This window comes from Odocoileus virginianus, chromosome 5 (genome assembly GCF_023699985.2).
Source record: "Odocoileus virginianus isolate 20LAN1187 ecotype Illinois chromosome 5, Ovbor_1.2, whole genome shotgun sequence".
Lineage (NCBI taxonomy): Eukaryota > Metazoa > Chordata > Mammalia > Artiodactyla > Cervidae > Odocoileus > Odocoileus virginianus.
In genome coordinates this window covers 7247037-7491504 of record NC_069678.1, presented here as the reverse complement: position 1 = coordinate 7491504, position 244468 = coordinate 7247037, and the positions used below count along the sequence as shown (strand labels likewise).

At 40.5% G+C, this 244468-nt stretch overlaps 8 protein-coding genes, 1 non-coding gene and 1 pseudogene across 25 annotated transcripts; 3 read left to right on the top strand and 7 right to left on the bottom strand.

Moving 5' to 3' along the window:
- Positions 1–3450: 3450 nt before the first annotated feature.
- Positions 3451–95014, bottom strand: RPRD2 (regulation of nuclear pre-mRNA domain containing 2). 8 transcript variants are annotated; one of them, XM_070467293.1, is made up of 12 exons: positions 94231–95010; positions 51940–52069; positions 35719–35819; positions 34794–34871; positions 33445–33497; positions 31339–31465; positions 29682–29857; positions 17614–17896; positions 15939–16199; positions 13465–13665; positions 8896–10077; positions 8480–8755 (listed from the first exon to the last, which is right to left on the bottom strand). In XM_070467293.1, exons 1-12 carry the CDS (start codon positions 94433–94435, stop codon positions 8667–8669), a joined length of 2886 nt encoding a protein of 961 aa, XP_070323394.1. In that variant the 5' UTR covers positions 94436–95010; the 3' UTR covers positions 8480–8666. The 8 variants fall into 8 exon arrangements, with proteins under 8 accessions (XP_020767605.2, XP_020767617.2, XP_020767610.2 ...); XM_020911946.2 differs by having other exon boundaries at positions 3451–10077; XM_070467294.1 differs by lacking the exon at positions 13465–13665 and having other exon boundaries at positions 94231–95011.
- LOC110149553 (protein-L-histidine N-pros-methyltransferase pseudogene) lies at positions 52593–55404 on the bottom strand (annotated as a pseudogene).
- Positions 95015–102956: 7942 nt separating the features above from the next.
- Positions 102957–121607, bottom strand: PRPF3 (pre-mRNA processing factor 3). 6 transcript variants are annotated; one of them, XM_070467289.1, is made up of 18 exons: positions 121488–121607; positions 120233–120324; positions 119081–119271; positions 117602–117732; positions 115492–115638; positions 114061–114144; positions 113603–113823; positions 112638–112944; positions 111765–111931; positions 111044–111123; positions 110459–110506; positions 109070–109213; positions 108269–108368; positions 107983–108096; positions 106797–106915; positions 106444–106527; positions 105355–105416; positions 102957–103321 (listed from the first exon to the last, which is right to left on the bottom strand). In XM_070467289.1, the coding sequence occupies exons 3-18, from the start codon at positions 119223–119225 to the stop codon at positions 103175–103177; spliced, it is 2100 nt and encodes a 699-aa protein (XP_070323390.1). In that variant the 5' UTR covers positions 119226–119271; positions 120233–120324; positions 121488–121607; the 3' UTR covers positions 102957–103174. The 6 variants fall into 6 exon arrangements, 5 of the variants coding, with proteins under 5 accessions (XP_070323390.1, XP_070323388.1, XP_070323389.1 ...); XM_070467287.1 differs by lacking the exon at positions 121488–121607 and adding an exon at positions 120605–121224; XM_070467288.1 differs by lacking the exon at positions 120233–120324.
- A 7838-nt stretch (positions 121608–129445) lies between these two features.
- MRPS21 (mitochondrial ribosomal protein S21) lies at positions 129446–140660 on the bottom strand. Its single transcript, XM_020911919.2, has 3 exons — positions 140577–140660; positions 140145–140261; positions 129446–129991 (listed from the first exon to the last, which is right to left on the bottom strand). The coding sequence occupies exons 2-3, from the start codon at positions 140225–140227 to the stop codon at positions 129811–129813; spliced, it is 264 nt and encodes an 87-aa protein (XP_020767578.2). The 5' UTR covers positions 140228–140261; positions 140577–140660; the 3' UTR covers positions 129446–129810.
- Positions 140661–146178: 5518 nt separating this feature from the next.
- CIART (circadian associated repressor of transcription) lies at positions 146179–151406 on the bottom strand. Of its 3 annotated transcripts, none has more exons than XM_020911836.2 (6): positions 149782–151406; positions 148634–149059; positions 148393–148468; positions 148082–148160; positions 147862–147973; positions 146179–146855 (listed from the first exon to the last, which is right to left on the bottom strand). In XM_020911836.2, the coding sequence occupies exons 2-6, from the start codon at positions 148997–148999 to the stop codon at positions 146331–146333; spliced, it is 1158 nt and encodes a 385-aa protein (XP_020767495.2). In that variant the 5' UTR covers positions 149000–149059; positions 149782–151406; the 3' UTR covers positions 146179–146330. The 3 variants fall into 3 exon arrangements, with proteins under 3 accessions (XP_020767495.2, XP_020767504.2, XP_070323387.1); XM_020911845.2 differs by lacking the exon at positions 149782–151406 and adding an exon at positions 149628–149730; XM_070467286.1 differs by lacking the exon at positions 149782–151406 and adding an exon at positions 149513–149621.
- Positions 151407–151492: 86 nt separating this feature from the next.
- C5H1orf54 (chromosome 5 C1orf54 homolog) lies at positions 151493–158859 on the bottom strand. Its single transcript, XM_020911896.2, has 6 exons — positions 158754–158859; positions 157479–157562; positions 156769–156827; positions 156248–156355; positions 152239–152340; positions 151493–151561 (listed from the first exon to the last, which is right to left on the bottom strand). Exons 1-5 carry the CDS (start codon positions 158797–158799, stop codon positions 152242–152244), a joined length of 396 nt encoding a protein of 131 aa, XP_020767555.1. The 5' UTR covers positions 158800–158859; the 3' UTR covers positions 151493–151561; positions 152239–152241.
- A 2895-nt stretch (positions 158860–161754) lies between these two features.
- Positions 161755–165600, top strand: APH1A (aph-1 homolog A, gamma-secretase subunit). Its single transcript, XM_020911885.2, has 7 exons — positions 161755–162074; positions 162865–163035; positions 163207–163280; positions 163516–163638; positions 163793–163920; positions 164328–164451; positions 164797–165600. Exons 1-7 carry the CDS (start codon positions 161962–161964, stop codon positions 164859–164861), a joined length of 798 nt encoding a protein of 265 aa, XP_020767544.1. The 5' UTR covers positions 161755–161961; the 3' UTR covers positions 164862–165600.
- A 310-nt stretch (positions 165601–165910) lies between these two features.
- CA14 (carbonic anhydrase 14) lies at positions 165911–173020 on the bottom strand. Its single transcript, XM_020911813.2, has 11 exons — positions 172097–173020; positions 169984–170004; positions 168871–169050; positions 168076–168218; positions 167765–167860; positions 167504–167570; positions 167165–167322; positions 166943–167060; positions 166710–166730; positions 166504–166588; positions 165911–166384 (listed from the first exon to the last, which is right to left on the bottom strand). Exons 1-11 carry the CDS (start codon positions 172149–172151, stop codon positions 166321–166323), a joined length of 1008 nt encoding a protein of 335 aa, XP_020767472.2. The 5' UTR covers positions 172152–173020; the 3' UTR covers positions 165911–166320.
- A 29091-nt stretch (positions 173021–202111) lies between these two features.
- ANP32E (acidic nuclear phosphoprotein 32 family member E) lies at positions 202112–216444 on the top strand. 3 transcript variants are annotated; one of them, XM_070467285.1, is made up of 7 exons: positions 202112–202498; positions 205438–205587; positions 206071–206193; positions 206945–207110; positions 208391–208569; positions 213184–213247; positions 213913–216444. In XM_070467285.1, exons 1-7 carry the CDS (start codon positions 202445–202447, stop codon positions 213972–213974), a joined length of 798 nt encoding a protein of 265 aa, XP_070323386.1. In that variant the 5' UTR covers positions 202112–202444; the 3' UTR covers positions 213975–216444. The 3 variants fall into 3 exon arrangements, with proteins under 3 accessions (XP_070323386.1, XP_020767528.2, XP_070323384.1); XM_020911869.2 differs by having other exon boundaries at positions 213907–216444; XM_070467283.1 differs by having other exon boundaries at positions 202113–202498; positions 213910–216444.
- Positions 205081–205153, top strand: TRNAG-CCC (transfer RNA glycine (anticodon CCC)). The gene has a single exon. It is a non-coding gene; the product is annotated as a tRNA-Gly (tRNA).
- Positions 216445–244468: the final 28024 nt, after the last annotated feature.

The window sequence follows — 244468 nt, the reverse complement described above, 5'->3', positions numbered from 1 at the left end:
AGAAGTGTGAGAGCAGGCAGAACTCTTCCCATGGCTCTGCACCAGAAGGGACAAGGGAGTGTTACACTGCATGCAGCAGAACCGTAGCTGCTCTGTAAGTAATTATTAAGAATATACCGATCACTGTGCTGACTTGAAACCCCACAGGACTTGTATACTGACACATACCTTCTTTAATCATTCTACTTTGGGAGGACAGTAGAGGGATGGCGGGATAAGTAGATAATTCATTACAGTAGCTGCCTGCACTCATCCCTCAAACATGTACTGACTACTTCTTATGTGCCATGTACTGAGCTGGGTGCTAGGGGATGCCAGTCAATCAACTGCTACGTCATCACTTATGTGACCTGGTTTGCAATGGAAGGAAGGAATGTCATGTTATTCCATTCCTGCCTGTGTCACAAGCCAGCCAGCAAGCAAGCAGGCAAGAGTAAGCTAGCGAAGGCCAACACATTAATCATTGGGTCTTCACAATTTCTGATCTGTGACTAGCACGTCTCAGCCTCAGAATTTTAGCCAATTAGCCTGTTGGGGAAATATCTGTTGCTAGAACTGCTCCTACCTTCCACCAGAATATTACTGAACAACCACTATGTGCCAAGTGCCATGCTTCACTATCTCACTGAATTCCGAGAACCCCAAGTAGTTCTTCTTATAGTCCCTTTAAAATGTTGAAAATGACTCTCAAAGAAGTCAAGCCCCACTCCATCTGAATGCAGGACCAGTTATATAACATGTTATGCTGTCTCATAGGGACCAGGATCATCACGAAGCAATATGTTTTGTAGCTTATCTTTTCCTCTCCTTTGGGCCCTAAGAGGCCTTTAATAGGGTGGAGAGAAAGTAATAAAAAGCCAAGAAAAGAGGCAAAGAGGCATCTTACCAAATAACCTCTACCAGTCTAAGGTTAAGGAAAAAGAAGAGTTTAGGAAATAATGCCAGGTTTCATGGCAGTCTAGGAAAAAGAACTCCTCAGAAAAGGATACACTACACCCTGAATCAATTTTGAGAAACTCTCAGCTTTACTCCAGTCTTAGAATAGACATCCTGTTAGTTACAGCTTTGGTTGAGGAGGTATTGTTTTTTTATCATCTTTAACTGTTTATAAGAATTCTGCCCATGGAGAGTACAGTACATTTCCCCCTTGTTATCAAGAGCAACACATACCTCCAAATCTTCATTCTTAGAAGCAAAATTTCCCTATACCAAAGAGGTGGAAGAGATATTGGAGGGAAAAAAGAGAAATGTAACAAGGTAAAATACAAGAAAAGTTTATGTCATTGCCACGAAATGCTTTTGAGGCCCAAAGAACTAGCCGAGTGGCTAAAGCTACAGTAGGTGCTGTGGGGAGGTTACGTTAAAAAAATTTCTTTTTCCCCCCAGTAATACAGATTTAGGATGGGGCCAAACTTTAACTTTGCTTTAAATATACTACAAAGAGATAACCCAGCCAACTTTCCTCGATTTCGAGGGGGAAACATCCTACTCAGAGCATGGGGATAAATTGAAAACAAAATCCTGGGCTCCCCTAAAAAGTCTCTACTAAGATTGTCCTTTCCCAAGACATTTCTTGAGTCTGTACAAGAGAAATACAGCCACCACCATGCCTTTAAATGACCCTGGTTGGTCAGCTGGAGAAAATATGAAGTCTCCCAAACATAGGAGCCAGTGTCAACTTAAGTTTGATGCTGAAATAAAGTAACAAAAACAAAGATCTAAGTACCCTGAAGGAAGGTCCTAGATATATTTGTACAAGTATACAACTATGCCCCACTAGCCAAAATCCAAGATTCCAACTTAATACTTTACTGATCTCTACTGCCCTTGGCAACGATTGGCCACCTAGAAAACATGAGACCTTGAGTGTTGCCTTATGTAGGTGCAAAGGATTTCTAGCCAGGGGAGGAGGAAACCGAACTAGATGCTGCCCATCTCCTTTCTACCCATTCCAACTGAAACACCCCAAGAAAAATGTAGGAAGTTTCAAGTCCTATCTCCTCCTTTCCACAAATTAAGTGACAAAGGACTTAATTTTCAAGAAAGGGATCCACTGGGGAAGGGAAAGGAAGGAATGTTGGAACATCTAATTTGCTAAGAACCCCAGCAGATCCAGGGTTGCTGGGTTAGTCAACAGCCTTTTGAGTCAAACACAAAAAAACCTGCAGCCTGTATTTGTTTGTTGTTGGCACTGCTCACTAGCCCCTCCACCCACATCTGTGTTCTCAACTTTTGACGCCTGCTACAGTGATAAAGGAAAAGGATAGGGAGGAAAAATGGAACCATGAGGTAACTGCAATTATCAGCTTCTAAATCGATCTCAGCCTTCCTATCCGGTTCCGTCAAACTTGTAAGTATTGTTTCTTCTGTCCCCCCCACCCCCCAGTTTGTCAGAAATAATTTGACATTTTTACATGGCACTTGCTCCTTTCCTTTGAAGCACGTGTGCTTCTTTCTACTTCTACATGGGGGGAGAATAGGATGTTTACCTAAGAGCCATCTCACCGGTGTCCCTCTTGCAGACTCAGAGTTATTACTCAGCAACTGTGAACAGCAGCTGACCGGACTTGCCCATACGGTTTACTCATAAACAAGTATGAGAAACGCCTCCATACCCTAAAACATACTGTCTACATACATGAGGGGGCAACTCATTCCTTCTACACCATATTGGCCCAAATAAAACAATTTTGTGGAAGCTGTGCATTTTCAACATGCCCAGAAAGGCCAATGAGGAGTTGTAAAAGCTGTTGCTTCCTTGGGATGGGGACAGGAACCAGGTGGCAAGTCCAGGCCCAAGTGGGGACCAGGAAGTAAGGGTGAGCTGGATTCCAGAAGCGGCCAGTGCAGTGTACACCCCTACCTGCTGGGTGTGTTCCTAGACTGTGCTATTTCTGAAGCATCTGGTGACTCGTGTGCAGGTTCACGTATTCAAGGCTGCTTATTTAGGGCTTTCTACCCTGCCAGGGATCCAGGCCTGGTCTAGATGCAATGACTCTCTTTACCCCTTTAGCCAACATTCCATTTATTAAGCCTCACTGGGTCATAAAAAGGGATGTGGTGAGAGAGCCACTGAGTGTGGCTTCTGTGACAGGCAATACGCGAGAAGGGTAGATGTGGGCAAAGAATTTGCCAGAAAGATCCCGACTGCCACTACTCCAATTTTATGCTTGCTTTAAAAATATTTTGCTCACAACCATACAATTTTTTGGAAGACGTACAAAATTATCATCCATACGGTATACCCACTTCATTACCAACCACTCCCTGAACATCTTGATCTTGCCCCACCCATTGTCCCTTTCCAAAATTGAACTGCTGTAAAGGACCAAACCAAACCCACAAGGCCATAAAGATCTTAAGAAGCTCAGAATGCCTTCAGTGATATTGAGTGCAGAAGTCAAAGGGGACAGCTGGACAAGATCAGAGGGGAAAAGTCAACCACACAACAAAGGAAGCCATACTTTATTAAACAGGAAAACAAAAACATAATATCGGGGGCAAAGAGATTAAAAAAAAAAGGAATGGCTGGAAGAGAGGAAAGCGCAAGCGGTCGCAAGGCAGGCTTGAGATGGGGGGTCTTTGGCGTGTGTTTGCCTCAGACCTGTGCGGGTGCACACACACCAGCCCCTCTACCCTCCTTGCACGTTTAGACCAAAAGCAAATACAACTGTATCTTCAGAGATATATTCAGGCTTTTCTTCCTGCATTCCTGTAGCTGGTTTCACCTTCAGCCCTGGACAGTCATGGAGGGTCTTTGCTGGAGAAAATTTAGGTCTTTCCAACAACAGGCCTGTTCCACAAAGCAGCAGTTTCAGCTTCTGGAGAAGTTCCCTCCTATTTGCACTCACCAGAGAAGTCAGGGGCCCTTGGTCAAAGCCCCAAATCTCAAAGAAAAGTGTCAAACCTTTAGAACTAGTTATTTTATTAAATGATATTAATACACATTTCAAAAGGATTTCATTGTTGTTGCCTCTAAAGCATGTACTTGTTTTGTTTTCCACACTGAACACGTGAGAATATCAATCCAACATATCTAATTTAAATCTTAACAGGCACCCCAGCCCATTCAAAAAAAGGGGGGGAGGGAGGCAAAAAGGAGAAAAAGCAGTAATTTACAGCGGCTTCAAAACAGTAACAGCTGAAGCTTACTTCTGCATGAACCAGTAACTTCAGGACTGATAGTGAATATTCTGCAATTAGGAGTTTTAGCATATTCACATTATCTAGATAGGTTTGCTGTACCATATACATCACAAACATTGTATTCCTGGGACTGGAAAGGATAAAAGGCCTATTCTCTTATCATTTTACCCTCCCTGGAAACAAACCAAATTCTATGTATTCTCAACAAAATTTGGGAGGGCAAATGGGAGCAAGGATAGAGGTTGAATCTAAGCTGACTGAAGAGTAAACTTTTACAGAATATTTTAGGACTCAATTTCTGATGTTGTATCACCGAATTTTAAGTGGTACCAGTGTACTCAGGCCCCACCCACCGATTCTGTCTGTGATTTTACAGTGAGCACCAAGAACCTTAGTAACAACTTCGCATTATCTGTTTGCATACTGAATCATGTCCTTGCCAAGACACACTATGCTATGCTTTTTTAAAAAATCTTGTTCTCAGGTTGAAATACAAAAGAGCATGGGCACGGAGGTTTAAATCACAGACACAGAAAGAATAAAACCCCTTTGTTTCATGTTATGAATACCAAATTGTCTTGTTTCACTATATCACATATATACACATCGTTGTCTTCACTGACTGCTGTAGGCAGATGTCCTTAACGTTAACAAGCAGCTGACAGTTACATACAAATCCTCATTTCCATCCTGAAACAAATGGATTTTGTGGCTTAAAAAACCAAAACACACTCCACAGAAACCCAACCCTTGAAGTCCATCTTTTAAAACTGTACAAGGTCTTCCCTTTCATGTACTAGCTATCAATGTTCTGAGGACAATTAACCTGCCCCAACATTCAGGACACCACTTTGCTGACCAACCCCCCATTTTCTGATAAAATCAAATGGTCAGAGAGCCTTTTCAAGTAAACACTACTTTTAGATTAATTGAGAGCAGCAGAAAGAATTCACATTCTATTATTCTAGAATGAAAAACATCCCATTTAATTTTCTGCAAAAGAAAAAAAAACCTATTTCAGTTTTGAGTTAAAACTTTCTCTCTTTACCTCCCCCCACCCCACTCTCACACTCTCTTACACTTTTCTCTAAACAAATGTCTTAGGACTCAGTGTAACTGTATTGTTTCTTTGCTTTGCTACACTATATACCCCATCCTACTTACAAGGTCCTGGTATCATGCATTTTTTTTTTTTTTTTGCAGGGAGAGCTACAGGGCAGAGAGGCTTAAGAAGGTCAAAGAAAGAACAGCTGGCTTAAGACCAGAAATGCATCAGGAAGATGGAGGACTTGCAAGATCCTAACCACAGAAAACATGGAGAGTGCAAACAAATAACATGGAATAAATTACACAAAAACTCCCAAACTATGATGCACACCTGGTTTGAGCTGCTCTTTTACCTGCAAAGCATGCTTATTCTGAGACAAAGACTCATCTTCTGTCACTACATTTTCCACGCTCTCCCATATATAAAACTTAACTGGGGGAATCCAATGCAACCCCCATACTTCCTACAGTTACTTCTACACTAACTTGGAAGAAAATATGAAACTTGCTAGGATTTCCTTTAATAGTCTTTTACTCATCTGGCTGGAGATTACCAGTGTGTACTTTAAGGGTAAGACACTAAATAAAAAAATGTAGTAAAGCAACATTTGCTTTTCAGTGTCCCTAAACATTCTAAGCGCAGTGATTGTCTTTTCCCAGGACTAGCTGTAGAAATACAAATAAGGAGCCTTTCAGTTCAGGGAGAAATAAAGCACTTTTTTTCCCCCCATGTAAAATGACTAAGGGCATAAACATTTTCTATTGAGAGTGGGAGGTGAGGATGTTTGAGCCTTGAAATGTGACAGGTTGCTATCCATAGAGTGGGGTAAATTTAAATTAATCAGATCCTCCTGTTTGTCTGCAAGGATATGTATAATATCCAGTTGTCACTAAGACAGAGCTAAAGAGGTATATAAAGAAAGATGCTACTGAACTTCCTCCTTCAGAATACCAAGAAGAGGGGTGAATACAGGACTAGGTCAAAAGAAAGATAAAGACAAATATTTCCCTTTCCCCATAGTTAACTTTTGGTGACAACCACCAACAAATGTCACATTAGGGAGGCACCATGGTAAAAATGTCTACTTAAAAAAAAAAATACTGGGATAATATCTGAGAATGTTTCAGTTGCACCTCTGTATCTACTGTCAACTACAGTGACTTTCTGGCTAGACTAGAAATGTAGACGAGAAAACTGAGGGAGAAAAAGTCAAGAAAAAAAAAAAAAAAGCAGGAAGCAAGAGCTTGATGCCAGATATGTGAAACCACCTCAGAAATATGTTTATGACAGATGGGCAGGTCAGATCACACCATCAATGGCTCCTTTCTCTCACTCTCTGTATTGCAGTTACTTATTCTTTTAATTTTAATATACCTGGCCCCCTTTCTTCTACTCAAAGGAGGAAAATTCTTTACTAGGATAAAATGAGGTCCATCCAAGTTGCTGCCTGATAGTACTTCAGAAGAGGCTGAATTAAAAAACAAAGGCTTAGACTTTGGGAGAAAGGTCAAGAAAATATGCCTTTTAAAACAAAAGAAAACCCCCAAATAACTTGACAGGTCCAAGGTCTCCCACATTTCCTCCCCTGCACCATCTCTTGGCTGTCAGCAGGCCACAGGGCACACGGGGAAGACAGCCACCCCGGTTACAGCAGTTAGCTGAGCTGGAGAGAGAAGGGGACGAGTCCTTCCACTGACTCCTTGAGAAGCCAAGCCCCAAATAACATCCCAACATTGCACATGGTATTAGCTGTACTGATGGAAGTTTTATTTCAAATGTAGTAATACTCTTCAATAGATGGGGTAAAATAAGATTTGTTTTCCAAACCCCCAGCCAAATGAAGTGGCTTTAGTTGTGTTTCTTTGCCCCCCCACCCCCTTAAAATACAAACATCTTGGAAAAGATAGGTATAAGTGCAGTGGGAGGAAGGACTGGATGGAATAGTGAAATGTAAGCATATATAACTTTTTAATTTGGAAGGGAGGTCCTTTGTTATAATAAAAAAAGAAAGAAAAAATAGATCAAAGGAGGGAAAACAAATAAAAACAATGATAATAAACCAAACTCCTACTTCCAATGCTCTCTACTGTTCAAATGCCTTTCCCTTAGATTCCATCAGTACCTGGGAGGGAAGAATGGGCGTTTTGGTGCAAAGAACGGAGGGCCCCTAGCGAAAGGTGGCCTGGGCCTCTTTAAACTGTGGAAAGGGTCTCTGCTGAGAAAAGGCTCCCTAGGCCGGAAGTCGGGCCGGGGACTCCGCAAGATCATACCACTCCGGTTGATGGCGTCTCTGTGTGAGGGACCCAAGGGGGGGCCACCGCTGCTGTTGCTGCCTCCCCCACCTCCTCCTCCATGGGCTGCGCCCAAGTGCTCCAAAGAATGGGAAGGCAGGCTCAGGCTCTCGCGTACACGGCTAAGGCCGGGGCCGTTGAGGTCCCGCTGAGAGGGGCCCCCATGGTCCCTGGGTCCTGGGAGCACACCGAAATGATCAGCCAGGGTCCCCTGAAGGAGGGAACTATGGTCCTTGGGAAATACTGCCACAGCCCCCGCCACTCCGTGCTCTGCCAGTGGTGGGGCCTGGAAGGGTACAACCCCAGAGTGGTCACCAGGAGGTGGAGGAGGAGGAGGAGCAGAAAAAGGGACGCCACTCCCGCCACTGCTGCTATGTTCCCCGGGGGGCGGAGGAGGGGGTGGGGTGGGGAAAGGAACTCCGCCGTGCTCCCCAGGAGGTGGGGCAGCGTGGGCCAGGGCTGCCTCCTTTGCGAAGGGGTTCGAAAGATCCACAGAGGGTAGATGAGTAGGTGCATCTCGAGAGAAGATACCACCATGATCCTTGGGAGGGGCGGGCGGGGCAGATGATGGCCCCACTGGCTCTCTCTGGAAGGGTGTCCCATGATCCAAGGGGGATGGGGGGAGATGATGCTCAAATGTTGAGTTGAAACTGCTGGATCGGAAGCTGCCGACACTCTCCTGAAACTGGGGTGCTCGTTCTTTGTATGGTGCTGTTTTAAAGCCAGTGAGGCCTCCGCTGCCCCCACCCCCAAGGGATGCCAACTCAGAGGCACTTGAGGGGCCATTGTCAAAGGAGCCACCTGAGGTGCTCAGATCAAACCAACCCACCCTTGAAGCCTCACGCCCATGTCCTCTATTTCCCTTCCCAGGGACTCGGATGGACTCTACAGTCTGTATGGGCTCCCCTGACATCCTCCTATTGGATGCATTATGATAACCCAAGGTTTCTATAGGGGCCCCCTTCTCTTCGGTACTATCAGGCAAGTCTAAGCAGGAGGAGGAGACTCGAGTCTCTATGCGATAGTGCTCTTCTTGTTGCTGCTGATCAGCGGCTGTCAAGCTGAGCTGGGCGAGGTTTGACAGGCTGACACCATCACTTGAAGTGCCCTTGTTGGGGGCCTGGCCAAAATGTTTATCATCTGAGGGCTTTCGTGAGGCATTCTTAAGCATATTCTTAAACTCAATCGTCGACGTGGTGGAAATGGTAGAGGCCAGGACTTTCTCCACGCCTGACGTGGGTGGGTGGCCCGTGGGAGCGGCAAGGGTATTCTGCGGAGAGAAAAGGGACCGATGTGGGACTGGGTGAGGAGAGTCTGGGTACTGCTTCTGCGGCAAAGTGATATGCCCTGTGGTAGACTGAGACAAGCTATTGTGGTTGGAGTCAGGGGTGAAAAATGAATCATTCTTACTCGGTGATGGTGACCGGTCAGACCCCGCTTCATTCCCTCTGATGCCGAAGGCACTGAACAGCCCAGGGGAAGACGAAAGCCGGTCACAGTTCTCACTAGAGTCCAGGAGGGCCCTCACAGACGGAGGGAAGGCAGACTTTACCCCAAATTCTTGACCCCTGTGGCTATAACTGGACAGGATTGGCTGGTACTCAGTGGTATCAGAAAGCTTGCTTGATTTCAGGATAGACTTGGCTGGTTTCTTCTCTAGGTTCATCATGGCAGATGGTGGAGGCCCTGAATACTCGAAATCTCGGTAATCTTCATCTTCCTGGAAAGAAGTATCTGGATAAAACTTCTCCTGTGAAGAGTCCATCAGAGAAGACGGTCTCTCCATTCCATCAGAAGGCTGCTTATAGGGGGAGTCACTGCCCAAGCCAAAGGGCCGAAACGTAGACACAGAACTGGAGAGCTCTCGGGGGAAGCTTTCCTCTCTCCCAGGGGGTGGTGATCTTGTACTGCTGGGTGTTGAGGAACCAGGGCTAATGATCTTAGAAAGCAAGGACATGGTATCCACACTGCTGGATGTGGGCTTGTCCATCATCTCATCCTGAGTGGGCGTTCCACTCCGTTCATCCCGTACCGGGGTTCCATCAATGTTGTCGACTGACGTGCTAGTAGGGCCACGCTGGAAGTCTGATGGATGGCTTTCAGTTGGAGCAGTGGATCCCAAACTGCTCAGGATTGGGATGTTTAAGTTTAAGCCACTGAAACCAGGATTACCTTTTAAGAAGTTGTGGATCTTCATTTCCAGGCTTGGGGAGGTGGACTCTGACTCCAGCTTTGGCTTGGAGGCCTCTGAGGATTGGCACATGGCAACTTCAGTAGGCGGAGCAGCAGGGCTAGCATTGTGGTTACCTGTGAACCCCAGAGTGTTGGAGGGGAGCTTGAAAGTAGTGCTTGGGAGCCCTGGGCTTTGCCCAATTGAGGCCTTGCTGGCTGAAGTTGACGAGACTTCAGAAGTTGAGGAATTAGGAGAATAGTTGAAGCTTTTGGGAATAAAGGACTGGGTATTGGAGGGCAGGTTTCTTCCTTTTATGCTAGAGACTGTGGTGTTAGCAGGGGAAGCTGAAGTGCTCTGGGGTGCAGCTTCGCTGGATGGAACTGGGTTCCCAGTAACACTCTGAAGTAAAGATGACAGGCCTGTAGAAACAAAGATTAGAGAAGTTAAGAACAACAACTCCCTACTTTCCAATGTAAACAATGTAGGCTAATCAGATATTCTCATTCATTCCAGTGGGAACTAGACAGACATTAAAATATGAGATCAAAGGGAATTCAGACCAAACAAGTAATGGCTTATCAATGTAAGGAGAGCAAATTACTGAAATGTTTCTAGTAGTCATGAAACAAGGCCAACATGGCAAAAATAAAAGGCAACAGGAAGAGGGAGATTTTAGTGTCAGAATCACTCAGAGTTTAAACAAGACAAAGCAGGAAAAGAAAGGGGGCATAATTATCTGTAAAATAACACTTTAAGCCAGTACTTCTTAATGTTTGGTCTGCAGAATTGTTTCTCTAAATGCAAATAGATATTCTGCCCTATCCTTCCTTTCCAACTTCCGCAACTGTCTCTAATAAGTTAAGGTACAATTATTCTTAGGACAGAGAGAACGACATCCAAATTGCAGGGACTTATGTGACTTGTGATGCTTTTTTTAAGAAGCATATCTTGCTGGATTGGTGTTATATTTGGGGAAACAAGGCTTCAGTTGTAAAATTTTTAGTTGTAAAATGTAGCAATAATATACAAATATACACCACAAAGCTTATAGAACTAGACCTTTGGGGACACTGATCGTTTGACAAGAAGACACACAATCCCCTTCTTATAGCTTGGAAAACTCAAGGATTATTGGTCTATACATGTTGACACTGACGAGATCCAACTCTACTCGATGACAGACAAAACATGCTCAGAACACCAAGAAAGAATTCTTTGGGGCCAAAGGCAGGCTGAAGTCCACCAAAGCAAACTGCTCCTGTAGAAAATTTCTTGAAAAAATATTTGATAAAGAAATAACAGAAGGTTCTTTATTTAAAATCCAATCACATTTTGGAAAATTTACTCAATTTCTGATCACAAATGAAAATTTTACATACACTTCACCTGAATCAATAGCTTTCAGTCATATACTAAAACTGTTCCTTCATAATGATATATGAAAGAAAATAATATTTCATTTGATATTTCAATTATTGTTTCTTTAAAATTTCAATTTTTATCCTTACTTGCTAAGAGATTTAAGGTCTTAAAAATTTTAAGATTGTTCCATTCTTTGCAGCATTTTCAAATGCCACTGACTTTTAAACAATGATGCATGGTTTTTATTATTATCCAATATTTGAAAATATCCAAAAAATTAAAACACTATTTACTTCCATTGCTATCCTCCTGAAAAAATATCTGTGTTTAATTTTCAAAAATCTCCCTGGCTATACAATTTTCCTCTTCTTAATAGTTTGATTTAATTCCTAACAGCAACTGCTTTTACCAAAATCAGAAGTCTTGAAGCACTGGAGAGTGACAAATAATATCATACAATTTTAAAAAGATATTTCAGCATATCTTTCAGATGTTGTGAAATGAATTCTTCAAGAGATCATCTTCTTAACATAGATACTACTCAGCTTTCTGGTAATAGGGGAAGTATTACTCTCTTACCACTAAATATTACTTTACTTCAATCTTAAACCATACACTATGGTGTCTGCCCACTGAAGTCATTCTTCTGTGCTGAAAACATCACTAAGGGCTGTAGGTGAAATACTGTGAGCAAAGTTCTAAGAGATTTCCTTTATGGTTGTTGAAGAAAGGTATCTTAAAGTTGTCAGACACAGTCCTTTTAAAAGGTAAGGAGAATTCCACTTTCCATGAGGAACTCAAAGGTGGTGAACTGCCCTGTTACTCCACAAAGTTTTTCTTCTAAGAGTCCCACTTTTTATTCTGTCACAACACATCTAGTTCTGTTCAAATTTTGCCTGATTAGAAGGTCTACATGATATTGTTTTAACAATCTGCCCAAAGAAAAAGCTTCTTAAGATCTATGTATTATATCTATATAAGAAGTTAAAATACAACTGAGTTCTGTAACTACAGAATGGTAATAGAAGAGAAACTAGAAAGGAGAAATCATCAACCTGCCAATCTCTCAAACTACTTATCCCTGAAATTAGTAGTGTGAGTTGCACTGTAGCATATCATTAATTCTTTTGCTGGAGCCAATATGTAGAGATGTGGCTTGTTATTTAGTAGTATTTAGTCATGTGTAACAAAATTCTCTTATATTGTAAGACAAAGCTCACTCTAATACAGTGCTTGGTGGATCCACTTACAGAAGTATAGGAACTAAGAAAACGAATAGATACCTGTACTGCTGCTCTCTATTCATAAAAAGCGGGATCTCAGCAACACTGACATTCTGGGTTGCATACTTTGTTGCTGGGGTTCTCCTATGCATTGTAGGATTAAGCAGCATCCCTGGCTTCTACCCATCAAATGGAATAGCTCCCCACCTCAACCCCAGTTATGACAAACAAAAATGTCTTCAGACACAGCCAAATGTCTCCTGGAGACTTCTGGTTAAGAACTACTGATGCAGAGTAAATCACTATATTGAAGCTGTAATTCACTGCATAATTATACTCAGGTTGGTATTTGAAGGATCTGAGAACAAACAGCAAGGTAAGCTTTATGAAAAAATGTTAGAAGCAAAAAAAAAAAAAAAAAGCTGCAGCAGACAGTTTTAGGCACAAAACATAATTAGCAAAGCTGAATAGAGAGATTTAAAAAGTCAAGAGATAATAGGTAGGTTTCCCTGGTGGGAATCTGCCTGCAATGCAGGAGACCTGAGTTTGATCCCTGGTTTGGGAAGATCCCCGGGAGAAAGGAATGACAACCCACTCCAGTATTCTTGCCTGGGAAATCCCATGGAAGGAGGAGCCTAGTGGGCTACAGTCCACAGGGTTGCAAAGAGTTGGACATGACTGAGCAACTAAAACATTCACTTTCAATAGGTAGTCAGAAAACAGAAGAAAAAGGTATGACATCTATAGAGGCCATTTGGACATAAAAAAGGAGATAATCATGTCTTTGAAGATTTCTGATAGTAGACTGATCTTTTTTGTTGTTTTTAGTTTCAGTTAACATTATATAAAATTCAACACACACTCACCTATACTAAGAGTATGGGATAAATAAGTGAAAGAATACTGGACTCCAGTCAAGAAATCTGGCTTTTAGTCTCAGTTCCTCTAAAAAGACCGATGTGTGACCTTAACCTGGTCACATCACCTCACTGAGCCTCAATTTCCTCACCCAAGGAGAGGATTAGACTAGAGCATATTTAAAGTCTTTAAGTATTCTTGACATTTCAAAATTCTATAAATGACAGGTCATATATGACAAAGAGAATCATGAATTAGCTGTATTATATATTGCATGGCTTTAGATTTCTCAGAAATGGTATCCAGGATTAAGCCAGAGACAGACATTCAGAGTTCAAACCCCTCTGGCACACGTCAGTTTACCTTGCAGTGCAGGGGCTGACTGTGTCTGGGTTTTGGAAAGAGCAGACAAAATGCTCTCTGGGGTGATCTCCACCTTCGAGAGGATATTTGCCAGAGGGTTGTGAGATGTTGCTGTGGCGGGTGCAGGTGTTTTCAGGCCACTGGTGAGGTTGCTCGGGCTTGTAGGAGTTCCTGGAGAAGGTCTTGATGCAGGACTGACCCCTGGTGGCAGAAAGATCAACTCAAGAATATGCAATTCAAAATGACCTTTAAATGCACGACACTTTCCAGTCACTGAATTGAGTCTGATATGTCTCACAGGAATTCTTCTGTGCATGATCCACTAGTTGCCCATTGCATATACAAAGAAAAAATCTGAAAATTAAGACTTGTTCCTGTCTACTTGGAACACCATTAAATTAGACAAATATCAAGTTTTTTTTCATATGTATTTACTAGCCGTCAGAGCCCCAGTAGAAAGAGATTGGAGAACCTGTTCCTTTTTTCTCTACCAAATGAAACCTACACATCAGACTTCTTTAAGTATTCAATAAATATTGCTGGTTAATTATGATCAGACTTGGTTACTTCATGATTCTATGAGATAAATAACTTATTTCCTTTCACATGGACTTTTCATACAAGCAATCTTTACATTTTAACATTGTGAAACACTGGGTTAATTTTTAACAGGAAAAAAGGTATATAAAGAGAAAGTCAGTTTTATTTTTTAATATAAACAGGTATTAAATACAGAAAAACTTTCAGATAAACAAATGAAAGAAATTTTTACATATTTAATGAAAGGAATGCAGATTCCAATAAACAATTTTTTCTAAGACTGAATTTGACAAAGTATAAAACAAAACTAAATCGTGTTGGAAAGATTGATAAACAATGGGAACTTTCATATAGCTGGTAGACAAAACAGTACATCTTTTGGAGATTGTTTTAGTTATAAAGAACTTAAAAACCTACATGCTGATTTTTTTGAGTCTTTATCTTTTAGAAATAAATATTTAATTATTTATGAAGAAATGAAATAATTGGGCTTTTCTTCAAAATAATCAGGACTGGAGAAGACACAGGAGGAACAAGATTGGCCATGTGTTTATACTGTTGAAGATGAGTGATGAACATATACAAGGGCTCTACTTCGTATATTTTCATTAAGATTTCCATTAAAAAAAAAAAGTCCTATTTAAAATTCCTTTTAAGAAGGGTTGTGCATACATTTTTAGCATCAAGGTTGTTCATTAAGTATTCTTTACAACAGTGAAAAACTGCAAACACACTAGATGGTCTAATAATAAAGGCTTATATAAACTACTGAATGCTGTATAGCTATCAGATGATGTAGATGAATATTTAATGACTTACAAAAATGCTTATGATATGGAGTTAAATTTTTAGTAGCTGATTTCAAAACAGTACAGTTGTCCCTCAGTATCAATGGGTGGCTGGTTTCAGGACCCCTGAATATACCAGAATCTGTGGATGCTCAAGTCCCTTGTAAAACGGCATAGTATTTGAATATAACCTATGCTCATCCTGTACCTATGTGTGCATATATTTATTTACCATGCCACATGGCTTGCTGGATCTTAGTTCCCCGATCAGGGACTGAATCTGGGCCATGAAAGTGAAAGTGCCTAGTCCTAAGCACTGGACTGCCAGAGAACTCCTCATTCTTCCATATACTTTAAATCATCTCTAGATTTAGTTATAATACACATTACAATGTAAATGCTATGTAAGTAGTTGCCAGGGCAGGGCAAGTTCATGTTTTGTTTTTTGAAACTTTCTGAAAAAAATTTCCCCCCAAATATTTTCAATCCATGGTTGGTTGAATCCATGGATGTGGAACCTGCAGCTGCAGAACTCATGAATATGGAGAACCAACTGTATATGCAATACACTTCAACTATTTCCCCTCCCAATGCTTCAATTACTGACAGAAAAATTAATGCAAATATTTTACTTCCCAAAACACACATATATATGCACACACACACACATACTTGAAAGGTTAATAAACGGAAGTGAGTTCCTTTGGGGTGGCAGAACTATGAATATTTATTCTTTTAACTTATTTTCTAATTTTTCTATAGTGACCATGTATTGCATTTTTATTTTTTAATTAAAAAATTACTTTTAATTAGCAAACAAAAACAAAACTCAGATTGATGGTTCAATTAGAAAGATAGAAATAAGTTTTTATTATTACTAGGCCTACTCACTGGTATTTTTTTTTTTTGCACTAATTTATTTTTGTTTCCCATTTATTTTTATTAGTTGGAGGCTAATTACTTTACAATATTGTAGTGGTTTTTGCCATACATTGACATGAATCAACCATGGATTTACATGTGTTCCCCATGCTCAACCCCCCTCCCACCTCCCTCCCTATCCCATCCCTCTGGGTCGTCCCAGTGCACCAGCTCAGAGCACTTGTCTCATGCATCCAACCTGGACTGGCGATCTGTTTCACTTACCAGTATTTTTCATGACTGATGTCAGGCTGCTAAGGATGGAACTGATCTTTGCCAGATCCACATTAGCTAGGTTTGGCAAAGCCAATGCTGGAGTAGGGGAGAGAAGAGATGTATTCACAGGCTTTGGAACAGGTGGGGTTGCTGTCATGGTCACAGGTGCTGGAGTACATGAAGAGGCCTTTGAGATACTTTCTGTTGGCTTTGTAGGTACAGCAGTGGATACAGTCGACTTCTCCACAGGTTTCTCCTTCCTGTCCTCTACTGTTTAAAAAAAAGAAGAGAGATGATATTGCATCCTACTGCTTTCCAGACTCTGCTTCCAATGCAGAATCACATGTCCTAATATTTCCTAAAATGTACTGTCATTTATTAGAGAAAAATCATTCATTCATGATTTTTTTTTTTAAAAAGTCATACTCTTTAATAATTCATGAACCTTTTCATCTTTAGTATCTGCTTAAACTGAATTTCCCAAATGCATCTTTTTCTTTAAAATTTATTTATTTGGCTGTGTTGGGTCTTAGTTGTGACATGTGGGCTTATGTCCTGAGACACGTGGGATCTTACTTCCTTGACCAGGAATCGAACATGCATCCCCTAAGGCAAACTTTTGGCTACTGGACCACCAGGGAAGTCCCCCTAGAGCATCTTTTATTTTACTTTTTAATGATTTCTTCCATATTCTTAGTATCTGTGTACTGAATTTGTACACTTCTGGAAGCATGTTATTATTTGGTACACATTTGTGTTTTTTCAGTAATGTTTATGTCATAAACTGTCCTGTCTTTTCTCTGCCGTTAACCTGACAGCTTCCTAAGAGACAGAAACTCTGTACATATGTTAGTGTACTTTCCTTTGGCTTCCCAAAATTGGTCTATTGTGGGTAAAATCAGATACTACTACAATGTTATAACTCCTGCAGTAAGATTCTCTTAATAGTTTAAAAGCAATGTACTATATGGGTAGTGCATCAAATTCAACCTAAGTCAAACTGCCTAATAAAAATAATTATAAAAGCTGGGGATGCCAGAGAAACAATTCACCCATCCAGGTTAACTGTGTTAATTGTGTAAGTGTGGTTAATAAAATGAGGCTTCAGAATCTTGAAGGTCAAGAATGACAGAGAATAAGGAATTTCAGCATAAGTGGCCCTCCGTCTAGAGCAGTGCTTGTTCAACAGAAATACAATTCAAGACATATATATAAGTATAAATTTTCTAGTAACCATATAAAAAAAAAACCACAGGTAAAATTAACTTTAATAATATATTTTATTTACCTCAATACACCCCAAATATTTTCAGTTTAATAAGTTATAAATATAAACAATTATTAATTAGATATTTTCACTCTTCTTTAAAACACTAAGTTTCTAGAATCCAGTGTGTATTTTGTTTCTGCCACACTACGTGGCTTTTTGGACCTTGGGCCCCCGGTAGCAGAAGCGCAGATTCCTAACCACTGGACCAACAGAGAATTCTTGGGACAGCACAGATTCTTAATCTACATGGCATACCAAATCCTGAACCACTGCTCTAGAGACAATACTACTACCTTGGTGCTCTAATTTTATAAGGATTGAACTACCTTTCTAATACCTGCCGGTGACAGATTTATTGGTGGGGAAAGCAAAACATGTAAGCAGCAAGTGGTCTACTAATCACACAGGACATACCAATGATTTTTGACCCATCGTCTTCCACATCTGAGAGGTCCATGTCTTCCACATCACGATTATCTGTCGCAGGCTCAGGTGTGGCAGATTTCTCACTCTCTGCGTTTGGTGACTGGGATTCCTCACCTCCCATTCCCTGGAAAGGGGACTCAGAGCCAGTTGGGGAGGGAGCATCCACGCTTGGGGAAGGGACTGGTGATTCCTCAGGATCAGGAAGGGTTGACTTCAATTGATCCAGCTTTTTCTTTAAATTGTTCACTCGATTAGCAAAGGTTTTATATGCCTAAAAGAGAAAAAAAGAGTTTACTCCTCTGAGAAGTAACCAAGAAGCTACCATTCTGACTCGTTCAGATTTCTTCATTATTATTAACTGTATCACTGGTATAAAACAACAACATATCATCTGTCAAGCATAGAACAGTTTCCAATCACTGCTTCTTCTATTTCCTAAGTCATTATTACCATCCACAGTTACCCAAGGCAGAAACTTAGAAGTTATCTGTAATTCACCCTCCCCTGCTCTCTTCTATCCCTCCAGGCAACCGATATTTATCAAGAGCCTAAATGTGCTGGCCAACCTTCTAGGTACTAGAGATACAACAATGACTAAGAAGACAAAAATTATATCCATAAATAAAGAAGTTTGAGAGGTCAAACACTATTGACTTAAAAAAAAAATAAACTTTATTTTTTAAAAGTTTTAGGTGTACAAAATTACTGTGAAGATAAAATAGAGAGTTCCCATATATCATACACCCAATTTCCCCTTTTTTTGGCCATACGCACAGCATGTGGGATCCTAGTTCTCTGATCAAGGATCGAACCCATGCCCTCTGAGTGGAAGCACAGATTCCAAACCACTGGACCACCAGGGAAGTTCGCATTTTCCCCTATTATTGACACCTAACATTAGTATGATACATTTGTTACAATTAATAAACCAATTTTGATCATAATTATTAACTAAAGCCCACACTTTATGAATATTTCCTCAGTTTTTATCTGATGTTGTTTTTCTATTCCAGGATCCTGTAATGTAGTAGTCATATCTCCTAGGTTTCTCTTGTTTGTGGTAGTTTGCTAGATGTTCCTTTCCATGTTTTTGATGAACCTGACAGTTTTGAAGAATACGGGTCAGGTATTTTGTAGATAGTCTCTTAACTGAGGTCTGTCTAATGTTCTTCTCATGATTAGACTGGGGTTATGGGTTGTGGGGAGGAAGACCACAGAGGTAAAGTGTAATTGTCATCACATCACTTCAAAGGTACATACAGTCAACATGATGTACCACTGTTGTTGTTAACCTTGATCATCTGGCGTAAATCCTACTAGTCATCTGATTATCTTAACTGCCAATGTCTTGAAACTGTCTTTTTCTTTTGGTTAAGGGTCTTGGACTATTAGATCATGGAATCATTTCAGTTGGTTGAGCAAGAAGCATTATTTTTAAAATGAAATGGGGGACTTCCCTGGCAGTACAGTAGTTAAGAATTCGTGCTTCTAATGCAGGGGGCGTAAGTTCAATCCCTGGTTGGGGAAGTAAGATTCCACATGCCATGTGGTGGGGCAAAACAAACAAACAAAAAAAAGGGTGTTGGAGGGTAGAAAATAAAATAATATACTATAACTGGGCTTTTGCTTCTGGATATAATTGAGTAGTTTGTAGCAACGCAATGCTCCCATCAAGAACAACTAGAAAAGATAGATATATACATACACCTATCTATACCCTTTCACAAGCACACACATAAACACATGCACTTGAATGCAGAGAGCTAAGGCAACCAAAACTCAGGTGGCAAATTCTCCAGCAGGGGGAAACCATGCGTAAAGTCAAGCTGACATTCTGCAGCTGTCTTTCTCTTAGAGTCCTGCTGATATGGGGGAGCTAAGCAAGAATCTGAGAATTCAGGCAAAAGAAAAAGGCAGAGGGTTACTACTATAATATAAAGAAAAACGCAGAACTTTTAACAGTCTTGCTGGCCTATAGAAACATTAAAAAAAATTAGAAAGGCCAAAATTCTGATGAAAAAGGACAGAATTGGCTTAACAATATGTTACTGTTCTTCCTTCAAGATATTTGTTGATAGATAACCAGCAAGGACCTACTGTGTAGTACACGGGAACTCTACTCAGTATTCTGTAATAACCTATATGGGAAAAGAATCTGAAAGAGAACAAATACATGTATATATGTAACTGAATCACTATGCTATATACCTGAAACTAACAAAACATTGTACATCAACTATACTTGAATTAAAAAAAAAAAAACACATTATTTGCTGAATTAAGCAGAAAATTTCTGAAAAGTAAAGTGGAGTTAAACACAGTCTCATGGTACAGAAGAGACAAGGATTAGAGTTCAAATCACACAATGAAGGAAGGGGCCTAGTGATCCACCCAGGCTCTCGGTGGGAAAAATCTGTGATCCAGAAGCTGGATGCATCAGAGAAAATCAAAGGCTTCCCCAAACTGCAATTCAGCCTGAAGCCTGATTATTCAGCCAAGTAATTAATCATACTTGATTAATATGATTACCTCTCACAATACTGCCTAGCAAAAGAAAGGGTGAACCCTTTCTGAAGGAAAACAAATCACCGAGACTCTATAGAAATGTATTTATATACAATGCTCAGTATTCAATAAAAAATCAGCAAGGATGCCAAGAGATAGGACCAAATGGCCTCAAAGGAAAAACAGACACTAGGAACATAAAAATAAGTATATTCAATATTGGAAGCATCTGACAAAATCCAAATCCATTTATACGTTCAAGAAGATACAGAAAAATATATATCATCTTGAACAATTCAATCCAAAATTCATCAGAGCAAGAGCTTAAGGGTGCCTAGGTTAGGTAATGGAGCCAAAATGGGGTAAGGAAAATGACTGCATGGGAGGAAGGCACTGCATGGGAAGTTGAAGCCTAAGCAAGATAAAAAGAAAGCCTATGGGGCTTCCCTGGTGGTTCAGTCCACCTGCTAACGCAGGATACACAGGTTCAGGATATATGCTGTAGAACAACTAAGCCCTGACTGCGTGAGCTGCAACTGTTCAGCCCACGCACAACTACTGAAGCCCACACGCCCCAGTGCCCATGCTCTGGAGAAGAAGCCACAACCACGAGGAGCTGTGCACAGCAACTCAAGAGCAGCCCTGCTTGTTCCAACTGGAGAAAAGCCCGCACAGCAACAAATGCCCAGCACAGCCCACAATAAATACAATTATTATTATTTTTTAAAAAAAGAAAGCCTACAGAGGTGATGGGAGGGATCCAAGTGCTGGAAAATTGGTTATACACATGGGTAACGATCAAATAAGCAATTATGTTGAAGATAAGGGGAGCAAGATTTTGCATTATTAGAAAAAGCAATTACAAATGTGGAAAGGAAGAAAACTAGAATGAACCTTGTAGTGTTGGATTAGGACTGGAGATAACAGTGTGAATAGATGGTTTCTAACATGCATAGACAGATACAGAAATATATACAGATGTGAATGTGAGTATATAGGTTAAGTATTTATGCATATATTTCCTAGCTCTGTACACTGATATGGTCTGGCAGCAGTGATATCCCAACAGGAATAAATACACCTAGTATTCAGATCTCGGTTTCAAAAATATGGTTTTTTACTAAAAGGAACCAAAACTCCTTGGAGAAATAACTGATTCCAAGCCTGGATAGAAAAGTGCAATATGAACTTGGAATACCTTGCTCCAAAAGTAAGGAAACACAAAAAACAATGCAGACATGTCAAAAGAACACAGAAAGCAGCTTGAAAGGAGCTCCCGCTGGCCACGTGGGATAATTTGAGCATCAAAATAATTATTTCGTAATGAGTTAGTAGTTAGCAATGAATGTAATTAGTAGGGCTTCCCTGGTGGCTTAGATCATAAAGAATCTGCCAGCAATGCAGAAAACCCGGATTTGATCCCTTGGTCAGAAAGATCCCCCAGAGAAGGGAACAGCAATCCACTTCTGTATTCTTGCCTGGAGAATTCCACGGACAGAGGAGCCTGGCAGGCTACAGTCCATGGGTTGAAAAGAGTTGGACACGACTGAGTGACTAACACTCTCACTTTTACATTCTGGAGGCTAGAAGTCCAAAATCAAGGTACAAGCAGGGCTACGATCCCTCTGAGACTGGGCAGAACTCTTCCGTGCCTTTTCCTAGCTTCTGGTGGTGGCCATCAACCCTTGGCATTCCTTGGTTTGTCAGATGCATCACTACAATATCTGTCTTGGTTGTCACACGACATTCTTCCTGTGCATCCAAATTTCCCTCTTCTTATAAGGACTCCAGTGATACTGGATTGAGGCTATCCTAATGATCTCCCCTTAACTTGATCACATCCATAAAGTCCCTATTTCCAAGCAAGGTCATTTTCATGTGTACCAAGGGTTAGGGCTTCATCATCATTTTCTTTGGGGGGTACATAATTCAATCTACAGCAATTACCAAGTGAAAACTTTTCAGTGGACAAGCTGGGAAGATGCCACTTTAAATTAAGATATCAAAGGGAATGTTATAGGTAGTAAAACAAATCAAACCTGTGTGCTAACTGAAAGGATGAAATGAGAACACAATCACTTCTATGATATTCTTACTAAAGATAGATAACCTCTATTTGATCACAGAGAAACATCATATAAATCCAAATTAGGAGACACTGGACAAACTATTTGATATGTAACCTTCAAACATATTCAGGTCATGAAAATTAAAAGACCAAGGAACTGTTCCAGATCAATGGAAAAAAGAGAGAAATGCAATAAATGCAACTTGTAATTATGGATAGGAGCTTTTGCTATAAAAACTCGTCAATCTGAGTAAGGGCTGAGGATTAGATAATAATAGTACATCAATGTGTTAAATTTCTTATGGTTATGTAAGAGAAAATTACCTTGGAGGAAAACACACATGAAAATATTTGGGGGTAATGGGGTGTCTGCAACTTATTTTCAAATGATTCCCCCCAGAAAGGTCTTCATAATGTACTTAAGATATTTGAGAATTTTACAAAATAAAGACTGAAAAAAAAATAAGGAAAAAATTAAAAATAGGTTAACAGAATTTCACTATAAAAATAGAATCCTTTCTATCAAAAAAAACATCAAATGGCAGTTCTAAAACTGAAAAATAAGCCAACTAAATTAATCAATCGGTTAAATAATAGATAAAATTCGGCAGAAGAAAGAATTAATGCATTAGAAGACTGGTTAGTAGAAAATATCTAGAAGAGAAGCAATGAAGGGAAAGAATGGAAAATACAGAAAGGAACTTTAAAAAAAACATCTGGAACACTGAGGAGATCTAATATACAGATTAACAGAGTTCCAGGAAGAGAAGCGATATAATGTAATAGAAACTCTATTTGACAAGAAAACATCCCCAAATTTACGCAAAACATTAAGGCACTTGTTAAGGGTTGAATTATACCCCCTCATAATCGTATACTGAAGTCCTAACCCTATACCTCAGGCTGTGACCTTATTTGGACATAAGAGTTTTTAAAGCTAATCAAGTTGAAAGGAAGTCATCAGGATGGGCCTTAGAGCAGCATGACGGGCAGTCTTAATTAAAAGTGAAAATTTACAGACAGAGAAGGCCACGTGGAGAGACAGAAGGAGGAAACAGCCATCTACACGTTAAACAGAGAAGTCAGGAACAGAACCTTCCCTCACAGCCCTCAGAAAGAATTAACACTAACAACACCTTGATTTTGGGCTTACAGTCTCCAGAAGTATAAGACAATAAATTAATGTAGGTTTGAGCTATCCACTCTCAGATACTTTGTTATAGCAGTTCTAGTAAATTAATACACCACTGATTCAAGGTTCTGCAAATCCTAAACCAGATGAATATGAAGACCACACCTAGGCAGATCATTATTTAACTACCGAAAACCAAAGATAAAGAAAAAATATTAACAGCAACTAAATGCAGTACAATAAATAAAAAGTTTAATAAGCACTAAATAAACACTGATGACATGAAACAACTGTAAAATCTGTGTGTGTATAATTAAAATATATAACAATAAAAACATACAAATCTGGATGGTGGATATAGCTCCTTTGATGGTATCTCCAAGGAAACTATAAAGTTAAAGATCTGAGCAGAGATTTCAGCAGTGTCCAGTGCCAGGCAGAGTTAAGAGTTTATGCAATAAGTTAAGAGAGGCTTAGTAAACACCTTTACTTCTTATTAAAATGCCACAAAGGCCATGGATTAGGAGTAAGGACCATGTTCTAGGACTAAGCACTATGTCCAAACAAACCCACCCTAATAAAGCCTAAAACCAAAGCCTTTACATCATAGTAATCTACAGATAAATTGCCAGGAAAAAAAAAAACCCACAAAAAAACACTTGTTAAAGGAAAATGACACAGAGTTTCCACAAGTATCACTCAAAATGTCTCCTATAAAATAAATTCTTAGACATGCAAAGAGACAGAATATATAGATATGATTAAAGTATACATGCACACACAAATCATAAAATAACAGTCAATAGTATACCTAGAGATGACCCAGATACTGGAATTAATACATAAGGTTTTTAAGAGAGTAATTACAAATACATTGAAGAATTTTTAGGAAAAGATGAAGAACAGATGACTAGATTAGAAATCTCAAAAAAGAAAAGCAATTCTAAGAACCAAATGAAAATTCTAGAACTGAAAAATACAGTAGACTTCACTCAGTGGAATAAAGAATATCTGAAGACAAGTGCTTCCCCGGTGGCTCAGTGGTAAAGAATCCACTTGCCAATGCAGCAGACGTGGGTTTGATTCCTGGGTTGGGAAGATCCCCTGGAGAAGGAAATGGTAACCCACTCTAGTAATCTTGCCTGGGAAATCCCATGGACAGAAGAGCCTGGCGGGCCACAGTCCATGGGATCTCAAAGAGTTGGACACAACTTGGCAACTAAACAACAAATATTAAGTACCCAAAAATTAGTCCAGTGAGAAAAAGAAATGAAAGAGCAGAAATCTAAGAACACAGGGGATATATAACTGGAGTCCCAGAAGGGAGAGGAATGAAAAAGAAGAACTATTTTAAAGATAATAGTTGAATAGGTTCTAAAATTGATGAACAGTATCAAACCACAGATCCAAAAAACTCAGTGAATCCTCTTTATCCCTCTGCAGCAGGATAACTACAAAGAAGAAATCTAGGCACAGCTGACTTCTCGTTACAACAAGGGAAGCCAGGTAAAGGAACATTTTTAGTTAATGAAAGGAAAAAAACCTGCCAGTTTAGAATTCTTTATCCAGTGAAAATATTTCCCAAAAATGTAAAATAAGGACATTTTTAAGATTAAAAACAGAGAAATTCATCACCAACAGTCCTGAACTACAAGAAATGTTAGACTTCAGGCTGAGGGAAAATGATCTTAGATGGAAATATGGTTTTGAAAAAAGGAATGAAAAATACTGGAAATGGTAAATATAGAGGACTATTTTCCCCTTAATTTCTTTAAAAGTCTACTGTTTAAGAAAAATAATAAAAATTATATAAAATATACATAAGTAAAACAGTTAACAATGGCATAAAGACCTCAGGGAAGGGAATCTTACTACTGTTCCCTGCGAGTGCAGTGGTTAAGAATCAGCCTGCTAATGCAGGGGACATGGGTTTGACCCCTGATGTGGGAAGATCCCACCTGCCATGGGGAAACGAAGCCTGAGTATCACAGCTACTTAGCCCGTTGCTCTAGAGCCCATGCTCTGCAACAAGAGAAGCCACTGCAATGAGAAGCCTGCACACGGCAACAAAGAGCAGCCCCTCACTGCAACTAGAGAAAGCCCACATGCAGCAACAAAGATCAAGCACAGTTAAAAAAAAAAAAAAGTCTAAATAAATAAATGTTCAACTTGAAAAATTAGAAAAAGTATAGGAAATGAAATACTATAAAAGAAAATCTCCCAGTGTATTGCATATAACAAGAGCAAGTTTTATTTTGTGAAATTTTAGCTGTATGTGTGCATACACATGTTGTGGCTCTCAGTTTCCAAGTAAAATCTTTCTGTGGTCAAAATCTTTTTGAAAATATCGTTTAAAGGTTTAAGTGTTTCCATATAAGTCAACCCAGATTATTTAAATAATCTACTCACTTGTTTCCCTGGCTCTAACAGTCTCCTATTCTTCATTCTGCTATCTTGATTCTAAAATGCAAACCTGATCACATCACTAGCAAAATTAAAATGCTACAACTGCTTCCCTCTGCTTTCGGGGTAAACTTCAAAGACCTTAGAATAAACATACACCTTTCAGGACCATGTTCTTGACTCCCTCTCCGGTTTTATTTATCACTTCCTCGTAAATGCCCAGCTATAAGAAACGACTTTCAGGCCCACCAGTTTTGCCATGCTCACTTTTATTCCCACGATCAAGAATGAGAATAAGAGCTTTCATTTAGCTAATTACGGCAACTTCAGAGTTTAGCTCCTTTTGGGAAAAATTTTCTCCATATCCATATCCCCACTCCCAAATTAGTTCAAGTACCTATTCAATCTGTTCTCCTAGCAGCCCACAGTTACCTTTGTCACAGTTTTTATTATACAGAATTGCAACTGTGTGTGCTCAATGAAGGGCTCCCTTGGTGGCTCAGTGGTAAAGAATCTGTCTGCAATGCAGGAGACACTGGGCCAGGAAGATCCCCTGGAGAAGGAAATGGCAGTTCACTCCAGTATTCTTGCCTGGGAAATCCCACGGACCAAAGAGCCAGGCAGGCTGCAGTCCATGGGGTGGCAAAGAGTTGGGACACGATTTAGCAAAGAGTTGGAATGAATGTTAGCTGAAAAAACTTCTCCCAGCCATGTGCCTTCCAAAGCACATTAAATCATTTTATATAATTTCATAAATAAGTGATGATGGCTGACTACTGCAAAATCATAAAATGGTCTTTTGAGTAAAAATGGTAAACTGACCACTCCCATTCAGTGTCTCTCCCTCCTGGAACACCTATAAAATGCAACACAAAAGTATAAACCACCAGCATACCTGAGAAAAAGGTTTCTACACATTTTTAGAAAACAGAACTAGCTGTAGAGTAAGAAGTGATGAGGCATAAGAAGTGAGGGCGTAGAAAAATGAGGTTAGGAATATGCAGAAAGGATATTACACCTGGGAAAGATTCTGTCTTGCAGAATCACTGAGAAGTTTGATCCAAGAAATGATGAGTATAAAAGAGTGGAATGAATAGTGGGGTTGAAATTAGAAATTCAAAGTGTGAATACCAAACACTCAATACCAACTCCTCTGCAATCCTGATATGGCAGACAAGGCACCATGCCCCAGGCAAAAAAATATGAGTGCTTCTCTAAAGAGTTACAATATCCTGGCAAAAAGATTCCAGCCTTCTGACACTTAGGACTCCTCCCACCCTAACAGCCAGCTCCTTATCTACGGACTTTACTAAACTTGGGATAAACTCAGATAATTCCTATCTATGTACAGAGAGCTTTCCCGATCAATTTTTTCATACCCCATTCTTAAAAATGAATAGACAAAGAAATAGTATCTGATTTTTAGGAAAGTCAGAATCATAAAAGAGAAAAATCAAGTTAACTAGAGGAAGGAAAAAGACTCTAGATCTTGCAGAAAGCAGAACAAAAAGCTCAAGGTTGATCAAACATGGAAAACATAGGACACCCAGAGAGGATCAATCCAGGAGGTCTGACATCTGATTAATCCATTTCCAAGAAAGAGAAAAAGGAAATAAAGAAATTAGCTCAGAATTAAAGAATAACAGTCTTCAGGCTGAAAAAGCCCTCCAACTAACCCATAATGAATGCAAAACAAAACCTCACCTATAAATACAACACTGCAAAATGTCAGAATATCACAAAAAATATCCCTAAATGCTTCCACAGAGAAAAGAGAGTCACCTACAAAGACAGTGCAAAGATTTCATATCAACAACATTAATGACAATGGACTAATGCTTTTTAAGCTGTTAGGGAAAATGATTTTCAACCAGCCAACCTATCAGAGCAAATGTAAAAATAGAATAAAGACATTTTAAAATAAAGAGACCCAGAAAAGTCATCCTTCACAAACTCTTCTTTTGGGAAATTAATAGAGGATATGCTCCAGCAAAACAGGAGAGAAAACCAAGAAAAGACATGGAAATTGGCAAATAGAGGCCTTAGCTCAGAAAAGCAGTAAAGAATAGTCCTAGGATGAGATCTAGAGACCTAAAATAGAGCAGAATACAAGCTCTGATAGGAAGGTCTATGGGGGGAAAACATGGATTTGGAATATCTGATGGGATACAGAATCTAGAGAGACACACACACACACACAAAAGCTAAAAGCAAACAATGCAAGAAAAACAGAAATTCTAGGAAAAAATGAAAACTCTCTACTATAACCATAATTACTATGAGACCTTGTAGTGAACAATGTTCACACAATTATGATGAATGTTTTGCTTATTAATTTTCAGCCTTTAAAGCAAAGAAGACTTAATTATAATTATAGGATGGAATACGTATTGTCAACCCAGAAGATGTAGAAGTGATGCTGAGAAACTGAAAGGACAGAAGAAAATAATGGGAAAGAATAGGAATGTTATTATAAAATAGTAAATTTAGTATTTCAAATTACAGGATAATCAACAGATTTTAAAGTTATAATATTGGGAGAAGAGGGTAGGGAGGTGACTATAAGCTAAATCTTCATTTGTCACATGAAAAAGTTAACAGATATTTCCTTTTATCTTTTATTTCTGGTCACGCCCCACAGCAGGTGGGATCTTAGTTCCCCAAACCAGGGATCAAACCTATGTCCCCTGCAGTGGAAGAATGGCATCTTAACCACTGGACTGCTAAAGTCCCAACGAATATTTCTTATACAGTATAAATCAAGAAAGAATAATATGAGTACATTAATCAGAAATATAAAGGCAAATACCAAAAAAAACAGCTAAATGAGTTAAAAGAAACTGCATCTAAGAAGTGGGATTCACTGGCTATAATTATATGATGGGAATTCCCTGGGGGTCCAGTGGTCAGGACTCAAAGAGTTTTCACTCCCAAGGGCGTGGGTTCAATACCTGGATGGGGAGCTAAAATCCCAAAAGCTGCACAATGTGGCCAAAAAAATAGTAATTAAAGAACCATATACTTTAATAACCATGTGCGCATGCATGCTCAGTTGTGTCTGACTCCATGACCCCATGGACTGTATGTAGCCCACAGGCTCCACTGTCTATTTTCCAGGCATGAACACTGGAGTTGGTTGCCATTTCCTCCTCCAGGGGATCTTCCTGAGCCAAGGATTGAACCCATGTCTCCTGCATTGGCATGCAGATTCTTTACCACTAGTGCCACCTGGAAGACCCCTCTATAACTGTATACAGTGATTAAAACTAAAAGAGAAAAAAAAAGTACAAAACAGTTTCTTTCAGGAGCCGTTATAGACAAATGTTCAAAATCAATCCCTCTTCCAGTTGAGGTGGGGAAAAAGAGAGTCCTTAACTGAGTTGATGAAATTCAGTAACAACATTTCCATGTAGTTTTCTGGGTTAAAAAAAAAGTATACATACATACTTCTGCCCAATTTTATATCCTGTAACAGTAACTTGGCACATAGCCACTGAAAAACTGAGACATATGGCTTTAGCAAAGCTTAATTTGGTCTTCAGCATCAGAAAGACCTAGGTCTTTTTTTTTTTAAGATTTATTTATTTGGCTGCATCAGGTCTTAGTTGCAGAATGTGGGAATCTTCAGCTGTGGTATGGAACTCTTATTTATAGCATGTGGGATCTAGTTCCCTGACTAGGGATCGAACCCAGATCCCCTGCATGGGGAGCATAGAGTCTCAACCACTGTACCACCAAGGAAGTCCTCAGAAAGACCTAGGTCTTAATTCAGATGCCTTCGCTTGCTAGCTATATACTACCTTGTACAAGGTTACTAACCTTCAAAAAGTAACTTGATCTGTGAACTAGAGATAATAATGCTTATCCTTATAGAGTTAAGTAACACCTATAAACAGTCACAGATATACAGACAGCAACTGATGTAAGACAGTATTAATCATTACTTACATTGGCCACCACTTTTACTTCTTTGTACTGTGCTTCATAGAAAATTCCAGCATTTTCCAGTGCTTCTGTTAGCGAGGGCCCATTTTTCACTTGCTTATCCAGTCCATTCACGAATTCCTCTAGCTTGGCACTCGCCTCTTCAAATTCTTTGGAGAATTTCTTCCCACCTGTCTTATCTAAAATAACAAGAGGAAGTATTCTATAATATTCTTAGTCTCATAGTTACACTTTAAAGAAGCTTCCCTAAATCACAAAAAAAATCACAAAACAGATTATTTAAGCGTTTCATGTGATCCTGCTCGACTGAAGCAAGAGTGCATCATGAAGGCACTTGTAATTAAGATAAAATCCAACTAAATGAAAGTTTGCTGATCGCTTTAATTCACAAATTTGATGTCACACTGCTACGCAGGAATAATGGAATGAGGCTCAATTCTATACACTTACAAACCATTAAGGTTTTTTTTGTTTTTTTTTTTTACATATCATTAACTTTTACACTATAGATTATAATAAGATGTTTCCCTTTGAGGAAAAAACAGAGGCTCAGAAAAGTAAAGATAAAGTGACCTCTACGTGTATCACGCTTAGAAATTCTTTCCTACCTGAAGGTCCTTGGTAATTTGAGATTAGAAAAGTACCATGAATTGTTTTTCAACAGCAGTGACATTACCAACTTTTATTTATTCTCCTAAGTACTTTCTGCCCAGTGATGTTGGAATATGGCCTTAGGTATGGATATAAATTTAGGCTCTGCATTTCATTAGCTGTGGAACTTGGGCAAGTTTCTTATCTCCTTATGAAGTCTCAGATTTCTTATGTACAAAGTAGAGGTTTTTAACATGCTTCTGGGTTGTTCTGAGGATTAAAGTAGATAATGTATGTTCAATTTAAAGCATGGTACAAGAACAAAATAGGTGCCACAACAAACAGTTGGGTAGTTATTTACTTATTATTTCGAAAATATTTATCAAGTATTTATTACATACCAGGTATTGCTCTAGGCACTAGGATACTGGAAGAACAAAATAAGGATAATTTCTACTTTCGTGAGATTCACATTCTAATAAATTAATATGATTATTATTTATAATCTACAATGTAAGGGAAAGAAAGCAAGTGATTAGACTTTATGAGGTATTACAGTGACCTTATTTATTTGGGCTGTGCTGTTTGGCTTGCAGGATCTTAGTTCCCTGACCAGTGGTCGAACCCAGGCCCACAGCAGTGAAAGCGCCATGTTCCAACCACTGAAATTGCCAGGTGGTTCCCTACAGTGACCTTACTGAAAAGTGAACACAAACCACATAATCATACACATGAAATACACCTGTCCATCATAGCCTGATACATCAGGAAACGACTAGAAGTGGGGAAAAGGATAGAATATACTTATTAAAAATTTTTTTTTAAATTTATTTTTCTCCAATTTTATGGAGATATAAGTGGCATGTAATATTGTTTAAGGTGTACAATTTGAAGGCTAGGAATTTATTTATGAAATTGACATGCATGAAATCACCACCTGGGGAACAGGTGCCACAACAGTTCTCTACAACCTGAGGTTCTCTTTATGGAAGCAGTCAGTCTGATTACTTGAAATAACACATCTGGAAAGAGAACCTGACTTACTCTATTTAGAAGGATGTAAGATTACCTTTTAAGCACTTGAGAGTTTCTGTGCTGCACACATCCACCCTCATGGTTGACAGCTGTTTTTCTTTCAATTCTATCTGGTCTTCTGAGCGCTTGTATAGCAACAGCTCTTCAATGAGGGCCTGAGACTGAACATGGACCAGGGTCATACTTCATTTACAAAACCATCCTCTTACTCTAGCTTTCTACACAAAAGTAAAACAGGACTAAAACCTAACAAAACCATGAGAAGCAAAAACCTTCATATTTCCTCATAATCAGGGATATCAATATCAATTCTTGTATCAAAACCATATTTTCAGTTATATAATTTAAAAGATCTTTTTCATGTTATTCAAAGATAATTTATGGATATAAAGTTAAGATTGAGAGGAGGAGCCAAGATGGCGGAGGAATAGGACGGAGAGACCACTTTCTCTCCTACAAATTCATCGAAAGAACATTTGAATGCTGAGCAAATTTCACAAAAGAACTTCTGATCGCTAGCAGAGGACATCAGGCGCCCAGAAAAGCAGCCCATTGTCTTCGAAGGGAGGTAGGACAAAATATAAACGATAATAAGGGAGTCAAAAGAGCTACGGACGGAGACCCGTCCCGGGAAGGGAGTCTTAATAGAGGAAGTTTCCAATCACCAGGAAACCCTCTCACTGGCGGGACTGGGGGAAGTTTTCGGCACTGTAACTGGGAGGAAAAATTAAACAAGGCCCACAGATTACGTGCCTAAAAGCAACTCCCAGCAGAAAAGTACCCCAGACGCCCGTACCCGCCAGCAACAAGCGGGGCGGAACGGAGAGGAGCGGGCGGCATTGCTTAGGGTGAGGACCGGCCCGAAGACCCTGAGAGCAATCGGAGGGAGCTTTTTTAAACTGTGGGATAGCAAGGGACAAAATTAACCGGCCCGAACACACTGCCGGCGGTTCGCAAAACAAAGGGACTGAGAATCTCCAGAGAAGAGCCGGCCCATCCCCGCTGGAGGTAGGAGGCAGGGGGCAGGGGGAAAGGGCAAACTCAGCTCCTGAGAAGCCACCCCCTCCCACACTGCAAACAGGCCTCCGGGTTCTAACTAAAGACTTCCTGAGACCCGACTGGCGGTGCGTGCTGGGGCCGCGGAGGGAAAAAGCGCGCGGTACCCGGGGAGAGAGGGCGCCCAAGCCTCTGGCTGCCTGGGCCGCTCGCCGCGGAGGGAAAAGGCGCGCCGCACCCGGGGAGAATACGCCCAAGCCTCTGGCTGCCTGGGCTGCTCGCCGTGGAGGGATAAGGTGTGCTGCACCCGGGAGAGTGCGCCCAAGCCTCTGGCTGCCTGAACCGCCCAGGCCGGGGAAGGCACAAAATGCAGGTGCAACCGAATCTGCGCTTTTGTGGAATACCCGAAAACAGGAACTGCACTCAACGCAGGGCCTGCTCCATATAGAGCAGCCGGGAGCCTGAGCAGTGTAGACGGCGAAAGCACAGACACCCGTGAGCGGGGCAAACCCAGTGTGGCCGGAACACGGTGAGCGCTATCCACACAGAGCGGTATCTGTCTGCAGCGCCCCGCCCTCCCCGTAGCAGGACTGAACTGAACTAGCATGAGACAAGTGCTCGGGCCTGGTGCACTGGGAAGACCCAGAGGGATCGGGTGGAGAGGGAGGTGGGAGGGGGGACTGGGATGGGGAGTACATGTAAATCCATGGCTAATTCATATCAATGTATAACAAAAACTACTGTAATGATGTAAAGTAATTAGCCTCCAACTAATAAAAATTAAAAAAAAAAAAAAAAAGAAGTTAACTGTCAAAATAAAATCATTGGAATTCAAAAAAAAAAAAAAAAGATTGAAACAGGCAAAGATCCACTTATCTCTTCTTTCAATTTGAATTACTCTTATTATGTTAACTTTAAGCAAATTTTAATTGTTTCATAGGAAGATGAACGCCTTCTTTGGGTTTAATACAGAATTCAGCTGGCATACAGATAAAACTCTTGAGTTTTAGAGTTTCAATATGTTTAAAATATAATGGATGCGCAATTCAATAAAAAGAAATCTTACAGGATGAACTATACAGAAAATTATAAAACAAAAGGGTTGGATAACACTTTGGCACATGGGACATATTCTGTAACTTACTCGAAATTCAGCAACTATCTTAGACTTGAGAGCGGCTTTTGGATTCGTGGATGCTGTTGAATTAAACAAAAGGTTATTTGAGAATACAGACACAAAATGTTGACTAATTATTTAGGAAAATTTCCAGCTTTATAGTTGAGGGTATACTCTTTGAATATATGTCAAACATGCACATATAAATCATAGTATAACTCTCAGAACATATAGCGGATATGTAAATTGAAAACTCCCAAGTTTAAAAATATGTACTATTTAGATAGGTTTAACCTACTTACCTCCAACATACCCTGTAAGTCTGAAGTCCTAGAATTACTGACTTGGTGATACATGAAGTATCTTTCTGCCTATTCTGACTGAGTGTAAGAGGATCTTTTCTTGTGTGTGTGTGTGTAAGAGGATCTTAACACCTCAAATTAAGAGTGTCCAGGAGCAGGACATCCAATTAATCCTGATCACTGGCTGAAGAAAATTTACTTCCAAGCATCAACTCTATTCCTATGTACTTAGTTTTCAATTTCTTTTTTCTGCTGAATCAATTCAAAGCAAAAACAGGCAGGAAAAGTTCTAAGTACAATACTACTGTGGTTGAACTTTGGCTGAAATGATGACTCTTGCTGTTCCTAAGCATGCAACTTATGACCAAAAGGATGTGAAAGGACTCCCTTAATCATGATGAATATCACATGCTTGCTGGAGCAAAACCATCCCAAGTGTCTTGTTTCACCTCCCAATTCTGTCTTTTACCTTGTTCCCTCCACACCTTCAAATCTTTCTCAATATTCCTGAGTTTGGCCCACAGCAGCCTATCACATGCAGTATTCCTCTCCCGTGACCTCATGCTGGGTAAACAGGATAAACACAGCAGGAGCTCCTGTTAGGAGAACGGCTTCTGGCCAGGATTTGAGGCCCACGTCTAATCTGGGAGAGTATCTCCCCAAATCTGAAGGATTTCATGGCTCCCACAGAAATGCTTCTTAATGCCTAGTCTCCTCTTCAGCTCTGTTGTTTAATGCCAGCTGCCTCTAACTTCATATAGCTTTGAACCTTAAAGTTACCCTGGGCACTATCACGTATTATTTTCTTCTTCCAATCCCCCAACTACTCTTGAATCTTCACACATTTAAACCCTTTTTCTGCATTTCCTTTGTTTAAAAGTAGTTTTATTTTTATTTTTTTTTAAAGAAGTAACTCCATGATGGCTTGGTTAGTGTAAGTCACTGGGAGCCTCCCAGGCCTGGAAAACACAGGCTTGCCCATGGTTTATGCCAGGTACGAAGTCAAATGGTCTACATTTTCTTCTGCTCCAAAAAGAGGAGGTAATTTATATTAGTTGAGATTTTTTTCCTTACTTTGTGATTTCTTCCACTGCTTATTCGGTTGTTTGTTCAGATTTTCTTTCAGCTGCTTCTGAGTTTTGAAAGTGGTACCTGGAAAACATTTCAGTTTTGCAATCTGGCGTTATGGGAAGCTGTTCTGTCTGTCCACTTCAGTGTCAAAGTTGAAAAAAGGCAATCCGAGACTGTGTGTTGTTTCTTTCTTTCCTTTTCTTTTATGTTTATAAAAAGATAAAAACACCCACCAGATCTAAGAAGCTGTCAAATAAACATGATTTCTGTATCAAAGAAATAACTAATTTGGAAAAAAATAGGGTAGAAAGTTTAAAAACACTAGGTAACTCATTCAAATGAAGAATTTAACAGCTTCTTAGAAGATGCTATTTTTAAAGCAAATTTCTAGTCAAATTACAGTCATGGTATCTTCAACTTCTATTCACTGACTTTATTACATGGATCTAATACATAGAAACTAAATAATTTTAAAAACACCTGTACAAAACTTACTGCAAATCTAAACCAAAGGAGGCTGAAGAATACAAATATATGCTTACTGTATCAAACAATTTAGTGAAAACTGAAACCTTGTCTAAAAATTCTCCCAAAAGTAATAGGACAGGGCAGTAACTATTAAACACAAAAGATGAATAGTTTAAAGCACTCAAAGTAAAACAAATGCAGAAAAATAATTAATGATCATCACTTAATACGCTTGCCTTTTTTTAGTCAAAAACACACACACACACCAATTCAACCCTCTCCAAACCATTCTACTTAAATTTTAATGCAAACAGATTTATACAGTTATTTAATTTTAAACAAATAGGGCCAGATCCCAAACTTTGTCTTTCATTAATAAGCAAAAGGACTAGATCTATAAAATAATTTTAAAGACTGAATAATGACCCAATCTTTCTTTACGGAGAGAAAGGACACTTACTCAAAGCTTCTCTTAATGCCATAATCATTTCTTCTGGGTATACATTTCTATCTTCCCAGATTTTAAAGATTCGTTCTACAGATTTAGAGACAGATGGATCCCTGAGAAGAAAGAAAAAGTGACACATAAAAATGTTAAACTTGCGTCTCAAACTAGAATTCTGAAAATAAAATTGTCAACAAAATTATTTTCCAGTGACTCACCTCATGGTCCAGTCAGTGGTTAAGAATCCACCTGCCAATGCAGGGGAAAGTGAAAGTCGCTTAGCCGTTTCAGACTCTTTCTGACCTCATGGACTATACAGTCCATTGAATTCTCTAGGCCAGAATACTGGAGTTGGTAGCCTTTCCCTTTTCCAGGGGATCTTCCCAACCCAGAGATCGAACCCAGGTATCCCACACTGCAGGCAGATTCTTCACCAGCTGAGCCACCATGGAAGCCCAATGCAGGGGAACAGGGTTCCATCCCCGGTCTGGGAACTAAGACTCCACATGCTGTGGGGCATCTAAGCTCACATGCCCTAGAGCCCTGCTCCACAAGAGAAGTCACTGCAAGGAGCAGGCCGCGTATCACTTGTAGAGTAGCTCTCACCCATTGCAACTAGAGAACGATATAGTACACAGCAATGAAGACCCTGTGCGCCACAACGGACACCCAGCACAGGCAAAGATAAATAAATATCTCTTCATGTTTATTTTAAAACATTTTTTCCGGATATCTAGGGTTAAAATCTTAAAAAGCCTTGTTCAACACTTTTTATTGGTAACATAAATGAGGTTATGGATGACATATTGAACTTTAATACTGGTTTATAAGTTTCATGAGTACCTTATATTTCTACTTCTGTATACATTCATGAGCATACTCATAATCAAAGTTTAAGTTTCCATCCATCACCATACAGCTGACTCCCTTTATCCATTTCACACTTTACCACCCTCCCACACTGGTAACCACTACTTGGTCCTCTGTATCTGTGTATGTGTGTTTGGTTATTTATTATAATTTTTAAAACACAGTCTATATATGAGTGAAAACATAAGGTATCTCTTTCTTTACCTGACTTATTTCACTTAGCATAATATCCTCAAGGTCCATTTGTTATCACAAATGGCAAGATTTCATCTTTTTTTAAATGAGTGGTACTCCATTGTGTGTGTGTGTGTGTGTGTGTATACACATACATATATATATGCATATATATCTCGGTTTACACTCCACCAGCAGTATATGAGGATTCCATTTTTTCAAATCCTCTCAAACACTTGTTATTTCATGCCTTTTTGAAAACAGTCATTCTAATGGATATGAGGTGATATCTGTGTTTTTTCATTTCCCTAAAATTGGTAATGTTCAACATCATCTGCCTATTGTTCATTTGTATGTCTTCCCTGGAAAAAATGTCCATTCAGCTCCTCTGCTCATTTTTTAAAGCAAGTTATTGGTTTTTCTGTTGTTGAGTTGTATGGGTTGTTTATATTTTGGGTATTAACCCCTTATCAGATATTTGATTTGCAGATCTCTTCTCCCATTCAGTAGGCTATGTTTCTGTTTTATTGATGGTTTTCCTTATTGCACAGAAACTTTTTAGTTTGATGTAGTCCCATTTGTTTATTTTTCCTTTTGTATTGCTTGCCTGAGGAGACATATCCAGAAAAATAATGTTAAGACCAATGTCAGCGTGTACAGCCAATGTTTTCTTCTAGGAGTTTTATGGTGTCAGATTTACAATAAATCTTTAATTCATTTTGAGTTAATTTTTGTGTACAGTATGAGTCCAGCGGCCTAGTTTAGCTTTTTTTTTATGTTGCTCTTGTTTCTTACCCCACCATTTACTGAAGATACTAGCTTTGCCCCATTGTATATTCTTTGCTTCTCTGCTGTAAATTAGTTGTACATAAATGCATAGATTTCTGGGCTTTCAATTCTGTTTCACTGATCAATGTTATCAGTTTTTCTATCAATACCATCCTGTTTTTTGTTACTGTGGCTTTGTAGTATCATTTGATATCAGGTTATGTGATGCCTATACTTTCATGTTCTTTTTTCTCAGTAATGCTTTGGTTATTCGGGTTCTTTTGTGGTTTCATATAAATTTTAGAATTTCTTTTGTTTTGGTGGAAAACATCCTTTGGATTTTGATAGGGATTGCACTGAATCTATAGATTGCTTTGGGTAATATGAACACTCGACAATGTTAATTCTTTCAATCCATGAGTTTGAAATATCTTTCCATTTATTTGTGTCTTCTTCAATTGTTTTCAACAATGTCTTATAGTTTTCAGGGTACAGGTCTTTTACCTCCTTGATTAAATTTATCCTAGGTATTTCATTCTTTTTTGTTGCGATTCTAAATGGGATTGCTTATTCTCTTAATTTGCTTTTCTGCCATCTCACTGTTAATACAGAAATGAAATTGATTTTTGTATATTGATTCCGTATACTGAAACTTAACTGTATTTGCTTATTGTTTTGAATAGGCTTTTGGTGGAGTTTTTAGAATTTTCTCTATATAAAATTATGGCTTCTCCATTTTTTGACTGTTTTTTTTTAAATTGAGCTGAATGAGCTATTCATATATTTTGGAAAATAAACCCTTGTCAGTCACATTACTTGCAAATACTTTCTCCCAGTCCATAGGTTGTCTTTTCATTCTGTTTATGGTCTCCTTTGCTGTGCAAAAGCTTCTGAGTTTAATTATGTTCTGTTTGTTTGGTTTTGCTTTTATTTTCTTTTGCCTTGGGATATTGACTAAAGAAAACATTTATGTCAGAGAATGTTTTGTCTATGTTTTCTTAAAGTTTTATGGTGTCAAGTCTTCCTCTTTAAGCCATTTTAAAGTCTTTTTTCTGGGGAGGGCTATGCAGGGTGAGTAGTTGTGGCACATGGGCTTGTTGTCCTGTGGCATGTGCAATCTTCTTGGACCAGAGATCAAACCTGTGTCACCTGCATCGGCAGATAGATTCTTGACCACTGGACCACCAGGGAAGTCCATTAATCATTTTTTAAATTTATAACTCAGTGGCATCAGTTATATCCACAATGTTGTACAATCACCACCCCATTTCCAAAAATTTTCAATGCCCTAAACATACTCTGTACTCATTAAACAATTAACTCCCTATTACTCCTTCCCTTCAACTCCTGACAACTTCTACTTTCTGTCTCTATGGATTTACCTAATCAATACATTTTATAAAAATGGAATTATACAATTTATTCTTTTGTGCCTAGCTTATGTCAGCATGTTTTCAACATTCATTCATGCATACTATGTATCAGATATGATACTATGTATCAATTATTTTTCTTAAAAATTGTGGTAAAACAAACATAAAATTTACCATCTTAACCACTTTAAGAGTATAGCTCAGTAGTAATATATACATTTATACTGCCATGCAATCAACCTCTAGGACTCTTCAGCCTGAAAAACTGAAATTCTATGTCCATTAAATAAGATCTCCCTATTTTCACTACAAACCACAACTCTACCTTCTGTTTTTATGAATTTGACCACTGCAGTTATTTCATATAAGCAGAATCATACAATAGTTGTGCTTTTTTGATTGGTTTCACTCAACATAATGTCTTGTAAGAGTCATCTATTTTGTAACACGTGTTACAATTGTTTCCTTTTTACGGTTAAATGATACTCTTTTATATATATACCATATTTTATCTGTTAATCTAAAAATCAGACTGGTTCCTTCTTTTGGTTATTGTAAATAGTGCTATTAGGAATATGGGTGTACAAATATTCATTTGATTTCCTGCTTTCATTTCTTTTTTTGTGTATAATCAGGAATAGATTTGCTGGATCATATAGTAATTCTATGTTTAACTTTTTGAAGAATCATCAAACTGTATAGCAGCTGCACCATTTATACATTCCTACAGAAGTGTAGTTGTTTTTCCCATCCTCTCTACTACTTGTTATTCTCTAGTTTTGTTTTTAAATTAGTCATTGTAGTAGGTGTGAACTCTTTGGCTGCTTTTAAAATCTTTTTTGGTAATTTCATTACAATGGATGACTAGGTGTAACTTTTTAAAAACTTATCCTGCTTAGTATATGCTTCCTATCGTTTGCAGATTCATGTTTTACTTAGTTGTTTCTGTTTTTTTTTTTTTTTTAAATCACTTTCAGAGCATTCTCAGCCATTACTTCTCTGAAAGAACTCAGAAGCACTCTCCTTCTGGATTCTGATTTGATTTTAATTAGGCCTCTCATTCTAAACTCCATTTTACTACTTCCTTCTTTCTCTGCTGCATTCTAATTTCTTCAGAACTATTTTTTAGCTTAATCTTTTTCCTTTCTAGTAATTCCTACCAGGTCTTTTGTCCAAGTATTTTATCCATTGTTCATTTCATTCCATTTAATCTTCTTATAACATCTTTTATGATTGTCTTAAATGCCCTGTCTGATAATTCAAGTATCTGAAGCTCCGTGAAGGACTCTAAATCTGCTGATTCTCCTTGCAGTGCTTTGTTTCCCAATGTACTTGGCAACCTTTGACTGTCAGCACCTATTTTTTTTTGTTTGATCTATGAGATTCTTGGTGACCTAAGTAGGAAATGTGTTCCCTTAAGAGCAAACCTAAAAAAAAACAACAAAAAAGAGCAAACCTATACTGGTAGCCAGGGATATTTATGACTCAAGACCTCTTTATTCCCTCTCCACAGCCCAGGTCACGTGGTATTAGCAAGATAGGCATACTAATTAATGTCAGCTCTGCCATTCAGCAACCACTGTTGCTGGTTCAGCTTATGTTTTGTCAAGAATGTTACTGCTTTATAAAAAAGGACCGTTTAGAATAGATGGCTGGCCATTCAGCCAGAAGTCATCATAATTATCTGTAAATGTCTGCTTTCAGAGGTTGTAACATTTATTGTTGCTTCTTCAACACCTACAAAGTGTTCATTGAATAGTAAATGAATGAATGACAATTAGACTTTGTCATTTTCAAACCCAACTATTCATTATGAAGTCCCAACAGCTATTCACCAAAATCCTCAAGTAAAATATGCTGGAGAAATAGCAATTGCTAGAAAATCATATAAATAAGACTAGGGTAAAATATAGTAAGCAAGCATGAGATGGGGAAACTAGACATTTTTAGTTCTGGTTTTAGTAAGAAGTCTTTGGGGAATTAGGTTTCTTCATTTGTAAAATGATTTTTACTAGATAATGTTAGGTTTAAAATTCTTGGCTAGATCTGTTTTTCATTTATATGAACATAGAACTCTCAAACTCCCATAATATAACCATTTCTTGAATTTACAAATTCAACAAAAATAAAAAACAAAACAAAATCCAGAATAGCAGTTTTACTTACCTTGTAATTCTAGACCTCTATTTCAGCCATTACTGATCACAATCTCAATTTCTATAGAACATACAACTGCCAAATACACATCATAAAATAATTAAATATAAACTTTGCTGCTTGACTTGTAAGTAACAAAAAAATCGACTGATTTGCAGAATTGCTAGAATGCTGAATAGATGCTCTGTATACTAGCAACCCTTGCCTCAGACCACTTTTAAAACAAACAAGTATTAGTAAATTATTTCAAAGCACAAAGCTGATGAAGAGTGTAAGAAGAAGTGCCCAGCTATCAGAATTAAAATAAAGAGAATTAGGAAATTTCCTGGCAGTCCAGTGGTTGGGACTCCAAGGGCTAGGGTTCAAGCCCTGGCTGGGGAACTGGGATCTTACAAGCCATGTGGCCAAAACCCAACGACAACAAACATGAACAACACAAAAACAAACAACCAGAACCAAACAGCATAATCTTGTGCCTCACTCAGGGGAATATCTTTTCTTTATCAATATCTTATTTCTGGTACATCATCACAGTAACGTGCTGTATCTTGCAGTTTCTTAATAAATATCTGCCAACTGACCAAACAGAAGACCAAATAATGCAGTCAACTCAAGGAGCAAGTAGTCAATTAGAATCCACCTTGCAATCTAGGGAACTCAGGCACGGCGCCTGGTCAGGGATCTAAGATCCCACATGCTGCAGGGTAACTAAGCCCAAACACGGCAACAAAAGAAGCCCACGAGCCACAACTACTGAACCCTTGCTCTGCAATGAGAAGCCTACACATGCTGTGACAGACACCCAGAGCAGCCAAAGAAAAATAAAAACATACTGCTCTGTATAGCCTAAAATAACCCCCATTTATAAAAATGTGTCTTTTTTATTTGCCTATAACATGTTTTCCCTAGTGTGTCACTTGTCTTTAATTTTAGGGAGTCTTCTATAATGCCATTTAATTTTGATGTAATTAAATTTATACTTGTCTTTATTATTTGTTCTTTGGGTCTTAAGAGCTTTCTAAACTAATGCTTACAGTCAGGAAAATATTCATTTTCTTCTAACATTTTGAAGTTTTGTTTTATATATCAAAGTAATTCATTTGGAATATGCTTTTGTGTGCGGTATTGGGAAACACTTAACATTTAATTTTATTTCTTCCACACAGAAATCCCATGTCCCAGAATCACTTATTGAAGAATACATCTTTCCCCCAATGAATTGCAATGCGACTTCTACTATTTACAGAGGTCCCATATAGATATGGGTCCATCTGTGGGCTCTCTGTTTTGTTCCTTAAATTTATTTGTCTATCCTTGTATTAATATCATCCTCTTTTTATTACTGTACTAAATAATAATTATTTTTCCCTATATCAGATTTTTATTGAGAATAATTTCACTTTTTTATTCATCACTTTGTCAAAAATACAGGTCTTGAAATCATTATAGGCAGAGCTGTTTCAGCCATCCCATCACCCTCCACACACAATATCATTAAAAACATGTATTAGAAATGAACCCAAATAATACCTCTTGATATTTCATAGGTTAAGACCTACTCGGTGGTGGTTTTTTTAATTAATTTATTTTGGGTTGCACTGGGTCTTCACTGCTGCTTGCGGGCTTCACCTAGCTGCAGTGAGCGGGGGCGCTCTTTGTTGAGGTGCTCAGGCTTCTCCGCGCGCTCGCTTCTCCAGCTGTGGCACACAGGCTCTAGGCACACAGGCTTCAGCAACTGTGGTTCATGGGCTGGGAGCACTGGCTCAGTAGTTACGGCGCCAAGGATTTAGATGCTCCAAGGGATGTGGACTCTTCCTGGACCAGGGGTTGGACCTGTGTTCCCTGTACTGGCAGGCGGATTCTTACCTACTATACCACCAGGGAAGTCCCCTACTGGCTTTCTATCAACAGTTTTGGCTCCTCCTAAGACACTGACTCCCCTATATGAATTTTACAACCAGTATAACAAATTTCTTAAAATGTCCTATTGGGAACTTGACTGAAGTGTACTGTATTTATATGCTGATTTTTATCTTTTTGGAAGTTTATAGTTTTCTCCATAAAGGTCTCAATACACTTTTATTCTAGGTATCTAGAGCTTTTTTGTTACTATTAATAATATCTTTTTATTATAACTGGTTATTTCCGACACACTGAAATGCTACTGATTCCTGTGTGTTGATTTGTATTCAGCAACCTCACCGAACCCTCATATGTCTATAAATTCTCTTGGATTGCCTATGAAGATGATCACAAAATCTCTTATCTTTTTACCTTATATGATTCTCTGGAAAACATTTTATAGTTCTTCAACAACTACAAGTCAAAATTTGCAAATTAAACAAAAATATAGTAAATACCATTCATATAAACACTGATTTAAAGTTATAAATGATATTTTGTTGAAACTAAATTGCAATGCAAATATGATACTGAATATATACATTGTTTTAAACTTTTCAAGACCATAATACCATTATCATTCCATTACTTCACCATTTTTCTCCATTTGTACTACTATGAATTTTTTTCTTTAGTGTATGCTGAAATTATTAGTGCCTTCACCTGATACAATTATTTAAAGTCACCTTTAACCTTTCCTCATTAGCCTCTGATAAAGTAATACTGTCTTATACCAAAATACAAACACATGATAGATAGAGCCACTGAAAATGACTCACAGAACTGCTAATAAGGTAATCATACGGATGATATTCAATATGCTTAGACAATCCAATGACTCTTTAAACTATATCCATGGACCCACCAATGAAAAACTAGGCCTGTACCTAAGAAACACAGCTTTATAGCACTCCATGGTATTTCCATCCATGCATCAAGCTAACCAACCACCTATGAAATGACAAGCACTGTGCTGGGAGCAGAAGTTTGAAGTCTGGGAGATAGAAACTAGTGACAAAAAGCAAGTGTATCAATTATAAAGTGGTGTGTTAGGGGCTATGACGAAAGAAGCAGTAGGTATAATGATAGCAAAGAAGAACTGCTTAATCCAGACTGAGGAAGAGAAGTCAGGAAGGGTGGGGTAGGGGATGGGAGTGAGGCTCAATAGGGAAGGGACATACATGAACCTATGGCTGATTCATGTTGATATATGGCAGGGGCCAACACAATATTGTGGAGCAATTATCCTCCAATCAAAACGAAATACATTTAAATTTTAAAAAAGATTAAGTAAAATTTGAAAAACAAGTTAGGAAAGGAAAATTCCTTGAGGATACTAGATCTATAAGGAAGGTGAAGGGATAGAATAAATAAAACCTTACAGAACTGATACCTAATTGGGAATATTATACTGCTCTATGACTGACTACACAATTTGTTCTACCAGGTTGCCAATTCAATTTTCAAAGGGAACCAATTTCTTAAATTCATTTACTTAAAACTGTAATTTGAAAACTTTAGTCCAAATAAATCTTATATTACAGGAAAGCTGCATATAATATATAATTATATATGATATATATTAACAGATACTTAAAAAGTGAATATCCATGTAATCACAACCCAGGTCAAGAAATAATACACTACTGGCTACCTAGAGGACCTGAGTGGGTCCCTTCAAGATCACAATCTGTTCCATCTACCTGGGATGGTAGACTTTTATGATACCTATTTCCTTAATTTTGTTTTAAAAATAGGTAAGTATAAACAAGGCTGTGTATTGTCACCCTGCTTATTTAACTCATATTCAGAGTACATCACGTGAAATGCTGGACTGGATGAAGCACAAGCTGGAATCAAGGCTGTGGGGAGAAATATCAATAACCTCAGATATGCAGATAATACCATCCTTATGGCAGAAAGTGAAGAAGGACTGAAGAGCCTCTTGATGAAAGTGAAAGAGGAGTGTGTAAAGTTGGCTTAAAACTCAACATTCAGAAAACTAAGATCATGGCATCCGGTCCCATCACTTCATGGCAAATAGATGGGGAAACAAGGGAAAACAGTGACAGACTTTATTTTCTTGGGCTCCAAAATCACTGCAGATGGTGACCGCAGCTGTGAGATTAAAAGACGTTTGCTCCTTGGAAGAAAAGTTATGACCAACCTAGATAGCATACTAAAAAGCAGAATTACTTTGCCAACAAAAGTCCATCTACTCAAAGCTACGATTTTTCCAGAAGTCATGTATGGATGTGAGAGCTGGACTATAAAGAAAGCTGAGCACCAAAGAATCAATGCTTTTGAACTGTGGTGTTGGAGAAGACTCTTGAGAGTCCCTTGGACTGCAAGGAGATACAACCTAAAGGTTCCTTTAGTTGGTCCTAAAGGAAATCAGTCCTGAATATTCATTGGAAGGACTGATGATGAAGCTGAAACTTCAATACTTTGGTCACGTGATGCAAAGAAGTGACTCATTAGAAAAGACCCTGATGCTGGGAAAGACTGAAGGCAGGAGAAGGGGATGACAGAGGATGAGATGGTTGGATGGCATCACTGACTCATGGACATGAGTTTGAGTAAACTCCAGGGGTTGGTGACGGACAGGGAAGCCTGAGGTGCTGTGGTCCATGGGGTCACAAAGAGTCGGACATGACTGAGCGACTGAGGTGACTGACTAAAGTATAAACAAGCTTATTTTTCTGCCAAACTTGAACTTTATAGAAATGGATTCATACTATGTATACAGAAATATTCCTTTGTACTTCCAACCAGTTATTTTGTGAGATTTATCTATATCACTGCATGTAACTGAAATTCATTAATTTTCTTTGCTGTCTGATATTCCAGTATGCCACAATTCATTCACCTTACTGTAAAAAGTGTTTCCAATTTTTTTTTCAAATTAGGGTTTTCACTTTATTCTTCTGCTGGACTGTGTGGTTTGCAGTCTTAATTCTCCAACCAGGGATTGATCCTGGGCCCCCTTGCAGTGGAAGCATGGAGTCCTAACCACTGAACTGCCAGGGAATTCCCCCCAATTTTTATTACCATAGACAAAGTTGGTATAAAAATTCCCTTCCACTGATCTTGCTGCAAATATGTTAAGTTTCTCAGGGTTTGTAAATGCTTAAGGGTTGGAACTACAAGATCACAGGGTATATATAACAAACTTGAAAAAAAATGAGGTTGTTTTATAACAATCAGCCCTCAAACCAACAGTATAGAAGAGCTTCCACTGTTCCACAATTTTGTTAATGTTTGTACTGGTGGACTTAAAGATTTATCCTCATCTGGTACATATGTGTGCTAATTATTGCTTTATTGCCTCTAAGCCCTTCCTTGTACTGGAAGGAAGACACTGAAAACTCTATTTCCCATTGGTTCAGAGTTGGACTTTGCCAACAGAGAGCCCTGGAGTGACACTGAGAGGCTGGAAGAAACAGTAGGGATTCCTCTTTCAGGGTTATATTTTCAAGTGGATCAGCACAGAGGCACCCTGGCAGTGTTTCAGCACAGCTCTTGTAGTTCAGTGGTGAGTGCTCTCTGACCTGTTTCTAAATCACTAGGGACAGGCAGCATGTTCTTACAGCCATCTACTCTTTCCTGAGGTCTGAATCTCAGCTTGGGGTGGGTTAGGGTAGGGGTAGTTATTTACTTTTCCTTCAGGTTCAGAGGTAGTAGCTGCTTTCCACACATACTATTCCATATCACCTTAAGAGTTATTTTATTCTTTCTAGTAGTTAGTTACCTTTTACCTACTTAATGGTCCTTTCTTCCCCCGAAAGTTAAACTTCTTAAAATTTTGTTTTGGATACACCTGTGGCATGTGGGATCCTAGTTCCCTGACCACAGATTGTACCTGTGCCCCGTGCATTGAAGTGTGGAGTCTTAACCACTGGACTGCCAGAAAAGCCCCATAATGATCCATTATATTAAATTTTCCCTGTTTAGATTACTGGTATGTGATTTCTCTCTCCTGATCAGGACTTAACATATATGATATATAATGATATATTTCAGCAATTCTAGGGCTACATGACATGTGATATCAAAACAGACTGAATGCAAAAGGAGGTAAGAAAATACAGCTGTCTGCTATTAAGCCAGATATTAAAGAGATCTGCAAGAATGCAAAACACTATTAAAATTATAAGTTTTGGTTATTAACATTTATTGTTTTAAAAGTCATTAATATTTAAACAATTTCTCGCTTGATTTCTAATGTGTCAGGTAAAACTAAAATTTTCAACATATTGTCTTTCCCTTATTATTTGTAATTTTTTATATATTCTGGATATAACTCTTTTGTCGACTGCAGAATATTTTCTCCCACTCTGCAACTTGTCTTTTCCCTCTTTATAGTGTCTTTTGATTAAATGGTAGGTTTTCACTTTAATGTAGCTGAATTTATCAATCTTATGAGGTAAGGTCATGAGATATTCTCCTATGTTGTTTCCAAAGATTTGTAGCTCTTTCATATTTGTATTTAATATGCAGTTTATTTTTGTGTATGATTTGCATAGGATCTAATCTTTCCTATATAGCAAATCTGCCCCAGCAATATTATAAAAAAGTTCTTCTTTTTCACACAGAGACCAAGTATACATATACACTGGTCTGTTTCTAGACTTTGTATTATGTTCTACAGGTTTCTTTGGTTATCTCTGGGCAAATATCACTCTGCTTTATTTATCATAGCTTTATAACCAGTCTTGAAACCTGGCAGAGCCTGTCTTCCCACCTTGTTACTCTCTTCAAGAGTTTCTCGGCTTTTTCTTTGTGGGGGAAGAAGAGGAGGGAGTTCTCTGTACTTCCATACAAAATTCAAAATCAGTTTGTACTTTAGTTGCCCCCACTGCAAGCTGAGATCACTCCACTGCGGCAGTCATCACATTACTGGTCCACACCTATTCATCCTGTGTCCAGGCTACACAGTGTGTTATTTGTTGTCTAAACCTCAGATCATTAACAGTGTGAAGCACTTAGTAAATATACAACATGTGTTCCAGGAATGAATATATTGTACAAAAGTAAATAATAAAATGGGAGGGAAACCATTAAGATCTTAAGATTGCATTGGACTTATAAATCAGTTTGGGAAGAAATGATATCATTAAATAGCGAATCTTCCCTATCCACGAATTATTTGTTTCAGCCTTCCATACTGTTTCTCAATTATGTTTTATAATTTTTTCAATAGCAATCTTATACATCTTTTGTTAAGATTTCTAAATATAGCTGATTCTTGTTAATTGCAGATTTTGTATTTGCAAATTCACCCATGAGTTAAAATTTATTTGTAACCCTAAAATTTGGTTCTCAGATGTATTTTGATTGGCTAGCAATAAATTTTTTAGAATATGAGTCAGTTTCACACATTTAAAATTTGGGAAACTTCATATAGGAATCTAGATTTTGACCTAGCTTAAAAATGACAAAGTTTTTTGGAAAGTCTGACAACATATGTTAACACTGAAGTTCTGTTTCTTTACGGCCATATGCTAGAGCTGAGTGGCTGCTGTTCCTTTCAGATGGATTTTTCCTTAAAATCAACTCACTTCACTCACCTAGGTTACCTGCCTGGAATTTATAAACATTTGCCTCTCCTAAATTAAAGCAATTAAAATGATAGCCTTAAATTAAGAGAAATGAATTTGCCAAAAGGCAGAAATGAGTCTAAAGTGGAACTGTGAACAGAAATTTAAAAGGGGGTAATGATGGTTAGGATGCGCTTGTTTCTGGAATACTAAAGCTCATATCCTAAAGTCCTCTTATTTATCATATACTTTACCTCAGATGGTAAAGAACCTGCCTGCAATGCAGGAGACTTGGGTTTGACCCCTGGATCTGGAAGATCCCCTGGAGAAGGGAATGGCTACCAACTCCAGTATTCGTGTCTGGAGAATTTCATGGACAGAGGGCCTGGCAGGCCACAGTCCACTGAGGTGCAAAGAGTCGTACAAGACTGTGTGACTAACACCATATTACAATTAATTTCTTTATAAGTGAGAATATATTCTGTTTCACTCATAACAGTCTTCTACTCCTGATTCTATTACTGTTTTGTATACAAATAAATGACGGGAGCTCTGACTTCAATGTTCTTATAAACAATCATCCTGGATATTTTATCCTTCTACATTAAATACTGTTGAGATTCTGACTGAGACTACAATGAATTTTTAGTCTACATTTTGGGAAATAACAATACCAGATCTTTCCCTTCAAAATTATATATCTATCACTTCATTTACACACATTTTCTTTAAATATCCTTTAGCAAAGTTCAAAAATTCTTCTCTGTAAAAGCTTTACATACTTATGTTATTTTTGGGTAAGGTTTCCTTTACTTGGGGGACAGGAGGCATTACTTTTTGTTGCAAAAAGAATCTTTTCTCCTAATTACATTAAAAAAAAATCACAATTTAACCATTTGTTTCCAACTTCAATAAATTCTGCAATGTACATCCTTTGAAGACAATCTTTGCATTTGGGATTTTCTTCTTCAAGGTAGATCTCTATTAGTGACATTCCTGGATCAAAGAGGATGGAGAGTTTAAAGGTTCTCAATCCCTTGAGAATTTCTAGAGGACAGATCATTTAAAGCTTTTCAACAAATTCTGCCAGATCACTTTCAAGATAGGTTCTAATTCATACTCTCACCAGCAGTACAGAAATGCCTGGCTTCCATTAGTAAAAAGAACTCTGCTCTTTTGATTAATGTGAAAAGTTGCATTTAAAGTTCTATTTCTTTGTATAGTTGAGTTGAAGATTCTTTCTTTTCTTAATTTATATGTCTTCTGCCTGTCCCCATTCTTTGCTCATTTCTCTATCAGGATGTTAAGTGTTTTGTCCTTGGAATGTTTAGTTTTTACAATACAAAAATACTTCAAACAAACAAACAGCTGGTTGCTAGTCCATGACTACTCAACACTGGCAGAGGCCCACAAAGGTGCACTGGGCCTACCAACAAACTTACAGGGAGAAGTCGGCCTTTATGCTTCATGGCAGAAGCAAGCCTCCCATAAATCCCCTAATTACATTTTTAATTGGTTACTATTAACATACATAGGAAATCTATCGCTTTTCTATGTTGAACTTGAATCTGGCTATTTAACTGAACTCTCTTCATTGATTATATGTAGGCCAAGAGTCTGCAAACTACAAACCTCAGGCCAAATCTGGTCTGCTGCCTGTTTTGTAAATAAAGTTTTACTGGAACACAGCCATAACCATTTGCTTACGTATTGTCTATGGCAGGTTTCATGATAGAACAGTAGAGTTGAGTAGTGGCAACAGAGATCCTGTGGCCTGCAAAGACTAAAATACTATCTGGTCTTTTACAGAAAAAGGTTGCCCACCCCTGATATAGGTAATCTTATTACCTGCCAATAATGACAATTCTATCTCTTCTAAATGCATTCTTCTTCTTATTTAGAAATAAAAGGAATATCAACATAATGGTGAACAGTAACGATGAACAAGGGCATCGCTGTCCTGAAATGCTTTTAGTGTTTCACCATTAAGTGATTTTATTACAGGTTTCTGAAGATAACCTCCATTGAGTTGAAAACATTTCTGGAGCTTAAAATTTTATTTTAAAGGACTGTACTTTATTCTGAGATTATCCCATTCCTACATTTTTCTGTAAAATAGTAACACAAAGTAGTTGTTCTTAAAAACATCTTTACATGGTAAAACAAAAGCTGGCAACCCTATAGTAATCCATGAACTAGGTCATGAAACCTAAATCTAAGAAACACCAGGTTAAGTTTTCCAGACTACAATGATGTTTAGAGCAGAAACTGTAAATGGAGATCATTTAGCACACTGCTTTTCTTACTCAAAATTATACTGAATTTATACACGTAAAGAGGCGGCACAGAAGGTAAGCTCTGGGGTCCAGACAGGCTTGGGGAGGAATTCTGCCAAATACCACTACCCCCTCCCCGCCCCCCACAGCTGTGAGAGCTTAGGCAAGCTACGTAATCTTTCTAAGTCAGTTTCCTTCTCCTTAAAATGGGGACAATAGTAGTAGCCACTTTAAATGTTGTTCTCAGGATTAAACAACCTGAAGTACACAAAGCACTATGTATAAGTATCTGGTCAATTATGAATGTTCAATAAATGTAGGTGCTATTACTGTTATTACTTTATGTTCTTCTGACATGTGTATAAATCTTTATTACTTAGTACCTCAAAGTAAGACCACATCTTAATCTTTTGTGATACCAAAGTAGACCATCTCAAGTTTACGATCCAGTTGCAGGGACAAGGATCATTCTGTTGTGACTGGGTTAATACTAAGAAATGGATCAATAAAACAGAATACTCATATATTCATACAATCATAACAAGTATATAATTTGAGGAAGTATCTGGCTATTTCATTTTTCCACATAACTGTTTATCCTTCAATTGTGTATCTATGTGTGTGCTTCTTGCACCAAGCAAACGACTTACAAATATGCAAGAAACACAGGAAAACACTATTAATACAGGACAAGTAAGATCAAATACCAGTGTTCCAGCACTTTGGAAAATGCTGGATACAATTTTGCTAAGAATGGAGTCAATTAATATGGAGTTAGGAGTAAATACTTTCATTTTTCCTAATTACACAGATTTCATGAAGGGGGCAAGATTTCAGAAAGACTGTAAGAAAAATGGAAATATGTAAACATCACAAAACAGAAGAAACAGAAAGAAGTACAGTCAGAGAGTATGACCAGGATATACATTCTCCTGGTCAAATAAGGAGAAAACAAGCAGAGCACAGATAACAGACAAGTTTTCAAAAAGGGAAGAAAAAGTCTTTAAAAGAAAAATACGTGTATTACCAAAAAAGTTATAATGAACAATACAGACAAAATACCCTTGGATCTTCAAGCATGTGCAACTTTCATAATTCTTACTAATGGGTAGGATGGGAAATTAAAATTCTAAATTTTTTAAGCTTAGATCCAAAGAAGAGTGAGAATTTACTTACTTCACTAGAGCAGCTGCTTCAGGAAGTACGTCAGCAAATGATTCACGGAATATGATTGCGTTTTTCCTTTTACAGTTCTGTATGACATCATTGGCAAGGTAAAAGAGATTCAAACGGTGGGGATAGGCAGCTGGAGATGAGAAAAGACAATAAATAAAACCAAATGAGTCAAGTTATACTTAGTGAAACTTACTCCAAATACAGACAGACAAACGAACTAACGGATCAATTTACTGCTCCCTGGTGGCTTAGAGGGTAAAGCGTCTGTCTGTAACGCAGCAGATCCCTGGGTTGGGAAGATCCCCTGGAGAAGGAAATGGCAACCCACTCCAGTACTCTTGCCTGGAAAATCCCATGGACAGAGGAGCCTTGTAGGCTACAGTCCATGGGGTCACAAAGAGTGGGACACGACTGAGCGACGACAATGCCTAAAAACCTTGACTGCTTCAGGTTAAGTTTCTGTTCAAAGTGTTCCTTTGAGCAGATTTCCACTTTACTTTGCATTATGTTTGGCACTAAAAAACACATTAACTTTGGAGAAGCTAAAATAAAACAAAACTGTTCTTCCAAACATCTGGGAAGATTAAAAATTGAGTTGAAGTAGTTCAATTTGTTGCAAAAACACCAGGGTTAGTGGAAGGAGTGTGAACCAGAATGTGACCGTAGACAAACTGCTTAGCCTCCTTTCCAGTATTATTGTAGACAGACCCTCTCCACCTTCCCATCTGCGGGAAGAGAGGCTCTGCTGCCACTTTCACCTCCAGGTGAGTGTCCTGGGAAACGAGGAATTTGAGCCCACAAACAGACCTCAGTCAATCTTTTTTTAAAGGTCCAAGGCAAGGCCTAATTTATTTACTATCTAGAACCTTGAGCCAAGCAAACCCAAGTTTTATTATTATCCTGAACAATCTTAATGTCCACATGGATGATTCATCACATTTTCTAGTTTCAACCTCAAATTCAGTGACCTCCAAGAACAACTTCTTCCTACACTTTCAAATCACCCTTTCTGACCACAACCACCCACTTTGTTGTATCTGTCCTTCAATTTCATCAAGTTCTCATCTCTTTATTTTCGCTTAACTCATGTACAGTCTCTTCTAGTACTCAATTCTTCCTCTACCAATTCCACAGTCTTTTTGATCCATTATCTAAACCATTCATATTAAAACCTTCATATGCTTTTCATTCTCCCTACAGTTTATAGCCTACCGCATGTATTCAAAAAAATCCTAAATCTGGATCAATCCAACTGAATGCCTTTATTGCACCTATACTTCTGTCCCTGGGTTCTGCTGAAAAAAATCACACCAACAGTATTGAAACGATTCAGTCTCCTCCTCACTGGGCCTTCCTTCCACGTGTCTTTGATTAGCATCTTCTCTAATTTGCTGTTAGACCTATTTCGAACTTTTACCACTTTTGTGATGCACCCTTACCACATTCTTTCTCACTCTTAGGAGATAAGCTTAATATCCTATTTCACAGAGAAGCAGAAATCATTAGATGGAACTTATGTTCTCTCAAAAAAATGTATCCATGGGGATTTCCCTTGTGGTCCAGTGGCTGGGAGTCTACATTTTCAACATAGGGGGCACAGGTTTGATCCCTGGTCAGGGAACTACAAGTCCATACGCCATGGGGCTCCGACAAAAAAAAAAAAGTACCCATATTTAAACCAATCCAAATCAACTTACCTGAGTCGGTTAAGATCTTTCAGATTTAGAGATCTGAAAAGAGTATTATATAGTCACTGTCTCCACTTTCATTTCTAGTAATTCCATAATTATAGAATTACTATACTTTTCTGTATTTAAAAAATATGTAATCCACTATATGAGGAGCTTTATATAAAATATGCTATCTCATTTAAGCTGCCATCACTCTTAAAAAATATGTAATCCACTATATGAGGAGCTTTATATAAAATATGCTATCTCATTTAAGCTGCCATCACTCCACTCAAACGGCAGTTACTAAGGTTACCAATAAATTCCAACTTACTAAACCCAAAAGCGAGCTTTTTTTCCCACCTCCAAAAAAAGCTTATTAGCATGATTAAAAACATTTTCTTGAATAATGACAGAATTTCTAAACCTGAAAGAGGATCAATGGCTATACTTTATAACCAGTATTTGCAACTGGAAAGACAGATTTATTGCCCAGTCTTCATTTTATTACAAACAACCCACATTTACTAGTTTTCTGTGAAGTCAAGACTATTGCTTTGGGAATGAGTCCCTACTGCAATTAAGTATAAAAAATATCTTCCATAATCAGACTGTGACCTACATAATTGAGTACAGAGTTGATAAAATCCTCGAAGAGCTGGGTTTTTTGTTTTTTAAAAAAGCATTCCTTTTACACACTACAAGGCAATAATTAGATTTTGGCTTCTAAGAATCCCACATGATATTCAGAATGGCAGTCCCTGAAGGTCCCCTTTCCATATAACTGAACACTCAGACCCTCTTCTGGAGTGTACATTCTTGGGATGGACTCGGAAGACCTCAACATCCACATGTTTACATGGGTTTGAGAACAAAGACAGCATCATTTGGAATACAGTAGTCATTATACATGTCGCCTTCACACGGGTATGGCAGTCTGGTGAAAGCTTCAATAACAAAACCAGCTTTTCTGAAAACTTCAGGCAGACTATTCACTTGTTTTTCCCAGTTCTATCCCTTGATTTTCAAAATTTCCAATAGTTTATCCCATTTGCCACCTACGTTATCCATATAGGGATGAAAAGGTAAGACCAAAGAAAGGATGACCCTGCCTCTGGTTGGCTCCAAGACACTTCTGATATCTTTTTAACAAAGTCAGAGGCTGATCACAATGGTCCAGCAAATTCAAGTAGCTGATGACATCATACTAGAACCCTGTCTTCTGCCATTCATTTATACCAAGCACTCTGTATTTCTTCTTCTGTAGCTGCCATGTCATAGTTTCAGACAGCTCAGTGGCATAAATTTCTTCAAAATGAGGGCTCATGATTTTTGTGACCTCTCCATCTCCAGCACCTAAATCAAGAAGTCTATGGGTTTTCCAGTCCAGGTTAATATTAAGCAGTCTCTGAAACTGACCTGGTGAAAACACAAACATTGAGCCTCTTCTTAGCAACCCATTGATAGACGGTCTAGACATAATCAGGCTGAAAACAGGTGAAGGAGAGATGTAATTGGATAAATAGCCAGCCCGATTTCTCAATGTTATTGTTTTAGATCTGTGTTCTTTGATCAAGGTAACTCTGAACAAAGACAGCCTGGAGTGACTTGCATAACCTCTCTGTCGCACACATCCCACTGGTGGTTCTCCTTCCTTCCGCTCGCAGGCGTCCCGGCCACTCATCAAGTTGTTCACTTACAGGGAGCGGGTCAGCGGGTTCCACAGGGTCCACATCCTTCGCACCAGCTACACGGACGCCAGCCTTAGGCACAGTCAGCCCGCGAGCAGCTTCATCCGGGGCCGTGGCCGCTCGCTCTAATCACCGCCGGGCGAGGAGGACTCGCCGCCGCGGCCGCCCAGGCTCAAGCCATTGCACCCAACTCGCCCCTCCAGCCCCTTCAGGGCCGAGGCAGGGGGTCAAGGCGAGTTTTTTCTAAATGCTATTTCTACAGAGAGGTATCATTTCCACCAAACTTTTGGTACACAGAATAATCTAATAAACCCTCTTTTGGTCTGTCTTAATCGCTCTCTTAGTTCTCCTCTGACGTCTCTAGCTACTCCTCCACATATATACATAGGCAGGCATGTATAGTTACAGGCAGCTCTACCTGTAATCCTCTTCCTTTAAATGCTGATGCTTCCCAAGGTTCTCTCCTGAGCACTCTTCTTGATTCGTCGGTAGCATAGTGTTTTCAGATTTCAGGTTTGATAACAGTCTGTTCCATTCCTGGCTTTGTCACTTAACAGCTTTAGGGCTTATACATTACCTAACTCTTCTGTATGTTACCTTTTTTCCTTTCAGAAATGACAACTTCATGAGTTGTTAAAAGAATTAAATAATAAGACAATGTACGTAAACCATTTAGAATAGCACTCAGTCAACAGATAATGGAATGCTATCAGCAGAACTATCCACATTTAACTACTACCACCTGAGTATCAATGACTCCAGCATCCATAGATTTCACGTCTGGATTTCTCTTTACCAGTTAACACATACATCTACTTCAACATCTCAGAGGCACCCTGAACCTGATTTCTCAATATCTTATTAATAATCTTCCTTCTCCTCCATCTGTTACTGCTCTTATATTTAGCCAGAATTTCAGCAGTCTTTTCTGGCTCTTCTTTCTCCCTACCTAATCCTTGCAGATTTTGATAAATCTGCAAGTCCAACCAATTTTGTCTCCAATATATGCCAAATTTATTTCCTCTTTTCCTTTTCTTCCTACCATTGTTCTTTGCTGGGTTATCTTTTGACCTGGACAACTACTGCAATAATCTCTTAACTGTTTATCTTGCCTGGGACCTGATCTTTTCAAATTTATTCTATACATTGTTGGCCAAATTCATCTTCTAATATGTAAACATTATCCAATTATGTCTCATACGAAATCTGTCAATGATTTCCAACTGCTTATTAGAAAATGTCCAAACACCTTCAGTTCAGTTGCTCAGTTGTGTCTGACTCTTTTCGATCCCATGGATTGCAGCATGCCAGGCTTCCCTGTCCATCACCCAATTGCTGGAGCTTACTCAAACTCTGTCCATCAAGGTGGTGATGCCATCCAACCATCTCATCTTCTGTCGTCCCCTTCCCCTCCCACCTTCAATCTTTCCCAGTATCAGGGTCTTTTCCAATGAGTCAGTTCTTTGCAACAGGTGACCAAAGTATTGGAGTTTCAGCTTCAGCATCAGTCCTTCCAATGAATATTCAGGACTGATTTCCTTTAGGATGTATTAAAGGAACCTTTAGGTTGGATCTCCTTGCAGTCCAAGGGACTCTCAAGAGTCTTCTCCAACACCACAGTTCAAAAGCATCAATTCTTCGGTGCTCAGCTTTCTTTACAGTCCAACTCTCACATCATTACATGACTACTGGAAAAACCATAGATGACTAGACGGACCTTTGTTGGCAAAATAATGCCTCTGCTTTTTAATATGCTCTCTAAGTCAAACACCTTAGTTTTCACTCATTTTCCGGATTTTTACCTTCTCTTCCAGTCTCATCTCTTCCCCTTCAAAGTTCTACCTTTAATGCATTACTCACAGTCCCCAGAAACACCTCACACAAAATTTTCCTTTTCTATGATAATCTATCCTACATAATCTTCAGTGTTTTCTACTCACCCATAGAAAAAAGCCCCAAATTTTAAATTTAATTCATGTTAGATTCTGACCCCTCTCCACCTCATCTCTACTTTTCCCCAGAATGAATCATCCCAAAGCTTTTTTTTTTCTTTTTGAGCAGGCCCCATGGCCTGATCTAGTTCCCCCAGATCAGGGACTGAACTGAGGCCCTTTGCAATGAAAATAGAAAGTTCTAACCAGGGAATTCCCACCCTCAATTACTACTGGAGAGATTAAGAGACTCAAGGTATAGAGTAATTGAATATAACTAATCTGTGTTACTGAAATGGATACAGGTTTGGACGTCAGCTGTAAATCACATTTCTGGATCAACTGAAGAAACCTGAATGTGGTCTGGGACTAGAGAAAATGAAAATTTAAGGAAATGGAAATAAATAAATCATCAACTGGTGGTGGTGGGGGGAACAGTAATTACAGAATGATCTCGTGTTAGAAAAAAATCAATGAAAGAGATCAGAAAGAACATGGAATTAAGTTTTATAAGTACAGATCTTTATCTTTTTTCCCTTTTACCTGCCTGTATTCTAATTTTCCACTAACATGATACATTTCTGATCCTTTCATAACTGATTAAGGAGATATAATCATTTCTGTCCAAAAAGTTTACCTGATTGTCTTGAACTAATGTGTATCTCAGCCTGGACCTGTTCTTTGAACTTCAGACTCAGATACCCAAATGCTTACCCAATTCTCTCTCAGATGTTTAACACACAGCTCAGACTCAAAATGCGATGCTGTGCTTTCTTCTTCTGAATTCTCTCCTCTCCTACAGGTTTCTTCATCTCTGCAAATGGTATTTCTTCTGTGGTGGCTTTTCTCAGCCAAAAATCAAGCCATCTTTGACTCCTCTCTTTCACATTCCATATCCAAACTCAAAATACATATCTCATTAATGCTACTTTTTGAAATATATACAGACTTAGGGGAAGTTACAAATGTGGGAAGGAAGGTTAGAAATAAACCCTGTGGTGCTGGAATTTAATTGGAAGTCTTGGTATGAATTCATAGTTATACATAGAAAACATACAGTGAATAAATGTATGTGTCTACATATAACTATTTCTTAAATCTCTCCATTGAAAAGGCCTAGAAGTAATAATATCCCAGGCACCTAATACCAAGATCTTTGTTTCTTAGAGGAACCAGGAGAAATGGCTGATTCCAGGCCAGGAAAGAAAGTATCAATACAAGAGCTCAGAACATCTTATACTAGTAAAGTGCACAGTGATGTCAAAAGAATACAGGCACTACCTTCAAGAGGTTCCCACTGGCCAAATCTATTGAATGGATAAACTGTGTCAAAATAAATACTAGTAAAAGACTATAACCAACTGAATAAAGTAGCAATCCTTGAACACATACTGATGAAAGTAATTAAAGAAATACACCAGAAGGCAGAAAAGTGAAAGTCAAAGTGAAGTCGCTCAGTCGTGTCCAACTCTTTGCGACCCCGTGGACTGTAGCCTACCAGGCTCCATCCATCCATGGGATTCTCCAGGCAAGAATACTGGAGTGGGTTTCCATTTCCTTCTCCAGGGGATCTTCCCAACCCAGGGATTGAACTCAGGTCTCCCACATTACAGGCAGATGCTTTACCCTCTGAGCCACCAAGGAAGGGGGAAAGCCCTGCCTTGTAATCAAATGCCAACCTATATATGTGTAAGGAATGAAGGAATTAAAAACCAACATCTGGCAAACATCACACCAAAAACTGACTCAAGCAACAATCATGAATGGACGTTAAACCTGGTGAGAGACAGTTTAAAGCAGAACAGGATTACTAGTAAAGTCTCAAACTTCTTGCCCACAAAACTGACAGATTAACATTATGTTCCTCCAAATAGGCATAATGCTCTAAGAACACAGCATCACTTCTGTGATATTTCTACCCAAAACTGAATAACCTGAGTCTAATTTTTAAAATAATCAGACAAATACAAATTTATGGTTATTTTATAAGTTACTGATCTATAGTCTTAAAAAATTAAAGGGACATGAAAGATAAGGAAAGACCAAAGAACTGTTTCAGACTGAAGAAAAGTAAAGAGACATGACAATTAATTCTAACAAATAGCCCTGGACCTTTAAAGACCATTTCTGAGATAACTGGCAAAGTCCAGCTAGGGTCTGTGGATTCCATGATAGTACTGTGTCAATGTTCATTTCCTGATTTTGGTGGTTGTACAGATGTTACGCAGCAACTGTTGCAATGTAGTGAACTGTGTCTTCCCAAAATTCATGTGTCTTCCCGAAATTCATATGTTGAAGTCCCTAACCCTCAATGTTCAACAGTACGTGAACCGTGAACTTCCAGATGTTCAAGCTGGTTTTAGAAAAGGCAGAGGAACCAGAGATCAAATTGCCAACATCCATTGAATCATCGAAAAAGCAAGAGAGTTCCATAAAATCATCTTTTTCTGCTTTAATGACTATGCCAAAGCCTTTGACTGTGTGGATCACAACAAACTGGAAAATTCTGAAAGAGATGGGAATACCAGACCACCTGACCTACCTCTTGAGAAATCTGTATGCAGGTCAGGAAGCAAGTTAGAACTGGACATGGAACAACATACTGGTTCCAAACAGGGAAAGGAGTATGTCAAGGCTGTATATTGTCGCCCTGCTTATTTAACTTATATGCAGAGTACATCATGAGAAACACTGGGCTGGATGAAGCACAAGCTGGAATCAAGATTGCAGGGAGAAGTATCAATAACCTCAGATATGCAGATGACACCACCCTTATGGCAGAAAGCAAAGAACTAAAGAGCCTCTTGATGAAAGTGAAAGAAGAGAGTGAAAAGGTTGGCTTAAAGCTCAACGTTCAGAAAACCAAGATCATGGCATCTGGTCCCATCACTTCATGGCAAGCAGATGGGGAAACAATGGAAATAGTGACAGACTTTAATTTTTTGGGCTCCAAAATCACTGCAGATGGTGAATGCAGCCATAAAACTAAAAGATGTTTTACTCCTTGGAAGAAAAGTTATGACCAACCTAGACAGCATATTAAAAAGCAGAGACATTACTTTGCTAACAAAGGTCTGTCTAGTCAAGTCTATGGTTTTTCCAGTAGTCATGTATGGATGTGAGAGTTGGGCTATAAAGAAAGCCGAGCGCTGAAGAGTTGATGCTTTTGAACTGTGGTGCTGGAGAAGACTCTTGAGAGTCCCTTGGACTGCAAGAAGATCCAACCAGTCCATCCTAAAGGAAATCAGTCCTGAATATTCATTGGAAAGAATGATGTTGAAGCTGAAACTCCAGTACTTTGGCCACCTGATGCGAAGAACTGACTCATTGGAAAAGACTCTCATGCTGGGAAATATCGAAGGTGGGAGGAGAAGGGGACAATAGAGGGTGAGATGGTTGGATGGCATCACCGACTCAATGGACATGAGTTTGAGTAAACTCTGGGAGTTGGTGATGGACAGGGAGGCCTGGCATGCTGCAGTCCATGGCATCCCAAAGAGCCAGACGTGACTGAACTGAACCCCCAATGTGACTGTGTCTGGAGATAAGGTCTATACGGAGGTAACTAAGGTTAAATGAGGACAAAAGGGGCCTTGATAAGAAGACATGAGTGTCCTTATAATAGACCTTGGAGACCTCTCCTTCCTCCCAAACCTTCTTCCACCACATGAAGACACAGTAAGAAGGTGGCCATCTACAAGCCAGGAAGACACCTTTTATCAGAAACTGAACCCTGTCAGACCTTGATCTAGCCTTTCCACCCTCCAGAACTGTGAGAAAAATTTCTGCTGTTTAAGGCACATAGTTTGTGGTATTTTGTTATAGCAGCCCAAGCTTATTAATACAACTATATATGGAGAATAGTTGTTTTTATGGACATTGCTTCCCAGGTGGCACTAGTGGTAAAGAACCTCCCTGCCAGTGCAGGAGACTTAAAGAGACTTGGGTTCAATTCCTGGGTCAGGAAGATCCCTTGGAGGAGGCAATGGCAATCCACTCCAGTATTCTTACCTGAATCCCATGGACAAGGGAACCTAGCGGGCTACAGTCCATGGGGTCGCAAAGAGTCAGACACGACTGAAGCAGCTTAGGAGCAGCAGCAGCATGGACACCAAAGTATTAAATAGGGTGTCATGTCTGCAACGTACTTTCAAATAGTTCTGAAGTGTGTGTATGTGTACCTGTGTGTATAAAAGAGCAGTAAGAGATTAAAGTAAATATGGTAGAACATTAATTACTGGGGTATCTGGCGAGAGGCACACGAAATCTTTGTAGTATACTGCAACTTTAATTTGAAATTATTTAAAAATAACAATTAAAAAAAAACAGACTTCAACTACTACTTACTATTGCCTCCTAGGCTAAGTTACAATAATCTTTTGCTTGAATTACTGTATGAGCCTCTTAACTGGTCTCCCTGCTTCTACCTTTGCCTCACTTCACTCTAGATCCTTTCAGAATGTAAATCTGATCTATTACTCTGCTGCTTAAATCGCTCCCATAATGGCTCCCGTCCTTACTCAGGGTAAAGATCAAAGTCCTTACCACGGCCTGTAAATTCTAAACACTTTGACCTTGCATTCTCTCTCCAATCCCTAGTCTTGGTAACCATTCGTTCCTTTCCAGCTATTCTGGCCACCTTGCAGCTGCAAAACCTACAACATGCCTGGCATACTCCTACTTGGCATCCCACTTCAGGGTCCTTTGAGCTCCCTGCTCCCTCTGCTTGGCAAATTATTCTTTCCCAGATAATCTCATAGTTTATGCTCTCACTGTTTTTAAATCTTCACCCAAAGGTCACTCTCTCAGTGGCTTTCTGTATTTCCCTGACCAGGAAAACAGCAACATCAAACCACCAATACTATTGTCCTTCCATGTTACCCTCCCCCCTCGCAATATACTATAATTTACTTAATTTATTTTTTACCTGTCTTGCACTGTGAGGGTAAGGGCTTTTATCAGTTTTGTTTAGTGTTAAATTCTCAGCCCCTAGGACTATGCCTAACAGAGTAGGCTTTCAGTAACTATTTCTTGGAAAAGTAAATAAGAAAAGAAAGGAAAAAACAAAGAAAATAAAAAATGATTACTGTAGTCTTTTCAGTTTGGTTAATAACCCCATAAAGTAGCTGGCCTCCGAGTAACTACACAGGGTAGACAAGAACTAGATACCATTAGGTACTGTAATTAGTGCACAATTTTAAGAATCTTTTTTCTTAGGTATTGATTTTAGAACTCAAGTCCCGAGTAAATGACTCCACTGTACACTGAAAGAACCACATCTAAGCTAAAAAATTCTAACTTGTCTCTTAACAGTTGTAAAGTATCAACTCAGAAATTCTTTGAATAATTTGCCACTCAGAACATTTGTTAAATATCACTATATACACTAACTAACTTCAAACATTCCCTAACTCTAAACAGAAAACTATTCAGTGTCATTAATGATCTGTAGAGAGCAAAAGAAAATTAAGAATCTAAATATCCACTAATAGTAGAGCTGACAATCATTAAATCAAACATGAAAACCATACAGAAAATAGAAAAGTGGTTTACATACTGAAAGTAAACCAAAAAAATGTATCAACCTTGCCTGATGCTTCCCCTTATTTTCTAAATTTAAGTCCTTCCTGTTAATCTTTTCTTATTACTGCATATTCCTGAATTTAAGATAAGATTGTTTATAACATGCACATTTTATATACTACTGCTAAAGAAATTTGGAAAGTACTTCCAGTTAGCTGAACGAAGCCATCAACTGTAAAATAAACACTGATTTCAAACATGTTAAAATGTGAAAAGAATACATATCTTTGAATTGATGAAGTACATAACTTCTAATTCATTTTTTCCCTCCTCACTGTGAGAGAAATTAAAATGGAGGTATCTTGTTAAGGCTTCAGAAGCAGGGGAACAGGCCTCTGACCAACTTCTGACTTTGCCTGAACCCTGCATGGACTACAAGCCTGCCTGCTGGCACACCAACTGTTACCAGCTAGTCAAGTGGCATTTTAGGTAAGAAAAGGAGTGGGTCTTGGAACCTCTTAAGGCCTGAGGGTCGTAAGGCGCTGAGAGCCTGGCCAGCCCTGATGATGATACCGGTTTGTGGCCTGGGATTATAAACAGCAGCCCCCAGATCCCTTCCCAATTGAGACTCCAAACTGCTGTTAATGTGGGACTTCCCAGCACTGTTCAAATACGGATGTAGGTCGGCTCAATGTGGTGATGTTTATCCAGGTGGCACTTCTGGTAAAGAACTTGCCTGCCAATACAGGAGACATAAGAGACACAGGTTCAATCCCTGGATTGGGAAGATCACCTGAAGGAATGCATGGCAACCCACTCCAGTATTCTTGCCTGGAGAACCCCGTGGACTGAGGAGCCTGGTAGGCTACTATCCAAAGGGTTGTAAAGAGTCAGACACGACTGAAGAAGTAACACACACATGCTGTTACTTCTTTTTTTTTCCTAATGACTATTGAAATTACATAATCTTCTATTAAAAGTTGCAACTATTTGTTAACGAATTCTTAGAACCTGAAATGAAAAGTAAAACTTTTGGCAAAATACCCATTTCTTTTGCTTCTACCCTACTTCAGTTTCTCATCATTACAATAAACTTCTTAATCACTCAGCTGTATCTCTAGTTTCAACACATTCTCCAGACTCCTGGGAATTAATTCCACCAGTATGCTTGTCCCTAGGTACAAAGATATTCTTTGCAGCACTATTTTCAACAAAAGACTAGAAATATTCTAAAATTAACAGGGGCTTCAGTTCAGTTCAGTCGCTCAGTCGTGTCCGACTCTTTGAGACCCCATGGACTGCAGCACATCAGGCTTCCCTGTCTTATCACCAACTCCTGGAGCGTACTCAAACTCATGTCCATCAAGGCGGTGATGCCATCCAACCACCTCATCCTCTACTGTTCCCTTCTTCTCCCGCCTTCAATCTTTCCCAGTATCAGGGTCTTTTCCAATGAGTCAGTTCTTTGCATCAGGTGGCCAAAGTACTGGAGTTTCAGCTTCAACATCAGTCCTTCCAATGAATATTCAGGACTGATTTCCTTTAGGATGGACTGGTTGGATCTCCTTGCAGTCCAAGGGACTCTCAAGAGTCTTTCCAACACCATGGTTCAAAAGCATCAATTCTTCGGTGCTCAGCTTTCTTTATAGTCCAACTCTCACATCCATACATGACTTCTGGAAAAACTGTAGCTTGAGTAGACAGACTTTTGTTAGTAAAGTAATGTCTCTGCTTTTTAATATGCTGTCTAGGTTGGTCATAACTTTTGTTCCAAGGAGCAAGCGTCTTTTAATTTCATTGCTGCAGTCACCATCTGCAGTGATTTTGGAGCCCCCCCCAAAAAAAGTCTGTCACTGTTTCCACTGTTTCCTCATCTATTTGCCATGAAGTGATAGGACTGGATACCATGATCTTAGTTTTCTGAATGTTGAGTTTTAAGCCAGCTTTTTCACTTTCAGTAATTATGAATAAAGTCACTACAAATATCTCTTAATAATATCTTTTAAATAGCAAAATTTAATAATTTTGATGGAAGTCTAGCTTACAAAAAAAATTTTAAATGGCCTGTGTTGTTTGCGTCCTATCTCTGCCTATCCCAAGGTCACCAAGACTTTCTCATACATAAAGGTGAAAAGACTGAAACTGCAGGATGTTTACTTTCACCCTTCCTCTACAACTAGATGTTCCAGACAGAGGAGTAAGACAAGAGAAAGGAATAAAAGGCATATAAACTGGAAAGGAAGAAATTAAACTGTCTCCTGTTGCAAACAACAAGATTTGTTCACAAAATAGGTACTAGAACTACTGAGTGAGTTTCGGTAGAGTTGTAGGATATGCAATAGGTAGGGAAAATTTTTTTTTAGTGGTATCATTTACAAGAACATGAAAGACAGAATCTAGCAAAATATGATCTGTATTCAGAAAAAAAAATACAATACATGGACGAAAGAAATCAAATAAGACCTAAATAAGTGGAGAGAGACACCATATTTATGGGTCAGAAGACTCAATATTGTTAAGATGTCAATTCTCCTCCCATTTAATGTATAGATTCAACATAATCCTAATCAAAATCTCACCATGATTTCTGGAAAAAAACAAACCGATTCTAAAATTTAAATGAAAAGACAAAAGACCTAGAATGGCTAAAATAACTTTGAAAATTTTGCTGGAGGATTCACATTACCTGATTTCAAAATAAGACATAATAATCAAGGCAGTGAGCTTTAGCAAAAGGACAGACACACAGATAAATGGGACCAAACATTTCAGAAGTAGACTTGTCTGGTTAATTGATTTTTGAGAAAAGTACATAGGCAATTGAATAAAGAAAGGACAGTCTTTTCAACAATTAGTACTGGCATAGTTTGACATCCATGTTAAAAAAAAAAAAAACTTGACCCATTCCTCATACCATTTGCAAAAATTAACTCAAAATGCATTACAGACCGAAATGTAAAACCTAACTATAAAATTTCTACAAATTCAATGTCTGCAGGATCTGTACTGTTGTTACTTTTCCATTTCAGGTATAGTAATTTGCATCTTTTCTTTTTTCCCTTAGTCTGGCTAAAGATTTGTTAATTTCATCAATCATCCCAAAGTACTTTTAATGGCATTTTAAATGGGAAACAAAACTGACAATATACATTTGCAAAGTCAAATCCCTTCAATCTGGCAATTCTCTTGCACATGTGGCCCAGGTATAGATCCAAAAGTATCCATAACAGCACTGCCCATCACAGAAAAGTAACTATAATATAGATTGAATCTTGAATAGTTATGATTTTTTGAACGTAACTAATAGATTATTTTTTAATTTGATGAGATCTGATGCAGCCTGGCAAAGACATCTACTTGGATAGGAAAAACCACCTTTTTTAAAATTTTGAAGATAAAAAATTATTTCAAACTAATACTCAGCCACAAAATACATGTTAATAAAAGCAAACACACATATATGATCATATATGTGGCTGCTAAACCAGCTGAGTCTGAGGCCTTTTTTAGGTTTTCTACTTCTTGAGCCAATAAGGGTTAATACTTTTATGGACATTTTTTCCATTTCCTTTAGGCCTTAAAACTTATTAATGTAAAGTTGAACATGTATTGTTTACAATTTTTAAAAAATCTCTGCATCTACATTAGTCCTCTTTTAAGAACACTCTGGTAAAAAATAAAATGATATACATATATAAAAATCTCATATACATATGGAATATTATTCAGCCTTAAAAAGGACAGAAACTTCAACACGTCATAATATGGGTGAATCTTGCCAAGACGTTATGCCAAGTAAAATAAGTCAGTCACAAAAGGACAACTACTGTCTGATTCCACTTAATGAGGTACCTAGGGTAGTCAAATTCACAGCAACAGAAATTGGTTACTAGGGGCTGAGGGATGGGAGGAATGGGGAGTTATTGTTTAATGAGTACAGAGTTTCAGTTTAGGAAAACAAAAAAAATCCTCAAGAGGGACAGTGATGATGGTTGTTCAACAATGTTAATGTACATAAGCAATAAATAAGAAACTGTTAATAATGGAACTGGGCATACAGAGGATGGTGAAGGGTAACTTGCTTTTCATTTTTTAACACATATAGAGTTTGAACTTTATTTACCATGTACTTTTATAATATAGTTTAAAAATCAGACTAGTGAATGGCTCCCTAATAATGTATACTGAAGTGACTCATTTGAAAATAACCCTCCCTTAACTACATAATCCATCATAGCTACCTTCTCACTTCTTACTAGCCCTCCTCATTCATATATCTACTACAATGGCCAGATGCCTTTCCATGTCCTCACTTAGGACTCACTATTTACTTTAAAAAATATATATGTCATTTACACACCAAGGAAACCAGATATGAAAGAGACACGTGCACCCCAATATTCATCGCAGCACTGTTTATAATAGCCAGGACATGGAAGCAACCCAGATGCCCATCAGCAGACGAATGGATCAGGAAGCTGTGGTACATATACACCATGGAATACTACTCAGCCATTAAAAAGAATTCATTTGAATCAGTTCTAATGAGATGGATGAAACTGGAGCCCATTATACAGAGCGAAGTAAGCCAGAAAGATAAAGACCATTACAGTATACTAACACATATATATGGACTTTAGAAAGATGGTAACGATAACCCTATATGCAAAACAGAAAAAGAGACTCAGATGTATAGAACAGACTTGTGGACTCTGGGAGAAGGCGAGGGTGGGATGTTTCAAGAGAACAGCATTGAAACATGTGTATTATCTAGGGTGAAACAGATCACCAGCCCAGGTTGGGTACATGAGACAAGTGCTCGGGCCTAGTGCACTGGGAAGACCCAGAGGGATCGGGTGGAGAGGGAGGTAGGAGGGGGGACTGGGATGGGGAATACATGTAAATCCATGGCTAATTCATTTCAATGTATAACAAAAACTACTGTAATGATGTAAAGTAATTAGCCTCCAACTAATAAAAATTAAAAAAAATATATATATATATGTCATTTAATATTAAACATACAAAAAAGTACACAATTTACTAGGTGACATTCTTCTATAGTTTTTCTTCTTTGCCCCACCTTGTTCTCTTTCCATGAATATGACTGTAGATACAGGGACTTTTTCATCTTTCGTTACAGTCATTTTTTTTTTTTATGTGCAAACTGTCCCACAGTTAGTCAGCAAAATCCTTTTCGAGCCAGCTCTTATATCCTTTTGGTAACGATCTCATTCATCTTTGAGCTCTTCTGAGACATTCTTGCCCTCTGGCCAAAGATGTTCATTCCATGAGCCTGATGTTTTCTTCATAAGAAGATTTTACAAACTACTGATTGAATCTGGTTAGTACTTACAGAACTGTTCAAATTTCCTAACTCTTCTGGATCATTATTTATTTTTAGAGGAATTTGTCCATTTCATCTGAGTTTTCATTTACTGGCTAATGTTGCTAATGATTTTTAAACTTCTACTTTATCTGCAGTCATGCCCCCTTTCCAATCCTAATATTTTTTATTTAGGCTTTCTCTTTTTCTCTTCCTTGGTCAATCAGACAAAGGTTTATCTTTTATTGTGCTTTTTGAAGAAGCAAGTTTTGTCTTTGCTGAGCTTTTCTTTTGTATTTCTTCTTTGTTTTTATTTTTAATTTCCTTTCTTCTACTTTCCTTGGGCCTACTCTGTTGTTCTTTGCCTATTTTTTTTTTTAAACAAAAGATGCTTAGCTTATTAATTTACAGCCTCTTGCATTTTAGGTTATACATTTCCCTTAATTACAGTTTTTACTGCATCCCAGCCCATACTTTTTCCCTTAACTCAAGATCCATATACTCACCTAACATGACATCTCCAATGATGTATCTAAAAGATATCTCAAACTCAACATATTAAAAACTAAACTCTTGATCACCACCAAATCTTGTTCATTCAAAGCCTTCAACACTTAATTAACGACATCTCCATCCTTCTATCACTCAGGACACAAACCCTGGAATTATCTTTAATTGCTCTTTTTCTCATACTGTCAGCCATTTGTTCTATCTTCAAAATGCATCCAGAAATCATTTATTTCTTACCACTTTTATCTCTGTCACTGCAATCTAAGCCATCATCATCTCGCACCTGGACTATTACATTACTCTTGAAATAAGTCTCTCTCCATTTGTCTATTCCTCCTTATAGTCTATTCTTACCATGGCAGTGGACGATTCTTTTAAAAGATAAGAGCACATTGCTGCTCTGCTCAAAACCTTTCAATGATTACTACTTCCACTCTGAGTAAAAGCCAGACTGCCCTCTGTGATCTGCCATCTCCTATATCTCTTTGATCTTGTCTACTCTCACACTATTTCTTTTTTTATTGTTTTTTTTCATTTACTTTTATTAGTTGGAGGCTAATTACTTTACAATATTGTAGTGGGTTTTGTCATACATTGACATGAATCAGCCATGGAGTTACATGTATTCCCCATCCCGATCCCCGCTCCCACCTCCCTCTCTACCCGATTCACACTATTTCTTGAACATACCAGATCCCCTCAAACTTTCAGGTCTGAATTCTAACCATTCCCTTTAACTAGGATCCTCTTCCTCCAGACACCCACTGGGTTAACTCAGTGTCTTCAGGTCTTTACTCAGCTCTCTCTCTCAATGAAGCCTAACTTAAGTGCTTCCTTTAATACCGCAACCTGTCCCACAATCCCAACCATTCATTCCAATGCCCTTTACACTGCTCTCTACTATTTTCCCATAAGACGCCATCATTTTCCACCATACTAGATAATTTACTTTTTCATGATATTTATTGCTCCATAAGAAATCTTAATGCAGTCACTGATGGATCCCAAATAAACACATAGTAAGCACTCAAAAAAATGAGTCATTAGTTTTGATGTAGTGGTTCAGTGGATAAAGAATCAGCCTGCAATGCAGGAGATACAGGAGACGTGGGTTTGATCCCTGCATCAGGAAGATCCCCTGGAGAAGAAATGGCAACCCACTCCAATATTCTTGCCTGGAAAATCCCATGGGCAGATGAGCTCGGCAGGCTACAGTCCATGGGGTTGCAAAGAGTCAGACACAACTGAGGTGACTGAGCACACAAACAGTATTCTTATTACTATTCAGCACTATATATTTTAAAATTTCCACCATGATTTATTCTTTGATTCATGGGTTATTCAGAAATACACATTTTAATTTCCAAGCAAAGGGGAAATTTTCCTTTGGGTTGTTAACATCTAAATTAATACTACTACATGGCTAAAGTACATGAATCTGTATGGTAAACAGTACATGAATCTATATGATATAAAGCATCTGAAATTAATCTTTTCTGAGGGGCCAGTACGCATCACTAATTGGCTTAAACAGTCCTTATTTGTTCCAAAAAAATGCATACTTTCTAATTTTAGAGCGCAGGGTTCTCTACATGTGAGTCAACTAAATCAGATTTGGTATAGTATTAACTTCTCTGTATTTTTACAAATTTGTATCTGTTTAAACTACCAACAATTAAGAGCTACACTTTAACTCTCTCACGCAGATAACAAAGCTAGTAAATTTTCCTTTTAGTATAGGCATACTTTGGAGACACTGTGAGTTCAATTCCAGTTTATTGTAAGTAAAGTGAGTCACATGAGTTTCCTGGATTTGCCAGTGCATGTAAAAGTCATGTTTGCACTAAACTGTAGTCTATTAAGTGTGCAATAACATTATGACTAAAAAAAATGTACATACAACAATTTTAAAAAGCTGTTGAAAAAATGGCATCAACAGACTTGGTTGATGCAGGATTGCCACAAACCTTCAGTTTATAAGAAAAAACACATTATTATCTGCAGAATGCAATAAAACAAGGTATGCCTATAAACCAATGTTTGTTGTATATACTGTTGTCCCTTTATTGGATACACATAAATTTAAAATTGTTGAATCTTCCAGGTAAACTAAATTTTTTGGTCATTTTACGGGCTCTATTTTCAGTAAAGTTTTTGCCTTAAAGACTCATTTATTTGTTATTCAATCAGCTACCATAGTGGCATGCTTTTGTTATGGGTTTATAACTACAATTTACCTTTAATTTTTCCATTTTAATGTCTCTTTGTGTATGTATCAGTTCAGCTCGGTCACTCAGTCGTGTCCGACTCTTTGCGACCCCACGAACCACAGCACGCCAGGCCTACCCGGCCATCACCAACTCCCAGAGTCTACCCAAACCCATGTCCATTAAGTCAGTGATGCCATCCAACCACCTCATCCTCTGTCGTCCCCTTCTCCTCCTGCCCTCAATCTTTCCCAGCACCACGGTCTTTTCCAATGAGTCTGTCCTTCGCATCAGGTGGCCAAACAGCTTCAACATCAGTCCTTTCAATGAATATTCAGGACTGATCTCCTTTAGGATGGACTGGATTGATCTCTTTGCAGTCCAAGGGACTCTCAAGAGTCTTCTCCAGCACCACAGTTCAAAAGCATCAATTCTTCGGCACTCAGTTTTCTTTATAGTCCAACTCTTACATCCATACATGACCACTGGAAAAACCACAGCCTTGACTAGACGGACCTCTGTTGGCAAAGTAATGTCTCTGCTTTTTAATATGCTGTCTAGGTTGGTCATAACTTTCCTTCCAAGGAGGAAGCATCCTTTAATTTCAAGGCTGCAATCACCATCGGCAGTGATTTTGCAGCCCCCAAAAATAAAGTCAGCCACTGTTTCCCCATCTATTTGCCCTGAAGTGATGGGACTGGATGCCATGACCTTAGTTTTCTGAATGTTGAGCTTTAAGCCAACTTTTTCACTCTCCTCTTTCACTTTCATCAAGAGGCTCTTTAGTTCTTCACTTTCTGCCATAAGGGTGGTGTCATCTGCAATATCTGAGGTTATTGTTATTTCTCCGAGCAATCTTTTGCTTCATCCAGCCCAGCATTTCTCATGGTGTACTCTGTATATAAGTTAAATAAGCAGGGTGACAATATATAGCCTTGACATACTCCTTTTCCTATTTGGAACCAGTCTGTTGTCCCAAGTCCAGTGCTAACTGTTGCTTCCTGACCTGCATACAGGTTTCTCAAGAGGCAGGTCAGGTGGTCTGGTATGCCCATCTCTTTCAGAATTTTCCAGTTTATTGTGATCCACACAGTCAAAAGCTTTGACATAGTCAATAAAGGAGAAATAGATGATTTTCTGGAACTCTCTTCCTTTTTCAATGATCCAGCAGATGTTGGCAATTTGATCTCTGGTTCCTCTGCCTTTTCTAAAACCAGCTTGAACATCTGGAAGTTCACGGTTCACATATTGCTGAAGCCTGGCTTGGAGAATTTTAAGCATCACTTTATTAGCATGTGAGATGAGTGCAACTGTGCGGTAGTTTGAGCATACTTTGGCATTGCCTTTCTTTGGGATTGGAATGAAAACTGACCTTTTCCAGTCCTGTGACCACTGCTGAGTTTTCCAAATTTGCTGACATATCAAGTGCAGCACTTTCACAGCATCATCTTTCAGGATTTGAAATAGCTCAACTAGAATTCCATCACTTCCACTAGCTTTGTTCATAGTGATGCTTCCTAAGGCCCACTTGACTTCACATTACAGGATGTCTGGCTCTAGCTGAGTGATCACACCATCTGGATCATGAAGATCTTTTTTGTACAGTTCTTCTGTTTTTTCTTGCCACCTCTACTTAATATCTTCTGCTTCTGTTAGGTCCATACCATTTCTGTCCTTTATTGTGCCCATCTTTGCATGAAATGCCCCCTTGGTATCTCTAATTTTCTTGACGAGATCTCTAGTCTTTCCCATTCTACTGTTTTCCTCTATTTCTTTTTTCTTTTTTTTTTTTTCCATTTATTTTTATTAGTTGGAGGCTAATTACTTTACATCATTGCAGTGGTTTTTGTCATACATTGAAATGAATTTGCCATGGATTTACATGTATTCCCCATCCCCGTCCCCCCTCCCACCTCCCTCTCCACCCGATCCCTCTGGGTCTTCCCAGTGCACCAGGCCTGAGCACTTGTCTCATGCACCCAACCTGGGCTGGTGATCTGTTTCACCCTAGATAATATACATGCTTCGATGCTGTTCTCTTAAACATCCCACCCTCGCCTTTTCCCAGAGTCCACAAGTCTGTTCTATACATCTGAGTCTCTATTTCTTTGCATTGATCGCTGAGGAAGGCTTTCTTATCTCTCCTTGCTATTCTTTGGAACTCTGCATTCAAATGGGTATATTTTTCCTTTTCTCCTTTGCTTTTCGCTTCCCTTCTTTTCACAGTTATTTGTAATGCCTCCTCAGACAGCCATTTTGCTTTTTTGCATTTCTTTTTCTTGGGAGGCCGGGGGCTGCGGCTGAGGGGAGCTACCCCACATCCGAGGTAAGGAGCAGCGGCGAAGAGACACCCCACATCCAAGGTAAGAGAAACCCAAGTAAGATGGTAGGTACTGAGAGAGGGCATCAGAGGGCAGACAGACTGAAACCACAATCACAGACAACAGGCCAAGCTGATCACATGGACCACAGCCTTGTCTAACTCAATGAAACTAAGCCATGGTGTGTGGGGCCACCCAAGACGGACGGGTCACGGTGGAGACATCTGACAGAATGCGGTCCACTGGAGAAGGGAATGGCAAACCACTTCAGTATTCTTGCCTTGAGAACCCCATAAACAGTATGAATAGGCAAAAAGATAGGACACTGAAAGATGAACTCCCCAGGTCGGTAAGTGCCCAATATGCTATTGAAGATCAGTGGAGAAATAACTGCAGAAAGAATGAAGGGATGGAGCCAAAGCAGAAACACCACCCAGGTGTGCATGGGACTGGTGATAGAAGCAAGGTTCAATGCTGTAAAGAGCAATATTGCAAAGGAACCTGGAATCAAATTAGGTCCATGAATCAAGGCAAATTGGAAGTGATCAGAATGGGAGATGACAAGTGTGAACACTGACATTCTAGGAATCAGTGAACTAAGATGGACTGGAATGGATGAATTTAACTCAGATGACCATTATATCTACTACTGTGGGCAGGAATCCCTTAGAAGAAATGGAGTAGCCATCAACAAAAGAGTCTGAAATGCAGTACTTGGATGCAATCTCAAAAATGACAGAATGCTCTCTGTTTGTTTCCAAGGCAAACCATTCAATATCACAGTAATCCAAGTCTATGCCCCGAGCAGTAATGCTGAAGAAGCTGAAGTTGAACGGTTCTGTGAAGACCTACAAGACCTTCTAGAACTAACACCCAAAAAAGATGTCCTTTTCATTACAGGGGACTGGAATGCAAAAGTAGGAAGTCAAGAAACACCTGGAGTAACAGGCAAATTTGGCCCTGGAGTACAGAATGAAGCAGGGCAGAGGCTAATAGAGTTTTGCCAAAAGAAAGCACTGGTCATAGCAAACACCCTCTTCCAACAACACAAGAGAAGACTCTATACATGGACATCACCAGATGGTCGACACCGAAATCAGATAGATTATATTCTTTGCAGCCGAAGATGGAACAGCTCTATAGAGTCAGCAAAAACAAGACTGGGAGCTGACTGTGGCTCAGATCATGAATTTGTTATTGCCAAATTCAGACTGAAATTGAAGAAAGTGGAGAAAACCACTAGACCATTCAGGTATGACCTAAATTAAATCCCTTATGACTATACAGTATTAGTGAGAAATAGATTTAAGGGACTAGATCTGATAGAGTGCCTGATGAACTATGAACGGAGGTTCATGACATTGTACAGGAGACGGGAATCAAGACCATCCCCAAGAAAAAGAAATGAGTATGTATAGATAGACTGTTAAAAAAAAATCCAAATTGATCATCTCTTGTTTAACTGATAGAATTATTATATTTACATTTAATTGTGGCTGATATATTTGGATTTGTTTTTTATCTACCCCGCTTCTCCTTTATGTCACGTTTCTCTGTTCATGCCTCTGGGAAGTTTATTTTTAAATTCCATCTCCTCCACTTCTAGGGCTGGAAATCACATATTCTCTTCCAGTCATTTAGCATCCACTCTTGGGGGATATATATATATATGCATGTGTGTGTGTGTGTATATGTATATATAAACAAGGTCTCAAGTTAAATATTTTAAACATCTCCTGTCCTGAAAAAATACAAGGATTTTAGAACACTTTCAAATCAACTTCTTCTTGATCTATAATATATTGTCTAGTATTAGGTGACTTTTTTAAAAACTTTGCAAAGATTATTTCATACAGATAATGTTTAGATTTACTCTCATGCTTACAATCTATTTGCTCAACACTGCATTTTCTCTCTCAGTCCTTCCTCCTAGTGTTATTTTCCTTCATCCTCAGCACACAACCACTGGCAGTAGCACAGCAGTGTTAGTCACTTAGTTGTGTCTGACTCTTGGCCACCCCATGGTCTGTAGTCTACCAGACTCCTCTGCCCATGGAATTCTCCAGGCAACAATACTGGAGTGGGCTACCATTCCCTTCTCCAGGGGATCTTTTCACACCAGGGATCAGACCAGGGTCTCATGCATTGCAGGCAGATTCTGTACTCTGAGCCACCAGGGAAGCCCATTAGAAGGTCATAAAGCGGAGATCTGTTGGTTTTCAGCCTCCATCTTTCTGGAAATGACTTCATTTTACCCTTGTTCTTAAAAAATCACTTGCTAGGTGTACAATTATAGACTGAAAGTTGTTTTTTCTCTGCACTTTGAATACTTGATCTCAATGTCTTCAGCCTTCCATTGTGGCTACCAGGCTGATTGTCATTCCTTTGCAAGCTACCTGTCTGTTCTCTGTGGCTTTTTAAGGGCTTTCTCTTTATCTTTGAATGTATTCTTCAGTCTAACTACAGAGTGTGTAGGTATAAATTTCTTTTTATTTAATATTCTTCATATACATTCTACTTCCTGTACATTCATTATCTTTTATTAATTCTTCAAATTTGTCAGCCATTATTCCTTTATGGCTTGCTCTCTGTTCTCTCCTGAGACTTCAATCACACCTACGTTAGATTCATTACTGTATCATTCCAATCAATTTGTCTCTTGCACTACATTTTGGATAAGTAATTTAGGTCTATCCCTCAGTTCATTAATTCACCGAGATTTTAATTTCAACAGTTATATTTTTCATCTCTAACATTTCACTTTGGTTCTTCTATATATCTACATAACCATGTTTGAGGGTCTTTCATTTCTTGCTACATTTGCAACTCCATCTTTTATTAAACATTTTATATATGACTATTTTATATCATTCCAATAGTTTAACTCTTTAGAGGTTTATTTCTATTAAATCTCACTCAAAGTGACTTATCCTTGCATTTAGTAATTCTTTGCTGAATTTTATTTGTGGGAATTCAAAGAGCCTAACCAGAAAAAAGCTTCCTCTCACAGTATATTTACAATTGCTCTGGCCGAAAGGGGGTAGAGCTGACCTTGGTCCAATTTAGCATCTTTCTCAGAGGGTTATTTCACTTTGCTGTGGGCCAAAGGTTTAGTTTTCCATTAGTGCTAACATGGCCATTTGCCTTTAAAGAGAGAGCAACCTTGCCTTTTTCGTTTGTCCACAGCCCACTGGTCCTGCTTCATCTGACTCTTCCCTTTGTGAAAACAGGCCCTTAGAGAGTGCCTTACTTTTTTAGGCACTTACTTACTTACTGAGTAATGTATTAGAAATTATGCTTATAACCTTCCATACAGAAGAATTCCATAATTTACAAAGATACTGCTCCTTCAAAGAGATGAGACATGAACTCTGCACTCCTTAAGTGTGTACTGTGCACAGTGACCTCTTTCCACAGAGTACTGTTTGATGTGGGGGGACTGATTTTATAGTGAACAAACCGAACTAATACTGCCTCAGCCAGGTGACCAAGGGTGGCACCATCAGTGGTAAGTCATGCTGACAGGATGCTCCTGATGTGACGTGAGGCAAAGGGCTCTTTTCGTGTGTTCTTTCCAAGAGTCTATAACCCCCGCTAACCATAGGGGGGATGTAGATATACGTCTCAGACAAGTTCATGCATTTCTTCGCTTGTTTTTGCCATGCCGAGTGTCTTGTGGGATCTTAGTTCCCTGTCAGGGATGGAGCCCAAATCCCCTGCAGCGGAGCGTGGACTCCTAACCGCTGGACCAGAAGGGAATTCCCCAGACAAATCCATACTAAGGGACATTCTATAAATACCTGACTAATAATCCTCAAAACTGTTAAAGTCGAAAGGAGCCTAAAGTGACATGATGACTAAATATAAGGTGAAATTTTGGATGGGATCCTGGACAGAAAAAGACATTAGGCAAAAACTCAGGAAACCCACAAATGAAGTATGGAGTCTAGTTAGCAATTACATATCAATAATTGGTTCATTAGTTGTAACAAATGTACCATATACTAATATAAGCTGTTAACAACACAGGAGGAAACTGGGTGTCGGGTATACCAGAACCCTCTATTCTAACTCTGCAATTTTTCTGTAAACCTAAAGCTATTCTAGAATAAAGTATTTTTTTAAAGTTACGTTACAATTTCTGCGGGATTTAGCTATGTTTTTTAGTGCAAAAAATATAGTCTCCCTGCAAAATATCTAGTCTGTCTTATCATCTGGAGACAGAAATTGTCCTATTCACCCTTCTCCCCAGAACAACATGTTCTTTCCCAGAACCATGTTCCTGGGAAACTCCACTGGCATACTTTCTCTTCCCTTAATTTCTGAGAAATTACTTTGCTGATCCTCTCCTCTACCTAGGGTATCTTTTCTTCTGAAACACTTGTGTTTCCGAGGTTCTTTCACTGGCCCTATTCTCTTCTCATTTAAGATACTGTGCCCTGAGTGCTCCTTCATTAACTGCTACAGATAAGCTTGCAATTCCCCAGTCTACGTCTCTGTTCCCTCTCAAATACAATAAATACAACAGAGTAGTCATGAATATATTTTTTAAGTCAGTCAGAACTAGTTTCAAAGGCCAGCTCCTGTTTCCAACTGCATGACGCTTTCAAGACTGCTTTTCTCATCTATACAATGAGATAATAATAGTATCTACCTTTCCAAAATTTTTCTCAAACTTATGTAATATACATGAAATTCCTAGAAATTGCATCAAGTATGTAACTGAAAATATATATTAGCGAACATTAGGATTATAAGCACTAGGAAAGTGATTAATTATCTATTAAACAACTTGTCTCAGATGCCCTCCAAACACTCCAAATCCTTGTGTTCAAGTCTATTTTCATCACCTATCCTCCCAAATTTCCTGTCACCCAAGACAGAATCCACAGAATCCATTTTCTAAGATTTCTTCTAACTTAATCCCCAACATCCAAGTGGTCAGCAATTTCTGTCAAATTCTACTTTCTAAACACCTCTTATATCTTATCTGTCCTCTCCACTACCACTATATTCTAATTTTTTAATTAATTTATTTTCATTGGAGGCTAATTACTTTATAATATTGTGGTGGTTTTTGCCATACACTGACGTGAATCAGCCACGGGTATACATGTGTCCCTCATCCTGAACCCCCCTCCCACCTCCCTCCCCATCCCATCCCTCTGGATTGTCCCAGCGCACCGGCTTTGAGTGCCCTGTTTCATGCTTCGCACATGGACTGGTCATCTGTTTTACATATGGTAACATACATGTTTCAATGCTATGCTTTCAAATCATCCCACCCTCGCCTTCTCTCACAGAGTCCAAAAGTCTGTTCTTAATACCTGTGTCTCTCTTGCTGTATCACATATAGGGTCATTGTTTCCATCTTTCTAAATTTCATATAGATGCATTAATATACTGTATTGGTGTTTTTCTTTCTGACTTACTTCACTCTGTATAATAAGCTCCAGTTTCATCCACCTCATTAGAATTGATTCAAACCCATTCTTTTTAAAAGCTGAGTAATATTCCATTGTGTATATGTACCACAACTTTCTTATCCATTTGTCTGCCGACGGACATTTAGGTTGCTTCCATGTCCTAGCTATCGTAAACAGTGCCGTGATGAACATTGGGGTACACTTGTCTCTTTCAATTCTGGTTTCCTCAGTGTGTATGCCCAGTAGTGGGAATCCTGGGTCGTACTGCAGTTCTATTTTCAGTTTTTTAAGGAATCTCCACACTGTTCTCCATAGTGGCTGTACTAGTTTGCATTCCCACCAACAGTGTAAGAGGGTTCCCTTTTCTCCCTTTTCTCCATACCCTCTCCAGCATTTATTGTTTGTAGACTTTTTGATAGCAGTCATTCTGACCAGCGCTACCACTATATTCTTTCAGATCTTTGTCATTTGGTTATATTACTCTTGTGGCTTCTGACATGTCCCCCAAACATGTTGCTATTTATTTTTAGAAACTGTAGTATCAGCTTTAGGTATTGCTATTTTAAAAACCAAAATACGTATTTTTTTTTTTTGGCATAATACGAAAGCAGTTCATTCATCACTCTTGGTTGTCTTTATTTCTTTCCTACCTACTCACCCATTCCCATTCTCTCCCTTTCACCCAAACTCCTTACCTTGTTTACCACACAGCTCAGGAAACTGCCCAGACTCCCCCACCTCTACCCAGTCATGGCCCACTTATAGCGTGAGTCTGAACCTGAGGGAAAGAACCTTTCATAATGAAGAATCTCTCCTAGGGAAAAGAAAGGGTTTAAATTCCATTTAGGAAATGTTTTCCAAGTTGGTCAAGAAAAAGTCAAAACTTCGGCAATTTTGTATTACTGAACAGACAGGTGGTTCTGAAAGCACTGGTCAGGGGAGTTAAATATGGCAAGAAGATACTAAAGTTCAATCCAATCAGCTACATCACCACATGGCAATTATAAGGGTGCCTCAGACAAAAAGATCAAAGTCAAAGAAAGCAGCAAAGTCCAGGAGCAGCTGATGATTTATATTACAATGGGTTTTAAAATATAATTTTTAAAATACAAAATACATTAAAAATCTGAGCTCACTGACTTCATTTTTTAAAGTTTAAAAGCTTTGAATAAATCCTAAAAATAAACTATTAATAATACCAGTATTACAAAAAAATAATTTGCCCAGTATTACAATCACTATCTATTGCAGCTTTTGTGCCTTGACATAGTTACTTTGTTTTCAACATACGTTCCCCCTCCTCCCCCCACTATGTCTTAAAAATCATGGCTTTTGTTGCTTCTCTTTGTCTTTCCCACCCTCACTTGTCTACGCGTACCTCTGGTTGTTCACTCCCTGCTTCTGATTCTCTTATACCTTTGTTTGTATATGGAATGCCTTCTTTCACCTGCTTCATTATTTTTATTTTTGTACAAGTTATTTCCTTCATGAAGTCTTTCTTACTACACACAAATATAAATTTCTCTCTGCTCTTTAACTGGGGGTTTCCTAGAAAAACTTCCATAACAAAGCTTCCCAAAGTGTGTTCCATGGAACACTAATCACATGAGATGGCTAGAAAAGAAAGGAATTCCATGGTCAAATAAGTTTAGAAAATACTGAATAGCCTTTCCCCCACCTCTCCTGGGAATTCACAAAGCATTTTATTCAAGTCCAGCAGCATGAAACAGGTTTACCTTTAATTTCATAGTACCTAAGCTTTGTCAGTGGCACCCTAAACATCACCATTTTCTGGGGAAATGCTGTTGCACAAAGTCAAATTCATACAGTATTTGTTGTTCATTGCTATGTTTTATTTTGTCTGTATCTAATCCATACGTCTCACTTTATACATATGTACATAGTAATCTTATACAATTGTACATGGCAATCTGAGGATAAGAATAAGTAAGAGGATAGAAATGAATTCTCATCCTAGTTTACACTAAACATAGTATATATGTGTAAGAATGCCCTAAAAGCAGATTTCAAAAGCTCTTCACTTTTTTATTATCAAGTTTTTAAAGACTTTAAAAACAAAGTGAAATGGACCTTCCAAAACGTGTTTTGAAATGTTCTTTTACAAAATCTTTAATTTAAAATTTTAAAATGTACATGAAAATGATTAACATTGGTCTTTATTATTCCAACTTCAATTTTTAGAAACCCTTTGTTTTTGACAGGTCACTTTAAAAAATCCAGTGACACTAAAGATACTGCTGTCTCGATGAAATTCCCTCTGAAGGTGCATTTTCATATTAGCACAATAGCTATAAAAACATATGGAAGATTCTTAAATTCTATGAACTTCTAGAACTGCAAGATGCTGTTATATGAATAGGTACTTGAAATACTCAAAATAGGTAAACAGTTTCCAAATTAGTGCATTTTCCAGGCATTCTCTAGTATTAACAAAAGAAGGACCAAAAATTTCATGTTCATTCCTTTGGACTATTAACCTGAAAATTTCACCTAGGGTATGCAGGATTAACTGAAAGAATTTACAGCTTAAACAGACAGGATTGCATGAAACATAGTGTAATAAAAATACATACCATAAACAGACCCAGTCTCAGAGAATGAACTTATAGTTGCTAGGAGGGAAGAATGGGGGGAAGAGATGGGGAATTTGGGATCAACATGTACACACTGCTATATTTAAAATGAATAACCAGATGAACCTAGAGCATGTTATACAGAGTGAAGTAAGTCAGAAAGAGAAAAACAAATATCGGCTATTAACACATATATATGAAGTCTAGAATAGAGTAGCACTGAAATATATACATTACCATATGTAAAACAGACAGCTAGTGGGAAGCTGCTGTATAAGACAGGGACCTCAGCCTGGTGCTGTGATGACCTAGAAGGGTGGAGGAGGGAGACTCAAGAGGGAAGGAATATATGTGTACTGAGAGCTGACTCAATGCTGTATGGCACAAACCACTATAACACGGTAAAGCAATTATCCTTCAATTAAAAATAAAGAAAAAATGTAAAACCAAAAATTTTTTAAAAGTGAGGAAAAAATGGATAACCAACAAAGCTACTATATAGCACATGGAACTTTGTTCAATGTTATGTGGTAGCCTGGATGAGAGGAGGGTTTGGGGGAGGATGGGTACATGTATATGTATGCCTAAATCCCTTTGCTGTCCACCTGAAACTATCACAAAACTGTTAATTGGCTATACTCCAATATAAAATAAAGTTGTTTTTTTTTTAAATACATAATATAATTGCATTTAAAACAACAATAGTGGGCACTTCCCTGGTGATCCAGTGGTTAAGGCTCTGCCCTCTCAAAGACGGGAGCATGAATTCAATTCCTGGTCAGAGAACTAAGATCCTGCAAGAATACTAGAGTGGACTGCCAAGCCCTCCTCCAGGGGATCTTCCCAGCCTAGGAACTGAGCCAGTCTCTTTTGTCTCCTGCACTGGCAGGCGGATTCTTTACCACTGAGCCACCTGGGGCTTCCAAGAGAAGACATCTGAGGAAATAAATAAATATGGCAGAATCTTATAATGAGAAAAGGTATACAAAGAAAATAAAACACAGTGATGCATTAAAGAGAACCATAGGCAAGAGCAAAAGGGATAGTAGGCACTAGGTCTTTGGCTAGGATGATAGGTAACAACCTTGAAGGAGATAACACTTGAGTTAAGACTTGAAAGACATGGACTTCAAGGCAAATTTTTCATATAAAGTTGTAATTTATAAAATGGTAGTGATAATATAAATGGTAGTGTATTTTACAACTTTATTTGGCAAGATAAAAGGTCAGCAAACTTAAGATCTAACAAATTAAAAAATAATAAAGCTTATAAAGTAACATCTGGAAATCTCTGGGTAATACAAGGCATTAAGATGAGAGACAATGGATGCTTACCTTGTAGAAACTGATAAAAGGTCATTTTACAATATAAATCAGTGAACTATCAAATCTTTTGGTTTCAGGATCCCTTTACACCCCTAAAAATTACTGATCATCTTTTGTTTCTGTGGGTTGTGTGTGCTCAGTCATGTTTGAGTCTTTGCAGCCCCATGGACTGTAGTTGCTAGGTTTCTCTGCATGGAATTTTCCAGGCGAGAATCCTGGAATAGGCTGCCATTTCCTACTCCAGGGGATCGTCCCAGACCAGGGATCAAACCCATGTTTCTTGTGTCTCCTGCATTGGCAAGTGGGTTCTTTACCCCTAGCACCACCTGGAAAGCTTATGTGGGTTAGATGTATCTATTTACTGTTTAATAAAACTAAGAAATTTAAAATATCTATCAACTCATTAAAAATAATAAACAATTCAGTTAATAAATTATATATACTTTATTAAAAGCAAGTATATTTCCAAGACAAAAAGTTTAGTGAGGACCGCAGCACTGTTTTATGTTCTTGAAAATCTAATGTTTGGCTTTAACAGAAGACAGCTAGGCCCTCACATCTGCTTCTATATTCAATTTACTGCTGCTGCTGCTAAGTCGCATCAGTCGTGTCACTCTGTGCGACCCCAGACTGCAGCCCACCAGGCTCCTCCGTCCCTGGGATTCTCCAGGCAAGAACACTGGAGTGGGTTGCCATTTCCTTCTCCAATGCATGAAAGCGAAAAGTGAAAGTGAAGTCGCTTAGCCACATCGACTCTTCGTGACCCCACGAACTGTAGCCCACCAGGCTCCTCCGTCCATGGGATTCTCCAGGCAGAGTACTGGAGTGGGGTGCCACTGCCTTCTCCAATTTATTGCTATATACAAGTTGATGGATTTTGTTTCACCTCTGCAGCACAGAGAAATCATCAAAATAGACAGGTACAGGTTCCCCCTCACTGGGGGGTGATGCCCATACCCTTCCTCTGCCTTGCTTCTATCTTAACAAACCATTTCTCTATGTCCTCTCCCACTTGTTGTTATGCTATGTCTGTAATAGTAAATTTTATGCTTGCAAAAAAAAAATATCAAGGGGCACAGAAATCACAGAAACAGAGAATAGAATGGTGGTTGCCAGGAGCCAGAGGAGGGGAATGGGTAGATGATGGCTAAAAGGTACAAACTTAAAACTATATAAGTTCGGGGATCTACTGTAAAGCGGACTGACTACAGTTAACAATGTGGCCTTATATACTCACAAGTTGCTAAGAGAGAACATCGTAAATGTTCTCCTAAAAAAAGGAGAGTAATGATGTGAGGTGATGAAGGTGTTCAACAATCTTACTGGGGTAATCATTTTGCAATATACATACATGTATCAAATCATCACAACTTATACAATTTTATATGTCAATAACATATCAAAAAGCTGGGAAAAAGACAGGCACAAGGGCCACTGTCTTATGTCCTATATACTACACTATACAACACTACAAAATACCAGCAAACTTTGAAAGAAGTGGGAAGTGGTCTAACACAAAGGTAGAGTGTAGGCTCTGGAGTCAAAACTCCTCAGATCTGAATTCTGGCTCCACTGTTCACTAGCTGTGAACCTTGGACTACTCATCTTACCTCACTGAGCCTTCAAGTGATTCAGTTATATCATCTATAATATTTTGTTATTCTGCCCCTCACCAGCATAGCTAATTTTACATATATATCACTAGTAGACTTACTAATAAATTACATAATATGTACCTCATGAATTGTTATGAGATCACCTTCTAAGAACTCAGTTAACATTGGCTATTTATTACTAAACCTATCAGTGACAATGTTTGTGAAGGTAACTCTATTAATGACTAGAAGTTTAACAAAGAACACTGTTAAATAATAACAAAGTACTTGTAAGCAATGCAGGCTTTGAAACCACTGGGTATCTTTTCTTTCTCCACTTGCTCTTACCTTCAGCTTTCGGAAAACAAAACTGGCTTACGCTTAGCCACCCTGAAAACAAGCAGCTTCCCTTTCCTATGCTAGAAAAATGTTCTGACAATTTCCTCAAAATAATCAATTGACATCTCTAAGCCTCATTTTATAAACACTTTAAGTGGGGATAACTCCTATCTTAGAGAGCTGATGTTAGGATTACAAGTAACATATATACATGACATCCAGAAAGGCTGCTCAGTGAATGATACCTTCACTCCAACCAAAAAGTGATACCTCTTCTAAGCTGGTATAGCACATACAAATTCACATTACCATACATCACAGAACCAGCTATTTTTGTTCAATTCTTATCTTAGTTACAAAACATTAAGTTCCTTGTAATTCCATCTCTTTCAGCAACCTAACAAAGTTTTATATGGAGTAAACATCCAGTATTTCTAAATTCATTTTCTGAATTCTGTATCCTTACACATAGGAATACACACAATAAAAGATATTTTAATAACTCAAGTAATACTGACTGCCTCTTGGACAGAGATCATAATTTTAAAATAATGATCCTGTTACTTTAAAACTATCACGATGATACAGGGAACACAAAAACAGAACAGGACCCATTTGGGTCTTTTTTTCTTTTTAATTAAAAGTGAAGTTATAACGCCTAACGTTGAAAAAAAAAGTTCCCTTCTAACAGTGAAATTTTCACTAATGGAAATACTCAATCTTTCTCTCTCTCTCTCCCACTGCCCCTCAGTGAGCACCAAAGAACAACAGAGTGAAAGGAAGTGAAACTAATCACTAGTGAGTGAAGGGAGAGAGATGAGGGAAGGATAAAGGCTGCAACCAAAATTTAAAACCAGAATTCTAAACATTTTCTTTCAACAAACAGCCTCTAATTCAATGTTTCTTATAGAACAAGAAAAACAATGAGGTATTTTTTAAAACTATCTTAATCTTAGTTGGAAAGATACTTTAATGTTCTAAAGTACAAATGGAACTGTTGCCTTTTTCCAAAGAGTAACTAGGTTCTACTACTTACTCCACAAGATGTGCCTTTTCTCCACGGTTCTATAATTAAAATCTGTGGGTGCAGGGGAATCAAAAGCACTGCAAAGCACAAACTCCTTTCTGTTTCCTTGACAAACAGAGAAGCAGCTTAGTCAAGGTGGTTTGTGCAACAGTGTGAAGTTTTGGTGTAATTTTTTTTACTAGGGTCCCTTGAAATCCTTCTACACATTAAAAAAACCTCACGTTAAACAAACAAACAAAAACACCCCATACAACTCTTATGTATTCTCAGTTCTCAGATAGCTGAAAATTTAAAACAACGAACTCAACATACACCCTTAGGACTTCTTAAAGTACTGCTATAAAACACTAAATGTGAGGAATGTGGGGCAGAAAAGAGAAAAGATGGTAACTGAATGACAAAAGCTTAGGAGAAAAGGAAGTTTGGATGCAACTATTGTTTATTAGTTTATGAAAGGCAGGAAACCAAATCACTAAAATAAAAGCAGTTGTCTTCACTCTCTAAAAAATTACTCACAAACATACACTCAACCCCTTCTCTACCAACAAAACTGTAATTTGAGGGGTGGCCTGTTTAAGGAAATGTTAGTATTAGTAATTTTCCACTGGAAATGAAAATTTCCAATGGAATTTTCAAGGTATTTCCACACCACAAAATCACTTGAAGTATGTCAATAGTGTTTCACACTCTGAGTTATGGAAATGTTTATTTGCTACATAATTTTAACATTTTAGTTTACTAGAATAACAAAATTATGTTTTACATACTGTTTTAAATCTACCTAGGGTCATGTGAATAATACTACCCTTCAGCATTTGAGAGACAAAACAGCTAAATGAAGGCTGCAACAACTACTGTAGAGTCTCTTAATACACGTAAAAAGGCTCATTTAGTACACACTATTATAATAATTAGGTGTATAGTTAAGGTAGTTCATGTTTTGAAACACTGTCAGAAAACACGGAAATTATCTACATCTCTGTGAAAGGAGGGCAGTGGAAGGAAGAAAAGGTGACCAAAGTATCCAAAGGGCAGGGAGAAGACTGATTATGCAATAACTTTACAATTGGGAATTATAACAGACCTAATGCCTAACTGATTCAGAAGTACTGTTAAACCCAAGCCAAGGGTAGAAACATGAAAGAGATCAAAATAGATTTATTACTTCTTTGGGGAGCTGAAAGGTAGTTTACCCTCAACTTCAAAAAGAACTGAAGCCAATAACACAAAACACCAACTAAGTAGAAAGAGATATCTGAAACACTGGAATGCCCTAGAGCCTTTTCTCTGGACCTCTTCTCTATCTATACTCACTACCCTAACTTATTGCACTGACCTCTATCTACACTTGCTTCCTAGTACCTCTCTTCCAGGCTGTCTCTAAAGACAATTTACATACTCAACAGACACCCTGTGGTGACTCTCACACAGCTTTGTGAATACACTGAAATAAGTGAATGAATTGTACATTTAAATGAGTGAAGTTTGTCAATCAATGTTAACTCTTTCTAGTCACTCTTGGAAAAAAACAACACTCATTCTTGATTATTATCCTCTGTTGCTGCTGCTGCTGAGTCGCTTCAGTCGTGTCCGACTCTGCGCGACCCCACAGACAGCAGCCCACCAGGCTCCCCCGTCCCTGGGATTCTCCAGGCAAGAACACTGGAGCGGGTTGCCATTTCCTTCTCCAATGCATGAAAGTGAAAAATGAAAGTAAAGTCACCAAAGAAAAAAAGAAAAAAGAAAGAAACTGAAGTCACTCAGTCATGTCCGACTCTTAGCGACCCCATGGACTGCAGCCCACCAGGCTCCTCCTGTTACCGCACCACTTAATTCATTTAAAACCCCGAATGGATCTATTTTCAAAACAAATCCAGAATTAAACTACTTTTTATTTCTTTCACAACCTGGTCCAAACCCCACCAATATTTTATCCCAGGACTACTACCACAGCCACCTACCGGCATCCCTGTTTCTGCAGCAATTAGAATGATCTTTTAAAAACAGAAATCAGTTGACATCACTCCTTTGCTCTAATAGTTCCCCATCTCATTAAAAATAAAAGCCTAAGGATGCCTATAAAGTTGTGATCTGTCCCTCCTGTCAGATTACCCACCAAAATCTGAGTTCACCTGCTAATCCTCTTTCTCTACTCCTTTCCAGTCACAAAAGCTTTCCTGCTGTACCTTAAACTCACCAGGCACACACACTAACCTCAAGACCTTTGTGTTTCTGTTCTCCCCTCACATTCGTCTCTATATCATTTATAGTGCCTCATCTTCCTGCTCAAATGTCACGTTCTCAGTGAGGCCTTTCCTTACACCTAAATTCTTGTAGAATGTTCAAACTACCACACAACTGGACTCATCTCACACACTAGCAAAATAATACTCAAAATCCTCCAAGCCAGGCTTCAACAGTATGTGAACCGTGAACTTACAGATGTTTAAGCTGGATTTAGAAAAAGCAGAGGAACCAGAGAGCAAATTGCCAACATCCATTGGATCACTGAAAAGCAAGAGAGTTCCAGAAAAACATCTATTTCTGCTTTATTGACTATGCCAAAGCCTTTGACTCTGTGGATCACAACAAACTGTGGAAAATTCTGAAAGATATGGGAATATCAGACCACCTTACCTGCCTCCTGAGAAATCTGTATACAGGTGAAGAAGCAACAATTAGATCTAGACTTGGAACAACAGACTGGTTCCAAATCAGGAAAGGAGCACGTCAAGGCTGTGTTTTCACCCTGCTTATTGAACTTCTATGCAGAGTGCATCACGCGAAATACTGGGTTGATGAAGCACAAGCTGGAATCAAGATTGTCGGGAGAATTACCAATAACCTCAGATATCCAGATGACACCACCCTTATGGCAGAAAGCGAAGGACTAAAGAGTCTCTTGATGAAAGTGAAAGAGTACAGTGACAAAGCTGGCTTAAAATTCAACATTCAGAAAATGGAGACCATGGCATCCAGTCCCAACACTTCATGGCAAATAGATGGGGAAACAAAGGAAACAGTGACAGGCTTTTTTGGGGGCTCCAAAATCACTGCAGATGGTGACTGCAGCCATGAAATTAAAACACACTAGCTCGTTGGAAGAAAAGCTATGACCAATCTAGACAGCATATTAAAAAGCAGAGACATTACTTCGCCAACAAAGGTCCATCTAGTCAAAGCTATATTTTTGCCAGTAGTCATATATGGATATGAGAGTTGGACTACGAAAAAAGCTGAGCACCGAAGAATTGATGCTTTTGAACTCTGGTGTTGGAGAAGACTCTTGAGAGTCCCTTGGACTGCAGGGAGATCCAACCAGTCCATCCTAAAGGAAGTCAGTCCTGAACATTCATTGGAAGGACTGATGCTGAAGCTGAGACTCCAATACTTCAGCCACCTGATGCAAAAAACTAATTCATTGAAAAAGACCCTGATGCTGGAAAAACATTGAAGGCGGGAGGAGAAGGGGATGACAGAGGATGGGATAGTTGGATGGCATCACTGCTATGATGGACATTAAGTTTGAGTAAGCACTGGGAGTTGGTAATGGACAGGGAGGCCTGGCGTGTTGCAGTCCATGGGGTCACAAAGAATCGGACACAACTCAGTGACTAAACTGAACTGAACGCTCTCTATTCCCGATGCCTGCTTTATATTTCTCTACAGCACTCCCAGTATTTTTTACCTTCCAGTATACTTAACATCGTTTGTCCGCTGCTTGTCTCTCCTTACCAGAGTATAAGCTCTGAGAAGGCAGACATTTTTCTCCGTTTTGTTCACCTGCTATATTCCCAGTGCCTGGCACAGCAGGTATCCAACAGAGCATTGTTAAAAGCACTGAATGTAGGGATTTATAAGCAAAATTCATCTTCAAACTTTAGGAATCTGTACCAAGTCCACTTACACTTGTACACATGTGATACGTGATTAAAAAAACCATATGCCTAAGGCAGTATTCTTATAGTCTATATGCCTGACCAACATACCTGTTACAAAGGACGAATTACAAGGAAAGTAAACAGTTAAAGGAACAGCTACATTTCAGATACCAGAGCCACAGAAAATAGTTCCAGATCCTCAGATTTATGGAATAGCAAACATAAGATTACAGACTTCACTCTCCACTGACCAGTGGAGCTACCAGTATGGTACCCTAAACTTTCTACCACCAAAAACTCCTATTAATTAATCTAAAAGCACCTAACATTTAGAGATTTCTATCACATAGAGAGCTTTAATACCTAACATGTTCAGCTTTGTTTCCCCCTTTCTTAAAAATTATAAATGACTCAGAACTTCAAATCTATACAAGATAACCAGTTTTCCCACAGAAAGCAAAGATAAAAACAAATAAACCCCACAAAGCTTCAAGATCTAGACATTCTAGTTAATCTGACCTAACAATGAATAAATAGGCAGGTTATCAAAAGTTTTCTGCATTGTAGAAAATAAAACAAAGACTAGTACAGTGGCTATGAGTGTGAGTGTATGCTCTAAATCAAGAATGCCTGGGTTGAATCCTGGATCCATCACTTATTAGCTCTCTAACCTTGGGCAAGCTACTCAACCTCTCAGCACCTGTTTTCCCATCTGTAAAATAGGAATCATAATAATACCTACTTCAAAATGTTGTGAGGACCGAATAAATTAATGTATGTAAAATGCTTGGAGCTACCTGGCACATAATAAGCACTTGATAAAAGTGAGCTAGAAAATCACCATCTTTATGGTTCACCCAAGGATTTGAGAAACCACTGCCATACATCAAAACTAGTAATTGCACTTTGCAAATTCTCTGCAACAAATTAATCCTGTATGAAGAAAAAAATTTTTCCCCAGTCCATGTTTATATGACAGTTTCTCTTGTGGACAAAATACTGGATTGTACTGAGATTTGTTTCAAATGGGAGGGGGAGGAAGTAAAGGGGATAGGAGAAAAAAGATCGGCCCTTAAAAGAATAACTACAAAAAAAAAAGAATAACTACAGAAGTGGGGTGATCAGAAGGGGGGAGGTGTCATTACTTTTCTGATTTTGTTCATATTTAAAGTTCATATCAAAAACAGCTAAAAGGAAATCTTAACAGATTTTTCTGTTTTACAAATGATTCTACTTTCCTATATCCCCCTTTTCTTCAAAAAGTCACTTAAATTCTCATACACCTTCCAAAACAGACCAACCCATTCAATGGTTGGAAGCAAAACATCGTGGAGATATCATGAACACAACATATTCCAGTTTTTCCTACTACTTCTTCAGAGAACTTGCTAATTCACTACAGAAAGGCTGGCTCAAATCATCTACCCCTGACTAGGTATATAGTTTTCAGCACCATTCCCAAAACAGAGTAATTATTTCGAATAGTCAGGACCTTAAGATTAACTATATCATCACTGTCATCATCATAAATAATCTGAAACTATTTCAATATGCTAGGACCTATACTAAAATACATGCATTATCTTCTTAAATCTAGACAATAAGCCTATGAGAGATAACTCTCTCTACTCACAAATCAGAAATTGGGGTTCACAACTTAAGTACTATGCATAGAATCACCCAGGTTATTAACTGATGGAATTACTATTTGAACCTATGTCTACTCTAAAGTCTGTGTTTTTCTACTTTTCCATATTGATTTCCATTAAAAATGGGAGGGATGAATGAAATATAGAAATGACAATAGTCATATTGCACATCAAGCCTATGTAAGAGCCACATTTTGAAACTGTAAACAACCATATCTATTATTTCTTTTACTAAATTATAAATGTGGCCTTCTGATAAACAGAAATTAAAACCATTCAAGTTCCTGATTAACTATTTCACAAAATTATATTGGCAAATATCTATTGATTACTTATTGTGTGCCAAACACTGTTCTAGTTGCTTGGGATACAGCAGCAAAGAAGACATAGCCCTGGTGAAACAACATAGACAACAAACATATAATAAATAACTGAATTTCATAAAACAAAAAATAAAGTGATATGATAGAATTCAACTGAAAGCACTTAAAATAAGATCATTATGGAAGACCTTTCTGAGGAAGTAATATCTGAGCTTGGATCTAAAATGGTAAGAGCAATGGAAGAGCCTGAGAAGTAGTAAGCAGGGCAGATATAGTTTAAGAACGTGTAGACCTTTTTACCTGTAGTAAAAGAAGTTTAACTCTTAAGCCTGTTGCAATGGAATGTCACTAGAGGATTTTAAAGCACAGAAATGACATGGGTTCATGCTACAGAAAGATCACTTTTGGAAAATGATAGCAGTGAAAGGGTCGAACAAATTAAAACAAGCCTGAATAAAATTGGTAAAACCTACCATGGAGTCTGTCTTCAGGAAGACTACTTGCCTTCTCTAATAAATTATTTTCTTTATTTCTATTTATTTATTTTTTGGCTATATCATGTGGCTTTCAGTATCTCAGTTCCCCAACTGAGGACTGAACCTGGGTCATGGCAGTGAAAGCCCAGAATCCTAACCACGAGGCAACCAAGAACTCCCAAAATTATTTCCTTTAAAGTGAACTAAAGTCTCTTAATATACATTATGAAATAAAGGGTAAAATGAAAATATCTCAGGATGAGTTATACAGTTACTTAAATTCACACTGAGGTCTAAATATAAATTACTAAAGAACAGATGCCAAAAGAAACAAAGAGAAGCAAAAGTGGCATCAGGAAAATGGACAGAAAGGCTGTGAATGCCAAAGACATCTATTGCACAAATTTGCCTAAAGTTGATTTAGAAGCCAAACTCCAAAATAATTCTAACACTACTCTCCTGAATATTTCTCTCAAAAGGTTTTATTTACAGTAAGACAGATGACATTCACTAATGTAAACACAAAACAACTACAAATTACCCTTAGCCATTTTAGAAAGTTAAGCCCATTCCACCAGGGGAAAAAAATCAGGTTTATAGAAAGCCAAAAGCATTTTGTGACACAAACTTTATATAATGCACTTCAAAAGAAGTATTGTCTTCCTAGAGCAACCATTCTTTTTCACTCTTAAAATATCAGCAAGGGAAATAAGCTCAGGCACAATGTAAAAAGCAGAGGCAGAAAAATTCTGGCTCCAGTGTATCTCATCATCAGTGACTAGAAAAAATATACTGTAATTGTCATATGTAATCCCACAGACAGGGATAGGGACCAACTTATCTTTGCAAATGAAGTAACCATACAGTTAAAGCACCAGAGCCCAAAGGTAGGAAAATGTTTCAAAACAGGGAAGAAAAATATGTTTAAGAACAATATGTCCTCAAGCTTGAGCACTGCTTGCTACCACTGGCAGATCAAATACATTAAAGAAAAATCATGAAAACATTATTTTACAAAATTAAATGTGACCACTGTCATCTGATATGGTGGAGTCAAATCCCAACTCCACCATAAGCTTAGCAGCTTCCTTAATATTTCTGAGTCTTAGTTTCCTCATCGGTAAATCCATGATTAAAAAATCTACTTAGGGTTAGTTTAAGGTAGAATGAGCTACTAGACATACTGTAAATGACAAAAGGCCTGGGCACATAGTAGATACTTATTATTCGAGTCTTTGATAGTGAGGAGTACCTTTATTGTATTTTCTAATTTTACCTCTTGGAAAGAAGGCAATTTTGATCTGCTATTGGTAAATACAGATAATCTCGCAAAACGTCTCTCCCAACAATAACTATAGACAAATGGTTTGAAGTTTTCAGGTCTATGATTTTGCAAGTTTTATCCATCCGTTCCCTAAAAAAAGTAAACACAGATCAAAACACTACGGAGAGAGTAGCAAAAGTGGAATAATAATAATAATAACTGGATGATGGGTTTCACTGGTGACAAGAAGCAACAACAAACATAAAATTCAGAGATACACAGGGATTTTAGGGTCAACCGTCTCTTCTATGTAGGAAGCAACAATGACTTCTCCACACTTCCTTCGTCCTAAAGATTTGAAATCTGCAAACAATCCACGCTTCCTGACAATTTAATAGACTTCTTTTCCGCAGTAAAGCAGCAAAGTGAAATAAAATCAGCGAAGTAGACAAAAAAACAATTAACTCGGGGTGAGGGGGGGAGTAGTACATATTCAAAAAGCACACTTCTGATTCCTTGTTTTGGTTACCTATGAAACCAATTCCTATTCTTTAAAAACGTATCTGAACTGACTGAAAAGTAGACGGATATGTTTTCCATTTTAAGGTATTAGTGGCAATACGGACTACGGTTGTTTTTGGTCAGTATCAAGAAGCCTGTATTTTACTGCAGCAAACACAGGTTGAGGAAAACCTCTCAGGTGGTCGGTTGCCTGAGCTCTATGTGGCGCTCACGTTACCTCTTCGTCTAGGTAAGGTTCTTCTTACTACACATCACAAGTTTTAGGTCAGAGGAAAATAGAATTGTCCAACACATTCCCGCGAAGTAGGTGCATTTACTACTGCTTAAACCATAGCAGTACAAGAAATCATTAACACATTAAGGCCTATTAGAAATAAACGGACGCGACAATTTCTGTGAACGTTCAGTACATACAACACCTCACAAGGGTCTGAAATAACATACAAATCTCCACAGAATTGGGCCCAACGGCCCAAGGTCACACCAAGCCAGTGGCTATAAAATCCAAGAAATTACAGTTCAGACAATCCTGGCTAGAAATAAGTCTGGGTTTGGCAACACTTGGGTTGAAGCTCTAATGTGAACAACCCCAACCGAATGCAGCGGCTCCACAGGGAAACCCTAAACGTTTCGAGCAGTATTTCCTTCCATTACCCAGTCTTCCCTTCCCTGGGCACCCCCAACACTCACATCTCCGGAGCCACTTCATCCAATGGTAGACGATAGTAGTGTGGTGTTTCTTGTTCTCTATACACCAAGACGACAAGCCTTGAATAGATTCCATGGTGTTAGTTACCGACTGGAATTTTCGATCCAACGAGGACTCCAGAGCCCCTGCCGAAGAGGCCGACGAGGAGGAGGCCTTACTGCCGCCTCCGCCGCCGCCGGCCGCCATCTTCCCGGTTTGCACAAGCGCTGCTGCTCCTCTGGCGGCCGCGGCGGCGACAGCGACGGCGGCGGGAGCGGGCAAAACAATCACTGCGAGTGCGTGAAAGCCGCAGGTGGGGAGGGAGGCCAGGGGGTGGGGATGGTGCACGCGCTAGGCTCTTCTGGAGGTAGGACGGGAGGACCAGGTGCTGGGCACGCTGGCGGCTCCTACACGCTGCAAGTAGGGGCTGCGGGTTTCGAATGTTTATCAGAATTGTTCAAGGGATTGTGTTTAAACCAGTCAGCAATCACGAAGAATTACGCAGAAAACAGCTCTTGCAAAGCCTTTCTAAACGTCTGGCCCGGAAATTAAATGGTTTTATACTCTTCGGCTCTCAACGCTTAAGGCCCTTCCCCAACACTCCTCTAAGAGTGGGCGTTAATATCTTAAAGTAAATACTACCCGACTGCCCCTTCAGTTGCAGAAATCTCTCCTTTAGGTCCTCTAGCACAGAAAAGCCCAAGGCTACCTAGTCAGGAATTTTTTTGCAACGCAATAGCAGCAGCGGGACAGCAACAGTATCGCGCACGCGCTGCTTGGACCCGCCCCCCTGCTTCCTTCTCAGCCTAGAAAGCAGAGGGAGGCGTGATGGCGGGGCAACCTGGCCAATCAAGGGAGAGGACGAAGAAGCGCGCGCAGAAGCCCACAAGCCCCAAGGGCTAAGGAGGTGCTTCGATGCTTTGTGCGCCTGCGCGACAGGCCAGCGTGTAGCGGCTTGGGAGGAAAAACCTGGAGGGAAGGGCGAGGGAGTTGGTGACTAAAGAGAGGTTGGGGGGAGGGGCTTCACCGCTCCACCCCGCGTTTTGCTTCCTAGTGAGGTGTCTCTCTTGGAGCTGTCCAGCTCACACCACAGGACCGGAAACTCCCACCGTTCAGCGGCCGCTTATTTTCTGGCACTTGCAGCTGCCGCTGCCGGCGCCGCTGCTAACTCCTCGGGGCACCGAGGCGCGACAAAGTAGATGGCAGCCATCTTGCAGTGCCTCAGAGGGCGCGCATGCGCCAGCTCCGGCAAGCCATTCACTACGCAGACTCCCAGACCAAACAATTTTTTACACTTCCCTTGGACGATACCATTCACAGCCCCTTGACTTTTTGGATCATAGGAAGAGGAAGTAAAGGACGTGAAACGAAAATTTTCCCTGTAGAATTTTCGAGACAAGGAAACAATAAAAAGCAAGATGTGATTCACCATCGCCAAATATGATGCAGTCTTGCAATTGCATAATACTTTATAGTTTAAAAAACCCTTAGAAATCTATTATATTGATTAGCACAACCTAAATTAACCAGGTCATAGCATCTGCCTATGTTAAACTCCTGGATAGATTTGGAGGCTTCTGTGTGCCACTAAGCACATACAATGATTGTATTTTAATTCTTTTCACGTCTCCACAGTAGACTCACATTTACCTGTTTTGTCAAGCTCACATTTCATATATGTTAATCCAACAAAAAGTTGTTGTCTTGTGTCAAGTACAGTTCTAGATGTGGGGCGGTAACAGAGCAAAACAGACAAAAATCCCTTTCCTCTGGGGTTTATTGGCAGGAGACCATAAAAATACCAAGGAGTAATAAGTTCTCCTGCAATGCGAGAGACCGGGGTTCGATTCCTGGGTCGATTCCCGGGTCAGGAAGATCCCTGGAGAAGGAAATGGCAACGCACTCCAGTATTCTTGATTGGAGAATCCCATGGACAGAGGAGCCTGGTGGGCTACAGTCCATGGGGTCGCAAGAGTCGGACATGAGTTAGCGACTAAACCACCTCCAATAAGTTCTATCCACGCAGGGTAAGAAAGAGAGGGTACTGTGTGTGTGTGTGTGACCGTTAAGGGAACGGTGGTTTGGTGATCAAGGACGGCTTTAGGAAGGAAGTGATAATTAGATCTGAATGCTGAGCACAAGGTAACCAAGCAAATATGGGGGAGGGAAGAGTAAAAAGCACGCTGGCAGAAGAAACAGCTAGTGCAAAGGACCTAAAACATGAATGTCTTGAAATATTAGAGGAGGAACAAGGAGGCCAGTTTGACTAAAGAGGGGACAAATAGTAAAATATGAGATCTGAGAGGTGAAGAGAGAGAATTCATGTAGGGCCTGGAAGTCCACTCTCAAACTTCGGCTTTCTACTTTGGGATTTGAAACACTTATAAGCAGAGCAGCTTTAAACAAAGTTACATAGCATCCTTCTTAAAAGATTATATTGGTTGCTATGTTGAAAATAGACTTCAGAGTAACCAGTTAAGGAGAGTATTGCAGTAATCCAGACAAGGAGATGATGGTGGCTTCTACTAGGGTGGCAATAAAAAAAAAGAGAGAAGTGGTGTCAGATCCTAGATATAGTTTGAAGGTAGAGTCCAACGGATTGCTCATAAATTTAAGGGGAATATGAAAAGAAAAAGAAAAAAAAAAAAAAAAAAAGAGGCAAATATGGCACCAAGGTTTTAGACCTGAGCAACTAGAACGGTGTTTCTCAGCTTTTTTTCCATTACTGTTGACCCTGAAGATTCTTCTTAGATATTTGTTCCTATTCCCCCTAGCCTGCATGAAATGTTAATGCCACAGATACACTGTTTATCTGTTTATGTACTGTCTATATATCTGTTCTTTATACAAGAATAAGAATGAACTTTGTATTCAATGCAGAATTAAGGATGACTAAAATCTTTAAGTTAAAAATTAAAATTTTTTGGACTTCTCCAGTGGTCCAGTGGTTAATAGTCTGTCTGCCAATGCAGGGACATGGGTTCAATCCCTAATCAGGGAGAATTCCACATGCCAAGGGGCAACAAAACCCGTGTACCACAACTACTAAGCCGGAACTCTACAGCCAGTGCTGTGCAACAAGAGAAGCCACTACACTGAGAAGCCCTTGGACCACAACTAGAAAGTAGCCCCACAGACACACACAACTAGAGAAAGCCTGAGTACAGCAACAAAGACCCAGAGCAGCCAAAAAACCTAAATTTTTTAAATTAAAAAAAAGTTAATCCTAGTAATATATAATGATTTTATAACTATTTACTAAGTAAACTTTAATGTAATTTATTTCTGTAAGTTGTAATTCATTACACTACATATGTAAATTACCAATTTATATAAATACTTAATAGCAATGTAATCAGTTTTTAAAAAATCATTCAAAACTTATTTTCCAGCAAAAGTGAAATAATTGAAAATTTTCTTAAAAAATTTTAGTGAACTTGTATTCGACATGAGAAAATTGCTAGCTGCTAGAGATTCATTCAAATATTGACATTTTTTCTTCTCGGCATTGACATAGTGATGAGTTAAATAGCTTTTGTAGAATTAAATAATATAAACAATTTTTCTTTGCTTCTCAAAGTCCAAATCATGCACAGAAGCACAGAGAATCAAACATAACAGTCGTGACAGCAGTAACTGTGCATAGGCACTTCCTTCACTATTTCTTACGAAGCCCCCTACTTCACAGTCAGTAAGGCCACTGACTTCAAAATAGGTCATTTGAGACAGATAAAGTTCTCCAGTCACAGCCATCTGTTCCCCATAGTTTTGTAGCACTGATTTTGCATACATTTTTTATATCTTCCATGAACTCAAAGTCATTGCTTCTTGTGTCATAGCCAAGAAAATGAGAGAAATTAAAGTGTAAGATTTTGTTGGGTAGAGTTCAGTTTTAGAAAGTCACAAAGCACTGCAATGTCTATAACTTTTTCATTCCCTCAAGTTCATAAAAGAAGTCTTTTTTTTCCTATAAATAGGAAACATCAATTTAAGAATTGCCAGTATATATATGATCTTAAAGCCTTGACATGGATGAGGCCACCCAGGAAGTGAGTGAGCATGCTGCTGCTGCTAAGTCACTTCAGTCGTGTCCAACTCTGTGCAATCCCATAGACGGCAGCCCACCAGGCTCCCCTGTCCCTGGTATTCTCCAGGCAAGAACACTGGAGTGGGTTGCCAGTTCCTTCTCCAATGCATGAAAGTGAAAAGTGAAAGTGAAGTTGCTCAGTCATGTCCGACTCTTAGCAACCCCATGGACTGCAGCCTACCAGGCTCCTCCATCCATGGGATCTTCCAGGCAAGAGTACTGGAATGGGGTGCCATTGCCTTCTCCGGTGAGTGAGCATAGATATTAATAAAAGTCCAAGGACTGGGCTATCAGAAGCAAGTTTCAAAGGAGACAGAAAAGCAATGACCAGTGAAGGAGAACCCAGAAAGTAATATTCTGAAAGCCATGTCATGAAAGTCTGTTAAGGAGGAAGTAATTGTGTCAGGTGTTGCTGCATAGGTTGCATGAGAACTGAGATAATCACTGAATCTGGGAAACACACTAGTAATTGGTAGGCTTGACAAAGGCTGTTTCCAGGAAGTGACTGGAGAGGGCTCTGGAGAGAATGGGAGAAGTGGCATTATCATATATAGACAACTCTTGCATGAAATAAAGGGGGAGCAGAGTAATGGAACTGAAGCTGGAGGGAAATGTGGGCTCACAGGTCATTTTTTTTCTAAGATGGAAGATAATGTACCTATTTTCAGATGCTATGGCTGATGCACAATAGAGATGGGACAATTGCTGAATTGATTTCCTTGATTAAGTGGGAGAGGATAGATCAAATGTTAAATCCATAGACAGTTCCTTTCTTGTAACAGGAAGGTAGAGAATCTAGGTAGAAATTCCGGTAAGTTGATAGATTTGTTGAGCATGTGCAGAAATTCTCTTCAGTTGCTTTCTTTTCTCAGTGAAACATGTGCTGAGGAAGCACACTTTTAAGTCAAGATATGTTAACTGCCAATTCCAGTGCACCGTTTATAGTCTCAACCCTTAACTTTTCTGTTAAGTACTGTAACGGTTTAGAGTAAGACACATAGAACCAGACCGCTCAAATTCAGACTCTGCCACTTGTCAGTGGCAACTTACTTGCCAGTGGCCAGAGGTAAATTTCTTTATCTGTCTGTGGTGCTATAATTATTAAACGAGTTAATGCATGTAATGCTCAAAGCAGTGCTGCCTGGCTTAGAAAGATTTGATGATGTTGATGTTAGCTATTATTATATTTAAATCTTTCTTAAATTCATTTCCCTTTACTTCTATTATACAGTTTTTAATTAGATCCCACTAAATAAATGGCTTTTTCTGCCCATTGCTAGTTTTTATACACTTGGTTTGCCAAAGTTCCATCTTTAGCCCTTCTCTCATCTTTCTGCTCATTCTCTCTCAAAGGTTAAATTTATCACCTGCATTTGCTTACAAAGTTATCCTGGTTATCTTTAATTTTACCTGTTGCAAGAGCTTCCCTCATAGCTCAGTTGGTAAAGAATCTGCCTGCAATGCAGGAGACCCTGGTTTGATTCTTGGGTCGGGAAGATCCCCTGGAGAAGGGATTGGCTACCCCACCTCAGTGTTCTTGGGCTTCCCTTGTGGGTCCGCTGGTAAAGAATCCGTCTGCAATATGGGAGACCTGGGTTGGGACAATCCCCCAGAGAAGGGAAATGCTACCCACTGCAGTATTCTGGCCTGGAGAATTCCATGGACTGTATAGTCCATGGGGTCGCAAAGAGTCAGACAAGACTGAGCGACTTTCACTTTCACCTAGTTATCAAATCCTATAGACTTCTACTTAAAAATTTCTTCCATAAATTCCCTTCTTTCCATCCCCTTACCTAAGGGTTATCACCATTCTAATCAACTGTCAACAGCATCATGATCAGCTTTCCTAGTCTCTCTGTTCAGCTTATATACATTACCAGTATATAATATCCTAGTTTTCATCTACTCAAAAATCACAACCAAAAAAAAAAAAAAAAAATCACAGCCAAAAAACTTATTTCTAGATTGTAGGTAACAATCTACCAAGTTAAGTAAATGCTCTAGCTTTGAAGACCATCCACAATGGTTCCAATCCATCTCCCCAGTTATTATCTCAAATACCTTTCCTCCGTGGTTCTTTGGGTCCAGTTTTTTCTTAAATGTATCTGTAATTTTCTACTTATGAATTCTGCCTAAAATGGTCTCTTCTATTACCAAAATTCCATCTATCTTTCAAGAGCTATCTTGAATTGTCTCTTTTATGTAAACTTCCCTGATCATTCCAACTGAATTTCTCTTTTGAACAGTAGCATTTTCTGCCCTGAATAAATTTATGTTTACTTACCTACAGTAATATTGCATTGAGTAACATGCAAAAGCACCCTAATTGCTAAATAGTGGTGTTGTTCAGTCGCCAAGTTGTGTCCGACTCTTCATGACCCCCATGGACTGATGCACATCAAGCTTCCCTGTCCCTCACTATTTCCTGGAGTTTGCCCAAGTTCATAGCCATTGAATAGGTGATGCAATCCAACCATCTCATCCTGTGTCACCATTTCTCCATCTTCAATCTTTCCCATCATCAGGGTCTTTTCCAACAAGTCAGTGTTAGTTATGACAAAATTCTTACCCAAAAATAATCACTGGTATATGCCAATGATACTGCCATTGTTCAATATACTTATGGAAATTCATCAAGGTAAGCCACATACAGGAAGGGAAAATCAGTCCAATTACTTTATATTTGCATTTTTAAACAAAGAAAGTTATTATCTATCTTAACCATATCACTTAATTCTAAATAAAAAATTCCTAATGACTTTTAAAATTCTTACAAAGTCTACAGAGGACAAATAACTACCATTAACTAAAGATATATATTCAAACAGATTATGAAAGAAATTACTAAAGTCCACAAGGTATCTTAAGTGGTGCCAGCATCCCAAGATAGGAACTATTCTGAGATTAGCATTCATTTGAAAAGAACACATCTGTCCTTAACACCTATTTCACAAATGACATAGCATATGTAGGGACTAAGTTTGGGTTCTAGTGAAATCTGGGTTCAGATTAAACTCCATCACTTACTAGTCATAACCTGGAGCAAATTACTTACTCTAAGCCTCAGGATTTCTCACCTGTAAGATCTACTTTCCTCATAAGTCTGTTCTGATAAAAGAGGTACTGCTTACTGAGCAGTGCTCAATATAGTATAGGATCAGCAAACTAAAAAAACAAACAAGTAACATCCTGAGACACAGGGAGTTAAAAAGACTTACTCAAGACAAGGATTAAGTCTCATTATGGGTAGTTTATAAAGAACATAAAACTCCTTTTAGTTCTTCAACAATACATTTTAGAAGCTGTGTATAAATTATTTACACACATTATTTGTAATAATTATAATAAAAGCAAAAGCACTCATTTCTGACGTTTTCTCCTGGGTTTGCTTAAATCAAGAAATATAAAATATGAGTTCAGTTCTCTAGCTCCGAAGTCTCACAGACACAGGCTTCTTTTGTAAGATTTCTTCCTGCTCTCGGAGTTAATTTCATCGTCTGCGTTATGGTTCATCTCTAAAAGGGAGGTTGTTGCTTTTCCTTAAGGTCTTTTGCAGTCCTTTGTCTCTTTCCACCTTTTTTATCCTAATACTCTATAATATTGCCTTAAACTCCAACTAGGACCTAAAACATGTAACTTTTAAAATTTTAAACTTTTTATTTTTTGCTGTTTTGCAGGGCATGCGGGATCTTAGTTCCCTGACCAAGGATCAAACACATGTCCTTTACATTGGGAGCACAGAATCTTAACCATTGGACTGCCAGGGCAGTCCCCACATAACCTTTTTATTTTTTTCCCACATAACTTTTAAAAAAAGGGTTAATTTGATATCATAGACTGTTTTAACTTCTGGTCAAGCATTCATTCTCTGACACTATTGCCTAGTAAACTTCAGTTAGCAGGAAGGAGCTCTAATGGCTCCTGTGTACAATCCATTCTCAGTATGTCCTCAACAGGCAACATGAAATGGAAGGATATTTATGGTTAAGAATTTGGACTTCTTTGGATACTTATTCTGATCCAAATACTCCTAAAAATAAACCAAAAGCATTAAGTGCTTAACAGAACTGCATCTTGTCAGATTCTTGGGGGGGGGGGGGGGGGTAAAAAAAGAAACTACACACTGTCTTTTAGAAAAGGATTGTTGTTTTTTTTTTTTTTAATTAGTAAAGAGAAGAAATCGGCTAAATTCTCAAATCCTATTTGATTTTACAAACTGACCTATAACATCATCCTTGGACTCTCCCTGTGTCCATTTCACTCACAACACACATTCTCATATATTCACCTATGTGAGGAAGGGATTTCCTGTTAATGCTATTCAGCCAAGACCAGAAGTAACCTTGTCAACCTTGTGATTACCCACTGAAGGTTAAGAGATAGACATTCCCTCTCCTCTATCCACTTAACACCTCTTCCTTCTTCACTCTGTTCCAGGAAAATGGTATTGATCACTTTTGCTCCAAGATGAGGTCAGAAGTTTCCATTATCCAATCATCCATCCATCCATTCATTCATTTATATATACATAAATATCAATGACAAGATTTTCTTTTTCCATAGCAATTGCTAGAAGTCTGGAGGAAAGATCACCTGAAGACCCAAACTCTGATACCTATGCGTGTGTGAAAAATATCATACTGACTTTAAAAATAACTCTTTAATCATATTCACATAAGAGGAATAAAGGGCAGCACCAGGCTGACTAGGGAAGGGAGCCAGGAGTTCTCCCTCTGTCCAAATGTCAGCCTGGCACCGTTCTGAGATCACGCACACAAGTGGGGCTGGGTTTGGAAGTAGAATAAGGGAGAGGACTGAAGAGACAAGGTAAGAGGGGAGAGAAAGGGCTTGCAGTAGTCTCAGTCGGTGGACTCCAACACAGATTCACTCAGCGCAAGGTCCCAGTAGTGCTCAGCCCCATGCTTTTTGAAATGCTCCCGAGCCATGTTCTCTGTAGGGCACTGTTTGAACTTCATCTCCCCAAAGCTCCGGTCTTTGGCTGTACCCTGGGAAAGAGACAAAATGTGTAATAGAAACACTGCAATTTCTAATTTAAATCAGATATAACAGTCCTTTATAAAACCTGGTAACACTGTGTAGCAATGTGTCTAGCTGAAAGTGATTTTATGGTAAAAACAATTCTAACTTCTACCCCCCTGGGTATCTGCTGAATTCTCCTGACTTTCTATGGGTTTGTTTTTTTTGACTGAAAGCAGGATTTCTGTGCTCTGGTGCCTGGATGGAAGAGTACGTCAGGAAGGACTATGGAAGATGAGACGGGATGAATTTGTTTCCAGCCAGGCCTCTAGGACCTTTAAGGAGAAAGGTGTTAGAGGCTAAAAGGACTCTTTTCACAAGACTTAGTGAGATCTTCATACGAGCAGGAGGCTTTGGGGCCCAATGACCAAGAACAATACAGGGGTGAGGGAGTGGGGCTACTTGCAGACAACTACAACAGAAAGATACAGTACTCGGTGGAATCGTGTTCTCACCAAAGTCTGCAATGTAAGTCACAAATGCAACCTCAAGAGGCTTTTCAGGGACCAGATTCCAAAAAGGAGGCAAGAGCAGAACTCGGCTTGTTTCTGAATCTGAGAGATAATTCCTGAGGACTCTCAGAGATAAATGAAGAGAATTTTAAAGAGATCATGGGGCTGGAATATTAAATATGCAAGTGGGGACTTATGAGACATACAAACAGTTATTATGGTTATTATCACCTAATTAGTATGCATAAATTGGGAGGAATCTGGGATAAGACAGAAGGACACATGAAAAACAATCAGTAGCAATTATCTACAGAGAGGTCTTAAGGAATCAGGGAGCTGGAAGGGACTATTTCAGTAAGGTTCTGTGTGGTTAGAATGTATTCTAATGAGCATTCTTTTGAATTAAAATATTACTTTTTTTGGCCACACTTCGGGGCATGCAGGATCTTAGTTCCCTAAGCAGGGATTGAACCCATGACCCCTGCAGAAGTCTGGAGTCTTAACCACTGGACCATCAGGGAATTCCCAAAGTACTACTTTTATAATAAATAACTGGTTCCTGAATATGAGCACATTTAAAACTAGAAGATACTCATGTATTCAACCTAAAAGAATAAAATGAAAAAATTAAGTCAACATAAAGGTAGAATATACTTACAATGTATAAAATGTATTTTGAAGTGGTAATATAAAGGATTACTGCAGTATATCAAGTTAAGAATACAGTTACTGAGGAAAGAAACCTTTAATGCTTCCTGGAGAAATAGGATAATATTTTACACTCCACAAAGGGTGAATGATCACTTAGTTCACAACTTGGCCTGAACAAGCATATTCACTCATTTATTCATTCTTCAGAACTCATAGTGGTTCACTAAGAAAATTTTAGAGATGAAAGAATTGTACAACCATAAAAATGTTCCACTTAAACAGTGATTTAGTCACATTTTATGAAGCATCATTACATATAATTAGGGTTTCCACCAAAAAAAAAAAAAAGCAAGGGAAAATAATATCCACATTTTATAGACAAAAGCAACAGTATTTTATATTAAATGTTACTTAATTGCCCAGCTGCACTGCTAGTAAGTGATACTGCCAACTTAGTCAACTTTATATTCTTTTTTTTGGCCATGCCATGCATGATCTTAGTTATCCAGCCAGGGATCAAACCCATGCCTCCTGCATTGGGAGTACAGCATCTTAACACTGGACCACCAGGGAAGTCTGCAACTTTATACTCTTAAGTCTAGTACTTCTCTCACTATATCCAAAGAAAAATTCTACAATTCATTTCCCTCTTTCCAAGTGTCATGTCCATGACTGTGAAATAAATAGAGAATTTGTATTCCTGCCACCAGTTTTCCCCAGATGGCATAAACTATACACACATCAGTTTAACTAAAATATAACCAGGAAGGATTTGCTGCCAAATACTTAACAATGAATTTTTAAAAAAAGCACAAATTACTTAAGGGATTAGTTATTATTTATAAACAGTCAGGAATTAGCTAAAGTTTTGCCTCACTGTTTAACAGAGGATCACCTACCTCCCAGACTAGTACACATTTGTTGGTTTTCTTCACAGCTTCCTCATCAGATTCCTCATCATCTGGAAAAGACAATATAGCTAAATCTTGCTCTAGACTTAGACTAGACACCAAGATTTAGGTTCCAAACAAACAGTATTCAAGCCTAGCCAAATTTGTTTTAAATATTACCACTTTTTCTCATGTGTTGGGATCAAATATCTTCTGTTACTCTTTATTTCCCCCCAATTAGACTGAATCTCCTATCAGACAGGGACATTAATTAATTCAACAAACATGGATTGAGTTCAACTCTGTGTGAGCTGTGCCAGGTACTGGGAATAAGGAGATGAACAATAAAAACTTGTCCTAAGCACTTCAGATGCCAAAACAATAAGGTCCATTCTCAAGGAGTTTTTAGTCTAATGAAGAAGGGCAGATATACGGAATGAAAATATCTTAGAACACTTGCAAAGCAAAATACAGGTCAATTATCATAAAAAGTGTACTTTAAGTACAAAAATACAATAAGGAAGAACATAAAGTAAAAGAAGGCCAAAGTTATGAAAAATAAGGTTCTCTGCACATGGTAAATACTAACCCAGGTCTTCAAAGAAGGGAAGAATAAATATTGATAGAAGAATGATGGCCAGGAGGATGTCAAATAAATAAATACAAGATAAACTTGGGCAAAAGAAAAGTATATTTTTCTGAATGAAGCAGAGATTTTTTTGGTCTAAAAATCTTTTTTTGCCTTCAGTCCTTTAAAAAGCTTCTTATCAAAAAACCATACACTATAGACAATGCACATATGAGCGTGCAGCTTGCTGAAAATTCACAAACTAAATATACTCATGTAGCCTATATACCATTTCTGGGCTAACAGAGAAACCAGCAAGTAGAAAGGCCTAAAGGACAGGCAGGAGAATAACTAATATTCATACAGTAAATACCTTATGAATGTCTAGCATATTTAAAGTCCAAAAGGGTTTTTCTAAAATTCTTGAACATTATCTAGTATTTGCAAGAGTGTTAGAGAGAGGGAATAGATGAATGGACTGAGTACCATCCCACCCACCTCCCATTTAATCCCCTCTAACCCCCATTCACCATCTCCCTTTGTGTTAGATGTCTGTTCATCCCACTTTATCCGATGCAGCATGAGACGCTTAAATTTCTTCTGGGCCTTGGGGCCTAGAAACAAAGAAGAAGAATTTTGCCAGAGTTGTGGAAGACAATGGGGTAGAAGGAACCTCTGAGCTCACTCAACGCTCAGACATTAATATGGTAGTTGAAGCAATCCCAGGAGCCACATCTTAGGTTCTTCTACTTCAATAAATAAAGAAACAGAGGCCCAAGATATTTAACACAGGTTTGACTCTAAAATACCATCTTTTTTCTCATTTCTCCCCACCATGCTAATCACTTCAAGGCCTAGGGTTGCCTCAAGTTTTCAGACTCACCCCCTTCCACTACTACCACGTTGACATCCTTGTGCAGTACCACCACCCCTGTCAGGTACAGCTGCCCAGCATTGGCCTCAATCTTGAACTTCTTGGCTGGGTTGCTCAAATTTCGAACTCTGGAGAAGGGAAAGTTTAGTTATGGGTTTCATTTTAGCATCAGTAGCTGACTGAATGGAATGGCAAATAAAGATGGATCCAAAATAGTTTTCTTTCTAAAAACAAAGGCATTTGGAGTAGGCAAATATACTAAAGCTTAAAAGGCAGAATTGATGAATCTAGAAGTGTTTCTACTGTCTTAAACTTCTTCAAAGTCTAGCACAGTACACTTTACAACACGTAGCAGGTAATCAGAATTTACTTTAAGAACAAAGAAGAGCTACTAATAACCATCATCCAAAAAAATTTATATGCTTGGTTATTCTTGACAATATAAAGATCAACAAATTCTTTGCCCTCTAGATGCTTATAATATAAAGTAGTCACAATGCTATGCACGAAAATTTCAATAAGAATACATGAAAAACTGTTAGTGACAATTACCCATAGTGAGTGGTCCTGAGGATCAGAGACTAGGAAGGGGACTTTTTCAGTAAGTGTCCTTCTGTATTGCTAGAATGTTTTTATCTTAGTAAGCAGTCACTACTTTTATAATAATGTACCATTTCTATAATCAAGAACTAGTTACTAAACATGAGCACATCTAAATAAGAGACATATATATACTTGACATAAAAGAGTAAAATGAAAACATTAAATCAACACAAACGGTAGAAAATAATTACAACACATAAAGTCCATTTTGGAGTGGAAATAAAAGGATTACTGCAATACATAAGGATAAGAATACAGTTAACTGAGGAAAAAAACTTTTAGTGTTTCCTAGAAAAACAGTATTTTATGCTTCATAAAGAATGAATGAGCCTTAGTTCACATCTTGACCTGAACAAGCATATTCACATTCATTCTTCAGAACTAATATTAGTTCACTAAGACCTCAGAGATAGAAGAGTAAGTTTTTAACCCTCATCGCTGTAAAAGATCTACTAGCTCTTGATGTATACCAGGATCATTAAAGAGAGTGGAGTTGATGTTAGGTATGCTTTATACCAGTGATTCTGCCTTGAGCACTTGGAAAATGTTTTGGTATTTCTAAGGGAAAGGCTGGCCCAGTCTGGACACCTACCTATATACAGATATGTGTACCCCCTGTGAAATGTCTTCTTTAAGCTTTTTAATTTTCTTGACCTTTCTCTGTTCTGCTGTAAGTTTTCGGGCAGCATTGGCCTCTTCATGCGCTCTGTCGTGACAGGAAGGACATCCACAAGTGAGAAAGGCATTGAAGATCAGAAGCAGGGCTGAGGGAAAGAGAGAGCAACGGAGAACTCTCCCCTCCCTCCAAATATGGATCCCCCAGAAGAGTTCGGGAAAGGTACCTGCCCTGGGTTTCCACCCAATCCCATGGCACTTACTTCTGTCTTTTTGCCATCTGAGCTCTGACATGGGCTTCTACCTTCGTGGGGTCTTGAACAGCTTCTGTTCCTAATACTCGCATCAAATTTGAAATTCTCACTGCAGTGAAGAGATGACAGAGATCAATCTCCTAAGTCACCACTCCAGCTAGGGTAATCTGCAATCTCTTCCTACCAATTCATACTGTTCACCTATTGCAAATCTGCTCAAAACTCACTTCCTCCAAATACTTCTACCTTGAAAGCCCATTCAATTAATTCAGCATTTGCAGGAGGTCAATTAATATCAATAATTGGTATACATTTACTCACACTGCTTGAAAATTTATGAAAGAAAACAAACTTAATTTTGTTAGCATTTTTCACTTTCACTGTAGCATTTAGTGAAAGATCCTATACATAACAGTGCTCACCCAAAATACTATTAACTGATACTGGAAACTATAGGAGTGAAGTTTATTATTAAACTGCATTTTCATTTTTTAAACATTTAAGAATTATGTACACAACAACTCTGTGCAAATACTCCAACTACTATCTCCATAAACTTCAAGACTATTATTCTTCCAGGAAGGTAAGAATGTTAAATGGTCAATATTACTTAAGAAAAAGGCATAAATGACTTCTCCAATGACTATGTTGACCTGATTTAATAAAGACAGTAGAAAATTTGGGAAAGGACAAACCAATGAATGATTCTGAGAAACAAAAGCATTCAAACATAGAGAGATACTAAAGTTCCTCTAGAATGACAGGAAGAAAAACTTGCCACCCTTTCTTCCCTGCCTCTAAGATCTGTACCTTTGGGTTCTGGAGGAGGCATCAGGCCCAGCCTGACCTTCTCTTGTAGCTCCTTCTGCGCTTCCCTCCTCGTCTGCCGTCGAAGTTTCTTCTGTTCCTTCTTGGTCAGATATACTCCCAGAGTAACTGGTGTGTCATTGTCAACTGTCAGACAGAAAAATCAATGTACCAAAGCAATAAGCATATTACAGGGATATGGGTGAATATCAATCACAGTAAAAAGAACTTTACAGCAACACAGATGGACCTAAAGATTGTCATACTGAGTGAAGTTAAGTCGGACAGATAAAGACAAATACATAATGCTTATATGTGGAACCTAAAAAAAGAGTACAAATGAACTTATCTTTTAATAAAACAAACAGTTACAGCCGTTGAAAACTTAAGGCCACCAGGGGCTAAAGGGGAGAGGGATAAATTAGAGGACTGGGATTGACATATATCCATTACTATATATAAAATAATTAAGGATCTACTACATAGCACAGGGAACTCTACTCAAGGCTCTATAATGGCCTATATGAGAAAAGAATCTAAAAAACAGTGGGTTTATGTATAAATGATATACTGTGCTGTACACCTGAAACTAATACAACATTGTAGATCAACTACGTCCCAATAAAAAAAATTTATTTAAAAAAGGACATTAAAAAAAAAAAAAGGACATTTAGCTTGTTTTTAGGTATTTTTAGGTCATGATAGCAGTATTACGGTTATGTTTTTATTAAGTATTCTTAGAACTACCCTGGTAGTACAGTGGCTAGGACTCTGTGCTCCCAGTTCAGGGGGCCTGGGTTCAATCCCTGGTCAGGAAGCTAGACCTCACATGGTTCAACTAATAGTCTGCATGCCACAACTAAGACTTGGTGCAGCCAAACAAATAAATAAATACTTAAAAAAAAAGGAGTAAAAAGTATTCTTTTCTTTCATGAGTCATTTCTAACTTGTTTTTCTTTAAGCAACTGAACCCTTTAATAAACTAAAATGTGGCAGATATGGAAAAAAAGATTAGAGCTGCTCTGACTGCTCTGTGTGAGGATTTGGGGTAGGCAGAGGGTATCCAGAATCCCACTTGGATCCTACCTACTAAACCTCAAGGTGTCTATGGAATCCAACTTGAAAACCACTGGCCAAGATGATGAAATTTCTAATTTAAGAGTTACAGGGATTGGGAAAAATCCTCTGGGCTCCCAAGTCAGATTTACTCAATTTATTAAAACAAATAAAACTCCCTACATTCTTCTAATGATTCACACTGAAGACAACTAAATAGATTCTGATTAAATACAATTTAGTGTTTATTACCTTTTTATTTATCTCAAAGTCTCAATCTATTTTTCTGAATTTATTAGAGATCCTGATAAACAAACTTACTGAGTAAAAACTAACCTCTGTTCATCTCAAGTCTGATGAAAGTATTAGCATCTTCTGTGGTCACTTGAAAAAGGAATGTTGGTTAGTGTTATCTCTACATATGAGAAAATTCTGTATTGTAGTGATTTATCCAGGGATTTCAGGTACAACTAAAACCCATCTCCTCTGACTAAGCCAACAGACTTTCACTACAAAACACAAAAACAGAAAGGCTGAAGACAAGGCAGACTGAAGATGGCAGGGGTTTAGTGGTCGTGTGCTAGACTAGAGTTGCGAGTCAACACTACTGCAAAAGCCCAATTTGAAATACAGATATACATCAGTGAGGCCATCTCTGGTTTAGACCTCAATGCTCTGTGACAGCTGCACTGTACAATACTGTAGCCACTAGCCACATGTACTATTTAAATTAAAATTGAAAAAAATTAAAAAACCAGTCCCTCAGCTATATTAGTGTAACTCAGTTTTCAAGTTCTCAGTAGTCATGTGTGAATAGCAGCTATAGCACAGACAGCCCAGACAGAGATTACATCCATTATCACATAAATTCCTATAGGCTAATACTTCTCTAGGGCTTTGACTGAGTAATCTCTACATTACCTGGAGGGTTGAGCTGGGCTGGATGTTCAACAAGATTTGTGATTCCAAAATAATCTTCTCTCTTGGGATTTTCCTCTGTACTAAAATTGGAGGAAGAAGGGAAAACAGGATATGTGGGTAGAGACGATTCCAAGAGAGAGGCAATCTCAGAAACACAATGAAAAAATCCACTCTCCATAGTGGATTCTCAACCTGTTTTTTCTACCCTAACACACTTAACAGATACCACATTCTGTCATTAGTAACAATAATTCTCTGGGACAGTGGTTGACAAAGGAGGCATAAGGAAAGGCTGAGACACAGTCTCCTTAAGTCATGTATCAGAATAATGGAGCAGATATGATTAAAGCTCTCTGAATGTTTCTTACATGTTTTATTTATCATTCTCTCCCTCACCAAGAATCCTTTCTCTCTTCTAGGACTGGATCTTTAATATATGTAAACATCTGTTATAAGTAGCAAAAGAAGGTAATTAAGAAAATGAATATGCTAAAAACACTAACAATGTATAACAAAGCAAGCAGAAAATATTTGTGTCCAACCTCCTACATTGATTGATCCAAAAAACTAAAAAACAACCCACAGAACATATTCTTTATAAGCATATGAGCTTGTATATGGTTATGTTTGCCTTAGATTTAAAATTTTTATGTAATGCATGAATACCATCTTTCCCATGAAAACTCTAGTCTTCATAAAAGGTATTAACCAACAAACTCACAGGTCAAAGCCATTGGGGATGATGTAAGAGTCCCACCACTCAATTTCAGGGATGTCGCCTTCCTTCAATTCCTTCTTAGGAGCAATGAGGGCCAGTCTAGTTGAAGTATGAATGCCTGTTTTTCGAGCAGCCTGTGAGATCTCTGCCTGAAGCTTCTCTAGTTGAGCCTAAAGACAAGGTAAGACAAGAAGATAAATTGGAATCAAAGAAAACAGGGAAGCAGTAGAATCCCAAAACTTGAAACACTCCCTTGTTGAACTCTTTACATCTAACACAGCAAATTCAGATTTTCTGAAAGCTAAGAAAAAAGAGCTGTTCTGCTTTATTTTACTCATTACTTGGTTGATTTCCATATATTTGGCTCTCATTATCACCCCTCTATCCCAGTGTGTGCCTGCAGCAAATATGTAGAAATGGAATTTTATGGAAAACTTCTGAGAGGATGAAAACAAGAAGGTAAAAGTCATTGAATATATGGTCAATTAAATTATCCAGGAATGTGGATTGTCTGCAGCAAATTTTAACAGCAGGCTAGCTTTCCTCAGATGTCCTGAGGTTTCTGAACAGTTTCCCTCCACTGATTGTTGTATGTAGAGAATTTTCAAATTCAATTTCCTTTCTACCTAAGTAGAATGTAAGTAACTAAAAAAAAAAAAAAAAAGAATGTAAGTATCTGAGAAAACAAATCACTAAAAATCAAGTATTCCAGGAATAAACACAGTATTTTAAAAATTACTCATTGCTTTACTACTTATTTATCTAATTGCCAAAAACAGAGAGAATTAGGTTGACAGTATTTCAGGACTATATTCAGTTTCCTTTGTCACCTTCCTAACTTATTCAAATTTCTAGATTTTATTCTAAGCCAGATACCTTTGTCCGTAATCGCTGGGCAATCTTTTCAAATTTGCCCTTGTCGTGGAATTTAAAAGTGCGTCTCTGGCGCTGGGAAGGGGCAATTGAGACTCGTGGATCAAAAAAGGTATTAGATTCCATGTCTTCTGATGGCTTTTCTTTTAGCTGTTGCTTGAACTGTTCTCTCTTCACAGCCCGAATATTGGCCTTCAGAGTCGGCATTCTGTGTGTCAGCTCAATCTCCTTGCCTGTTGCATCTACAGTTCGACCTTGTTCATCAAGAATCAGTGGTGTAGGTTTAGTTTGATCTTTTAACTCCACCTTCCTGAAAAATAGCCCAAAAGAGGAATAAATCCCATATAAAACAATAAGGCAGTCAAACAAACAGACAAAAAATACAAACAAATCAAAACCCACCAGAGACAATTAGGTTACAAAGTTCTAAGGAATATAAACCCATCAATGAATAATAACATCTTGACTGAATATATAAAGCTGGACAGTTGAGTATGGAGTATAATCAGATGAAATGAACTTACAAATTACAATGGCAAGAAGTTGGAATCCTATCATTCTTTACTCCTGAATTCTTGAGTCAGGGAATAGCAAACCAATTGAGGTGCTAAAAATAAAGCCTATCACCTTTACCCAGTTGCAGAGAACTCTCAGATCTGGTCTCCCTCAATGTGGTTTAATGGAAATAGCTCTTGAATTAGGAACCAGGAGACCTGATCCTATTCCTAGCTCCAATACTGGAGGAATAATCTTAATTTTAGTTCTACCAATCATAAAAAGAAGATAATTAAACTCTGTAACAAGGAAACCAAGAGAATAAATTCAACTAGTATTTACTGAACATATATAAGAAACATGAAACTAAGAAATGACTTAAGTTCCTTGGAAGAAGAGGATCAGTAACACTCAAAGGTATTTACTGCTTCTCAAGCTTCAGAAAAAATGAGTTCCATGAAATAGATACTCACGGGGGAGCAATGCCCATAGCATGGAGATTGGCTAGGCCCACCATGTTGGCATTGCCGATGAGCCCTGGCTTCAAGGCCAGCTGGGCTTGGATGCGGGCTTGTAGTTCAGCTGCTTTCCTTGCCTTCTCTATGGCATCATTCATGAAAGTGGCGGCCTGGGAGGGCTGAATAGTGTTGCCAATTGGAAGTCGCTCTGGTTGGGAGGATGAAGGAGTCTTTGGCTGTGAGATAGAGAAAAAGAAATCAGCATCAGAAAAAATTAACATAGGCAAACAGATCTCTGTCTTTTACACATACATACACACACACACACACACACAAACACACACACACACACACACAGTGGTGGTAAATTGAGGGTGGAACATGCAGTCATTTTCTGGACTCTCATTTGAGTGAGTGGCAAGAAATTCTGTGTGTTTAACAGTCTTCTTTTCAGAGAAACTTGATTACAATACCTGAGGTGTAGGGGGGCTAATGAAGCTCAGTTGCTTTTTCCTTTCCTCAATTTGCCGTGTTGCTGCCTCCATCATCTGTTTGATCTGCTCGCAGTGGGGTAAAAAGTTGGAAAACAGTTAACACCTCTTTTTTATTTCTCCCATACAGGTTCCTAAACTCAAAGGGCCTTTAGGTCTAGAGAAACTAGTATTTTCTGAATGATCCCATCATATTCTGCCTGTACCACAGGCTAGCAAATTTAGTAAAGATAAGGTTACACAGTTGATCACTGGAATTTTTCAACCTATCTTCCCAAGGCAGGACTGGCATGTTAAGTAGTAACACAGCTTGATGAGTAAGACTCTGGAGTCCGGGAAACCAGAGTTTCAATCTTAACTCTGCCATTTAATGCCTGTGTGACCTTGAATATGGTATTTAATTCTTAAATCTCCAAGTGTCTAAAAGGAGTAAAAACAGTACCTACCTTACAGGGAAACTGAACATTTAAATAATGCATGCAAAACTAATAGAATACATAAACATTATTATTATACTTAAAAAAGAAAAAAAAAAAAAAAAACACTATTGGTCCCTGAGTTCCTAGTTTGGGTAACCAGAGTCCACTTGCTTCCTAGTGGAGACTTGGGACCCAGGAGACTTGCTGCCTAGTCTCCATAAATCCCTTCCTCTGTCCTAAGGAAAATTCAGAAAAATAAGCTTTGAGAACATGATCAAGTAACTCTTCTTGAATTTTCCAAAAGAGTCTGCTGTCAAGGTACTTCAAAGTTATTTTTTTAAATTTATTTTTAACAATTTCTTAAATAGTGACATATTTATATAGATTAAATTGCAAAAAGTATACTCTGAAAATATTTACTATTTATATGGTATCAGAATTTTTAAACAATGCCTATTTTAAATACACAGATAATTTCTATTAAAAAAAAAATAGAAGTCAATCCGAAATTATTTAAGTGGATTAAGCTTTCTGCATTATATTATATGGAAATTCTTCTCTGTCATCATGCTGAGTTCTAATTATTTCAATAATTTTCTTAATGACACAGTGAGGTAGATATCTGTGCAAATGATGTATGTAACACACCTTCCTTGCCACACAATAGATGCTCAAAATGCTATTTCAATAGCTTTCAACTGGGCTGTTGTTGTCATTCAGTCACTAAGTCACGTCCGACTCTGCAATCCCATGGACTATAGCCCGCCAGGCTTCTCTGTCCATGAGATTATTCTGGCACGAATACTGGAGTGGGTTGCCATTTCCTTCTCCATTCAACTGGAATCTCTTCTGATTATACCAAGAAATGGTGAAACATAAAGCAGAAAATAAAATTTCCCCAATGCTAACATTTAGTTTAAATTAAGGACACAATAAATCCATCTCTTTCTTCTTCAACTCTCAAAACCACTGCTTCCAGTTCTTAACTACTAACCTGGAGCTTAGTCAGCATGCCAGGACTCTCTGAGGGAGGCCCAGGGATCACTTCTGGCTCCTCTTCTACCTCCTCAAAACGGGGTATCCGTCGCTTCTTTACTCCTGATGATTCCTTGGAGATCTCAGAGTCATCACCAAACACTTCCTAAGGGAACCCAAGGTGAAAGAAGAGTTGTATCCTTGCCCATGGGAGAAGGGAAGAACAATCCTAATCCTTATTAGTATTATCTGGCTTTTCCCAGAGTCTTCTATACCCTCCACCAAATGGACCATCTCACCCATCTCAACTTCATTATTTTCCTACTCCAGTCAAACAAATTTCATCCCCATATTCTTATAAACGTTCCCATCCCAAGGTCTTTGCAAATCTTACTGCCCACATATGTAATTATCTTCCTCAATTTTTCCCTCAATTCAAACCTTGCCTAAAACTCACCTCCTCCAGGAAGTTTTCCTCATTAACAATCTCATCCCACTCTGATCAAACTGTTGTTTTACATCCTTTTAGCACTTAAGAACTTGGTTCATACTAGGTAAAATTACATTGTTGATATTTGCTTGCCAAGTGTTAAGTTTTTCAATGTCACTATGTACTTTCTCCCAACTAGCATCTAAGCTCTTCCAGGATAGGGGTTTTCTCTCTTCTTCAATATTCCCCAATAACACTCTGTTCTCATCTAACAGTGGGAACTCAAATATGTTGACTAAATTGCAGGATGAACTTAACAGGACCAAGAGTGGCCAAGTGGAAGGGACAATGGGAAAAAGCAAATGTACACACCGGTGGTAGGCTTTGGGTGACATCCCCTCTTCACTAGGAGGGCTCGTGTTTTGCAAGGACATATCCTCGGCCAGGGGCGAGCGCTTCCTGGAACTCCTACAGTTCAAGAAAAAGGACTCTCCCATAATATATTGTGTGGGATGGGGACTGAATGGACCAAAATGGGACCCAACTCCCAAGGCTATCTAGATTTCCTTCAAGAAACCATTTTTATTAATCCCACCCAATGTAGTCACTTTATTTGTAGCAGGCCCTCAGCACTTATACAGTAGCATGTCCTACCAAAAACATAATCTTCACTCTATAGATCTGTGAATTTCTCCTTAAGTGTAACAAAATTCAACTAAGTCTGAAACTTTATAGTCAACCTTACAATTTCCATGAAAACTACTACTTGGATTTTATTTTTGTGACTGTATTTTGTTTTGCCCTCCCATCCCCAAACCCTTGAACTGCAAATTCCTTTAAGGCAAGGACTATCTTTCATTCCTCTGATCACCCTGCAAACCCTAAACACAAACAGCACACAAATTTCTATTTCTCTTGGTTCCACAGCCTAGTCAGGGACCAAACAGACATTGCTTATTCACTCTTGCGCCTCAGGAAAAGCAAAAGGATAGCCAAGGAATCAAAAGCACTTTAGAAGGTTTGATGGAAGTCACAGAAAAGATTTTAATAGACAGACAGAGAAAAGAGATAGAACAGCTACTTGACACCGTTAATACTGAAAGAGACCATGACCAATCAGCAGCTACCGGATAAAAAGTGAAGAAAGTAAGGGAATAATGATGGTCCCTTTAAGTATTCCACTTATGGGGACAGGTGACTGGCAATATGCTGTACAGCAAAGAGTAGGCCCTCAAGACATACGGTAAAAAGTGAGTTCTTAGGTATCCCATCTACAAGTCATTGCAGAGAAATATCTGAAAAGCAGGAACAATGAGGTCTATAGCTCAAGGAGCAGTGAGGTCACATTCTGAAGCAATCTATTAGGCCTCAAGTAAATCAAAGCATAAAATCTTAAAGTAATCAATTTATATATTTTTTTTAAATGGAGATTTAGGGAAACATAAGAACCAAAACTCCTAACTGTATATGAAAAAGAACAAAGCAACCAACTGTTTTCTTGGAACATTTTAACCCATGAACTTAGGCAGTTCATCACCATAAGATGGCGATAATACAAGTTCACCCCCTCTACTTCTATGTCTAAGTACCTCTCTTAAACATCAGGTATTCTAATAGTGGATATTAAAGTGTGATCCAGGTAAGCTCAGCAACTTTGTTACCATTCAAAACACTCATCAGATAGTTAACTGTAACCTACCTTTAGCTCTCGTTTCCTGCTCCGGTCACTGCTGGACTTGGAATGCCTAGAGCTTCGGCCTTCCTCCACAGCTTCAAACAGTTTGTCCACAAATCGGAGAGTAGAATCATCAAGAAAAGGTTTCAGATGGTCTGACAGGAAAAAAAAGAGGTGGCAAGGTTGAAAAGGTAAGAGTATTTCGTCCAGATACCAACACTGGAATTTTATGCCTAGGAGGGAGGGAAATGCTTTCTTAAGTTTTTTGTAGGATTCTCATAAATAATCTTACATGAATGATTTTGCCCCATGAGATAAAAAAATACAGTTTTAATTTTTTGGAGTAGGAAGTAGCAGAGCCAGAGCAACCTGTTTAGGTTGAGCATCAAAGTTTAGGATGAATAACCACCATAACTTTTCCTAAACTGCAAGCTGGAGGAGACTACCATTAACAAAATCTACTTCCTTCAATTTTTTTAATGTATTTTATAGAGACTTCTATATGTTTAGATGTTGACCTGAATATACCCATCTGACTTTAGCATATTTCCTAAGTAAATATAATTTAGGTAACTCAGTACAGCGGTCAAAGAAATCAGTCTGAGTTTCAAAACATGTCACAAATAGCATTAAAAAAAAAAATAATTATTTAGGCTATTTCCATTATAATGGAGAGTGAAAAAGCCACCTTAAAACTAAATATTAAAAAAAAACTAAGAGAATGGCATCCAGCCGCATCATTTCACAGCAAATAGATGGGGAAAAGGTAGAACGCAGTGACTGATTTCCTTTTCCTGGGCTCTAAAATTACTGCAGATGGTGACTGCAGCCATGAAATTAAAAGACATTTGCTTCTTGGCAGGAAAGCTACGGCAAATCTAGACAGTGTGTTAAAAAGCAACGACATCACTTTGCTGACAAAGGTCCACAGAGTCAAGGCTATGGTCTTTTCAGGAGTCAGGTACAGTTGTTGAGAGCTGGACCATAAAGGCAGAAAGCTGAAGAATTGGTGCTGGAGAAGATTCTTGAGAGTCCCTTGGCCAGCAAGGAGATCAAACTAGTCAATCTTAAAGGAAATCAATCCTCAGTATTTCATTTAGGATCCATGCTAAAGCCGAAGCTCCAATACCCTGGCCACCTGATGCGAACAGTCGACTCACTGGAAAAGACCCTGATGCTGGGAAAGATTGAAGGCAGAAGGAGAAGAAGCCAGCAGAGGATGAGATGGTTGGATGGCATCAGCAATGCAATGGACATGAACTTGGGTAAACTTCAGGAGATGGTGAGGGACAGGGAAGCCTGGCGTGCTATAGTCCATGGGGTTACAAAGAGTCGGACACAACTTGGTGACTGAACAACAACAATTATAATGCAAGAGAAAATAAAATGTGGCCTGACCTTTTTTCAGATGCTTCTAACACAGAGAATTTGGGGGAAGTTCAAAGTAGCATTTGTGGTCATCCAACATGTTAAGCCAAAAGATTCAGAAAGATTCATACATACCAGCTGCTTTCTTCTTGTCCATGCCCTTCCCCACACAGTTCAGTGCTGCTGTGACCACTGTGGGCTCTGAGAAACCCAGCACCCTCTTCACTGTCTTCTCTATCCATGGTTTCAGTTCATCTAGCTCCCTCTTAGATAGCGCCATTCTTCGGGAAAAGGAGGATAGCTCAAAACAGGATTCAATACTGCACCTAAAAAGAAATCAGTAAAGTTAGAGGACAGGAAAAGACTAAAATGACCCCAGGCAATGATTAGTATATCAGGAATGCTTTCCCCACTGCTATTCTCAATCCTGGGCAAGTTCTTCTAACTTCATTTCAAGCCAAATACTTTCCACGTATACTTCAAAACAGAAAGAACTACATTCTGTTTGATTTTTACCCCTAACTCAGTAATATCATCAGCTAATCAATGAAATCTGTGGAATAAACAAACCAACCCTTGGGAAGAACCTAGTCTGAGAAATGAGTTCTAGCTTCTTTTCTGATTATCATATTCAACAAAGACTGTCAAACATATAACATGAAAACAAGACTGAAAAAGCCCACTCACAGGCCAACTTTTCTATTCTTCCTACTTCCAGGCAGGCATTCCTTAACCCAGGGCTTCTTTTAAGGAACATAAATAAGAGATGGCTTATCCGGGTTACATCTTATATTAAAGCTCCTAATCCTCAAGACTGTTCTGTCATATTTCTCTGTATTCATTGTCATCCCAGTGGGAATTCTGTACCCAGATCCTTTTCTCTTTTGTTCTACAGGGTCTCTGTCATAAGTAATCCCTCAGTTCAGAAAAGGTTACCCTTTTCATATGTATATGAAAGGCTGATTCATTCTGCTGTACAGTAGAAACTAACAGAGCATTACAAAGCAACTATACTCCAATAAAAATTAATAAAAAAAAGATTACCCTCATTTTGGATGTACTTTTTTCACCTTTACCTTTATTATTCTACTTTTTAGCTTAATAGAGAAACCATCATACAAGACTCTACAACAATCTGTTATTTAATGCAAATCAGTACAATTCTTAAACTATTCATGCTTACAGTCTTATCTCCTACTGAAATCTCAAAACTCTACATGAGCAGAAAGAAAATTTTATTTCCATAATTTCCTCCATACTGTCTAAAAGACAATAAATTAGACTGACCTCAATTCCAAGTTAACCTCCTCCCAGAAGTGCCACACATCAGGGTTCGATCTGGGTGTCAATTTTTCAAGATGTTTTAAGACATCTTTTCCCTAAAAGGTACAGCTTGATTAACTTCTACATTGTTGGCAAGTTTATCCTCTAGAAGACCTATTGCTAAATAATGTATATAATTTTGGTATAACCATATGAAACTAGTAGCTTAAAGTCATGAAACTAGAGGTGAAGTATTTTGTGCCTCAGTGACATGTAATATGAATAAATCTACAGTGGCTTTATTTACCCATCACGAGATAGCAGTATAGCCTATCAATCTCAACATGTTAACAAGAAGCATATTCAGACACCATAGAGTGAAGAGCTCACACACACCTCTACCATTTACCAGCCTTCTGACAAGTAATTCCTCTGAGCCTCAGTTCACTCATCCTACAAAGTGAGGACAACTGTCATTCTTATAAGGCACTTAATTCATTCAATAAATATTTACTGCATACCTAGTAAGTTTCAGGCAGCCTACTGAGTGCTGAGAATACACACAATGGTGAACAAGACAGACAAGAATTCTTGCCTTAACAGAATTTATATTCCACTGGAACTGAATCATAGGCTAGAAAGAGTAAACAATTTGAAAATCCAGAGCTACAAATGGGGCATCACTCTATTAGATGAAATGTGTGCCCAAGCACGATACTAACAAATGTACACAACTTCAACCCATTCCTCCATAAGATAACGTGCAAACTAAACAGCCAATGGGCAAAGTAAAAGTTCGAAACAGTAACGAGCTTTGTCACTAATCAATTGTTCAACAGTAGCTGCGTGGGGTAGGGGTGGGGTGTGGTTCTGGTGTGGAAGGAGAGGAAGGCAGAATGATCTCTGAATGAGCAGGGAACAGAATTTAATCTTCTGAAGGATTCTCTTTCTCTGTGTTCTTCTTTGCTACAAGTCGAATTTCATCCTTGAAACTCCCATTCGTTTCTTTTTTGCTCATCCCGTCTCTCTGACCAGCCCCCACTCACCTGTTCTACCCCAACTCCTCATCTCAGTGCGAGTCCCCTCAGCTCGTCCCTTTCCCGCCCCCGCCCTTCCCCTCTCAACAACCTCATTCCAACCCGTTCTCCCACAGAACCTTGTTCTTTTCTCAGCTTCCTTTCCGCTGAACCTTCCCGCCTCTGTCCTTCTCTGAAACTGAACCCTACCCCAAACACTAGGACAACAGGATACCCCCTCCGGGCCCCGGGCCACTACTCACCTCACAAACTTCAGCCCCTGAGACGGAGCCCGAACGTTACACCGGAACCGGAAACCCTCTGGCCGCCCTATGGCCTGCCGTCGCTACCGCCACGGCCGCCGCCACGCCGCGGTCCCACAACGCGTGACGAGGGAGGGTGGGGCCGCCGGTTCGCGCAGCCGTAGTGGCTACTTTCCGTCCAGAGAGGGAGCGCATGCGTAGCGGAGCCCTAAAGTTTTACGTTGGCTAGTTCCTCGCCTCATCAGTTTCCCCAGGTAAAGGTGTGCAACGTTAGTGTTACCTAAAGCATAAATTGGGCTGCCTGTAGTATTCCTAGTGTGGCGAATAAGTGCACTACGGTTATGCTAGAACTAAAAGCAGGGCTTCTGCGTTTGGGCTAAACCTGGACTTTCTAGTACAAAGTAAAGCCTCCAAGAGTCGTGATCCCTAGCTTTAAGGATCCCTAGCATCCCCTCCTTAGCGTTTGTCCCTAACTTAACAGTGATGCCAGAGATCATGGTAGCCCCTCACCCCTTTTAGTGTTGTTGTTGTTTTTTTCCCCCTTCCATTCTTTCACGGAACAAATAATGACTATTACTATACGTCATGCATCCACTGAGATTCAGTATTACTTAATGATTTAAGCAACAGCACGAGTTTTAAAGCCGTCTGTATTTATATTCCAGCTCTCCCACTCATCTGTGACATTAGGCAAGTTCCTTAAGCTGTTTCCTCACCTGTAAAAAAAAAAAAAATTCACCTCATAGGGTTGCTGTGAAGACCACAAGAGTGGTCAGAGAGTTCAGTAAAGATTCTCAGAGAGTTCAGTAGAGCTGCTTGGTATATAACAATATATGCAGTTGGTTACATACATGTAGAGGTCCTAAACTTACATGACAAAGTCTAAACTCCTGATTCTAACCACCATCGTCCTCCCCAAACCAGCTCCCAACAGTCTCCCTCATTTCAGTTAATGGCCACCATATTTTTACAGTTGATGAAAAATTGAAATTATAATGGAGTAATCATAGTTCAAAAAAGATCTTCACGACCCAGATAATCACGATGCTGTGATCACTCACCTAGAGCCAGACATCCTGAAGTGTGAAGTCAAGTGGGCCTTAGGAATCATCACTATCAACAAAGCTAGTGGAGGTGATGGAATTCCAGTTGAGCTATTTCAAATCCTAAAAGATGATGCTGTGAAAGTGCTGCACTCGATATGTCAGCAAATTTGGAAAACTCAGCAGTGGCCACAGGACTGGAAAAGGTCAGTTTTCATTCCAATCCCAAAGAAAGGCAAGGCCAAAGAATGTTCAAACTACCACACAATTGCACTCATCTCACACACTAGTAAAGTAATGCTCAAAATTCTCCAAGCCAGGCTTCAGCAATCTGAAACCGTGAACTTCCAGATGTTCAAGCTGTTCAAGGAACCAGAAATCAGATTGCCAACATCTGCTGGATCATTGAAAAAGCAAGAGAGTTCCAGAAAAACATCTATTTCTGCTTTATTGACCATGCCAAAGCCTTTGACTGTGTGGATCACAATACTGGAAAATTCTTAAAGAGATGGCCTCTTGAGAAACCTGTGTGCAGGTCAGGAAGCAACAGTTAGAACTGGACATGGAACAACAGACTGGTCCAAATAGGAAAAGGAGTACATCAAGGCTGTATATTGTCACCCTGCTTATTTAACTTATCTGCAGAGTACGTCATGAGAAACCCTGGGCTGGATGAAGCACAAGCTGGAATCAAGATTGCTGGGAGAAATATCAATAACCTCAGATATGCAGATGATACCACTCTTATGGCAGAAAGTGAAGAGGAACTAAAAGGCCTCTTGATGAAAGTGAAAGAGGAGAGTGAAAAAGTTGGCTTAAAGCTCAACATTCAGAAAACTAAGATCATGGCATGTGGTCCCATCACTTCATGGTGGATAGATGGGGAAACAGTGGAACAGTGACTGACTTTCTTTTGGGGGGGGGGCTCCAGAATCACTGTCAATGGTGACTGCAGCCATGAAATTAAAGGATGCTTCCTCCTTGGAAGGAAAGTTATGACAGACCTAGACAGCATATTAAAAAGCAGAGACATTACTTTGCCAACAAAGGTCCGTCTAGTCAGGGCTATGGTTTTTCCAGTAGTCATGTATGGATGTGAGAGTTGGGACTATAAAGAAAACTGAGCACAAAAGAATTGATGCTTTTGAACTGTGGTGTTGAAGAAGACTCTTGAGAGTCCCTTGGACTGCAAGGAGATCCAACCAGTCCATCCTAAAGGAGATCAGTCCTGGGTGTTCATTGGAAGGACTGATGTTGAAGCTGAAACTCCAATACTTTGGCCACCTGATGCAAAGAGCAGACTCATTTGAAAAGACCCTGATGCTGGGAAAGATTGAGGACAGGAGGAGAAGGGGATGACAGAGGATGAGATGGTTGGATGGCATCACCGACTCAATGGACATGAGTTTGAGTAAACTCCAGGAGTTGGTCATGGACAGGGAGGCCTGTTGTGCTGTGGTTCATGGGGTTGCAAAGAGTCAGACATGACTGAGTGACTGAACTGAACTGAATCATAGTTCAGATATACAAAAATGCAGCTGGGAGGCCATTAAGGATCTGGTTTCAGACACATCTCTGCCTCACTGAGAACCTGAACTTTCTTTGAACTATACCAGACCTAAGAATACCACTAGTCATATTCAGAACGACACATGCCAGCTGCAACTTATGGTCTCAGGGTCTTCCCGGGTAACCATGCGACAAATTCAAACCCCAGCTGACCCTTACTTAACAAATACCAAGTCAGGACTTGGTGCTTTCACTGCTGAAGTCCAGGATCAGAACTAAGATCCAACAAGTTGACTGGTGCAGCCAAAACACACACACACACACAAAAACAACCTTACTTCTTGCCAGCTCCAATTATAATTTTGATAAATAACTCATGTACCTATAATGTTGTGGGTTTTACCTTCATAAGCCTTCCACATTTTGTAGTCCAGTTCAGTTCAGTCCTCAGTCATGTCTGACTCTTTGTGACCCCATGGACTGCAGCACACCAGGCTTCCCTTTCCATTACCAACTCCTGGAGCTTGCTCAAACTTGTGTCCATTGAGTTGGTGATACCATCCAATCATCTCATCCTCTGTCATCCCCTTCTCCTCCTGTCCTCAATCTTTCCCAGCATCAGGGTGTTTTCCAATGAGTCAGTTCTTCACATCAGTGGCCAAAGTATTGGAGCCTTAGCTTCAGCATCAGTCCTTCCAGTGAATATTCAGGACTGATTTCCTTTAGGACTGACTTGTTTGATCTCCTTGCAGTCCAAGGGACTCTCAAGAGTCTTCTTCAACACCACAGTTCAAAAGCATCAATTCTTCTGTGTTCAGTTTTTTTTAATAGTCCAACTCCCACATCCATACATGACTACTGGAAAAACCATAGCTTTGACTAGACGGACCTTTGTAGGGAAAGTAATGTCTCTGCTTTTTAATGTGCTGTCTAGGTCTGTCATAGCTTTTCTTTCAAGGAGCAAGTGTCTTTTAATTTCATGGCTGCAGTCACCATCCACAGTGGTTTTGGAGCCCAAGAAAATAAAGTCTCTCACTGTTTCCATTGTTTCCCCATCTATTTGACTGGATGCCATAATCTTAGTTTTTTGAGTTTTAAGCCAACTTTTTCACTCCCCTCTTTCACTTTCATCAAGAGGCTCTTCAGTTCCTCTTTGCTTTCTGCCATAAGGGTGGTGTCATCTGCATATCTGAGGTTATTGATATTTCTCCCTGCAATATTGATTCCAGCTTAAACTTCATCCAGCCCAGGGTTTCTCATGATGTACTCTGCATATAAGTTAAATAAACAGGGTGACAGTTTGACATACAGCCTTGACATACTCCTTTCCCAATTTGGAACCAATTCCATTGTTCCATGTCCAGTTCTAACTGTTGCTTCTTGATCTGCATACAGATTTCTCAGGAGGCACATAAGGTGGTCTGGTAATCCCATCTCTTTAAGAATCTTCCAGTTTGTGATCCATACAAAGGCTTTGGCGTAATCAATAAAGCAGATGTTTTTCTGGAACTCTCTTGCTTTTTCTATGATTCAGTGGATGTTGGCAATTATTTGGTTCCTCTGCCTTTTCTAAAACCAGCTTGAACATCTGGAAGTTCTTGGTTCATGTACTGTTGAAGCCTGACTTGGAGAATTTTTTGAGCATTACTTTGCTAGCGTGTGAGATGAGTGCAATTGTGCGGTAGTGAACATTCTTTGGCATTGCCTTTCTTTGGGATTGGAATGAAAATTGATCTTTCCCAGTCCTGTGGCCACTGTTGAGTTTTCCAAATTTGCTAGCATATTGAGTGCAGCACTTTCACAGCATCATCTTTTAGGATTTGAAATAGCTCAACTGGAATTCCATCACCTCCACTAGCTTTGTGGATGGTGATGATTCCTAAGGCCCACTTGACTTCACACTTCAGGATGTCTGGCTTTAGGTGAGTGATCACACCATCACGGTTATTTGAGTCATTAAGATCTTTTTTGTATAGTTCTTATGTGTATTCTTACCACTTCTTCTTAATATCTTCTGCTTCTGTTAGGTCCATACCATTTTTATCTTTTATTGTGCCCATCTTTGCATGAAGTGTTACCTTGGTATCTCTAATTTTCTTGAAGAGATCTCTAGTCTTTCCCATTCTATTGTTTTTCTCTATATCTTTTGCATTGATCGCTGAGGAAAGCTTTATCTTTCCTTGCTATTCTTTGGAACTCTGCATTCAGATGGGTATCTTTCCTTTTCTCAGCTATTTGTAAGGCCTCCTCTGTCAACCATTTTGCCTTTTTCTTGGGGATGGTCTTGGTCACTGCCTCCTGTACAATGTCACGAACCTTCGTCCATAGTTCTTCAGGCACTCTATCAGATCTAATCCCTTGAATCTATTTGTCACTTTCACTGTATAATCATAAGGGATTTGATTTAGATCATACATGAATGGTCTAGTAGTTTTCCCTACTTTCTTCAATTTCGTCTGAATTTTGCAATAAGGAGTTCATGATCTGAGCCACAGTCAGCTCCCAGTCTTGTTTTTGCTGACTGTATAGAGCTTCTCCATCTTTTAAAAAACTGTTATTTTCAGATTACAAACTACAAAAACCAAAATTCCAAAATGTTTAAGAAATTCCAAGATTTTAAGATAATAGGTTCACTGGAAAATTGCAGTTATTCTTTAAGATTATTAGAATTGCCCAGCGAATACAAGATTTTTGTATTTAAAGTCTGGCTTTTAATAAATTTGAGAAAAATGTACTAAAATCAACCTTCTCTGATGGTGCAGCATGAAACAATGAATAAATTTTGGCTTTGAGTAACAAACTGAGGATGCCTCTTACTCAACTTATTCATGCCTGTTTGCTCATTTTATCTACAATATTTAAAACTACTGTCACATAAATGGTGGTGGTAGTTTAGCTGCTAAGTCGTGCCTCACTCATGCGGCTCCAAATAATCACTCCAAAAAGTCTGTTAAATGGGTTAATGAGTTCCAACTCTGGTTGTTAAGTTTAGGTTCAGTGCTTTCAGTCAGATGGATTCAACTCCCCACAGGGAAATGGGTTTTTAGGAACTGATTTTATTTCTATTATTTGGAATCAGATAGATTTAAATTCTTAGAATTTATGTAAATAATTTGCCAAGGTCATGACTGAATCTAGATCTTTTTGACTATGTAAAAAACTATGTATATTAGGTAACTGGCATATACTAGAAGTTCTCATCTTTTCCTTTTCCTTCGACTACCTAATTTTAATACAGTAATCCATTATTACTTTACTTGTTTAGTATATAGTGAGTTTTTATTCCTTAGTATTTTCAGTTAACCCACAGGCATACTTATTTTGTACTTAGAGCACTTCTGAAAACTTTAAAATGCAAAGTCAAAGTTACTCAACAGAGTCCGATTTTAAAGAGGTAGCTGTTTCTGGAGCACTAAAGTTAAGATCCTTAAATTATGATACGAACAGGCCTGCCAGAGGCAATCAGGTGGACATCTAAGAGAGGGCAAAGATGCCTAAGATCAAGGTAGGAAGCATTCTGTCTTTTATCCCGTAACTGTGTAAATACTAAGCTGTGCTGCATGTATGCTCAGTCACATCCGGCTCTTTGCGACCCCATGGACTGTGGCCAACCAGGCTCCTCTGTCCATGGGATTCTCCAGGCAAGATTACTAGAGTGGGTTGCAATGCTCTCCTCCAGGGGATCTTCCCAACCCAGGGATCAAACCTGCCTCTCTTACGTCTTCTGCATTGGCCCGCAGGTTCTTTACCACTAATGCTACCTGGAAATGTAATAGGTACTAAACCACCCCTCTTCTAAAGCTAATGCAGGAATAAAAAGATTAGGACAATCCCCATTCATTAAGTGACCATGAGGTATCTTCTAGCTTCCAGAGCAGGGAATGGAAGGTCTTTCTTCCCTCCATGACAGCACAAGCTGATTAGGACTTCAGCCAGCCAGCTACTCCCTTTTCATACACGAGGCCTTTTCAATTGGCTACCTGCTACAACCCATCATTGTTCACTGCTCCACGGAACATGGAAGATGGTCAGGACTGGAGATTAGGACAAGCAGGGCATAATTTCAGAGACGAATTCCAGACCTTAGCCATCCCTTAGTCTTTTGCAGGGAAGATAGAAACAACATTAGCCTCAGGGAAATGCTGACAAGTGACAGACCCAGTTCTCCTATCTATCATTTTGGCAGAAGCCAGGTCTTTAGTCTTTAGCAACAGCAATTGGCAGGTGATACCATTGCATGGCTCAAAATCATTCAAAAGTGAGGTACTGAAGACCAAATTCAGAGATTGAAAGGTGATTCAGAAGTATAAATATTTCTTATGAAAATGAGATTGTATAAAATTGTTCCATCACAGATTTAATCAGTAAATATGGTTATCGTGGAAACGAGAAAAAACACAATAGAATTAAAACCAGAAGAAATCTGAAGTCACGCTGCTATACCTCAAGAGGGCAATGTTTGAACACTAGTAATGTGGAGAGGTAGGAGTTGAGGCAGTCTGCTCTTTACTTAATTTTTTAATGCTGAGAGGGCTCCAGTCAGGGTCAGGAGAGGTGACTACCCTTTGCATTCTACAGGGGTTGGCACTCTCTTTGTACTAGCAGGCATGACTGTCAGGGGACCAAGGTCAGAGAAAACACAACAGGAGAGGAAGCACCGCAGCTGGTCTTCCCATAGTGGTCAGATGCCCCAGCTCTCACCTGGAAGTGCCTGCTGAGGAGAGGGAGGGGTGGTAGTCAGAACCTCCACCTGGAATCTCCTTTGAGTACTATAGGGCAACGATTCTCAAATGTTATCAGGCATCAGAATCACCTGCAGGGCTTGTTAAAATAGACTGCTGGGCTCCAACCTCAATTTCCAATTCAGAAGGTCTAAAGTAGGTCTAAAACTTACATTTCAAGCTGTTTTTCAGGTGATGCTGCTGATCTGAAGATTCCTTTTTGAGAACCACCGCTGTAGGTTTTTCTGGCTTTCTCTTAACATTCCCCCATTCCCTCTTTCCTACCATCCATCTACTGCTTTCATTTCTACCAGCCCTTCATTAGCTTCCTTTAGGAAAACTAAAGAAAAGACCAAACAGGGGTAAATGTTAGACTGTCTTTAAGATTCTCCTGATGAAGGGTTTCAGCTCTCTACCACTCTGGGTGATGGGTGTTTCAGAGGTGGGACTTACTCCACACACACATATGCTTCCTCTCCCTTTACTGAACTGCCTGCCAACAGCTGGAAGGCAGTTCACTAAAGAGGAACAGATCCTTTTCCAATCATAAGATCTTGCTTTGAGTTTCATAAAAATTAGTTAGAACATGGGAGATATACTCTACTACATTTGAGAAAAATTTCCCACCTCAGACTGCCTTTTAAAAAATTACAGTAAAATATACAAAACATAAAATTTACCCTAATTGATCATTTAAGTGTATAAATCCATGGCATTAAGTACATTCCCATTGCTGTGCAAGTTCCACCATCATCCATCTCCAGACCTTTTCTTCTTCCCAAACTGAAACTCATACTCATTAAACAATAATTTCCCATGCCCCTCCTGTCAAACCAGCCCTTGGCAACCAACATTCTCTCCCTAGACTACTTTTTGACTCATTTTGTCTTTTGACTTAATAAAAGAGAGTATCCACTGCTAACTAGTGGAACTGCTTCTTGCATATATGTGCTTGAGTTTATTTTAAGAAAGGTAAATGGGATTGGAGGAAGAAAAGAGGTGCAGACAACTGGATAAGGGTTTTCATACTGGGCCTCCTATCCACAGGCCTCAGCAACCCTGCCATGGATCTGCCCGATTCTTTCGCATCAAGAAGTTGATCTTGCGAGCCATTTCCATGTTGTAGATCCGCCGGCAGGTTTCATAGCTTTCCCTCTGTCGCCGACGGCAAGGCTTCTCATAATACCGCCGTCGCTTTATGTCCTCAATGAGCCCATCCATGGTAAGGATTCTGTATAAAGACAGGCAATGAAGTTAGAGGTTTAGGCTTATTGTTATTCTTTTCCAGTTTCACAATGATCAGAAGTCAACTGACCAAACGATTGGTATCTGTAAAAATAATAGTGTGCAATGGTGACAATACAGCATTCACTGCCTACATATACAGGCCAGGCCCCAAACAGTAATATGTGGGGAAACAAAAAGGCAATTAATTACACAGTCCTTGTTCTTGGGGAGTTTACTGTCATTATCATGTTCTCAACCATTTTTATTTCCTACCACAACACATCTGAGAGATACGGCAGTGGCAGGGGGTCTCAACCAATGGTCTCACCCATTTCAGAATCTTCAAATGGGGTAAGTCATTTGCAGTAGGAAAAAAAATAACTAGAGGTGATTCCTACCTGGTCCTTAAGAGGAGAATGTAGTTCCACCCCTGCTGTGTTTAAGAGCTGATGCAGCTTAACTATGTACATTTGGGAAATCTCTAGGCCCTTATCTTAACACCAGTGATACAGATAGGAGCATCAAAATAAGAGCCTCAATCATGTTTTTCCTATGTACCACATGCTCCAACCACACATCTGACTACTCCCTACACACACATTAATACCAAGTCTTTTTTTTTTAAGTGTTCGTAGCAGCTTTTTAAAAAAATACCAGGTCTTTACTCAAGGCTGCTTCCTCAGCCTAGAATGCCATCCACAGCTCCAAACCGCCAACCTTCAAGATTTTCCACAAATTTTTTTTTCCCTTGGGAGATTTTCCACATCTTTCTGATACCAAATCCAGATACCATCTCTCCACAAACCTCTCTCATCTTAGAAGATCATTTGTTTTGTTGTACACCTATTCAGAGATTATTTCATTTTGCCATTCTGTTAGTTATTTATACAGGTGTCTCTCTCCTTAGACTGAAAATCCCTGAAGGCAGAAACTGTGTTTCATTCATCTTAATTTAGCTCAGTTTGTTTTTTTTCCTGCCCACCTAACTACTTCAACAGTTTCTCTTGCTGGATTCATAACATGCATGCCTCAAAATCACCTCTTCGTTCTCATTGAGCCAAGAAGACACAGGGGCTTATTCTATAACTTACCTCATCCTGAGGCTCCTGAGTGCTCTGGCTCCAATCTGCAATTTGTCCCTCCCTCTCAACCCATCATCACCTGGTCCTGAGAAGTCTGGGGGCACCTGCTGCTACTGCCCTCCAATCTTGTACTGTTTACATGACCCCATTCCTGCCTATCCTTTCCTTTCATTACACGTAAAAAGTCAGTCAGAAACACAATTGGAGATGGCTAAGTCGGTAAAGAATCCGCCTGCAATGCAGGAGACCTTGGTTTGATCCCTGGTTTGGGAATATCCCCTGGAGGAGGGCATGGCAAACCACTCCAGTATTCTTGCCTGGAGAATTCCCATGGACAGAGGAGCCTGCGGGCTGTAGTCCATGGGGTCACATAGAGTCAGACATGACTGAACAACTAAGCACAAAATTAGAGGGGAAACAGAAGCAGGAAATAAAAATAAGAGAAACTACCTACTCCTTCTGCTCAGTGGGAAACCCTATGTATTGCTGCTATGTTATACCAGAAGCCCAAGGTAACAATAATAGATTGAACATGAGCTTGAAAAGATTTGAGCTTTGGGTATATTACAAATGGGAATAGACATGGGCGCCACCGTCCTTTGGGATCTTTTAGACTCCTGCTGATTTGTAAGTTCAGTTTGTCTAGGTTTTAATGGCAGGGAGATGGGAGGCAAGGGAATGGCCTTAAACTCCCAGAGGTGGAAAGAGCAGATAATTTGGGTTCTATTGCAAACACAGTCATGCCCAGAAGTGGATCCAACACTAGAGTTGTACAGTAGAAAAGGAGGGCTCCAAAGACTCAATACCTTTGCCCACAGAGGGTCTCCAATGCTGTCTTTCTTCCTCCACTTACCCTTAAATGTTAGTATCGCTCCAGATTCTGACTGTAAATTCCCTCCTTTTTAGTTCTACATGATTCCCTAAACTATGACATGGGCCTCAACCCTGACGCACAACAGAATCATCTCCTTAAGAGCCTTTAAAAAGTGTTCATGCCTCGGTCCCATTCCTCAGAGATTCTGATTTAATTGGTCTACAGTGGGGTTATATACTGGGTATATTTTAAAAGACCCCGCAGGTAATTCTAATGTAGAGCCACACTTGAGAACTGACCCAGACACTGCTGACTCTTAAATCGTTATCTCTAGTTCCAGTCTTAAGAGCTAGGCTGATGTTTCCAATTGCCTTAAACCTCACAAAAAACAAACTTATTATCTCCAACTAAAATTCATTCTTGCTCCTCTACTCTCTGTTAATGGCATCATCAGTTACTCAAGCTAAAATCTCCTGTTCCTGGACTAGGACTTCTTTTCTTCCTACACCCACATTTACAGTATCTTATAAATTCTATAACCTGAAATAGTTCTTAGAACTCTCCCTTCTCTCTTTTCCTATGGTTACAACTCTAATATGATCCTTATCTTATACCTGTACTGAAATAATCACCTAACTGGTCACTTAATCAACAAGTATTTATGAGATATCAACTCTATACCAGACACTGCATTAAATGCTGAGGATAGAAAACAAACTTCAACATGGTTTCCTACCCTCGTGGTCTAGTAAAGACAAAAGATTTACAATAGAGTGTGATAGATGCAAAGATAAGGGAAATATGGTTATAGAAGCCCACAGGAGAGGACTTGAGGATAAGGTGGTTATGAAAGCTTCCTAAAGGATACTTCATTTGAATTGTGAAGGATAAACAGCTTGCCCTATTTCCATTCTCTTTCCCTACACCAATTACAGTCCTAACACATAAATCAGAGCATGTCACTCTGATGTTAAAAAAAGAAAAATTGTTCCTAATAAACAAAATAGTCTAACCCAGTGGTTCCCACTTGTTTGTACATTAGAATCACCTGGGGATCTTTTAAAAATTCCAAACCCTAAGCCTCACTCCAGGCCAACTAAATTACAAGTAAGAAGGGACATAAGCAGGGTTTGTTAAGTTCCCCTAGTAACTGCAAAGTGCACATAAATTTGGGAACCACTAGTCTAACCTCAAAGCCCTAAACAATTGAGCTTCATCCTCCCTTTCTCTCTAGCTTTATCTTTAATAACTTGCCCTAAAAAGCCTGTCTAGTCACACTGAACTATGTGTTTACTCCAAATACATTACATATCTATTTTTTACATTTTTTCACGATGCTCTTTAGAATGATTCCTTTTTTAAAAAAGTACTTATTTATGGCTGTGCTGGGTCTCCGTTGCTGTGCTCAGGCTGTCTCTAGTTGTGGAAAGCAGGGACCACCCTCTAATCGTAGCGTGTGGGTTTCTCATTGCAGTGGCTCCTCTTGTTGTGGAGCACAGGCTCCAGGGCTCGCAGGCTTCAGGAGTTGCAGAATGTGGGCTCAACAATTGTGCACAGACTCAGCTGCCCCAAGGCATGTGGGATCCTCCCAGATCAGGGATCAAATCTGTGTTCCCTGCATTGCACGGCAGACACCTAACCACTGGACCACCAGCAAAGCCCGTTTCCTTTCTTTTTCTGTTGTATAAAAATGCTACTTATTCTTCAAAGGCCCAAACCAATGGGTAACAACATTTGTAAATTGATCCAGGAGAAATTAATCATGCCTTCCCTCTGTTCCCAAAGCACAGTGGTTCTCAAGCTAAAGTTTAGACTCACGCAATAGCCACCTAGAAAACTTGTTAAAACACAGATTGTTGGGACTTTCCTGGTGGTCCAGTGGTTAAGAACCTGCCTGCCAATGCAGGGGACATGGGTTCGATCCCTGGTCCGGGAACCAGGGAAACTAAGTCTGTGAGCCACAACTACTGAAGCCTGCAAGTCCTAAAGCCCATGCTCTGCAACAAGATAAGTCACCACAATGAGAAGCTGTGCACCGCACCTAGGGAGTGGCCCTCACTGCAGCAACTAGAGAAAGCCCACATGCAGCAACACCCAGTGCAGCCAAAAATAAATAATTTTTAAAAATTAAAAACACCCGCAGATTGCTGTGTCACCTCCACTTTTTTACTTCATACAGGTCTAAGGTGGGGCCCAAGAATTTGCATTTCTAACAAGCTCCCAGGTGATGTTGCAGCTGATGGTCCTGGGAGAACCAATGCCACAGCACACTGTTAAAACACTGATCAGACAGTGTATTTGGACATGTTTGGTTTTTTAATTTTTAAAATCTCCCTTACTGGACTGTGTGCTTTCTAAGGTTACAGATCAAATCTTTCACTTTTGCATTTAATATAATACTTGGCAAAGAGCAAATATCAGTAAATGTATGACAAAAATGAATCCTCTAGGTCAGGGTCCGCAACCCCTGGTCCAGTCCAAAGCCTGTTAGGAACTGGGCCACATAGCAGATGAGCAGGCAAAGCTTCATCTGCTACTCCTCATTGCTTGAATTACCACCTGGCCCATCCCCCCACCCCAGACTGTGGAAAAATTTTCCACGAAACTGGCCCCTGGGGCCAAACAGGTTGGGGACTACTGCTCTAGGTGACTGACAAATGTCCACAGCTCAAGGGATTAAGTTACTTTATAACAGACACAGTTCTTGGGAGTATTAGCTCAGAAGGCCACAACATTACCTTTACTAAAATGGCACATTAGAGTTTAGATAGTATTTTCACACCCATGATGCTAATCATACTTCTATGAAACTGATTAAGCAGGTAACGTCATCTTTTTTTCTTGACTGCACTGTGCTACGTTCGAGATCTTACCACTGGACGACCAGGGAAGTCCCCAGCATCTCTTTACAGGTTAGAAAACTGAAGTTCAGTGAGGCTGACCCGCCCAAGATCATGAAATGCAGCTAAAAGTAGAATTCAGGTCTTTAGTGCCGTGCTTTATAACAGCACTCTGCTTCTCCAATAAAAACCACTGAGGTTCAAAAGACAAATTACTGTGGTGCCACAGGCAAAAAGAAAATAAGAGAGGAAAAAGCTGAGCCAGACTCCTTAATTAGAGTAAAAAGATGCAAGCCAAGAAGACACAGCACACTAAGGGAAAGGCATTGATCCAAACAACTAAGTATTTATTTCTGTCTAGGCTTTGTTTCGGAGAGGGCAATGGCACCCCACTCCAGTACTCTTGCCTGGAGAATCCCAGGGACGGGGTAGCCTGGTGGGCTGCCGTCTATGGGATCGCACAGAGTCGGACACAACTGAAGCAACTTAGCAGCAGCAGCAGGCTTTGTTTGAGCTTCTCTGTGGCTCAGTGGTAACAAATCCACTCATCAATGCAGGAGATGTGGGTTCAGTCCCTGGTGTGGGAAGATACTCTGGAGAAGGAAATAGCAACCCACTCCAGTATTCTTGCCTGGGAAATTTCATGGACAGAGGAGCCTGGTGGGCTGCAGTCCATGGGGTTGCAAAGAGACATGACCAACCGAGTAACACTACACTTTCACATGAAAAGAGCAGAGACCCTAGATGTGACTTCACCTAGGAAGAGGAGCCTACTGGAATGACAAGGACAGTTTAAAAGTATTATGAAGGAGAAATGCAAAAGGAAGAGTTTAGAAACAGACTCAGGTAGCCTACTGGAGTTTCGAAAGGGTTCTGAAACAGACAAAAGTGATCATCTTATCAAGTAAATGCCTGTGTGATCAGGCAGAAAATAAAAACAAGCAGAAAGTATCAAAGGAATGTAACAGTAGAGGAAGGGGGGAAAAAAATGAAAAGATCAGTGCCCCCTAACATAACGATGGGGTTGCTAAATGGTATTCCTTGGATGGTTCTATTTCCAAAACACATACCAAATAAGTTCCAAGGTGCCAGGTGAGGATTTCCTTCCTCACCTTGCACTTTCTAGTTATCCTGAAAATAGCACAGATTATCCTCAAAAGTTCCAGAATCCCTACAGTAGAGGCATCTACTCATTTCTAATAAACAAGGATATAGGAAGAGCCGTGTAGAACTCATGAAGTAAACAGAAGTAATGATGCTTCTGTCCACAGGTAGTTGAAGGACTAGCAGACCAAGAGACTCACAGTAAACAGATCAGCCTGGAGTTTGGCTGCCTGGCAACGTAACACTGCAGGACAGTCAGCTGCCAGTTTCAGTGAAATGCAACAGATTATGTAAAAGGAGCTAAGCTGCCCGAGCTGGGAGAATTTGAGGGTGGCAGACACACGTCACTGTAGCCAGCCTGTCAGGACTAGCGTGTACACAGGATGACTCAATGGGCCCAGAAGCTCTCCTACCAGGAATAAAAGGGGTCAACTGGGCACACTTCCAGAGTACTTGACTTTCCTTACTTGGGGGCCAGCCAATCATGCAGGGCTTCCTAGCAACCTACCACTCTCCATCTCTTCATCTTAGGGCACCAATGAGGGCTCTTGGTTATATAACCAAGCGTTCTGTGGCGATCTCACTGGGTAGATACATAGGCTGTTTCCTTTGTAAGACTATATTTGTGCTCTAAACATGCTAAAGCTTTAACCACCTTCCGTTCTTCTCATTTGCTGTCATACCTACTGCTGTAATTAAACTGCAGAACATGCAACTTATTATCAAAAATATGAGAGAAATAAGGAGAAGCCAGAATTTAAGTGAGACATACAGAAAAGGCAGCTGAAGGACAAGAATACTGGAGTGGGTTGCCATTTCCTCCTCCAGGAGGGCGTTAGGAAGCATTACTACAAACAAAGCTAGTGGAGGTGATGGAATTCCAGCTGAGTTATTTAAAATCCTAAAAGGTGATGCTGTTAAAGTGCTGCACTCAAATGTCAGCAAATTTGGAAAAGGCAGTAGTGGTTATGGGACTGGAAAAGGTCAGTTTTCATTCCAATCCCAAAGAAAGGCAATGCCAAAGAATGTTCAAACTACTGTACCATTTCACATGCTAGCAAGGTAATGCTCAAAATCCTTCAAGCTAGGCTTCAGCAGTACATGAATCAAGAACTTCCAGATATACAAGCTGAGTTTTGAAGAGGCAAAGGAACCAGAGATCAAACTGCCAACATTTGCTAGATCATAGAGAAACTAAAGGAATTCCAGAAAAGCATCTACTTCTGCTTCACTGACTATGTATGCTAAACCCTTTGACTGTGTGGATCATAATGAACTGTGGAAAATTCTGAAAGAGATGGGAATACCAGACCACCTTACCTGTCTTGTGAGAAACCTGTACTCGGGGTCAAGAAGCAACAGTCAGAGCCTTACATGGAACAACTGGCTGGTTCAAAATTGGGAAAGGAGTACAACAAGGCTGTATACTGTCACCCTGTTTATTTAACTTATATGCAGAGTACATCACACCAAATGCCAGGATAGATGAAACACAAGCTGGAATCAAGACTGCCAGGAGAAATATCAACAACCTCAGATATGCAGATGACACGACTCTAATGGGAGAAAGTGAAGAAGAACTAAAGAGCCTCTTGATGAAGGTGAAAGAGGGGACTGAAAAACTTGGCTTAAAACTCAACATTCAAAAATCTAAGATCGTGGCATCTGGTCCCATCACTTCATGGCAAACAGAAGAGGAAAAATATGGAAGCAGTGACAGATTTTATTTTCCTGGACTCCAAAATCATTGTGGATGGTGACTGCAGCCATGAAATTAAGATGCCTACCCCTTGGAAGGAAAGCTATGACAAACCTTGACAGGTATTAAAAAGCAAAGACATCACTTTGCCAACAAAAGTCCAACTAGTCAAAGCTATGGTTTTTCCATGGTCATGTACAAATGTGAGAATTGGATAAAGAAGACAGAGTGCTGAAGAATTGATGTTTTTGAACTGTGGTGCTGGAGAAGACTCTTGAGAGTCCTTTGGAAAACAAGTAGATCAAACCAGTCAATTCTAAAGGAAATCAACCCTAACTATTCACTGGAAGGATTGATGCTGAAGCTCCAATACCTTGGTTACCTGATGTGAAGAACTGACCCACTGGAAAAGACCCTGATACTAGGAAAGACTTGACAAAAGAAGAAGAGGGCAGCAGAGGATAAGAGGGTTAGATAGCATCACTGACTCAACGGATAAGAATTTGAGCAAACTCTAGGATATAGTGAAGGACAGGGAAGCCTGGTGTGTTACAGTCCATGGAGTTGCAAAGAGACACGGTTTACTGACTGAACAACAACAAAGCCTATCTAAATTCACCAAAATAAACCATACAGAAAAAAAACTTACAGGGAGAAGTTAGAAAAAGGGTGAGGTAATCTGGAAGACTTTCCTTCCCCAAATGCATCATTTCATCTCACTAGCTAATTAGCTACAGAATCTGTAAAGATATTCACTTAGTGCTTTCCAGTGTTAAGGGCAGAGATCATTAGACATCTCAACCCTCCCACAGACATGCCACGTAAAGGTCTGAAATAGAAGAGTCTAGAATGAGCAGTTACAGAGAAACATGAAATAGGGTTATCTTACTTGCCCTGTTATCCTTTTATCTTAAGTGAAAAGTACAGTGGGAATGGCTTCTTCGCAAGGATATGACTGGCACATACAGACACCATAAAGGTAAAGAGGCTGAGTCTTTTAAAGGATATACAAATCATCTTGAGCCTGCAACTGCTTCTCAATCACACAGCTTCTAACAGCATCTTTGTCTTCACCTACTATGGTCTTCTGCCCCCCAGCCCTTCACACTTAGAACTCTCTGCTTCGCTAAGAAGTAGGTTCTCTTTCATTTATCCTCTCAGTCCCCAAGAACCCCACCGACATTTAAACCTAATCATATAAGGATTCTTTTTTTTTTTTTTTCATATAAGGATTCTTAACTGGAGAATGACTGCCATAGGTCTCCCCATTTCCACAGAAGCTAGTAAGTAATCTAATGTAGAGCAAAGAATACTGCACTAGAAAAACGTGTGTGTTTTATACTCCTTTCAACCATTCAATAATTGTAACCCAAGGAATATAACTTAATCTTCCCAGGCTTCTCTTACTTCTTTAATAAAGCAACCACCTTAGTGGCCTTAAGGCAGAAGATCAGCTCATGTATTATCTCTTTCATATAATTCAATTCAACAAGCATTTGTTTCTCCAAACTCTGCTTCATTGGGGAGAGAAAATGATAAATGAAAGTCAAAATCCTTAAAACTGGTGATAAGAGAAAAGTAATGAACTGTTTTCTTTAGAAAACATAACTTTATTAGGGATCAGCCTAGCATTCAGAACCTTTCAATACAGCTCCTCTACTTCAGTCAGTTTATTTCCATGTTTTTGCTTATGTTGTAACCTATTTTCTGAACCTGTTTCACTTTTCCATCACTTGCTTGCTCCTTTAAGATCCCAAATCTGAGTTCACCTTTTCCATTAGCCTTGTCCCACACCAATCTCTCGCTCAGCTTTCCATGTATCATGTACTATATTCCTGCTCACTAGCAATTTTGTAACTCGGTTTTCCCTTTGGGCTTTGTCCTAAAGTCTTGGATAGAATTCAAGTTCATCATCAAAGGAATGATTGTGGATAAATACGCCTCACACTGTTGGACTGAGGAAGAACTTCATTTTTAAAGACAGTAAACTGAGGGACTGAGAAGTTCCAAGACTGTGAACACCTGGGCTGGCACTGGTTAGAAACAACCTCACTCTGCCATCGAAGGTCCATATAGTCAAAGCTATGGTTTTTCCAGTAGTCATGTAAGGATGTGAGAGTTGGGACATAAAGAAGATTGAGCATTGAAGAATTGATGCTTTTGAATTCTACTGGAGAAGACTCTTGAGTGTCCCTTGGACAGCAAGGAGACCAAACCAGTCAATCCTAAAGGAAATCAACCCTGAATATTCATTGGAAGGACCAATGCTGAAGCTGAAGCTCCAATACTTTGGCCACCTGAGGCGAAGAGCCAACTCACTGGATAGACTCACTGATCAGTCTTCCCACTGATGTTGGGAAGACTGAGGGTAGGAGGAAAAGGGGGTGACAGAGAATGAAATGGTTGAATGGCATCACCGAATCAATGGACATGAGTTTGAGCAAATTCCAGGAGACAGTGAAGGACAGGGAAGCCTGGCACGCTGCAGTTTATGGGGTCGCAAAGTCAGGCACGACTGAGCGACTGGTCAACAGCAAATGACCGAGGGAGGGATAGAATAACCACCACACTTCTCAAGAGAGTTGGCCTAGTCGAGATTCTGGTCCCCAACCAGTTACCTGTTCAGAGTCCTGTATGCACCTTCCACGTTCCCTTCTTGTACCATCACAGTCCTGGCAATGAACTTCAGATGTTTTGCCATGACCTTGGATTTAAGTCTACTCAATCTGCAGGACCTAAAGTACGATGGAGAAAGGGGAAGTAAAGTATAGAGACCAGCTGAGAAAGAGAAACAGAATACAGAACCGCGTTGCTTATTTAGGGTCTGGAAATGCAACGGGCTCAGAAAAGGAGACTGGGACACGTGCAAGACCTCATATCCTGGAAGGTACACGTGACTCGTTATCAAGATTCCCCCGCTCTCTTTGCCAATACAAACCCTGCCATAGGGAAGAAACGAGACAGTAGCAGGGTATACCCACGGAGGTTTATTTGGCCGGGCACGGAAGAACCGGGACGCGCCGCGGGCGCCCCCTCCCCCTCCTAATTACCGCAAAAGTTCCCAGGATGGTCTGGGGCGGGAATTGGGCACAGTCTCTCTGTGCTTAGGAAAGGGGGCAACCGCGCGGAATCTCTCCCTCCCGCCACACCCGCCCTATTTTCACCTCCCAGTAGGAGCCCCTCACCCCTTAGCACCCAGCCAACTGGAAGCCCGCCCCAACAAGAAGCGGAAGTGCGTCATCTCACGGGGACAACGAAGCTGAAAAGGAAGAGACGCTACGTAGAAACCATGGCAACCTTCTGGCAGGAGTAGGGGGTTTTTCGGTCCCGTCAGCCACTGCCAACCTCTGGGCCAGCACTCTACAGCTGGCAAAGCAAAGTACTTGTTGCCTGAAATTGTCCTAAAACAGATTCTTCTCTTTCTCGCGGAGTCACGGCCCTTTGGCCTCTGAGGTCAGCCCGATTCTGCACCCTTTAATCCTATTAAATCTTTTTTTTCCCCTTCCAGTTGAAGTAAAGTTGATTAAAAATGTTGTGCCAATCTCTGCTGTAATCCTATTAAACCTTAAATAGATATTTAATCTATTTCTTTTTCCGGACGGAAAATGAGAGAAATAGGCGAAGCTTCCTGAGCATGGTTCCTGTTTCACAAAAGACACAGATTCTTTGAGAGCTGCTCTCAGGGTGGAAGGGGCTTCCATGGTGGCTCAGAGGTAAAGAATCCACCTGCCAATGCAGGAGACCCGAATTCGATCCCTGGGTGGGGAAGATCCTCTGGAGAAGGAAATGGCAACCCACTCCAGAATCCTTCACTGGGAAATCCCATGGACAGAGGAGCCTGGCGCACTACTACCTACAGTCCGTGGGAGTGGGGGTGGTCACAAAAGAATAGGGCACACGTAGCGAACTCCGGATGGAAAACAGCTTTACATCCAAAAAACTAAGAGCAAGAAATGAAATAACATACTATCAGTTTCCTATATCACCATCTCCCTAGACATTTCACTAAATAAAGTGGAATCTCTAAAGAATCGGAAAACTCATCTACAGGATTTAGAATCAAAGACTCTTTTATGCCAGCTTCTATCCCATTTGTCTCCTAGTGAGACTTAGAAGAAATAACTTTTTTTTTTTTTTTTACTTTTTCCTCATTGTAGAACCAGCTTTCCTTTTATTCATATGTTATGTCTACATATATCTTGTTTTATGGGTATTCATATAAGTTCAGATCTACTGGAAATGCCTACTGGAAAACAGTAGGGAAAGGCTCAGAAGAAGAAAGCATGTCAACCAGGTACTTGTGCAATACCGTTCTTTGGGTAACTCCCCTGAAACACACAGGAACATACACACAGATGCATCCTCATCAGTTATGCTAACAGGACTCACACAAAAACTGAAGCCTGCCTTAAAGTAAGCCAGGTTCAAAGTAACCAAAATAGAGTTAGTCTGGGACATGATTATGCTTATCAACAAACTTTTATGGAATGCCTACTTTGTGTCATTACACTACCTTTTATTTATTTACTCCTTATTATTTTTGGTTGGCTTCCCTGATAGCTCAGTTGGTAAAAAATCCACCTGCCATCCAGGAGACCTCGGTTCCATTCCTGGGTTGGGAAGATCCCCTGTAGAAGGGAAAGGCTACCCACTCCAGTATTCTGGCCTAGAGAATTCCATGAGTCGGAGACGACTGAGCGACTTTCACATCACATTCACATTCTTGATTGTGCGGTCTTTGTTCCTGCATGAAGGTTTTCTCTAGTTGAGCGAGCAGGGGTTACTCTCCATTGTGGTGCTTGGGTTTCTCATTGCAGTGGCCTCCCCCGATGGAGAGCACAGGCTCTGGGAGCATGAGCTTTAGTAGTTGCGGCACAAGAGCTCATTAGTTGTCGCTTTCTGGCCCTAGAGTGTTCAGGCTTCAGTATTTGTGGCAGGCAGGCTCAATTGCTCTGCAGCATATGGAATCTTCCCTGACCAGGGATCGAACCCTTGTCCCTTGCATTGGCAGGCAGATTTTTTTTTTTTTGGCAGGCAGATTCTTATCCACTATACCACCTGGGAAATTCCTCCACTGCCTCTTGAACTACCAAAACATAGTAAGAGTCCAAAAAGATAAATAGTATGACAAGGTAGTATATGATGAATGCAAAATAAATTATATAGCCAGCAGCATAATGTAGTAGAAAAATACTGGATTGGAAGTCAGGTGATCTGGATTCTATCAAAATTCTGATACTCATCAGGCATATGATCTTGACCAAGTCACTTAAATCAGTAGTCTGCAAAGTACTGCCTACAGGTCAAATCCAGCCCCATTCTTGTTTTTGTAAATAAACTTTATTGGGACTTTCCTGGTGGTCAACTGGTTAAGAATCTGCCTGCCAATGTAGGGAACATGGGTTCAATCCCTGGTCTGGGAAGATTCCACATGCCTTGGAGTAACTAAGGCCATGCGCCACACCTACTGAGCCTGAGCACTTAGAGCCTGTGTTCCCCAACAAGAGAAGCCACTGCAACGAGAAGGCTGTGTACTGCAATGAAGAGTAACTCCTACTTGCATCAACTAGAGAAAGCCTGCTCACATCAACGAAGACCCAGACAGCCAAAAATAAATAAATTAAAAAAAAAACTTATCGGAACACAGTTCTGCCATTCGTTTATATATTAGGTATGACTGTTTGGGCTACAATGACAGAGCTGGGTAGTTGCAGCAAGATGTATGGCCTACAAGGCATATACCTTTCTTTGCTGACCACTTACTCAAACTTTCAGTCTGTTCCCTCATCTGTAAAATTGAACTAATATGTGCCTTCAATCACACAAAATTTGTCATGGGAATCAAAAGGGATACCACGGAAAAATATTTTGAAAGAAAGGAAGAGGAAAAGTAGCATTTTTGAGAACCTTATATCAGGGTATTAGATACCAAACCTTGTACTAGGCAGTTTATATACCTCCTTTCATTTGATGGAGTAAAGGGCCAAAGCCTAAGCATATAGATTGTGTTTAATAGGGCAAACAATTGGGAGGACTTAGTTAAAAGAGGGTGGAAAGGCTGGGCAAACTGAGTGGCATGAACAAAGAGTTTAGAGGCAAAAAGGCTTACAGTTTCTGGAAGCAAGCAACAAGAAAACAGCCTGGAACAGAGGGATTAAGCATGGGAGCAGAGAGAGAAACAGAGACCTTGACTAAATGTTTTGGACTTTCTTCTCAAAATATCAGAAAGCCATTGAATAGGAAATGACATGCAAAGCATTGTTTCTGGAAAATTAATCTGTTTATAAGTGAGAAGGGATTAGAAGTAAGAGAAGCTATTGCTATACTCAAGGTTTAAACCAAAGAGGTGGTGATGGAATGGAAAGGAAGAAACAGATTTAAGAGCCATCCCAAATATAGAATAAAAAGGATTTGATGACTAAATAGCACCAAATTTTAAACTTAGTTATCTAGAAAAATGATGGTAGCATTAACAGAAGAAAAAGAGGCTGTAAAAAGGCAGAACAGGAAGAATGCTAATTTGATTAGTCAACACTAGAAAAGGCATCAGACCGGAAAACCAGAGTCCTGTAAGACACATTGTGTTGTCTTCCACAAGCTACCTAAGTGTCCTCATCTATAAAATGGAGTTGAATTAATTACAAATGGTACCCTCTTGGGGCTTCTCTGATGGCTCAGAGGTAAAGAATCTGCCTGCCAATGCAGCAGACACAGGTTGGTCCCTGGGTTGTGAAGATCCTCTGGAGGAAGAAATGGGAACCCACTCCAGTATTCTTGCCTGGAGAATCCCAAGGGCAGAGGAGCTGGTGGGCTACAGTCCATGGGGTCGCAAAGACTAGGACACAACTGAATCGACTAATCAGGCTCTCATGTCACCTCTTGGCTCTAAAATGATGAAATGTTTAATAAGTTTTAAGTATTAGTAATGTGTAAATGAAACCGTCCAGCAGAAATGTATACATTCAGGATGTCATCTCATGGGAAAGATTGAGACTGGAGAGGAAGCTTCAGAAGTCTTCTAAGTTGAGATAATAATTAGAGCCCTGAAGAAGATGAAAGCTTGAAGTGAAAGAATATAGTTAAAGAGCCAAGGATTGAGCCTAAGGGAACACCCATACTCTGGAGTGGGCAGAAGTGAGGCTATTGCAAGATATAGAAGTTGTTGCCAGATAGGTAAGAGGAGAATTAGCATAGTGTGCTGACATGGGATCCAAGGGAAAGAGTTTCAGTAGGCATTACCAAGAGTGTCAAATGGCACTGAGAGCACTGGGTCCCTGGCCTTTGTAAAGCCCCTGGACCTATTGATTGGGTGGGTACTTTATGATACTCAAATTCTATAAGATCATTAGTGACTAAGAAGGTGCAGTAGAGTGATGACGTGGATGCTGGGCTGTAAGATTTAAGGATTATGTGATAGGAAGGAGTCAGAAAGAGTATGATTAGACTCCTCTGTGAAGAATTAAAGAAAAAGGACTTCCTCCATGGTCCAGTGGCTAAGAATCCACTTTTCAATGCAGGGGCCACAGATTCGATCCCTGGTTGGGGAACTAAGATCCCACAGGCTGTGGGGCAACTAAGCCTGTGCAATGAAGATCCCACATGCCACAAATAAGACCTGGTGCAGCTAAATAAATATATACATAAATAAAAAGAATTACAGAAAAAAGATGAGAAAGTGAAAGAGCGCAATTAGAATCAAGAGATATTTTCAAGAAGAGGGTACCTGATCATACTTGCGGGAGGAAGAAAGAATAAATAAATCAATAACAATTGGAAGTTACAAAGTAAACAAGGGACAAGTGATTCAGCAAAAATTCCAGAGGTGAAAGGTAATCAAAAGCACAACTGGAGAAGTTTGCCTTAGAAGAGAGAGCATGTTGTCTGAAATAAAAGGACACAATAATCTACTAAGAACAGAAGAGTTGAGAAACAGGTGAAAGATGTACAATTAGCTATGAGAAATATGCTACGCAGCCCATATGCAATATAAGTAAAATGACAAGGTAGTCTGATACATCGCCGAGGCTGGGAGAGGCCATGGTTGTGATGGAAACTGGGATAGAGCAGAAAGAACAATACATGGAAAAGTGCAGAGGTAGGTAAATTCACAGACTTCACTTCTGTGGTCTGATGACACCGGGTAACCTACGTTTAGCAGCTGAAGCTTTTTGAATAATGATGAGGCCCAGCGTCTGAGAGGACTTACCATTCCGATAGTTCTAAGGCATCACTTCCTCTTCAAAACTAGCAACCACAGTGGCTGTTCTGGCTTTGGTGTCCCTTCTCTGGCAGCAGTAGATTACATTATGCATTTATCCACAAGAATCAACAGTTCCCAGGGAAGCAAAGAGCTACCCCTGAGTAGCAGAACCTGCTAGTCTGGACCAGCTGGAAGGTTACAAGCATGAGACACACAAAAGGAAAGGTACTAGTCTCTGAGCCTGAATGGAAAAACAGACCCAGTTTTGAACCCCTAACTGTCCCAAGGGCGTTTCCTAGGAATTCAGCAGCAGAGAGTCCCTTATCCTCTCCCACAGGACGTATATCGTCCCATCCAGACCTCTAATTTGGGGGAGCTTGCGTTCACAAATATTTCCCTCCCCTTTCTTTTCTGCAGGTCAGAGGAGAAACACTGGTATTTGAGGCAAAAGGTTTCAATTTCCCCCAGTGAGTAAACTCTTTAATTATAAAATTTATTTAATCATAAAGGATTTCTCTTTCTTCAACACAAATGCACACATTAAAAGTAAAAAAAAAAAGACATATATTTACACAAATTAGAAACTACAGTCTCAGGTCCTGGATTAGGGGTTGAGAGGAGGGACAGCAGGAGCAACTAGAGGGTGGCTTCTCATCTGTTCCAGGTGTCCTGTGGTCATCTCTCTGGTCAGGGTGGGTAGACCAGGAGGGGAAGGGGCACAGCTACAGTCTGATGGCAGAGTTACTGGCAAATTGTGATAATGAGGCCCCTCTGCAGATAGTTTCTCATGATTACCAGGGATGACAGGAGATGCTGTCGTAGATGGAACTGGAGTGACTGGAGCTGAGTGAGTCAAGGGCTGTACTCCATGCTGGAGGAAAAGGATGACACCGATGCTGGTTCCAGTGCCTAAAGGACCGTGGCTAAAGGAGATGGTACCTGGGGAACTGAGAGGGGGATTGCAAATTGGAGTAGTGTGGATCCAAGTGAGGTTCATAGCTGGCCATTCAGTGAGGTGCCAAGGCTGCTTTGGTTTTAATACTAGCTGTCCTAGCTGTGTCTGGTCCATCTTTTCCATGGAAGGTGCAGGAGAGGAAGCAGCTGGATAACTGTGGTGGCTTGGAAAATACTAGGGAGGGGGAAGAAAAGAGAAAAAATTATGTGAGAAAGCCTTCAGAATAATTCCACCTGGCTGTTTAAACCTTGGTTTTTTCTTGGGAACTCTGTAATGCTAACATACCTTGCTTTATGCAATAGATAATTTCCTGCTGGGCCATGATTAAGTAAATGTTTTAGTAACCAAATTCTTAAAGGCCTACTATATACACCACACACTATATAGCACTGGCTATTAAGACATATGAGGGACATATGGTGGCTCAGTGGTAGAGAATCCACCTGCCAATGCAGGAGATGCAAGTTTGATCCCTGGGTTGGGAAGATGCCCTGGAGAAGGAAATGGCAACCGACTCTAGTATTCTTGCCTGAGAAACCCATGGACAGAGGAGCTTGGCCGGCTACAGTCCAGACATGACTTAGCAACTAAACAACAATTCAGACATATACCAAATAAAACAGTCTCACAAATTTTCACTCTTTATAAACAAATTTGTTTTAGACTGTCTTTCTAAAGTTTTTAATTGGAATCATCATTTTCCAATTTCTGTATTTTAAGGTCTAATTTTCTATGTTGAGTTCCTTAAGAACTGCGACCATTCCTCAAAACCTATGCTTCCAGAGTGATACAAGGATCCTTGGGTGGGAGTAAAAAGGAGAGGAAAAGCGGTTTAGGGGCAGCAGAGGAGAAAAGATTTTCATAGACAAGCTGTGGGATCTTCTTGCATGATTCATTTGGCCAGATAAAAAGTCTTCTGTATCTATTCAGAAAGATAAGCTACAAGATGCGGTATGGGGTTAAACTCCATAGAGTTCTTAGAAATGACCCAAACAAAATGGAAACAAACAACATCTAGAAATCAGACTATGAAGGAATCTAGGCATTCTCTTCCTTGAAAAGAAACTTACTGAAAAGATGAAAAGACCCAGAAGAAAATGGGAGAGGGAGTCCCTTTCTGTATGTACACTTCATTCCTTTGGTTATTTCCCCAACTTTCCCTCAGATAATAAGTTCTCACCTTGGTCAGTTGGTGCCTGCTGCTACCCAATGATGACTTCTGTGCAGCTATATGAGGAAACCAAGTCTTTAACATTCCTTCCACCTGTAATAGAGTTCCTAGATAACGCTCTCTGTGAGGGAAAGTAAAAAATAAAAGGCCATTAGGTGTGAAAAAAGCAACAGAACAGGATTGGAAATAGCACTTTATGAAGAAGAGAAAAGAAGCAAAGGGGACTTACCCCATCTGTGGCTTCTTCAAAACTCCTAAGATACGCTGGATCCTGTCCATTGCCACACTCTGCTGGAAAGTGCTCAGTCCTGGGGTTAGGAGAAAGAAGGTGAGATAAAGGATTGAGATTCAAGAATTTAGTCAGCAAAAGGAAAGACAGAAGGGAGTTAAAATCGATTCACCTAAGGAAATTGTCACAGGAGAAAACAGGAATCATCTAGGCCCCAAAGACTTAAGAGAAATACACATTTAAAACATATGTGGAGAGAGAGAGAGACATATGAACCTAGCTCAAATGAATGCAACTAATTAGATAATTACCTCTCTCAAATCGACCCATCTTCAGCCCCTTCAGTAGGTCTGTGAGAGGGGGTATGAATCCTTGGAGCTCTTTACACTATAGGAAAACAGGACAAATGGTATGAGAAGACCAAGAATTGCCCACACCAGTACTTATTTTTCCATCCAACCTGGGAGCCAATACGCTCCTTGTGGGGTCCTTATCAACCAAACGAATACTAAACCATTCTGGTCCCCTCTCACTTTCCCAGCTTTCTCTTACCTTCTGAGCAAAGAGCAGGTCTCCTTCTGTGGTACAACCCTGGATGTTTATACAGGTCTCCAATTCACCATCTCTTGATCTTTTGACCCCAGATCCTGACATAGAAGCAGCCAAGCCCCGCTGTTCCGAGTGAGATGCTACATGTTGGTTACTGGAAACCTTGGGTCGTTGCCTGCAGCGGATAGGACCAGGGCTGGGCCGAGAACCTTCCTTCTGCCCAACAGTGTCTGGCTTGGGGCCATGAGCCCACTTGTCCTCCCCCTCACTATCGGAGGGGGAGCCAAAGTCACTGTTCACTGGGGAGGTGGAAAAAGAGGAAGAAAGAGAGTAGGAAGAATAGGAAGAAACGCTAGACGGAGAATCCATAGGTTCAGAAGCAGGGTCTGGAAAGCAGCTCGCGGAGTACCCAAAGATCTGGACCTGCAACTGAAGAGCAAAGCGAGGGGGTCTGAAACCAGAATCTGAGGATTGGGAAATGGACTGAGAGACTGGGGTGTACTGTATACGACAATAACATCCCTTCTCTCCCTTCCCAGTATTAATCCTGGCTCGGGCACAATAGAAAAAGTCATCTTCCCCGCCTCCCCCACTCCATTAAGAACCTGGATTGCCTTTGTGCCCGCTGCAGAGCAGCTCTTAGCCTGACACAGACTGTTCGTTCTTCTTCATTTCAGAGTAAATGACATGATATGACCCCTTTGTCCGGTTCGCCTTTCTGGTCTCATCCTGACCCGTAGCGAGCCTCTCTACCTGAGCTCACTACACCAGCAAGCCGGAAATCTGCTGCACTTGAACCCACCGAGGGACCCTGTAGGAAACTCCCGCCTCTTCCCAACCTTTCTGATCGCCATCCCTGCGCCGGACCATTCCCAGTCGCACCTGCCACGTGATGCAAATCCTTGCAATACCATGATCTGCAACGAGTGCCTAAGCCCACTCCCACCGGGTCTGATCCTCCCGCACGGATCGCTCCCTGGCGTCTGAATCTCCTCACCTGTGTCAGTCGGCTCAGCCCAGGCCGTCTGCAGCTCCTACTCAGACTCCGGAGTCTCGGCTACCCACCTCCGGCTCCCTCCCACTGGGTCCCGCCCCTTCCCCCTCCGGGACACGTGCAGCTCCGCACGTGCCTTCCCCCTGCTTACACAGACCTCGCAGCCTCATTGGTTGTGTAGCCGGTGACACGTGACTCTCGTTACTGAAGTTCACATCCCATTTGCTACAGCATACAGGGGTTCGGCCAATAAAGCGGCTGTCAGGGGCCGATTGGTTGGATGGTGAGCATTCTGTGCTCCGCCCCTACATGCGGCTAGCAAGGAGGACCCGGTGATGAGAAAAGGAGGAGGATGGAAAAAGAGTGGAAAAGAAGGGAGGGGAGAAAAAGGGCGGAGCCCGTGGCCTTAAATAGGATGGTGGTGCGTGAAGCCGCGCGGCTGGAGTGTGCAGACTAGTAGTGTGACCTGAGGTGTGAGCCTTGCGGTGTGGGACTCTTGGTTCTTCCTTGGTAACCGACCCCTGTGCCCCCTCTTTCAGCGCCTCCGCTCGCAAGTGCAGCACGTGGAACCCGTCAGCGACTTGCGTCTGCAACGTGTGTGAGAACATGGACGTGTGCCCCAGTGTATCCTCCCCCTCGCCGCGGCCCAGCCCTCGTGACTCCCGGGTCTCTGTTTCACTTTCCCCTCCTCCTTATCCTACAAGTTGGGTGCCTCCTGCCCTCTTGGGTGAAGAGGGTGGGGACTGCTGCCGAGAACACCGCGTCCTCTCCCCGGCTCCCACTGGGGCGGCTCCTCCAGCCCTTTGCTTACATAACCCGCCGCGCACGTTACCAGCTCAGATGCCAGCCCGCCATCAATCTAGAGGTCAAAACCCAGCCGGGTTGTTCCTGACTTCTACCCGGGTTCCTCAGGCCCTGTACCCTTAATTCCATTTTACTTAGCACAAGGAATGGGGAGGCGGGTAGGTCTGTGATTTCCTAAATTATGCCTTTGTTTAGCTTTTGTTTCTTCATTGGTCCTCTGGAGAAGATTTGAAGAAGGGAGGATGGCAAAGTCCGGAGTTTACTATTCACCGCCCCTTGCAGCTTTTTTTTTCTTTTTTCTTTGCTGCACCACCGGGAGGCTTGCAGGATCTCAGTTCCCCAGCCAGGGGCTGAACCCGGGCAACAGCAGCGAAAGCTCGGAGTTCTAACCACTAAGCAACCAGGGAACTCCCCTCGCGGTGTTGAGAGCACTGTGGAGAGAAGGGGACGGGGCTCGGGGACTGTGGGCTGATTAAAGTTTTAACATTGAAGAGACCGCAAGGGGGCAGTCTAGTTCTGACTAGGGTCGCAAGGATAAAGGGAGAAAAAAAATTTTTTTTAAGTTTGTCCTTGCATGCCCTAATTACTAACTGAAAATGGTACATATTTAGAGGCGGGCGTTGGGGGGGGGGCTAGGGGTGTGGAGAGTAAGTAGAAGAGGGTGTGAATTTTTGAAATCTATTCTAAGTAGCCTTTTTTTTTTTTTTCTAAGTAGCTTTTGATGGTTTACGTTTGCTTAATTAACAACGTGCTCATTTTATAAAAAGGATAAAAGGGTTCTACTTCAACTTTCTCCAACCATATTGTTTCAATACTGTATATGATAGGGTAAAATGGTAGAATTAGAGGGAATTATAGGCTGTGAATAAACCTGTTTGTGGGTGCTTTTCTCTGTTCTTCCCCAAATTTCAGTTCCACCCCCCCTCCCCATGGTCCTAATAATTCCCTCTAAATCTACTGTTGCCTAACTCCGTTTGTAATCCACCCTTCCCACATATCCTGGTGTTCTCTTCAGTGTTGTGGCTTTATAACTGGCCCTCATAAAGGAGTAGAGAGTAACCAGATTACTTCATTTATTTATTTAATCTTCCACTGTCCTCTTCCCAGATCCCCATCAAGGAGTCTTCCTTCTCCTAAAAAACAAAGTGCGGAGGAGGTGGTTTGTGGAAAATCAGGGTCAGGGGACTCAGGAAACCTTTCAGGCTCTCCCACCTCTATGGAAACTGCCCGGATTTTATATTTTGAGCTAGATTTCTTCATGACATCTATTAGATGTGTCCCCTCCTTCATTCCTTCCTTCTGCTAAACTTCGTGCCTCTTACTGTGGTTACCAACTTAAATTCCTTCCTTATAATTCAAGTTTCTCTTCCCTCTTCCTTTCTCCCACTGTCTCTCCCCTACATTAGAGAACCATTCATGCCCCCACTTCTGAACTTCAGCCTCTCAACTCTGTCAGGTTGCAGGGCCCCTCCCATTTTGCCCTCTGGCACCTGCAGAACCTTAAACCAGTCCAGGCTGAAACCAGCTCTGATTTCTCAAGGCAGACTGAAAACCTGGAGAAGTTTCTTGTCCCTTCCACCTGCTTCTGCTCTAGGTGGTCCTGAAATCATCCCAGTTCAGAAAAAGTAATGACTCTTATGACAAAGGCCTTTGCCTCAACATCTCCTAAACCTCCTTGAAGTTAGATAAGCTTTTTCTAAATGTGACCCCTCTTCCTTTAAGCAGCTGAGAATTGACCAAGCTGGGAACACTAGCTGGAGATACTGGTAAAACTTCAAAACTCCCCCAAGGCCAGTGGCTGCACTCTTACCTTTTACAGGAAATACATCCCCCCCCGAACGAGGGCCCAGAACAGAAGGAGTGAACCAGAACTCTGCAGACGGGATACAGCATCATTCAGATCTGGACTCTGCTAAAATACAGACATCCCCTCACAGTAGGCTAGTATCATCCTCCTACCACCCAGCTCCCACTCTGGAAAGATAACCATCTCTTTATGCCAACCTCTGTCTTCTTTCTTCTGAGCTTAGAGAAAGATCCAGCCCTCCTCCCCATCACTATAAGAAGTCCTTTCCTCTGTGCCTTTCAGCCATTCCTGACCATACTAGGGTCTGTGACATGTTTTTTGTTTTTTAACCTGTGCACGTGACACTGTGCTAGTCACTGTAATAGGTGCCATATTAGTCACTCAGTCGTGTCCGACTCTATGCAACCTCATCGACTATAGCCTGCCAAGCTCCTCTGTCCGGGGAATTTCCAAGAATACTGGAGTGGATAATCATTCCCTTCGCCATGGGATCTTCCTGACCCAGGGATTGAACCCGGGTCTCCTGCATTGCAGGCAGATTCTTTACTGTCTGAGGCACCAGGTTCAGGCACAGGTGCTGTGTGTCGCTTCAGTTGTGTCTCTTTGAGACCCTATGAACTGTAGCCTACCAGGCTCTTCTGTCCATGGGATTTTCCAGGCAAGAATACTGGAATGGGTTGCTGTGCTCTTCTGCAGGGGATCTTCCTGTTCCAGGGATTGAGCCTGGGTCTCCTGTGGCTCCTGCATTGCAGGCAGATTCTTTAACGCTGAGCCACTGGGGAAGCCCGCATGAAAGTGAGAGTAAAGTGAAGTCAGTCAGTCGTGTCCGACTCTTTGCGATCCCATGGACTGTAGCCCACCAGGCTCCTCCGTCCCTGGGATTCTCCAGGCAAGAATACTGGAGTGAGTTGCCATTTCCTTCTCCAGGAGATCTTCCCAACCCAGGGATGGAACCCAGGTCTCCCGCATTGGAGGCAGGTGCTTTAACCTCTGAGCCACCAGGGAAGCCGGGAAAGCCCACATAGGGGGATATAAATATGATTAAGACACTGGTCCTACCCTCACAGAGTTTACAAGCTAAAGGGAGTCTGCTGCTGCTGCTAAGTCGCTTCAGTCATGTCCGACTCTGTGACCCCATAGGTAGCAGCCCACCAGGCTCCTCCATCCCTGGGATTCTCCAGGCAAGAATACTGGAGTGGGTTGCCATTTCCTTCTCCAATGCATACATGCATGCTAAGTCCCTTCAGTCGTGTCCGACTCTGCGACCCCATAGACGGCAACCCACCAGGCTCCTCTGTCCACAGGATTCTTCAAGCAGGAATACTGGAGTGGGTTGCCATTTCCTTCTCCGAAAGGGAGCCTACCATATACTTTAAAATATTTATCTGTTCTTGTCAGTCATCAGCTTTCCATTCCTACTGATCCCTCCCATCTATGTTCAACTATATTCAGACTGCACTTTGGTTCTGCACTTTGGCCCTTTCTAGCTGTTGCTCCTCTCTCTCGTTGGCCGCACCTCGTGGCATTGGGGATCTTAGTTCCCCAGCCATGGATTGAACCCATGCCCCTGCATTGGAAGCATAGAGTCTTAAATACTGGACTTTCAAGGAAGTCCTTTGCTTCTTTTTTCATTACCAGATTTCTCAGATAGTTGGTTTATCCTCTCCCTCCACTTCCTCACAATGTATTCCCTTTCTAACGCCACAGAAGTAGCTTGTGGTACAACCACTCAATTGAAACTGCTTTCTCTGTAGTTATCAATGACCTCCTTCTCCTTGGCCTATTGGTAGCTTTTCACTGATTATATTAAACTTTCTCTTCTAGACTCTATAATACAAATTTGGCTATCTACCTACCTCTCCAATCAATTTGTTTCCTTTTCCTTGGTTAATTCCTCTCCTACTAACTAAAGGCATGGTTATTGGCCTTTCCGTATTCTGTAAATACTAGATCTACTGAGCTTGTCTGCATTTGTAACTTTGCACTTAGAACTGGAGCATGGACTTAATTCAGCTACCTTTAGGACACCCTCATAGGCTGTGCAGAGAAGGTAATGGCACCCCACTCCAGTACTCTTGCCTGGAGAATCCCGTGGACGGAGGAGCCTGGTAGGCTGCAGTCCATGGGGTCGCTAAGAGTAGGACACGACTGAGCGACTTCACTTTCACTTTTTACTTTCATGCATTGGAGAAGGAAATGGCAACCCACTCCAGTGTTCTTGCCTGGAGAATCCCAGGGACGGGGGAGCCTGGTGGGCTGCCGTCTATGGGGTCGCACAGAGTCAGCCATGACTGAAGTGACTTAGCAGCAGCAGCATAGGCTGTGACTGTAAATTCAACTTGGCCAATACCAAATTTATAACTCCCCCCCCAGATCACTCTGATCACAGTTCCCATTTCAGTCAACCATTTTCCCAGATGCCCATATTTAAAATTTAAAGTTAGTTTTAAAATTCAAGCTATTTTAACTCCTCTTATTTATTGCCCATATGAAATTATCACTGGAGCAAGGCATTTTCTTCAAAGTGTTTATTTTTCTCTGCTCCATTAAAAATGCCACTTCTGGGGCTTCCCTGATGGCTCAGTGGCAAAGAATCCACCTGTCAATGCAGGAGACATGGGTTCGATCCCTGATCCGGGAAGATCCCACATGCCTTGGAGCAATTAAGCCCGTGGGCCACAACAATTGAGCCTGTGCTCAGGAGCCCAGGAGCTGCAACTACTGAAGCCTGCTCACCCTAGAGCTTGTGCTCTGCAACAAGGGAAGCCACTGCAAGGAGAAGCCCTGGCAGCAATGAAGACCTGGCACAGCCAAGAATGAGTAAATAAACAAACAAAATGCCACTTCCCTCATCCAGACCTTTAATGGATGCAAATCTCATTAATGTCTCTCCAGTCCATTGCATCCTTCATACGACCAGATAAATCATTTTTCAAAAATACCACTTTCATCATTCATTTAGCACATGGGAGAACATACTAGGCCCCCTATTGTTTATAAGTCTGAAATTTACCTTGATACTTCAGACTCTGTAATTTGGCCCTGTATTCCCATATGTGAAATTACCAAGCAAATACATGTAGCTTTGAACATTTTATTTGTTAATTTCCTACTGTTCCTTTCCATATACCATCTCCTTCAATCATATCTCAACCACTAAATATACCCTTCTTGTTCTGTCCTCCTGTCTGTGCAGCTCTTTCACTCTTGAAAGAACTAACCTTCTTCCAAATTGCTATCACCCTTTCATAACTTACTGCCAATCAAAAGCTCACCTATTCTTCAAAGAAGTATCTCAAGAACAGTCATCTTCTGAAAGTCTTCCAGACAACTTCAACCTGTACTAATCTCTCTCCTTCCACCGCCTAAAGCACTTGTTTGTTGTATGCTGCCAAATTTGTATGCAATTACACTGTTGAAAACCTTTTCATTTTGTTCCAAATGTTTCATAAGTGTAAACTTGAGTTTTATGAATACTTTGAGGACAATAACATGATTTCTTTTTCATTAGCATCAACATCCTTAGCAGCTTTAGGCATAGGTTACAAAAACATGGTGGCCAAGTGGTAATGAATCTGCCTGCCAATGCCAGAGACACAAGAGACACAGGTTTGATCCCTGGGTTAGGAAGATCCCTGGAGAAGGAAATGGCAACCCACTCCAGTATTTCTTGCCTGGAAAATTCCATGGACAGAGGAGCCTGGCATGTTACAGTCCATGGAATCGCAAAGAGTTGGACATGACAGAGCACCAGACTGTATGTGTATGTAAACACATTAAATACTATTCAACTGAAGTTTAACTGCACCAACTCTTCCCTGTGTTCTGTATACAGTATTAAATCTCAGTGAAAGAAATGATGGCCAATTTGAGATGAACATCTGCATTGTAATGCTAGTTATTTGGTTCCCCCATCCACCAAAGCTTCCCTCTGCTCCACATCACCAGTCTGGGGATCCATCCAGGCTAACAGATATCTGTCTCCCTCCCCACTTATCCCCAATCCACTCACTGGTTCCATTGTCATTGGTTTCTCTGTTACAGGCTTCTGATGGTCAGCGCGGTCTGTTTCATAACTAATGGTAGTCTCTGATGCTTCCACCTTCTCATCCAACCTGTTCTGCCCTCAGTAGGATTAGGAAACAGTTATCATTGCCTCCGTTCAACATCCTCATAGATTCTCTATTTAGATTTCTTTTTTACTTGACCACCTCTTCTCCCCTCCAACCCTCATCCAAGACTTACATTCAGGGAGCTTTCCTACTTCATGTTTGCATGGATTATGTACCCACCCCATTCACCAGCTCCCTTGACTTGAGGACAGTTCCTCCCTTGCAGTGTCTTAGCAAACCTACTGCATTCTGGCTTCAGCCCCAGCTGTTATTAACAAATTTGTTTCAGATTCACTACCTAGTTTCACTTCACCTAAATCGTTTTTATTCCTGTTCATTATTTACATTTCAACAATGTCTAGTTTCTTTTTAACTGCTACCTATCCTGATCCTCCTAGGGGATCATGTAGATTTCACTCACCACTGTGTTCTCTGGCTCAAACATAGAGTAATCAACAGTGAAGTTCACACTAAAGTCATCTGGTGAGGAGAAAAAAAAATAAGTAGTTACAAATCAGAAAGGTAGCACTAGATCCGGAAATGAGAAGAGTAAGAAATTGTTCAGAATACTTCAGTTTGCTCAAGTTATAAAATTAACTGGTATAGTATAATTCCACAAATTTTAAGGGCTTCTCAGATGGCATAGTGGTAAAGAATCCACCTGCCAGTGCCAGGGATGCAGGAGACTTGGGTTCGATCCCTGGGACAGGGACCCTGGAGTAGGAAATGGCAACCAGGTCTAGTATTCTTGCCTGGGAAATTCCATGGACAGAGGAGCCCGATGGGCTAAAGTCCATGGGGTCGCAAAGAGTCAGACATGACTGAGCGACTAAGCACATGCACACAACAAACTCTAATGTTAAAAATGTTTGTGAATGTGTATGCACTTATATTTTCAACTTGATATCTAAAATCATGCACAGAATTGAAATTTTTCAAGTTATTTCCACCAGTTTCTAAAGGATCACTAGTTTGAGAAATAACATCATGAGTTTGATGGCTATTGCTCAGAGCCAAATTTCTATCTGATCTAGTTACACCATTGCAGAAGGAAAAGTCAGAGTCTCAGAACTGAGGAGCTCCCAAACCTCTCTCCAGCCTGTGAAGGATGAGAACCTTCTATGTACTCACCGTAGCTGGGGGTGATTGTGTAATAATAGATCACCTGGTAATACTCATCCTCTTCCAGTTCTTCTCCATCCTCATATTCTTGTCCTAGGACAAGAACTAGAGGTCAAGGGGCATCTGGAAAGCCTTAGCAATACAAGGACACCAGATGTTGACCTCAGCTCTATCAGTTTTCTTTGTTTCTGCCTCCCCTCTATTATCTCCCTGCCTCTGTACCTCTAAACCCTTCTCTGTCTTCTGGACTCCTTAATGCTGACAAGGCCTGTTACTCTCTGCCCTTTCATCTGGGAATCCTCAGAACTGAAAATGTGAAAATCCCCTTCACATACTGGAACCCAAACTAAGCCTTAAAAACATAGGAAGCAGGGAGACACCAGAAATTAAGACCTCCAAATCTACTCCTCGGTATTATGCTCCAGACTTACTGTATTTGTGAGAGATCTCCTCTTACCAGTGTCGCTCACAATTAACTAATACACCTGGCCTTAGGCTTTTGGACTTGGGCTTTAGTTCTCCTTTCAATGCTAACTAGCAGGATATCTCTGAACAACACAGTTAACACCGCTTTCTTCAGATGAGTCAGAAGGACTAAACGATCCATCTGCATTAGTTTTTCTTCCTCCCCAGGATTAAAAATATGTGGCTTTGACATGACTGGGTCAGGAATTCTAGGCCGCCTGCTTAATCGTTTTCTAAACTCCTTGCATGCGCTCTCTTGACCCCAAGCAGTGACACAACAGTCTGGAGGAAAAGGAAACAATGAGAGCACCTGGAAGGCTGCAAACAAAGGAGGGAAGAAGCCCAGCTACTTCTGGGACCTGTCACTGAAGGCAGCCAGTGCTCAGTATTCCAGAGGTCACCCTCCTGGGTCTTTACTAATACATGGCTTTTTCTCCAGTTCTCTGGGAAAGAAGATACCCTGGCTTCCCTCGATAGTTTCAGACTGCTCCACCTTCAAGGAGCCTGCCCCTGTCCCCTGTCACTTGAGTCCTTATCTCACTCAACTCTGATGATGGTGAGCTGAGCTCACTCTTGTTAGGACCTCCCCATGTCTGGGGCTCCATCCTCACCGGCTGCCTCTTTGACAGGACTCTGCTCTCCTCCCTGTTTCCTGTCTCTAATTTCCAGGTCCTCCCTCTGCCCCTGCCATCTAACACCGATGGGAGAGTGTTGTCCCTCTTTACTGAACCGCGCCTCCAGCCCTCTCCTCATTTGCGTTTCTCCCCATTTATGGTTAGAAGACCTGGCTCAGAAGCCCGGGGAGAGACGCGAACTTACCCAGGATGAGCGGCACAGCAAGAATGGCTACAAAGAGGACATCCATTCTGGATTCTGCTCTAGTGCCTTGCAAAAAGGAAATTACACAGTTTCCCACCAAACTTACCCCGCCTTCTGCCCTCCTCCTCTTGGCGGGGGGTGGGGGTTGGGGGGTGGGGGGGGGTGGATTTCTCCGCCCACTTGCTGCCTGACTAGGCCATCAGCTACTACCGGTGCCGTCCTCAGTCACAGTGGCCCAGATTAGACAGACAAAGTGAATTTTGATGGGAACATGTTCACTGAGACCCCCTGGCCCTAGACCAGATCCAATCAGGCCACCTGCTGCCACTTTCTGAAAAACAAAGCACACAAACGAAAAACCAAACCAAACAACAACAAAAAACCCAGCTTACCGTGAAGTTTCCCCTCTCCCCTACTTTCCTTCCTTCTTCCCAGTCCTCACAAAAAGCTCCCTCTCCCTCTCACTGTCCCTAACTGACTATCCTCTCAACTGCCCTTCTCCCTGAGGCTTCATCACAGTCTCTTTCTTCACAGTCAAAATATTCTGAGGAAGGGATAAGCATTTTTTTCTAGAGTGAGAACAGTCCCCTCCCTCTGCTTATCTCAGACTACCATGTATGGGAGCAGTATCAACATCACCATCCGACTATAAGCACCTGCTGCATTGATTCTCATTAAAACAAAACAAAACAACTTTTCAGTCAAGACTAGTTCCTTCCTCTCTGCTAAGTACTGACCTCAACTCACTTCTTTCTCAAGTTTCTGCACACAGGATGGGAGAAGGGAGGAAGCAGGTACTCTTTCCCTGCGGTATATGCTACACCTTTGCTCCCCTTTCAGTCCTTTGGTGTGTTCGCTTCCTCCTAGCCTACAGGGGTGGAGTTCATCTTATCCTCTTTGCTTTTATAGTTCCCATTTTCATTCCATCCAGTGTAGAAACATTTAGTGACATATTGCTGGGCACAGTGTGCTAGGCCTAGTCTGATAGGCAATTTAGGGTTCAGAGGCAAGGAAATAAGAAAAGAATTGTTTGTTTTTTTTAAAAGGGAGTTAATAAACATCTATTCAACATCTACTATGAGCCAGGCACCATGCAAGTGTCTGTGGAAACACTATGAACAAGATAGGTTTGGTGCCTGTTCCTAAGTCAGAAGATGCTGTGATAAGAGCTCAGAGGAGAGATGATGTCTTATCCCCACCTCTTCTGGATTGCTATCTCAGAAGCAAGACAATATAGAGTCTTGAGCACCGATCAGGATGCTCCCATCCTCTCAACCTTATTGGGGGCAGATTTGCATCATTTGTTCTCATATAAATCTATATAATCTACCCCTTCAACTCCTTTCCAGAATTTTCCAGAAAAAATGTAAAACTCTTATATGGGTATACATCTATGCACTGCCATAAATCATTTCCAGAAGGAAAGGAAGGCTGGTTCTCTTTGAACAATTTTTATAGTGTTTTGGGGGTACTTTGATAACTTTCTCAAAAGCGATATTCCAGTTTCCCTCACCTTCCCATCCTGGCACTCTTTTGCCAAAACATCCTCCCTAAGGACTAACCCTGCTGCTGCTGCTAAGTCGCTTCAGTTGTGTCCAACTCTGTGTGACCCCATAGACGGCAGCCCACCAGGCTCCTCCGTCCCTGGGATTCTCCAGGCAAGAACACTGGAGTGGGGTGCCATTTCCTTCTCCAATGCATGAAAGTGAAAAGTGAAAGTGAAGTCGCTCAGTAGTGTCCGACTCTTAGAGACCCCATGGACTGCAGCCTACCAGGCTCCTCCGTCCACGGGATTCTCCAGGCAAGAACACTGGAGTGGGGTGCCATTTCCTTCTCCAATACATGAAAGTGAAAAGTGAAAGTGAAGTCGCTCAGTAGTGTCCGACTCTTAGAGACCCCATGGACTGCAGCCTACCAGGCTCCTCCGTCCACGGGATTCTCCAGGCAAGGGTACTGGAGTGGGGTGCCATTGCCTTCTCCCAAGGACTAACCCTGCTGCTGCTAAGTCACTTCAGTCATGTCCGACTCTGTGCGACCCCATAGACGGCAGCCCACCAGGCTCCCCTGTCCCTGGGATTCTCCAGGCAAGAACACTGGAGTGAAAAAGAAAAAAAAAGAATACTGGAGTGGGTTGCCATTTCCTTCTCCAAGGACTAATCTTACCCCCATCCAAATGAAGTTACAGTGTCCTCTAACACTTTAACTTTCTTTCTAAAATGCATCCCTTGTGCCTTCCCTTCCCCCAGTCTGAAGAAAAGACAACACTGATGTTCATTTTCAGAAAATAAATAAAGGAAGTATGACATAAAAGGAACTGAGTAACTTCGGTGGTGAGGGGGGAGGGGGATAGTTTTCCTTCAACTCCATAGCTATAATTGCTTTTTACAAAGAGCTTTAACTTCCAATTCCAACTCAAAATCCTCTCCAGCCTACCTAACATTGCTATCCAGGCTCTTTTACTTCTTATTCGCTTGTCATTATAGATGAAAGCTTCATTAGCGACACTGTATTGTGTGTTTCCTACACTAGCCTGTTCAAAGAGCACCTACTTTTAAGTGTAACCTTCATTTCTTAGGCAGTATCTCCAGCTCATTTCCTCTCATTCAAGTAAGAACAATACCCGTCCCTATCTTCCGGCACTCTCTATCCTGTGATTTCTTTGTATTTGTTCTTTAGTTTCTAACAGGATCTTCCCCCTCTGCAGCTCTTCAAGAAAACGTAGGATTGCTACCACCCTGCCCCATAAAATAACGAAAGGAAACAGCGACCAGGGCCGAACCGAACCGAACCAAGGAACCTGGGCCCGGGCCCAGCCCACTGCTTTAACCGGCCCGAGCCACTCCCAAGTCCGAGGTCCAGGGCAAGGAAAGCTGGACTACAACTCCCAGCAGGTCGTGAAGCCACGCCCCACTCCGCAGCTCCGCCCCCACGGAGTCTCCCTCCATTGGCCTCCAGGGGGTGGGGATTAGATGGGAGGTGGCCATGAGGCTGCAAAGGGGTTTGTTCCCTCCTCGGCTTCCGTAGAGGAAGTCGCGCGGACTTGTGTCTGGGGTTTCGGTATCCCCGCCTTTCCCGGGGGTCCGGGGGTGACATTGCACCGCGCCCCTCACGGGGTCGCGTCGCCACCCCACGCGGACACCCTAGCTGGCGTGCTCCTCCCCTTCCCCTCTCTTGGCCGGGTCTCCACCCCGCCCCCAGCTGCCCAGCCATGGGGGCCGCAGTGTTTTTTGGATGCACTTTCGTCGCTTTTGGCCCGGCCTTTGCGCTTTTCTTGATCACTGTGGCTGGAGACCCGCTTCGCGTCATTATCTTGGTCGCCGGGTGAGTTAGGGGGTTGGGGAGACGCGGAAGGACGCCGAAGAGTGAGATCCGAAAGGAGCTTGAGGACCTGGGGCGAGCCTGAGTCTTGCCCCTGCTCAGTGGTGTCCGATTCTTCTGCGACCCTAAGGACTGTAGCCCGCTAGGCTCTTCTGTCCATGAGATTTTCCAGGCGAGAATACTGGAGTGGGTTGCCGTACTGAAGATACTACTTCAGGAAATCGTCCCTACCCAGGGATGGAAACCGCGTCTCCTGAGTCTGCTGCATTAGCAGGCGGGTTCTTTACCACTGAGCCACCTGGGACGCTCCAAGGGAAGCCTGAGTAGGGGGAGACAAGTTGGAGGCGAAGATTGGGAAGGGTCGAGTCAGGGATCTGAGTGATTTGTCCTTTCCCTCAGTTGGTTTCCGCCTTGCAAGGATCGCACAGATTCCTCCTGTACTCCTCCCGGCGACGTCAGAGGAGGCCCAGGGCCAAGACTAGTGAAGGGGCTGTGCTGACCTCACTCGTCCCTACGGAAGTATCCAGGAATGGATACATCGCCCTCTTGTGCTCCTTATACTCTGGCTTTCATAGCTCTGCAGACCCTTTAATCAGATTTCTAAGCCTTCCCCTGCATTCAGATCCCTACAAACTCCCTTGGTGGAAACACTTATCCTACCTCCTCCCCGTCTCCCTGGCCATCCAGAAGTCTAACTTCCGCTTTTTATGCTGCAGCCTTGATTGGTTTCTCTCTTTGATTTCTCAGGATGTCTTCTACTCTGGCTTGTCTGATTGCCCTTGTCTTTCCTCAGGGCATTCTTCTGGCTGGTCTCCCTGCTCCTGGCCTCTGTGGTCTGGTTCATCTTGGTCCATGTGACTGATCGGTCAGATGCCCGGCTCCAGTATGGCCTTCTGATATTTGGTGCTGCAGTCTCCGTCCTTCTACAGGAGGTGTTCCGCTTTGCCTACTACAAGCTGCTTAAGTAAGAAGATGGGATGGTCTGGAGGGGAGAAGGGCAGAGGACTGAACTATAAATGGGGCAGCCCTGGGTGGTGGTTTGGACGAGGAAGCACTAAGGGAAGACGTTAGAGGGAAAGGAGATTCCTGCCCTCCCTCATGTTTCCCCTGTCCCACCCACCCCACCACACCCCAGGAAGGCAGATGAAGGGTTAGCATCGCTGAGTGAGGACGGAAGATCACCCATCTCCATCCGCCAGATGGCCTATGGTGAGCCAAGGGAGAGGGACTGGAGGAGGGAGTTGGACACTCGTCTCTCCCAGGGAAGCCTCTAAACATCCACGTGTCCTAAGTGGCTTCTTGTTTTTCTTCACACCTGACTTCCAAGGATAGGTTGCCTGGAGGGAGAGAAGGTGGGGGGGAATTGTGCCTGGGAATGGGGAGGGATCACTGGCAGTCAGGCTATAGTGATCTCTGACATTGATGAGACCCTCCCTCCCCCCAGTTTCTGGTCTTTCCTTCGGTATCATCAGTGGTGTCTTCTCTGTTATCAATATTTTGGCTGATGCACTTGGGCCAGGTGTGGTTGGGATCCACGGAGACTCACCCTATTACTTCTTGACTTCAGGTAAAGTCCACTTTCTTTCTTGCCTTCCTGCCCCGTCCGTCCCTAAGCCCTGACCTGATTTACTGGCCCTCCCTGGGAGACTTCTTTGGCTCAGCATCTCAGGAGGCTGGGAGAAGACGAGGGATGTATCTCATCCCCATCTCCCCCCCTGCAGCCTTTCTGACAGCAGCCATTATCCTGCTCCATACCTTTTGGGGAGTTGTGTTCTTTGATGCCTGTGAGAGGAGACGGTACTGGGCTTTGGGCCTGGTGGTTGGGAGTCACCTACTGACATCGGGACTGGTGAGTTGGGGACAGGGGCCTGAGTTAGAGAGAAAAGAACTTAATGGTGAGTGGGATGGAGGGGAAATACATCCTCACTTCTTAACGTTTAAAAATCTGTCATGAGAGGAGGCAGAAAGGTGAGTCTTGAGACGTCTCTCATCTCAGCATCAATTGTATATCCTGCTCTGGGGATTCCCTGGGGAGGAGTTTGAATGGATTAATCAAACCATAATGCAGATGGCCTGAGGTGAGCAGGAATAGCAGAAACCTTTGGGGGAGCTGAAAATCACAAGATACTTACTGGTGCTCTGAAGGACTGAGGGATTTGAGGGAGATTTCTGGGGAAGTTTGGGTCAAAGGCACAATGGGAATATAGGGATTAGAGGGAGAATCTAACTTCTTTTCTACTCTTCCCTCATCACCAGACATTCCTGAACCCCTGGTATGAGGCCAGCCTGCTGCCCATCTATGCAGTCACTGTTTCCATGGGGCTCTGGGCCTTCATCACAGCTGGAGGGTCCTTCCGAAGTATCCAGCGCAGTCTCTCGTGTAAGGACTGACTACCTGGACCGATCGCCTGACAGATCCCACCTGCCTGCCCACTGCCCATGACTGAGCCCAGCCCCAGCCCGGGTCCATTGCCCAGCATTCTCTGTCTCCTCGTCGGTCTGTTCCACCACCTTCAGGGTCTTGCTTTGTCCTCTCGTGTGTGACCTTTAGTCTCTAGGCTTTACCAGGAGCAGTCTGGGTGCAGCCAGTCAGTGACTGGTGGGTTTGAGTCTGCACTTGTCCCCACCATCTGGGGACCCCCCTTCCCCTTGTTGTCCAGGACGCCCCATGTGTCAGTGCTCTGCCCTCACCCTGCCCAAGACTCATCCCCCTTCCCCTCTGCAGGCCGACGGCAGGAGGACAGTCGGGTGATGGTGTATTCTGCCCTGCGCATCCCACCCGAGGACTGAGGGAACCTTGGGGGGGACCCCTGGGCCTGGGGTGCCCTCCTGATCTCCTCGCCCTGTATTTCTCCATCTCCAGTTCTGGACAGTGCAGGTGGCCAAGAAAAGGGACCTAGTTTAGCCATTGTCGTGGAGATGAAGTCAATGGAGGTTCAAGGGTAGACGAGCTCTGAGTTTCCCAGTACCCCCTCCCCAGACTGGACATCTTGGTCTTTTTCTCAGGTCTGAGGGGAACTATTTTTGGTGTGATAAAGACCCCAAATTGCCTTTTTTTTTTTTTTTTTTTTGAGTTGGGGGGAGGGAGGAGGTATGTTGGAATTCTTCTCCTAACCTCCTTGGACTGTATTTTCCCTCCTCAACTTGCTCCTTATGACTGGGCTTATACCTGTCCAGCTTTCCCCTTGGTCCCAGGCTTTGGGGGAAAGGAAGGAAGTGCATGTTTGGGAACTGGTATTACTGGAACTAATGTTTTAACCTCCTTGACCACCAGCATCCCTCCTCTCCCCAAGGTGAAGTGGAGGGTGCTGTGGGGAGCTGGCCCTCTCCAGAGTTGCAGTGCTCCTGGAGGAGTCAGCCTACCATGACATCACAGGGAAGGAGGGCAGATTTTTTTCTAGTTTTTAATTGGGGTGTGTGGGGGGCGGGGAGGTTTTCTATAAACTGTATCATTTTCTGCTGAGGGTGGTGTATCCCATCCTTTTAATCGAGGTGTTTGTGATTTTGACTAATAAAAAGGACTTTATAATTGTGGGGGAACTTGGCTTTAAAAGGAGGGGATAAGGTGTTCATGAGTTTTCTGCCCTCTCATGGCTCTTTTCCAACTGCCTTTCTAACCTGGCAATTTCTGGTTCCCTCCAAGGATAGCTTCGATGCAAGGGCAGGGAGTCTGAACTCATGTCAGAAACTCTGGGTTAAGCATCTTCCAGAAGTGGATCTCCCCTCCTCCAGGATTGGAGTAAAAGGAGTTACTCACCCATGCTTCTGTTTGCCCACCTCTGCCATCTGAGGCATTAAGAAACACTCCCATTCTCAAGAGCTCCAGAAGTAAAGCCAGATGTGGGGTCAGCAGCTTTAATTTCCAAATATATTGAGCAAAAAAAAAAAAAAACAACCCCAAATAAACAGCAGCAACCCTTTTTCCTAAGGGGAGATCTTACAGCTATATCTAGGGACACGGCTATAAAGATAAAGGGACGGGGGACTGTGGGCCACATCCCCCGACAACTATACACAGTTGACCCTCTGCATTGTCACCATAGGGCTGTCCTGATCTCCATGTTCTAAGAGGCGGAAGGTTCTGTTGGTCATCCTTGAATGAGAGCCTGTCCATACTTCTGTGTAGGGACTGTCTGGAGGAAAAAGGGGTTGGCCTACTCCTACAGTATTTCCTGGCCAATCCCAGCACCTCACTTGACAAGCACCCTGACAGCCGAGCAAGTGGAAGGCATCTGAAGTGTCCAGGAGTCTATGCCTCGGTGGCTCGTGCTGAGGTGAAGACCACACTTTTCCGGTTTCTTAGTCTCTTCCTCCTGGAAGGGAGAATGGTTCGTGGAAATGCCTAGTGTCCGATGTGAAACAGATTAGAGGTGGACTAGGAGCATGCTTTTCGGGACAAAAAGGACTGGAAGGATGGAGAGTAGGACCTCACCGGATCTTTCTAGCGATGAAATAAACAGCCAGCAGAAGGCAGAGACAGCCAACCAGGATTCCTACTCCCAAACTCAGCATTTCACCTGGGAGAGAGATGGAGGGTGTCTGCCTCGGACTGACATAGATGGTGAGCCTTTCCCTAACTTGCTGAGGAGCACCATACCCTGTACCCCACACCTCGATACCTGGGAAAGACTGTCTTACCTGTGGTATACGAGGGTCCCACTGCAAGGGAAGAAAACCTGGGTCAGCGAGACCAGATCCCCACCCAGCTAGAAGCTGCCCTGCGCCAGCCTTAGAGGCATGGTGGGTCCCAGTCCAAGCAAGGCCTGGGAATCCCTTCCCCATTAGCCTTCTTTTCCTTCCTAGAGGCATCCTAGTTCCTGCCATTGAGTCCCCCAGTTTCCTGTCCCCTTTTCCAAGCCCTGTACAGTCACCTTGGATGAAAGAAGCAAAGACCATCCGCTGGTTGAGAGGCTGGGGGGCTCGGTAGTTCTGTGCCAGGGGCTCAGAGGGCTCCTCCGTGGAGAACAACGTCTCCCGAAGCTTTTCCAGCTGAGAAGCGGAAGCATGGGGTTCAGGGACGAACAGCCCTTGCTTTGGGGAGTGGGGAAGGGTTTGAGGTTACAATTCTGCTGCTTCACCTCTCCACTGCTCACCTGTTCCATGGAAATCTGGGCCCTTCGATGGAAGACCGTCCAGAGAACACTCTGGTAGCAGGGCGGAGTGGTGAGCGAACCGTTGTAACGGAAGTACTGCGCCAGCAGCGGCGGGAGCAGCCCTCTCACATTGAAGGGAGGCACAGAGGTCTTCTGATCTGGGCAGGGACAGACTCGGGCTCATCTCCCTCTCACTGCTCCCTCGCTTACCTAGACAGGGCTGCTAGAAGCAAACCCCTTGGTCCCTAACTCACTTCCTCATCCCAGGCCTCTCAGGCTTTGAGAAATTTCCCTGAAGTCTAATGTGACTTTGTCTTAAGATAGATTTTTAGGGCTCACCTTTGTGCTTGATTTCATGCAAGTGACTCAGAATGTGTTCATAAGCTGGATTCTTAGTCTCACCCACCTGGATGGGGAAGAAGGGGGCGAGTGTTCAGGATGAGTCCATGTTGGAAGTCAGACATTTGTGTGTAGGATACACGGTCTAAATGTGTTGCTGACTTGTCTTGGGAGGATGACCAGCAGCAGACATGGACAGAATAGGACTGAGGGATGCAGAGGGAGTGGAGGGGGGCCTCGGAGGGATTGGGGGCCACTGACCTCAATGAGGATGCCCAAGACAGCCAGGCCCTGAGGCCTCTGAGCAGCCTCACTCAGGCTTTCGTAGGACTCAGAATCATAATGTACGATGTGGAGCTAAGGGAGAGGACAGGGAATTGAATCACTTGATGCTTCTCCACTATCCAGTCCCAAAGGCTTTGATCCTAGCTGCCGCGCCACCACCACCACCTCTCGCATGCATAAATCTGCCCCACAGAGCTTGCCCTTTCACCCCAAGTGTGACTGCTCCAGTTTCCAGATCCCTGGTAGTGCCTACCACTACGTCCTAATCCCAGCCTTGCTCCTGGTACCTCTGCAGCTGTGGCTTTGCCGTTGACCAGGTGCTCCGACCCCCAGGGGGTTCCTTTCTGACCCCAGTGCAGGTGGAGCTGGGCAGCTACATATTTTCGGGGAAGTCCTTCCAGATAAAGGGTAGAGGGCAGAGAGAGTTGTACTGTGAGGGAAAGAGAGCAAGTAGTTAAGGTTGGTGGAGTAATGTGGATGCATTCCTACCCTCCCCCCCAGTTGCCATCACTTCTTGGGAAACTTGGCCAGCCTTTTCTGTCTCTCTGCACAGCACCCAGTTCTTCCCATGTTGTTCAGTCGCTCAGTCGTGTCCAACTCTTTGAGACCCTGTGGACTGCAGCACTCCAGGCTTCCCTGTCCTTCACTATCTCCTGGAGTTTGCTCAAGTACTTGTCCATGGAGTCAGTGATGCCATTCAACCATATCATCCTCTGTTCTTCCCACAGGACACTGCTTTTCTTTTTTTTTGGTGGCACCGTGGGGCATTGGCATGTGGGATCTTAGTCCCCCAACTAGGGATTGAACCTGTGCCCCTTGCAGTGGGAGCCTGGAGTCTTAACCACTGGACCACTGGCTGAAAGTCCCAGCCACTGCCTCTTTAGTGAAGATCAAGGCAGTACTGTGATGCTCACCCACCCCTCAACCACCTTTGGCTACAGGAGCCTCATCCCCATTCTCTTGTCTCCAAATTTATAGATAAAACCAGCTGAGACTTTAGAAGTTAGGAGAATGCTTCTTCACCTCTGACTCCTAAGATTGGAATTGAAGCTTACATCTCCTTGGAGGCCCGGTCTTTTTACCTGTGTGGCCATTATTGTGCAGGTTCAAAGGCTCAGTGCCAGGCTGTTCATATCCACGGGGCTGCAGAGGTAGCAAGTCAGGGTCAAAAGTCACACTGTCTGTCTGGATATTGATGGGGGACTGGGCGTTGCTTCCACACTCAGGGAAAGAGGCGGGCCAGTGTTCCTGACCATGTGGACCTGGTGGGGTTATCACAGGCATTTGTCTTACCCTCCAGCCCCAACCACCCTTCAGCAACCCTCCACCAAGCTGTTTACCTACTTGGAGGCAGACATGCACTTCCCTCCACCCCATATGAAGCCCTCAGTTATGCGGGGCTGGGTGAGGGGGGAGTCCCTGCTGGACTCGCTGCGGCAGTTCCTTCCCATCGCCTGTGCAGGGGCAGTGATGATTCCCCTGCTCTCCTGATGAATGGGGAGCAGTTGCCTTTACTTACTGCTTCTCTTGTTGAAGGATACGAAAGCTAATGAGAGGAAGAGGAGACGGGTAGAAAGTCCACAGAGCCAGAGGTGGATTTGAGTAGCAGAAGGAAAACTGGGAAAATTATTCTAGAGAGGTAGGGTCTCTGGGGAACCCCTATCAAGTGGCCTTAAGATTCAGACCTGCTGACTTCCCATCATTGACTCCTTGCTTTCACACTGGAACTTGCATTGACTTAGGGACTTGGTTAAGTTGAAAAGACCTCTGCCAGGGTCACACACTGTCCTGCTGGCCTCTCCCTCACCCCTGACCTCAGGTTCTGTCCCAGTTCCAGATTCAGGTGGGGGTAGGAGTGATCGGGATAGAAAGAGCAAGGAGGAGAACTGGCAGCTAAGCTCATGGCATCTTCCCCCACCCGCTTCCCTCTCCACTCCAGCTCCCTCACTCCCACAGAGATTGATTGAGGACATAACTGGCTTTTCTGCTGAATCAGGGGGTGTGGAATTTGATGCTTAGAACAGGGTCTAAGAATCAATCTCCGGCGAAAGCTGGGGCATGGGGAGTTGGGGAAGGGAGGAGCTAGGATGAAAAGCTAAAGGAAACCTCCCCACCCACGTGGCGTTAAGTCTTCCCGCCAGGTGAAGAGGTCCCAGTGAGGAAGGGGTGTCGTAGGCCTGGGGTTCTGCTCTCACCCTCATACGTCCAGTGTTGACCTGCAAGGCAGAGTAACTCGAGTTACAGCCAGCACAGCCTGAGGCAAGGAGCTCCTCCACTCCCCCCCTCCCTTTCTCCTCCCTCCTTCCAGCACTTCCCAAAGGAAGCCCTGAAATTGGACACCGCAGTGGAAAGGTCGGGGGTCTATTTAAAATCTCCAGCCAGGCTGTGCTTGTGCTGGCTGAGTAAAGGGGGAGGAGAATTGAAAAGTGATAAAGCCAGGAGACTAAAATTAACCTGGATCCAAGTGTGCAAAATGCCCAACCCTCACTTTTCTCTAGCCTGTGCCAAGCCAGTCTAACACTTGGGCTGAGGTGAGGGTGTAGGCAGAGGGTTTGGAGGAAGGGGACTGTAGCAAGGGGAGGGGCAGGAAGTTCAGAGTTGGGGGCCATGTTGCTGAGAGGAGCAGGCGATGATTCCTTTGCTTTGAAGCTTTGTACAAACCCAGGCACTGAGCTGTAAATGAACATTTACGTTTCTCCTTCTTGTCCCAGGAACTCTAAAGCAAGCTTTCCCCATCACCGGGAACCTCTGCTCCCTAGGTTCGCAGATGACAAGGAGAGGTGGGAGTCGGGCAGGGTCTACTCTACGTGGAGGGTGATGGGTAGGCACAGGCAGGCAGGCTGGCGGGGACAGGATGAAAGTAAAGCATTGTGTGTGGAAATGAGAGCTGCCAGCTGGGTCACATGCCAGGTCACATGCAGTCCTGTCTTCTGGATGGAAGGTCTGGGGTCTGCTCGTCCAGGCCTCACCCAGGGCCAAACTGCTTCAAGGGGAAAAGGAGGCCTTCCTGCAGGTTGTCTCTGCATTTTTCAAATTGCTAGAAACTTTGGAGAAAAATTCTAAATCTCCACCCTCTGCCCCCTGCAACCTCCGCTCTCTTATTCCCTTAAATAAATCCCTTAGACTGCTAAGATATCCTTGATCTCATCACTGGGCTCTTCGACTGGCTCATCCCTCAGTTCACACAATTCTGAAAAGCAACCCAGGGGACGGCTGGAGGCAGCCTTGCACTCACCATCTCAGTGGGACACCTCGACAACTCAAACTCCCTGGTTCTGGGCAGGCTAACAGCCTTGCCCTTTCCCTCCCGCCAAATTCTCACACACTGGTCTTGCATCTCTTCCTCCCCTTTCCTGATTTTTTTTTTCCTTTCTCCACAGGTAGAATTCGTAGCTCTCCTTGACTAGGTGCCCCTCCGCCCAGTCATCTTCTTTGCATTTTCCTTCTGCCCTTTAGACACCTCCCAACCCTGTTCTTCCAACACATCTTAATTCCACATCTGCTGTGTGCTGGATGCTGCACTAGACACAGGGATCACAGAAATGAGCGGTAAGGGTCCGGGGACATTCCTGGAACACCTCAGCCATTCCCCCAAGAGTCCCTCCTCCTCTCCTGGGAGCTCCTGAAAGTCCTTTGTAAATTGTAAAGGGACTAACAATATGGACTATTATTGCTACTGCTTTCAGGAAAAACCAGGAAATCGGTCGCCTCATGGAACGGAGACCAGTACTCTTGCCTGGGGAATCCCATGGACAGAGGAGCCTGGTGGGCTACAGTCCATGGGGTCGCAAAGAGTCAGACCCGACTAAAGTGACTTAGCACACACGCGCCTAGAAAGGCCATGAGGTTCGTAGTCAGGGCTGAGGTCTGAGTTTGCCAGGAGCTGTAGGAATATTCCCCTGACCACCCGCTCCGTGAGTCCTCTATCCTTTCACTCCAGGCTCCTTTGGCTCCCTAATTGGATGAGTTTGTAAATAAAGAAGGCCAGGAGGGTAGCCTGGGACTAGGGCAGTGGAGAAAGAGCTCGGAAGAGAGTTTGTAGCTGCAAATCGATTCTGCGGGAGGCGTGTGTACATATCCTGCCCCGGGCTAGTCTGCCCCCATCCCCACCCACAACAAGGCTGGAAAAGCAAAGGGCAAAGAAGGACAGTGGTCTCCTCCCGAGTCTTCTCTCTTTCCCTCCATCCCTGAGCCTGAGCCTATTAGTCTAGCCCCCAGACTTCCTTTTACACTCCTCCTCCATTAAACATGCAAGGCAACATGTGTACATCAGCAGAGACAGACACATAGACACCCAGATGTACCTACCCCCGTTGGCAGTCAGGATCCAAATCACCTCTAGCAGGAGGGTGAAGAACAACATGGTGTGCCCGGAAGGAGTTTGAGGTACTGGGGGTCTGGGGACTAGAGGACTAGGGCAGGGAGAGAGGGGGGAGAGAGAGAGAGAGAGAGAGAGAGAGGGGGGGGGGATTGGGGGGGAGGACAGGAGTTTCCTGGAGTTGAATGTATTTGTCTTTCTCTCTTGCTGTCTTTGTGTCTCTGCGGGCTTCCAGGGGATTTGGTTTTCAGTGGGGGTACCGTGAGTTTCTGGTCCCAGGATAAATCTCTCGCTGCTTCTCTCTCTGCCCTCTCTCTTTTTACCTCTTTGCAGTCTTCACTTGCTGGCCAGCTACTTCCAATTGCCTCCTGCTTTTAAGGTGGCTCTGGACGGGTGTACGTGGGGAGGGGGGGGCTGCCTGGGTTGCTGGCGAACAGCTCCTTAAATAGCCGATTAAGCATGCAGGATGGCCCTGCTCTGAGTAGAGCGCGCGTCTGTGAAAACAGGAGCCCTGGCCCTGGCTCAGGAACCCAGCCGGGGTGAGCTCTTCCTTCCTCTGCTATCCACACAGACACTGTGGAGAAAGGTGTCCCTGGGAACGGGCAGGAGCAGAAACGGAGGGTTTGGGGGTCCGATCCTTTGGGGTCCCATCCAGTCCTCCTCCAAGGGACTTTGGCTTCTCCTCTGAGGGGCCACTCCCTGGGTGTGGGGCAGATAGCGGGAGGACCCGTGCCCAAACCCCTGCAGAATGTGAGGTGCCCTGGAATAGGAAGAGTGCGGAGTTAAAGGGAGTTGGGGGACTCAGGGTGCAGCTGGAGGGTAGGAAGTCAAGGACTGAAACCTTGGTTGTGGAGAGTGAGGAAGAGAAGTGAGGCGGGAGAGGAGAGCTCGTTTGGAGCGCTCTTTCTCCTGCGCCTGTCACCACCCCCTTCCCACGGTGAGGCTGGGTCCACGTGCCTTTGTGGCCTGGGTGGGGGGTGGTTTTGTTTGCTGGATAAAGCCCATTTGTGTGCCCAGCGGGGGAGGGGCTGCAGCAGCACCATGAAGAGACAGCGGCTGCAACTGCCAGACCCAGCCACCTCCCTCCCCAGGGAGCCCAGATCTAGGGCGGCTTTTGTCACCGAAGAGGACACAGACCCTGGGCACGGTGGCCAGGGCAGGAGGAGAGGCGGGGAGACCTTAGAAACAATCACTACCACCAAAAAAAAAAAAAAAAAAAAGGTGGACTCCAGGCTCCGAGAGTGGAGGGAGCAGAGAGAGACCATGTGATCACATTGGAGTGGGAGGGGGCCCAGGGTCTTCCCACCCGCCCAACCGAAGGCTGGGGCAGGACTTTGGGGACTGAGTGAGACCTGCCACCAGAGAGCTGGGCAAGTGGAGCAGAGAGGCCGTTGAATCTCAGGAATGCAGGCTGGTGCTTGTTCCCCCATGGGACTGGAAATCCTGATTGGAATGTACATTCTAAATCCCTCATTATGGATGGTGAGACCCACAGATAACCTCAGGCCAGGCACTGGCCTTTCAGCCAGAATCTCAGCCAGAATCTCAGCCTGGATGAGGCACCCATGTGAGCTCCCTCTGCCCTCCTTGCTCCTGCCCCATAACAATAACTAGTCAAAACAAAGGGAGCAGAAGCTAAATAAGGGGGCCGGATAAAAGCCCAGTGAACAGAAATAATGCATATGCTACATCATCAGTCCCTGCTGAAACAGGAGCCTGGGTGCTTTTCTGTCCACTGTGATTGATCTGCAAAGCAAAGCCATTTTGCAGATGCCATATCCTTTTTAATTCTTTCATCACCCTTCAAATTATTTTTCCCTTCCAGAAAAATTGTATGTTTTGAGGTTCCCCCCAAACCCCTCTCATCCCATCTAAGAAGAAGAAAAGGCTTAAAGTGTAAATGAGACTTCCTGGGAGTCAGGACCTTTAACACAGAGGAACAGAAAAAAGAAAGCAAGCAGAGACCTCTTTTGCAAGGTAGGAAAGAAGAGGCCTGGACAGAATGACCTCTGCCAGGACAAAGTTCCCTGGAGTGTCGGGGCTGCGATGCAGCCTCCCAAGATAGATCAAGTGTCTTGTCAGGCGCCACCTCCTGGTTGTCTATGAATTTTTTAAACTTTTAAAGTTCTAGTTCAAAATGTTTTGCAAGCGATTCCTTCTCGGAAGTGTTTCACTGCTGGTGGGCTTTGGGATTTTGCCTATACAAGTGGATACCGTTTCACAGAGGTGTCTTAGCCTCAAATCAGCGCCTTCCCACTTGGGAGTGAGCAGCCCCTCCTGGCCCTTGTGTTTCCCCAATGGACAAAGGCCCTGGTATGTAAGAAAGAGGGGAAAGGCGGCAAACTCCAGGGGGTTGCCTGTATTTATTTATTTTTAAAATTTTTATTGGCATTGTCTTTATTTTTTATCTTTGACTTTACTGTGGATATTTCTTTTGTCACATGGCTGAGTCGGAGTAGTGTCAAGACGACCATTATATGTTAAAAAAAACAAACAAAAAACTCTTCCCACCTCACCTCCCCCCACCTTAGTTGCTACTCAAACTCTGGCGGTTTTGTTTCAATTCCTACGTCTCCCTCTCTAGCCCTTTGCCCACTATGAGCTTGGTGAAAACCCCACTGGAAACCAAAATGGCTTTCTGGCGCCATCTCCTGTCCTTCCAAATGCAGTGAAATGTGAGCTGGGCAGAGAATCAATGGTATCCCAGCGTGGTGACTTCTGGTTTGGTTTTTCTTAAAAGGTCCTTTTTTCTTTTTTAAAGGTCCTTTTTTTAAAAGGATATTTAAACTGACTAAATATTCTAAATAGTCTAAAACACCTTACAAAAACCCACTAAGTGCTCTGAGTTTGTGTGGTGGGGAGAATGAAAGTCAGGGAGGGAGGGAGGCCAGATCAGAAGGAAAGAGGATGGTCAACACAGGGAACCTACTCAAACAGTCCAGCTGGTGACTCACTGCCTAGAAGAGAGAATCGATGAGGAGACAGAATTAGATGGATTCAGTTTCCTAAAAGAGCAAGGAACTTTGTGACGTAAGTAACACAGATCCAGAGATAGTCTATTTTGATACTCACATTTATTATCACTCTCTTGTCTTCTAACACACTGGTACTGAAGGCTCTTAAACAAACACAGAAGCTTTCAAGAATTTAAGTCAAAGTAATTTAGGGGAGAAGGTGGCCAGAACTCTTCTGGGTCATTTCTCGGTTTTCCAGTTCACATTGCATGGCAGATGCAGTATAAGAATCTTACAGACAGAAGATAGTTCCAAGGTTGTGGTCTGAACAATTTTAATTAAAAATTAAAATTTTAATTAAAAAGGAGTAAATTTGTGTCATACACTGATTCCATGCTCAGAGCACTGCCTGGTACATAAATATTTGCTGATTGAATAAATGCATCTGGTCATTGGAACATTTATTTACTTTCTGCCTTTTCTCAGAATTTTAGGCTAGAAGGGTCCTCAATCATCATTTCAGCTCCCTTTTTATACCCTTTAAAGACTGAGTTTTGAGGTATTTATGGATTCTCCCTTGGCTAGGTATATAGTTGCTAAGCTAAACCAGGATAAGGACTTAGGCACCATTGAACTTTCCCCTTTGGGTTCTCAAACATCACTGTGCATCAGAATCACTTGGAAAGCTTGTTAAAATACCAATTTCTGGGCCTCTGCCCCCAAGGTTTCTGATTCTGTAGGTCTGCGGTATGTCCAGAGATTTGCATTTTTTTGATAGGTAAGAGGTCAATTTAGTTCTCAGGTAGCACTAGTGGTAAAGAATCCACCTACCAATGCAGGAGTCGCAAGAGCTACAGGTTTGATCCCTGGATCGGAATGATCCCCCAGAGAAGAAAATGGCAACCCACTCCAGTATTCTTGCCTGGAAAATTCCATGGACATAGGAGCCTGGTGGACTGTAGTCCATGGGGTTGCCAAGAGTTGGAGATGACTGAGCATGCACACACACACAAGAAGTAGATTTATTAATATACTTTGTAAAGAGGTTGCAGGAAAATGGGGCAAGAGGATGGTCATGTCCCAGGTCTTAGTCAAATTCCTGGGGACAGGCTGTCAAGTGAGGGTCCTTGGATCGGCACAGGAAAGAATTCAAGAGCAAGCCATACTAAAGTGAGGCATAAAAAAATAAATAAATAAAATAAAAATAAAGTGAGGCATAGTAAAGTAGAGGGCACATTCCATAGGCAGAGTGTGGGTCCTCAGAAGGTGAGTGGCCCAGAGACTTACATTTCTAACAGGTCGCCTGGGGGCCTGTTAGATGGTACTGGTCTGAGGGTCCACACTTGAGAATCAATGCTCTGTGTTCACTGAAGGAGCAGAGGTGATAAACAGCTTGCCTTTTTGTTTGTTTGTTTTGGCTGCACCATGTGGCTTGCAAGATCTTAGTTCTCTGGACAGGGATTGAAACCGGGCCATGGCAGTGAAAGCACTGAGTCCTAACCACCAGACCACCAGGGAATTCCCAGGAGTTTGCCATTCTCTGTATAGATTCTAGCCAACTAGAATTGTTCTTTGCAGTCACTTTTGCAGAGGTAAGCAACAATACCGTCACTACTTTACAAACATATATTGAGTACTTCTACGTGCTAGGCAACAGGGAAGACTCTAGAAATAAAAAATTAATAAGTCACAATCCTGGCCCTCAAGAATTTCACAGTCTCTTTAGGGGATGAAGATACCTTACCCAATTACCAGAATACAACCATGAGAAGTTCTAAATAGTGGTGAAACAAAGTGTTATGGGAACCAAGGGGAATGGGCAATTAGTAGTGTGAAATTTTCTTTACCTGATGTCAACAGTCTTGTGATGGTTGCATAGCCTGGGCCTATAGTTATATATAAGAACTATATATATATACACATATATATATAATGCCACTCCACAGCAGGCAGACTCATGCTTCATTGTCTCTAAGAGTGACACCAAAGAATATGCTGTGTCGAAGCAGGGTTTTCCTTAATATATTTAAGAAGCTGCCTTCCCTTCAAGGAAGGATATCATGATGCATGCATGCTAAGTCATTCAGTCATGCCCGACTTTTGCGACACCATGGACTGTAGTGGAGGTGATGGATTTCCAGTTGAGCTACTTCAAATCCTAAAAGATGATGCTGTTAAAGTGTTGCATTCAATATACCAGCAAATTTGGGAAACTCAGCAGTGGCCACAGGACTGGAAAAGGTGTTTTCATTCCAATCCCAAAGAAAAGCAATGCCAAAGAATACTCAGACTCCCACACAATTGCACTCATCTCACACGCTAGCAAAGTAATGCTTAAAATTCTCCAAGTCAGGCTTCAACAGTACGTGAACCGTGAACTTCCAGATGTTCAAACTGGATTTAGAAAAGGCAGAGGAACCAGAGATCAAATTGCCAACATCTGCTGGATCATCAAAAAAGCAAAAGAGTTCCAGAAAAACATCTATTTCTGCTTTATTTACTATGCCAAAGCTTTTGACTGTGTGGATCACAATAAACTGAAAGTTCTGAAAGAGATGGGAATACCAGACCACTTGACCTGACTCTTAAGAAAGCTGCATGCAGGTCAGGAAACAACAGCTAGAACTGGACATTGAACAACAGACTGGTTCCAAATTGGGAAAGGAGTACATCAAGGCTGTATATTGTCACCCTGCTTATTTAACTTACATGCAGAGTACATGATGAGAAACGCTGGGCCAGATGAAGCACAAGCTGGAATCAAGATTGCAGGGAGAAATATCAATAACTTCAGATGTGCAGATGACACCGCCCTTATAGCAGAAAGTGAAGAACTAAAGAGCCTCATGGTGAAAGTGAAAGAGGAGAGTGAAAAAGTTGGCTTAAAGTTCAACATTCAGAAAACTAAGATCATGGCATCTGATTCCATCTCTTTATGGCAAATAGATAGGGAAACAATGGAAACAGTGAGAGACTTTATTTTCTTGGGCTCCAAAATCACTGCAGATGGTGATTGCAGCCATGAAATTGAAAAGACGCTTGCTCCTTGGAAGAGAAGCTATTACCAATCTAGGCAGCATATTAAGAAACAGACATTACTTTGCCAACAAAGATCCATCCAGTCCAAGTGATGGTTTTTCCAGTAGTCATGTATGGATGTGAGAGTTGGACTATAAAGAAAGCTGAGCGCCAGAGAATTGAAGTGTTGGGTAATTAGTGTTGGAGAAGACTCTTGAGAGTCCCTTGGATTGCAAGAAGATCAAGCAAGTCAATCCTAAAGGAAATTAGTCCTGAATATTCATTGGAAAGAGTGATGCTAAAGCTGAAACTTCAATACTTGGGCCACCTGATGTGAAAAACTGATTCATTAGAAAAGACCCTGATGCTGGGAAAGATTGAAGGTAAGAAAAGGGGACGACAGAGGACAAGATAGTTGGATGGTATCAGTGACTTGATGGACATGAGTTTGAGCAAGCTTCAGGAGTTGGTGACGGACAGGGAAGCCTGGTGTGCTGCAGTCCATGGGGTCACAAAGAGTCAAACATGACTGAGTGACTGAACTGAACTGAACTGAACTGGACTGTAGCCCGCCAGTCTCCTCTGTCCATGGGATTCTCCAGGCAAGAATACTGGAGTGGGTTACCATTTCCTCCTCCAGGGATTAAACCCAGGTATCCTATGTCTCCTGCACTGGCAGGCGGGTTCTTTACCACTAGTGCCACGCTGGAAATTATATTAATTTGTTCCAGCTGCTCTGGTGGCCTCCTCATTCTGCCTGACTTTTCCCTTTTCTTTTTATTCTCTACCATTCATCTAATTCGAATGAAGGTTGTGTGTGACAACTCACACAAAAGACACTAACATTTATGCTGCTTCCCTTCAGTAGTGAGAAGATTCTAGTTAAAGATTTTTTTTTCTATGATTTTTAAAGAATTGTTATGTCCAAATTGCTGTAGGAATGGGAATCAGAGAATAATATAGCAAAATGAGATCTTGTGACCACAGGTAGCTTATTACTGGCTTAGTGCTGTGTTCAATCGCTTCAGTTGTGTCCGACTCTTTGTGACCCTATGGACTGTATGTAGCCTGCCAGGTTCCTCTATGGGATTCTCCATGCAAGAATACTGGAGTGCGTTGCCATGCCCTCCTCCAGGGGATCTTCCAGACCTAGGGATTGAACCCTTGGCTCCTGCATCTCCTGCATTGCAGGCAAACTCTTTACCTCTGAGCTACTGGGACACCCCTACTACTGGCTTAATCATCCCCCAGATAATTAGTCTGTTCTCAGATCAAATGGTGACAAATGATTTGGTTTTCTTTGAAACCTTAAAGCAAAGAAAAGTCTGTGCTTTCACTGACATTTTATTTGCTTCTAAATATCTACACTTTTTTTTTAAAAAAAGCATGAATCTTGAAGGGTAAAATGACTTGACTGGGGTCATATAGAAATATTACTAGGACAAAGAATCAGGCTCTGACAGGCTCACTGCTCAAAATGCATTGAGACTTTAAAAACAAAACCAAAAATTTTTAAAACTGGTGACATTTTTTACTCTGGCTGCTTCTGCCTATTCCTTGCAGGCTGGTGGGTAGGCATTGCTTTGAGGAGGAAATACAAAATCAACAAACCTTTTTTTTTAAAAGCTTCAAGTCATTTCTGGACAATATCTGCAAACGTGAAATGCAGTTATTAATTCTCCCCTTTTCCCTCATTTTCTACTATCAAACATGCTTATTGTTTCATGTGTTTTATTTAAATAGCATTGTCACAGGTTGGTTACAAATCCATACACATGGGGAAGAATTGACTGTTTACTCCTTTTTTAAAAAATGAAAAGGGAAAAACAAACAAACAAAAAAAAAAAAAAGAAAAGGAAATGTTGGAGTTGGTTCCAGAATGGTAGAGAATATCAGATCTTAGCAATGTCTTGTCTCTTTTCCTCTTAAATGTTATTTTAAAAAATAATACCTGATTATTTTAAGGAAAAGAGAAGATTCAAAATAGCAAAAAAGAAAAATAACATCACTCAAAATTCTCCCAATTAGAGATAACACTGTTACCATTCTGCTATCTTACAAATTTTTTCTATGAAGCTATAACTAAATGCACATATTTTGTGTGTATAAATATTTTTTTTACAAAAATAGGACCAACTATATACATAATTATAACCTTTTTCCTTGACACTATTTGGTAAACATTTTTGTGTATCAGTAAGTGTCTATCTCTGTCAGAAATTTTAACTGCATAGTATTGTATATTAGAAACCTGTTTAAACAATCCTGTGGCTTTGGACTGGTAGCTTTTTTTTCAATTTTTACCTGTGACAAACAATACTTCAATCAGAATATTCTTGTTCATATATACATATTTGTTCAACTGTTTTCTAGAAGTAAAGTCAAAAGAGGGTGTATAGTTTAAAAAATATTATGAAAATTTCACACTCATTCCTTTTGTTAAAGTCAGGTTTCTGGAGGTATAACTTATGTACAGTAAAATTCATCCTTTTTAGTGTAGAGTCCTATGAGTTTTGACCAATACATAAAGAAGTGTAGGCGCCATCATAATCAAGACATCACCCTGTCCCTGACATAATACCTGATCTATTTCTGACCTTATACGTTTGCCTTTCCCAGATTGTCTTACGGGTTAAATAATGCAGCATATAGCCTTTTGACACTGGCTTCTTTCACTCAGCATTCATTCATGTTGTTGCATATTAGAAGTTTGCTTCATTTTACTGCTGAGTTTTTCCATTATATAGATGTTCACAGTTGGCTTATCCATTTACTAGTTGAAGAATCTGTGGGTTGATTTTAGTTTTCAGCAACTGCAGGTAAAACCATTCAACTACAGGTTTTTGAGCGGACATATGTGTTTATTGTTCTTGACTAAATACAGGGACCCCACAGAGACTGAGACAGACCTGTGTTTGGGTGTCTCCTGAGGGGGTATGGGTCAGCAGTGGGCTGCCGCAGGGACAGGGGCTCTGGGTGCAGCAGACCTGGGTATGGCATGAGGCCTCTTGGAGGAGGTCACCATTAACCCACCACAGAGCTGCCAGAGTTTACAGAGGACTGGGAAATAGACTCTTGGAAGGCACAAACAGAAACTTGTGAGAACCAGGACCCAGGAGAAAGAAGCAGTGACCCCACAAGAGACTGACCCAGACTTGCCTGTGGGTGTCCAGGAGTCTCCCGTGGAGGCGTGGGTTGGCGGTGGCCTGATGCAGGGCTGGGGGCACTGAGCGTAGCGTACATGCTTGGGATCTTTTGAGGGAGGTCGCCATTATCTTCATTACCTCCACCATAGTTTGGCCCCAGGTAAATAGCAGGGAGAGAACACAGCTCCACCCATCAATCAAAAATTGGATTAAAGATTTACTGAGCATGGCCCTGCCCATCAGACCAAGACCCAGTATCCCCCTCAGTCTCTCCCATCAGGAAGCTTCCATAAGCCTCTTATCCTTATCCATCAGAGGGCAGACAGACTGAAAACCAAAATCGCAGAAAACTAACCAATCTGATCACATGGACCACAGCCTTGTCTAATTCAATGAAACTATTAGCCATGCCATGTAGGGCCACCAAAGACGGATGGGTCATGGTGGAGAGTTATGGCAACATGTGGTCCACTAGAGAAGGGAATGGCAAACCACTTCAGTATTCTTGCCTTGAGAACCCCATAAACAGTGTGAAAACGCAAAAAGATGGGACACCGAAAGAAGAACGCCCCAGGTTGGTAGGTGCCCAATATGCTACTGGAGATCAGTGGAGAAATAACTCCAGAAAGAATGAAGAGATGGAGCCAAAGCAAAAACAACACCCAGTTGTGGATGTGACTTGTGATGGAAGCAAGATCCAATGCAGTAAAGAGCAATATTATATAGGAACCGGAATGTTAGGTCCATGAATCAAGACAAATTGGAAGTGGTCAAACAGAGGATGGAGTGAACATTGACATTTTAGGAATCAACAAACTAAAATGGACTGGAATGTGTGAATTTAACTCAGATGACCATTATATCTACTACTCTGGGCAAGAATCCCTTCAAAGAAATGGAGTAGCCATCATAGTCAACAAGAGTCTGAAATGCAGTACTTGGATGCAATCTCAAAAACAACAGAATGATCTCTGTTTGTTTCCAAGGCAAACCATTCAATATCACGGTAATCCAAGTCTATGCCCCAACCAGTAATGCTGAAGAAGCTGAAGTTGAATGGTTCTATGAAGACCTACAAGACTTTCTAGAACTAACACCCAAAAAAGATGTCCTTTTCCTTATAGGGGAGTGGAATACAAAAGTAGGAAGTCAAGGAATACCTGGAGTAACAGGCAAATTTGGCTTTGGAGTACAGAATGAAGCAGGACAAATGCTAATAGAGTTTTGCCAAGAGAATGCACTGGTCATAGCAAACACCTTCTTCCAACAACACAAGAGAAGACTCTACACATGAACATCACCAGATGGTCAACACCAAAATCAGATTGATTTTATTCTTTGCAGCCAAAGATGGAGAAGCTCTATACAGTAATCAAAAAGAAATCTGAGAGCAGACTGTGGCTCAGATCATGAACTCCTCATTGCCAAATTCAGACTTAAATTGAAGAAAGTAATGAAAACCACTGGACCATTCAGATATGACCTAAATCAAATCCCTTACGATTATAGAGTAGAAGTGAGAAATAGATTCAAGGGATTAGATCTGATAGACAGCATGCGTGGAGAACTATGGATGGAGGTTTGTGACATTGTACAAGAGGCAAAGATCAAGACCATCCCCAAGAAAAAAATAATGCAAAAAAGCAAAATGGCTGTCTGAGGAGGCCTTGCAAATAGCTATGAAAAGAAGAGAAGTGAAAAGGAAAGGAGAAAAGGAAAGATATACCCATTTGAATGCAGAGTTCCAAAGAATAGCAAGGAGAGATAAGAAAGCCTTCCTCAGTGATCAGTACAAAGAAATAGAGGAAAACAATAGAATGGGAAAGACTAGAGATCTCTTCAAGAAAATTAGAGATACCAAGGGAAACGTTCATGCAAAGATGGGCTCAATAAAGGACAGAAATGGTATGGACCTAACAGAAGCAGAAGATATTAAGAAGAGGTGGCAAGAATACACAGAAGAACTGTACAAAAAATATCTCACGACCCAGATAATCACTATGGTGTGATCACTCACCTAGAGCTAGACATCCTGTAAAGTGGGTCTTAGGAAGCATCACTATGAACAAAGCTAGTGGAGGTGATGGAGTTCCAGTTAAGCTATTTCAAATCGTAAAAGATGATGCTGTGAAAGTGCTGCACTCAATATGCCAGCAACTTTAGAAAACTCAGCAGTAGCCACAGGACTGGAAAAGATGTTTTCATTCCAATACCAAAGAAAGGTAACAGCAAAGAATGCTCAGACTCCCACATAATTGCACTCATCTCACATGCTAGCAAAGTAATGCTCAAAATTCTCCAAAACAGGCTTCAACAGTACATGAACCATGAACTTCCAGATGTTCAAGCTGGATTTAGAAAAGGCAGAGGAACCAGAGATCAAATTGCCAACATCCATTGAATCATCGAAAAAGCAAGAGAGTTCCAGAAAAACATCTATTTCTGCTTTATTGACTATGCCAAAGCCTTTGACTGTGTGGATCACAGCAAACTGTGGAAAATTCTGAAAGAGATGGGAATACCAGACCACCTGACCTGCCTCTTAAGAAATCTGCATGCAGGTCAGGAAACAACAGTTAGAACTGGACATGGAACAACAGACTGGTTCCAAATTGGGAAAGGAGTACATCAAGGCTGTATATTGTCACCCTGCTTATTTAACTTATATGCAGAGTACATCATGAGAAACGCTGGGCCAGATGAAGCACAAGCTGGAATCAAGATTGCAGGGAGAAATATCAATAACCTCAGATGTGCAGATGACACCGCCCTTATAGCAGAAAGTGAAGAAGAACAAAAGAGCCTCATGGTGAAAGTGAAAGAGGAGAGTGAAAAAGTTGGCTTAAAGCTCAACATTCAGAAAACTGAGATCATGACATCCAGTCCCATCACTTCACAGCAAATAGATGGGAAAACAGTGGCAACAGTGATAGACTATTTTTTTGGGGCTCCAAAATCACTGCAGATGGTGACTGAATTCCTGAAATTAAAAGACGCTTGTTTCTTGGAAGAAAAGTTATGATCAACATAGACAGCATATTAAAAAGCAGAGACATTACTTTGCCAACAAAGGTCCATCTAGTCAAGGCTATGGTTTTTCCAAAAGTCATGTATGGATGTGAGAGTTGGACTATAAAGAAAGTTGAACACTGAAGAATTGATGCTTTTGATCTGTGGTGTTGAAGAAGACTCTTGAGAGTCCCTTGGACTGCAAGGAGATCCAACCAGTCCATCCTAAAGGAGATCAGTTCTGGGTGTTCATGGGAAGGACTGATGCTGAAGCTGAAACTCCAATACTTTGGCCATCTGATGAGAAGAATTGACTCATTTGAAAAGACCCTGATGCTGGGAAAGATCGAAGGTGGGAGGAGAAGGGGATGACAGAGGGTGAGATGGTTGGGTGGCATCACCGACTTAATGGACATGAGTTTGAGTAAACTCTGGGAGTTGGTGATGGACAGGGAGGCCTGGTGTGCTGCAGTCCATGGGGTCGCAAAGAGTCAGACACGACTGAGCAACTGAATTGAACTGAAATACATAGTCCTGGGTTGTGTGGTAAGAGGTATGTTTAGCTTTGCAAAAACTCAAACTGTTCTTCATAGTGGTTGTACTGTTTTTCATTCCTGCCAGCAACGCATGAAAGCTCCAGTTGCTCCAGCACTTGATATGTTGTTGTTGTTAAGTCACACAATTGTTTCCAGCTCTTTGTGACCCCATGGACCATCTCTCAGGAAGAAAGGAAGGAAAGAAAGAAAGTGAAGTTGCTCAGTCATGTCCAACTCTTTGGGACCCCATGGACTGTAGCCTACCAGGATCCTCAGTCTACGGGATTTTCCAGGCAAGAATACTGGAGTGGGTTGCCATTTCCTTCTGCAGGGAATCTTCCCGACCCAGGGATCGAACCCTCTCCCATACTGTAGGCAGACGCTTTACTGTCTGAGCTACCAGGGATGTCCATTGAGTTGGTGATGCCATCTAACCATCTTGTCCTCTGTCATCCCCTTCTCCTCCTGCCTTCAATCTTTCCCACACCACAGTCATTTCCAATGAGTCAGTACTTCACCTCAGGTGGCCAAAGTATTGGAGCTTCAGCCTCAGCATCAGTCCTTCCAATGAATATTCAAGATTACTTTCCTTTACTATTGACTTGTTTAATTTCCTTCCAGTCCAAGCGACTCTCAAGAGTCTTCTCCAACACTACAGTTCAAAAGCATCAATTCTTTGGTGCTCAGTTTTCTTTATAGCCCAACTCTCACATCCATACATGGCTAATGAAAAAACCATAACTTTGACTATACAGACCTTTTTTGGTAAAGTAATGTCTCTGCTTTTAATACGTTGTCTTGGTTTGTCATAGCTTTTCTTCCAAGAAGCAAGTGTCTTTTAATTTCATGGCTGTAGTCACCATTTGCAGTGATTTTGGAGCCCAAGAAAATAAAGTCTGTCACTGTTTCCATTGCACTTGATATAATAAGTTGAAAAAAAAAGAGTAATCATTCTGGTAGGTGTTTAGTGATATTTCACTTTGGTTTTAATTTTGGGTGTGTAATTTTTAAGGATTTTTGCTATATTTATTGCCATATTGCCTTCTTTAAAGTTATACTCCTCCAGAGATATAGACACAAATTGTCACTCTCTTCATTTTTTGGAGAGATAAACAAAGGACCGTGCAATTGGTCTTCCCCAACTAGGCAAAAGTTCAGTATTTTTTCCCTCTCTTGTGACCTTTTAGCTATCGCACAGACATAAATTTCACTTGTCAGTTCAGTTCAGTCGCTCAGTCGTGTCCGACTCTTTGCGACCCCATGAATCGTAGCACGCCAGGCCTCCCTGTCCATCATCAACTCCTGGAGTTTACTCAGACTCATGCCCATCGAGTCGGTGATGCCATCCAGTCATCTCATCCTCTGTCATCCCCTTCTCCTCCTGCCCCCAATCCCTTTCAGCATCAGGGTCTTTTCCAATGAGTCAACTCATCGCATGATGTGGCCAAAGTACTGGAGTTTCAGCTTCAGCATCAGTCCTTCCAATGAATACCCAGGACTGATCTCCTTTAGTATGGACTGGTTGGATCTCCTTGCAGTCCAAGGGACTCTCAAGAGTCTTCTCCAAAAACACAGTTCAAAAGCATCAATTTTTCAGCCCTCAGCTTTCTTCACAGTCCAACTCTCACATCCATACATAACCACTGGAGAAACCATAGCCTTGACCAGACAGATCTTAGTTGGCAAAGTAATGTCTCTGCTTTTTAATATGCCATCCAGGTTGGTCATAACATTCCTTCTAAGGAGTAAGCGTCTTTTAATTTCATGGCTGCAGTCACCATCTGCAGTGATTTTGGAGCCCCCCAAAAAAAGTCTGACACTGTTTCCCCATCCATTTTCCATGAGGTGATGGGACCAGATGCCATGATCTTAGTTTTCTGAATGTTAAGCTTTAAGCCAACTTTTTCACTCTCCTCTTTCACTTTCATCAAGAGGCTTTTTAGTTCCTCTTCACTTTCTGCCATAAGGGTGGTGTCATCTGCATATCTGAGGTTATTGCTATTTCTCCCTGCAATCTGGATTCCAGCTTGTGCTTCCTCCAGCCCAGTGTTTCTCATGATTTCACTTGTATCATGGTTAAATTTCTGTGCTGTGAATCCTATCTTCTTATGGACTTTGAGTACAAAGTGAGAGATGTGCTCATTTGGAGAAAATTTTAGCTTAAAGATGAATAAAGTCTACATTAGTGAGTATAGCATGCTTTTCAAATACACATATTGAAAATACCCATCACTCTATAAGAAATCATCTTACTATAGAAATTTATACTAAAGCAAATACTGTTGGTCAAAATAGCAAGCAGGAGAAGATGCTAATTAAAATAGATCACATTCCACCAGTCACCCAGTTTCTATCAAATTTCAATATATTTCAGAAGGATTGCATTTAACTCTTTGATTACTAAGATTTTGATATTTTGTGAAAGCCATGGGTTTGATTGAGCTGAAGTTAAATAGAAACACAAGCATAGCCTTGGCAAAAATCTAAACTGTATTAAAAAAATAAAGAAAGAAAGTAACATAGTTTTTGAAACACATGGCAGAAGAGTATAACAGCATCCTGCCCAGAGTTCTCTATCTTGTAACTATAAGTTTAGATATGGTAATCTAAACTTCTGCATAGCAAAATACACCTATATTCTTTTTTCTCTCTTTTTTTTAAATTATGAGAGTATGATAACTCATTTACAGAACACTTCGAAAACACAGAAGAAAGTTATGTATGAAAGTGAAAGTGTTAGTTGATCAGTTGTGTCTGATTCTCTGCGACCCCATGGACTGTAGCCTGGTAGGCTCCTTTGTCAATGGGATTCCCCAGGCACAAATGCTGGAGTGAATTGCCATTCCCTTCTCCAAGGGATCTTCCCAACCCAGCGATTGAACCTGGGTCTCTTGCATTTCAGGCGGGTTTTTTACCATCTGGGCCGTGGGGAAAGCCCCCAAAATTACATATAATTCTACTATATATTATGGGCTTCCCTGGTAGCTCAGACAGTAAAGCGTCTGCCTACAGTATGGGAGACCCGGGTTCGATCCCTGGGTCAGGAAGATCCCCTGGAGAAGGAAATGGCAACCCACTCCAGTACTCTTGCCTGGAAAATCCCATGGACAGAGGAGCCTGGTAGGCTACAGTCCATGGGGTCGCAAAGAGTCAGACATGACTGAGCACCTTTACTTACTTTACTACTATATATTACAATTATTTTTTAAGTAAATAAATTGAGACTTTTAGTTGGAGTTTCAATATCAAACTCTGAAAAATTAATAGAAAGAATAGACAGAAAAGTAGAAGGATATAATAATAGTAGACCTGGAAAGCGCTATGAACCTATTCAACATAATAAAGATTTATACAATTTTCGTACAACAGCAGGATACAAATTCTATTCAAGTTCCCATACACTATAAACCAGGAGACACTAGAACATATCCAGGGATGTAAAGCAAGGCACAAAAATTTAATGGTCTGAAAGTATTGAAATCATAGAGTCTGCTCTCTTATCACTGTCAAAAAACACCTATATTCTTATCTTCTACCACAGAATAAGAAAAGCAGATACTGGTTTGAAGATAGCTGATCCGCTCAATACATTTTGTTGTGTTTCTAGATAGTTCACAAGCCAGTTCTTAGTTACTTCATATTATTTGTAAATTTAGTTTTTATTTTTATCAAAATAGTAAGGAACACAGTTTTAAAAGTCAAATAGACCAGTAAAAGTCACAATAAAACATTGTTTCCCCATGTCCAATTCCTACTTCCTAGAGACAATCACTGAGACTTATAAACTATTTCTTTTAGTCCACAACTCCAGATTTCCAAAAATACGTTTATAGAGCTATCTCCTGAGTTTTCAGTTTTAGATATTGTTATCTATGAGCTTTCAACTATGAAAGATAAGGATTTACCTCTTTTACACAACACTGTCTCCCCTATACATTTTTTTACCCTGTCCTCCTGATACAATTATTAAACCACAATTTTAGTTAAATCAGCATTTAGCATTTAAATTGTCATCAATAGTTACAATTGTGTCAAGGAGTATATTATATTTCCTTTCTTGTACAACTTTTAATCTTACCTTGAATTGATAGTGATCTTTTTTCCCTTTTAGTTTAGTTTCCTAGTTGCTTATTCATCTTGAAACTCACTGTTGAAAAAATAAAAGAAACTCACTGTTGAAAGTGTAACTCCTTTCTCATTATGTTCAAACATATAAGGTAATTTATCATAATGTTTTAAAAAGAATTTCCCTCTTTGAACCCTCCATTCTCCTGTTCTGAATTAGATTGGCTTCTCTATTCTTGGGAGCTTTTTAATTTCTTTCCTTTATCCTAGATTTTCTGTAATTTCATGTTAACATATCTTGGTCTTTTTTATCTCTTGGAAGGATACTCAATAGGCTCATTTGTTTAAAAGCTTATATACTTAAGCTCTGGGACAGTTTCTCATATTATTTCTCTAACAATTTTGTTTTTACACTCTCTTTCTGAAGTGCCTGTCAATTGTATGTTGAATCTTCTGGACTGATCTCTAATACCCTTAACTTTTTTCTTCTATTTTTCCATTTCTTTGCTCTTTGTTCTACTTTCAGGGAGATTTTCTCAACTTTATCTCTTCCTTTCTTTTGAATTACTACATTCTGTGTTCATATTTTTAATTTTTACAAGTTCTTCTAAGAATTTTTTTTTAAAGATTTGTTTTTTGGATGTGGACTATTTTTTTAAAGTCTTCATTGAATTTGTTACAATATTGCTTCTGTTTTACATTTTGGTTTTTTGGTCATGAGTCATGTGAGCTCTTAGCTCCTTGACTAGGGATCAAACCTGTACCCCCTGCATTGGAAGGCAAAGTCTTAACTACTGGACCACTAGGTTAAGTTCCAATAATGTTTTTCTTACAGAAGCATTTTTTTTTATTTTCATGAATACATTAACTTTTATGATATTAACTTAAGCTTTCTTTTGAAAATTGGTTTCTTCTGTATCCTTTCCTGTCTGTTTTCTTTGAGTTCTTTTTCCTATTTATTTTTGGCTTTTCTTTCATGTAGAGGGGCTTTCTAAAATATTTGTGATCTTAACCTATCCATTCACATTTAAGAGTGAGGCACATAAAAAACACTTAAGAGGCATGTGTAATATGTATGAAAGTTGGTAGGCTGCATGGTGGTGAGGGGATGGAACAGGTATTTGGCCATTTTCTACCATTTTGTCAGGATGTCTGGACTTGTGTCTTAGGCTAATCAGTTTCTCTACAGAGGAAATCTCTAACTTTTTTACTTGAAGTTGCATCCAATTGTAAGATGGAGACAAGAAAGGGGTTGATTTTTCGAGGCGAGTTCTCATTGAAATATAGATTTTCCACTTTTTTTTTTTTTTTGCCAGTTTTCATTACATCTAACCTACCTTAGTTATGCCTGGTATCTCTGAGTTTATTTTATTTTATTTTGACCTCTATGGGCCAGAGTTGGGAAGGGAATTTAGTTGTTTTTAACATGACCTTTTGCCATTTCTTCTGTTTTAGCCTTACATTCAACCTCATCTTCAAGGGTTCTTGGTGTCTCCAAATTCAGCATCTTTGTGGAGTTCTACAGTGTAAATCAGATTGTCTTTCAATTTCCTGAAGACAGTAGAGTTTCAACTTTCTCCTCTCTGCTAGGGCAATTACCTCTAGTCTAATGGGATTTCTAAGGGGGATCCCCATAATAGCATTCCTGAACATTCCTGAACAAGTTGAGAAAAGAAACAAGAAGTAAATATGGAGGTCAGTTATTACTTTTAGAGGCCTTATTACTGTCAGAGGCCAGACTGGAGGGTGCAGCTTAGTGTGAGAGTCTGTGGGCCTGTTAACTGTTCCCCAGAGCCAGGCAGCCTGACTGGGGCAGACCTCAGCGTGGAGGAGCACTGCAGAATGTGTGTGTGCTGATGAACAGTCTCCCTCTCCCAGGAGAACAGAGGATGGACGAAGTGGAACACTCCACTGAGGGTGGATGAACAGAGGGCTGGGAGAGGCCCAGCTACACTAACTGAGCTCTTCTTGTCCCAAGAAGGAAAACATCAGAAGTGAGGAAAATGCATTTCTGAACTACATGGTCCATGAGCTTTACAGATTCCAAAATTTTGTTGCACTCTCTCAACTCTTCTCTCCTTGATCAGTCTCTTTGTTCTTTTGGGTTTAGGTTTATCTCTTGAAAGTCATTTTAATAGGCTTGGGAAGGAATGGAGTTAAGCAGGTACTGTATTAAATTCTCCATGTTTAACTACAAATTTAAAGTTATTTTTTGAATGTTACCTTGTTATTGAGGTTACATATTTCTTTTAAGGCAAATATTTATTATCTGTGCTACTGGAGAAATGCAGTGATGCAATAATTCTTAGAATGCAAAATCTCTAAATAATTTCTACTTGCAAATCTATTTGCAATATGGATTTATTTCTAGGAGACTTACTTTCCTAACTTTGTTTGACTTTGACTAATGTTAAAACTGGTTTGTACTTTCTTAGCATGTAAAGAGGTGACTCAAACTGGGAAATCTCAACCTAGAATTTTAATCTGTTGCAGATATTTCACAGAATTTGGTATTCACATAGCAGTAGTCAAGAATTTATTGATATGTATGCTTCCTTCTTTGCCATTCACTGATAATCCCTACAGAGAAAAGGATCCCAAATTTAAAAAAGAATGTAATTAGAAAAACCTAGAGAATGTGTGGTAGTTCAAACATTATATAGTACTCATGGTGCCAATCAAAATCTCTTCTCAAAAAAGTCTGATAAATATCTTCAACTAAGTTTTAATAGAATAATTAACTATACTTATTAATTAACCTATGCCCCAACCAGTAACACTGAAGAAGCTGAAGTTGAATGGTTCTATGAAGACCTACAAGACCTTCTAGAACTAACACCCAAAAAAGATGTCCTTTTCATTATAGGGGACTGGAATGCAAAAGTAGGAAGTCAAGAAACACCTGGAGTAACAGGCAAATTTGGCCTTGGAGTACAGAATGAAGCAGGGCAAAGGCTAATAGAGTTTTGCCAAGAGAAAGCACTGGTCATACCAAACACCCTCATCCAACAACACAAGAGAAGATTCTACACATGGACATCACCAGATGGTCAACACTGAAATCAGACTGATTATATTCTTTGCAACCAAAGATGGAGAAGCTCTATACAGTCAGCAAAAACAAGACCGGGAGCTGACTGTGGCTCAGATCATGAACTCCTTATTGCCAAATTCAGACTTAAACTGAAGAAAGTAGGGAAAACCCCTAGACCATTCAGGTATGACCTAAATCAAATCCCTTATGACTATACAGTGGAAGTGAGAAATAGATTTAAGGGACTAGATCTGATAGACAGAGAGCCTGATGAACTATGCATGGAGGTTCGTGACATTGTACAGGAGACAGGGATCAAGACCATCCCCATGAAAAAGAAATGCAAAAAGGCAAAATGGTTGTCTAAGGAGGCCTTACAAATAGCTGTGAAAAGAAGAGAAGCGAAAAGCAAAGGAGAAAAGGAAAGATATTCCCATTTGAATGCAGTGTTCCAAAGAATAGCAAGGAGAGATAAGAAAGCCATCCTCAGAGATCAATGCAAAGAAATAGAGGAAAAGAACAGAATTGGAAAGACTAGAGATCTCTTCAAGAAAATTAGAGAAAAAAAAAAAGAAAATTAGAGATACCAAGGGAACGTTTCACGAAAAGATGTGTTCGATAAAGGACGGAAATGGTATGGACCTAACAGAAGCAGAAAATATTAAGAAGAGGTGGCAAGAATAAACAGAAGAACTGTACAAAAAAGATCTTCATGACCCAGATAATCACGATGGTGTGATCACTCACCTAGAGCCAGACATCCTGGAATGTGAAGTCAAGGGGGCCTTAGAAAGCATCACTATGAACAAAGCTAGTGGAAGTGATGGAATTCCAGTTGAGCTACTTCAAATCCTGAAAGATGCTGTGAAAGTGCTGCACTCAATATGCCAGCAAATTTGGAAAACTCAGCAGTGGCCACAGGATTGGAAAAAGTCAGTTTTCATTCCAATCCCAAAGAAAGGCAATGCCAAAGAATGCTCAAACTACTGCACAATTGCATTTATCTCACATGCTAGTAAAGTAATGCTCAAAATTCTCCAAGCCAGGCTTCAGAAATACATGAACCGTAAACTTCCAGATGTTCAAGCTAGTTTTAGAAAAGGCAGAGGAACCAGAGATCAAATTGCCAATATCCGCTGGATCATCAAAAAAGCAAGAGACTTCCAGAAAAACATCTATTTCTGCTTTATTGACTACGCCAAAACCTTCCACTATGTGGATCACAATAAACTGTGGAAAGTTCTGAAAGAGATGGGAATACCAGACCACCTGACCTGCCTCTTGAGAAACCGGTATGCAGGTCAGGAAGCAACACTTAGAACTGGACATGGAACAACAGACTGGTTCCAAATAGGAAAAGGAGTACATTAAGGCTGTATATTGTCACCCTGCTTATTTAACTTATATGCAGAGTACATCATGAGAAACGCTGGGCTGGAAGAAGCACAAGCTGGAATCAAGACTGCAGGGAGAAATATCAATAACCTCAGATATGCAGATGACACCGCCCTTATGGCAGAAAGTGAAGAGGAACTAAAAAGCCTCTTGATGAAAGTGAAAGAGGAGAGTGAAAAAGGTTGGCTTAAAGCTCAACATTCAGAAAACCAAGATGTCCCATCACCTCATGGGAAATAGATGAGGAGACAGTGGAAACAGTGTCAGACTTTATTTTTTTGGGCTCCAAAAATCACTGCAGATGGTGACTGCAGCCATGAAATTAAAAGATGCTTACTCCTTAGAAGGAAAGTTATGACCAACCTAGATAGCATATTAAAAAGCAGAGACATTACTTTGCCAACTAAGATCCGTCTGGTCAAGACTATGGTTTCTCCAGTGGTCTTGTATGGATGTGAGAGTTGGACTGTGAAGAAAGCTGAGGGCTGAAAAATTGATGCTTTTGAACTGTGTTTTTGGAGAAGACTCTTGAGAGTCTCTTGGACTGCAAGGAGATCCAACCAGTCCATCCTAAAGGAGATCAGTCCTGGGTGTTCATTGGAAGGACTGATGCTGAAGCTGAAACTCCAGTACTTTGGCCACCTCTTGTGAAGAGTTGACTCATTGGAAGAGACCCTGATGGTGGGAGGGATTGGGGGCAGGAGGAGAAGGGGACAACAGAGGATGAGATGACTGGATGGCATCACCGACTCGATGGACATGAGTTTGTTTAAACTCTGGGAGTTGGTGATGGACAGGGAGGCCTGGCGTGCTGCGATTCATGGGGTTGCAAAGAGTCAGACACAACTGAGCAACTGAACTGAACTGAACTGAACTGAATTAATTATCCTGGAATTTTGCATCTCAACAGGGGTCATAAGATTAGATATCTGTGTGTGGCATTTTGAGCATCAATGGGAACATAATATTTTGTGTACATGAATTAAACATGATTATAATGGTTGCCTTTGAAAATAGAGTTGAAGTTTGATCAGAGGAACTGGGTTTGGGATTCACCTTCATGAAGCACTAATCATAAGACCTTGGGTATATCCCTAGTTTTTTAGTTATTTATTCCTATTGTTTAGTTATCCATTGCTAATAACTCACCCTAAAACTGAGTATTTAAAAATAACAACCATGCTGGGAATTCCCTGGAGGTCCAGTGGTTAGAATGGCCTGCTTTCACTGCTGGGCCTGGGTTCAATCCCTGGTTGGGGAACTAAGATCCTGCAAGCCACATTCCGTGGCTGGAAAAAAATAAAATAATAGCCATGTTTTATTTGCTCAAGATACTGAAATTAGGGCAGGGCATGGCAGAATGGCTCATCTCTGGTCCATATGGTGTTGGCTTGACAAGGACTCGAGGACCCAAGATGGCTTCACTCACATGGCTGGAGCCTCCATTGGGCTGGGAGAGCTGGGGGATGTCTGGGCTCTCTGTCTTTATAACCTCTCTTTCTCTAGGGCCTCTTTCTATATATGGCCCCTCTCTTTAGTTGAACTTCTTTATATATATAACAACTTACTTTGCCTTGGAGCATGTTGACCTGGAAGCTTTCCATAGCATATTAAAACGCTGGGCATTGTAGAATTATGTTCTCTCGGTATTCATCATCTATGCTGCTGTCAAGAGGGGCAGTAGTGACCCTGTTGGATGATTTTCTGGAATTTTTCAGAGGCATGGGCAGGAAAAATTTCTGGTGGTTCGAAATCAGTCTGAAGTCTGGAGAAAATACACTTGCATTGGTTGTACCAGCTTAGTTTTTTCTTGAGGCTGCAAGTAAACTAGTTTGGAAAAGGGAAAGGTAAAAAGTTAAGAGAAAGTGAAATTTGAAGTCATACTTAACTCCTTTCTACTTTGTCACCTATGCCGCAAGCAGGCATTAACCAAACTCTTTATTTTCTAATGGAAGTATGAATTTATTTATTTATTTATTTTTGGAAGTATGAATTTAAATTACCATCTGAGGGTTGAGACATAGTCAACCACTAAACATGTCTTGAGGACCCACCTTGTGCTCAGCCCTGTGCTAAGTCCTGTGAGTGATGCAGAGGAAGCTGAGCTATTGACTTGTTTTCTCTCTAGGAAATTCCACTTTGGTTGGGCAAACCAGAATTAAAAAACACCTATAGTAAGAAATGGCAACCCACTTCAGTATTCTTGCCTGGAGAATCCCCATGAACAGAGAAGCTAGCAGGCTACAGTCTATGGGGTCGCAAAGAGTTGGACATGATTGAGTGACTAAGCACAGCCCATGAGTAGGAAATGGCAACCCATTTTAGTATTCTTGTCTAGAAAGTTCCATGGACAGAGGAACCTGGCAGCCTACAGTCCATGGGGTTGCAAAGAGTCAGACATGACTTACAAGGCAGCATAGGATAAATGTTGAATAGGTAGTTTAATAAGTTCTAATGATTCAGGGGAGGTAAAATCTTTTTGGTTAAAGTAGGAGAAAAGCCTGGTGGTTTAGTCGCTAAGTCATGTCTGACTCTTGCAACCCCATGGACTGTAGCCCGCCAGGCTCCTCTGTACATGAGATTCTCCAAGCAAGAATACTGGAGTGGGTTGTCATTTCCTTCTCCAGGAGATCTTCCCCACTCAGACATCAAACCCAGGTTTCCTGCATTGCAGGCAGATTCTTTCCCAAGTGAGCTATAAGGGAAGCCCAGAAGATCAGCCTAAGCAAAGCTAAAAGGAGTAGAATGACTATTTCACCTGTACAGAACAAAAGGATACTAGTGAGACTTGATCAGAAAAATGTGATCTATGGGGTTATTTAGGGCTTCCCAGGTGGCGCTGTGGTGAAGGACTGGCTGCTGATCAAGGAGACACAGGAGATGAGGGTTCAATCCCTGGGTCGGGAAGATCCTCTGGAGTAGGAAATGGCAAACCACTCCAGTATTCTTGCCTGGGAAAACCCATGAACAGAGGAGCCTGGTGGGTTACAGCCCATGAGGCTGCAAAGAGTTGGACACAACTGAGCTAGAGCTAGAGAGGGGGTGGTTCAAGCTCCTATCGCTGTAGGACAATTCCCAACTGGGAGGGTTAAAGCAGTCGTGATCATTTTATAATTTCTCATGACTTTGTGGGACAGGAATCGGAGACGGGTTCAGCTGGGTGGTTCTGGCTCAGGATTTCTTATGTGATTGCAATCAGACAGTGGCTGGAGCTGGAAACATAGGGTCCTGGAGAAGTTGAGGACTGGCTGGGTACCTCTCACCTCTTCATGTTGGCTGGAGGCTTGTCTATGTGATTTCTCTCATTGGTTAGTTTGGGCTTCCTCAGAGGCCCCAACTTCCAAAAAATACTTCAACCTTACTCTCCTCCAGACTTCTGATTTCCTGCCTTCACCCCTCCCCCATGGACCAAATACAGGAAGTCATAGGACTTGATGCACTTCATGTGGTTTTGGGTCACAGATTAGTGTGGAGAAGGGTGAAGAGTGAATCTGGAAAGGCAATAGAAAATATTCAGCAGCTGATAATTTTAGTTTTTGAACATTAAAGACATACTGAGTTAAATAATATTCTGATGCATGATTCTTATTGGTGGATTAACCGCCAATCTCATTCATTCCATACCTTTGCTCCTAAATACTTAATCGCACTCATCGTTCGGCCACTTAAACCCTGCCTCGTTCAGTTCAGTTGTCGCTCAGTTGTGTCTGACTCTTTGAGACCCCATGGACTGCAACACACCAGGCTTCCTTGTCCATCACCGACTCCCGAAGCTTGCTCAAACTCATGTCCATCAAGTTTGTGATGCCATTTAACCATCTCATCCTCTGTCATCCCCTTCTCCTGCCTTCAGTCTTTCCCAGCACCAAAGTCTTTTACAGTGAGTCAGGTAAATTCTGATTCTTTGCATCAGGTAGCCAAAGTATTGGAGTTTCAGCTTCAGTATCAGTCTTTCCAATGAATATTCAGGACTGATTTCCTTTGGGATGGACTAGTTGGATCTCCTTGAAGTCCAACGGACTCTCAAGAGTTGTCCAACACCACAGTTTAAAGGCATCAATTCTTTGGCACTCAGCTTTCTTTATAGTGCAATTCTCACATCCATACATGACTGGAATGGAAAAATCATAGCTTTGACTAGAGGGACCTTTGTTGGCAAAGTAATGTCTCTGCTTTTTAATATGCTGTCTAGGTTAGTCATAACTTTCCTTCCAAGGAGGAAGCATCTTTTAATTTCATGGCTGCAGTCACCATCTGCAGTAATTTTGGAGCCCAAGAAAATAAAGTCTCTCACTGTTTCCATGTTTCCCCATCTATTTGCCATGAAGTGATAGGACCGGATGCCATGATCTTAGTTTTCTGAATGTTGAGCTTTAAGCCAACTTTTTCACTCTCCTCTTACACTTTCACCATGAGGCTCTTTAGTTCTTCTTCACTTTCTGCCACAAGGGTGGTGTCATCTGCATCTCTGAGTTTATTGATATTTCTCCTGGCAGTCTTGATTCCAGCTTGTGCTTCATCCAGCCCAGCATTTCTCATGATGTACTCTGCATATAAGTTAAATAAATGTGGTGACAATATACAACCTTGACGTATTCCTTTCCCAAATTGGAACCAGTCTGTTTTTCCATATCTAGTTCTAACTGTTGCTTCTTGACCTGCATACAGATTTCTCAGGAGGCAGGTAAGGTGGTCTGGTATCCCCGTCTCTCAGAATTTTCCACAGTTTGTTGAGATCCACACAGTCAAAGGCTTTGGGGTAATCAATAAAGCAGAAGTAGATGTTTTTCTGGAACTCTCTTCCTTTTTCAATGATCCAATGGATGTCGGCAATTTGATCTCTGGTTCCTTTGCCTTTTCTAAATCCAGCTTGAACATCTGGAAGTTCTTGGTTCATGTACTGTTGAAGCCTGGCTTGGAGAATTTTGAGCATTACTTTGCTAGCGTGTAGGATGAGTGCAATTGTGCGGTAGCCTGAACATTTTTTGGCATTGCCTTTCTTTGGGATTGGAATGAAAACTGACCCTTTCCAATCCTGTGGCCACTGCTGAGTTTTTCAAATTTGCTGGCATATTGAGTGCAGCACTTTCACAGCATCATCTTTTAGGATTTGAAGTAGCTCAGCTGGAATTCCATCACTTCCACTAGCTTTGTTCATAGTGATGCTTTCTAAGGCCCACTTGACTTCGAATTCCAGGAGGTCGGGCTATAGGTGATGTCTGCATTATTTCAGCTTAAAATGTATTTTAGTTCATGAATTTGGCTTTTTCCTTAACTATATTGTTTTTTAAAAAATTAATTAGTTATGTTTTTGGTTTTCTGGGTCTTTGTTGCTGTGCATGGACTTTCTCTAGGTGCAGTGAGTGAGGGCTACTTTTTGCTGAGATATGCATGCAGGCTTCTGACCGTGGTGGCTTCTCTTGCTGCACAGCATGGATCCAGAGTTGTGGCTCAGTACTTGTGGCACAGCAGCTTAGTTGCCCTGCAGGATGTGGGATCTGCCTGGACCAGGGGTTGAACTTGTGTCCCCTGCATTAGCAGGTGGATTTTTAAATGAATTAGCCATGGATTTACATGTATTCCCCATCCCGGTCCCCCCTCCCACCTCCCTCTCCACCCGATCCCTCTGGGTCTTCCCAGTGCACCAGGCCCGAGCACTTGTCTCATGTACCCAACCTGGGCTGGTTATCTGTTTCACCCTAGATAATATACATGTTTCAATGCTGTTCTCTTGAAACATCCCACCTTCGCCTTCTCCCAGAGTCCACAAGTCTGTTCTATACATCTGAGTCTCTTTTTCTGTTTTGCATATAGGGTTATCATTACCATCTTTCTAAAGTCCATATATATGTGTTAGTATACTGTAATGGTCTTTATCTTTCTGGCTTACTTCGCTCTGTATAATGGGCTCCAGTTACATCCATCTCATTAGAACTGATTCAAATGAATTCTTTTTAATGGCTGAGTAATATTCCATGGTGTATATGTACCACAGCTTCCTGATCCATTCGTCTGCTGATGGGCATCTGGGTTGCTTCCATGTCCTGGCTATTATAAACAGTGAGCAGGTGGATTTTTAACCACTGGACCACCAGAGAAGTCCTTTCTTTCATTATTTTAAAATTAAAATTAAAAAAATAAAGTATGATTGATTTACAATGTTGTGTTAGTTTATGGTATACTGCAAAGTGATTCAGTTATACTGTACATATATAAATATATTCTTTTTTTATATTCTTTTCCATTGTGATTTATTATAGGATATCGAGAATATAGTTTCCTGTGCTATATTATATGGCCTTGTTGTTTATTCATGCTGTATATAATAGTTTGCATCCCCTAATCCCAAACTTCCAATCCATTCCTCCTCTGCACTGCCTACCCCTTGGCAGCCACAAGTCTGTTCTCTACATCTAAGTCTGATTTTATTTTTTATATAATTTCATTTGTGTAATATTTTAGAGTCCACATATAAGTGATATCATATGACATTTGTCTTTGTCTGACTTAATTCACTTAGTATGATGATCTCTAGGTCCATCCATGGAGCTGCAAATGGCATTATTTCATTATTTTTTATGGCTGAGTAATATTCCATTATATTATACATATACACAATATACATCTTCTTTATCCATTCATCTGTTGATGGACATTTAGGTTGTTTCCATGTTTGACTGTATTTCATCTTTTATCCTTCACTTAGCTCCATGCACTTGTCCACTAGCTTAGTGGTATTCTTCATTCAACCCCTTCCGAGGCACCTTTCTTTCTGTGCACTAGCCTTATGGGGAATCTTTCCTCTCCAGCATCTTGTTTATCCTAGCTTCTTGACTGAGACTAGAAAGTTTCAAGGTATTGAGATATGAAGATAAAAGATGATATGAGGGTGGGGATAACAGCTATGGGGGTGAGGTCCACTTTCGAAATCCCTGTCTAGGCTTACTATGGCCTTTCCTCACGTTCATTATTTCTAGCCCACTCTCCCATTCTACCTATTGTGTTCTGATAAAAAAGCCCTACTGTTTAACCCCAATAATCATCTATTCCTTGAAACTCTTTGGCTTTCATATATTTCCCCCCTACAAATTCATCTCCTTCTTTTCTTTTTTTAACCTCTTTCTTTTCTGCTTGCTGCTTAGCTTCTCTGACAGCTTTGGTAGACAACTTAACGTCTGTTTCCTCAACCATGTTTTGCTCTCCTTTGCCTGATAAGTCTTATATACATTCTCTGTGGACATCTTATTTTGTTCTCATGCCCTCAGCTATCACTCATATATGGATGACTCCCTAATCTAACTCTTTCCCCGAACTGTCTTTGGGATTCCACTCAGAGTGTCAGATTGCAATGTCTAGTGGGATCAGAACACAGAACTTCCTAAACTGGTACTAAAATGTGTTTCTTTGTAGTCCCCTTTTTCCTTGTCTTGCTTTAAAAAAAAAAAAAAAAACTCTTGTTGAACTGTTCATCAGTTCATTTTGATTCATTCTTGTATCATCTTGACTTCCTTTGGCCTGTGTTCAAACAAACAAACAAAGACTAACTCCAAATACCTGCCCCCGTCATATCATTTTATACCAAAATCTCTCCCTCTTCCGCTGTTTTTATCTTCATAAAACCTCCTTTTCAGGGAATTCAAAGGAAACACTTGGCAAGGAAAAGACAATCACTATTTTGTTTTCTTTTATTTAACGTGACAAATTCCAAATATTTCCATTTTAAATGCAAGCCTGTTTCAGGAGCTGTGTGTTTTGTTAGGGAGAAGTATGGAAGGTGGGGCAATGTGGAGCCCTTAGAAATCTGATAGGAAATCCTAAGGTCTCTAACCTGAAAAACTGGAAAAATAGTAAAGAAACAGTTCTGAAATTTGGACTAAATCACCTACTTCCTTTCCCAAGATAGCGGGAATTTCTTTGGGTATTTATCCTGAGAAAGGTGTAAGGGAATGGAAAGAACAGAATTTAAGCAAGAACTAAGAAAGGCTAAACTCTCAAGAACAAAAGTTTAAAAAATCATTCTTATACCGCTTTTATATTCCACATTGACAGACTTTTAAAAGCACATTAAACTACAGATCTCCTTGGAAACCGACCAAAGGGATTTTAGAAAGCAGAGGCATTGCGGTACTATTTGTATGCGCACCGATGTCTGATTTTCGTTAGGCCAGCATTATTTTCCCTCCGAGGTCTTAGTGTTTATTACAGCAACAATTACCTCAAGAACAAGTCCTTTAGGGTAGTTTTGTTTAAAGGTGCCTAACTTATCATACTTCGCCCAACTACTTTCAAAATCGTTTAGTCCTTCATGCTGAAAGTTAAAACTACCATCTTTATCCCTGTTTGGTTCTGCAGCAGAAGCCTATCTCCCGCAGGACAGTGCCACGAAGGCATGCTTTTTACGCGGTGAGCACGTTGCTGTGCACCTTGGCTGCAAAGCAAGAGCTGCGTTTTAAAACCGCCAGGAGCGGGTGGGTGCAGGGTGCTCAATTATCTGTCTCACAACTTCCGCACGTAAGAAGGATGTTTTCTTCCTTCCTTTAACATTAAAAACAGATAAGACAAAAACAAAAAGAAATCCAACGAGCTTCAGAACCGTCCGATCGCCCAGGGAAAGCGCGCCAATCACACAAAGAAAAGGAGGGGGGCTACTGGGATTCAAAATCATTTCTCCGGGACGAACACCGTCCTGGACCTATCGGAGTTAACTGCGCGCTTGGTCGCAGCCAGTAAACACACTGTTTCTGGCTCAGGTCCGCCCTAAAGACTGATAGACGTTGATGTAACCCAATGGAGGAGTGAGATGCTGAAGAATCCACCAATACATTCGGGAGGTGGGTGGAGTGTAGGCCAGGGGGTTGGCGGTGCGGTGTCATGGAGGCTCAGTCTCCGAGCAGCCATTGAAGGGGAAGGAACTGAGGGTGTGTGTATGTGTGTGCGTGTGAGTGCGCGCGCGAGTGTGTGGACAAGGAGGTGGGGGCAGCCGAGTTAGAGTCCCAACTCCTTGGACTCCATTTGCGATTCTCTTCTTTCTTCCCCATACCTATCTGGTGGTGGTGGGCGTTTATATTTGCCTTTCTTTTCATTCATTTCCAAATCTTTTAAAAAATTTAGGGTTGGGGGTAGTGGGAAAGGCAGGAAAAGGTAAGGGAGGAGAGTGGTAGCAGAAGAGCAGGAGGAGGACATGGAGATGAAGAAGAGGATTAACCTGGAGTTAAGGGACAGAGCTCCGGAGGAGGTGAGATGACTCAGCCCCCTCCCCTTCCTTACCAGCCCTGTATTCGGAGGATCGGGTTTCTGGGGGTCCTGGTGGGCGTGTGGGGAGGGGTAATGAATTAACCTCCACCTGGGGTTAGGGCTGGAGGGAAATATTCCATTTTAACTTTTAAATCATTAAAATCTTAAAATGGCGAAGGGTTTAAGTTTCTAGGGGGCGTTTTTGTGTGTGCTTGGGAGCTTAGCCCCTTCTTCCCTCGAGTCAGGCGTCGTGGCCTCGTGGGGGCGGGAAGCGGGGTGTTGGGGGTGGTTCACCGGCTTCGCTGCCCCACGGTCCTGCTCCTTAGAGCCGGCGGCGTGGGCGCGACCCCCCAGTCCCATTCGCCTCTGCCGCAGCCATCGTCGCCTCAGAAGTTAGTCCAACTTTTCTGCAGAGCTGCCAACTCTTTTTTTGGGCCAGGGGGCGTCCCCGGCCTCGAGGCCCCTGGACGTTCGACGACATCGCGCCGGGCGCTGGCTGGGGTCGCTTGCGTAGTCGGAAGGACCGCGGGCTGCCGGCGGCGCCCACTCCCCCGGGAAGCGGCGCGCGCCGACCGCCGCCAGGCGGAATCTGGGTCAGCTGCTGGTTCTCTGGCCGCGAGGAAGTTTTGGGACTCGTCGTAGCGACCGGAGGTGGGGAGGGGACACGAGACTTTATACCCTTCGTCTTCCCGCGGTGTAACAAAATTCGGCTCGGCGTGTCGTGTCGTGGAGGCTGCAACTCCAGTTTTGATCCCGGGAGACGGTTTCACAAAACTAAACAAATGGGTCGTAGAAGTTTCGCGTCTTAAAGATAGGTTCGGCGAAACTAAATGATGCGCTCTCTGCTGTCGCCTTAGTTAAAGAGACAGGCTTGGGAGGGGCCACGTGAGGCGGGTCGCGGTCAACTTTTCGGGGGTCGGGCGGAAGGCGTTTCCGCCTCCTTTTTGGAGGGAGCCTTCTCGATTTCACTCAGTCCTCCCCGCCCGGGGCGGAGGCGCTGTGGGCTACGCGGGCTGGGAGGCGACCCCTTTTTTCGTTGGGGAGTCCCCGCCCCTTGTGGGGTTTCCCGTCGGTCGGAGCGGCAGGTCGCGAAAGCGGGGCCCATGGCCAGCGAGGAACCTCGCGTTTTTGGTCGCAGTGGAAAACGTCTAGAGTCTTGCTAATTGCAGCCTTCGAAATAAACCCTAGAGTTGCAATATAAGGGGTATATTTTTTTTCGGGAGGGGTAGAGGTGGTGCTTGTGCGTACCAGCGTAGGGTCCTTTCGGGAAGCTTGTAGCGGCGTGAGGAGTGGGATTCCGAGATCTTTACGTACTTTTTAGAAAACATCTTTCCATGAAATTGGTGGGGGGCAGGGAGGAGGAAAAAGAGTCACTACTATCATCCCACAGATAACTTGAAGTTTCCTAGGGCCTACTCTTTAAGGACTTAAGGAAAAAACAAAATCAAAGTTAAAAAGCTGTCTCGCAGAAGCACACATTTCGAATGCGCTTTTCTGTCTTGGTTGGAAAAGTGGGTTTCCCCTCCTCCCCCATTTTTGTACCTGTCCTATCCCTAGTAATTTTCTCGCCAGCTTTGGGGAGTCCCGGATGTCACGTTTTTGCAGCCCTGTGGTGTAATAACGGTCTCTTACATTTGAATAGCCCTTTACAGTTTACAAAGCACTCTTCGTGTTTATTTACTTTACTACTTCCGACCAACTTGTAAGGTGGATGGTGTTGTCTTAGAATCCAAATTAGCAAACGGAGTCTCAGGGCAGTGAAGTTACTTACTCAAGTGGAAAAACTGGTTTTCTGACACCAAATCTAGTGGCCCTCTCCTCCACTCGGAGAGACTCGGAGTCCCGAGACTGCGCGCAGGCACAGCTTGGCCCCACGCTGTGACTGACCCCAGGCAGTCCGCTAACCTTCTAGGCCTTGACTTCTGCTCTAAACAGATTATGATGCTTTCCTTTGCTTCCTGAAATACCATGTCATGTGCAGATAGAGAAGGTGGCATTCCTAGTTGCCAACATTTATATCTCAAAATACCCCAAGCATATTTTTGCATTGAGAGTGGAGGGCCAAGGTTTCCTGCCTCCCTTCTAGGTTTAAGTCCATTTAGGCCCACGCCAGAAAGTTTTCTGCTCCAGCTCTGACTGGATAGAGGATCCAGCATATGCCTTTCCACGACTGGGGAGAAGTCACAGGAATTCTACCAGGGTAGCAGGGAAAAATAACATTTGGTCAAGGATGTGTTGTTCTGGGTGATACTGATATTAGAACAAAGAACATCTGAAAGCTGGGCTGTCTGAGAAGGAGCTTTCTAATGTTTCTTCATGAAAGGTAACAAGGTATTTTTGAGTTATGGTAACATCAACCAAAGTTAAGGGAGTTTTAAAGTGAAAGAGTGAATAAAACAGTTGCCTTTCTTCTCCCTATTTTAGGGCTCATTTAAATCCTTTCTCAGTAACCTGGGTGTCCCGTTACTGCATAAATATATGCTCTGATGTTGAGGGTCCTTTTCACAAGTGTCAAAAGCAAGTTTCATGTGGGACGTTTTCAAAGGTTTATTTCTTATGCAATTAAATTTAATTAGTGGGACATCCCTGGTGGTCCAGTGGGTAAAACTCTGTACTCCCAATGCAGGAGACCCAGGTTCAATCCCTGGTCAGGGAATTGGATCCCACATGCTGCAACTAAGACCCAGTACAGCTAAATAAATAAATACATATTAAAAAATTTTTTTATTAGTGATTTGAAGCAGGCATTGACTGTCTTAGTCCAAGTTTAAATTTTAAAAAATTAACGTATGATATCAGACTTTGTATTTCAATTTTGGGGGAGAATGAAAAGGATCTATATAAGGGGATTGGTGGTTTTAATATTCATGTTTCCAGAGTGTCAGGACCCAGGTCTTTTTGCTAAACAAACTAAAGAATCATTCATATTCTCCCTTCTAGGTAACAGAATTGGTCCTTGATAATTGCCTCTGTGTCAATGGGGAAATTGAGGGCCTGAATGATACTTTTAAAAAACTAGAGTTTCTGAGTATGGCTAATGTGGAACTAAGTTCACTGGCCCGGCTGCCCAGCTTAAATAAACTTCGGAAGGTAAGTTGGCATGAGGCATGAGAGTATCATGATTTTGATGCCAAAGGCTATCATGCACATTTTTTCCCACATGAAGTGATGCTTCTGCCTTTTAATCAGAAGCCTCTAAGTTCCTAGAGGTAAGAAAATGGGTTGTGTAGCATTTTGAAATCCACTCTAATATTGCTTTGGTTGTGGAAATTTAAATTTAATAATGAAATCACTTTATGACATGAATTTAACACCTACCAAATGTTTTTCTCTGAAGTGTAAAATCCAGCTATTATACAACTGGAACCAAACCTGGTTAGAAGTCTTTAGAGATTCTGATATTTTATTTGGTGGTCATAGATGGGAATTTGGAAATTAAAGACTTGGGAAAGTCTTTCTTGAAGCCAAAGAGAATGACAATTGTTTTCTTCTTTAAATTGATATATTTTAGAAATCTTTAATGTGTCCTAAGCCTTTGCCACTCTTTGTTTTCTTCTTATGTTGAATATATAGTTGGAACTTAGTGATAATATAATTTCTGGAGGCTTGGAAGTCCTGGCAGAGAAATGCCCAAATCTTACCTACCTCAATTTGAGTGGAAACAAAATCAAAGATCTCAGTACAGTAGAAGCTCTGGTAAGTGGAAAGGTTTGTCTCTGGACTTGCTTTTTCTGGTTGAATTTTCTGAGATTTGCTTGAGTTTTATCCTATTGACTTGTAATTCACTCTTTTGAAACTTTTGACTTTCTTATATGTTTTGAAATAGATGATACTGCTTTATTTTCCTTTGGAGTAAAACATTCAGATAAATGTTTAAATCAGTAGGAAATTTATTTTATCATCAACTTCAGGAGTTGAATATCTGGTTGTAAAATTTCCAGTATTTTCTTAAATTCTGTTCCTTCTTTCTTGATTATTTTTTGAGTTATTTCATTATTTGCTCCTCAGTTTCCTGGTATGAGGGAAGGAAAGGAGATGAAGTGAAACTCTGAAAATTTACCAAAAAAAAAAAAAAAAGCTTGGGGGGAGGTTGAAATTGTTGAAAATAAACTTGATTGTGGATTTAAACTAACCATGTTACTATTGTTGCCTCTATGCACAGATTCAATCAACAAAGTATATTGAGTGCACACTACAGGTAAAGCACTTAAGCCAGGTGCTAGAGATAGCAGTGAACAAAACAGACTTCCTGCTCTTGTGGTGTTTACATGCTAGGGACTATTAGGAGAATTAGCTGTGCTCGATATAATAACCCTTCATTATAAAATTCTAAACATCTGAAATTCTTTTGACTTCAGGTTCTATACATTTTCTGGTTTATGCATTAAAAAGAAATAACATGAGATTTTAAATTGTGAGTGTAATTTTTTACTTTTTACCTTTCTAGCAAAATCTTAAAAATTTGAAGAGTCTTGACTTGTTTAACTGTGAGATCACAAACCTGGAAGATTACAGAGAAAGTATTTTTGAACTGCTGCAGCAAATCACATACTTAGATGGATTTGACCAGGAGGATAATGAAGCACCAGACTCAGAAGAGGAGGATGATGAGGGTAATCATTCTTAATACTATAAATGTGTCACAATTATAGCCTGTACCCTACCTGGTAAATTAGACTGGACTTGGGTATTTAAGTGTGGGGGATAAAAGATGTAAGACAAGAAAACCTTAAAACCCACAGCCCTAGTCCTGTATTTATTCAGATTTCTGATTGCTTTGGGGAATTTAATGGTTATTAGAGTATTAAGCTCCATGAAATTTTATATTTATGTAAACGTCACCACTGCCCAGTAAAATGGTAACTTTTTTTTTTTTTTGGTAACTTTTAAAATAGTATTAAAAACATGGAGAAGGAAATGGCAACCGACTCCAGTATTCTTGCCTGGAAAACTCCATGCACAGAGGAGTCTGGCGGGCTGCAGTCCATGGGGTCCCATGACTGAGCATGTGTGCATGAGGGTGGAGGGAGATGGGTTGGTAGCAATAAAGTGGTAGAACTAAAAAAGAAAAAAAAGCATTAAAAACAAACCAAAAACCATTCATCACGTAATTATCCATAAAAGTCACAAAGTAGAAACAACTCAAGTATGTATCAGTTGGTGAACAGATAAATAAAATGTGATATATCCATACAATGGAATCTTAATCAACCATAAAAATGATTGAAGTACTGATGCATGGTACCATGTGTGTGAACCTTGAAAACATTCTGCTAAGTGAAAGAAGCCATAGTCAGAAAGCCACATATTGTATGACACTGTTTATATGAAATGTCATACAATATGTGTGGCATTTGCCTCAAATTCGTAGGCAAATTCATAGAGACAGAAAGTAGAGTAATGATTGTTAGGGATCTGGGAGAGGAGAATAGTGAGTGACTATTAATGGATTTAGGTTTTCTTTTGTAGGGGGTGATGGAAATGTTCTAGGAGTTGAACATTTTCAGATAAATGGGTGACTAATAGATCAGATGACAGAACAGCTATTGTTAGTGATGGGACACTGTTGCTGTTGGTTGAAAAGTTATTCACTTGTAAGAAGAAATTTGAGGGATAAACAGTGTTACAAAATGATGGAATGATTGACAGGTTTTGAAGACTGTGAAGTAAAATCAACTTTAGTACATGTAATGTTTTGATGAGAATCTATACATTGGGAAAATTTTAATATTTAGATACTGTATTTATCAAATAGTAAATAGGGATGTTATAAAAGAAATCTTAAAAAAAAAATCACCCTGAGATACTTTCTACCCATTGGCTTAAGAATTTGAGGGGCCAGGACAAAAATACTTGCCTAGATGTTTGCTCATCTTTTGAAATATTCTAAAAGATGGAGATGAAGATGATGAAGAGGAAGAGGAAGATGAAGCTGGTCCACCTGAAGGATATGAGGAAGAGGAGGAGGAAGAGGAGGAGGATGAGGATGAGGATGAAGATGAAGCAGGCTCAGAACTGGAAGAGGGAGAAGAGGAGGTGGGCCTCTCATACTTGATGAAAGAAGAAATTCAGGTGAATAGACCTTCTTATGTGCAGTGAAAATTAACTCTTTCGCCTTAGGGTTAAGTAATATAAAAAGTAAGTTGTGTAGAAATTTGAGAGTTGTTTTTCACAACTCTGTGTGTGTCCACCTGCTTTTTTTCCCTACTGCCCCCCAGTTTATACTACATCCAGATAATCATAAACCCTATGATTTTGCCTCCCAGATATCTTTCAAATCCATCTTTCTCTCAGTAGCATGGTATAGTGGAAACATTTTACAAGTGTTTCTGAGCCCCAGTTTCTGCATTTATATAACTGAGATTTATACCAACTTCATAGAGTCGTTAAGGATTTAACAAACTAATATGTGTAAAGTATCTAGTTGCTGGCAAGTTGTAGGCACTCATGGAAACTTTCCTTTCCCCTAATTATTTTTTGCTTATGCTTTTCTAGTAGTTTTCTAAATGGTCTTGCTGAGAACAGTGTTACTTTAGGTGTATCCTCCACAGTGCTTGCCTGTGTGGTCTGCATGCAAATGTGATTGTATCACTAGCCTGCTTGAAACCCTTTAATGTTTCCCTGTTACCACCACGATATACAAGGCCCTCCATTATCTAGCCTCTGCTTCCTTCTCTAGCTTCATCTCCCTTAGTACCGAATTAAATCATCACACAAAGCTGTTATTGCCTTTCTGTCTGTAAACACTTTGTTTACTTTATCTGAAATGACTTGCTAGCCATGCCTTCTAATGAACTTTTCTTTTTTCTCAGGTAAACATCAACATACTAAAGCATGTAAAGTGGACCGATTTTATGTACAACTCCATGAAATATTATATATGTACATACTTGTGTAACCACTACTCAGATTGTGCCTCATGATTCTTTAAACACTCAGCTCTGGAGTTGCCTCATTATTGAAGCTTTCTGTAATTTTAAAGGGACAGTCACTCCTTCCTCTTTTAACTTTGAACCTATAGACATTTTGTAAAAACTCATTTGGCTACTTTATACTAGATAGCTCCTTTAGGGAACGGCTATTCATCTTTGTGTCTCAGCATCTAATACATTGATTGGGACATAGTAGGTTCACAGGAAATGTCAGTTGACTAGAACAAATGATCTGTAGTCCCCGGGAGTTTAGATAACTTATTAGTTTTCTCTTAATGTAAAATTACTGAGTTTTGTTTTCATCATTCATAATTTAATGTTTATTATTAAAAATAACCTTATTTAGACTAGAAATTGTATTTTTATTTGTTTTCCTAATGACTTTTACATTACTTAAATAGTATCACTGATTAATGATGATTTTTCTCTGATACCATTTTAAATATGAAACTAGTATAGAAAAAAATGGCACTTAAATTTGTTTGGCGCCTTAGTGAGTTAGGATCTTTACAGTAATGAAGAATAGAACTTTTAAGTATTCAGGGAGAAAGGCAACCTATTCAATTCTTATCAGCATACAACTTGAATATTTTCCCCATAAGTTTTAATTTACTTAGTAAAATAATAGACTTATTATTTTGTAATTTGACTTATTTTTGCTTTTGGCTGCACTGCTCCATTTGTGCGACCTTAGTTCCCTGACTAGGGATCGAACCCATGCCCCTACTACAGTGGAAGTACAGAGTCCTAACCACTAAACCACCAGTCCTTGCAGTTGACTTTATTTTCTGTGCCAGTAATTCTTCTTTAAATGGTATTAAGTCATTTAAAAATGACCTTCAGCTAACTGTGAATGTGTTTATATTCATCCTTCTGTTGAGTATTGGGAAATATGAACTAAAAATGATGTGGTGAAGTACAGAGCAAACATTTCTAAGATAATATATACAACATTAAGTCAATGTGGTACCCAGGTAGCTGAGTCCAGAAGTTTTCAATCATGATGAGGTAATTTGGGTGTTTTTTAAAATGAAGTTTTGTTTTTAGAAGCTAAGAGCCAGAGAACCTTCAGAAAGTAAGATTTTAAAAAAAATTAGAAGGAAATAGAAATGATATTTGATTAGCTACTTTTTTTGAGTTATTTCTATTTCAGCTGCTCTTCAAATGTAAGGAATTAATATGTATAAAGAAGGACTTAAAAAAAAAGGACTTATATGTAGTATACTTCATTAAAAATGGAGATGGGGGATTTAGGAGAATTGGGAATTAGAATTGAGAATTGGTGTTTTTGCACTATTCACAGTATTAACACAAATGAGGAAACATTTTATAAACCACTAATTAGGAAAAGACCATAATCTTTACAGAGCAAATATCTGGTAATCTAATAGATTGAGTGAGTGTGAGTGTGTATTTAGCTGTGCTGGGTTTTCACTGTAGCACACAGGATTTAGTTTCCTGAACTCCAGGCTCCCGCCTTGTAAGCACTGAGTCGTAGCCAGAGGACCACCAGGGAAGTCTCTAGATGATATACATGTTTTTAAAGGCACAAAAAGATGAGATATTTTTTAAAAAGGCATAAAAACATGAATTGATTAATCATGTTTTGTATAAAACAAAGTCCAGAGAAATAATTTGCTTTTTAAAGTTGAGCTTTTCTTAATTACCATGGAATATATGTGATTAGTATTTCAAGTGGTTTGGTTTTTAAAAAATTTATAAATATTTAAATACCCTCATTTGTCATTCCTTGCAGATTGAAGTGTTTAAAAAAATGTTCTTTCTCCTTTTCCTTTCCCTTTCCCTCCTCTTCTCTCCCCTCTCTCTTCTACCCCGTTCTCTTCCTTTTTTATGTAAGTGTAAGCCCACAGATTTTCCTGATTTTTACTATAGTTGCTTAGTTTATTTGCTACCTCATCAATTGCTTATGCTTTTTGTAGCTTGGATGTCCTGTTATGGAGTGTTTTAAGGTTTAAATTGACTAAGAACGGTTTCTGATATGTGTCATGCAGTTTAGTTTCTCAGGGGCTTCAAGCTAAATGAGGGAAAAATAGGCTCTGATTAATATTTCTAGACACAAATAGAGCTGTGGTTATTTTGAAAAAGGTGGGTCGTCCAAGTTTTTTCTTAACTAGCAAGCAGTTTTTAACATTTGCCATTTAAACTATTTTTAAGGAGGTGTAAACTGTTTTGAGGTTGGAGAGGGTCCCTAGATTGATTGCATTTTTTAAAATATGCACTGGAACTTAACCATTTGGAACACAACCAAGCACAAGGCAGTAATGTTTAAAATGTAAAAGTATAAAAGGTCTAAATAACAAAAGACGTTTTCTTAGTAGGAGAATATTCAAGCTGTTACTCTAAACTTATTTTCTCTTTTATATTCAGTTCTCTGGTAAGCTTGTTGATCTAGTTTCTGAATCCATAGCAGATTAAAATTGAAATAGTAAGTAACTATAAAAGAGCAGGCATTAGGAAAAGATACAATTCAAAGGAGAGGCCAAGAGTCACTTTAAAAAGGAGAAAACCATCTTACATATATTAATAATCTTTGAGGGAATTGGCATATACTAATTAGAATACTGCTTATCATCAAAATGGTGACTGTGATAATTCAAGGGAAAGGTTTAGCATAAAATGGTAGAAGTGTGCAATGCATTTTAGAAATTTTTTCCCAATTTGCTAAAAAAAAAAACAAAAAAAACAGGTTATGATGTTTGAAGGCTGTGTTTAAATCTTAGTTATCCGAAACACCTCATCCCACAAGAGTTATAGATCAAATTCAAATTTTATTGTGATTTTTATTGATATTTGCTATTTTGCTGTGTAGAATTTTAGATGTAGAAAGAACTTAAGAGATCTTTCTAGGTGAATACTTCTTTCGTTGATTGGAAAACTGAGGTCCAGAGAGTGATTTACTCTCTGGAGTAAATGATTTACTCCATATGATTACTTAAATGATTAAGTGATTTACTCCATACGTATAACTGTTGGAGCTACGATTCAGGTGATTCCTTCCTTAGTTTATGAAACAGAAGACTGTGTCTTTGAAATATTCAATAATTACTCTGTCTATTAGCCATTGGGCACATTTGCTTATTTAGTTAAAGTAACATAAAATTCAGTTCCTCATTTGCACTGGTCACATTTCAGATACTCAGTTGCTGTGTGTGGCTAGTGGTTACTGCATTGAACAGCACAGATACAGAACATTTCCTTGTTGCAGAACGTTCTTTTGAGCATTGCTGTTCTCACCCATAACTTATTTTCATGAAGAAACTAGGTTTAGTTAGGCTTTTAAAAAGACCTTTGTAAGTCAGGCAGAGGTTGTCAGAACACAGGATGACCATATTTTTTTTTCCTGCTGGAATGTACTGTTATCAAAGAGTGAAAAGCCCATGTCATGGGTTGTTTATTCTCAAACTGAATTTTTTCTTTTAATTGAAGTATAGTTGATTTACAGTATTGTGTTAGTTTCTGGTATATAACAAAGTGATTCAGTTATATACACACACACACTTTTTCATAATCTTTTCCATTTTGGTTTATTGCAGGATATTGTGCTATACAGTAGGAACTTATTTATCTGTTTTATGTATATAGTGATTTATATCGCCTAATCCCAAACTCCCAATTTATCCCTCCTTCATCCCCTTTGGTAACCATAAGTTTGTTTTCTGTGTCTGTGAGTCAATTTCTGTTTCGTAAATAAGTTTATTTGTGTCATATTCAAACTGAATATTTGAATCTCAAGGATGAAGAAGATGATGATGACTATGTTGAAGAAGGGGAAGAAGAAGAAGAAGAAGAAGAAGAGGGTGAGTTACATTAGCCATTCAAAAATCCTAAAAAGCCTTTATTCATGGGTTTTAAAGAATGTGTCTATAATTCAAATTATCACTGATCTCTTTGATATTGGTAACATATCACACAATTCCTTGAAAGGTATAGAACCTTTTTAAAGAGGAATTTTCTCAGGACATTCATTAATTCCATTTAAAAGAAAAAAAAAACCAGCTTATAACATTTGTTTGAAAACAGGAATGAAGAGATAATGGGACCATAAGCTCAATTTATTATTTTTTTTATAGCCTTTCATTTTGGAGAAGGTGAAACCTTATTTATGAGAGAAGAGCAGTTGAACTCCAGATGCCTGTTTTGGATTTGCCCTCTGGTTCTCTTTACCTATGTCTTTCAAGAAATTTAAAAATTTAGTAACAGTTCCGTTAGTTTCTTGATCTGTACTTCATGATTTGGCCACAAGGGTGCATAGCAAGCTGTCATTATTTATGAATTTCTAAGTCTATTATGGTTGTTTCAATACCGAACTTAAAAGTAATGCAGAGGGGAAACCTAACCTATAATTTTCTTGTGCCATTAACTTTAACTAAGATAGATTCAAAATTTTTTAGCCTAACAAATATTCAGTTGTTAAAATTAAGTATTTTGAGCAGTTTTCCTTTTTTTTTTTTTCCAGAAGAAGAAGGTCTTCGAGGGGAAAAGAGGAAACGAGATGCTGAAGATGATGGAGAGGAAGATGACTAGATCATTCTAAGACCAGATTCCCTAATGTTCCTGGGTGTGCAATAGAGTGATCACATCTTCTTTGTTTCTTCTTGTATGATAGCTACCCCTACAGAATATAATGTGTAACTTTTTATAGGAAAAGTGTGGTTTTACTATTTTTGCCTTATCATTCCAAATAAGATAACTAGTCTGTTAATGATCATATTGTATGTAGAGAAAAATTTTCATTGACCCCCCCGTTGTGAAATTCCCTAGCCATTTATTTAGAATCTTAATTTTTCTAATTAAAGCTCATTGTATTAGTCATTTTTAGCATAATTAAAATATGATCGCTTTTACACAGGCATAGTATGGTGCATTTCATTCATAGGGTTTTAAAGTTATTTATAAATTCACAGAAATCACAGTTGGCTGAAATCTGGAATGAAAATAGTCTCTTGAATGATAAGTTGGTTATTTTTTTAGAGGCAACCCAGAGATCTTTAGTTTGAAGGCAATGCCTTTTTTTTGGCTGAGGGTAATTGAGTGCTTTTTTGTCACATCAGTAGCTTGGAAAGTAGGAGCAGAATAGTAAAGGTTCTATTCAACAATAAGCTCATGGCATTTGTGGAGCCTTCTAAAACCTTTTAAGCTAGGTGGCTAAGAAGATTTTTGTTTTCAAGGAAAAATTGCTTATACTGAGTTGAGAGACATGCAGGTGAGCCCTTTCTTGTTCCAGTTGATGACCATGACCTGCCAACGGTGTTTATTTTAAGTGTGCACTCTTGTTTTCCTCTCAGTGAGTCTCTTATGATCACCCCCCTTTCTTGTTTCACTCCCTTCCCTCTTCTCAAAAAACAGTTGGGAAACAGGGACACCCAGGATGACTCTGTTTTATACCTCAACCACCTTGTCAGACCTGTCTCAGTCTTAAACAAGCTAAGTGAAAGAAACTGAGTGTTTTCTGAAATACAAATATTATTATCAATACAGTTTTATGCAACAGACTCTGCTTACTGTAAATCTTTCTTGACAAGATGTACAGACTGTATTAGGAAGATGGAGAAAGAAAAGAATGGAGGAGACTCTTGGAAGCAGCATTGTGTTCCTCAAAAGTCAGAACAATTGCCTGGTGATAATGAGACATTCAAATCAGATTAGCTTTCCAAATGATTTAGATACCATGCTGCAAAGCATGGGCTTCCCAGGTGGCGCTAGTGGTAAGGCATTCACTTGCCAGTACAGGAAACATAAGAGATGCAGGTTTGATCCCTGAGTTGGGAAGATCCCCTGGAAGAGGGCCTGGCAGCCCACTCCAGTATTCTTGCCTGGAGAATCCCAGGGACAGGGGCCTGGGTGGCTATAGTCCATAGGACTGCAAAGAGTCAGACATGACTGAAGCGACTTAAGAATGCACACACTGCAAAGTAGATCTAATTTTTCTGAGTAGAACCTTTATTCTTTGTATAGTTTTAAAGCATTATTACCAGTTATAGCATTTAATTGGAATACACTGGACAGCTGGGAAAATATTTGAAACTAAATCAATATTAAGATTTGTTTTCGGGTAGATGTCTATTAAAAATAGAAACATTTGGGATAACCGAGTGTGTGTTTCCTTATACAGCTATTAAATACAATATTATGAATAGGCAAGTACATCTTTGTTTTTTGTTGTGGAGGCTCCATGTCCAAGGCAATTGCTTTCTTAATTTTGGCTAGCTGAAAAATTTTTCCCTTTGTTTTGAGTATGTGTAAGTTTTTAAAACTTATCAGCAAATTAGTTGGTTACATTTTCATACTGGAACACATTTAAATACTGAGAATAGTATTACTTCTTTCTTAGTTTAAAATGTATGACAGGGTTTTAAAGTAAATTGCAAAGTTATTTCTGGATAAACTAAAAAAGCTGCATAACAAATAAAACTGTTGAGATAAGTTTAGTTGGGGGGTTTGAATCTCCAAAAGGCTAACATTTTACTCCTTTTTAACAATTATAATACCCTGTTTTAATCCCTAAGAATTCTTATTGCCTAATATGCCAGATTATAAAATACTTTAAAAGTTGAATCTATATATTGCCTTTCTTATCAATCATCTTATTGTGCAATCGAAATGATCAAAATTAAGCGTTCTTTGGTTTGAAAACAACACTTAGAGCCTCCAAGTAACTTTTTAAGAGTTATTTAGCTTTGTGGGTGATATTTTCATGCAAATAAGTAAGGGTGGGTTTTATATTTTGTAGAAGTTTTTGGTCCTATTTTAATGCTCTTTGTATGGCAGTATGTATATAGTGTGTTAAATTCCTCAAGACCCTCCTTGAAAACTTTGAAGTTAATACTTTTGTGCAACTGTGTTTTGAATAAAGCCATGACAGTGTTAAAAACATAAAAAGGCAGTACTGATTATTATTTTATTGTTTCTGACCCCTGTTTTTTCTGTGACTGCTGTAATTTAAAGTTTTTGAAAATGAATTGCTTCAAATAAATTGAAGAGTTGTTACTGATTAGTTTCACTGTATGATATTCATTTTTTTAACATCACCACTGTTCAGCATCACCAGAATCAGCTTGAAAGTTAACATGCAAACACGAATGTGATATGAAGTAATACAGTGTAATAGTTTAACTCATTAACTTTTCCCAAGGGGTTGCAAACTGAGCCAGTACTTTTTGTATTTTGATTTGAAGTAATAACTTAATATCTACAGTTGAAGCAACTATTGTTTATAGTTACCCAAAGTGATTATAAACCTGTCGTACAGCAAATAGTTTTCTAAAATGAGTCTAAAGTCTCCATTAATACTGTATGTTTATCTTCAGAGTCCTTAGATAATATAAATACAAATATAAATAATTCTTGCATGTTTATCTTGAGTAAATCCAACCTGAAACAAACTTTTTCTGCTCTCATTTTGGATTTCCTGTGATAAGTGGTTTTTTAAAAGTTTCATTTGTAGGCAACTCTGGAATCTGATAAAGTCAAGGCACAAGTATAAAGTAATAGAACTCTGCTTTCTGAGAGATGGAAAATACTGAAGTACATTTCAACTGCAGGGATTATTGAAATTAATATGGTATTTTTTGGTTTTATGGCTTAAAAAAATTAAAAACATTCCTTCTAGGTTAAAGATGATGGTAGTAATACACTAGTTTTTGGTGGAGATGTTAGGTAATGAAGACATTCTTTGAGAGAATGGGATTCAAAAGCACTTTTAAGTATTGTTTATTCCTTCCCTCATAATTCAGTTGGTTAAAGAATCTGCCTGCAGTGTAGAAGACCCGGGTTCTATCCCTGGGTAGGGAAGATCCCCTGGAGAAGGAAATGGCAACCTACTCCAGTATCTTTGCCTGGAAAATCCCATGGACAGAGGAGCCTGGTGGGCTGCAGTCCATGGGGTTGCAAAGAGTCGGGCCCAACTGAGCAACTAACACTTAAACACAACTTCATTCCTTGTTCTATATTTTAAAAAGAGGCTTTGGAACATGTGACATTTATTCTTCCCATGGCTGAAATTTTCCCTCTGTTCTTCCTAGTACTGAATGCAATGATATTTTGCAGCTATTGCTCAATAATAGCATTCTATTAGTGCATTCCTTTTTCATGTACTAATCAGCCTAAGATTTGAGAACCTGGCTTGGATAATTTAGTCTTAGGCAGCTACTTGTGTTACTAGTCTAATGGAGAACCCTAACATGGTTTTTACCACAAAATGGAAATTACAAAATGATTTCCAGGAGAATCTTTAAAAATACTTTACATATTGGTAAAATACTTTTGTACAAATCTAGCCACTTTTTGGGGGGGCTTCCTAGGTGGCTCAGTGGTAAAGAATCTGCCTGCCAAGTAGGAGACAGGTTGGATCCCTGTGTCAGGAAGATCCCCTGGAGGAGGAATTTGCAACCCACTCCAGTAGTCTTAACTGGAAAAACCCCACAGATAGGAGCTGGGCAGGCTACAGTCCATGGGGTCGCAGAGTAGGACACACATGCCACTTTTTTGTGTGGTAAGACAGTGTGGTTATCCCATGACAGCAGTTCTGCTTGAGAAAGAAGCAGAAGCAAGCCAAGTTAATGGCTTTCAATTTTATGAATATTTGCAAATAATTTATTGTTAAAGCATCATTTGTACCTGGTTATGTATAAAATGGACATGTCCACATTACACATCTGCAGGCCACTACAATATTGGTGAAAACTACTCATTCTAGCTGTTCAAAAAGTGATTTTGACCCCATAAATAGCTCCCTGATTTCTCAGAATCTCCTATTCAATGCTCAGATTGCACCATCTTGCAGATGAAGGCCATGACCTGCACCCCCCACTTTAGTTAACTTTTCCTGGATAGACTCACTCCCACAGCTCCAGAACTAACAGGCTACAGAGTTTCTAATCTAGCATCAGTCCTTCCAATGAACACCCAGGACTGATCTCCTTTAGGATGGACTGGTTGGATCTCCTTGCAGTCCAAGGGACTCTCAAGAGTCTTCTCCAACACCACAGTTCAAAAGCATCCATTTTTCGGGGCTCAGCTTTCTTTACAGTCCAACTCTCACATTCATACATGACCACTGGGAAAACCATAGCCTTGATTGGACGGACCTTTGTTGGCAATGTAATGTCTCTGCTTTTTAATATGCTATCTAGGTTGGTCATAACTTTCCTTCCAAGGAGTAAGTGTCTTTTAATTTCATGGCTGCAATCACCATCTGCATTCATTTTCAAGCCCCCCCCAAAATAAAGTCTGACACAGTTTCCACTGTTTCCCCATCTATTTCCCATGAAATGATGGGACCAGATGCCATGATCTTAGTTTTCTGAATATTGAGCTTTAAGTCAACTTTTTCACTCTCCTCTTTCACTTTCATTGGAAGGACTGATGGTGAAGCTGAAACTCCAATACTTTCGCCACCTCATGCGAAGAGTTGACTCATTGGAAAAGACCCTGACGCTGGGAGGGATTGGGGGCAGGAGGAGAAGGGGACGACAGAGGATGAGATGGCTGGATGGCGTCACCAACTCGATGGACATGAGTTTGAGTAAACTCCGGGAGTTGGTGATGGACAGGGAGGTCTGGCGTGCTGCGATTCATGGGGTCGCAAAGAGTCGGAGACGACTGAGTGACTGAACTGAACTGAACAGGATTTCTCCACCAGGAAGCATTTTCTCCCACAGTCCTTTTTTCTCAGCACGAAGAAGCCAGTAACTGCTCAACGGAGCTCAAGGCCATTTATGAAGACTAGCTCTGTCTGAGGAATACTGGGGTTGGTAGAAGAATCTATAAATATGGAAGGAACTGCAGTTGGAGCAACTTTTTTTTTTTTTTTTAAACTAATGACAGCAGCAACAGAGGAAGCTAGCATCTGCAAGGGAAGCAACAAGTACCATCACAGTGCAACTCTAGCCGAGAAACCAGTGCAGGTCGTTTTTTAGCGGTGCCCCCCCGCCCCCGTTTTCTGAAAATATTCTGAGTTAAGAACAGTCTCACTCGTGCAGTGTTGAGGATTTACTATTTGTAGGAAATGAGTGAAATCTTACTGAATAGGATTCCAGATTTGAGGGGGGGGGGCTCCTATTCTTATCACGCTGTCCATATTGGGATATGTGGAGGGAAATTTAAAATTGTTTTGACATATTTGGCATTTTATCTTGCAGTACTGCTTGATTCCCCACTGCGAAGGTTCCTGGGCTGTAGGAGTCAGTTCATGAGAGATCAGAACCCTAGAATTCAGCCCCATTCATCTTGTTTTTACCCTATGCCCTTCTTACTTTGCGAACTCCAGCTTTAAGGCTGAGTTTCTCTAAAGCCTGTCTCCCACCACACTCCTCTGGGGCGAACTAACCACACCGTGCAGGTTATTTTATCCCAGTATCAGTACTCTTGGATTCTTGATAGCAGTCTAGAATAAACAGCGGGAGATTTTACTTCAATGTTTATACTGAAATAATCTCAGGGCATGTCTTCGAGGTTATTATCTGTTGTAGTCTTTGCCTTAGTTTTTACCTTAATTTCCCTAATCCTCTACCACTACGCTACAAAGCAGTTTTTTCTTTCCTCAGTCAGTTCAGTTCAGTCGCCCAGTGGAGTCCGACTGTTTGCGACCCCATAGACTGCAGCCCATGGACTTGATCTTCCTAGCGGACTTTTTACAGCAAGACGCCCTCCAGCGATTCTGGAATCTCGCGCGGTCCTAACGAGTAGAGCGTGTTGGCGAGAGCAACAGGACTTGGAACTACAGAAATAACACTCTAGTTACAGGGAAAACGAAATAAAAAGCGCTAATCACTTTAGAGTGTGCCCCTGACTTGATTCAAAAAAATGGCAAAAAGTTCTGACAAACTAGTGTCTTAAATTCAAGAGCGAAGTCGAAACACCAAGAATTTAATAAGAGGTCAGGACTCCGGACCAACATTGCTCTGCAAGAGCGCTTTCCGAAGCGCCTCCGATTGGGCCAGAAATGCCGCATTCCGGTCACGTGCCTTCGCCCCGCCCTCCTCCCCGCGCCTCTCGGGAAGCGGGGGCTACGTCAAGCCCTCAGCTTTAGGTCAGCGAGTTGCGCATGCGTGAGGCGGGGCGACAGCGGTCGGCTGTGAATGTGTCCCTCTGCCTCCGCCCTCTGACGAGGAGAGAAGCGCGTCCGTAGGCCCTTAGGACCTTCCTTTTCTTTAGTCACTCGTGTCTTACAGCTCTCGCTTAACAGTTTACAGGGCTTCCGTGCGTGCTAAGTCGCTTCAGCCGTGTACGACCAGGTTGCCATGTCCTCCTTTAGGGAATCTTCCCAACCCATGGATTGAACCCGTGTGTCTTAGGTCTCCCGCATTGGCAGGCGGGCTCTTTACCGCTAGCGCCACCTGGCCAACAGAGCTTCTGTTTCCTTTCTAATTTTCAAATATTGAATGCTCTTAGCCCCACATTTGCGAATATCATCCAATTTAATGACTATAAACTGAAGTGTGTTAGGTGAGATTCGAGCTGAGGCGACTTTGCTTCTCCGTCTCGTTCGTGCCTTTCTGCTTCAAGTTTGCACTTTAATAACCTTTGTTCAGTGGTGACCTTGGCTTCTCAGTAGCTAGCTAGCCTGCTCTCCGGTTCCTATTCCCATTTTCTCTATCTTGAAGCAAGAATTGCTGGATTGATCTGAGCCTTAATAGTTTAAGTAGGTACCTAAGGACGAATCAGTTCTGGAGAATATTAGAGCAACCAACTAGCCGGACGGAAATCACTGCAAAATGATGCGGAACCCACGTGTAAAATAATGAAGAGCTGTAACTAACATACGATCTTTTTCTTCTCTCCTAGAAGGAAAGAAGGGAAATATTGGGGAAATTTTGTGAAGGTCAGTTTGCAGGCTTTTAGTTAAAGCAACGGAACTGTAGTTTGTTAGAAGTGTCCCAAACTTTTGGAGAGACATTGTCATCAAATTTATACTTTTAATATTTTTATTGGAATCAGTTTTTATTGGAATCAGTAAGTCACCTTTCAGGGACTGTTTCCTTCAGTTTGTCTTGTACACCAGGAAAGTGTTTTTGGAGCTATAGAGGGTGTCAGCAAATGAATTCTTGGGTACACAATATTTATAAAAATGTTAAAGGATGGGTTCTTGTCTTATATAAAAGTAGCAACTGTAAATAATAAACTTCAGTAAAATTAATGCCAGTAGTTTCTCGGCATTTTCAGTGGCTTTTACAAAACAACGACAAAATTGGGTAAAACAAAGGCCATCTTCATTTGAAATAAAAGATGATAATATACTTGGGTTTTTAGAAGCCAAGATTTTCTGATGGGTAGCAGCATTTCTCAGAAAAGGATTTTCCAAGTCAGAAATTAATATGTAGGAGAAGTTTTTAGATTGTTTATTTCTCCTTATGTTGAGGGATGTTGTGTGTTTTCAGCATTGTTTTGATCCTGCGACAGTACTTAGAAACAATTATCAGAGGAATTGATAGTGAATTTTTTTTTTTTTAACAACCCATAGGACATTGAGTAGCCACCTGCTGAAAAAGGGGCTGTTGCCATCTGTCTATGTTATGAAGCCAAATCTTTACACTGATCCCATAAAAAACCTCCTTTCCTTTTTGTGTCATCTATTTTCCCTTCCACCACTGTTTTATATCAGCCTGCTGGAGTTCAGGGACAAATAAGAGGTCATATAATGTAGGTCATTGCATAATGATGAAATATCAATTCTGTACTCGGTCTCAAAGGCTCTGTCCTTGATAATATAGTGGAATGTGATTGTTGTAAAGCTTTCACTCCATATTTGATATTAGTTCTCATGGCTGTAATGTAACCACTTTCTTTCAGGTTTCTGTGTGTTCAAACTTTATTAGTTACAATTAACAGATGAAGAAGTGAGATCATCTACAAATTCTTTTCAAGGCAAGGAGGCCTGTAGCTATGATCAAAGGCATAAGATATGGAATAATGTTCATTTAACAAACTTTTTAATATCTTTGTTTAAGACACCCAAGTGCGAGGAAAACAAAAAAAAGTACACGACTCTACCCCTTGAGAAACACAGTCTAAACACAAGATTATGAAACAGGAGAGAAATGATGATGGAAGGTAGAGAAATGATGGAGCTGACCACTTGTGCCCAGGAAGCTCAGAGGATGCCAGAACCTAGATTTGCTCCCTTCAGTGAAGGTCTCGTCTTCTCTTTAGGAGGGCTTCATCTTGTCAAATCAGCCAGCTAGGGAGGGACAGGCTTGTGCCGTGAAAGCTCACAAGAGACTAATGTTCTAAATCAGAGTGAAAGTGAAAGTCGCTCAGTTGTGTCCTATTCTTTGTGACCCCGTGGACTATACAGTCCATGGAATTCTCCAGTCCACTCTACTGGAGTGGGTAGCCTTTCCGTTCTCCAGGGAATCTTCCCAACCCAGGGATAAAACCCAGGTCTTCTACATTGCAGGTGGATTCTTTACCAGATGAATCACAAGGGAAGCCCTCTAAATCAGAGGATCTGTTTATTGCTTTATATGGAGATTGTAATAATTATGTTGACTGCAGTATTCTTTTTATTTATTTATTTATTTTTGGTTGTGCTGGGTCTTCAGTGCTGCATGCGGGCTTTCTCTAGTTGTGGTGAGTGGGGTCTACTCTTCATTGTGGTGCACGGGCTTCTTATTGCTTGACTTCTCTTGTGGACTACAGGCTCTAGGCGTGGGCTCCAGTAGTTGTGGTACACAGGCTTAGTTGCTCATCAGCATGTGGACTTTTCCTGCGCCAGGGATTGAACCCATTCCCCCTGCATTGGCAAGTGGATTCTTATTCACTGTAACATCAGGAAGTCCACTGCAATATTTCATATTTATTTATTTTTCTTTTTGGTTGCACTGGGTCTTGCTGTATGCAAGCTTTCTCTAGTTGTGGCCCGAGGGCTTAGCTGCTCTGCAACATGTGGTATCTTCCCCAACCAGGGATTGAACCCATATCCCCTGACTGGGCCCTGCCATAGCAGGGAATAGGTGAATTCCTATCCTATTGTTTGTTAGGTGAATTCTTAACCGCTGGACCACTAGGGAAGTCCCTGACTGCAGTATTCTGTTCAATAGAAATATAATAATATCCGCAAATGTGAGCCAGGAAGTAATTTAAAATGTTCTTTTTAGCCACATTAAAAAAGTAAAAATAAACAAATAAAATTAATTTTTACAACATATTTTATTTAACCCAATTTATCCAAAATGCTATTTAATTTTAATAGGTAGTCAATATAAAATTATTACTGAGATTATTTTACTTTTTTTTTCGTATAGAGTCTTCAAACTTTCAGATGGATTTTATACTTAACAGCACATATCAATTTGGATTAGCCACATGAAATGTGGCTATGTGAAAGTCTAGGATATGCCTTTCCTGGAAGAGGTTAACTGGGAGGCCAAGTTAATAATCAGAAGACTCTCTGATGAGCACAGAATCAGAACAGGAAATGCTGGCTGGTCTTGGGGGATATTTTATTGGCCTGACAATTATGATGAACCTACCCTGATCCAGTAGAGTATACTTTTTTGGTGGTTTTAGAGTTTGTTGTATTAAACATGTTTTGCATTATCAGTAATAGACTGATATTGCCAAATTCATCTTTTGATCACTTTTTTCTATTAATATTAGCATATTTTATTCAAAATAGTTAAAAATTTTTTTACTTCTTTTATATTTAGTCATTTGTGTGTAGTCTGTGTGTGTAGACTGTCTGTGTGACTAGTGAATATTTGATTTGTCTGTCCCTAATTTCTTCACTCAAGCAGTTACTTTATTTCATGGGGTTAATACTTTCTGTGCATACGTGCTAAGTTGCTTCAGTTATGTACAACTCTTTGTGACCCTATGGACTGTGGCCTGCCAGGTTCCTCTGCCCATGGGATTCTCCAGGCAGGAATGCTGGAGTGAATTCCCATGCCCTTCCTGACTTAGGGATCAAACTCGCATCTCCTGCATTGGCAGGCAGGTTCTTTACCATTAGCACCACCTGGGAAGCCCTAATACTCTTTACATCTAGATAATTTCATTCATGATGTGTTTTTTAAAAATAAATAAGACTCTTATTATAAGTATATTTTAAGAATATAAATTAAAACCATATTACTGACAATTTGGAAAAGAGAAAAAAATTTGCCACAATGCAATATTTGCTTATTACAATACATATTTTAATTTAGTTTGACTCATAGGCTGTAAATTTACATTGTTTTTTCCCTTCACATAATAATACATAAAAAAGCATTTTCCCACATTATTAGAATTTCAAATGAAATTTCAAATGAAATAGAATTTTAATCTGTGGATAGGCAACCCACAGTATTCTTGCTTGGAATCTTCCACAGACACAATTGTCTCGTGGGCTACAGTCCATCAGGTCACAAAGAGTCTGACACAACTGAGCATGCATGCAAGCAGGCATGGCATAATTTATCCAATAGTTTTGAATATCTGTTCTCTCTGTTTTATTATTATTATTTTTTGTATAAATAGCACTCTAGTGAAAAGCTTGACATTGCAATTACTTCCCGTATTTTAGAATTAGTTACTTAGAATGAATTCCCAAGAGTGGAGTTTATAGGTTAAAGGATTATTAATATTTTTATGACTTTCAATTCTGAAAGGATTTTTAACATAGTATCATGAGACTAACAGTTTTACTTTACCTGTGCTTGTAATGGTTATATCTTTCTTCATGCGCTTACTTAATAGGCTTATCCATTTAAGCACTTGCTATGTCCCAGCAATGTTCTAAGCGCTCATGACACAACAGAGAATAAAACAGACAAAAATTCCTGGCGTCAAAAAAAAAAAAAAAATTCCTGGCGTCATAGGTCCTCCTGGGTGAAACAATCAACTGGAAAAATAAATGAAATATATGTGCTAAAGGAAATAAAGCAAGAAGGAGAATATGGAGTTTCATATGGGTGAACATTTTAGAGTAGCTAGTAAAGTTCTCATTAAATAAGTGACAAAATTTAAAAAAATATTTTAAATTAAATCACAAACAGACAGAAAACTTGCAAGCGTAGTAGCAAAATCTTTTTTTCCTGAACCATCTGAAAATCAGTTACTTACCCATATAATGTTCCACCTCCCCCCAAAACTTTAGAGTATCTTTCCTATAAACAAAGACATTCTTTTATTATAACCAAAAGGTAACCATCAAAATAAGAATATTAACACTGATACATTGTTTTACTGTCATACTGCCCCCACATCAAATTTTGTCAACTGTCTCAATAAGGGCCTTCATAGCAAAAAGATTCAGTTCTACATTGTGAGTTGTTGCATTTAGTATCTTGTCTCTTTAGACTCCTTCAGTTTGAGATAGTTTCTAAGTGTTTTTTCAACTTTTATGACCTTGACACTGTTGAAAATTTGAGGCCACTCTTTTTGTAGAATATCCCTTAATTTAAGTTTGTCTGCTGTTTCCTTATGATTAGACTTAAGGTTTTGCATTTTTGGCAAGAATATCACAGAAGCAATGCTGTATTCTTGTTGTATCTTATCAGATGGCACATAATTTCTATTTGGCCCATTACTGATAATGTTTACTTTGTCACTTGATTTAGATAGGATCTTCAAAACTTCTCTGCTTCTTCTTTTTGTAACTAAGTATTTTGTTTTTTTTTGTAACTAAGTATTTTGTAGGGGTGATACTTGATCACATTTCTCATCAAACTTTATTTGTTTATGTCTATGATGCTTTTGAACTGTAGTGTTGGAGAAGACTCTTGAGAGTGCCTTGGACTGCAAGGAGATCAAACCAGTCAGTCCTAAAGGAAATCAGTCCTGAATGTTCATTGGAAGGACTGTTGCGGAAGCTGAAACTCCAATACTTTGGCCACCTGATATGAAGAACTGACTCATTGGAAAAGACCCTGATGCTGGGAAAGATTGAAGGCAGGAGGAGAAGGGGACAACAGAGGATGAGATGGTTGGATGGCATCACCAACGTCGACATGAGTTTGAGTAGGCTCCGGGAGTTGGTGATGGACAGGGAAGTGTGGCATACTGCAGTCCATGGGGTCGCAAAGAATCAGATATGACTGAGTGACTAACTGAACTGATATGAGCTCATAGTTTCCTATTTTAGTCAGTGAGTTAGTATCATTATTTTGGTGGTCAAATTGTCCTCAGACTTTCCCACTGGAACATTTCAAGTTAAGCTTCTGTTTTTCATCATGCCGCTATCATTCTCTGATTCTCTTGCTTTCTGGCATACCAAAATGTTCCAGGTTTATCTTGTACTTTCCTGCCCCAACTCTGGAATCAGGCATTTCTCCAAGGAGCCCATGGGAATGCTGTTTTGAAGCCAGGCTCTGCATGCTAGGTATGCTCATTGCTAGTGGTGGTTTTCTTCTCCCAGGTACTTTCAATGGACTGAGAATATTTGTGTATGTACATATATGCAATATACACATATATTTATTTTTTCTATAAATATATTTATGCTATATATTGGAAACCATGAGTTTACTTCAGTTTCAGTCTAACACCAGTTTTCATTCTAGTTTTATCCCTTTCCATCTTTGTACCTCTACACTCTATTAGTGAGAAATTAGCTGTCTTTATCATCCATGTGTTTACTTATGTGATCAAACCCTCTGTGTGTAAATAATCTCTTCCTCTTCTGTCACCGTTTCCCCTGCTTCGATGCCCTCTGACTAAATATAGGCTCGATATGGGCTCTGCCACTGCATGTGAGCACCTCTTCACCCTGCTCAGGTCTGACACCCTATTCCAGGCCACCCCTCTGCGTGGGTGCCCTCTTGGTCCTGCCTGGCTTCTGCACACCCCTGTGGGCCAGCGTACCTTATTCTGCCCTGACCCCGAATATCTTTAAGACTGAATTGCCAGGAAAGGAAGGAAAGGGAGGAGGAAAAGAAAGGCAAATTTTTAGTAAAGACCAGAAGGAAATTAGAAAGTTAGCTATTTGATGTCTTCCTAAGAGTATTTCAGATAAGGAATAGCACATGCAAAGGCTCTGTGGTAGGAGCATGGCTCGAGTGACTAGAACAAAGTAGACAAGAGGGGTATCCATAGTAGATGAAGTCATGGAGATAGGGAGTGAGGTAGGGTAAGAAGAGAGTAGATCATGCCTACGTTTTTTCTTTTTTTTTTTTTGAATGGGAATTGGATTTTACTTTGAATGGGAATGGGCAACTATTGGGGAGCTGAGCAAAGGAGTGAGAGCATGTGCCTTAGGTTTTGGCAGTTTCACTCTGGCTACTCTTGTAAGCATAGAGGAAAAGGGACAAGGACAGAAGCCAGGACGTCAGCTGGAGGTCAGTGCAGTAACCCAGCTAAAAGGTGGTGGTGGCTTAGATCCTGGTGCTGGTGATGGGTGTGTGTGTTGCTCAGTCATGTCTGGCTCTTTGCGACCACATGGACTGTAGACTGCCAGGCTCCTCTGTCCATGGAATTCTCCAGGCAAGAGTACTGGGGGTGGGTAGCCAGTGGGTAGGGGATCTTCCTGATCCAGGGATCAAACCCAGGTCTCCTGCACTGCTGATGGATTCTTCTTTACCATCTGAGCCACCAGGGAAGCCCCCTGCTGGTGGTGGGGAAAGTAAAGTGAATTCTGGGTGTATTTTGGAGGTGGAGCTGACAGAAATTGTTGACTGGTGAAATGTGGCATGTGAGAGAGAGGAGTCAGGATGGTACCAAGGTTTTTGGCCTTAGCAACAGAAAGAGTGGTGCTGTCATCAACTGAGAAGAAGGCTACAGGAGGAGCTGGTTTGGGGGAGAGAGGTATTTGCATTAAGTTGGAGTCTGTTGTTAAAAAATTCAAGTGGAGATGGCAAGTAGGCAGCTAGATATCCCAGTTTGGGTTGGAGATACCAATTTTGGGGGGCTTCCCTGGTGGCTCAGTGATGAAGAATCCCTGGTTTGATCCCTGGTCTGGGAAAATCCCACATATTGCATTGCAACCAAGCTCGTGTGCCAAAACTACTAAGCCTGTGTTCTAGAACCCAGGAGCCGCAACTACTGAGGCCTGTGTCCTACAGCCCATGCTCCACAAGAGAAACTATTGCAATGAGAAGCCTGTGCACCTCAACTAGAGTGTAATGCCCGCTCATGGCAACTAGAGAAAAGCCTGTGCAGCAATGAAGACCCACCTCAGCCCCTCAGAAACCCATTTTTTTGAATTGATAAATGGATTCTATTTAACCATGATACTGGTTGAGATCATTAGGCAATGAGGTTAAATACTATTGAATTCCTAGAGCACTTCAACAGACAGAGATTGAGGAGATGAGCAAAAGAGGCTAAGAAGGAGTTGTCAGAAAAGTAGGGGGAAAAGTAGGTAAAATGGTACTTTGATGTTGCTTTCATTTGCGTTTCTTTGGTTCTGGTTGTATATTCTTGTGTAGATGGTTTCTAACCTTTATCAATTAGGCTTCAGTGATTTGATATAAAAAAAATCAATTGTATCAATTTTTATGTAATAGAGATTTTAAACTTTTGTCATACTAGACAAAAATATTTCTTCTCTTCTTTGCCTTTTTGTTGTTACATAAATGTTTAAAGTATGTAGGTAAATAATAAATTGATTAGTATTTTTGATTTATCTTCTTATGAAACTTAGAAATTTCTCTCACCCTTCAGAGATTTGAAGATCATTTAATTCTACTTCATTCTAGTTTTTCATTTTCTTGACTTATTTTTATTGACCTTTTAATTTCTTGTTAATTCCATTTTATTCATCTTATTTTATTTACTTTCTGGAGTTTTAGTGCATCATGTGAGGTCAGGGTTTAAACCCATTTCCGCAAAGGGCTCAGGCAGCCATCTGCCAGCGTTATTTGGTTCAAGCAGGAATTCATAAATAGAAGGGTCAGCAGCTGCAAGGGCCACGCACTTACTGTCCAGGAGAGCAGTGTACTTGCTTGAGTTCGCTAGGTGTTCTGTGCTCAAACATGGCGGTGGCCTGAGAGTGGAGCTGAATTTGGGTGTCATATAACCTGACCTTGGGTGCCAGTTCTTCAGAGAGCTGCTGGAAACACTATCTGTCCAGCCCTTGGAGACTTTGGGGGAAGATGAGATGAGGCTCCTCCAGATACCAGTCAGCTCATTATCAATCACCCTGGGAGAGCCCCTGGCCCATTCTTTGGACACTCTTTTTTGTCTCTCTCTGCTCCAAAACTGTTAGTTTTTCTAGCACTATTTATGATGAACACATCTGTCCCTTTGCCGATGATTTTTGATATCTCCTTTTTAGCATATTTTAAATTCTTATGTGTAATATTTTACTTATATCTAATTATTTTAAAATATTAATATCATTCACATCAAGATATTAAAATTCATGAAGTCAGATTTTAAACATATATGAATTTGGTATGTAAAACATATACTGTCATTTAATACAGGAACAAATTAGCATTAAAAGCATTATTATATATATTTACTGTTCATTTTTCTGAAAAGCCTCAATTTCTGTCTCTAATATCAATAGAATTTTCTCTCTCTAGCTAGAGTGCTATGGTTCTCTATAGTTGAGAATTTTCAAATAAAGACAATGCTTAAAATAATGGTTTTCTATTCAATTAAAGCAGATATTTGCAAGTAGGTTTATTTTCACCTCACTTTTGGATACATTGAATTGTTGTATACTCTGTTTTTTCTTCTTCTTTTTTGGCTACTCAGCATGTGGGATGTTAGTACCCAGACCAGAGATCCAGCCCATGCAGTGGCAGCACGGAGTCTGAACGACTTGGACCGCACGGAAGTTACGTGTTGTTATAATCTTTTTTTTTTTTTTTTCCATGTTGTTATAATCTTAAAGGTGAGGCATTTGCTTATTATTCCTTTATAATTGTAAGTGACGGCCAACATTCTGGTTCATCTTTTTAAAATACCTAAAAGATGCCCTCTCAATCTGAAAATAAAATTATCCATTGGAAAATAAAACTAGTAAGATTAATACTGAATACTAAAAATAAATCTTGTCTATAAATACAGGCTTCAAATCTTAAATAAAGAGACAAGCAAGTAAATATTACAATAAATTTGAAAGAATAATTACAACTGAGAAATTGTGGAGAGTTCTGACAAAACATGATCCACTGGAGAAGGGAATGGCAAACCACTTCAGTATTCTTGCCTTGAGAACCCCATGAACAGTATGAAAAGGCAAAAAGATAGGATACTGAAAGATGAACTCCCCAGGTCAGTAGGTGTCCACTATGCTACTGGATATCAGTAAGAAATAACTCCAGAAAGAATGAAGAGATGGAGCCAAAGCAAAAACAACACCCAGTTGTGGATGTGACTGGTGATGGAAAAAGTCTGATGTTGCAAAGAACAGTATTGCATAGGAACCTGGAACGTTAGGTCCATGAATCAAGGCAAATTGGAAGTGGTCAAACAGGAGATGTCAAGAGTGAACATCGACATTTTAGGAATCAGCAAACTAAAATGGGTGGAAATGGGTGAATTTAACTCAAATGACCATTATATTTACTACTGTGGGCAAGAATCCCTTCAAAGAAGTGGAGAAGCCATCATAGTCAATGAGAGTCTGAAATGCAGTACTTGGATGCAATCTCAAAAACAACAGAATGATCTCTGTTTGTTTCCAAGGCAAACCATTCAATATTACGGTAATCCCAAGTCTATGCCCCGACCAGTAATGCTGAAGAAGCTGAAGTTGAATGGTTCTATGAAGACCTACAAGACCTTCTAGATTTAACACCCCAAAATGATGTCCTTTTCATGATAGGGGACTGGAATACAAAAGTAAGAAGTCAAGAGATACCTGGAGTAATAGGCAAATTGGGCCTTGGAGTACAAAACAAAGCAAGTTAAAGGCTAACAGAGTTTTGCCAAGAGAATGCACTGGTCATAGCAAACACCCTCTTCCAACAACACAAGAGAAGACTCTATACATGGACATCACCAGATGGTCAATACCGAAATCAGATTGATTATATTCTTTGCAGCCAAAGATGGAGAAGCTCTATACAGTCAGCAAAAATGAGATAGGGTGCTGACTGTGGTTCAGATCATGAACTCCTTATTGCTAAATTCAGACTTAAATTGAAGAAAGTAAGGAAAACTACTGGACCATTCAGATATGACCTAAATCAAATCCCTTATGATTATACAGTGGAAGTGACAAATAGATTCAAGGGATTAGATCTGATAGAGTGCCTGGAGAACTATGGATGGAGGTTTGTGACATTGTTCAAGAGGCAATGATCAAGACCATCCCCAAGAAAAAGAAATGCAAAAAGGCAAAATGATTGTCTGAGGAGGACTTACAAATAGCTGAGAAAAGAAGAGAAGTGAAAGGGAAAGGAGAAAAGGAAAGACATACCCATTTGAATACAGAGTTCCAAAGAATAGCAAGGAGAGATAAGAAAGCCTTCCTCAGTGATCAGTACAAAGAAATAGAGGAAAACAATAGAATGGGAAAGACTAGAGATCTCTTCAAGAAAATTAGAGATACCAAGGGAATATTTCATGCGAAGATGGGCACAATAAAGGACAGAAATGGTATGGACCTAACAGAAGCAGAAGATATTAAGAAGAGGTGGCAAGAATACACAGAAGAACTGTACAAAAAGATCTTCATGACCCAAATAACCACAATGGTATGATCACTCACCTAGAGCCAGACATCCTGGAATTCGAAGTCAAGTGGGCCTTAGGAAGCAACACTACGAACAAAGCTAGTGGAGGTGTGGGAATTCCAGTTGAGCTATTTCAAATCCTGAAAGATGATGCTGTGAAAGTGCTGCACTCAATATGCCAGCAAATTTGGAAAACTTAGCAGTAGCACAAGACTGGAAAAGGTCAGTTTTCATTCCAATCCCAAAGAAAGGCAACGCCAAAGAATGTCCAAACTACTGCACAATTGCACTTATCTCACACGCTAGTAAATTGCACTCATCTCTTTGAGCTAGAATGCTCAAAATTCTCCAAGCCAGGCTTCAACAGTACATGAACCGTGAACTTCCAGGTATTTAAGCTGGTTTTAGAAAAGGCAGAGGAACCAGAGATCAAATTGCCAATATCCATTGGATCATCGGAAAAGCAAGAGAGTTCCAGAAAAACATCTACTTCTGCTTTATTGACTACGCCAAAGCTTTTGATTGTGTGGATCACAACACACTGTGGAAAATTCTGAAAGAAATGGGAATACCAGACCACCTTACCTGCCTCCTGAGACATCTGTATGCAGATCAACAAGCAACAATTAGAACCAGATATGGAACACCAGACTGGTTCCAAATAGTAAAAGGAGTACATCAAGGCTGTATACTGTCACCCTGCTTATTTAACTTCTGTGCAGAGTACATCATGAGAAATGCTGGGCTGGATGAAACACAAGCTGGAATCAAAATTGCAGGGAGAAATATCAATAACCTCAGATATGCAGATGACACCACCCTTATGGCAAATAGCGAAGAAGAACAAAAGAGCCTCTTCATGAAAGTGAAAGAGGTGAGTGAAAAACTTGGCTTAAAACTCAACATTCAGAAAACTAAGATCATGGCATCCGGTCCCATCACTTCATGGCAAAAAGGTGGGGAAGTAATGCAAACAGTGACAGACTTTATTATTTTGGCCTCCAAGATCACTGCAGATGGTGACTGCAGCCCTGAAATTAAAAGACACTTGCTCCTTGGAAGAAAAGTTATGACGAACCTAGACAGCATATTTATTTATTTTTTAATTTTTATTATTATTTTTTTAGTTCTACCAGTTTATTGCTACCAACCCATCTCCCTCCACCCTTGTGCACACATGCTCAGTCATGTAATCCCATGGACTTCAGCCTGCCAGACTCCTCTGTCCGTGGATTTTTCCAGGCAAGAATACTGGAGTGGGTTGCCATTTCCTTCTCCATAGACAGCATATGTAAAAAGCAGAGACATTACTTTGCCAACAAAGATCCATCTGGTCAAGGCTATGATTTTTCCAGTAATCATGTATGGATGTGAGAGTTGGACCATAAAGAAAGCTGAGCACTGAAGAATTGATGCTTTTGAACTGTGGTGTTGGAGAAGACTCTTGAGAGTCCTTTGGACTGCAAAGAGATCAAACCAGTCCATCCTAAAGGATATCAGTCCTGAATGTTCATTGGAAGGACTGATGCTGAAGCTAAAACTCCAATACTTTGGCCTCCTGATGCGAAGGACTGATTCATTGGAAAAGACCCTGATGCTGGGAAAGATTGAAGGCGGAAGAAGGGGACGACAGAGGGTGAGATGGTTGGATGACATCACTGATTCCATGGACATGAGTTTGAGTAAGCTCTAGGAGTTGGTGATGGACAGGGAAGCCTGCTTGCTGCAGTCCATGGGGTCGCAAAGAGTTGGACATGACTGAGCGATTGAACTGAACTGAACTGAGAAATTATTATCTGAGAAACTTGAGGATGGTTCAACGATAAAAAATGTAATTTTAAAACTTTGAAAAAGTTTAAAAAAATACAATATCTTTTCAATGCTGAAAAGATATCTGATAAAAGTAAACATTCTATTTTAAGTACTTATTAGGAATGGAATAGAAGGCTACCTCAACGCGATAAAAGTCTTTTTCAAAATAACAGTAGTATTCTTTCTTTCTTTTTTAATTGAAGTATAGTTGATTCACAATGTTATCTTAATTTGTAGTTGTTTATTGATTTAAAAATTAGCAGTATTATTCTTTTCTTGGCTGTGCAAAGTGGCATATGGGATCTTAGTTCCCCAACCAGGGGTCAAACCCACGTACCCTGCATTGGAAGGCAGATTCTTAACCACTGGACCACCAGAGAAGTCCCACCAATAGTATTCTTAATGGCAAAAAAAAAAAAAAAATTCAGGATGTTGCCATTAAGATGAGAAGCAAAATTAAGGAAACCTGATATTGCCTTTGCAAATATATGAAGACCAACCAAATGAGAAAAGCAAAGGCTATTTTTTCTGAATTTGCTATAGCAAAGGAGTCAACCTGTGTTACCTGAGTTTTGTCAATGACTCAAAGTCAGGTGCAGAAATGGGAATGCTTCATAGTGGATAAAGGGAAAGCTTCAGGTGTGCCCCAGTTGGAGGCTATTGGCATGGAGAAACTTGTAGATGGGCCAACTAGAAATGGGGCATCCTTTGTGATTGGTTAGGAGTGCATATTTGGCTTTCTATGGTTGGTTCCACATCAGAAGTGGGAAACAAAATGAAGGAAACTGTCAGTTATTAATCAAATCCTGGCCATTTTGAGCCAGTTGTTACAGAATTTATTGTTTAGCTTCCTGGATTGTCACTATAGATAGCAGCTTGGCTTACTCCAAGTCTGACATAGCAGGCTGGCTTCCTGGGTTGTTTATTGTAAATAAGGAGATGGCTTCCTGGGCAAGTGGCTGCAGCTTGTGGGTCAAGGTTCTATTTATTATATAGTCTGGCCATTATGCACTTGCACATTTAGTCTCTCAGTCACTATAATTGAAAATTGTTTTGAAATTTTAGACCAATGCAATAAGACAGTAAATGAATAAGTGGTTTAAATCCTAGAGGGAAATAGATGATGGAATTTTTATGTTGAACTGAACATTTGAATTAATAGAGTAGTTCAGGAAAAAAATCATTCTACTATTCTAGCAGTAATTAGGTAGGAAATGTAATGAAAAAGATCTCAGTCATTATATCAACAAATGAAATTCATAGGCATGATTTTATTGAAGAATGTGTTTGACCTATATCATTTAAACTATCAAATTATTAGCAGAGAGAAAAAATATTGGGTGTTCCCAATAGAAAGGATGTTTATGGATGTTTCTATTAAAGGGTATTCCCTTTAATAGAAATATCTGTAGTTTTTTACCACTGAATGGAAGGAGAGGCATGCTAAGTTTTTCATGGAAGCCCTAAACATTTTGAAAATTTTCAGACCATCTTCAGTCTGAAGCTCAATATAATTCTCATTTAAATTCCTTATAGAGCTTTTTTGGAGGAACTGAAAATATTTTATAAAGTTGTTCTAAAAGAATAAACAAAAGGAGCAAGACTAATTTATTCATTCAATAAGTATTGATGTCTATGTTCCAAGCCCTAAGGATACATCAGTGAATAAGATATTACAATTTAAAATAATCAGGTGTAAGTAAAATGTGTTACTTTCTTTTCTTTTGAATTGTTATTATTAACAAATGTAATTTTATGAAGATAAAATATAGACCTGATACTTAAAAATTACTGATAAAATTTTTAATGAAATAAAGTTAAAAAAGGTGCTATATTTTTCTTATTAAATTCCTATTATAGCAAAATACTGCTTTTAAAAAGTAGGTATATTAAAATGATAATTTAAGTTTTCCTTAGATTAACACAATTAAAAAAACCCTTATTATTGAAATATATCTAGATAGGATTATTTCTGAGAAGTTATTCTAGGGAAATAATCTGTAAAACAAATAGTGAGTACAGTAGGATGCTCATTGCAGGGTTAATTATACTAAGGAAAAGCTGGAAGCAACCTAAATGTCCAATAGCAGAGTAATAGTAAATTATTCTTTACTCATAAGTAGAATATTACGATGCTTTGAAACAATTTAAATGAAAAAGGAAACATTGGAATTGAAAGGAACATTGGTAATCATAGCCTCTTCATTTTACTGATAGTCTGGAGAGGTAGAGTGATTTGCCCAAGGACACTTATGAAGTATGCATTGTGGTTACTTGGACAGGCTCTAGAGTAAGCTGACCTGGCTTCAAATCTTTACCATTTACTGGTCTTATGACCCTTGAGACTTAATTTTCTTTCTTTCTTTTTTTTTTTTAACTTATCTATTTATTTTTGGTTGTACTGGGTCTTCGCTGCCGTGTGCAGGCTTCCTCTAGTTTTGGAGGGCAGGGGCTCTTCTGTTGCAGTGCTCAGGCTTCTCCTTGCGGTGCCGCGGGTCACAGGCTCAGTCACTGTGGCACACAGGCTTAGTGTTGTATGTGGGCTGTTCCTGGACCAGGGATCAAACCCGTGTCCCCTGCACAGGCAGGTGGGTTCTTATCCACTGGGCCACCAGTCAAGTCTGAGACTTAATTTTCTCATCTGTATAATGGAGATGATAAAGTAAGACTTTGTGAGAAAAATGTACCAGTTACCTATCAAGTGAAAGTGTTAATCACTCAGTTGTGTCCAACTCTTTGTGGCTGGAGTCTGCCAGGCTCTTCTGTGCATGGTATTTCCCAGGCAAGAATACTGGAGCGGGTTGCCGTTCCCTTCTCCAGGGGATCTTCTCGACCGAGGGATCGAACCTTAGTCTCCTGCATTGCAGGCAGATTGTTTACCATCTGAGCCACCAAGGAAGCCCCATATCAAGTCCTTACTAAACATTAGTTATTAATACACATGGGCGTCCCTGGTGGCTCGGCTGGTAAAGCATCTGCCTGCAATGCAGGAGACCCCGGTTGGATTCCTGGGTCGGGAAGATCCCCTGTAGACAGGATAGGCTACCCACTCCAGGATGCTTGGGCTTCCCTGGTAGCTCAGATGGTAAAGAATCCACCTGTAATTTGGGCGACCTGGGTTTGATCCCTGGGTTGGGAAGATCCCCTGGAGGAGGGCATGCAACCCACTCCAGTATTCTTGCCTGGAGAATCCCATGGACAGAGGAAACTGGCGGGCTATAGTCCAACCCATGGGGTCACAAAGAGTCAGACATGACTTAGTGACTAAAGCACAGCACGTTAGTATGTGTATAATAAGCAATATATCCACTCTTTGTCTCCAGTTCCTGGCACAAACTTCAAAAACTTGGAATTTTCAAAATATGTTATTCATTACAAGCCCCTTTCTACCACACCTAAATTTATGCTAATGAAGTGACTCTTACTGGGTCTTTAGATAGCTTCAAGTGAGGGACTGGCCACACCAGAAAGACCTAGTGTGTGATTAAAGGATTAGAACTTTCAGTCCCACTGCCCTAACCCCCAGCCCCAACCTCCTAGGAGGGGAGAGAACTGGAGATTGGATTCAGTCATGTGGCCAGTGATTTAGTCAATCATACCCACTCAGTGAATCCCCAATAAATATTCTGGATCTGAGACTCAGTGGAGCTTCCTGATTCATAAACACATTAATGTGTCAGGATGGTCATGTACTGGATTACATAAGGAGAAGGGATGGAAACTCTTATGTTCCCCTCCTCCGCTCCCCCACCACAGACATTGCCCTAGGTTTCTCTTCCATTTAGCTATTCCTGAATTGTATTTTTAATAATAAAACTGTAAGTACAGTGGTTTCAGAGAATTCAGTGAGTTATTCCAGCAAGTTGTCTATCAAACCCAAGGGGCTGTGAGAAACCTGAGAATTTGTAGTGAGCAGGGCAGATGCGCAAGTGATTGGGGGACCCCTGACATTTGTGGCTGGTGTTTAAATAGGGGCAGTCTTGTGAAGGACTTTGCCCTTAACATGTGGGGTCTGCACTAACTCTAGTATCGTGTTAAGAGTTGAATTGGAGGACACCCAGTTGTTGTTAGAGAGTTGGTGTTAAAGTGTAATACAACTAACATAATAATGATAATAATTGTACACTATTCTCCTAGTCCCCAAATTGCCTTACCTTATTTCTTATCTCCTATAACCAATCTCTCTTGTATGTCCTATTCTTTATAAACCTTATGAGACCATTTTATTCAAGGCATCACAAACACGTTCTTTTCCTAAAGTAGCTCTCAGACTTTGCCTGTTATTTTTTCTTTTTCTATCATGAGTTTTACATAATCATGACAAATTAATTTCCCCAAATGGATCGTTTCATTGCTAATACTTTCTTTAAAAATCTTTTTTTTGTAATACTCTTTTACTTAAAAATATTCTGCAGGGGAATTCTCTGATGGTCTAGTAGTTAAGATACTGGGCTGTCACTGCTGGGGCCTGAGTTTGATCCCTGGGCAGCAAACTAGGATCCTGGAAACCATGTGGCATGGCCAAAAAAGAAAAAAAGAAATTATGAAAAAAAATTCTGAGGCACCGCTATTGCTTACTCATCAAGGTCTTCTACAACTCTTTCCTGGGTTACTTTCATTCTTCCCCAAGGTGTAGTCTACTTTCTAGCCACATTGAACTTCTTATTACCACATATTGTGGGTTGAATTGTGTCCCCTGAAAAACATGTCCAAGTTCAAACTTGCAGTACCTGTGAGTGTGACCTTATTTAGAAATAGAGTCTTTGTAGATGTAATCAAGTTAAGACGAGGTCATCCTCGATTAGGGTGGGCCTTAATCCAAATGACTGATAAATCTTATAAGAATAGGAGAAGAGACACAGGGAAGACCTCCAAGAGAGACACACAGGAGAATGTGATGATGGAGGAAGAGATTGGACTGATGTCCAATAAGCCAAGGATTTCAGGCAACCATGAGAAACTAGGAAGAGGCAAGGAAAATTCTCCTCTAAAGCCTTTAGAGAGAGCATGGCACTGATAACACCTTGAGATTTTACATTTAGCTTTTAGAACTAAGGGAGAATAGATTTTTGTTATGTTAAGTCACTTAATTTGTGGTACAAATTGTTACAGCACCCCTTGGAAAACAATATACCATGTATCTCTGGTTTTGGTCAAACTTTCCCGTTTGCCTGGTACATCCCTCACCTCTACTCACTAAGATCCTGTCCATCATCAGGGAAGTTTCCTTTATGGATCCCTGGGGATACAGTCTCTCTCTGACCGTGTCCTTGGGTTGCTTGTCGAGTGCTCCCCCATGATATGGCTGATAGTCTCTTAGCATCATTCTTCCTGCCCCCACCAAAGCGAAAACTCCTGGAAGGCAGGAATTATCTTTGCCTCTTCCACCTTTTGCCACAGCGCCTTGCTTATAATGCCTATTTAGATTTTTAGAATCCCCTTAGTTATCAGTTGCCTCATTACAGAAGTAGGAGAAAGGAAAAATTTCAAGTATAGGTAAAAATGGCTAGAGTTTACTTTTCTTGAAATAGTTTCCCTTAAACTCAGAGTTTACTTGTTGTTCAGACATGAAGCATAAAGTTCTCTAGAAGCATTTGCTATATCAAAGAAGGAGAAAAATAGTATAAAACATTCCACACAGGAGAACTACAATGAAATCTATGAATTACTATACAAATGTAATCCATATATTGCCAATTCAGATTAAACTGCTTAGTACAAAGGACACCTTGATGTCCAAATTGATGCCAGCTGAAAATAATGAAAATATTCTGTAATAATTAATTTACTCTGTAGACACTATTTTAAAAGTCAATATAGTAAATGACTGTTGGTTGAAGCTAAGAAATTGACTCGTGCTCTAGTTGAAAGGCCAGCTGATACTGAGACCTGACAGGAGGAGATGAAGCAAGAGAATTTCTGAAGCTTACTTTCCTGAACTACAATTGCTAAGCTAAAGTGGGGCTTCCCAGGTGGTGCTAGTGGTAAAGGACCTGCCTGCCAATGTGGGTTTGATTCCTGGGTTACCCACTCCAGTACTCTTCTTGGAGAATCCCAAGGACAGAGGAGCGTGGCAGGCTACAGTCCATAGGGTCGGAGACTTGGATACGACTGAAGTGACTTAGCACAAGCTCAAATAATTTCTTACATTTCAAATCAAGGAATGCACATTTTGACTGATTTAGGCCTATTAAAAGTAAATAGCAGGTATAGTTTAGTAAAGTATGATAGTTATTAGCAACCAGAGAACGAGCACCTATAATTTTAAAAATGACAAACATGGTAGTAATATGAGAGGTAATTACTCAAATGCTGAAATTCTGAATTAACAAGATATTGAAAGTACTAAAAAAGTAATGAAATATTCCTGTGTTAGTTTCCTGGTGCTGCTGCAACAAATTACCACAAACTTAGTCACTTTATAAAACGCAAATCACTTTTCTTACTGTTCTGGAGGTCAGAAGCCTGAAGGGGGTCTTACGGGAATAAAACCAAGGTGTGGGCAGGGCTGTGTTCCTTCTGGAGGCCCTAGTGGCGAGTCCATTTCTTGTCTTTTTCAGCTTCTAGACATGGCCCGCTTTCCTCAGCACGTAGCCTCTTCATCTTCAAAGGCAGCTATAGCCTCACTGAGACCTCCCCTACCATCATGTATTTCTTCTGACTTTGCTGTCTCCCTCTTTCACTTATAAGGACATTTGCAATTGCGTTTGGCCAAGATAGATAATCTAGGATGTGCTTCCCATCTCAAAATTGTTCATGTAATTACCTCCAGAAAAATTCCTTTTGCCAGGTAAGGTAGCATGTTCCCAGGTTCTGAGGGTTAGGGCATGGACTTCTGAGAAGAGGTGGGGTGATTATTCTGCCCACCACAGTTTCTTTAAATCAAAACCTAAGGAAATATTTTCCTTCACTGAGGGGTTGAAAATGCTATGCAATTAACAATGAATATGTAAATGAATTTCCAGAGTAATTTGCTTTTTAGAAAAAGTTTTTAAATGCTTTAAAATAATTGCACATTACAGAATTTAACTAGGACTTTCTATACAACTGAAAAAAAGTTCTACAAAATAACTCTTAAATAGTGTACTGGGTGACATGTATCACTCCTGTGTCTCTGATCAGAGTAAGATCCTTCCAGATTGTTCTCCTTTAGTTTTTCACTTTGCTCCAAATCATGTAACTTTCTATGTTACTGTTTTAAATATACATTCTGTATCATTAGGTTTTCCTTTAAAAGATCAAAGCTTAAAACCTCTGTTCCTGGCTTTATTATATGATTAGAAGGCTTTCTAATTGAATTTAATTAGAGAGGATAGAATGAAACCAATATAAAAAGTCAGCAAAGCAACAGCCTCTAAGAAGAGGTCAGAAGTGATCACAAATGGCTCTGAGTGGCTAAAATAGATATCCATTCCAACATTCTGCTGATAAGGGCTTGTCAGTTGTAGAGCTTTAATACTTTTAATTTCACTAAACAATAAATAAAATATTAGATCTGAATATATTAATAAAAAGTAATATGCTTTTATAGTGAATTAAAATTTATTGATGCATATTTCTTGTTTATTTCTTCAGTAAAACCAATTAAGCTAGAGAAAATTTGATGAGGAGTTTCACTGTGTCAGTCTAAACTACTTTCTTATGTTTAAAATATCAAATCCTCAGTCATTTGTAGGTTTTAAAATTCATAGAATCAGGGCTTACAGACAAAGCACTTACCGAGGAAAAAGATAATTCATAGCAGACCTGAATAAACCCTGCTAATCTAACTTTCTAAAGTCCGGATTTGAAACTTCTTTTGGTATTTTATAATAATTTTCATATTATGTTTACAATCAATACAAAGTCTCCATTGCCTGATCCTCTACCTTTTGCTAAAACGCAGTACAAACATTCATATTTCCCCTCACCGTTTCCTTATCATATTTCCTACATTCAGCTAGAAGTGCAAGTTTTATTTTCTAAGTACTTTGAAAGGAAGTGAATAGATCTAAGAAGTGAAGCTGGAACATAAATGTGTAAAGACTTTCCCACCAGCCAAGATTTTGGGGGTGGGGAGAGAAGCTGAAAAATCTTAATTCTTTTTTGTTTTTCATGCAGAAAGGAAATTTTCTTTTATTTCACTCAAATGAATTAGTCTAGAGAGACATTTTTTTTTGTTTGTTTGTAAGAGACTAGTATGAGTGTTTTGGACAGTTTTTAGTAGTTCTCAACCAGGGATGATTTTGCTCCCTAGGGACATTTAGCAAATATCTGGAGACATTTTTGTTTGTTACAATTGGGGTATGGGGGTGCGTCAGCATCTAGTGGGTAGAGAGGCTGGGAATGCTGTTAAACATACAAGAGTGCACAGGACGGCCCCACAGCAAAGAGTTATTGACCCTAAATGTCAAAAGTATGAAGTTGAAAAGTCTTTGGTCAAGAGGATGTTATTTAATTTTTGACAGGCTTGCTTTGAATATGTCAGTATTTAAAAAAATTTTTTTATAAGCGTGTAAGCACTAGAGGGCAGTACTTGCCCAACAGTTGTGATTGATACTACTTTACTTTGGGGGGTCTTTTGAACTTAAAAAGGAGCTGTAATTTACGTTACTTGAAGATAAATGACTTTAGGAGACCCTTAAAGAACTATTCAAGTAATTCTAGATCAAAAGGCAGTTTTAACAATTACTCTTTCTGAAATCAGTAAAAGCAGAGCAAGCGGGATTTTTCTTCTTTTATAAATGATGCCTTGTGAACTTTTGCCAGAGAAAGGGGAAAATTCACGCTAGGTTTTCACACACAGTAACACTAACGTCATTGCCACCTACACTTCTATTTGCTCTGTCGAAGCAGGTGATGGAAAGTCGCTATTCTAAGACATGTGGATCATTGTAATGCTGTGGAAGCAGTGTCTGGAACCCGGGCTAAGAGCAGACAGGCGAAGCGGATTGAACCCATTAGAAGAGGCAGAGGATCTGACTCAGCCATCTCTGAAACAGATAAATAATAGCCAGTTTGTGTGAAGGTATTTACATTAGCTAACTGTGCAAGAATGCAATGCCATTTTCTGTTTTCTCCTAAGGGTCAGTCCAGTTTTAAAAAATTAAACAATATTTTCTCTTTCAGTGTGGGACATCCAGGCTGAAGCCTAAGTTTTTGGGTATTTTAATAAAAATTGAAACTCCTTCCCCCAAACAGGACAAGCCATTTGCTAAACCACATATTGAACCTACACATTCCTGTTTATTAAACATTCAAGGTATGCTATTGTTCAGTTGCTCAGTCATGCCCAACTCTTTGCAACCCCATGGACTGCAACACAGCAGGCTTCCCTGTCCTTCACTATCTCCCAGAGTTTGCTCAAACTCATGTCCATCGAGTCAGTGATGCCATCCAATCGTCTCATCCTCTTTCACCTGTTTCTCCTCCTGCCTTCAATCTCTCCTAGCAACAGGGTCTCTTCTAGTGAGCCGGCTCTTTGCATCAGGTGGCCAAAGTATTGGAGCTTCAGTTTCAGCATCAGTCCTTCCAATGAATATTCAGGGTTGATTTCCTTTAGGATTGACTAATTGGATCTCATTGCTGTCCAAGAGACTCTCAAGAGTCTTTTTCAGCACCATGGTTTGAAAGCATCAGTTCTCTGGCACTCAGCCTTCTTTATGGTCCAACTCTCACATTTGCACACGACTACTGGAAAAACCATAGCTTTGACTATACTGACCTTTGTTCGCAAAGTGATGTCTCTGCTTTTTAATACACTATCTAGGTTTGTCATAGCTTTTCTTCCAAGGAGCAAGTATCTTTTAATTTCATGGCTGCAGTCACCATCTGCAGTGATTTTGGAGCCCAAGAAAATACTCTGTCATTGTTTCCATTTTTTCCCCATCTTTGCTGTGACGTGATGGGACTGGATGCCATGATCTTCATTTTTTGAATGTTGAATTTTAAGCCATCTTTTTCACCTTCATCAAGAGGCTCTTTAGTTCCTCTTCACTTTCTGCCATTAGAGTGGTCCATCTGCAACACAGTATAAAGAATGGACATTTATGAACCAATTCAATTGAAACCCTCCGTGTACCCTTCACTAATCGCATTCTTCTCTTCCTGCCTCCTGTCCTGCCATCATGCCCAGGAGCCCAGGTAAATGACTTTAATGTTTAACATTCCCATCTATTTCTTCATGGTTTTATTATATATGTTAAATATGTGCAGTAATATATAACTTTTGCATATTTAAAAACTTACCAATGGCATGTAAGGATACTCTTAACTTGTGTTTTCCTTTCAATATTATGTGCATGATTTATCCATGGTGATACAAATATCTCCAGTTATACCAATGTTTACTTATCATCCTCCTATTTTAATTATTTAGCTTATTTCCAACTATTTGCTAATCCAAATAATGATGTTATGTGTATTCTCATATGTATCTGCTTTTATGCAGTGGGAGAGTTCTCTAAGGCAGGAGTCAGCAAGCTATGACCTGGCCCATGGGGATTTCCGCCTGTGCTTGTATGATTCAGAAGCTAAGAATGGCTTTTACCTTATTGAATGGCTTTTTAAAAAAATTTAAAAACACTGATATTTTATGACACTTGAAAATTCAAGTTTCTGTGTCCACAAATAAAATGCTATTGGAACAGCCATACTCATTTGTTTATGTATTGTCTA

What these genes read in the sequence shown, in the direction of transcription:
- RPRD2 (XM_020911946.2), bottom strand. Translation starts at nt 94,435, where the DNA reads ATGGCGGCCGGCGGCGGCGGAGGCGGCAGTAAGGCCTCCTCCTCGTCG. An exon ending in GATGAAGTGGCTCCGGAGAT is followed by an intron (nt 52,070 to 94,230) that starts GTGAGTGTTGGG and finishes TCTCATCTCCAG; the next exon opens with CTGCCTATCCCCACCGTTTG. An exon ending in AGATAGTTGCTGAATTTCGA is followed by an intron (nt 31,466 to 33,444) that starts GTAAGTTACAGA and finishes GTCCATGTTCAG; the next exon opens with TCTCAGGCCCTCATTGAAGA.
- PRPF3 (XM_070467287.1), bottom strand. An exon ending in GCCTCCTCCAGAACCCAAAG is followed by an intron (nt 108,369 to 109,069) that starts GTACAGATCTTA and finishes TCTTCACTGCAG; the next exon opens with TGAGAATTTCAAATTTGATG. An exon ending in CGTGGTAGTAGTGGAAGGGG is followed by an intron (nt 106,528 to 106,796) that starts GTGAGTCTGAAA and finishes CTTTGTTTCTAG; the next exon opens with GCCCCAAGGCCCAGAAGAAA.
- MRPS21 (XM_020911919.2), bottom strand. Translation starts at nt 140,227, where the DNA reads ATGGCAAAACATCTGAAGTTCATTGCCAGGACTGTGATGGTACAAGAA. An exon ending in GCATACAGGACTCTGAACAG is followed by an intron (nt 129,992 to 140,144) that starts GTAACTGGTTGG and finishes GTCTTTATACAG; the next exon opens with AATCCTTACCATGGATGGGC.
- CIART (XM_020911836.2), bottom strand. Translation starts at nt 148,999, where the DNA reads ATGGATTCTCCGTCTAGCGTTTCTTCCTATTCTTCCTACTCTCTTTCT. An exon ending in ACCTGCTCTTTGCTCAGAAG is followed by an intron (nt 148,469 to 148,633) that starts GTAAGAGAAAGC and finishes GTTTTCCTATAG; the next exon opens with TGTAAAGAGCTCCAAGGATT. An exon ending in TTGAAGAAGCCACAGATGGG is followed by an intron (nt 147,974 to 148,081) that starts GTAAGTCCCCTT and finishes TTTCCCTCACAG; the next exon opens with AGAGCGTTATCTAGGAACTC.
- C5H1orf54 (XM_020911896.2), bottom strand. Translation starts at nt 158,799, where the DNA reads ATGGATGTCCTCTTTGTAGCCATTCTTGCTGTGCCGCTCATCCTGG. An exon ending in CACAATCACCCCCAGCTACG is followed by an intron (nt 156,828 to 157,478) that starts GTGAGTACATAG and finishes TCTCCTCACCAG; the next exon opens with ATGACTTTAGTGTGAACTTC. An exon ending in TTGAGCCAGAGAACACAGTG is followed by an intron (nt 156,356 to 156,768) that starts GTGAGTGAAATC and finishes TACTGAGGGCAG; the next exon opens with AACAGGTTGGATGAGAAGGT.
- APH1A (XM_020911885.2), top strand. Translation starts at nt 161,962, where the DNA reads ATGGGGGCCGCAGTGTTTTTTGGATGCACTTTCGTCGCTTTTGGCCCG. An exon ending in CATCCGCCAGATGGCCTATG is followed by an intron (nt 163,281 to 163,515) that starts GTGAGCCAAGGG and finishes CCCTCCCCCCAG; the next exon opens with TTTCTGGTCTTTCCTTCGGT. An exon ending in CTATTACTTCTTGACTTCAG is followed by an intron (nt 163,639 to 163,792) that starts GTAAAGTCCACT and finishes CCCCCCCTGCAG; the next exon opens with CCTTTCTGACAGCAGCCATT.
- CA14 (XM_020911813.2), bottom strand. Translation starts at nt 172,151, where the DNA reads ATGTTGTTCTTCACCCTCCTGCTAGAGGTGATTTGGATCCTGACTGCC. An exon ending in GCAAAGCCACAGCTGCAGAG is followed by an intron (nt 167,861 to 168,075) that starts GTACCAGGAGCA and finishes CCTCTCCCTTAG; the next exon opens with CTCCACATCGTACATTATGA. An exon ending in GGGACCCTCGTATACCACAG is followed by an intron (nt 166,589 to 166,709) that starts GTAAGACAGTCT and finishes TCTCTCTCCCAG; the next exon opens with GTGAAATGCTGAGTTTGGGA.
- ANP32E (XM_020911869.2), top strand. Translation starts at nt 202,445, where the DNA reads ATGGAGATGAAGAAGAGGATTAACCTGGAGTTAAGGGACAGAGCTCCG. An exon ending in TCAGTACAGTAGAAGCTCTG is followed by an intron (nt 206,194 to 206,944) that starts GTAAGTGGAAAG and finishes TTACCTTTCTAG; the next exon opens with CAAAATCTTAAAAATTTGAA. An exon ending in TGATGAAAGAAGAAATTCAG is followed by an intron (nt 208,570 to 213,183) that starts GTGAATAGACCT and finishes TTGAATCTCAAG; the next exon opens with GATGAAGAAGATGATGATGA.